Genomic DNA, 288,358 nt, shown 5'->3' on the forward strand with positions numbered 1-288,358 from the left:
ACAGTTTAAGTTGCCAACAGAAACTCAAACCATTGGCACAAGTTTTAATTTCTAATCCACATAGGACGTGAGAAACACAGTTTTGATCTAAATGATTAGTATGACCAGGCACCAGAATATGTGGTGGGCGAAATCAAAACCCTGTGAACCCAGAAACTGAGGAAGTAGGGCACATGTGGGTGCTAGGCATAAGTGAGAATCAGTTAATAACTTGCAGAACGAAATTATATTGTCACAAGCAGAATTTACTGTCCCCAGTGCCTGAGGGAGGGGCCTACATTGACAATCTGTGTGAGTTAAAATAGGCAGCTGTACATTCGAGCCATGCCGGCAGGTACACCACTGAACTTGTTTGGTAAATGAGAAGCTTGCAAGTTATTTGCAAAATGTAATGTAAATATGTCCATGTACTGTCATGGGGAAGTCATTGAAAAACGTTGCACATTCACAAATAGTAAGTGACACACTCGCATAGCCACTATTACTACCCTCAGCTCATGCATGCACACTCATCTATGGAAAATCCGGCTGAAGCACCCATTTTTGCATGTGGTGGTGGGGGAAAAAGACACTCCTGTCGGTAGTTGCCAGTTGTCCATGGGCTCTTTGGGGAAAGTCCAGATGTGACTGTATGGATAGTCGTCTGCAAGGAATTTAGAGGTGTCACACAATTCCCCCCTTGCAAGACGCAAGCGCTAGGGTGGCAATGTATGAGTGTGGCTCTGAGGCATTGGTCACTGATGTGAGTTTCAGTGGTAGACATGCATGGAGACACTGATCTGACAATGTGTTGTATGGGCGATGCCCGCCGCAATGGCCGAGGGGTGATGTGTTACAGCAGGTGGTGGGAAGAAGCTGCTGGCCCACTACCAGCAGTTGTGATAGTGGGGCAGCAGCCTTAGGATGGTGGCCACAGCTGACCCGTGACCTTGGCAGTCACTGTGTTGATACCTGGGTGTGCTGCCATGGTGTCCAGCAGTGATAGGCAGCTGGCTGCTACTGCTGGCTGTGGTGTCAGGTGTGAGATGGGTGGTCATAGCTGGCTCCTGGCCTTGGCAGCCACTGCGTCAATGCCCATGTATGCTGGGCAGTGTGCAGCCCAGGAAGGCAGCTGGCCACTACTGCTGGTAGTGACCTTTTGAAGGCAGTCTGGGCTGCATGCTGTATGTGCTGGTAGGTGGTGACCCAGAGCATGAGATGAACAGCTGGACCTGCAACTCAGGGAAGAAGGTGTTGCATGGTGAGGTGACACGTGAGGAGGTGCGTGACTGAGCAGTCTCATTGGGCACGGGGCAGCAGTGGGGTACTATGGCAGGCAAGGCATTGGTGGCAAAGCACAGTGTGGTCAGTATGCATGGCTTAACACCCACTGGCACACACAGGCATCGCTGAGTGCTGCTGCTGTTTCCGGTATCTGCTATATGCCCTGGTGGGATGCTGGAGTGATGGCAGGGAAGGCGTCACTTTTGGGTGCTGGAGGCCGTGTTCTGAGCTGCAGTGAGGGCCACTCAGTCACCAAAGGAGTGGTACCAGCAGCTCGGTTGGTCAGTGGTAGTGAAGTGTTGGGCTCAGTGCTGCTTGTCATGCATTCAGCATTGGATTCTGCATGTTGAGGAATGGCAGCAAGAGTGGTAGTGAATGGGAGATGTGGCTGCCCGGGTTCAAGCACTGATGGTGTCAGGATGGGCATTTGTGTCGGTAGCAGGATCCACGGTGTTCGTGGTTGATAGGGATGTCTCGGTCACTGGCAGTGTATTTTCGTCGCCAATGGCGAACATGTTAGCTGACTTCAGTCTGTCCATGGATACCACTAATGGGGCACCATGGAGGTACACAGTGAATGTTTTGGTACTTCGCTACAAAACAATGTGAGGACCTGAGTACCATTGGCAGAGCAGGGGCTAACAGACATCGAGGCATAGCATCTCATGAGTGCCCAGCACAAGGTTGCAGTGCATGACAGTTTTGTGCTCACCACAGCATTGGGGAGGCGTCGGTCACAGCCAGAGTCATGTAGTCTTCAGCTGCTGAACATGAGCTGGGATACACAATGTAGCAGGGAAAGGCTGCGGCTTGATAAAGTCACCTGGCAGGACCAGGGGCTGTCCATATACCAAGTCAGTGCGGGACACCTCCAAGTCAGCCTTGTGGGCTACCCAAAAACCTAACAAGACCAGTGACAATGTGGCAGACCATTTTCTGTGGCAGCAGGTAAGAGTGGATTTCAGTGTGTGGTGGAAACATTCCACCATACTGTTTGCTACAGGATGATAGCTGGTGGTAGTATGGACAAGGATACCGCAGGACCCAGTCAGGTTTTTGAATAAAAGGTAAGTGAATTGGCACCCTCTGTCATATGATATATGGGGGAGGGGGACCAAAATATGAAAATGTGAAACTCCTGTGTTAATGAATTGTGGCACTGACTGTTTCAGCCAAAATGTCCAGAATGGGCACAGCTTCTGGCCTGTGTGAAGTGGTCTGTCATTGTAAGGAGAAAGTGGCAGCCATCTCAAGATGGCAAGGGGCTGATGAAATCGATGTGGAAATGGAAGAATTGGTGGTCAACAGGGGGAAATGAGGCCATCAACACATGAATGTGTCAGCCCACTTTGACACACTGGCATGGGATGCAGGTGCGAGCTCAAGCACTGTGTCCCTTTGAATGCTGGTCAAGAAAAAAACATTCCTGCTGGATGAGGGCAGTGGATTCGCAGATGCCAGGATGTACTAGCTCATGGAAGTGGTCAAAAACTGATTTGCAGATGCCCAGGGTAAGGTAGGAGCAAATGCAGTCTTTGAAGCTGGTGTGCATGGGGCCAGACAGAACATTGCACCTAACATGCAGGCCAGTACCAACGACTGGGTGCCAAGTTTGAGCACCACAAGCACAGCAGATGGCAGTTTGCTGCATCACTGCCAAAACGCTCGTGGTACCAGCAGACATGGTCAGTGTCACGTGGCTCCCCCTGTGCACTGGCAGTCACACAAACCACATGGGTAGTGGCCATGGACAGTGAAGGGAGGGGGCGAGGGGGGGGGGAGATGAGGGGAGGAGATGAGCAGGTGCAAGTGCAAGCGCATGAGGGCAGCAGTTAAGTTCGCCATCTCACTACTCAAGTGTGCCATGACATGTCCTAAATTGGACTGCTTGTCCTGAGGCACAGGCAGTGGTATCCTCTCCAGGTGTGCTTTAGAAGGGCTTGTTGCTGCAGTGGTTGGAGTGTTTCGAATGAGAGGAAGTGGGTAAGGAGAATGGGCAGTGACTACTGCTGGAGGGAGGTTGAGGGATTCAGACACCCGATCTGCTATCACATCGGCCGTATCAACATCTGTATAATCCTAGACAGCAAGTGTGGTACAGATGGCTTCAGTCGAGTGAGAACTCCAGCTGTAGAAGAGGAATTTAAATGGTAAAACGTGGGGGTCTGCTAAGGCGTGGAGGTGCTGCAGGAGTTTGGTGGGTCTCATGTGGGAACATTCATCTGATGAAAACAAGATCCAGGAACACTGCATTTCTGATTATGCTAGGCGTGTGATTAGGCACTTTTCCAGTTTATCGTAGCTGACAACGGTGGGGGTTAGTCATAATGTCACAAGCTTCTGCCGTAACCATGGGCCCAAGCTGAGCTATGGTAAGGGCGAACTTTGTTTTACCAGTTGTAATTCCAGACCCGGCGAAGATTACCTTAGCAGAGGCAAACTGTAGGCATCAAATGCAGGGAGGTAGGTGGAATTTCTGCTCGGTTGTCTGATCAGGTCTGGGGCTTGTGCAAGGGATGCAGTGGCATTCATGAGTTGGGGTAAATGCGTGAGGAACTGATTAAAGCCAGCTGCCTGTGATTGCAGCTCAGAAGGACTACTTGCATAGATGTGATCAGAGGGAATGCTTTCCACTGCAGATAACGTTGCAGGGGTTTGCTCTGTGGGCCCTGTCCCCAATACGTGCTGCATCTTACTAATAAGTATGGCTGCACAGATGGAGAGAGGGGAAGACAAGGATTGCATGTTTGCTGCTCACGCAGACACGGTGCATCATGGAGCCATACGGAGGGCACTCTAATGGAGGGACACGCTGTGTGGAAAATTCAAGAATTGGGGTCACTAGTGTGGTACATTTGCTGTACTGTCAGTGCTCACTGCATAGTGCACATTGCCACTAGATTTAAAAGGAAAGTGGGCGGGAGTGCAGTGGAACAGAAAGTGTATTTTAGAAAAGTACACAAGGTTAGAATTTCATCCACACAATTATTTATTTATCCACAAACTACAGACTATTGAAAACTACTTCCATAATTGTTTAGCATTCTATTTGTTACAGGTCAGATCTGTGTTCAGAGAGTTCTTAGTTCCTCCAGTCACAGTACAAAATTAAGTTCTAAACATAAATTCAAAACACTGACACACATATTTATTTACGACCTGTGTAGGACGCGAGAAACACAGTCTTGATCTAAGAGAGCACTGGAACTGGGTGCAGGGTAAAACCACGACCTGTGTAGGACGCGAGAAACACAGTCTTGATCTAAGAGAGCACTGGAACTGGGTGCAGGGTAAAACCAAAACTCTGTGAGTCTGGAAAACAAGGAAGTGGGGTGCAAGTGTATGCATGGGCGACAATCAGTTAATAATTTGCAGAACAAAATTATATCGCCACACATGGAATTTGCTGTCTCTGGTATTGGAGAGGGCCTACAATAAAAAGATGCATGTGTTAAAATAGGCAACTGTACATTCGAGCCAAGCCGACATGAACACCACTGGTCCTGCTTGGTTAAAAAGCCGCCTGCAAGCTATTTGCAAAATACGATGCAAGAGCTACTCATCAAAATGTGTCCATGTACTGCTGCCGGAAAGCCACCGGGTTGCGGCAATTATGATTCTTCATACAGTGCCCGGATCCTCATTACAAAACGGTCACATTAATTGAAATAGCAAATGATACACTCTTGTAGCCACTGTTACTACCGCTCAGCGCACGTACATACAGGAGAATGGCGTCGTCTGCAGCTAGGGAAAATCGGGCAGAAGCGTCCGTCTTCGCACATGGTGGTGGGGGAAAAAGCACTCATGTAGGCAGTTGCCTATTGCGCACAGGCTCTTCGAAGGTCCAGGTGCGGCTGCTCTGATAGAATCGTCTGCTAGGGCAGACTGTGGGGATCTCGAAACTTGGAATTTAGAGTCGCCACAATATCAAGGCACAGTTTTCGACCAACGTATAAGACAACACAGCGAATTTCGCCGAATTAAGACTGCCACAATGTCAAGGTGTAAGACAATACAGCGAATTTCCTGTTGTTCACAAGTAAATTATGGTGTTTATAGTCGCCGAACTACGACGTTGACTTTGGCTTTTTCTTATGGAAACACATTCTATGGCACTGAAAAAAGCTTCTAAGAGAATGACGTAATGTTTATAGTACTTGATCTAATAGTTTCAAGATAACAGCACCGCAAACCACTGTCCCACCATCAGGAGAAGTAGTTCCACAAATGTTTGCCCTGTTGTACCATATGTAAACAAACATGTAACTCAGGTGCGGTGTGTGTTTTGTGTATTTTTTACCACAGGTGTCACACCAGATGCTCAAAATGTTGGCCCTGAGCATTGATAAATGTTGTACAGTGATTGTGAACAAACAATACTGTACGTTCAGTTTCACTTGGAGTTAAAGGCAGCACAGACCTTTGTTGTAAGGCATTTCATGTCAGTGTTTCGTAACAGACCTCTTGTTTCAATTTTCGCCACAAACAAAAGTACAGAATTGTTAAGTTTGTTGAGTGTGCAGAGCGTTTTGCGTTTCTTGAACGATAGTTCCAATGCTCTTCTCTTAGAGCCAACTGCGTCATCCAGGGATAGCTAATCGAGGAACAGGCTAAGGACTGGTTAACTTGGAGTGCGCGTTGTACGACGCCACTTCATTCATTCTCCGGTTAGTTTTTGCTGAAGTATTGTTCCCATACAGTTAAGATGGCAACAAGGGAAAAGCACGCTGGGTATTTTCGCGTTCATCATTTAATACTTATTTAATTGTTGTCTCTAGAAATAGCGTGTTTAACTTGAGCGATAAGTGTTCCTGATCGCAAAACTATTCGCTTGCGTATACTGTGAGACTGGTCGATGCTGTAAATTAGTCCAAGAGCGTAGTAGAAAACACGAAAGCTAATCCAAAACATGTAACTAAGCTTGTAAGGTACAGTACTTGTTTGTATAACATAACGATCTATCTTGAAATTAATTAAGGGATCAGGCATTTGTTGTTTGACCAGTAAAAGATAAGAGATTTTTCTAAATTTCCGAATAAAGCATGGACAAAAATAATATGTAAGCAAACACGAGCAACTTCACATAGATCGACAGAGCAGCTACGACAAATGTACAATTTTTTTGCTTAAGAAGGAAGAACATAAATATTATGCCCAGACGCGGTAGCAGAGGCTACATATTAGTGGCGGAAGATAAGTTTCAAATTGTATACAATCATATATATGGTTTGATAAAAGTTGTCAATAGAAGGCTGCCACTGTCAGCTCGACTCAGAAAACAAAGGAAGTAGGGTACAGTACGCTTGTTCGCCCACTGCTTGAATACTGCTCAGCAGTGTGGTATCCGTACCAGATAGGGTTGATAGAAGAGATAGAGAAGATCCAACGGAGAGCAGCGCGCTTCGTTACAGGATCATTTAGTAATCGCGAAAGCGTTACGGAGATGATAGATAAACTCCAGTGGAAGACTCTGCAGGAGAGACGCTCAGTAGCTCGGTACGGGCTTTTGTCAAACTTTCGAGAACATACCTTCACCGAAGAGTCAAGCAGTATATTGCTCCCTCCTACGTATATCTCGCTAAGAGACCATGAGGATAAAATCAGAGAGATTAGAGCCCACACAGAGGCATACCGACAATCCTTCTTTCCACGAACAATACGAGACTGGAGTAGAAGGGAGAACCGATAGAGGTTCTGCAGGTACCCTCCGCCACACACCGTCAGGTGGCTTGCGGAGTATGGATGTAGATGTAGATGTAGATGCAACATTTCTAGACATGATAATATTCCATCAAATCTAGTTACATGGTTGATGATGAATCGTAAGAAAGCACCTAATATAGTACCGTACCAAATGTAAAACGCAGTCTGCTTGGTGAAATAGTTGGTTTCTATATTTATTATTTACATGTTAAGTTCCGTAGCACCAAATTTAAGAGCAAATCTCTAAGGTCATGGAACGTGTCAGTAGATGAAATTACAACATCAAAGTAATAACAGATAAAAATAAAATGTTTAACAACCCGAAAAAAGTCAATCCATAAGTTTAAGTAAATGCAATCAACAATACAAGAATCACCTTAATATTTCTAGGAACTCCTCGACAGAATAGGAGTGACCCATGAGGAAACTCTTCAGTTTGGATATGAAGGCGCATGGATTACTGCTAAGATTTTTTAATTCGAGTGGTAGCTTGTTGAAAATGGATGCAGCAGTATACTGAACACTTTTCTGCACGAGAGTTAAGGAAGTCCGATCCAAATGCAGGTTTGATTTCTGCTGAGTATTAACTGAGTGAAAGCTGCATATTCTTGGGAATAACCTAATATTGTTAACAAGAAATGACAGTAAGAAATAATATATATTGAGAGGCCAATGTCAAAATACCCAGACTCATGAACAGGTGTCGACAAGAGGTTCATGAACTTACACCAGTTATGGCCCGAACCACCCATTTCTGAGCCAAAAATATTCTTTCAGAATGGGAAGAGTTACCCCAAAATGCAATACCAGACGACATAAGCGAATGAAAATAAACAAAGTAGACTAATTTTCGTGTCGAACGATCACTCACTTCAGATACTGTTCGAATAGTAAAAAATGGCAGCATTAAGTCTTTGAAAAAGATCCTGAATGTGGGCTTTCCATGACGGTTTCACTAATCATATGCCCATTCTGTCAAGTTTTGTTGAACCGTGAAAACTGAGTCTTACTGTGATGTAGAAATAGTTTATTTTGTACAAGCCATGAACTTAGGTCATGAACAGCACTATTTGAAACTGAGGCAATGCTACGCATGACATCCTTTACAGTCCGCAGCTCATGGTCGTGCGGTAGTGTTCTCGCTTCCCATGCCCGGGTTCCCGGGTTCGATTCCCGGCGGGGTCAGGGATTTTCTCTGCCTCGTGATGACTGGGTGTTGTGTGCTGTCCTTAGGTTAGTTAGGTTTAAGTAGTTCTAAGTTCTAGGGGACTGATGACCATAGATGTTAAGTCCCATAGTGCTCAGAGCCATTTGAACCATTTGAACATCCTTTACATCCAAGCTAGTGTCATCAGCAAACAGAAATATTTTAGAGTTACCAGTAATACTAGAGGGCATATCATTTATATAAATAAGGAACAAGAGTGGTCCCACTAATGATCCCTGGGGCACCCTCCACTTGACTGTACCCCACTCAGACCCCACATCACAGCCATTCTCAACATTGTGAATAATGACTTTTTGCTGTCTGTTGCTACAGTAAGAGGTGAACTAATCGTGAGCTACTCCCTGTATCCTGTAATGGTCCAACTTCTGGAGCAATATTTTGTGATCAGCACAATCAAACGCCTTAGTAAAATTAAAAAATATGCCTAGCGTTCGAAACCTTTTGTTTAACCCATCCAGTACTTCACAGAGAAAAGAGAATATAGCATTTTCAGTTGTTATATTATTTCTAAAGCTGAACTGTTCATTTGATAGCAAAGTGTGTGAAATAAAATGATTAATTATCCTTACATACACAGCCTTTTCAATAACTTTAGCAAATACTGATGGCATAGAAATAGATCTAAAATTATCTATATTATCCCTTTCTCCCTTTTTATAAAGCAGCTTTACTACTGAATACTTTAATCATTCAGGAAACTGACCATTCCTAAAGGAAAAATTACAAATATCGCAAAATACAGGGCTAACATGTGCAGCACAGTACTTTATTATGCTACTAGGCACTCTATCATTAACCATAAGACTCCATAGTCTTCAGTGATTTAATTATTGACTCAATCTCCCCCTTGTCCGTATCACAGAGAAGTATTTAAGACATCAATATCAGAAAGACATTTGCCAATAAAGTTATATGATTCCCTGTAGAAAACAAATTTTTATTTAACTCATCACCAATGCTCAGAAAATGATTGTTAAATACTGTGCATATATCTGATTTATCAGTAACAGAAATATTTTTACTACGAACTGACTTTATATCGTCGACCTTATGCTGATGACCAGACACTGCCTTCACAACTGACCAATTGGTTTTAATTTTATCCTGTGAATTAGCTATTTCATTTGCATACCAAATACTCTTTTCCTTTCTAATAACATTTTAAGCACCTTACAATAGTATTTGTAATGGGCTACTGTAGCTTGATTGTGACTACTTCTAACATGTTGATATAATTTCTGCTTTGTTCTACATAATATCCTTATCCCACTAGTCATCCAACTGGGCTGCCTATTACTGCTAGTACCCCATTTAGAACATTCTAATGGAAAGCAACTCTCAAAGAGTATGAGCAATGTGTTAAGGAAACCTTCCCTCGATATGTTGGCAAAAATACTTGTTCAAAACCGGTGGTAGGCAGAAAACATCTTCCGAGATTGTCCTAAATGCTTTCTCCGAAAATTATTTCGAGCAGTTAGTCCACGAACCCACGCGAATTGTAAATGGTTGCGAAAACACACTTGACCTCTTAGCCACAAACAATCCAGAGCTGATAGAGAGCATCATGACTGATACAGGGATTAGTGATCACAAGGTCGTTGTAGCTAGGCTCAATACCGTTTCTTCCAAATCCACCAGAAACAAACGCAAAATAATTTTATTTAAAAAAACGGATAAAGTGTCACTAGAAGCCTTCCTAAAAGACAATCTCCATTCCTTCCGAACTGACTATGCAAATGTAGACGAGATGTGGCTCAAATTCAAAGATATAGTAGCAACAGCAATTGAGAGATTCATACCTCATAAATTGCTAAGAGATGGAACTGATCCCCCGTGGTACACAAATCAGGTCCGAACGCTGTTGCAGAGGCAACGGAAAAAGCATGCGAAGTTCAGAAGAACGCGAAATCTCGAAGATTGGCTAAAATTTACAGACGCGCGAAATTTGGCACGGACTTCAATGTGAGATGCCTTTAATAGGTTCCACAACGAAACATTGTCTCGAAATTTGGTAGAAAATCCGAAGAAATTGTGGTCGTATGTAAAGTACGATGTGCATTCAAGTTCTAAGGCCTCCGATTTTTTTTATAATTAACTACTCACCCGAAATCGATGAAACTGGCGTTACTTCTCGACGTAATCGCCCTGCAGACGTACACATTTTTCACAACGTTGACGCCATGATTCCATGGCAGCGGCGAAGGCTTCTTTAGGAGTCTGTTTTGACCACTGGAAAATCGCTGAGGCAATAGCAGCACGGCTGGTGAATGTGCGGCCACAAAGAGTGTCTTTCATTGTTGGAAAAAGCCAAAAGTCACTAGGAGCCAGGTCAGGTGAGTAGGGAGCATGAGGAATCACTTCAAAGTTGTTATCACGAAGAAACTGTTGCATAACGCTAGCTCGACGTGCGGGTGCGTTGTCTTGGTGAACCAGCACACGCGCAGCCCTTCCTGGACGTTTTTGTTGCAATGCAGGAAGGAATTTGTTCTTCAAAACATTTTCGTAGGATGCGCCTGTTACCGTAGTGCCCTTTGGAATGCAATGGGTAAGGATTACGCCCTCGCTGTCCCAGAACATATACACCATCATTTTTTCAGCACTGGCGGTTACCCGAAATTTTTTTGGTGGCGGTGAATCTGTGTGCTTCCATTGAGCTGACTGGCGCTTTGTTCCTGGATTGAAAAATGGCATCCACGTCTCATCCATTGTCACAACCGACGAAAAGAAAGTCCCATTCATGCTGTCGTTGCGCGTCAACATTGCTTGGCAACATGCCACACGGGCAGCCATGTGGTCGTCCGTCAGCATTCGTGGCACCCACCTGGTTGACACTTTTCGCATTTTCAGGTCGTCATGCAGGATTGTGTGCACAGAACCCACAGAAATGCCAACTCTGGAGGCGATCTGTTCAACAGTCATTCGGCGATCCCCAAAAACAATTCTCTCCACTTTCTCGATCGTGTCGTCAGACCGGCTTGTGCGAACCCGAGGTTGTTTCGGTTTGTTGTCACACGATGTTCTGCCTTCATTAAACTGTCACACCCACGAACGCACTTTCGACACATCCATAACTCCATCACCACATGTCTCCTTCAACTGTCGATGAATTTCAATTGGTTTCACACCACGCAAATTCGGAAAACGAATGATTGCACACTGTTCAAGTAAGGAAAACGTCGCCATTTTAAGTATTTAAAACAGTTCTCATTCTCGCCGCTGGCGCTAAAATTCCATCTGTCGTACGGTGCTGCCATCTCTGGTACGTATTGACAATGAACGCGGCCTCATTTTAAAACAATGCGCATGTTTCTATCTCTTTCCAGTCCGGAGAAAAAAAATCAGAGACCTTAGAACTTGAATGCACCTCGTACACAAGCGGCAAGGCGCAGTCAATACCTTCGCTGCGCAGTGCCGATGGTACTGTTAACGACGACTGTGCCGCTAAAGCGGAGTTATTGAACGTAGTTTTCCGAAATTCCTTCACCAGGGAAGACGAATGGAATATTCCAGAATTTGAAACACGAACAGCTGCTAGCATGAGTTTCTTAGAAGTAGATACCTTAGGGGTTGCGAAGCAACTCAAATCGCTTGATTCTGGCAAGTCTTCAGGTCCTGATTGTATACCGATTAGGTTCCTTTCAGATTATGCTGATACAATAGCGCCCTACTTGGCAATCATATACAACTGCTCGCTCACCGATAGATCTGTACCTACAGATTGGAAAATTGTGCAGGTCGCACCAGTGTTTAAGAAGGGTAGTAGAAGTAATCCATCTAACTACAGACCTATATCGTTAACATCGGTTTGCAGTAGGGTCTTGGAGCATATACTGTATTCAAACATTGTGAATCACCTCGAAGGGAACGATCTATTGATACGTAATCAGCATGGTTTCAGAAAACATCGTTCTTGTGCAACGCAGCTAGCTCTTTATTCGCACGAAGTAATGGCCGCTATCGACAGGGGATCTCAAGTTGATTCCGTATTTCTAGATTTCCGGAAAGCTTTTGACACCGTTCCTCACAAGCGACTTCTAATCAAGTTGCGGGCCTATGGGGTATCGTCTCAGTTGTGCGACTGGATTCGTGATTTCCTGTCAGGAAGGTCGCAGTTCGTAGTAATAGACGGCAAATCATCGAGTAAAACTGAAGTGATATCAGGTATTCCCCAGGGAAGCGTCCTGTTCCTGATCTATATAAATGACCTGGGTGACAATCTGAGCAGTTCTCTTAGGTTGTTCGCAGATGATGCTGTAATTTACCATCTAGTAAGGTCATCAGAAGACCAGTATCAGTTGCAAAGCGATTTAGAAAAGATTGCTGTATGCTGTGGCAGGTGGCAGTTGGCGCTAAATAACGAAAAGTGTGAGGTGATCCACATGAGTTCCAAAAGAAATCCGTTGGAATTCGATTACTTGATAAATAGTACAATTCTCAAGACTGTCAATTCAACTAAGTACCTGGGTGTTAAAATTACGAACAACTTCAGTTGGAAAGACCACATAGATAATATTGTGGGGAAGGCAAGCCTAAGGTTGCGTTTCATTGGCAGGACACTTAGAAGATGCAACAAGTCCACTAAAGAGACAGCTTGCACTACACTCGTTCGTCCTCTGTTAGAATATTGCTGCGCTGTGTGGGATCCTTACCAGGTGGGATTGACGGAGGACATCGAAAGGGTGCAAAAAAGGGTAGCTCGTTTTGTATTATCACGTAATAGGGGAGAGAGTGTGGCAGATATGATACGCGAGTTGGGATGGGAGTCATTACAGCAAAGACGTTTTTCGTCGCAGCGAGATCTATTTACGAAATTTCAGTCACCAATTTTCTCTTCTGAATGCGAAAATATTTTGTTGAGCCCAACCTACATAGGTAGGAATGATCATCAAAATAAAATAAGAGAAATCAGAGCTCGAACAGAAAGGTTTAGGTGTTCGTTTTTCCCGCGCGCTGTTCGGGAGTGGAATGGTAGAGAGATAGTATGATTGTGGTTCGATGAACCCCCTGCCAAGCACTTAAATGTGAATTGCAGAGTAGTCATGTAGATGTAGAAGTAGATATTTGTCATCTATATTATCAGCACTATAAACATCCTGCCACTCTTGTTCTTTGACAAGGTTTAAAAAAACACTCTATTGCTGTTGGATTAACTTTCCTACATAGTTTGTAATTATATGTTACTTTTCTTGAGTACAAAGACCTTTTAGTGTAAAAATTTGTGCATCATGGTCTGAAAGGCCATTCACCCTTTTACTAACAGAATGCCCAGCTAGTAATGAAGAATGAATAAAAATATTGTCTATGGCTGTGCTACTGTTCCCCTGCACCCTAGTTGGAAGAAAACAGTCTGCATCAGATCATATGGATTTAGGAGGTCTACCAACATCCTTTTTCTTGCACCATTGTATACAAAATTTATATTGAAGTCACCACAAATAACTAAATTCTGTTACTTCATACGAAGTGAATCAAGAATCCTCTCTAGCTTGAGCAGAAATGCTCTGAAGTGAGAGTTAGGGGACCTATAAACAACAACAACAATTTCAGTGCAGTGTCGTGATACGTCAATGGACTCCAATGGAATACTGTTTTTTTATGCACATAGCCACTCCCCCACCCCACAATGAGCTACTTGAAAAACAGCCAGGTAATCTAAATCCTGGTGAAGGAAGCCTCTGATTCATCACATTATTTAAGTGGTGCTCTGACATACCAATAATTTCAGAGTCAACATCTATAAGCAGTTCACTAACTTTATCTCTAATATTTCTTATATTTTGATGAAATATCCTAATTCCTTCTCTACTTGGAAACTAGACGTCCTCTGAAGGTGAGCCCTTAGTTAGAGGGACTTTCTTTAAGCAGGTATATCTATCAGCTGACTTCAGTCTAAAAAACGTGTAGCTCTAACACCAACTACTACAGGAACTTTTCCATGAGTGAGCCCACCACCACCAGCTACACTGTCACCTATAAGCTTTGCCAGCCTTCCCTTCCCATACCTATTGAGGTGCAGGTCATGCCTAGTGAAATCCAATCTACTAATAGACCCAACTGGCACCATTGAGATGTGACCCATGCCCTCTGCCATCAGCACCCTCCCCAACCCCATGTTACTGTGCCTAACAGCCACATTAAGATGAGGCGAATGATGACACTGAAACAGTTGCACGAAATGCACATTAGTGCCACCATTTAGAGTATCTATCTTTACCAGGTCCCTGTCCCTGTCAAGACTGTTCCCTGTTCCACCCACTATCACTACCTGATCCTCCTTCGTAAAATTCCTACATAACTTCCCTATGCTGTCAGTTACCTGAGCCAACCATGCACTAGGCTTCACAATGCTGGTGACCTGGTACTCACTCCCCAACACTTCCTGCAACTGCTGGCCCACACTTCTACCATGTGAACTACCTAGCAGCAGAACCTTCTTCTTTCTGTTAGACTTTGCAACTGACCTCGGCCTCCTAACTGTTAAGGACTGCTGCATGTTCCCTACATCTACAGCTACAAGAGGCAACTCTGGCAGTTGGTGAAATCTAGTGCATATCCGCAAAGTATAACTGTCTGAATACTTCCTCCTCCTAGCTGCCTTCTTGCCAACTGCCAGTTCCCATTCCCCACCACCATTCACCCTCCTCGACCTACCTAGTTTCTCCTTTGTGCATTTGTTTTTGCAATATCCAACAAACTGTGACAGCACACACATTGTGGAGGCTGATTTGACTGACAATTCTAAGAGGTGTTACAGGCTAGCTTGCTGTTTTATTTACATTTTAGAATAATTAATCCTTTACGTCAGCAATGAGTCTTCTACAGAAAGTAGCATTGCTGAATTACTGATTACTATTTGTGCATCCACTTTTGCAGTTCATGGACATATACAAATCCTGTTTCTACGATGTAATTATTAGTAATAATTATACTGGAGTCATACATGAAAAATACAGAAATTTAGGAATAATGCTAGGCGATGGACCATTTTATTGCTCTAAAGCATTCGCTAAAAGACGGGAAGTAGTTGTCGCAATGGGAGATAAGAGTGATTAATATTTTGTGCTGTAGATGTGGGTGAGTGAACTCGAGACATTAGTGGACTATCAAACTCTGTTACATGAAACCGTAATAGTTAACCATCAGTTCAGAAAAGCTGTACTTCACAAGTATAGTATAGGAGGTCTTCTGAAAAAAAATCCGGAACATTCGTAATTTCACTCCAATGGTGTGCTGGAGCGTAATGCGGTTGGCATCCCTGCACACGCTTGTGTTTAATGTGTAAATGCTGGAAGTTTCATTGTTGTATGTCTGTTAGTTAACGATCAGTGCTGTATGGAGTAGAATTTTATGCTGCATAGTTTGCCAGTTTCGAGATGACAGAGTTAGAGGAACGTTGCATCGGCATTAAATTTTGCGTGAAACTCAAGAAAACCTTTACTGAGACGCACCAAATGATGCAGGAAGCCTACAGTGATGAGTGCTTAAGCTGTACTCGGTGCTATGAATCGTTCACACAGTTTAAAAACGGCTGGACGGAAGTTACAGATGACACTCGTTCATGACTCCCTTCGACATCTACCGACTACTCTCAAGCCAGGAACGTCAATGAAATTGTGCTTGCCCATCGAAGACTGACTGTCCGAGAGATTGCAGAAGAATGTAACATTTCAGTTGGATCATGTCATGAAATCCTGATACAGCGACTTAGAATACATCACGTTGCCGCCAAATTCGTCCCACGAGTCAAGACCAGAAAGACCATTACCTTGCAATCTGTGAAGAACTTTTGACTCACACAAATGAGAACGAGATGTTCCTTAAGAGAATCATAACTAATGATGAGATTTGGGCCTACGGTTACGATGTTGAGACCAAGGTTCACTGTTGGCAGTGGTTCAGGAACTATTCTCCAAGGAGAAAAGAAAACCCCGTCAGGACAGTTCAAATATCACAGCCAAGCTGATAGTGATCTTTGACTTTGAATGATTAGTTCATCATGAGTTAGTGCCACAGGTACAAGCTGTTAACTAATGGTATTATCAAGACGTTTTTTGACGCCTGCGAGAAAATGTGAGAAGGAAATGCCCTGATATGTGGCGAGACAACTCAAGGATCTAGCATCACGATAATGTATCCACATATTCATCCCTGATTTTGCATGACTATTGCTCAAAAAACGAAATCATTGTGCTACATCATCCTCCATACTCTCCAGACCTGGCCACTACGGACTTCTTTTATTCCCAAAATTGAACGAACAAAGATTTACAACGATAGATGAGATAAAAGAAAATCTGCTGACGTCGCTTCACACAGTCCAGCAAAAGGCGTACCAAGACCGCTTCCGGAAGTGTAAACAGTCTTGGGAGCGGCGTATCAATTGTGGAGGACAGTATTTCGAAGGAGACCATGCACAATAAGTAAAAGGTAAGCATAGAAAATGTTACGGGATTTTTTTGATCAGACCTCGTATTTCAATTTAGGTTACCTTCAACTCTCTACAATTTGACATAAAGGACACAGAAAATAACTTGATATTCAAAGAAATTTAGAAACAATGCATTCCAGACATTCCTTCCACATGCTACAACTATGTAGAGTCACTAACTAGATTCCTGTTGTGCTCTTCTATCATACGGATATAGCTATTATTTTATGGCACATGTGAATATGGATAACAGTAATAATTGAAAAGCACAACAACTATGTTCTACAGCTGAGGAAGCATCATATCTCTTAAAAATAAAAAATACTAACTATACTGCTAACCTCACTGAACTAAACTTCGCTTGAGTAAGCACAAATAGTCCACATGGTTCAGTGAATAATGGGAAGTGGGAGGCAACGTTGTTGCTCTGAAGGGTTAATAGAAATGTGACCCTAATATTTTCGCTAAAAGGCGGAAAGTTGTTTTGACGCTTCTGTGGTGTTTACAAAACGGGGTATTCCCTAATAGATAACAGAGTGGAACAATATTTGTTGACGTAATGCGGCTGAGTGAAACTGAGACACTACTCTTTTATCAAAACATTTTGCAACATGAAAAATGATAATGTTTTTGTCTGCAATTGAAAAAAATAGTACCCATAAATGGAGTGGATTTTCGAATTGGTTAAGTCTATTATGGCACTGTCTGCTAAATAAAACGAAACAATCTATTCCACTACTGCAGCAGTTGTAACACATGCGATTGTAACACACATCAGATAGACATGACGATTTTGGCGTGAATCATCATTTTATTATGCCTAATTTATATAAATAACAAGATGGAATTAAAAAAGTATTGAAATCAAACGCACATTACTACAAATAGACAGTATTATTTCAGAAAAGTATTTCAGTTTCTCACATACAAGACTGAAAATACGAAGTATGGCTTCCTTTTATGAGTGAAATATGAATATAAATTTGGAATCGTCGAATTCTTCGATGCAATTGGAGTGACATCTCACTTTCTACTACTTCCTCGTTCTGATGAACGAGTCAGCCAAAACATCGTCATTGTTGTCTGAATCTGTCACTGTTCCTGCCGTACTGAAAACGTATTCCTGGGTTAAGCCTGAAAGAAATCGCCAGCCGCAAGGAAAAACGCCTTTGTTTTAATGATTGCCACCCCAATTCGCGTATTATATCGTGGCACACTCTCTCCTGTTTTGCGATACCATGTAGGGAAGCAGCCTACTCACGCCTTATAAAATTCACATCAGTCTTTCCATTGTGTGCCAGCCAGTCCGCTGTAACTAGCTCTGACGTCATAAATGTTGCGCAATACTTAAAAAATCAAGTAGATAACCTGAAACGTTTCTAGCACGTCAGGAGTAATACTAAATCAATATGTGTTGACTATCAGTTCAATAACTTTAACCATTTTCGAAATTTGGACGTTTTTCTGTAAAAATCATTGGCGCAACAGAAAAGAGCTAGAAACTTAAAAATTTATATTTAGATTCCTTTTGCATAATCATTTAGTAGAAACAGTATTCTGGATCTCACAAATTAAAATTTTAGTTGAAATTCATGATTTCTGGTTTTTTTCTTAAAAATTAAGGAAGCAAGATAGATTAAGTAGGCGAATAAATAAAGCTAGGATGTTTAAATTTAAGTAGAAGGGAGATCCGCTATAATCATAAAGATGTGAGAAGTTTCAACTGAATAACTATAAAACTATAGCGATAGCGTATCTCCAAGGGGCAAGTTCAGAGCTCGTTTACTGCTTGTAGTGTAATTAAATTAATTCTCTCGCCCAAAATATTTGACTTAGCCACATCAGACTTTTAGTATGATTACTTAATTGTGTGCTGATTTCACAATTAAATTGAAAGCTTCATCAGCCATCAGCAAAGGAAGCAATGATTTATTCGATAACTTAAAGTGGTGCATTACTAGCCCAGCGGCTAGTCGGGGGAGCAGATTTGATCAGGCCTTCCCTTAGCCGTCCACACCGCGGCTTTATATGTAAGAACGCTGCGCGAGAAAGGAAAGCCCCAGTTCTCTCCAGACACTGATTAGCGCACCACCTGTGCCGGGAGTCGCGTCGCGTCGGTATTGTTGATATAAACAGCCTCGGATGCAGTAATAAGTTACTCGGGATACGCGTAACCATGAAATCGTTTTCGAGTGAAGTGTTAATTTTGGGATGACATTAATGATCTATCTTTAGTTTGGGTATGTCGTATTTTCACGTGCCGCCGCAGTACAGACATTCTACCATTATTAGTGTGGCGTTTGATGAACATTATCATCGAATTATGGCGAGCATTCACTTAAACATTTAATTTGAACAGTTATAGTTGTATCAGCGCATTAGACTCTGAACTGCTCTGGTAGTTGGATTGGGTGGATTTCTTTTTGGTTTGTGACTTTCAGAATATAGTGAACATTTTAGGGAGAATGGTTTTTGATTATGAATCCCAGACAATCTCCTAATTCCTCAGAGCTATAAGCTGTAGCTATAAATGTATTTCTCAGATGAAGTGGGCACTAGGAATTCTAATTACAGGCTTCACGTTTTGCTAATCACTTTCTGGTTGCCAATATTGTAGTTAGAGAGCCAGTGTTGAGAACGACAAACAACAGCATTAAATAAATAAAAGGAACATTTAACAATTATTCCACCCCACCGCCTCACATATGGTGCCAATCGGCCGGGAAAGAAACTGAGTAAAAGTAAAAGTGATTTTTAAATATTCGGATTCGGGAGTGAAATGCAACACACAACTGAGTAATAGAACAGTGATAGTGTTACGTGTGCATGTGGATGACACAATTGGATTTACAACGCATCTGGATTGACGGAGCTGGCACTGAGTCTAGCGGCGCTGCCGGCATCACGAGAAGCCAGTTTCGCCTCACCGCAGTCGTCCGCCGGAGCAACCGGAGCAGCGCCTGCAGTTGCGGGCCACACAAACACACAGCAGCCGTCGAAGTGCCGTCTGCAGTTCAATCAGTAATCCTGGTACGCCGCGCCGGCAATTCCATATGTCTTGCAGAAGGAACTAAGTTAAGTGAAAAGCTTTTAAAATTTTTACTAACCTGCGCTAAAAGACTGTCGGCGATGGAACTGCCAGAAGAAACTGAGGATAAACTTAAATCAGAACCTATGTCTGTTGAGGGCACTGTAAATCCAGACAACTGTTCAAGTGTAAATATGCATGAAAATAGTAATGTTAAAGTGAAATATGAAGTATTGTCTCCTGACAGTAGTGTGAAAAGGGGCAATGATTCAATAATAGAGACCCCTGTAGTAAATCAGAAATCAGAAATTGTTAATTTATTGGATGATAGTTTATCTGATGAGTTAAAAACGAAACAGGCATCAGAGTTGGTAGAGTTTAAACAGGAGAAGTTAGATATGACTGATCGATCAGATGTTTCATTTCGTTTCGATGATTCTGGTATTGGAGCTAATTTTTCGTCACCTGAGTGTGATACAAAACCAGCTAATGAGCATCCCAAAGATACTGGGGCTGTTGATTTAAATGTTATATTACAAGCAAAGCTACCAGTAATGCTAAAATGACAGCTGAATTAAAGTCTGAAATAACTGAGGTCAAAAGCAGTAATGCTAAATTAAAGTATGAGATTGTGGCCAGCCAAACTAATTTTAATAAATGATTGGAGGTAATGGACAATACCTTCAAGGCTGGTTGCAATAAGTTGAAAGAGGATCTGGACAGTTTGAATTATAAAATTGATTACAATCATCAGGATATTAAGAAAAAGGTTGCTCAACAATTTTCTGAAATGTATAAAACAGTAAAATCCGAATTTGCTGAGGTTCGCAAAGACTTCCAAATGGAAGATGTGAAGCTGGAGCACAATTTAACAGAGAAGATCGAAGCGGAATTTGAACTGTGCTCAGATAGGTTTAAAGATGTTAATATAAAAGTAAACATAAGTCAAGCAGATGTAGATGCAATCAAAACTGATACTACTCATATTGTGCAAAGAGTAGATAATGTTGAAATGAGAGTAGAAAATATTAGTACTGACATTGCTAACATTGAGAGTAAAGTAGCGTCAGTAACTTCTGGTAATGGTAGTATACAACAAGCTGTAGCTGCAAACGCCGCATTTATCGGATGTTGGCAGTTCTTGCTGTTCGATCCAGATAAAAATATTCACCCGCTAGATTTCTGGAACGATTTTGAAGATCTGATTCCACCAACTTGGTCTGAACGAGAGAAAATCTCATTTATTAGAAGCCATTTAGCAGGTGACGCCATGCGTTGGTCAGCTGATTTTATGTTGAAGTGTAAAACATTAGCGGAATTTAAAACAGCTTTCATTAATGAGTATTGGTCTAGCAATAAGCAAAATGAAGTGTTGAGAGAATTTTGGAGTGGAAAACGCTTCAATGCAGGCAAGGAATCTATTAAAGAGTTTGCTATGTCATGGATTTCACGTTTGTCACATTTGACGGAAAAGGTGAAACCTGAAATGGTAGTACTAGGTCTTGAAGCCAAACTGCCATGGTATTGGCCAACTATAATTATATCTGCCCCTAGAGACAATCTTGATCGTTTCATTGAGTATTTGGAACGTGTAGAGCGTGTGGCTGCCAATGAGGAGCATGCACGTAATAACAGAATTGCTAATAACACTAGTAGTAATTTTAAGAACGAGCAGAATGGCAATGTAAACATCAGAACAGTAGGTGTTCGCCATCCTAAGAAAGGTAGGAGTTGGAGAAATAATTACCACAACCAACAATGGCATCCAGAGGATAGTAATTTTGTTCCTAACAAAAATGTGCAAGTAAACAACAGTGTTGAAAACAATGCTGTGCCAGTTAACTATAATGCAAATAAAGGTAACAGTAGTAGGCAGAGGCTGGAAAACTAGTTCCCGTCTATGAGGATACTGGCGCTCACCAGGTGGTTGCTTTTCCTAAGCCAGTAATTATAGTAATTAGTATGACAGATCAGAATACTCAAACTGAGGATTCGGATTATGGGTCAGTAGCATCCAATGATACTGCAGAAATATTAAACCACTCACAGTATTTGATAGATACAGTGTTAGAGACGCTTTCTAAGTGGGAAGAGAAAGAGAAGGCACAGCAGTGTAACGGTAGGGAAGAGCTACAAAATACTGAATTGTCAGGTGAAGAAGCAGAAGAAATTCATGCTTATATTTACGATGAGGATGATGTGCTCTTATCTAAAGTGCCTGTGCAGGATGTTGATACTGTACTAATAGATTTAGGGCAGGAGGTAAGTGAGAATGTAGAGGATAGCCTGTTGGGAGTCGATGAACCCAGTAGCTGTGACCAGTTGTCACTGGAGAAGGAACCCGACGATAATAGTGAAAGTGGTTTAGCTGAAACTAGTGTTATGCCCGGTTTGGAGGCGCAGAATCGCTCAGACTACAGTAATTTGGGTCATGTTCAGCAAACTAAATGTAATGAAGTCGTTTGGTGTTCCGATTTAAAATTAATAGACCGACTGGAAAAGGCAGCTGAAAATGTAATTCAGGAAACCCCTACACACTTTGACCTAAATGTAATGAAGACAGATGTCGATCACTTTAGTTGGAGACAAATCCAAAAGGAATTATTGGATGAGTTTGAGGAACCACCTGTACAACCTAGAATAAGCCACCCTCTAATAATAATGAATTCTGTAGGGAGGAGGTTGTTCTGTAACCTCTACACAGTGTGGCAGCTGTGCAGTCCCAAAAGGACTGTGTGAGATCTTTCCTTTTCAGGTCTCACTCATTCTTCATCTTTCCTATCCACCAAAATTTCGGCTCTTACTCTCAAATACTAAAATCTTCCGGTATGACTATCAAGCCAGCATTAAGCTAATGAATTCTGTAGGGAGGAGGTTGTTCTGTAACCTCTACAAAGTGTGGCAGCTGTGCAGTCCTAGCTGGGTGAGATCTTCTTTCCCATTTCAGGTCTCACTCATTCTTCATCTTTCCTATCCACCAAAGTTTCGTCTCCTTCTTTGCAATATAAAAATTTTCTGTCATGGCTATCAAGCCATGAGTTCTGTAACCACTCTAACCACCGATTAGTGAAGAAAATACCTAATGTGACAAACCTAACAGTGACATAAACAATAGAGAAGTATGACGTAATTAAGATACAAATGTATTTGAGTAACAAGTATGTATAGAACCCTGGTAATATTGTAAGTACAAAGTGTTGTTTTATTTGAAATGGTCCCACAATAATATTTAAAAAAGCGTCCGATCGAGTTCGTTTATAAGCAGGATCTGAAGTGGCAATGAGACCTAGTGTATACATTAGAGCTAACTAATAAATAGTAAGAGAGAGTGCTTAGTGTTATGAAAAATAGACAGATAAGTTGTAAAAATGAACTCACCTTGTGTAGCAAGGAATGGCAGTGTAATAGAATTGAGTAGTGTTTGTGGTTGAGACGTGAAGGACACGTCTCTGAAGTATTTATAAGGTTGTAGCTGGCCATTATTTTGGTGTTGGGTGTGCGGTGACACACCTACATGTATTGAGGTTATGAGTTGCAGGCGTGAATGCGACCATAGGTACCCTTATGGTAGATGAGACAGAGCAGCTCATGGTGTTCTATAGGTTTAAGGAATTTAGCATTACGCTTGGCCATAATTACTTAATGCACTTTAGTGGTAGGTCGAGAGAGACTACCTGTGGTTTCAGCGTCCGATCGAGTGGAAATGGATTGCCACGTAAGCAAACTGATCAGCTGCAATACACTATAGATATGAAATAAATGTGCTATCCTATGCATCAAATGTTAATAGAGTGAGTGTTAAATAAGTACATACGCTAGCAACATAATTGAGTAACATAATGGCAGATGTGAAACATTATTTATTGCTCAGCATAAATACACTTCGATGAAGTAAGTACATAATTGCAGATGTGGAACTGACACAGCAGCAGAGGCCAATAAGTGGATTTAGTAGTCAACTAAACGTAGTGTGATTTGAACACTTAGAACTGTACTATTACCACAAGTTACTCACATGTACAAAGAGGCTGAGAAGACAACTGCTAATCAGATATACTCATATTATCTCTAAGAATAAGGTAATCGAAGATGAGTCAGCTAAGTAAATAAAATACAGATTTGTCAGGAATGTACCGAGCATTGGTTCAGTGTTCCGACCCAGAAATAATAAATTGAGATTAAATAGGATTTATGATTGTATGCTTTGAGCACAAATTTTCTCTAGTACGTGACTAACGGGGTTTTGAGCCATTTGTTTACCGATTTTATGACAGTTAAGTAACTGCGAGGGTAAAATTGAAAAAGTTCTGTTAACTTTGTTCCAGTAACATATTGAAAGATAAAATGTATATGTCCCCATTTCATTGTGACCCACCCTTAGGTATTAAGTGAACAGAGTCTGAGGCACTCTTTTTGTCTGTTCTACAGGACAAACCAGATAATGGCAGCCTGGTAGCTGCGTGAAAGCGTGGAGTGACTTGGACACAACTCACAGTGACCCCTACCCTTTCCCCATGTATTTAGAGTGAACGTGAAGGATGCACACCATAGCAACTTCCCCTCCTCTACCCTTGTGAATGGAAGTGTAGAACGCCAGCCAATGCGACTACAACCACGTGTGTAAAAATGAAATTGTCATGATTTGTGAAATTTTCTTTCAGGTTTAGAAAAGACTGCTAAGATATAATTATCTGTTTATTTATCATGAATAACTGTGTTATTTTCTTTGAATTTGGGTATGTAAAAATATTTACAGACAATTTAATGGATTTAAGATTTTCATAATTTGACATATTTTTATGTGTTTGTATGTCTAAGGCAATATGTATGCCAAAGTGTTTAATTGATTTTTGCTTAAATTTTGAGTGATAATGTTGCGTAAGAGGCAGTGAACATCCCAGCAATTTAAATAATTGAAGTAGGTAATAAGTTTTCTTTTTATATTTCTATACATTTACATTTCAATTTGAATTTTTCATAGGGGAATAACTGTAAAACTATAGCGATAGTGTATCTCCAAAGGGCAAGTTCAGAGCTTGTCTACTGCATGTAGTGTAATTAAATTAATTATCTCGCCCAAAATATTTGACTTAGCCACATCAGACTTTTATTATGATTACTTTGTAATTTTTCCTCCTATCTACGTAATTCTGTAGCTCTCAATTTGTTCGAGCAATCAGTCATTCATAATAAGAAACACAGTCATAGCTCAGTCACTCAAAATGATTCTGAAATTTTACTTGTTAGAATGAAATCAGGCGATGATTCTTCTTCTCTGCAGGCTCGTGATTTGCGGCAGTCTGCTAATCTGTACAAATAAAATGCCTCATAATTTTGGGAGTGTTGTACAATCAGTCGGGAAACCTCAGATCAAGCGGATATTTGGCTTTGATGAAGTTTAACCTTCCGAAGAAGTAATGGAGCTCTTGGATTATTAAATGCAGGTTCGTATCCAGTCTTTCGGAAGTCCCTTCTGATTAACAACTACGCAATATATCGATAAATATAATTAATTCTCAAATTTCAAATACACACCTTTTATTTGAAGGTGCCATCTATATATATTTCCTTTTAATCGTACAGTTCGTATCAGTTATCTTCTGTGATAAATCTCAATAATCAGATTACAGTTCTTCCAAACCAAGCTCAGGCTAATCGGCACGAAGACAATCTCCGAAGCCTCCTTTTTTTTTTTTTTTTTTAACAACCACCAGAGAGAGTACTACAAAGAATACTTATGCGCTCATGGCATAGCTATTGTATGAAACCATTTGGCGCATGGATTCTGCGAGTATGAAGATAGAAAATTAGTAAACGTCATTCAAGGGTAGACTTGTATCAGAATAATTCATCGAATATAAAGAGATATTACAACTTAATTGTGTGCTGATTGTACAATTAAATTGAAAGCTTCATCGGCCATCAGCAAAGGAAGCAATGATTTATTCGATAACTTAAAGTGGTGCATTACTAGCCCAGCGGCTAGTCGGAAGAGCAGATTTGATCAGGCCTTCCCTTAGCCGTCCGCACCGCGGCTTTATATCTAAGAACGCTGCGTGAGAAAGGAAGGCCCCAGTTCTCTCCAGACACTGATTAGCGCACCACCTGTGCCCGGAGTCGCGTCGCGTCGGTATTGTTGATATAAACAGCCTCGGATGCAGTAATAAGTTACTCGGGATACGCGAAACCATGAAATCGTTTTCGAGTGAAGTGTTAATTTTGGGATGACATTAATGATCTATCTTTAGTTTGGGTATGTCGTATTTTCACGTGCCGCCGCAGTACAGACATTCTACCATTATTAGCGTGGCGTTTGATGAACATTATCATCGAATTATGGCGAGCATTCACTTAAACATTTAATTTGAACAGTTATAGTTGTATCAGCGCATTAGACTCTGAACTGCTCTGGTAGTTGGATTGTGTGGATTTCTTTTTGGTCTGTGACTTTCAGAATATAGTGAACATTTTAGGGAGAATGGTTTTTGATTATGAATCCCAGACAATCTCCTAATTCTTCAGAGCTGTAAGCTGTAGCTATAAATGTATTTCTCAGTTGGAATGGGCACTAGGAATTCTAATTACAGGCTTCACGTTTTGCTAATCACTTTCTGGTTGCCAATATTGTAGTTAGAGAGCCAGTGTTGAGAACGGCAAACAACAGCATTAAATAAATAAAAGGAACATGAATAATTATTCCACTTGCCGCCCCACAACCACAAAACCAGCTGCCCTTTTTTTAAGTTATCCTGAGCTTATTCTCCGCTTAGGCGTTTTTCCAGGTTCATACAATGCATTTCTTGAGAACAGAGCTTAACTGGTTGCTAACTTGGCATTAGGGCATACAGCCAGCCCCATGTACTGTGGAATGTCTTTCATTAAATGCTGATAGGCCAAGAGCATTGTTTTATACACTACTTCTAATCAAAGTGGATTTTCAACTGACGATTAATGCATATTGTGAAGATTGACTTGCTTGTGGTTTGTAAACTATGTTTCTTCCTTAAACAAGTTTCCATAGATATGCTCCATCACTTTGCACTTTTCATAGATAACATTCAGAGAACTGTAACCGAATTTGCAATTCACTTCCATGAAGAGTTCCCATAACAGCCGATTCACGCTGGCTGTCATGTCGCATCACGCCATGTCCCGTCCCATCAAAACATCCTATAATGCATTTCACATGGTGGCAGCCGCACAGGCCAGCCCATCCTGCCACGAGACATCACGGCAATGTCTAGGTTTGTCAGGAAGAAAGTTCTGATGGTTGGCATCATCTGCCCATTTGTTGAACACATGACCCTCGAGCTCATTTCCTCACAATGCACAGCATGTGCAGGTCTTGCAGCGAGGATGTATGTCAGATGTTGGACACATATGTTCTACATTAGAGATTTAATAGTGTTGCACTCTGGATGATTAATATTTCGGAATTCACATGCCCTAATCATTATAGCGTGTTTAAGTGCAGAGCTGTGAAGCCTTAGGAGACAAACGTTTATGTTCTATGATCATTTCTCTCTTGCTGATGCCTTCTTGGTACTGACCCCAGACACTAGAACAATACTTTAGAATTGATAGCACAGTCGACTTACGTAATATGCTTGAAACTCTGTCTGTCTCAAGCTCCATAATGTGTAAACCACCCATTTCTTCTTAAACATCTGTTATATCATCACAACACTTTAAAATCTACTATACATGCTAACCTCCTCGACATATGCACATCTGGAGAGATCTTGTGCACATGGATGGATGTGGTGAGTGAGGTTGGTGCAGAACAGTCTTTGTTGAATTGCAGTTATGGACTTAGATCACTGTGTTCCTTCACAAGAAATAGTGGTTATATTACCCTCATACTTATGGTCAGTTGCAAATTAAATTGGTGACAATATTGCAAGGAGGAATGGTCAAAGACAATAGTGGGAGATCTTTCAATCTCCAACATTATCCTATGAATGCTTAAACACTCCGAAGTCCCATCCTCATACAGAAAAATGGGCAGTCGTAATCGTAAAATACATACTATGATCAAAGTCTCCAGAATGATATTTTCACTCTGCAGTGGAGTGTGCGCTGATATGAAACTTCCTGGCAGATTAAAACTGTGTGCCCGACCGAGACTCAAACACGGGACCTTTGCCTTTTGCAGGCAAGTGCTCTACCAACTGAGCTACCGAAGCACGACTCACGCCCGGTCCTCACAGCTTTACTGGCAGAAGTAAAGCTGTGAGGAGCGGGTGTGAGTCATGCTTCGGTAGCTCAGTTGGTAGAGCACTTGCCCGCAAATGGCAAAGGTCCCGAGTTCGAGTCTCGGTCGGGCACACAGTTTTAATCTGCCAGGAAGTTTCGTTTTATGATCAAAGTGCTAGAAATATGAAGATACTGTAACTGCTTCAGTATAGGGCACTATCTGGTACACGTTGTTGTGTATGTTCGAGAATTAACCATGAGTGGATGTACTGCACTACATTTGTAATCTACAGTGAAGAGCCAAAGAAACTGGTACACCATGAATCCTGCAGGGCTGTCTATAAATCCATAAGAGTATGAGGGGGTGGAGATCTCTTCTGAACAACACATTGCAAGCCATTCCACTGCTCAATAATGTTCATGCCTGGAGAGTCTGGCGGCTAGCAAAAGTGTTTAAACTAAGAAGACTGTTCCTGGAGCCACTATGTAGCAATTCTGGCTGTGTGAGGTGTCGCATGGTCCTGCTGGAATTGCCCAAGCCCTTTGGAATGCACAACGGACATGAATGGATACATGTGATGAGATAGGATGCTTACTTACATGTCACCTGTCAGAGTAGTACCTAGACATATCAGGAGTCCAATATCACTCCAACTGCACACACACCACACCGTTACAGGGCCTCCATCAGCTTCAACAGTCCCCTGCTGACAAGCAGGGTTCATGGATTTATATGGTTGTGTCCATACATGGACACATCTATCTGCTCAATACAATTTGAAACAAGACTTGTTCGACCAGGCAACATGATTCCAGTCATCAACAGTCCTATGTCAGTGTTGGCGAGCCCAGGTGGGGTGTAAAGGTTTGTGTTGTGCAGTAATCAAGGGTACACGAGTGGGCTTTCAGCTCCAAAAGCCCATACTGATGATGTTTCGTTGAACGGTTCGAATGCTGACACTTGTTGACTGTCCAGCATTGATATATATAGCAATCTGCAAAAGGGTTGCACGTCTGTCACGTTGAACGATTGTCTTCAGTTGTCGTTGGTTCCATTCTTGCAGGATCTTTTTCCAGCCATAGTGATGTCAGAGATTTGATATTTTACTGGAGTCCTGATATTCACAGTATACTTGTGAAATGATCATATGGGAAAATCCCCACGTCATCCCTACCTCAGAGATGCTGTGACCAATCGCTCGTACACTGACTATAACATCATGTTCAAACTCACTTAAATCTTGATAACCTGCCTTTGCAGCAGCAGCAACCAATCTAACAACTCTGTAAGATGCTTTTTGTCTTATATAGGCTTTGCAGCACTGTATTACGCCAGTTTACATATCTCTGTATTTGAATACACATGCCTATACCAGTTTCTTTGGCGCTTCAGTGTAGTATAATGTATACGCAAAGTAGTGGAGGGGTGGTGAGTGATGATACAGAAATTGGGAAGCATGCTGCAGTGTCATTGGTCACCATAGAAATTATGGAAAAACTTGTTGATAAGATTGATTGCACTATCAGATGTGGTCCTTATTACTGTACATTGTCTCATATCAATAGTGCCTTTTTCATCATGTCCTCCCACTGGTACACTCTCGATTACCACATAATGATTGACTGACACCACTTGTTCGAGATGGAGAGAGGCTTGATGGGAACCACACCTTCCTGAGATGGCCAACACAGAAATAGTGATAGCGTACATATCTGCAATATAAGGAATAAATGCTCTTGGTCTCTCCGAATACACGTACACGTCTGCTACCCTATCACTCAGAAAGATGAGGTTAAACATAGAGATCATCACCTTCAGGTAACTGATTGGGAACACTCCACAATGCCGCAAACTCTTCCAGTTTCGTTTTGTTGCGATGCCCTCCAAATTTTAATCAATAAGCAACACTGCCTCTGTCTTTTATTTCAACCATCCTGTGTGTTGTGGGTGCAGCATGGTTTACACCATGTAATGTGCAGCGTTCTGTGAGAGCCTTGGATCTGAATGTGTTAATGTCAGTTTAGCACCTGACTCAGACTTCGAACTCTTGGCTGAAAAACAAAATGTATGGTAGTGATATTAGCAAAGTTTTATAGTTCATAGTTTTTTTTCTGTTTGATGGTGAAAATAACGAGGATAGAGAAAATGTTTCGGTGGCAGACATGAATGCACCCTTAGGGATGCAGATCTCTCTCAGACTGCAGTACCTATATGTAGTTTGGAAACGCACTGCAATGCAGTAGCAAAATCATCGTCCTTCTAGTTCCCATATGATGTGGGACCTTCAGAATTTTTCCGATAAGAAACACCACTTTAACTGCTAATTCTGCCTTTTCTACTACCTTGTGATGCACGAGAAAGCTTGATCTGGCGCTGGCCTTACACATTGCACATGGTTGGTGGAGCTATGGCAACATGTTCTCATTTCGACCGAGTGGTCAAAACACAGTCCTGTCGAATTGACTCAGCTTACCCTGTTTCTCCATTGGATGCAGAAGTGGCAGGTATAGGACTCTCTGATTTCCTCTCAGTTCCTACTCAAATTGGATTGAGCACATGGACAAAGTTGCGGGGAGGGCGAGGCAGAGACCTAGGAACAGTTACAAGATGTGGAGAGACTGTCTAAAACGACACTGGAGTTTTGGTGTATGGAGTCCTTAGCAGATAGGATCGAAAAACGTGACTCATTTTGAGATATGAGAGTGCCACAGATTTGACTCACCAGTGTCTGTAATCATTAAAACACATCTTCATAGGATCCAACTCAAGCATATAGTTGAATGGAAAGACTTGATTCCAAATCGCTGACAGAATTTCTACCAGAAAGCGTAACAGTATAGATCTGAAAAGCCGGTGTACTGGTCACAGAATTTTGCTAGTTTCTTATGAGTTCAATCTAGCATTGCATTTTTTAAGTGATTCCTCACATAGCCCACCATCTGCCTGTAGGTGATCATTCTCAATCAGCTATCATCCTCCCTCACCCATAATCCCATGGATGTATCGCAGAACCTCTATTGCACTGTCTACATGGCATTAAGATGGAATGTATTACAAATACTGTTTGTTAGCGATGGGAAACATCTAGCAGTTGCATGAGGGAGTGCAGATATCGGCTTAATACAACGTTCCTGTAAAGGAGTTCGAAAGTGAGGAGGCATCCTGTGACACAGGTAGATCTTAGCACTCCGCCATGTGCCAAAAATGAGTTTAATATTCTAATCCTGTGATGCAGGGCGTAAATGACATTTAGCTGATTTGAACAGATTTTTTTACCTGATGAGAGAATACTTAGAGCAAATATAGCCTGTGCCATACTGTTACAGGATTGTCAAAACAAGTAAAGATACTTTAGCGATGTGAAAACTGGTGTGTGCTTCGATTTCTTCTGTCTTCGAAAATAACTTGTGTAAATGCGAGAGATCTGCATTTTGCATGAGAAATTTTGGGTTATGGTCAACAACATCACCATCTTAGTTTGTCTAAAGCGGATTTTTTAAACTAGGGGATCTACGTCAGGGTGGAATCACGGTACACGAATCACGGTGCACAATGTGACGATCAGATGGCAGGGGGTGGGTATGGCGAATGCGCAGTTAACGTCGTCTGCCAGCGTGTGTAGTGCCAACAGTAAAATTCGGAGACGGTGGTGTTATGGTGTGGTCGTATTTTTCATGGAGAGGGCTTGCACCCCTTGGTTTTTGTGTGGCACTATCACAGCACAGGTCTACATTGCTGTTTTAAGGACCTTCGTACTTCCCACTGTTGAAGAGCAATTCGGGTTTGGTGATTGCACATTTTCATAATGCACGGCCTGGGGCGGAGTGGTTACACGACAATAACTTCCCTGTAATAGACTGGCCTGCACAGAGTCCTAACCTGAACCCTATAGAACACATTTCAGATGTTTTGGAATGACCACCTCGTGCCAGACCTCACCGATCGACATTGATACCTGTCCTCAGTGCAGTACTACGTGAAGAATGGACTGCCATTCCCCAAGAAACCTTCCAGCACCTCATTGAACGTATGCCTGCGACAGTGGAAGCTGTTATCAAGGCTAGGGGTGGGCCAACATCATACTGAATTCTAGCATTACCGATAGAGGGCACCACGAACTTTTAAGTCATTTTCAGCGAGGTGTCCGGATACTTTTGATCACATAGTATATAATGGTCCTTTTTTATAAGAAAAAGTTTCGGAAACTCTGGCGTACATGATTACAACTTCTTGCATGTATGCATGTCTGAAATGCATTGTGTGTAGAGTATGTTAGTCGCATTCTGCCTACTTGTTGGTCACATCCATAATACTGATTCCATATTTGTTTTTGTTTCCTATAAAACAGTAGCTGGTTTAGTTCAAAATATGGCTCTTAGCACTAGGGGACTTAACTTCTGAGGTCATCAGTCCCCTAGAACTTAGAACTACTTAAACCTAACTAACCTAAGGACATCACACGCATCCATGCCCGAGGCAGGATTCGAACCTGCGACTGTAGCTGTCGCGCGGCTCCAGACTGTAGCGCCTAGAACCGCTAGGCCACTCCGGCCGGCAGCTGGTTTAGTGTTAAGTGCTCTGAGTACTCATTTATATTTGATGAATATGTGTAAACTGCTAGATTTAAATGCAGTGTAAGCATATTGTTCATATTTCGGTTTATTTTTGTTCACATTCATTTTTGATACTTTCTCTCATTTCATGGAGAACTTCGAAATTTTCATTGGAGTGGGAAGATGAGTCAAGTACATTGATTTCTGCTAAAATATTTGTCTGTAGCGCCTGTCGACAATGTGTGAACACATTTTTGTAACTTCTGTTGCGATTTTAGCATTTGCAAAGAAGAACGCTCTAGCCACAAAGACTTCAAAGCGTGCTCATCTCCATCCACATTAATATTCTGTAAAACCCCTGTGAAGTGACTAGCACTCAGTGGCAAGAAGAAACACAATTAAAAGGAGAATGACATACATATTCCGTGACAAGATGTAATAAAGTTGAATACGATTTATGTCAAAAGCTGCTAACATGAAGTTCTCCATTAAATGCAAGAAAATACACTCCTGGAAATGGAAAAAAGAACACATAGACACCGGTGTGTCAGACCCACCATACTTGCTCCGGACACTGCGAGAGGGCTGCACAAGCAATGATCACATGCACGGCACAGCGGACACACCAGGAACCGCGGTGTTGGCCGTCGAATGGCGCTAGCTGCGCAGCATTTGTGCACCGCCGCCGTCAGTGTCAGCCAGTTTGCCGTGGCATACGGAGCTCCATCGCAGTCTTTAACACTGGTAGCATGCCGCGACAGCGTGGACGTGAACCGTATGTGCAGTTGACGGACTTTGAGCGAGGGCGTATAGTGGGCATGCGGAAGGACGGGTGGACGTACCGCCGAATTGCTCAACACGTGGGGCGTGAGGTCTCCACAGTACATCGATGTTGTCGCCAGTGGTCGGCGGAAGGTGCACGTGCTCGTCGACCTGGGACCGGACCGCAGCGACGCACGGATGCACGCCAAGACCGTAGGATCCTACGCAGTGCCGTAGAGGACCGCACCGCCACTTCCCAGCAAATTAGGGACACTGTTCCTCCTGGGGTATCGGCGAGGACCATTCGCAACCGTCTCCATGAAGCTGGGCTACGGTCCCGCACACCGTTAGGCCGTCTTCCGCTCACGCCCCAACATCGTGCAGCCCGCCTCCAGTGGTGTCGCGACAGGCGTGAATGGAGGGACGAATGGAGACGTGTCGTCTTCAGCGATGAGAGTCGCTTCTGCCTTGGTGCCAATGATGGTCGTATGCGTGTTTGGCGCCGTGCAGGTGAGCGCCACAATCAGGACTGCATACGACCGAGGCACACAGAGCCAACACTCGGCATCATGGTGTGGGGAGCGATCTCCTACACTGGCCGTACACCACTGGTGATCGTCGAAGGGACACTGAATAGTGCACGGTACATCCAAACCGTCATCGAACCCATCGTTCTACCATTCCTAGACCGGCAAGGGAACTTGCTGTTCCAACAGGACAATGCACGTCCGCATGTATCCCGTGCCACCCAACGTGCTCTAGAAGGTGTAAGTCAACTACCCTGGCCAGCAAGATCTCCAGATCTGTCCCCCATTGAGCATGTTTGAGCCTGGATGAAGCGTCGTCTCACGCGGTCTGCACGTCCAGCACAAACGCTGGTCCAACTGAGGCGCCAGGTGGAAATGGCATGGCAAGCCGTTCCACAGGACTACATCCAGCATCTCTACGATCGTCTCCATGGGGGAATAGCAGCCTGCATTGCTGCGAAAGATGGATATACACTGTACTAGTGCCGACATTGTGCATGCTCTGTTGCCTGTGTCTATGTGCCTGTGGTTCTGTCAGTGTGATCATGTGATGTATCTGACCCCAGGAATGTGTCAATAAAGTTTCCCCTTCCTGGGACAATGAATTCACGGTGTTCTTATTTCAATTTCCAGGAGTGTACAAAAATGGTTGCAAACCAAAATAAAGTAGAATATGAGCAATATACTTAAATCAGATTGAAATCAACAATCATTTACTTCTCACAATATTACAGATAAGAGGAAAAGTCAACCATAATATGAGCAGCATATTCACAATGCAGTTCAAAGAGTGCAATACACACATGAAGTCATAATCAAGAATACAATGCTATCAAAGCAGCTTCCATTTTGAACGAAACCAAAACAAATATGGAAGACTTTAAATTACCTAATAACAAACCGAGATTATTGATTGATCAACTTGTAGTCCTGCAAATGACCTGGCAGCCAACCACACTCTTATTAAGGCCATTTCACATTGGCTGTCACAGCACTGTCACACCACGGCAGGTGTATTGACACTGGTTGTCGCATCAAGTCTTACCAAATCACATGATTTCAATTGTTTTTTCACAGAAACTACGGTCTCTGAAATACGAGTCTCAACTGTTTTTATGCACAAAGTGCACGCACACAACATGATAACGTATATTCGTAGATGCTGGAGTTCATATTTGCTAGCAGCGCCCCAAGTGGCCAGTAACTTAAACTGTGAGTTCAGCGCGATCGTGAAAGCGAATAGTGGTTGTCTATCTTGATTTCTACAATGGTTTTTACAAGCGGGGGCGTTTGTAGGACGATAAATTGTAGCAGAAACAGTTAGAAGACACCACAGCTGTCTTTTTTTATGTTTCCTAAGGATCCTGAGAGATATACACCACCATGTTACTAAACTGTATCGTCGGGATTCACTTGCAAACTACATGTGCGTAATGATTAATGATACGTTTTAGGAGCAGAAAATGGCTAGTTAATAGCAGACGAGAAGACCTTTTGAAAAAAGATGCAGTTTACCTGTATAATAACATTAGGTTTTGTTCGCCACATTTCGAACAAAACCAGTTCATGAGCGCAGACAATATTAAACTCGTATGGATTGCAGTACCCACACTATTGGACATCCCAAGTAAGCCACCTCAACTGACGATGAAGAGTAAACTGCCACAAAGATTCGACAATCCATCTAAAGCTGTAAAACAGTCCTGTGACACAGAAGCAGCCAGTTCAACTCTCCATGTATCAGTGCCAGATTCGTGTGAATCGTCAACACAGACCTGCTTTGACGATAAAGTGGTTAGATTAAGTGCAGTTATTCGCGTCTTACAAAAGTTGAATGTTTGGTACGTATTTCGTTCATTTCTGTTGTTAGTCACTTAATTTTCTTTGCCTTCTTCGTGTGACAACACTATTTTGTTAGCACTTTGTTCACTGACAGATTGTTTGAAAATTATTCAAATATTTGGTTTTGCTTGAAATGCAATGTAATCAGCTCATTATAATGTTTTCAACATATTTCTTGGCAGTTGCTTGTCCCACTTATAATAATATAAAGATGAGTTCGTACTTGTGGCAACAGGCGACAATGACAAACACAGTTGGCCTACAGAACGATAAATGAGCTGTCTGTCGCTTTTGCATGTAGAGGAACATGTCTGTGCTTCTTACGTGTGAATCTGTGTGTTTATATTCTTTTGATATCAACGTGGTAAGCTGCAATTTTATCCAACGTCACAAGTGTTTCTTCACGAATGTATTGTAGCTTGCCAGTCGATTCATGGTTTTTGTCCATACCTGCGCTTATCTTAGAATCATTTTTAGAAACACACATGCCTTCTGATACTACACAAACCCTTGGAGGCAAGAATATAACTCAAATATTTGTAAATTAAGCAGGACATGGATGCAAAACAAACATTATGCCTACGGCGCGTCTGACGTTCACCTTACTCGCCGCATGGGGCGCTAGTGTCGCTCCATCTGTCAAACGGTAACAATTTTTACAGCAGTGAGCGTCGCGACTGTTATATTAGACTGTGGTTGTACTAGGTTGGTTCGTAAGTTCGTTTCGTTTTTGTTTGCATGCTGGTATTACAGTTGCCATGCGTTTATTTATCGACTGTCATTTTATATTTGTAGTTCACTGTTGCTATTTGAGTTTACGTATAATCATGTGGAGACAGTGAGTGGAGCTGTGGACGCTAGGAAATAGTGTGCCAATAAGAGACATCGGGACATTTACGACATATTCTTCTGTTTGAGTTCAGTAGAAGGGTGGCAACAGTGGAGGAAACCAGAAAAATTTGCGTCATGTATCAGCATAATACCACTGGGCATAGCACAGCAAGAAAATGATTTTCTTGTTTTAAGGAGGATCATTTAGACGTTAGTGATGCTCCACATTCAGGAAGCCCTGTGGGGGTTTGATGAAGATTGTTTAAACGCATTAATAAACAATGATACAAGTCAGTGTATTCGAGAGTGTGAAGATGTGATGAACTGTGATCGTTGCACCATTTTGCAACAATCTGCATGCAGTAAGGAAGGTTAAAAAATCGGATGTTTGGTACAACATACTCTAAGCCAAAATCACAAAAATCAGTGGGTGGCCAGATGTACATCTCTGCTTGCTGGTCGTCAATTGGCTCATAAACAACATCGACCATTCCTACCCTGTATCTTTAAGAAATTGTATCTTTATGCTAAAACGAGGAAAATAAAGAAATGGTTGAGCACAGACAAAGAAGCAGCTTCCCATACAAAAACCTGTGTGCATTCACAAAAGATAACATTGTGCATCTGGTGGGGCAGCGAAGGTGTGGTCTACTACAAATTGCTTCCTTGAGGTGTAGTCATCACTTCTGACATTTATTGTCAGCAACTGAGACGTCCTGCAGATGCAGTCCAAGAACAACGCCAAGAAGACTGCTGAAGTGATGCTACTCCACGATAACGCATGCTCACATTGTGCTAGACTGACGAAAAACAATATACAAGAGTTGAAATGGAAAGTCGTTCCATACCCATCTTATCAATCTGATCTTGCGGCCTCAGATTATCACTTTTTCCGCTCTCTGTCGAACAACATTCAAGGAACTTACTTTCTGGATGAAAATGCGATCTCATCATCATTCCTAATTCTCCATCTGAAAACCAAGTGATTTCTATAGTCGTGGAACAGAAAAGTTACCACAGCGTTGGAAGTCTGCTGTAAATAGAAAAGACAAATATATATTTGATGACTAAAACCTGTGTTATGTCTGTCTGTTTAAACTTATGGAAAAACGCTACGAACTTATGCACCAAACCAATATGTTGGAGAAGGAAGACAGAGGTGCAAAACAACACAACAAAAGAGTGTGGGTCCGAAAAATGTCATTACATTGTCTGAAAGAGGCTTAAGGAAAAGGACTCTGCATTTTATCAATATTTTAGAAAGGCAAAGCACCAATTTTTTTCATTTGTTATGTAAATTGCATCCAGAATTATTACAAGGAACACAGAGTTACAAGCTGCCATCACACCACATGAAAAAGTTGATTTGTGTAATTTAACGCTTAGTTCCCAGTCCAGTGTAAATTTTTGTTTAATAGTCATATCTCCTTCTACACTTTTCCCTTCAAGATTTATAGGTTTTCCTTACATCTTCTGTTTGCTTTGTAATAGTTCAAGTGTGTTACTTGTCCTGGGGTTAGCTAGTGAAACCATGTAAGTATTGACAACTGATGTTTGCAAAACTGTTTGACATACAATCCAGAGAGCTACTTAACAATAAATAAACCTTCCGCACACACATATTTCAACAGACAACTCAAATATATTACTTGATGTATACTTCACATACAAAACATTTTGCCACTATTGCAGTGTCTGAAGGTTTCAGTCTAATTATTTATTTCAGTCCAATTTTTTATTAAACATTACAAATGCCTGACAACATACAAATAATCTCCACTTACTAATCAATCTGATTCTACCCACAGAAGTTTCTTCACTTCAAGTTGCAGCCATATTGTAATCCACTTCATTGTAAAATGTTAAATACCGTACCAGTATGTATAAAAATTTATAAATGTATGTAAATAAAACAAATGTATATATAAAAATACATAAATGTAGTACAGGGCAAGTGAGTTAATGTGCTCAAGGCATGCAGTTCAGACAGATACTTTACTGCTTCAGTTAATATTTTGTCATGCATTATAAAATAATATACTGCAACAAAAGAAATAATGAAAAAAAAACAGTTTATAACAAGTGACAAGAATGACGAGTAACAAAGACATAGAATAACAACTGATACCAACCACTAGAAGCAAGAAGAAATGAAGTATGGAGATCAGTGCATGACTGTGTATTGGAAGGAAATAAGCTTGGTGGTCAAATGATCAATAACGGATGATGATATCAGCTATCAAAACTTTCTTCCCAAGAAACCTTGACAGTGGTGTGATGTGATGTGACATGACAGCCAGTTTGGATAGTGCCATTTGAAATGCATTGCGAACCGTTTTGATGGGATGTAACAACAAGTCAAAGGCCATTACCGGAGTTCCATATATGAGTTTCACTGACGTGATCCACGCGCAACAATTTTTCTGTGCAGATATGATGTGCACAGTCAGATAGCTGTGTGTGCACCAACTTTTAAAAGTCATTTCGCATTTGCAATCATGTCACATCACGCCATAATATTCCGCAAAGCATTTCAAATGGTGACACTCACATAGACCATCAACGTCACATCATTAAAAAGGTTTCTCGGAAAGAAAGTTTGATGGTACGGTAAGGTTGGAAGGAGGAAGTATGTCGTCGTCTGCTAACATCGGAAGTTAACCTGTTTCCCCCCCCCCACCGCTCATGCCAGATATAGTAGTGTATTTTATGTCTTTCTTTCTTCTTATTTGTCATTTTATGACTTTTTTTCGTTCCAATGACAAACTGCAATTATTCCATGAGTAAGTGTGTGGACGTTCTTGTCACTTTTACATGGTAAATGTAGATGTTTTGAAATGTAGTTTCACTCGTCAGCAATTTACCATGTAAAACTGACAACGATGTCCATTATGAAGTTTGATGTGGCCATTAATAAAATTTATCATCGGTAGTTCCTTAATTCTGATACTATACTCTGATTTTTTCTATCACAGATGGTATCTCATAACCTCACTATCACCATAGAACTGGGCAAGCAAAATGATGTGACATCCAGTGTGAATACACCCGGACACTGCTGGGCTGTGACTTGACGTGATGTGATGGTCTGTTAGCAGTTAGTGTGAATCGGCCTGAGTAGCTGGACTCACAAAAATACATGAGAGGGTCTATAAGACCCTTGCCCAATAACAAATAGAAAATGCTATTTATTAAAACAATATTTTGAAATCTTGATACATTTTGTGAATGAATATCATAATATTTATTAATGTAGTGTGACTTTTATTTGAGTATAAAAAATACCATATCAAATCATTATCTAATTTTTTTAAAGAAACAATAAAATTTCAATCTCACAAGGGGATTTCTGCTCATTAAAAGACACACTCTTTATAAATAATCACACAGTATTTTTTGCAAATTTTTTGTTGCATTTGCTGCACATTTGATCACCTTTCTGTCTAATTGAGTTGGTGATATTCCAGCTTTTGCAAATCTTTGGCTGTTAGTGAGTAACTCCACAATGTCCTGTGGCTTGTGGAACATTCTTTTGAAGATGTGAAATACTGACTCTATTCTCCATATGAGGATGTAAGACTTCTTGCCTTACTTACTTGAGGAAAATTCTTCTTTTATCAGATCAACCTTCCTGGTAGTTGGGATGTTGCTGTGAAAATAAACACAGGGTATTTACTGCTGCTACATCTATAATGTTTGTCTATAAGATTAATGACCATCTACTTGAGAGTTTCTTGCGTGTGTGTGTACATGCCTTCTGGTTAAGATAATGAACCCTTCATTTAGTTTTGTTATTGAGCAAAACAATCTCTGCTTTCTTTTTATGTCCTTCATGACTGTGGCATTGTTGTGCAGAGAAATTAGCAGTATGACACTTTTCGTCTTTTTGGGCACACAACTGACAATTGTCAAATTGTCTTTGGAACCAAATGATGAATATAAAACTTTCCTGGGCACTGAAGCTTTCATTTTTGTAGAATTTCCGTTTTGTTTTGTCTCATAGGTCCCATTGCTGTAAGCTATTTCTGTAATAGTTCTTAAAATAAAGGAATACTTTTAGAAAACTTATCCACTGTAATATCTGTTGAGGTCCCTATCAATGTCTTTATTTGTGTCTTTACTGTTCAGGCGCAACACTGGTTTGTTCTGACTGGTCATAGGCTTTTCCAGTATAATCTAAACCATCTCTGGCATATGAGGTCACAGAATCACATAGCAAAAATATTTTCATTCTATATTTGCCTGATATGCTAGAAATTTACTGAATAAACTTACAACAGCCGCTGAAAGGGACAAGTTGTTCACAAATAGTTAAACGATGCATCCTTTGTTCGCAGCTTTCTATGAAAAGTTCCCAAATCTAGCGAATTGGTGCCTTGATGTCATTCTTGCTCCTGGTCTCTCTGGCCCATTTGTCATCAAATCTAAAGGCCCTTCGTATGTCTTCAAGTCTGTTAACTGAAAATGTGGCCAAGTAAGTAAAACTGGTGACGTTACCCTGAAACAGGTCTGTGATGGGCACATTCCAGTTTCTACCTACACCTGCAATAATTAGGAGTCAAAAAATGCATTCGTTTCCTCGGATGTAACATTCTGTCATTTTTGTCGTATTAGCAATGTGCCTGCCTTATAAAGTAGTACAATGCATGAACTCATCAAGTATTTATCTAGTGAGAAAAAAATAGCCCCATGTTTTCTTAGTAGTAAAAGTTGCAGTACCTCTAATTCGACCAGGTGAAACTTTAGATTAGATTAGATTAATACTAGTTCCATGGATCATGAATACGATATTTTGTAATGATGTGGAAGGAGTCAAATTTTCCAATACATAACATAATTAAGTTAACAACATACTTAAGTTAATATAACAACTTTTTCATTTTTTGTGCTTTTTTATTTTTATTTTTTTTATTTTTTATTTTTTTTTGTTAATAATTTTTTTTGTTTTTTTTTAATTTATATCTAAAAATTCCTCTATGGAGTAGAAGGAGTTGTCATTCAGAAATTCTTATAATTTCTTCTTAAATACTTGTTGGTTATCTGTCAGACTTTTGATACTATTTCGTAAGTGACCAAAGACTTTAGTGCCAGTATAATTCACCCCTTTCTGTGCCAAAGTTAGATTTAATCTTGAATAGTGAAGATCATCCTTTCTCCTAGTATTGTAGTTATGCACACTGCTATTACTTTTGAATTGGGTTTGGTTGTTAATAACAAATTTCATAAGAGAGTATATATACTGAGAAGCTACTGTGAATATCCCTAGATCCTTAAATAAATGTCTGCAGGATGATCTTGGGTGGACTCCAGCTATTATTCTGATTACACGCTTTTGTGCAATAAATACTTTATTCCTCAGTGATGAATTACCCCAAAATATGATGCCATATGAAAGCAACGAGTGAAAATAGGCGTAGTAAGCTAATTTACTAAGATGTTTCTCACCAAAATTTGCAATGACCCTTATTGCATAAGTAGCTGAACTCAAACGTTTCAGCAGATCATCAATGTGTTTCTTCCAATTTAATCTCTCATCAATGGATACACCTAAAAATTTGGAATATTCTACCTTAGCTATATGCTTCTGATTAAGGTCTATATTTATTAATGGCGTCATACCATTCACTGTACGGAACTGTATGTACTGTGTCTTATCAAAATTCAGTGAGAGTCCGTTTACAAGGAACCACTTAGTAATTTTCTGGAAGACAGTTTTGACAATTTCATCAGTTAAGTCTTGTTTGTCAGGTGTGATTACTATACTTGTATCATCAGCAAAGAGAACTAACTTTGCCTCTTCATGGATACAGAATGGCAAGTCATTAATATATATTAAGAACAACAAAGGACCCAAGACTGACCCTTGTGGAACCCCATTCTTGATAGTTCCCCAGTTTGAGGAATGTGCTGATCTTTGCATATTATGAGAACTACTTATTTCAACTTCCTGCACTCTTCCAGTTAGGTACGAATTAAACCATTTGTGCACTGTCCCACTCATACCACAATACTTGAGCTTGTCTAGCAAAATTTCATGATTTACACAATCAAAAGCCTTTGAGAGATCACAAAAAATCCCAATGGGTGGTGTTCGGTTATTCAGATCATTCAAAATTTGATTGGTGAAAGCATATATGGCATTTTCTGTTGAAAAACCTTTCTGGAAACCAAACTGACGTTTTGTTAGTACTTCATTGTTACAGATATGTGAAGCTACTCTTGAATACATTGCTTTCTCAAAAATTTTGGATAAAGCTGTTAGAAGGGAGATTGGATGGTAATTGTTGACATCAGATCTATCCCCCTTTTTATGCAAAGGTATAACAATAGCATATTTCAGTCTATCAGGGAAAATGCCCTGTTCCAGAGAGCTATTACACAGGTGGCTGAGAATCTTACTTATGTGTTGAGAACAAGCTTTTAGTATTTTGCTGGAAATTCCGTCAATTCCATGTGAGTTTTTTATTTTAAGCAAGTTTATTATTTTCCTAATTTCATGAACAGTCTAGCATCTTCTAATGAACACCTGGATCCTACTATATCCACAACATTTAGAAAATGATTGTTAAAAATATTTTCAACTTCCGACTTTTTGTTTGTAAAGTTTTCATTCTATTTGATGGTAATACTGTCTTCCTGTGCTCTTGGTTGACCTGTTTCTCTTTTAATAATATTCCAAATTGTTTTAATTTTATTATCAGAGTTGCTGATTTCAGCCATGATACACATACTTCTGGATTTTTTAATAACTTGTGTACTCGAATTCTCCTCGACTGAGTTCCATCACGATAAGGAATCAGCACTTCTGTACTTTGTCGTATCTGATTCTCCACTTCTTTCTTCATTTGGGACACTAGAAGATGCGGAATCATTGCCCTGAGGACCATCACTCTCTGAACCATTGTCATCTTCTTCATCAAAGAGAGCTTCATCTTCAAGCCATTCAGAAACTGTTGGTTCAAGATTCTGATAACTTGTTGTGGTTTCAGATGATGTTCCTTTTCCTGTAAGAGACAGTATGGAATCCTAACTGTAAGTAAAGAATGAAAGTATCTTGCACAATTATGCTGTTTATGAAACTGAACTTATGCTCATAAGAAACAATGTTAGTGTAAAGACATACACTTATATTTCAAAACAATACTCGAGCGCACCTCCCACAGTACCTCAAACTCTTCAATAATGACAATAACAGTGCGGAAGAGCTAAATGCCATAAAGTGCCACGCCGACCAAAGATCTTTCGAATGGTGGCTTCTTTAAGCTGGGTTTACACTAGCAAGTCGCTTGCAGAAGTTATTGCTGCAAGTTATTGCTAGCCGCTTGCAGCTGTGTTTACACAGCAGCGCAAGAATTAAGCAAGATTCTTCTGCAAGTTCTTTGGCAAGAAACTTGCGTCAAAAACTTGCTGATACTGTTTACATATGCTTTCAGTACCACTACGAGTGTCAGCCGAAGTGTAAAATGACAAGTAGGTGGGTGAGATATTCTGCAGCTCTTGTAATTGTATTGCAAAACGTGAAAAAGAAAAAGAGAAGTATTTGAGTTAGAGAGTAGATAATGAGAAGATCGCAAAATGGTGCCTGTAATAACCTTTTGCAAGAACTTCGTATCGAGAGCATGGATACTGTTGAAAACTTTTGCAGAATGTCCTCAAATGATCTGGAGTATTTGTTGATTTTAATAGCACCTGTCATATCAAAACGAGACACAAACTTCGGTGCTGCTATTTCAGCAAAGGAACGTTTGCTAGTCACTCTATGATTTATAGCTATCGGTGAGCTACGAATAGAATAGGCATTTCATTTATTTATGTGAAACATACAACCAAAAAAAGTTTGAATTTTAAAATCTTTTCTTTGTAGGAGACTCATACAAGACCCTAATCTACTTGTTTCGTATCCCCGTCAGCATGATTTCTCTGGTCGTACCCGATGTATGTAGAGCCATTTTTAATGTCTTGAAAATAGAAAATTATTTGAAGGTATGTGAAAACACAACAATTAAATTAAATTTTTATTGAAATAAACTGCATTTTACAGAATGATATGCTTATAAAAATGTTTTTTTTTCTAATGCTCATAAAATGGAAAGTGACAAGCTAAGTAAATAGAACATGTAATAATTGCACATCGTCTTTTTCTAGACTCCTAAAACAACAAACGAGTGGATGCAGGTGGCAAAGGGGTTGTGTCTTCAAGTTATGCTACTTTCTATGTACTTCTTTTATAGATGTGTCGAATATCGACGAGATTTCATTTAATGCGCTCATCTTCTTCACTCTTTCCTTAAAGTCTCGGTTACGCACGTCCCGTATTTCGGGGTAGCTCTCCACGGCTTCACTAAAATGTTCTGTATCCTGCTTCATCCATTCCCGTTTCTCCTCCATTTCTGAAATTTGTTTGTATATAATACGAAAGATGGTTGCATAAAATTAAGTCACCACATTAAGTAAAATGTTAAATATGAGTGTTATGCAGACGACATACTTACTATATCTTGCGCTTCCTACTTGCAGGAAATATGCTCGGTTTACACAAGCAAGTTATTGCAACAATTTACTTGTGCGGAGGAACTTGCCGCGCGATTTACGATTGTAAGCATATCGCCAAGTCGACTTGCGACCGTAGCAATTTATTGCGGAAGTGACTTGCTGCAAGTTTTCCGCTTCTAGGTGTCTGCAAGACCCCTGTCATGCATTTGACCTGTAGGATTGCAGAACTAATAAAGAAAATAATTAATTTGATTTGCAGCAAGTAAGGAGACAATTATATTTTCAAGGCTCGCATAGTTTATTGATAAAATGAAAGATTGCCGGGTTCAAAATAACACTGTTAATGCTATGCATAAAAGGGTTAATTAGGAAGAAAGTAGCATCTTTGTAGATGGCAAACCACTAAGTTATCTTTGGTTGGGCGCTGTTTGTAAATGGACGTAGATCTAATGTTATTAATGTGATAGAAAAGTAACGTAAAGTGTAGCACGATGAATATACGTGTAAAACAACCAGTAATTTTTGGAAACTGTTATAGAGAGCAACCTAATCGACTATGGTGCGTTAGTAAACATTAGCTGGGACGCTGATTTGTATTTACGTGGCATATCAATAGTTTTCATCATTTTTGCAGGGAAGTTTTTATTTTGAAGTGGTTCCTGGTAGCTGTCGCCTGCCTTATTGCCGCAGGTGCTGTAACAGTATACTTGGCACACTACTTCATGAAGACATGCTATACGTCAACGAATGTCACTGGCGTAACGGGTATTTACAAATCCCCTGTTTTCCATGAAAAATCTGTCGCACACACAAACTATTGTAACTGTCAAAATCATTGATTAGGATCTTATGCAAGTTAATATAGATACGAACATTAACTAAAAGCTAGAGTATGTTCCTCGTCTGCCTTTATGGTGTGCTAAGCTCTGGGTGCTTTAAGAAAGCTTCCAAGTTTACTTTATTGGATATATAAATGTTGCCTTTTCGACTCAGTCCCCAGGGAAAGTTATGTTAAAGTCGGTACACATTCCAACCAGAATTAAATCACAAAAGTATCAGGGGTGAAAAAAATTTTCTGTTTGAGGGCATTGTGGCGTATATGCAACGTATCACAGCCAAGATGTTGGTATATAAGCACTGACGTGTAAACAAGGGATTAGTGTGGCATTGGTGTCTATTAGACGTACGTGCAGAAAATATGGAAACGTGAGCTACGGAGACTATACCAAATGCTCCCAAACAGGAACATTGTGCTATTATTGTTTTATTGGTTGCTGAAGACAAAATATTGGAAATGAAGACTGTATATGGTGCAGCACATCTGTTGAAAACCATCATCGTGTAATGGTGCACCTTGGGGTGCAGCTGCTGGTGATCCACATACCCATATTGCAAATGTCATAATGCAGAAGCTACCCAACTCAAGTGGAAGACACTCAAGCACCTGCCCTATAGTCCTGACCTCCCCATGTGGTTATCTTGCCTTCGGTCCATCAAAAAAGACCTTGTAGGGTTGACGAATCCTGTCGGATGAGGATGCGCAGACACTTTTTTATTGCCCTTATAATACATTTCATCAATTGTTCACCACTTTCTGTGCAGTATTAATAAGTAACCAGTTTAGGTAATGAATACAATTAAAATATCATGTAGAAGGAAACAGGAGCTGTATCATAATATGAATGACAATCACAGTGGTGTTTCAGAATTTCAATACAGCCAGCACTGCAGAGTGATGAATAATACCACCAGACAAATTAACTCAATGCATAACTGAAAGTATAGGAATCTCTCAGGACAAAATTAAAACCATATGATCAATTGAGAAATATCATGGCAGAAAGCAGTAGCCTAACATATATGCCCCTTATGTGAGGGGATGAAACTGTTGGTGATCCACCAGAGCTACACTTCTGCCAATGGTTTGGCAATTAGATTAAAATTTTCTTGGTGCAGACAAATGCGCAGAATGCTTAAAAACTGGCTGTTTCAAGACAGTTATGTGTAATAGTGGTTCCTCCTTGGATTTTTCTTGGTTTGTGTATGGTATCGTGTATGTACATAATATGCACTGAAGTAGTTTTTAGACGTTGATTTAGTGTGATCACAGTGTTTCTGAAATTTTTTCGTAGTTTCAGTCACTTATAAAGAAAGGTACATTATATGGAATGAATGTAGACCTTGGGCTGTCATTTTGTATTCACATTCATTGGCTTCACCAACTCACAACTTTGCAGGTGACACATCTTCCTACTTACTGGAAAAACCCAAAATTAACTGCAGGCAGCTGTAAAAAAATAAAATAAATAAATAAAGCACCAACCCCAAAAATGGATGGTTTCAAGAGGATAAGCTATTGATAAACATACAAAACATTCCCAGATTTCTGCTTGAAGTGTGATGCCAGTGTGACAAACGGGAACAGAATTACATCCTCGGTGGAAATAAATTTTTTAGGCGTTTGGCTTAAAAATTACTTCAAATAGCACACGTATGTAAGCAAAATAAATTATATTACAGTCTACATTTATTGTCAGTTAAAACAAGCTTTCACTGTGGCTGAATTTCCTGCTTTGCCCAACTCCACACCATCCTTCAGTATGGAATTATTTATGGGATAATGCACCAGTAAGCTCTACTATTTTCTTTATCCAGAAAAAAACTGTAAGAGCAATGCAACATGCTTACAAATAGATTCTTGCAAGACCGTCTTTAAAAACTGTCAATTCACCCACCGTACCAGATCGGGTTGACGGAGGAGATAGAGAAGATCCAAAGAAGAGCGGCGCGTTTCGTCACAGGGTTATTTGGTAACCGTGATAGCGTTACGGAGATGTTTAACAAACTCAAGTGGCAGACTCTGCAAGAGAGGCGCTCTGCATCGCGGTGTAGCTTGCTTGCCAGGTTTCGAGAGGGTGCGTTTCTGGATGAGGTATCGAATATATTGCTTCCCCCTACTTATACCTCCCGAGGAGATCACGAATGTAAAATTAGAGAGATTAGAGCGCGCACAGAGGCTTTCAGACAGTCGTTCTTCCCGCGAACCATACGCGACTGGAACAGGAAAGGGAGATAATGACAGTGGCACGTAAAGTGCCCTCCGCCACACACCGTTGGGTGGCTTGCGGAGTATAAATGTAGATGTAGATGCTTTGTAAGTACATGCAGTACTGGAAACTTGTAAGTATGTTAAAAAAATTTAAGACATAATAACTTTTTTAACATCAATGAGCATGGCACAAGGTAAAGAGAAAAGTTCCATGTCCAATCAGCAAGGACATCAGCTTGGCATTACAGAAGTGTCCAGTTCACTCGTCTGCTTTGACCCACGATGTCATCCAGACGGCAGACACTCCTCGATCCAGCATATACAATATAGCGACCATAACATCACTAAACAAAAATATAAATGATACAAGACAATGGGACAACTGTGGGAAGCTGGGGATTAGTCCAGGGACAAGCTAAATATATGACAGCACAATCCCAAAACAAAAAGAATCCACAAAATCAAACACAAATAATTCTCAACATATGGCATAATGCTATAAACACAAAAACCACAGGGATCATACAACATTTTACGTGGCTTATATTACCGAAATGAAGCCCTTAAAAGAGAGAGAGAGAGAGAGAAGAAACAAGACAGACCTGCAAGTATGGTACCACAAATTTCACTTTGTTTATAGCTAATAAAGCGATCATTACCTAGAACCCAAACACAAGTCAAATATCGCAAATTTCAAGTAACTTCCATAGCCCAAACAAAGCCAATAATTCAAAAACTCACTTGACAAATTAAAATAAAAACAAAAAACTATACACCAAAATAAATGAACCTTACATAATGCATTATAAATCAAATGAAACAAATAAAAAAAAAATTACTTAACTGAAACCACACCTTAGACGAATACAACGAGATTGGCCAACCCCCTCCCTCCCCCCCCTCCTCCTCACACCACACTCACCAATCAATAAATATGAAACGAAATCCTTGAAACAACCCCAACCTTCCAAACCCTCCCCCCTTCAACCAAACCAGTGCCACTCCTAAACACAACACCAACAAAGAAATAGAAAGAACAAAAACTAAACACACACACACACATTACACAGAAAATGACTAACAGACCATACCAAAATGTCACCCCCCTTCTCCCCCCTTGGATGAGTGCCTCCCCCCCCCCCAAAAAAAAAAAAGATTTTGATGGCCCTCAAAAACCCCTATATTGCATTTGTACAATCCTGATGTCATAATTCTTAGCCTATGAGATGAAAAAGCTTCAGACATGACACTACTCCCCTCCTGAATATATTCTTCCATCAACCCCACAAGTACCCTCATAACTTGATTTTGAAAGACCTGAAAAAAACAGTCTGAAAACCCACCTCTAGACATACCCCCCGCTCCCCCCACAAGCCAACGTGAGAACCAACCTTCTCATACTTCCTGTTCCAAATTAAGACGTATTCAGTGATCTCCACTAACACCCCCCAACCCCCCCAACTTCCCCCAATGCTTCACATGCGCAGTACACACTTCCCTACAAAAAGAAAATGAAACCACCACACTTTGCACATTGTCTCCTGTGCACAAAAATGTTAAGACGATCAATACCAAAAATAATTTGTAAGTAAAGCAATATTGATGATGAACCTAGCTCTCTCAAATCAGCTCCTTCGTCAGGTTGATTGCCAAATATTGTCACAGCAGCGCTGCCACAAATACAAATCGCTGGTGTGAGAAGCTGGGACTAGTCAGCTTCATAATCTCATTACACATGACACCTCATGTTGTCGGCAATCGGGCCTAACTCCTGCAAAAACCTTATGGTCATCCTCATATTATCGCCCAACACAACTCAGAGTGAATAACTATTAAATTTTTGTGTCATATCAATTGCTAGCAAAAAAATAAAATAACACTATTACATTTTGTCCATAAACAACACATGACTCTGTGTGTGTGTGTGTGTGTGTGTGTGTGTGTGTGTGTGTGTGAGAGAGAGAGAGAGAGAGAGAGAGAGAGAGAGAGAGAGAGAGAGAGAGAGCAGTGTGTCTGTCTTTGTGATGTATGGTAATAGATTGAGCTTTAGCTTGGCTTGATATCTACATTTGCTCCACTTTTAATGCAGTTTTAGTTCCCTTCCCAATCAGTGTTGTGACTCGTTTGATGCAGCATGCCATGATTTCCTTTTGTGTGCCAGTCTGCTCAGAGTAGCAATTACACCCAACATTCTCAGTTATTTGTTGGATATATTCCAATATTTATTTTCTGCTACAATTTTTGTCCTCTGTGGCTTCCTCTTAGTACCATAAAAGGTATTCCCTGATGCCTCAACATACGCCATTTTTCTAGAAAATGCTTGCCATATATTTATGGCTTGTCAGTTCTGTGGAGGACTTCCATATTAATTATCATTCCACTTAATTTTGAGCATCCTTCTGTTACTCCATTAATTCTCTTCTTTTCTGATTTCCATACAGTCCATGACTCACTTCCATATTTTCCCCCAATTGTGTGATATTTTCCTTTGTTTTTTTGTCACAAGTTTATTGCTATCTCATTTCTGCCACTCCTTATTTCTTTTGTCTTTGTTTGGCTTACTCTAAGTTCATAGTCTGTTCTTAGTAGATTGTTCATTCCATTCAACAGGTCGTGTAATTTTTCCTCATTTTCAGTGAGAATAGCAATGTCATCAGCAAATCTTGACATTGATATATTTTCACAATGAATTTTAATCCCACTTCTGAATCATTGTTTTGTTCTCTTCATTGTTTCTTTAATATGTAGGTTGAACAGTAGTAGAGGAAGACTGTGTCACTGCCTTACACGGTCTTTAATTCAAGCGTGTCTCTCGTGGTCTTCTACAAAGTGTCTACTGGCCATGAAATTAATGGAAAAATAATGAAAATGAACACGTGGTCACAAAAATAATGAAAAACTAATCAGATTGAGTGAGTGTCGTGAATTTTGTTTTGTGTATCAGGCAGGTGTGGTTTTAGAAGGCAGTGGCAAGTTAGCACTACCCCCAAAAATGTTGTATCCAGCAGTCTACATCTACATACATACTCTACATACCACCATAAAGTGTGTGGCAGAGGGTATGTTTTACCACAGCCATTTTCCTTCCAGTTCCATTCGCAAACAGAACGAGGAAAAACGACTGTCCGTATGTCTCCGTATGATCCCTTATTTCTCTTACTTATGATGATGGTCCTTACACAGAATGTACATTGGTGACAGTAGGATCACTGTGCAGTCAGCTTCGAATGCCAGGTCTCCAAATTTTCCCAATAATGTTCCTCAAATAGAATGTCACTATCCTTCCAACGATTCCCTTTTGAGTTCCCGAAGTATCTCTGTAATACTTGATGTTGATTGAAGCTACCGGTAACAAATCTAGTAGCCCATCTCCGAATTGCTTCAGTGTCTTCTTTTAAATCGACCTGATGGGGATTCCAAACAGTAAAGTAATACTTAAGAATGGGTCACACTCGTGTTCTACATGTGGCCTCCTTTACAGATGAACCACATTTTCCTAAAACTCTCCTGATAAATCGAAGTGACCATTCGCCTTTCTCACAACAATCCTTATGTGCTCGTACCATCTCATATTGCTTTATGCAGTGCTGTGCCTAGATATTTATCGACCTGACTGTGTCGGGAAGCATACTGGAAATGTGGCATACAAACAGTACAGGATTGTTTTTCCTACTCAATTGCATTAACATACATTTTTCTAGATTTAGAGCTAGCTGCCATTCATCACACCAACTAGAAATTTTGTCTGAGTCATCTTGTATCCTCCTACAGTCAGTCAATGACGACAGCTTCCCATACACCAAACCATCGCCTTCAAACAGCTGCAGAGTGCTGACTACTCTGTACATCAGATCATATATGTACATAGAACATAACCGCAGTCCTACCACACTTTCCTGGGATGCTTGTTATGTTTAGCTTTGTCTCTGATGAACAGTCACCATCAAGGACAACATACTGGGTCTTATTAGTTAAGAAGTCGTTGGGCCATGCACATATCTGGGAACCTATTCTATACACTCATATGTTTGTTAACAGTCTGCAGTGAGGCATTGTGTCAAACACTTTTTGATGTCAAGGAATATGGAATCTGCCTCTTGCCCTCCACCTGTAGTTCACAGAATATCATGCAGAAAAGGGCAATCTGAGATTTCCACAAACAGGGATTTCTAAAAACATGCCAATTTGTGAACAAAAGCTTATCCATCTCAAAGAAATTTATTGTATTTGAACTGAGAATATGTTCATGAATTCTGCAGCTAACCGAGATAAGGATATTGGTCTGTAATTTTGCAGGTCTGTCCCTTCACCCTTCTTATGCACAGGAGTCACCTGCATTTTTTCCAGTTGCTTGGGGTTTCACGATAAATGCAAGCTAAGTAAGAGAACAGTTCCTTAGAGGACAAACCAAACTGGAAATCTATCTAGACCTGTTGACTTATTTGTTTTCAACTCTTTCAGTTGCATCTCTACCTGAGGGATGCCTATTACTATGTCCTCCATACTGGAGTCTTTGTGATATTCAAACAATGATATGTTTGTATGATCCTCCTGTGTGAATGATTTCTTAACCATGAAATTAAGAAGCTTCAGCTTTTGCTATCTTGTATAGCTGCACCAGATTGGTCAACAAATGTCTGGATAGAAACCTTCCACTCACTAAGCAATTTACATAGGCTCAGAATTTTGTTGGGTTCTCAGCTAGATCCATTGCTAATGTATGATGGTTATAGTTGTCTGCTTTGTGCATTGATCTTCTTACAGATCAACAACTCTGATCTAACATTTGCCTGTTGTCATTTGCCCTTTTTTAAACTGAGAGTACAACAGTCTGTGCTTCCTCAGCATTTTCCACATTTTGTTATTAAACCACTGTGGGTCTCTTCCATCTTTAATCCACTTACTTGGCACATACTTCTGTGAGTGTAATTTACAATCTGTTTAAACTTTGCCCATAATTCCTCTACTTATATCATACTGGAACTAAAAGATGTCCATTCATTGTCTAAGAGGGATGTTAGCAACTGCTTCTCTGCTCTTTTGTAGCAAAAATACCCTCCTAGTCTTCCTGATTGATGTGTTATTTTTAGTAAACATTGTCTCTCTGATATCAGGATCACTAATCCTTGTCTCTATACTGACATCATCAATAACGTCAGGCCTGTTTTCAGCTATAGGGTCTAAAATATTTCCATTGCATGTAGGCTGTCGATCTACCTGCTCAAGACAGTTTTTGGAAAAGTGTTCAAAAGTACTTTGCAAGAGTGCCTGTTTGTATCCCCTCCAGTGAATTCATAGAAGCTCCAGTGTATACTCGATAGGTGAAAGTCACCTTCAACTTACATTGCATGATCTGGGTATTACGGCACTACTGAGCATAGACTTTCCTTTAATGACTCTAAAACTGTTATGCCAGAATTACGTGGCCAGTAAAAATATCCACCACCTAATTCACCTAGACGTGTTGTACACATCCAGATAACTCCACAGTCCATTTAATATATAAAGATTCACCAGAGCTCGTAAAAAATATTTGTCATCTCTAGGGGACTTGTATGTCCATCAGTTAGTACAGCTACTGTGGTTTGAAATTAGGAAATGCAGCTTTGTTAACATAGAGGTATATGAGTTGTATACGCATAATTTAAATCACATGTAAACTGTTGCTCCACCCAAGACAGTGCTGCCGTCTGTGTTACTGGATGAGTATAAATTAGAACAGCTGTTTCTCTAATTTTGTTCACTCCCTCTGTTATTTAAATCTCTTTAATCCATGTCTCCTTTGGAAAGACACTTCTTTAAAGATTTTTAATAATTAATATAAAACACTATTGTAATTTCAATCACATTTTAGAGACAGTAAGGGCAATCAGAGTAAAATTGATTTCACACTAGCCAGACCATTATTTGGCTGTAAGGGCATGATGATACCAACTTAGTAGTACACTGCAACTGGCATATTACCTCCCAGCATCCCCTGGATGTGTTATATCCAGGTAAACAGTGTACAGAAGGCTTCAGTAGAGTGGCCTTTATTGTTGGAGATCTGCTGTCTGTTTACCTCTGGCGTGTCTTCACAGAAGGGAACATCTAAAGTGGAGTCATCAACTGGATGTTCAAATGGTGGGCCAATGCTTTTGTTCACAGATGAGTGCCAGTTTGATCTGAAGAGTGAGTCTCAACAGATTTGCTTCTGGAGGGCATGTGAAACATGATTTTTGGACCAAAACATTGTGGAAAGAGTCAAATATCGAGCAGATCCCTAATGGTGTGGGCAGGGATTGCGTTGACCACTCAAACACCTCTTCGTGAAATTGTATGGGTGAATCAACAAGATTTAACTGCTGCCAGGTACTGTGAGGAGATTTTGGGATTTCATGCATGGTTGAGGTGAGGTACTGTGGACCCAGACTTCATATTGCTGGACCATAATGCCAGATCTCATAGAGCGTGAGTGGTTGATGCTTTTTTGGAAATGGAAGATGTGGCCTGCTCACTCTCCTGATTTGAATCCCATAGAGCATGTTTGGGATGCCCTAGGGAGATGGGTTGCATCATGTCAGGATTCACCAACCACTCTCCAAGACTTGTGAGCAGCTCTGCAGGAAGAATGGGCGTTGTTGCCTCAACATGAGATTGATGACATCATTCACTGTATGGTGCCAAGGTAGTCACACGCCACGCTGAGCACATTAACCAGTTGTCAGAACATGTGTGGAAATCTGTTAAGGATGGAAGAAATGAAGAACATTTGTGTATACCATTATGCATGTTGCCATTGATTACGTTCTTTACATTGTTTCTACTTTTCTATCACCTGTTTTTACTGTTTTGTGGTAAAATAAATTCAAAATTGCCATTTGGTGCTTTAATTTTGGACACCAGTGTATAATTGCTTATGGATTTGACCCGTGATTTCCAGAGTCTGCTATCTAACAAAGTCAGAGAAGCTGAATTCTCTCGTGTATCATATGATGAGAAGTAGTAGAAATGAGAACAGCAAGAATCTTAATATCAGGATCAATGTTTGCGAGGCAGATAAAGTTAAGGAATTCTGCTACCTAGGCAGTAAAATAATGAGCAACGGACAGAGCAAGGAGGACATCAAAAGCAGACTAACAATGCCAAAAAGGGCATTCCTGGCCGAGAGAAGTCTACTAATATCAAATATCAGCCTTAATTTGAGGAAGAAATTTCTGAGAATGTACGTCTGGAGTACAGCATTGTATGGTAGTGTAACATGGACTGTGGGAAAGTTGGAATAGAAGAAAATTGAGGCATTTGAGATGTGGTACTACAGACGAATGTTGAAAATTAGGTGGACTGTTAAGGTAAGGAATGAGGAGGTTCTGGGCAGAATCGAAGAGGAAAGGAATATGTGTAAAACACTGATTAGGAGAAGGGACAGGATGATAGGACATCTGTTAAGACATGAGGGAATGACTTCCATGGAACTAGAGGGAGCTGTAGAGGGCAAAAACTGTGGAGGAAGACATAGACTTAAATACATCCAGAAAATAATAGAGGACGTAGGTTGCAAGTACTACTTTGAGAGGAAGAAGTTAGCACAGGAGAGGAATTCATGGCAGGCCACATCAAACCAGTCAGAAGACTAATGACGAAAAAAAGAAAAAAATAATGAGAGTTTAGACAAAGTTGTTGAAATAGAAAAAATGAACTTGGTGGTTCATTTCTGAGATTAAGAGAATCAGATTGATACAAGGTATTTAACATCTATGTTTTTGAATTCTACCAGAGCTTCTGTTTTACAGTCAAGCTTCCTGGAGCATCTGAATGGTTCGAATTTATCACCTGAGCATATAACACAAATTTCGATAAATGGGCCAAATGTGAACTTAAAGACGTTGCACGATTTGCAAACATTTTTAAATGATGATGGAGATAATCAACCACAAATGTTTTATTATTACACTTGTTCATTTCATGTAGTGAATGTGCAGCTTTGAAAACTGCCCCAATAAAAGTGCTTATGATGTTCATGAGTTTCTTAGGGCAAGTTGGTACTTTAAATTTTTCTTCAAGAAGGGCAACCTCATATTTCACCAGGATTCCAAGCGTCCTCTCAAATTTTGTTGTGTTGGATATATTGGGAGAAATGGAAACAGAACTCCAGATTATTCCATTTTTGAAGAAGTATGTTGCCGTAGTACGTAAAAGACCACCAGAAACTAGAAATTTTGAAAAAAATAAATGTCATTTAGAAGTCAAATTTCTTTGTTCAAAACTTGAGGAGTTTGTAACTATCAGCCAAATGACTCTCTTCCCTTTTTTGTACAAAGATTTAGAAATGTCAGGAAGTGTTGATCTGGGCATAGCAAGGTACTTTTCATTAAAAAGATAATCATTTTCAACATATTTATTTGCCACAGTGGCCAAAGTTAACATGAGCAGTTAAGCTTAAGGGAACACCATAGTTAGTTAGTAAAACTTTAAATTACTGTCCTTTGAATTTTTCGGTCAGCTCCGTTTTTTAATTTACAGTCTAAGACAACAATGCACCATGAAGGAATTATGTGAATGGAGTGAAAATTTATTGATGTGATGTACATATACAGAGGTATATTGTGCCAGATTTTATCCAATTGGTGCATTAGATCATCAAAATCCTGAGCTGGTTGGAGGGCCCTGCCCATAATGCTCCAAACGTTCTCAATTTGGAGAGATCCAGTGACCTTGCTGACCAAGGTAGGGTGTGGCAAGCTAGTCATTGGGGCTCAGTTCAAAGCCGAACTCATCACTGAAGGCAGCTCTACTCTAGTCAATAAGATTCCAGGTAGAAGTGGTGTCTGGAGATGCCCCACACAGTGGTGGAATACCAAACTGACTGTTGCTCATCATATGGCCTGACAGCCAGGAGTGATGGTCTGGTGTGCCATTTCTTTTCATAGCAGAAACACTTTGTTTGTCATTTATAGCACCCTTACAGCAACACTGATGATATTCTATGCCCCATTTTGTTGCCTTTCATGCCAAGCCATTCTGGGCTTACATTTCAGCAGGATAATGCCCACCTGCACAGGACGAGAGTTTCTGCTGCTTGTCTTTGTGCTTACCAAACCATACCTTAACCAGTAAGGTCACTGGATCTGTCCCTAATTGATGATGTTTGGAGCATTACGGACAAGCCCCTCCAACCAGCTCAGGTTTTTGATGATATAACCTGCCAATTGGACAGAAGTTGGCATGATATCTAACAGGAGGACAGCTAACAACTCTTATCAATCAGTGCCAAGCTGTAACAGCTTGCATAAGGGCCAAAGGTGGACCAACACATTATTGACTTATTCAGTCTGTGTTGAGTAAAACATCCATTTTTTCCAAAATTGTAATCATTTGTTTGTCTGTGTATGCACATTACATCTGCCAGTTTGTGTCCCATTCAGATAATTCCTTGATGCTGCATCATTTTCTTTTTCTTTTTTCTTGGAGTGTATACCAACAAAACCTTAGTAATTAGCAAACATTGGAAAATTGCCCACAGAGGTGCTCAGTGGATTTAATTATTGTGGCTACTTGAAGATCAATATTACAATAACCACGGTATGAATAACACTTAAAGCGCAAAAAACTTTCAAGACAGCAAACTTACACATTGCCTCTAAAATTGGAAAGGAAGCATTGGCAAAGCAACAAGCATAAGCAGTTATTATTTACAAGGGAAACCAGCGACTAATTCAAAGTGAAAGAATGGGGCTGAAATTCTTGGATTAACCAGTGATCAATAGCCAGCTTGAGATCGGTCCACAACCCCAACAGTGGCTCAGTTCAGTACAGATTGTAAAACAAACACATAAAATGTACATTAAATTAACATAACAAATAAATAGTAAATGGCGCATGGGCATCCAAGAATGACAGAGAAAATCTGGGCAGACAATTGAGCCCATTTAACCCACTAGTGCTTAAGGTTAACAGAATAAAATTTACATGACAAAATAAGTTACAACATGCATATGGGCCTTTTAATCTTGACTGAGGAATCCAAAGTAAATAACAGCCTATTTGAGCTGCAAGTACTTTAAGTTAGCTTACTCATTCTCCTGGCCCCCTTGGATTTTGGCCTCATCAAGTAACTTCCTCCACAGAATTCTGTCCTTGGCATTTTCTTCCCTTGCTCCAAGTATGTGAAGATACTTAGCCACCTGGTCCTTCCATCTTATTTTTTGTCTGCCTAGAGGTCTTTGCCCTTCGGGTTTCTTCTCTGACACTTCTGTCAACCTTGTTCCTTCCTCTTTTCTACAGGGTGCTTCACGAAGATATGCAAATATTTTAATATGTTATTCTACAAGTAAAACTAAAGAAAAAAGTTCATATAAACATAGGTCTGCAAATTTTTAGTTACAGAGTTACAGCTAATAAAAGATTTTGCCGGATTTTTAGCAACTTCGCTAATATGAAGTCATCGCAAAACTGTACGAGATAAAAGTAAAGCATGATCTCCATTTATTTTGTTGTCATTGATCTGGTGAATCTAATAAAACATGTCTCCGATGTTTATCTGCAATAGTTTTCCAGAACATCCACAGAAGCAAAGATCATTATGCAAGTAAATTTGTTTACTTTCCATTAAGAATGTAGAAACACTTATGTCATTGTTGGCAACCATTAGAGAGTTGTTTCAGTCATTTCCTAAACTTGAAATGAGTTAGTTTTCTGTATTGCTCAGTGAAATAACATAACAACAACAGTGTATTTAAGTGAAACCACACAGTAATTTTTGTAGTCTGTACATTATTTATGAAATAGGGATGCCTTTCAAATTTACAACCAAGGAACACACCGATATGGTGTTTATTTATGGCAAATGTGATGGTAATGCTTTGGCTGCAGTTAACAAATATCACGTACGTTATTCAACTTGGAGGATTCTGAATGCACAAACTATTAGTGGAGTGTTTTGAATGTTACGGCAGACAGGTTCTCCACCTAGCATTCATAATCAGTATGAGCACTCGATACATGAAGACGATGATGGGGATATTATGGATGCTGTCCAACGTAGCCCGGGTACCAGTACACAAAGTATCTCTCAATGATTAGGCATTTCACAATCTGAGATATGGCGTACACTGAAATACGATAATCTGTATCCTTATCATAAACAAAAAGTGCATCATTTACATCCGGGAGATCCTGCCCTTCACTTTGAGTTGTGCAACTGATTAAATACTAATCGGCAGTTACACAAATACATTTTATTTATTGATGAGGCACAGTTTACTCAAGATGGTATAAACAGTTTACATAACGAACACATATGGTATGAAGCAAACCCACATGCAACAATGCAACACAATTTTCAGCAATGATTTAGCATAAATGTGTGGTGTGGTGTAATCAGCAAACACTTCATTGGACCATTCATTTTCCCATGATGTCTACCTGGCGAGACATGCATACAATTCCTTCAAGAAGAAATGCCCTGCTTGCTCTAAGATATTCCACTTGCTACGTGATTGCAAATGCATTTTCAATATGACGACGTGCTTCTACATTTCACCAATGCTGTTATTACACATTTAAATGAACATTTTCCCCAGAAATTGATTGGTCGTGGTACTACACGTCTGTGGCCACGCAGATCGCCCGATTTAACACTAATGAATTTTTGTGTATGGGGATGGATATCAAAAAAAGTTTTGTATCACCCCAGTTCCCAGAACTCCTGAAGATAAACGTTGACTGTGGATATTCTATCACAGACGCAGTCCCTTTGACTGTTCAGAGATGTCACTAAACCTGCCCAAAGATGTAAACAACCCTGCATGAGCAGTGCCTATTAGATGGAGGGGCTCCGACAGCCAATCAGTTCCAGTCATTCCACCAGAAAGGAGGTACACGGCTTGTGTTGTCTGTACTTCAACTATACATAGACGGTCAGTACCACGGTTCGATCACGTCCACATTGTAACTTTGTGCCAGGAAGGGCTTTCAACAAGGGAGGTGTCCAGTCTTCTCGGAGTGAACAAAGCGATGTTGTTCAGACATGGAGGAGATACAGAGAGACAGGAACTGTTGATGACATGCCTTGCTCAGGCTGCCCAAGGGCTACTATTCCAGTGGAAGACCCCTACCTATGGATTATGACTCGGAGGAACCCTGTCAGCAACACCACCATATTGAATAATGTTTTTCGTGCAGCCACAGGACGTCGTGTTATGACTCAAACTGTGTGCAATAGGCGGCATGATGCGCAACTTCACTCCCGACGCCTATGGCGAGGTCCATCTTTGCAACCAAGACACCATGCAGCGTGGTACAGATGGGCCCAACAACATGCTGACTGGACTGCTCAGGATTGGCATCACATTCTCTTCACCGATGAGTGCCGCATATGCCTTCAACCAGACTATCATCGGAGACACGTTTGGAGGCATCCCGGTTGGGCTGAATGCCTAAGACACACTGTCCAGCGAGTGTAGCAAGGTGGAGGTTCCTAGCTGTTTTTGGGGTGGCATTATGTGGGGCCGATGTATGCTGCTGGTGGTCATGGAAGGTGCTGTAACAGCTGTACGATACATGAATGCGAGCCTCTGACCATTAGTGCAACCATATCGGCAGCATACTGGCGAGGCATTTGTCTTCATGGATGACAATTCGTGCCCCCATCATGCAAATCTTGTGAATGACTTCCTTCAGGATAATGACATCACTCAACTAGTGTGGGCAGCATATTCTGCAGACATGAACCCTATCAAACATACCTGGGATAGATTGAAAAGGGCTGTTTATGGACGACATGACCTACCAACCAATCTGAGGAATCTACACCAAATCACCGTAGAAGAGTGGGATGATCTGGACCACTGAACTTGTGGATAGTATGTCCCGATGAATACAGGCATGCATTAAAGCAAGAAGACATGCTACTGGGTATTAGAGGTACCGGTGTGTACAGCAATCTGGACAACCATCTCTGAAGATCTCGCTGTATGGTTGTACAACTTGCAATGTGTGGTTTTCACAAGCAATAGAAAGGGTGGAAATGTAGTTTATGTTGATCTCTAGTCCAATTTTCTGTACAGGTTGCGGAACTCAGAACTGAGATGATGCAAAACTTTTTTTGATGTGTGTAGTTTATGAGGACGAAGTCAATACATGTGAGGCATTACTTGCTCGTATTATGGATGCAATAGACAAAATTAAGAACAACCCTGTGGAAGTGAAATGAGCACAAAATATCTTCATACACATGCAGCTAAATGCATTGAACTTGGTGGAGACATTTTGGAACATTTATTGTGAATGTATTGTGAAATTGTATGTACACTGTACAACTTCCTTAAAACTGAGTTTTGTTTTTTCTGGTTTGACATAAATTCACGTGTGCTATGGTATTAATGAACACAGATTATCTGACATATTCATACAGTTTCAGTTAACATTATTACCATCATTTTTCCAAAATTAAATTCTCGACAGCTTTGGTTGAAAACATTGTGCAATTGTCTGGAATTTAAAAAACAAATTGTTCCAAATAGTTAATAAATTAAAAATCACACAAAATTACTTTTTTGCTTCTCTGGATGTTCTGGAAAACTACTGCAGGTACATGTCTGGGACATGTGTTATTAGATTCACCAGACCAATAACAACAAAGTAAATAGAAATTGTGCTTTAATTTAACCTCGTAAAGTTTTGCCTCATGTTAGCAAAGTTAACAAATTTCAGGCAAAATCTTTTATTACCTGTAATTACCTGTAACTCTGTAACTAAACATTTGAGGACCTATGTTTATGTGAACTTTTTTCTTTAGTTTTACTTGTAGAATAACATATTAAAATATTTGCATATCTTCGTGAATCACCCTGTATAGACATGCACAGCCAACCCCAGCCTCCTCGTCGTGGCTTCCACAGCAATATATATTTCATCATATACCTCCCTGAGCTCACTGTTTTTCTTATTCTTCGCCATTCTCCTCTCTCACAAATTTGTCCAAATATCTTCTGCAGGATTTTATTTTTAAAAACTTTTATCTTTCTGTGTGTATACTTATATACTCTCCATTTTTCTGCCCCATGGGGTAATACTCGTCTGATTATAGTTTACATATTATTAGCTTGGTTCCTCGTGACAGAATTTTGATGACAGTAGTTTGTTGAGTGAATGTGATCCTCTGAATGCTCCTTTTATCCTCACATCTCCTTCTTGTTTCACATCTTTTGTGTTATTTACTACAATCTGCAAATATATAAACTCGTTTGCTTCAACGTGGCTGCTTCTTCAAAAATGTGGTCATCAATCTGTATGATTTCATACCTTTTTGCCTTGCAATTTCCTTCTACCCTCATGAAATTTGTTTTCTCATCATTTACCTCTAATCCAACTTCCCTTGCTTTTTTAAAATAGCATTGAGGGAGGTGGCACAGTGGTTAGTGCACTGGACTCATATTCATGAGGACAATGATTGAAACCTGCATCTGGCTATCCTGATTTAGGTTTCCATGATTTCTCTAAATCGCTTCAGGCAAATGCCAGAATGGTTCCTTTGAATGGCCACAGTTGATTTCCTTCCCCATAATCTGAGCTTGTGGTCCATCTCTAATGATTTCGTTGTCAACAGGTTGTTAAACGCTAATCTCCTCCCCCTTTTTGAAATAGCTTTCTTGGCAATATTTTCAGGCCATCTAGATTTTCAGCAATTAATGCAATATCATCTGCAAAGGCCAGTACATTCATATTTATTCCTATGCTATTTACCTCCTGTGCTTCAGTTGTTGCATCCAGTGCTTCCTTTGTTATTACACCGAAGAAGAGTGGTGATATTCCATCTCCTTGCCTAACTCCTGTGCTTATGTCAAAAGCCATGGAATATTCTCCATCCATTTTCGTTATCCCTTTTGAGCCTTCCAGTGTAACTTTTACAAGATTTGTAATCTTCTTTGGTATTCCTAACTTCTACATTTTCTCCCAAAACTTTTGTGTGTTTATGCTATCATAAGATTTCTTAAAATCAACAAATAATATGGGCGTTGTTTTGTAGTGTTCCCAATATTTTGATATGACTTCTTTCAGTACAAATATCTGATCAGTGGTGGATCTGTTCTAAAGAAATCCTATTTGCTTCTTATCTGTTATGCCTTTTAAATATGGTTCCAGCATTTTCTGGTAAACCTTGGAGAACACTTTGTAGGCTGTGCTAACTAATGAGATGCCTCTATAATTTCTACATTCTCGTTTATCAATTCTAAATGCTTATTTATAGGTTGGAAAAATATCTGTCAGGTTGGTATGCAAAGTCTGAGCTATAACTCACTCGAACTCGGGACCTTTTCCTATCGTTGGCAAAGGTCTCGAGTTCGAGTCTTGGTATGGCACACAGTTTTAATCTGCCAGGAAGGTTCATATCAGTGTACACTCCGCTGCAAAGTGAAAATTTCATTCTGTAAGAACTGTTGTTTGTTAGAAGGTGTAACATGATCAGAAGTGTGTAGCTGACCTTCAGTGAGGATGAGATCAATGCAAGAGAAAGTGGAATGGTATTCAAAACAGGACCAGGTGAAATTTAATTGGGAGGATGTGTTTAGGGATTCCAAGAATTTTAATAGATCAGCCTCAGCATGAGTCCATAAGGCAAAGATGTCATCAGTGTATCTAAACCAAACCAGGGGCTGAAGGCTTATGGATTCCTGGAAAACCCCTTCCAAGTGACCCATGAAAAGGTTGCGATAGGAAGGAGCCATCGTGGCTTAATTGATCAACACCTGGAATCCATAGTACAAGACTTGCTTCCTATATTAAAGACACCAATTATTTCCTAGATGGTCTGACATCTGTCCTGTCGTACTTCCACCAAACAACTTGCTTGTCACCACTGATGCCACCTCCCTCTATGCCAACAAATGCCATGTACAGTCGTGAACAAAATGAACGAGACCCCTCGTCTTTTCGTCATGCTGATCCGCACAGCTTTAAAGTCTGCTACACAGCTTATCAGGCAAGGCGACGAAGTGCTACCAACATACTATGCACAGGCGTGAAATTGAAAAACTATCCGAACTTTGCCAGACTGTTTACAATCATGTGTAAGACTATCTTAATGCTGATTAGTGTGTTAAACACAACACGTAAATATAAGATATAAATGAAAGAAGAAACCCTACTTAGTATGAACTGTACGAATAAAAATGAATTTCAACTTATCGAGATAACGTAACTGTTTTAGTAAGACAAAGTACCCCAGATCGTTACGAATTAGCAAAATATTATGCGCATTCGGCCGCGAAAAGGTCTGCGTGAACGTTCAGACCAGTCATACTGGATTATCGTTGACGACCTACCATGAAAGTGTGCAAATTTATCAATGCGTGAAGATTCATAACGAAATTCAGTTAAAAAACATTGAGTACCACATTTAAGTCAATTCAATTATTGATAGAAGCGGAAAAACTAGGCAGTAACAAGTATGAAATTCTACAAGAGTTTCATATTGACATCCACAGGGCACCAGTACAGAATGAAGGTAACAATACAACGTATTGGGGGCGCGAGAATTTCTTACAATTGCTTTACTGATAGTCTATCTGTCTCCATCGAGATTAGAACTGAAAACAAACCAGACCTCCCTTGCAGTAGCAAACACCTTGCACTACGCTAGCAGACAACCCAGGCAAACAGCCCTCTATTATTACCCCAGACATGAATAAGACGGCAATTTCGCAATGAAAATGGCAAAATGATCTGCATTTCTGTTGCATAGAGCTTTCTGGACTCAAAAACCTGAATTTTCTACCTTTATGTCACCACTTATGTGACAATCATTCGGGATGTTTATCGGAATAACAAAATACTGTTATTAGCGAGTAAATTTAGTAGGATAATTCTGCACCACCCCAGGAAATAAACGGCGACATAGCTGCCGAACGTATTTTCCAATGTTTCGAATTCTCCATTAGACTCGCCACAGCTAGAAAACGTTCATTAGTCGAAGTGTTTCTTAAACTAGCTAGCAATGGGAATGCTCGCACTTCTAAAATGCGGTGGCATTAATACTGGGATCTGAATTACCACGTGAATAGGCAAATGGATTTTATTTGCATTCCTGTAAACGTGATTTGGTTAGAAAGTGTAGCTATGATTAATAGGCTGATGTATCGACTGCAACTAGAACATTTCGAGTAAAGAGTAGGGGGAATTATTCAGTAACTGTCGTAGCTATTTTCGTTGTTAGGACTTCGTCACCAAAATCGGAAAAAATGGAACCCTACTAGTCTCACTTTCCTGACCGTCTGCTTGTCTAGCCAAACCTTAAAACCCATTTACCTCCCGTACGGGTAGACATAATAAGCGGAAATGTATCGCACTTCCTGTGGTATACGGTCCCATGGTGGTGTAAAAAGGTGAGCTTATGTGTCAACGCAATCTAAAGATACGACCGTTTATGAAAAGAAAATTTACGCGAAAAGTGAAAAAATGGCTCTGAGAAGTATGCGACCAAACTGTTTAGGTCATCACTCCACTAGACCTAGAACTACTTAAACCTACCTAACCTAAGGACATCACACACATCCATTGCCCGAGGTAGGATTCCAACCTGCGACTGAAGCAGGCGCGCGGTTCGTGACTTAAGTTCCTAGAACCGGTCGGCCACCGTACCCGGTGTAACCCCTTTCACCTAATGTATAATGGTAATACAGGGTGTTATAAAAAGGTATGGCCAAACTTTCAGGAAACATTTCTCACACACAAATAAATAAAAGATGTTATGTGGACATGTGTCCCGAAACGCTTAATTTCCATGTTAGAGCTCATTTTAGTTTCGTTAGTATGTACTGTACTTCCTCGATTCACCGCCAGTTGGCCAAATTGAAGGAAGGTAATGTTGACTTCGGTGCTTGTGTTGACATGTGACAGATTTTCTGTGAACGTTTCGGCAGGCATTGTTGGTGATGTCTTGATTGGGCCCCATGTTCTTCCACCTACGCTCAATGGAGCACGTTATCATGATTTCATACGGGATACTCTACCTGTGCTGCTAGAACATGTGCCTTTACAAGTGCGACTCAACATGTGGTTCATGCACGATGGAGCTCCTGCACATTTCTGTCGAAGTCTTCGTACGCTTCTCAACAACACATTCGGTGACCGATGGATTGGTAGAGGCGGACCAATTCCATGGCCTCCATGCTCTCCTGACCTCAACCCTCTTGACTTTCGTTTATGGGGGCATTTGAAAGCTCTTGTCTACGCAACCCCGGTACCAAATGTCGAGACTCAAATGTAGAGACTCTTCGTGCTCGTATTATGAACAGCTATGATACAATACGCCATTCTCCAGGGCTGCATCAGCGCATCAGGGATTCCATGCGACGGAGGGTGGATGCATGTATCCTCGCTAACGGAGGACATTTTGAACATTTCCTGTAACAAAGTGTTTCAAGTCACGCTGGTATGTTCTGTTGCTGTGTGTTTCCATTCCATGATTAATGTGATTTGAAGAGAAGTAATAAAATGAGCTCTAACATGGAGAGTAAGCGTTTCTGGACACATGTCCACATAACATATTTTCTTTCTTTGTGTGTGAGGAATGTTTCCTGAAAGTTTGGCCGTACCTTTTTGTAACACCCTGTATATACAGTCTAGTGAGGATAAATTGTATTCGCCAGCAACTCAGATCGTTTGATCACGGAACTTTTACGAAGCTACATTCAAATTTTGTTCGAAGTTGTCTGCAATATCCACTTATAAACACCCTAGGAACGTCGTATGCGATATCCACTTCTGAAGACGCTGGCAGATCCTGCAGTACCATAACAAGTAGTTAAGAATTTATTGTTATTGGTCCATGCATGACACTTTATTTCAGTATCAATTTAACGCACCTAGATATTTGTCTATGGTTTAAAATAATGAACAAAAAATAGACAAACAGCAAACAACTTCGATGTTCAAATCAAATGTAACTCACATGTCGCAATTACAACATAATTTCGTTGTTACATCTACATGACTACATCTACAGGATTTCTTTGCAATCCAGAGGGTTCATCGAACCACCTTAGGACTATTTCTCTACCGTCACCCTCTTTAACAGAGTGCGGGAAGAAGGACCACTGAAATCTTTTCTTACGAGCCCTGAATTACATTATTACTATGGTCATTTCTTCCTGTGTAAGTTCCCGAGGAAATAATGTTTTGGCATTCAGAACAGACGTTTGTGATTGAAATTTCGTGAAAAGATCTCGCGGCAACGAAAACGCTTTTGTTTTCATGAATGTCACCCCAACTCGCTTATCAAATCTGGGACTCTCTCTCCCCTATTTCGTAACATTACAAACTGTGCTACAGTTCCTTGGACATTTTTGGCGTGCACCGTCAATCACGTCTGTCAAGGATCCCATACCGCGCAGGAATACTGGACGGACAGTGTTTTCAGTAGACCTGTTGCGTATTCTTAGTGTGCGGCCAATAAAACGCAGTCTTCCGTTTCCCTTCCCCACAAAAGTATGTTTGCAATAGTTCCAGTTTAAGTTTTACTAGGTACTGAGATGAATTGACAGTATTTCGACTTGTGTTTTGTCATGTAACCGAAAGTTAATTATTGCTACTGGACGCAGCTTTCGTGTTTAATGTATTACTCATTCAACAGAGTACAGTCCTCGTACACCACACGTAACTGTTTCAAAGTATTAAATTGTTTCTGATGTTACCAAGTTGCAGTGGTCATCTAATCTTGCCGTTTTGAAATAAAGGAAAATATTATAGCAAAATATGGCATCTAAGAAGTGGACTATCCAAATAAACAAATATTTCCGGTTCAAGTCGTTGCAGTAGGTCTACTACACAGTAACGTAAATTAGTAGCAAAGTCAATTAGCAGATCGTTATCAGGAAAATCAGTCATCATAATGCAAACTGTCACTACAAGAACGAAAGTTTCCAAACGTGTCAATGAGTAGTCGAGGAAAGTGAACGCATTCTGTCTACTGAATGACAACGCACACCACTTACGAGGGGACCCGCCAAGTGTCATATCCCAATCTTGCTGAAACTTCGCTCAGTGGAAGAGAGGACAGAATAAGCGAACACGTGTCTCGGCTTATATGCATACAATCGTGCGCTGTTGCTATAGTGTAGATACCTTTTAGGGTGTAATGATTCAATTGAAGCGGTGGTTCAGCGGCTACCGTCGCGACTTCAGAACTTGGCGCTGCGAGTTCGAAACCCGGTTGTTCCTCCCCCCCCCCCCCCCCCCCCCCGCGCCCGTGACTCAGAATTATCTACGAATGTTTACTCCCATTTATGTTGAAAAAATGTTGTCGTTATTCGTCAATTAATTTACTGTGTAATGAAATAAGTTAAAAAAATGAGAAAATGATGTGTAATATTTGTGAATGTCCTTGCAACCATACAGGCTGTAAGGAAGTTCAAAAATATTTCACATTATTTTCTCATTCGTCTATTATTTTTTTAATTCATTAATTACAAAGAAAGTTAATTGACAAATAACACAACATTATTTCAACATAAATTGGAAGAAACATTCGATGATAATTCTGATAGAGGGGGAAGGAAAAAATAATAACAAGACAACCAAAATGGTCTCGAACTCAGGAAGGAACGACGGTAGCCACTGAGCCGCTGCTTCAGTTGCATTCTCGGGCGCAAAAGGTATCTACACTATAGCAACAGCGCGTTGATAACTTTGACCGTCGTTTTCTCGGAAACGGTCGAGTGCTTGCAGGTAAGCCGAAAGACATGTTCGCTTATTTTGTTTTCTCCTTCACTGAGCAAAGTTTCTGGACAATAAGCGTATGGCACCTGGCGAGTTCCCCTCGTTAGTCATGTTGCTACTTATGCCCGGCGAGAATTATGTATGCCTCAGAGTGCAAGGGAGGTCTGGTTTATTTTCTGTTCTAATCTCGATGGAGGCAGATAGACTGTCAGTAAAGCAATTTTAAGAAATTCTCGCGCCCCCAATACGTTGTATTGTTACCTTTATTCTGTACTGGTGCCCTGTGGATGTCAATATGAAACTCTTGTAGAATTTCATACATGTTATTGTCTACTTTTTCCGCTTCTGTCAATAACTGAATTGACTTAAATGTGGTACTGAATGATTTTTAACTGAATTTCGTTATGAATCTTCACGCATTGCTAAATTTGCACACTTTTATGGTAGGTCGTCAACGGTAATCCAGTATGACTGGTCTGAACGTTCACGCAGACCTTTTCGCGGCCGAATGCGCATAATATTTTGCTAATTCGTAACGATCTGGGGTAGTTTGTCTTACTAAAACAGTTACGTTATCTCGATAAGTTGAAATTCATTTTTATTAGTTTCTTCTTTCAGTTTATCTTATATTTACGTGTTGTGTTTAACACACTAATCAGCATTAATATAGTCTTACACATGATTGAAAACAGTCTGACAAAGTTACGATAGTTTTTCAATTTCAGACCGGTGCGTAGTATGTTGGTAGCACTTCGTCGCCTTGTCTGTGATGCTGTGTAGCAGACTTTCAAGCTTTGCGGATCAGCATAACGAAAAGACGAGGGGTCTCGTTCGTTTTGTCCATGAATGTACATGGTCTGCCTGGTGCTGGACATTTCCTTTGTCAGCACCCACCTGATTCCAAACTAACTACTACTTTACCTTTGAGAGGCAGACATACACACAGATCAGAGGCACATCCATATGAACTGCTGTAACTACTGGTTTAGTTTGTGTCACTTCATAGTTTACACATTAAGTTTGTGCCACTAGAAGTCAGCCAACCTGCTAATACGACAGCAGTTGTGTGCACAGCCTGCCAGCTGCGCACCCTGTTGGAACTAATGACAATATAGACTGAAGAGCAAGGCTCTGCCACTTATGTATTGCTAATTGTATTGTACCTTGCCTTCCATGTGTGTGTATTGTTCGAGCATAAATTACAGTGTCATTGAGTTAGAACACTTTTTGGAAATGAGTACGGTATTCGACTCCATGTTTTCCACTTCAATCATTGGTCTTTTGAGTTTAATTTCAATGGAGGCAGTGCTTAAATCTCTTCTTGAGCAACAACAGGTGCTGACAGTTGCTATTTCTAGTTTAATGACTACACTGGCAGAAACTGTGGCCCTACCAACAACATACTGCCACCATTCCTTGTATATAATGATGTAGCAGAAGACTGGGACGCTTACGAAAAACACCTAAAGCAACATTTCCAGGCGTTTGGAACAACCGATGTAGACTTGTGCAAGGTACCTCTTTTTGTCGTGGATTTCACCTCGTGCCTCCGGGGGTTAGAATAGGCCCGAGGTAGTCCTGCCTGGCGTAAGAGGCAACTAAAACGAGTCTCACACGTTTCGGCCTTAATATGATGGTCCCATGTAGAGTTTGATCTTAATTTTTCAAAATTTTCCCAAAGAGCGAACCAACTGGGGAAGGGCGCCTTACATGGTGCATCGTGTGTATCATGCATTGAGATCTTTAGCCCATTTTCTCGTCATTGCATCGCAGTCCCACCCATTCTCCATCTTTTGGGCGAGGACACCTTCCTGGGTGCGTTTTCCACCATGCGCTATGCCGTGTCACTTTCTGTGCCGATGATGACCATGGAATTCTTTCCACCTCATATCCAGCATGGTAGCCAGTCCATTGTGGTGGGACCGCCATGCACCCTGTTGGTTGTAGCCCCCTGACAACACAGGGATCGCTCTGCTGATGTCTGCACTGTTAATTCCCCAAGGAGTAGATGCCCATAACACTTGGGCATTGGGACTCCCAGAAATGGTCATCCTACCAGATGGCCTTTGCTGCAGCTGGGTGGCGCCCGTAGGAAGGGTCCCTGGTCAGAATGAGTGGCATCAGGGTGGATGACACGTCATGAAGTGTAGTATGTCATCTCTTGCTGGTGGTCTGCCGCGAGCAGTCTCTAAGCAGGCAAAGACTAACTTTTAATGCTTAGAAATATGACCTCAAGTAGTTCCCCTCCCTGGCGACACCACGGAAGGAACGCCAGGGTAAAGATGGCAGTGAAGCTTATTCACCCCAGTTCCTCTTATGTATGAGAGTTGATGGGGTATCTTTCATGTCCATGAAGCATCAGTTTTTTGTGGTGCATTTGGAGGATACGTTTGGGGAGGTGGACGGCTTGTCCAGAATGTGCTCTGGGTCAGTTTTGATAAAAACAGCATCCTCTGCCCAGTCACAGTCATTACTCGCTTGTGGCAAGTTGGGGGATGTTTCTGTTACCATCAAGCCTCATAAGAGCTTAAATATAGTCCAGGGTATTATATTCCACAGCGACCTTCTTTTGCAGTATGACGACGAGTTGCGTGCCATGTGCCATTTTCGAGTGGCGAGATGTTCATTCCGTCCGGCACGTCCATCGGGGTCTGAGGGATAACCAGGTTTCCACCGGTGCCTTCATCTTGGCTTTCGAGGGTGACACATTGCACGAGAAGGTCAAGGTGACGGTCTACCACTGTGATGTCAAGCCATATATATATATATCCCTCCCCCGATGCAGTGCTTTAAGTGCTGGAAGTTTGGCCATATGTCTTCCAGCTGTACCTCCAGCCCCACCTGTTGAGATTGTAGACATCCATCGCATCCCAATACTCCATGTGCCCCCCCCCCCCCCCCCCCCCCCCGGCCAATCTATGACCGTTGCAGGGAGCATCATTCACCTTGCTCTCCAGACTGCAGGATTTTACAGAAAGAAAGGAAAATCATGAAATGAATGTAGTCAAATTAAGTCTGGTGATGCTGAGGGAATTAGATTAGGAAATGAGACACTTAAAGTAGTAAAGGACTTTTGCTATTTGGGGAGCAAAATAACTGATGATGGTCGAAGTAGAGAGGATATAAAATGTAGACTGGCAATGGCAAGGAAAGCGTTTCTGAAGAAGAGAAATTTGTTATCATCGAGTATAGATTTAAGTGTCAGGAAGTCGTTTCTGAAAGTATTTGTATGGAGTGTAGCCATGTATGGAAGTGAAACATGGATGATAAATAGTTTGGACAAGAAGAGAATAGAAGCTTTCGAAATGTGGTGCTACAGAAGAATGCTGAAGATTAGCTGGGTAGATCACATAAATAATGAGGAAGTATTGAATAGGATTGGGGAGAAGAGAAGTTTGTGGCACAACTTGACCAGAAGAAGGGATCGGTTGGTAGGACATGTTCTGAGGCATCAAGGGATCACCAATTTAGTATTGGAGGGCAGCGTGGAGGGTAAAAATCGCAGAGGGAGACCAAGAGATGACTACACTAAACAGATTCAGAAGGATGTAGGTTGCAGTATGTACTGGGAGATGAAGTAGTTTGCACAGGATAGAGTAGCATGGAGAGCTGCATCAAACCAGTCTCAGGACTGAAGACCACAAAAAAAAGACCCTGGATCAACTGGCCTACACTGAGGCTAAGAGGAAATTCGAGAGCCTACATCCTGTGGCTATGACCACCTCATACGCTGCCGCTACGAGAACAGTTCTCGCCCCATCAGTTCCTCGAATTCCTGTCGCCTCTCAGAACTGGGAGACTGCACCTGCCCCCTTGATGGTGAGGGGGCACTTCCTTCCCTGTTGCTCCCACACCACCTACTTTGAGTGCAACACCCCCCCCCCCACCCCCCCAACCATCAGGGATTTCAGTCCCCACTTCTGAGCCAGAGAAGTATAAGGCTTCTTCGGCTCCTCTTGCTAGGAAGGGGTCCTTTATGTCACTCCCTTCCCAGGTTGCTGCTAGTGGGAAAGATGTCACCTGCCAGTGGCTGAAGAGCCCAAAAGCAGCTGGTCGTAGGGCTTCACGCTCTTCCTCAGTGCCGGAGACTGATTCAGTGAAGTCCTCACAGCCATGCAAACCCAAGGAACAGCAGAAGAAATCGAAAAAGAAGACCCTCAAAAATAAGGAACTTGCAGTGGCACCCACACCACCACTAGCTAAAAGCTCTGCATCTGAGGATGGGCTGCAGATTCTGGTGTCTGCCGAGGACCTGGATCTCGCCAGACCCTCATACACAATGGATATAGACTGCTCAGGAAATAAATAGGTGGCAGCAGGTGACCCTGAAGCGTAACCTGCCTCATTGAATGTTCCGTGGCTTCCCAGTCTCACGGTGATGTCATCCTCCAGTGAAATTGCGGCGGTTTTATCCACTGCCTGGCTGATCTACAGCAATTGTTAAGCATTACACCTGCTTTCTGCATTGCCTTCCAGGAAACCTGGTTCCCGGCAATGCGCACCCCTGCCCTCCGCGGCTATAATGGATATTACAGGAACTGTAGCAGCTATAATCGAGTCTCAGGTGGAGTTTGCGTTTATGTCCTAAACTCAGTCTGTAGTGAACCTGTGCCCCTTCAAACCCCTCTTGAAGCTGTGGCTGTCAGAATATGGACAACACAGGAAATAACTGCCTGCAATGTATATCTTCCTCCAGATGGTGCAGTAACCCTGAATGTGTTAGCTGCACTGATTGATCAACTCCCTTAACCTTTCCTACCTTTGGGAAATTTTAACGCCCATAACCCCTTGTGTGGAGACACCGTGCTTACTGGCCGAGGCAGAGATGTCGAAACTTTACTGTCTCAGTTCGACCTCTGCCTCTTAAATACTGGGTCCGCCACACATTTCAGGGTGGCTCGTGGTAGTTACTCGGCCATTGATTTATCCATTTGCAGCTCAAGACTTCTCCCATCTATCCATTGGAGAGCACATGACGACCTTTTTCGTAGTGACCACTTCCCAATCTTCCTGTCAATGCCCTGGCCACCGACGCCTGCTCAGATGGGATTTAAACAAGGCAGACTTGGAAACTTTCACCTCTGCTGTCACCGCTGAATCTCCTCCACATGGTAACATCGATGTGACGGTTGAGTGGGTGACTACAACAATCGTTTCTGCGGCAGAAAACGCGATCCTCCGCTCTTTAGGGTGCCCCCGGCGAAAGGCAGTCCCTTGGTGGTCGCCGGAAGTTACTGTAGCAATGAAGGAGTGTCGACGAGCTCTACAGCAACAAAAGCAGCACCCTTCCCTAGAGCATCTGATAACCTTTAAGTGGCTTCGTGCCTGTGTATGCCAGCTTATAAAACGACAGAAACAGGAGTGTTGGGAGAGGTATGCGTCGACCATTGGGCGCCATACGTCACCTTCCCAAGTCTGGACGAAGATCAAACGTCTTTTTGGGAACCAGACCCCAACAGGTGTCCCTGACGTTACCATCAATGGCGTGCTATGTACCGACGCAAACGCGATTGCCGAGCACTTTGCTGAGCACTATCCTCGAGCCTCTGCTTCGGAGAACTACCCCCAGCCTTTCGCGCCCTCAAACGGTGGATGGAATACAAAGTCCTCTTGTTCACTACATCCCACAGTTAACCCTATAACGCCTCATTTACGGAGAGGAAGCTCCTCAGCGCACTTCCACATTGGCCCAACACAGCTCCTGGGCCGGATCGGATCCACAGTCAGATGATTAGACATCTCTCGTTTGACTACAAGCGCCATCTCCTCGTCATCTTCAACTGGATCTGGTGCGATGGCGTCTTTCCATCACAATGGCGGGAGAGCGCCATCTTTCCAGTGCTCAAACCTGGTAAAAACCCGCATGATGTGGATAGCTATCGGCCCATCAGCCTCACCAAAGTTCTTTGTAAGCTGCTGGAAGGTATGGTGTGTCGGCGGTTGGGTTGGGTCCTGGAGTCACATGGCCTACTGGCTCCATGTCAGAGCGGCTTCCACCAGGGGCGCTCTACCACTGATAATCTTGTGTTCCTCAAGTCTGTCATTCAACCAGCCTTTTCCAGACGCCAACATCTTGTTGTCATCTTTTTTTATGTATGCATAGCGTATGACACCACCTAGCAACATCATATCCTTGCCACATTATACGGGTGGGGTCTCCAAAGCCTGCACCCAATTTTTATCCAGAGTTTCCTGTCACTCCCTACTTTCCGTGTCCAAGTTGGTGCCGCCCATAGTTCCCCCCCATATCCAGGAGAATGGAGTCTCCCAGGGCTCTGTATTTAGTGTACCAGTATTTTTAGTGGCCATTAACGGTCTAGCAGCAGCTGTAAGCCCGTCCATTTCACCCTCTCTGTATGCAGACGACTTCTGTGTTTCGTACTGCTCCACTAGTACTGGTGTTGCTGAGTTGCACCTACAGGCAGCCATCCACCAAGTGCAGTCATGGGCTCTCGCCCACGGCTTCCAGTTTTTGGCCTCTAGGTCGTGTGTCATGCACTTCTGTTGGCGTCATACGGTTCATCCAGAACCAGAACGTTACCTTCATGATGATCGACTACTGTAGTGGAGACATATCGATTCTTAGGACTGGTTTTCGTCGCCCAATTCATTTGGCTACCTCACCGTCGTCAGCTTAAGTGGAAGTGCTGGCAGCACCTCAATGTCCTCCACTGCCTGAGCAACACCAAATGGGGTGCAGATCGCTCTACTCTCTGCAGCTCTACAAAGCCCTTGTTCAATCCCACCTTGACTATGGGAGTCTGGTTTATGGTTTGGCGGTGCCCTCAGCGTTGCATGTTCTCGACCCAGTGCACCACTGCGGCGTTCGCGTAGCAGCGGGAGCTTTTAGAATGAGTCTGGTGATCAGTGTAGTGGTGGAGGCCGGAGTCCCTCCATTGCAGATACGACGTGCACAACTGCTCGCCAGTTACATTGCACACATTCGTAGTACTCCTGAGCATCCGAATTACTGTCTCCTTTTTCCACCCGCAGCAGTTCATCTCCCGCATTGACGGTCCAGGTCATGGCTAATGATTGTGGTTCGCATGCGATCCCTTCTGTCTGAACCGGAGTCCTACCCTTTACCACCTCCCATCCAGATCCGTCCGCATACACCTCCATGGTGTACACCTCAGCCGCGGATTCATCTAGACCTTCCGCATGACACTAAATACTCAGTTACTCCTGCCACTCTCTGCTATCACGTTCTCTCGATTCTTGACGTGTTCCGGGGCTCTGAAGTTGTTTACACCGACGGGTTGATGGCTGATGGTCATGTTGGCTTCGCCTACGTCCACAGAGGCCATTTTGAACAACATTCCTTGCCCAATGGCTGCAGTGTATTCACTGTAGAGCTGGTGGCCATCTCTCCTGCACTTCAGTATATCTGTTCATGCCCTGGGGAATCGTTTCTTCTGTGTACTGACTCTTTGAGCAGCCTGCAAGCTATCAACCAGTGCTGCCCTCGCCATCCTTTTGTAGCGTCCATCCAGGAGTCCATCTATGCCCTGGACCGGTCCCGTCATTCATTTGTGTTTGTATGGACCCCAGGACACGTCGGCATCCCAGGCAATGAAATTGCCAACAGGCTGGCCAAACAAGCTATGTGGAAACCGCTTCTGGAGATGGGCATCGTGGAAACTGACCTACGTTCTGACTTAACGCCATAGGGTTTTTCGGCTTTGGGAGATGGAATGGCATAACAGTACACACAACAAAGTGTGTATCATTAAGGAGACTATGAATGTGTGGAAGACTTCCATGCGGGCTTCTCGCAGGGAACTAGTTGTTCTTTGCTGGCTCTGCATTGGCCACACTTAGGCGGCCCACGGTTACCTACTGCATCGTGAAGACCCACCTGAGTGTCAGTGCGGTGCCCGGTTGACAATGGCCCATATTCTGGTGCACTGTCCCACTTTGACTCCCCAGCAATGCAATCTTGGGTTACCAGACTCATTTCCCCTAATTTTATCTGACAACACCTCATTGGCTGATTTAGTTTTACGTTTTATTCGTGAGGGTGGGTTTTAGATCAGGTCCTTTGTCCCTCCACCCTAATGCTTCTAGGGTGGAGGTTTTAATGTGTTGCAGCGTGGCTGACTTCTCCTTTTTTATTGTAATGGTCAGCCTGCCATAGTAATCAGCTTTGTTGGTTTAATCTCTTCATCCCATTTCTTGCATTTCTGTGGTTTTCTTGTCCCCTTTTGTCCATTTACATGTTTGTTGCCTTCATAGTTCTTGTGATTTTTCCCATTATTCCGTTTTGAGTTTTCAGTCTCATTTGTTTTATTCTCACACTTGTGGCATTATTTTATTCAGAACAAGGGACTGATGACCTCATAGTTTGGTCCCTCTCCCCCTCTTTTAATCCAACCAACCAACCAATTTCACCTCTCATGTATCATTTTTTGTGTCAGCTTGTCCCCTTACAAGAACCTTCAGGTCTTTCATTCGATCAGATGTGTGAGTTACTTTCTGCCTATCTCTGCAAATGTATTCACATTAGTGCTGCTCATATGGAGTTTTACCGCTACCAAAAGTGACCAAAACAGTCATACAGGGCATGGGCAGCAGAACTACATAGGACTTAGCCGTTTTCATAATTTTATGACAAATGTTCATAAGTAATCCTATGCAGGTCAAATGGTTTGTGATGCAATCATATGTTTTGCTCCTTATAGGGAAGTTTGAGAGTGAGCTCTACAGTATGAAAATCATACACTTATGGAAGTATTGTATGTAGCACAGTCATTTGAAGTTTCATGGGCTGGAGATAGTCAGATAGAAGCCCGCTCCAAAATTTCCAAAATCAGTTCCTCTCATCCCTCCCAGCCTTCAGCCAACATGCAAGAGAACATAGATGCTACTGCAGAAGTCCAGCAGACTTCTCAGAATTGTTCCTGACAACAACAGTTCTCCTCACAACAGCGACAACCTCACATCTGCTCCCTTCGTGGCGATATTGTTTCATTCAACATGAATGGATTGCGTGTCCCAAGTGCTGGGCAACTTGTAATAGGTGCCATAAGAAAGGACACTTTGCTTCTGTGTGTAACTCCCTCACAAACCTAAGTGAGGATGAAACAAAGATGGATGTGAAAAGTGTGTTGGCAGTGACAGTGTCTCAAAGCAAATTATACATTGAAATGTGAGTGTTTATAACAAACCCTTGAAGATGCAAGTGGATGCAGGAACAGCAGCAACATTGGTGAATTCTCAAACTTATGTGGATTTGGGTTCTCCACCTCTGACTTCAGTGTCATGGAGGCTGGTGAGTTATAACAAACAACAGAGTCTCATTGTTGGACAGTTTTATGCACCTGTGATGTACAAGGCTGTGGTTTGTTCATTAACATTCCTACCTGTGGTCAATGCTTACACTGAAAACTTGTTTGGTTTGGATGATTTTATGTGCCAAATTTTCCTCACTGTTTTCTGTGAGACGAGGTTGTGCAACAGAATTTCGGGCTTGTATTATGATGAAGCAGTTTGCCTGTCCCCGTTTTTTCCAGGCCCACCTGGTACTGGTAACTTTACAGGATCAAGTAAAAGCAGAATTAGATCATCATCAATCCCTTTCTGTTATTTTACCTCTTTCTTCCAGGGAATGATCAGCACCACTGGTGATACTCGAAGAAGCTATCAGTAAATTATGCCTCTGTGATGATTTTTAAATATGTGTATTAATGCACAGTCAATCATTGATACCTATCCATTGACTCATCCTAATGAGCTGTTAGCAGAATTATATGGGGGCCATTATTATTCGTAGATTGATAAGGCATAGTTTCTTTAACTGTTCATTATTTATTTGGGTTTTGAAGTGTCACATGCTGGCATTGAAACCATTGTGTCAGCATATTCATGCTATTGTTGTGTTGACACACCCCATGTCTGTCAAGGAATTACAAGCATTTTTAGGCAAAATTGCATACTACCACAAATTCATACCAGTTGCTGCTATGGGGGCACAACCACCCCATGCATTTCTTTCCGGTTGTCCCCAGCTTGCGACCAGGCATTCAAGTTGTTGATATCTAAGCTGCAGTCAGCACCTTGTTTGTGACTTTTCAGCTGGACCAGCACCTTGTGTTAGTGATGGATGCGTCTCATTTTGGCCTTGGCACCATCCTGACTCATAAGTAAGTGGACGGATATGAACACCCTATTGTTTATGCCTCTAAATCCTTAAATTCAGCACAACACCAATATTCCCATATAGAGAAAGAGGCTTTGATGATCATATATGCTCTAAAAATTTTCATGTTTTTCTATGTGGGTCTAAGTTTCACCTGATCACAGAACACAAACCAGTAGTGTCTCCTTTTGACCTTTCAGCATCTGAGCTAGACAAAGCCACACATCGTTTACAATGGTGGGCTCTCTTCCTGTCATGATACAATTGTGAGTTGCATTTTTGACCTACAGCGCAACATGCAAATGCTGATGACTTATCACTTTTGCTGATTGTCCAGCTCCAGAGTTTGACAAAGCGTAATCCTTTTGTTTTCAGTTGTAAATGGAAGCTCAGAGTTGTTGATGGTTTTCCTATTACTAGCACTAGAATTGCAGCTGTGGTAGCCACAGATCGTGTTTTAAGCAAAGTTGTTTCTTTCATGCAATACGGCTGGCCGGATAAACCTCTGCACCATGCTTCTGATCCTTTGACAAATTATTTTGCATTACAAAATTGTCTTTCTGTTTGGGATGGAGTGCTGCTGTGAGCTGCAAAGGACACCACACCCTCGGTCATAATTCCACCTGTCCTTTGGTGTGAGGGTGTGTTATGTACAAAAACTTTAGCAGGCTTTTTTTTTTTACTCAGGCACTGATGGAGAAATATCATGAGTTGTTGCAGTCTGCTTGCAGTGTGTTACCCATCAGGCAGCTCCCTGTGCTTCTTTGTCACCATGGCTGCATCCACACCTCCCTTGGGAATGAATTCATGTTGATTTTGTGGGATCTTTTTTGAATTTCTACTGGTTTGTTGTAAGTGATGCTTTTTCTAAGTTTTTGTATGTCATGTGTTGTCTGTCTACTTATGTGACAATAACGTTTTCAGATTTGTCAAAAATTTTTGCAGTAAAAGCTCTTCTGTATACATTAGTTACAGGCAATGGACCTCAGTTTGTACCTCAGGAATTTGAAGATTTTCATAAAGAAGTGGTGTTTGCCGTGTCACTCCTCCTCCTTTCCACACTCAGTTGAATGGGAAACAGAATGACTTGTACGAACATTTAAGATGTATATGAAAAAACACGTTTCGGATGTGTCACTGGAAGTAGTTCTTGACCAGTTCCAAGAGAGAGAGAGAGAGAGAGAGAGAGAGAGAGAGAGAGAGAGTGTGTGTGTGTGTGTGTGTGTGTGTGATGAAAGTTTACTGAGGAATATGTTAATGAAAACAACAAACAGATCAGTGCAAAAGACAAGATTTGTAGTTGGTGTGACGAATGACAGCTTGCTCTAAATGTAGAGAAATGTAAGTTGATGCAGCTGAGTAGGATGAACAATCCTATAATCTTTGAATACAACACTAGTAGCCTGCTGCTTAACACAGCCACATTGATTAAATATCTAGGCATAATTTTGCAAATTGGTATGAAATGGAATGAGCATGTAAGGACAGTAGTAGGGATGGTGAAGGGTCCACTTCAGTGTATTGAGATAATTTTAGAAAAGTGTAGTATATCTGTAAAGTATACCACACATAGAACACTAGTGTGACCCATTCTTGAGTACTGCTCATGTGTTTGGTATCCCTGCCAGTTCAGATTAAAGGGAGACATTAAAGCAATTCAGAGGCAGGCTGCTAGATTTGTCGTTGGTAGGTTCAATCAACACATGATTATTTGGAGATGCTTCATGAACTCAAATTGGAATCCCTGGAGGGAAGACGATGTGCTTTTCACAAAACACTACTGAGCAAATTTATAGAACCAACATTTGATGTTGACTATTGAACTACTCTGCTGCCAACAGCATACATTTCATGTAAGAACCAGGAAGATGAAATGAGAGAAATTATGGCTCATACGGAGGCATTTAGACTTTTTTTTCCCCCCACACTCTATTTGTGAGTGGAATAGGAAAGGAAATGACTTGTTATGGTACAAGGTACCCTCAACCATGCACCATACAGTAGCTTGCAGAGTATGTATATAGGTGTAGGTGTAGATGTAGATGTAGATATAGACACTACAGTAATTACAGGATGATGCTACAAGAGTGAAGAGTTAAGAATATGCATTTATTTTGGCTGCCCTTTAGTTTTCTGTCTCATCTTTGTGTCTTTTTACTCTTTCTAAATGAACCTTTATTTGCCCCACCACAATTTTAGTTCATTGTGACATGATCCTGGGTAGTACCATATGAAAATTTTGATGGAAATTTGTGTATAAGATTTTTTCTATACTTCTTATTTTAACTATTTGCTTGTATTTCAGCACAACACAGTGATCTGAATACATACAAGGGCCAATTACAAGACATGGGAAATGGTTACTCATTATTTAAACAAGAAGATATGACACAAATATGCAAAACTGATGGATTGACTGGCAGCCAACAAATGAGAAAACATAGTACAAAGCTTGTGTGTTATTATACATTTCCAGGACCAGGTGGTTTGGTGCCAGACAAAATCGATCCTTTCCTTTGCACTCACATTAACATTGCAGCAGTTGGTATAAATAATAGCAAGCTGGAACCACTTAGTGAAGAAAGACAAGAAGTAAGAATTACAAAAGTTCTCTATTTATACTTGTGCATGCAAGAAAGAGTATGTCTGCTTTCTAAATTATGATGTTTCTCTTCTTACCTGTTGTCACCGTTGTTTTCAGAGTCTAAATATCCCATAATGATTTAACAGTGATTAATTACTGATAGCCAAGCACATTGAGTATACTGTAACTGATAACATATCTTGTCCTAGCACAAAACTTGAATAAGTAAGTGTAGGAAGATGTGTTTTGCATGTTATCTGGTTCAGCTACTTTGACTAAAGTACCTGTACATTTTATTTATTAAGGATAGTGTAGATAAGTGAAGGAATAAACAGATCATGCTGTTGAGACTCTGAGCAGTCAAAAGGCAGGAAAATGAGTTTTCATACATTGCTGAGCTTTCAGATTATGTCCATCACAGCTAGGTAACAATACATTGTTTGGGTGCTGCAAAACCAGAATAGCAGTCGTGTGTGTGTGTGTGTGTGTGTGTGTGTGTGTTTGTTTTTTCTTGTCTCAGATTTTTTCTATAATAATGTTTTGTGTATTGTACTGGCATTGTTGTTGCAACTGGAAATCACAGGACTTTGGAGGTGGTAGTTGAGATCAATGGATGAACACTGAAGGACACCTTAAACTGCATACATGAGGAAGAGTGCAGCAGCAGTTCTGTGTGCACTGTTTGTACCTTCTTCCATAATTATTATGTGGTACACTATGTACTTGGTTGCAACATGAGCTCTGTGGAAATGTTGACTAAAGAATGGTGTTTTAAAAGGTACTATGTAATTATTCTTGCAAGTAAGGAATGGTTGTAGATTTCTATTGTAGAGTGGCCCATACCATGAGTTACAGACAACTGCACAGTGAAGACTTCTGCTAATGTTACTTAAAAATGTACTGTTTATTCCCCACTCTCACTCTTTATCTGAGAGGTACAGTCAAAAAACAGGGAATAACAGTTAAAAAACCCATATATTGTATATTGGCATGAAAAACTTGTGAATTACTGTAGAAAAGATAAATGGAAAACATTTAAAAGGAAAATCGAAAATTTTTACACCGTTAGTGGATGAGCAATGAACATTCAGTAACATACACTAATGTAACATTTATTTGAACTGAAACTTTAGTTTAGCCAAAACTCATAAAGAAAGAAATTCTAATCCTTGTTGTTGGTTAATCTATTAATCTAATAATTCACTGGCTGCTTGCTCAGAACCCATTTGCATATCCATTCTCTCACCCTTCTTATACATAGGAGTAAGCTGTGGCTTTTTATGAGTTTTTGGGAAAGTTTGCTCTGGAAAATATTGAAAATGAATACAAACTAAGAAAAGGACCAATTCTGATTACACTCTATAAAACCATTAGGATCCCCTAATTTGTTTTCAGCACCCTTCAAGTGCTGCATATGAAATGAATTTGACTGATGGCAAAACAGATAGATTAAAATTGTGTTTTAAATAAACTACACCATTTTATCATCTACCCATATGTGAATAACCCACATTCAGCCAGTGTTCAAAGTTCTAATCAACATTTAACACTACATGTCACTTCTGTACTTTTCATAGTCACCACCTTAGAGCTATTTTACATTATTTAATTTTAGATGTAGCTACCCTTGGTTAACAATATTCATAATGTGACAATGAAAATTGTTGTGACTCGCCGATCTTTCAAAGTGCCGCCGTGGAGTTACGCGCCTCCTCTACATGTGGCGCTGTCTGCCAGCCAGCCAGCGGCCGCTAGACTCATACTCAGTTATGATTTGACTCTTAAAGTGTACACACGTCTTACTCTGTTTACTTGATCTGTGACTTTCATGTATTGCATCTTCCTTGAAATATATTTGTTCAACTTGAAGTTATAACAACTGGCGACGAGGTAGTGAATTTTCTTTTCCATCGTAGAGCCACATGTTTCCATGGCTACTTTAGAGCAACTATTGCAGGGTCTCATAGAACAGCAAACGCTTCTCGCAAATGCGATTTGTGATTTCATTGCGGCATCAAATGCGGGGCGTCTCTCGTCATTGTCTCTACCTCCTTTTCCTCCTTACGACTAGACGGCGGAAGACTGCTCCAATTACGAAAAACGTATTCGACAGCACTTCTTGGCATTTCATGTCGCGGATGAACAAACATGTAAGTCTCTGTTCCTTTCATGGATTTCACCTCAAATGTATCGGTTGTTGTCGCAATTGGCTCCTTTGAAATATCCTGCGTCTTTGTCCTTTGCTGAAGTGTGCTCACTTCTATCCATCTACTTTCAAAAGCAAACACATGTGTTAGCCTCTTGTGTTGCCTTTTATCATTGTCAAAAACAATCGAATCAATCCTATCGCACTTGGGCTGCTGAACTTCATGGCCTCAGTAGAAAGTGTCAATTTGTTACTGAAGTTCACAAAGAATCCTATGCCGATTCCATGGTACAGGATGCTATTATCCGATCAGCGCCCGACAAGTTAGGCAACGTGCCCTTCAGTTGGCAAATCTGACTTTCAATGAAGTCCTATCCATCGCTCAGTCTTTTAAAATTTCTCATGCCGCTGGAGCGCAAATAAAGGCATAGGGCGACGTCGGGGAAATACAACCCCTGTGCGATGTTGACGAAGCGTGTGGCGTGTCCCCGCCGGCCGACGTGGCCGCAGTACGCTCCCAAGCGCAGCCTCGGCCTAACCGTAAACAAACCTCTAAGAAACTGCAGCAAAACCCATGGCAACTTCCTTCATGTCCGTGGTGTTTTATGAAACATTCACGAGAAGATTGTCCACAACGTTGGGCCGTATGTCACAAAAAAAAAAAAAAAAAAAAAAAGGGGGGGAGGTCATGTGTCCTCCGTTTGCAAATCTGACTGCATACATGATGTTCATGAACATGATGCTGATTCTGATTCTGTGTTGTCTGTCAATTGTACTTTTTCCCTTTCAGGGAAGTTATTGCTCACTGTCCAAATACTTGGTCGAGATGTTCGTATGCAGGTGGATACTGGTTCTGCTGCCACTATCATCAATTCTCAGACGTATCTTCAGTTGGGTTCTCCAGTCCTGTCACCTGTCACTAGGTAATTATGGACTTACAATAAACAGAAGATTTCTCTCTTGGGAGAATTTTTGCTGAGGTATCTTACAAATCTGTCGTTCACACTGTTCCCATATTTGTGGTCAACTGTAGTAACATGGAGAATCTTTTTGGTTTTGATGCCTTGTCGATGACATTTTTGTCCCCTTTTTTTCCTGGGTTAGGCTGTGCAAACGACTTTGAAGCTCATATCATGCTCAAACCCACTGCTCGGCCTAAGTTTTTTGGGCTCGGCCCATTCTAGTGGCACTTCGTGATCAGGTCAAATGGGAGCTGGATTGTCTCACTGCTTCAGGGGTCTTGCTTCCTGTCACTTCCAGTGAGTGGTCCTCTCCTGTCGCTGTCGTTGCTAAGCCAAATGGTGATATTCGTCTCTGTAGCGATTCCAAAGCCCCTGTAAATGCGCAATGCGTTATCGACACTTACCCTATGCCTCGACCTGAAGAATTGTTCACAAAACTTGCTGGACGCCAGTATTTTTCTAAACTTGACATGTCAGAAGCTTATCATCAACTTCCTCTCGATGCTGCTTCCCAGCAGTTTCTGGTCCTTAACACACCTTTTGGCCTCTATCAATACCAATGATTGCCATTCTGGGTTGCCAGCACCCCTGGTCTCTTTCAGCGATTCTTAGAACAATTATTGCTCAATGTCCCTGGGTGTATTAATTACCAGGACGACATTGTTGTCACTGGCTCCACCACTGACAAACATATTCAAAATCTCTGCACACTTTTTCATGTCTTACAGACTGCCAGTCTTAAGTGTAATCTTCAGAAATCACAATTTTTTCAGGCATCTATCACGTACTTGGGGTTTCCTCTCTCTCAGGATGGTATTCGTCTGCTTCAGCAAACTGTCGCTGCGATCAATGCCCCTCTTCGCCCTACATCTGTTAAGGAACTACAGCCCTTCTTGGGGAAAATAGCATACTATCACAAGTTTTTACCATGTGCTGCTCCGGTGGCTCAGCCGTTGCATTGCCTGTTGCATAAAAACATGCCTTTTCACCGGTCCGCATCATGCGATGCGGCTTTCCAGAAATTGAAGACTATGCTGAAACAGGCACCGCGCCTGGCTACTTATCAACCTGGCCAACATCTTGTTCTTGCCATGGACGCCTCTCAATACGGGGTTGGTGCAGTCCTTGTGCACCATTTTTCTGACGGTTCTGAACAACCCATTGCTTATGCCTCCAAAACGCTCACGGAAGCCCAACAGAAGTATTCTCAAATTAAAAAAAAAGCTTTGGCCATTATTTATGCTCTTCATAAGTTTGGTGTTTTTCTCTATGGATCCATATTTCATCTTGTTATGGATCACAAACCACTTGTTTCTCGGTTTCATCCATCAACGTCACTTCCCGACAAGGCTGCACACCGCCTCCAGCATTGGGCTCTTTACTCGTCTCGTATCAATTATGAGATTCATTTCCGGCCGACGGCTCAACATGCGAATGCTGATGCACTGTCTCACCTTCCCATGGGTGCTGATCTGGTATTCGATACGGATGAACTTTTGTGTTTCCACCTGGATGTTGCCGAGCAGCTGGTTGTGGACGGGTTCCCCATCAACGGGGACCAGCTGGCAGCTGCTACGGGTTCTGATCCTACCCTCTCCCAGGTTTTACGCTCTATTCAGAAGGGTTGGTCAGATCGTCGGTCTGCTAAGATTTCTGATCCGTTGCGGAACTACTATGCTTTGCGTTACCACCTCACGGCTAGGGATGGTGTTATCCTCCTTTCCACCGAAAATGCTTCGCCGCGTGTTGTGGTACCTGCATCTTTGCATGCTTCGGTCTTGCGCCTCCTTCACCAAGGGCACTGGGGTGTCTCTCACACGAAATCTCTGGCGCACCCTCATGTGTACTGGCCTGACATTGACTCTGAAATCGCACACATGGTCACTGCCTGTGGCCCTTGTGCATGACAGGCCGCCGCCCCGAAGTCATTTTGTCATCGTGGCCTTCGCCTGAGAAGCCCTGGGAGCGTATTCATGCCAACTTTGCAGGACCTTTTTTAGGTACTTATTGGCTTCTCGTTATTGACGCCTACTCTAGCTTTCCTTTCATTGTCCGTTGCACGTCACCTACCACCACAGCAGCCACCAATGCTCTAGCTCGCATTTTCTCTTTGGAAGACCTTCCCTCTACTCTTGTTACTGATAATGACCAACATCTGGCGGAGCAACACTACTCGCCTCCTTCTCCTACGGATGCGGACACATCGCCAATATCTCCTGTTATAACAACCGGACTTGCCGCAATGGGCCGATTAGTGCACGGGGCCCCAGCAGATTCGACCCCCACGTCTCCTGTCATCTCGACCCATTATCATCAGGGACACTACCGTCTGTACGGGAAGCCTCCTCCTAGAAACTTTACGGCCAGTCAAACAACACCTATGGACATTAGCAATCTACAGACCACCTCCATCAAGACCTGTGCAAAAACTTCAAAGGGGGGAAAAGTGTTGTGACTTTCAAAGTGCCGCCGCACAGTTACGCGCGTCCTCTACATGCGGCGCTGTCTGCCGGCCGTGCAGCAGCAGCGCCACTTAAGCGGCCAGCCAGCCAGCGGCCGCTAGAGTTGTACTCAGTTATGATTTGACTCTTAAAGTATACACACGACTTACTCTGTTTACTTGCTCTGTGACTTTCATGTATTGCATCTTCCTTGAAATATATTTGTTCAACTTGAAGTTATAACAAAAATATTACTGTATTTTATAATGCTTAAGAAACATTGTACAACATACAGTCCTTTGAAATATCTCATAACATAAAAAGAGCAGCCAAAATTGTGCTGTTAAAGTGATTAAGCCACCAGTATGACATGTCGCATGGAAGCCCCTTGACATCATTGGCGTTATTGTTTCAAGCCCATCACATTTTTAAACCACAGGGACTATTATGTTTCCTGCATTTGCATGAAATACATCTTACACTCAGAGAGCCATGAATTATGTTTATGAACTTATGAATTTTGGAAGACTTTTTATTCAACCTCATTTTTACAAAAATTAAGTACTGACACTAAAGCCTTACTTACATACCCTGCTCCACTTTGCTTTCCACCCTATTAATGTCTTCTTTCATACCTATATTACTCAAATTACTCATAATTTGTCTTAACATCATTTCCACTTTTCTGTTTGTCATAAACTTTTTCCCTTGCTGATTTTTGCTACTAGATTCCTCCTCCTGAACCTTAACGATCTCACCCACTTCAGTACTATTTTTGTCCATTTCGCTCACATCACCACACAATGTATATGATGCTTTTATTATTCCATTTACAATAGGCTTTTCATCCCCATCTTTCAAAGTTACATTCACGTCAGATTGATGAACACTATCGTGTACTGAACCAGGCTGCTGTTGTGCCTATGACTTGTTCATTAATGCCACTCATTATGTATCTTTTGCTATGGAATTACCTTGTTTTTTAATCACTCGTCTGCTGCTTGCTGCTGCTGCAGTTGTCATCTCGATTTGTAGTCTGCTGCAAATTGTAATTCTTTCAGCAAGGCGTCATGTTTATCTCCGGTCAGCTGTGTCCACCTGTGTGCTCACTGTCTGCTGCTGTACTCAGTGGCTTCTTCCATAGAACCCACTCGCTGATGGATTACTGTCATACTGTGGCCATGAAAACCAAACACTGATTGGCTGTTGCATCACTGCACTGCAAACCACTCTTGATTTCACTGTTCAAAGTTCGCAACTCGTTGTTTATAGTGGCTACGTACAATAGTCCTCACCCGGGGCACCACATGTAGTGGTTCACCTACTTTGTTTCTTCATTTGTTGTCCTTGGTGTTGACATACTGACAGAAAAAGCAGTGGGTGGACGTACAGAACTGTCTACTGTAAATGATGTAGCCGACAGATGCACAACTGTGTTTCACAGTCTCTTACTTTCACTTTTCACAATCGCCGAATAATACACAGTTATATATTGCCAGTGCACTGATGTTCTAACTTTGCATAAGCCTCATTAATAGTTTGCAGTTGAACATCCACATACTGCTACAATAGTTTACTGTTGAACATCTATGAGCAGTAAAAACATAACCACAATGTTCACAGTTCTTGAAGAATAAGCGGGTACATATGGAAACAGACAATGTCATTGTTTTCACACATGACCTGTTGGTGTAACACTTATTTCACTGTCAAGTCGATGCATGGTTGTCATTCTAACCAAAACTGGTTCCTCATCTGAAGCTTGGCCTTGGACTGACTGTCTTGTGACTAGAAATGGAGCCCTTATATATCCTCAAAATAATAGGTACTGAAACTACACATTGTTCAAAGTTAGGCCGAATTAGTTGATTAAATGATGAAATTAACATGTATAGTTACACAAGCAATACTTTTGCAAAAACTTTTAATTACTTTTGAATTGATTAAGTGCTGGCTTAACTAACATGTTTTCGAATAGAGCGAAATAGACACTTTAAGATTACCAGTATTTCGTCTTTCAAATGTTTATAATTAATACAGAATCTATATTTGTTTATATGTCAACAATAGAACTTAAGCTATGAAACAATTACTGATTTCACACTATAATAAAAGATACTAATTAGGAATAGTCAAAATAAATTAGAAAATCAAATACATACATAAAACTAATCACAAAACTAGATCTGGTGTTATATTCTTTAAAACTGAGGGCCAACCTTTCTCTTTTATGAAAATGCAGATTACATTCACGTATGTTAATGGTAAATAGTTAAAAGTAATGAAACTGAATTTTAAGGAGGCAGATGGCAGAACAAGAGGGGAAGTAAAAATATCCCACCTTGCTTCATCACAGAGTGTCTTCAACATGTGGCAAAATCAAGGTGAAACTACTTTCAGATGATGTGTGGTTGGGTGGCCACCCCTCATAACTGATGTTGGATGTCGTAGGCTGGGCAGACTGATAAAACAGGACAGGTGGCAAACTGTGGTGGAACTACCATTAGACTTTCATGCTGGGCAAGGTACAAGTGTGCCTGAACACACAGTGCACTGAACACTCCTAATGATGGGCCTCAGCAGCCAACACTGCATGCATGTTCCAATGTTAACACAACAACATTTGCAACTATGACTGAAATGGGCATGTGATCATGGGCATTGAACATTGCTGCAGTGGCAGAGTGTTGCACGGTCTGATGAATCCCGATACCTTCTTTATAATGCCAATGGGAGGGTGTGAATCTGTCATCTTCCAGGGGAACAGCTCCTTGATACCTGTACTGTGGGCTAGAGACAAGCTGGCGGCAGCTCCATTATGCTCTGAGGAACATTCACGTGGGCATCCATGGGTCCTGTGGAGCTAGTGTAAGGTTCCATGATGGCCAGGGAGTGTCATACCACTTACACACCTTCATGACAATCATGTTTCCTGAAGGCAGTGGCATTTTTCATTGAGGTAATGCACCATGTCACAAGGCTAGGAGTGTGGTGGAGTGGTTTGAGGAACATAGTGTCAAGTTCCAATTGATGTGCTGGGCCCAAACTCGCCACATCTGAAGCTGATTGAACATATCTGGGATGTGATTTAAAGTGGCATCAGAGCTTATCATCTCCCTCCCCATAATTTATGGGAATTAGTTGACTTGTGTGTGCAGATGTGGTGACTGTAAAAATTTTGAGTCATATCAAGAAGTTATGTCAGCTTGAAATGGGTAAATTTGCAGATTTTTCTAGAGTAGCACTTAAGGGTTGGAATCTACTCACTGGCAAAACATCAGTAAAAGTTGACCACTCAAAACTGGGATCACACTGATAAAAAAGTGCAGTTTTTTTACCTGAAAACAGTCTTTTGCTGCTATGTCAAGAAGTTTTCGTTTACTCCTTGTAGGCTTTCTTTAAATTTACAGAGTAAGCCTTTTAGTTCTGTCAATGATTGTGCTAAGCACTGCATGTTAACTTATGAAAATATTATTTTTTCCAGTTATTGCACTGACATAGTGCAGTTCATGATCTTTTTTGCAGATCTCAGTTTCTTCCACATGATTTATTGATTTTTGTTGCAGTACACATACAGCTTGTCAGTCTGAGTAGCCAATCCTTTAAAATTTTAGTTCTTGAGAGAGACTTTTCCTTCTTGCCAGCATTAAAATTGTACCCATTCACCAACCTTATTTCTGTATCAGAGATGACAGTGGCCTCAGATGTAGAGATAAAGGTCAGGAGATATCAGTGTCATTTATATACTATTACAAAGGGTCTCATCTGCTTTCGTCTTAACCATCTTAACATTGAGGAAAGCTGGGCAACATTTTTCTGGTTTCATTATGATTCTTATACTAAGAGATATCAAGTGAAGGTGGTCTGAAAAATGTTTATGTCCCACACATCCATATCACAAACATGTCACCTATGGGTTGGTAAATTTCATTGATTTTACATGTGTCAGTTCTAGTAGCAACAGTCAGCCCATTGGCACTCCAAAATTTTGTTCATAATGTTTTTCATCAAACAGAAAGGTTGATTAATTGCTTTGGCAGAAGACCTCTGTAAAATTTGTGAAAATTTTCCCTAATTCTATATCTAAAGTGTTAACTTTTAATTGGGAATACAACATCAGAGCTACAATTCACTGAGACAGTGGAATTCCAGTTTTTGCATTTGCATCTCCCCTTATATTGCTGATCTTTCTTTGAGATATTTTGCCATCTGATAGGTGTGTGTAATGGTATTCCTGACTACTCATCTCCAGTGGAACTGCTAATTGAAAATCTTTGTAGTTTCTATTACAGGCAAGAAGTATTGAGAAGAATCTTCAGTATCTTCTCAGTTGTGTTAGTGTAACTGATACCATCTGTCTGAAGTACTGATATTCTTAAGGTCCTACATTTTCTAGTTTATAGCTCATTTGCTGAATTATGTCCAGAGCTTTGTCTTTGTCACCAGACAGAATTACAGTTTTTCAGTACTCTTACAGTTCCTCAGCAAAAATGATTTCTTGCAGGGAATGTCAGATTTCAGTACTGCCATTATGGTAAATACTCTGTCCATTCTGTCAGGTATCAACATATTCGTCATCAATTTTTCCTCATCCTTGTAGCTTTTAGAATATTATGGGTAAAACATGTCTACAGTTCATGATTCTGAATTGACTGGCTCATTGGTGTCACTTGGTATTGGCTCCAACTCTGCATCAGTGGATGGCCACACTTTTCTCCACCTCTTCATTATGGTAGCATTCTCCATCTTATCCCATGCTGTTTCCGTTTAGAAAACATCACCACATAAGTTGGTTGCTTTCCACATCCTCAACATAGCCTTTGTAGAGTTGTTTTCACATTAATTAAGCAAAGAGCTAAGAAGTACATGTTTATAATGACATTTAATTTATTCCAGAATTCCCTGGTCCATGGGCTAAATCAGGATTGTCAGATTGAGTGAAAGAAAGAATGCTTGTATATCACTGGACTTTAGGGTCACTTCAGAAAGATGACCGAGAGCAACGTTAATTATAAGAACAGCTTGCAGTGGAAGCTTTTTTTTCTTCAACTCTTCCTCACAGCTGGTGCAAATGTTCTGTGGAACAACCAAGAGAATATTTCTCTGTCGATCCATGATGTCTTCTGAGCACAATATTGCACTGGTAGTCACTGTGTTGAAAACAATGTGAATGTTGGTTTCCCCAGTCACCATGAGCAGTAGTTTATGACTCCCATTTGCATTACAACATGTTGTTAATGTTATGTGTTGTTTCTGTTGTTTGTACCCATGTGCTTTCTTCTCATTATTGGCAGATAATATTTTTGAAGAAAGCATCTTTTAAAAGAGACTGATTTCATCAGCATTGTATAATGCATCAGCAGTATAATGCGTCAGCAGTTCAGTCTTCTTCCTCTATCTTTCATATCTTATTTACAAACTCTTCTACAATTTTTCATTAGCTAAGTGACTTTCTCCAGTGACTGCCAGCTGCTGCACATCATGCCATTTTTTTCCAATTTGATAGCTGACCCTCAGTTGCTGCAAAGAAGTTACTGCTGCCTAGTTGTTTGTTAAATGCAATTGCTTTTTTTCTTTATTATTAGGTCACTTACTGGAATTCCTCTATTATGCTGTTGTATAAATCCTCTACAAACAGCTACATCAAGTTCTTCATTCTCAATCTTCCAAACATTCTGTTTTCGCAACACACTCTCCTGTTGGGTTGAGTATTGCCAAATAACATCTTCTTTCTTTTTGATGTCATAAATAGTAGCTTGCACAAGAGTCCTGCATGTGATGTTTGAAGTGATTGCTGTCTCAAATAAAAATCCGCAGATACCAGTCTTCAAATTCTGACCCCTATTTTCACTGGAACCAAGGTTGGGATCTTCCTATGTGTTGATCAGGGGGCCTGAAGATGGCATAATATATCACCAAAACTTATAGCCCAATAAAATAACAATTGTGAAATTTAGATGACTGAAAAGTGTTTGATCTGGCATTCTGTTTTAGAAGCTGTGTTAGTAAACTGTAAAGAAAGCCAGAATTTTAAATATGTATAGCATTGTTTAACATTGCGATTAACTTACAACGTTGTTGCACATGATGATACATTGTTCTGAACATCATTTCTGCAGGAGTGACTATAGGCTGGATGTGGGCCATATCACTGAGAGGCCACACTACTGATGGCCACATTAGCAAGAGTTTAGTGTAGTATGAAAGCATCTCTGTAATGACCTATGCCAAACCTTCATCCTCACATATTCAAATGGTAGTTCAAAATTAGTATTATTAAAGAAATTCAGGGTTAATTAATTGGCCAATAACAAAACTGCTTTTTATTAAAATTTTGTGCAAGCTACAAAAAAAGTGACACAATGATCAGTTTTGGCTTAAAGAGGCCCACAAGCTGAGTTAGCCACATTTTATGTAATAATTGTATTTGACTTCATTGCACACTACAGGTAATTTTTGTCTTTTTCTTGTAATTTATTAGACATGGCTGTGGTATACAGGAATTCATGAAAATAAGACCAGAGACACAGCAGCTAATGATGCATACAGGGATCACTGTGTGCCATTCCCCTGGGACCCACATTCTGCTTTACAATCAGAAAGACTTGCAACTTTGAGATGAGGAATGGGTATATGGGAATCAGGTTGCTTAGCTGCCATAACAACCTGAACACCACTTGTATGAACTTATTATTTTTTCTAGCTGCACAATTACACATATACACACATAAACAAGCCTCGCGAGCATCACCGGTCGAAACGTAAACACACACTGAACAAAGGCGCACGCCAAGACCCGTGTCCTAAAAGCGTGTCAGTGCGCAGAGATACCGCTCTGCTCTATTCCGGTGGTCGATGACTGCCACAGAGCCCCCCCCCCCCCCCCCCCCCCCCCCATTCCAGTGCGGAGCACAGTGAGAGGAGGTGATGTAGGTTGGCATGGTGATAGGTCCATTGTGATGAAGTCATGGTGCCATGCTGGTGGGCGTAGCGGGCAGCCGAAACGGGGAAACTGGGATCAAGTGGCCCGGCGATGTGGTGGTGTGGTGTGCCGTGAGTGGCACGCGAATGAAGAGGTGGCCGTCCTCGTCGATCGAAGCGGTGATTGCCGCCTCCTCCGCATCTGTCGGTACCGCAAACGTGTGTAGGAGTTGAAATACGGCAAATGTTATCCCGGCTGAGCCCCCAGTTGAAATACGGCAAATGTTATCCCGGCTGAGACCCCAGTTGAAATATTGCAAAATGTTTTCCCGGACGAGACACAAGTTGAAATACGGCTAACTGTTATCCCGGCTGAGACACAAGTTGAAAATATGATCACTATTTTTTATTTACTTAAATTTGCCATATTTCGTGACAGTACCTTTTCCATTAGACGTTTACACGGCGATATAGTCTTGGCTTCAGTTGTCTAAGTATGATTCCACAATGCGTCTTTGTTGGTTGCAGAATTGACGTGGTTCAACGTGTTTCTCTCATTTTGGTGTTTCAAATACAGTTTCTTCAAATGTAGTTTCTTCTTTTTTTAGTTAATACAAAAATAATAGTAACATACTTCAAATTGTTCTTCCGTCAACACCATGGTCAACACACACCAAGAGTTAGCTGCAGACTGACTATAGTCAAACACGACTCCAACGTCAAAGATGTTTTACACCACACACAATCTTCCAGTTGTAATCAGTCTCTTTGCTATTCTTCGATAGATTTTCTAATAGTAATCAATATGCTTTTACTCTCAAAAACAGAAGTAAATTAACATATAATAAGACAAATTATAATAAATCCTGACAAAAATATAAGAAAACATTTACAATTCGGTATCGACAAATACGGTAAAGAAAATAACATCTCCCAGATCCATTACAACTGCTCCCCAGGGCTTTTGTTGTTATGGACATATACAACAAAATCCCGACCACACTAAGTAATGGATCTGTATTACACAATTAGTACATTAATGATGCAGTCTGATAACCTCTTCCAAATTTGGACTCTTTGAATCTGTGGACTTGTTACTGGCTGTTGTTGCAATGATACTTCCCCATCAATCTCATACACAAAAATTCAAGTAAAGAAATTATTTAACATGACAAATATACATGGTATAAATCATACATGAGAAATATTCTATCATACAGCATACAGATTGAAAATAATAGAAAGGCAAAACTCATTTCCTAGATTAAGATTTAATTTTTTTTTTTATAAATATTAATGTTAGTTTCATTATTCTTACATATTGTACAGTAAAAATGATACTGGACATATATAGTGTAATGTGTTTTTCTCTATATTTGCCTTTTATATATATTTTTTTAACTTCTGATTTTTTTATTTTTTTATATTTTTTTTATTAGTCATGTTTTTTTTGTTTTTTGTATATTTTCCTTTTGCTTATGATTTTCTTTTTAATTTTTTTTTACTCATGTTTTTTTTTTTTTATTTTGTATTTATTTTTTTTTTCATATGATTTTCTTCTTTTAGTACAGCTAAAGATACATCAGTACTATCTAATTTATTTTTGCAATCATTTATGTACACTTGCCTTTCTACTACAATATTACTACAAATCACATTCTTGTGAAGAGTACTTTTGCTCCCCACAACATCAGTATAAACAACAATAAACTGCTCATATATCATGAGGCTTTATCTAAAATTGGTTTTGAAACTTATACCTTTGCATGCATGTCCTCACATGCATGCCTTCACCCACAGGGAAGACTTGGCTTCCAAAAATTAGAAAAATTCAGAAATGCTCACTATGGAGACTTTTTTTTTTTTTGTAAAAAAGTAAAAATAAATCTCTACCTCATTTTTTGTTACAACAGTGTTTTTTCATCAGTTTCAATTAACATGTGACTTCAAATTATTACTTTATACATACAAATATACATACTTGGTTGTACAGTCAGTTTTGTTCTAACAAGCATATTCCAGTGGAGGACTTTTGTTTTAGATGATAATAGGTTATTTAAATTTTGAAATTATGATTTCTGTTTATACAGTTTTAAAGAGACAACATTCCTGAGACCAAATAATTTCTTTGACTTAGGATACACCAAACGATAAGCATTAGGGTGTGGATTTTCTATGACTTCAAAAGGCCCAATATAGATATCAAAGAATTTTTTAATTTCTGAAGTTAACATTTTTTATTTTTCATGAGATTTGACCAGAACAAGATCCCCAATTTTAAAAGTGGTTAATCTTACCCTATTGTTATGTCTTTTATTCCTCTTTTCCCCTTGTTTCCTCATAGTTTCCCTGACAATATCTTCTCTCTCTTGCATAGTTAAAGGTGTACATTTAGGAAATTCAATAAGTTCTGATATAAGATTTGGAGGTCTAATATTAAACATAATCTCATACGGTGAAAATCCTGTGGAACTATGTTGTAGGCTATTCATAATATCTTCAAAATTTCGAATGTGCTCAAACCAGGTTGGATGTTTATGGCTGCAATAGGTTCTACAAAGTCTCCCAATTTCCCTTATATATCTTTCTGCAGGATTGGTGGACGGAGAATAAACAGATATAAGTATATGCTTCAATTTTGATCTTTCAATAAACTTTTTCCAAATTTTAGAGGTGAATTGTGAACCATTATCTGATAATATAGCTTTTGGTTTACCCACCTGTGCGAAATAATCTCTTTCAATTTTTATTGTAATTTCATGGCTAGTAGCTTTTTTCACTGGATATAGTTTAATTAATTTTGAAAATACATCTACCATAACAAATATGTAACAGTGACCACCTTTACTCTTTGGTAACATTCCATATAAGTCCACTGCGATAAGATCTAAAGGTTTTTCCGGAATAATGTTTTGCATCTCTCCACCAAATCTTTTATTGCTCACTTTAACTCTCTGACATTTGTCACAGGTTGCCAATTCTTTTCTTACCTTCTTTCCAATATTGTAAAAATAAACATTTTCTTGTATCTTTTGAATACACTTCTGTATCCCACAATGACCAAAACTTTCATGTATGTAAATGATCAGCTTATCAGCATCTGCCTCTGGCCAACACAGTTTCCAATTATCAGAATCTACATCTGTTCTCCGAAATAAAATCCCCTTATGTAATTTGTAAAATTTATCAAGTTTCTCATACCCCTTCTTGCCTAAACATTCTTTGATTAATTTCCAACTCTGATCTAAATTTTGATTTTTTCTAATTTTGTTACACATAGCTCTAATTGTTTTTTCATTTTCCACCCCTTTCAAGTATCTAATTTTAAATTGCTTTTCCTCCTCTTGTTCAAAAATCTCCTTTTCTCCCCCAATTGGTAACCTTGAAAGTGAATAGCTACTACATTCTCAGAACCTTTTATGTGTTTGATTTCAAAGTCAAACTGTTGCAGAAAAATTGCCCATCTGGTCAATCTACTGTGGTATAATTTGCACTCTTGTAAGTAACTCAAAGCTTTGTGATCCAAAAATACTATGGTTTTATGTCCAACAAGGTAAATTCTAAATTTTGTAAAAGCCCAATGAATTGCCAAAAGTTCCTTCTCTGTGACTGTATAATTTTTCTCATGCTTGAGTAACATTCTGCTTGCAAATGCTATGGTACAATGTATCTTAACCCCATTCTCTACTCTTTCTTGAAATAACTCTGCTCCAAGCCCATAATTACTGCTATCAGTGTTCAAACAAAATGGTAAATTAAAATCAGGCCTGTGTAATAAGTGTTGCTTCCTCAACTCTTGCTTAATTTTATCAAACTCTTCCTGACAACTTTTATCCCAAACCCAAACAGTGTTTTTCTTAAGTAACTGACTTAAACATGGTGCATTCAGGCTCTGATCACTTATATGTTTTCGGTAATAACCGCATAACCCAAAGAACGACTTTAATTGTTTTTTAGTCTTAGGAATAGGAATTTCTGAAATTGCTTTAATTTTTTCTGGATCTGGCAAAATTCCCTTATCTGTGACAACATGACCCAAAAATTTTAATTCAGAAACTGCAAATTTACATTTTTCTAACTTCAATGTCATCCCCCCTTTTCTAAGTTTTTTACAAACTGACTTCAAAATCAAAAAAATGTTCCTCCCAATTTTGCCCTGTAACCAAAATGTCATCCACATAAATTATCAGTTTAGACGCAAGTTCTTGCCCCAGTACATGATCCAAAGCTCTTATAAATTCGGAAACAGAAGAATTTAACCCAAATGGCACAACACAATATTGGTAACTCTTTCCATTGTACAAGAAAGCAGTATATTTTCTAGAATTAACCGAAAGTGGCACCTGATGAAAACCTGAAGTTAGATCCAAACTTGACATGTATTTTATATCTGTAAATTTATAGAGTAACTCATCAATATTTTCAGGATGGTCTGTCTGTCTGAACAAAATTTTGTTTAAGTGTCTAGAGTCCAAAACCAATCTTACTCCACCATCTTTTTTCGAAACTACTACTAGAGGATTATTATATGCACTGATACTCCTTTCTATTATATTACATCCTTCCATCTTTTTCAGCTCTTTCTCAACAGCAGGTCTTTTTGATATTGCAATACTGTATGGTTTTATGAAAAATGGTTCATGAGATTTTACCTGAAGCTCACACTGATAACCCTTTACCCTACCAGGTATGTCACTGAAAACATCACTGTATTCCCACAGCAGATTTTCTAACTGTTGTTTTTGCTCCCCAGATAAATTTTGTGTTTCTGAAATTTTCAAATTTACTAAATTCCCAAATTCAACTTCATCAGTATCAAATCTATGAGTTTCAATATTCTCCAATCTATTTTCTTTTAGTAAATTGATACTGTCAAAATTTCCATTACTCTGATCATCAAGTGTGTTCACAAAATTTGTCTGAATGTATTCCCTTTCACTAGTTTCTATCAAAAGTTTTCTTCCAACCCAATCAAATGCTGTATTTACTTTTACTATCCAATTCATACCCAAAAGAAAATCCTCATTAAATTCCTGAATTACAAAACATCCATGTGTGAACAACTTGCCTTCAATTAAAAATGTCACTAAAGCCTGGATTTTTACCAATTTACTGCTCTTCCCAGTAGCACCTTTTATCTTTACCCCAACAACTGGCATTTCAACAAAATCTTTCCCCACTTTCAATTTCTTGCTTAACCTTTCAGATATTCCCGAGATCTCACTTCCTGTATCAATTAAACATTTACCAATCCATAACCCAATTTGAACTTTTATATAAGGACTGCAAAATTGATCACTTTTCTCAGAACCTGTATCCTCATGTAATAAATCACTTTCAATTTCCCCAAACCTATACTTATCAGAATCATATGGTATATCATTACATGTATTATTTGTCGCAGTTATAAAATTTGCACAAGACACAAAATTGTCATGAGTACTCTCTATTATCTTAAATAGCCAAGAATTTTCATCCAAATCACATTGTATACTATTGAAGTACTTATCCTTCAGCTTTTCAAAAATAAAATATCTCATCTTTTTCCACCACTCAGGACATACAGTTTCACATACATTAATAAGCATCTTTCTAAAGTTCTTGTCAAAAGAAATAGTTTCACTGTTCAGCCATATATTCATAAGAAATGTGTGTGTGTCATTAGTATCTGTAAAAGTTTCACTTAGGCTACAAGTTATACATGTGGCACCGTTATTTGTGTAGTCAGATTCTTTACCAACAACATCAAAATTCACACTTTCACATACATCCATCTTGTGAGCTTTATTCATCCTGGTAACATCCCTGGGAATTTCTATAATATTCTCACTATTTAATCCATTTTCAACCATGTGTATACCCAACTCCCTATTTAAACTAATGAAATACCTTTCCTCAACATCATCATCAATACCATTACCATCATTATCAACTTTATCAACAACATCATTATCATTATACATATTCAAGTCATACACATTCAAATTATCCCCCAAAATATTATTTCCCCTTTCTAAAGGTACCAGATCCCTTTCACCAATATTTTCATTCTCACAGCATGCATTCTCTCTTTCATTCACACACATCCCTGAACTACTACAAATCACATCATCTGACAAAATGTTGTTCTTCTCTGCCCAAGTGTAAAATTCTGTTAAATTAAATGGATCACAATTACTTTTATCTACTGTATGTTCTTGTGTACTGAAAATTTTATTTTTATCAATATTATTTTCCTCTTGAAATTTTTTCAATAAGTAACAACTAATAACCTCATGTGATAGCTTAGGTTTGGAACTGTCATGTTTGGGTTTATGATAGTCACATCCATTGGTCCTTTCATCATGCTCACCTTCTGCCTCAACCTTGCGGACCTTCAAGGGGGCGTCTACTCGTTTTTTGTTTCCTGAATTACAACTGGTTCCTGATTGAACTGCTGATTGTGGTTCTGCCAATGCCTCTGATCCACATTTCTGTTCCCATTCCTATGCCAAACATTACCTGATTGTTGGTAGTTTCTATTGTACTGACCTCTATCAAAATTTCTGTGATTTTGATCCCTAAAGTGTTCTCTATTTTGTTGATTATTACCGCGAAAATCATGTTCTTGTTTTGGATAAAAATTATGGTACTTCTTTTGAAAATTGTTATATCCCCCTGAATTTTGACTGACACCATGATAATTGTTTTGTTCCCTTTTTTGAAAGTTATCATTTCCCCAATTTTGACCGTTACCTTTCTGAGTAAACCCACTGTGTGTTGTTGTTGTTACCCTATCCAACTTTTCAATATAATTGAGAAACTGCTCTACATTACTATCAGGACATTGAACTAAACTCAACTGCATTGCTGATGGCAATCTTCTCTTTAAGGTATCAATTTTGATCAAGTCATCCAAAGGTTTTGTTAAATGAATAAGTTTTTGAAGTTCACTTTTGCAAAATTGTTTCATGCTCCCATCTGATTCTCTATAGTTTCGCCCATTCAAAAATTCACTTTTGATTCTAGTTTGTTTAAGATCATCCCAAAAATTTTCCAGAAATTTTGATTCAAATTCTGAAAATGTCATCCCCATAGTTACAATCTGGTTTGCCCAAGTCAAAGCTTCCCCTTCCAAGAATTTTTTCACAAATTTAATTTTTATTTCATCTGGTGAGTGAGGTAAAAAACAATCTTTACAATACTGCATAAAATCAACGGGATGTAAGGGTCCATCTACCGAAAAGTGCTTCACTGGAATATTAGATACAAGATTACATGTGTTGAAATTGTAATTTTTGCTTTGAAATTCAATGTTAAAACTTTCAATTTTTTCGCTAAGTTCTTTGACAGATTTTTTGTTTTCTAAATCATTGCATTCTACTTTTTCTTCTAAAGTAACCAAACGATTGTCAGTTTTTTGTTCTACATTTTTTACTAAAACTTTTGTATTCTCATCCAAATTTTTAATTTCCCCTTTAATGTCATTAAAATCAATTAAATTTATTTCCCTATCTGCCAGTAACTCATTTTTTACAGTATTAATTTCACCGCTCAATTTAGCATCAATTTCATTTACTTTTGCTTCCACAGATTCAATTTTTTCCTCAGCATTGCCAACTCTGTTCGAAAGATCACCCACTTGGGTATTGACTGCTTGGACTTGCAACAAAATGTTATCAATTTTTTCATCCCAGTAAGTCTTATTGTCGTCAAGTGTTTGTTTAATTTCTTTCGTGAAATTTACAAGAAAACTTTTTAAATCAAACTTATCGGTTCTTTCTCTTTCATTTGACCCGTCCTGATGTTCAAAGTCTATTAAATTACTACTTTCTACTTTAGGCACAATACTCTCGAAAATCTCATAAGTCATTGTGAAGAACAAAAATTTATACACAACAATACAAAACAAGATAAAAAGATTGTTTTAACAAAATACGATGGTTTCGTGACTTATCTGGAACACTCTTCTACTGTTGCAAAACCACGTTTTCCATCCATGTGATTGTTGACCAAAATTCTTGAAGTATTTTCTTCTGTCGAAAATTATATTTTTCGCCGAAACATTTCTTCATCAAAACTTTCACTTCCCGATGAATACAAACACTGTAACACACATTCTGAAGAAACTGGTATTAACACACAAAAATTTTCTTCCTCGTAGCACTGTTGAAAATCTCGTGAACACGATATCCCGGCTGCTGAGCCCCCAGTTGAAATACGGCAAATGTTATCCCGGCTGAGCCCCCAGTTGAAATACGGCAAATGTTATCCCGGCTGAGACCCCAGTTGAAATATTGCAAAATGTTTTCCCGGACGAGACACAAGTTGAAATACGGCTAACTGTTATCCCGGCTGAGACACAAGTTGAAAATATGATCACTATTTTTTATTTACTTAAATTTGCCATATTTCGTGACAGTACCTTTTCCATTAGACGTTTACACGGCGATATAGTCTTGGCTTCAGTTGTCTAAGTATGATTCCACAATGCGTCTTTGTTGGTTGCAGAATTGACGTGGTTCAACGTGTTTCTCTCATTTTGGTGTTTCAAATACAGTTTCTTCAAATGTAGTTTCTTCTTTTTTTAGTTAATACAAAAATAATAGTAACATACTTCAAATTGTTCTTCCGTCAACACCATGGTCAACACACACCAAGAGTTAGCTGCAGACTGACTATAGTCAAACACGACTCCAACGTCAAAGATGTTTTACACCACACACAATCTTCCAGTTGTAATCAGTCTCTTTGCTATTCTTCGATAGATTTTCTAATAGTAATCAATATGCTTTTACTCTCAAAAACAGAAGTAAATTAACATATAATAAGACAAATTATAATAAATCCTGACAAAAATATAAGAAAACATTTACAATTCGGTATCGACAAATACGGTAAAGAAAATAACATCTCCCAGATCCATTACAGAGTGTAACCTGGGTGGCTGAATTGTCCAATGTGCAGGGGGGACACGCAGGACGAACAGTGTCCCATCTCATAGCTGGAGAGACAGGTCCTCGACTGGAAAACATGACGCATCGATGTGGAAAACGGCAACGCTGGCGTCGTCGGTCTGCATCGGCCGGTCAACGGAAACACTAAGGTGAGGGGAGGGAGGGGTGAAACCTTCACAGGCGACCTTTCCTGAAGCCTCTGAGCTGGGGGGAGAACACGAACCACTGGTGTCACACGTATCATCACACGCATCGTCACCTGCGCCACAGGTACCGGAGGGGGGATTTGGCACGTTTGAGGTATTAGAGATGGAAGGTGGCATGAGAGTGTGGTCGGGGTGGAAGTTGTATTCTGAAGTTGCCTTGTCGTTGAGGTGCCCAGCTGGTTTAAGGCCCGAGACGGACACTGTTTGTATTCTACCGTTGCACAGAATGTCAAAGGTCTGCAGCGAGCGGCTTATCACTTTGTGTGGGGCCGAGTAGGGCGGGTGTAGTGCGGGCCGTACCATATCATCGCGCAGCATCACATAATCGCAAACATGTAGGTCTTTGTGCATGAAGACACGAGGGACCATGTGTGCTCGAGGGGGTGGGGGGCGCACATTCGCGGCGATGTGTTGGTCATGTGCTATAAGCGTCGGAAGTTCTGACTGCGGGGGGGGATCAGAATCCTCGACGAATTGTGCTGGGAGGATGAGGGGCTCCCCGTACAACAATTCCACTAGGGAGGCTTGCAAATCGTCTTTGTAAGCTGAACAGACACCTAGTAGTACCCAGAGGAGGGCTTCGGACGAAGATCTGTTGTGGCACATCAGCGCTGCTTTTAATGTGCAGTGCCAGCGCTCGACCAACTCATTGCTTTGTGGGTGGTAGGCGGTTGTACGTAATTTGTTTGCATCACATAGATTGCATAATTTGCCAAAGAGTACAGCTTCAAATTGTCGTCCTTGGTCCGTCGTGACCGAAGATGGGCAACCGAACTGTGCGATCCAGGAGGCGATGAAGGCCCGTGTGACAGAGTCGTCGGTAATGTCTGTTATTGGAATTGCCTCCACCCACCGACTAACACGGTCGATGATAGATAAAATGTATCGGAAACCCTTGGAAGGAGGGAGTGGTCCGACCAGGTCAAGATGGACATGACGGAACCTGCCTTTTGGTACCTCAAACAAGCCTAGGAGTGGGTATGCGTGATGGCCGACCTTAGCGCGTTGGCAAGGTATGCATGCCCGTGTCCAGTTTTTGCAGTCTGCTCTAACCCCAGTCCATACAAATTGCTCTGTTATGAGGCGTGTGGTACCCCGAATACTGGGATGTGCTAGGTCGTGGATAGCGGCAAATAACTTATGGCGCAATACTAGGGGGCGGTCAGTACCTGTGGAGACGTCACAGAGGACTGGTAAGGCCGAACCTGAAATTCGGCGGGGCTCAATTGAGAGCGAGGTGGACTCGCTATTCAGTAACTGTCGAATGTCGTCATTCGCTTGTTGCTGGGCAGCTAGGTCATCGATGTCTCAAGAAAACGAGATCGTACCTACCTGTGACATGCAGTCAGCAACAACATTGTCCGCACCCTTGATATAATGGACGTCTGTTGTGAATTGACATATTAGGTCCATTAGGTCCATGTGGCTGAAACAGCGGGGGGGGGGGGGGGGGGGGGGGGGGGGGGGGGGGGGGGGTGTGAGGGAGGTGATTATGCACAGCGTCCACCAACGGTTTGTGGTCTGTATATATGGTCACTGACCTACCCTCAATGTCCTCTCGGAAATGCCGAACTGCCTCGTAAATAGCAAAGAGTTCTCGGTCAAAAGTGGACCACTTACGCTGGGAGGCTGCCAACTTCCGCGAGAAGAAACGTAGTGGTTGTGTGGAGCCTGCCACCTGCTGCAGGAGCACGGTGCCGATAGCAGCGTCGCCTGCATCAGCTGTGATTGATATTGGGGCGTCAGATACCGGGTGCGCAAGCGTGACAGTGTTCGCTAGTGCCGTTTTTAGTGCGTCGAACGCGCGTTGTATGTCGTCACCCCACGGGACCTTGCGGAGCCCTGAAATATTCTTTCCCATGAGTGCATCAGTCAATGGAGCCTGTAGGGATGCGGCGTGTGGGATGTGCCGCTGGAAAAAATTTATCATCCGTAAAAAACGACGTAGGTCTCGGTAAGTGTCAGGCAGGGGGAGGTCACATATAAAGGTGCGGAAACAGTATAGCCCAAAAATGTCACACTAGCGGACCGCAACTGAGATTTATCGTCGTTGGTTTGGACTCCATTCTCGGCGAGAATACTAAGAACTGTTGATAGGTGCTGTTTGCATTCCTCGAGGGTAGTTGATGAAATGAGGATGTCGTCCAAATACGCGTAACAGTATAGGAGTGAGAAACAGATGGAGTTGATAAACTGTTGCCAAGTCTGTGCGGCGTTTTTGAGGCCATATGGCATGTAACAGTATTCGTACAGTCCAAAAGAGTAAAAGAGGTGATAATTGCTGTTTTAGGGGTGTTGTACTGGTACATGGGGATCTGATGGTACACTTTTTGGCAATAAAGTGTACTGAAAACGCGTGCGCCATGGAGTTGTTGGGCGAAATCTTGTATGTTTGGTATAGGGTAGTTGTCTAAAATCGTTCTGGCATTTAACTGTCGGTACTCGCCACACAAATGAAATGAACCGTCCTTCTTGGGCACTAGATGGATAGGTGAGGACCAGTTGCTGTTGGATGGATGGACGATACCTGAATCTAACAGCTCCTGTACTGCGGTTTTTGCGTGATGCAATTTGGTGGCATTAAGGCTTTGAGCCTTGTTGCGTGCTGGGGGGGGGGGGGGGGGGGGGGGAGCTTTCCGTGGTGCTCAATCGGTGACAGGTACCCTTAGCAATCGTGCCTATCACCTGTGGGACACCCTGAGGAACCACACTGGGACTAGGTGGGGTAACACGCACTACATTAGAGGTAGGAATGTCACTGACCTGCAGAAAAATGCATCGTTGCGGAGGTATCTGCGCCTCGGTGGAGTTCTCGTGGGTGTATCCCCGTGGTGCGGAAGCGTCCCCTGCTGCCTCCCGTGCGCGTAACAGTTCAGCTGACGTGGCGGTCATCAGCTGTTGCAGGCACGCGTTTTCGGCGCGAAGGTCGGTGATCTCGAGGCGCTGGGTTGTCAGGCGCGACTGGGCGGTGGAGAGCTCTGTCGTGAGATGGGCGCGTTTGGCTGTCACAGTGGGCAAGGTATCACAGTGTGTGGCAGGGGGCGGGGGGGTGGTGGCGAAAATCCCTGGTATCCTGTTGCCGGAAGCGTGATGCAGGAGGGCTGCTGCCTCGAGGTCTGGCGAGAGCCCGAAGCTATGCAGAAAATCCATACCGATAATGGGGCAGTCGACATCCCCAATGCAAAATGTCCAGGTGCAGTGTAAATCAGGCGAGAGATTTAGTTGGAGTTCGGCTGAACTGTGGACACAGATTGCGGAATTGTTGGCTGCTCGCAGTGGCATGGCGGGCGTCAATGTCGAAGATGGGGCGCTCGACTTAGGAATGACGCTAGCATCGGCGCCCGTGTCCACCAGGAAATAGAGTGTGCTCATCCTGTCGTGGATGTACAGTCTGCCGGCATGGTGGGCAGCGGGGGCGGTCAGTCGATAATGTTTTTGGCACACTAAACTGCCGGTGCGAGCCGTGGCGCCTATTCTGACTCATGGTTCACGTTTGCGTAGTTGCAGGGTGCGCGACAAGAACGCGCAGCATCGCCGAACGTGATATGATACTAGCATAGTGAGTAAGCTGGGTGTTGTGCCTGAGCTGGTGAGCCGGCAACGTCACGTGGCGTGTTATGTTGTGCCCGCGTGGAGGTTGGCGGGGCAACCGGTCGAGGAACCGTAACAAGTACGGCCGTCTGGCCACCAGGGGGCTCCATCGGCTGTTGCTGCAAGCTGCGCGACTAGCCTCTGCCGGCCGGCCGGTGAAACGTAGTAGACGTGACGGCAGTGTCGCCAACATTCAGAGTGTCGGAAAAACAGGACGTGACCTGGTGATGTTTGATGATGGAATAAGCCTGGTCCGCCAGTCGTAGTTTTTCCTCCAGAGCAGCATTTTGGTAAGCCAACAGAGTGTAGTTGGAGGTTTGGCGGTACTTTCACAAGCCACAATGCCAAGAGTGCGAGATCGGGGAGTTGCTCCTTGCCCACCTGGGCCCTTAAATGGCACCAAAGTTGTGAAGCACATGGTCCCCTATTGGCACTTCGTGAATTATGTAGTGGATGGCTTCTGCTGGAGTGCGCGATAAGCGCTCGATGATGCGAGCTCTTGCGATGGCATATTTGTGCTGGCTTGGTGGCGAGAGCAATAGGTCACTGACCAGGTCCGGTTCGTCGTGGAGGTGGGTAATTAAACAAATGAAGTGTGCATGTCTCCCCACACTCCGTGAATGTCCATAATATTGTCCACTAACACAAACCATGATATAGTGTTGTCCTTCTGTAGTTGTCGCAGCTTTGGAAACCGCCCTACAGGTGGCTGCTGTGGCGTTGTGGGGGCAGCAGAGGTCCGGAAACTAGTGTAGGGTCGAGTGTCTGTACTGTAGCACAACTAGGCCTCTGACCACACAACACACACGGCGCAGGAGCAAACGCGGGCGTCGTGGCTGCTGCAAACATGGTCACATGCTGTTGGTATGTCGGCAACGTAGCGGTATGTGTGTTGGGCTGGTATGTAACATATTCATACAGGATGTTGCTGAGCACTGTGGTGAGGGAAGTTTTTGTTTCACCTGTGGTATGAAGTCCGGGAACTGCCATGTGTTTGGATGCACTGCAACATGTGTGGGCCACGGTGCGTGGACTGTAGTAGTGGGGTTACATTGTGCACAAGGGTTTAACACTGTAGTCAGAGCCGTCGATGGCTGAATTACCGGAAATTCATCCATGAATGAAATTGTAGGCAAACTCATGGCGAGCTCTGGGTCACAAATCACGTGGTGGTTCATCGGTGCATAACGGTGGCAGGAGGAAAGATGAGAAACACACGTACTGTGGTCGTATCGAAAAAGTCCGGCGTCACCACTATGGGAATCAGGTCGCTTAGCTGCTGTAATAACCTGAACACCACTTGTATGAAACCTGCATTTATTCTAACTGTACAATTACACATATACACACATAAACAAGCCTCGCAAGCTTCACCGGTCGAAAAGTAAACACACACTGAACAAAGGCGCGCGCCAAGACCCGCATACTAAGAACGTGTCAGTGCACAGCGATACCACTCTGCTCTATTCCGGTGGTCGATGACCGCCACAGGTAGATTGAGGGACAGGAAAACCAGCTGTCTGGTCACGGCATACAGGAATATGGAAAAAGAGCCTGCAGACATAGCAGGTGAGGAGGCAGTTTGGGAATACAGTATCCTGTTCTGCAGGAGGCTCTCATCCTAGTGTTAAATCAGAGAGGTACACAGTTGGGGAGAAAAGGAGGAGCTCATAGTAAGGGACAGAAAAACCAACTGTTTGGCCATGGTGTTCCATCACACTACTCTCTCTGAATGAATGACATCACTTCAACACAAATCTAAATCATGCACTCTTCAGTATATATGCTTTTAAATATTTGTGGTAGGCTTTTTAGTTAATGTATAAATAAAGAAATATGTACTTTTTTTGATTTTCCCACATCCTTGAGGATCATCTCATTATAAAGCTGTGGAAGGAGCATTTAAATATTAATTATTTTGTAAGTACATATTATGCGTTTGTTTTTCTGATGTCTTCAACCCTCTTGAGAGTCTCCTCACTGTGATTCTGGGAATTAAACAGTGTGTGTCATCTGAAGGCCACTGTTCATTAATGTACTGCTTCATACTCTGGCAGGAGGAACCCTCAGTGTGCTATGTTTGTGATGTATGAATCTCTGTGTTCCCTGTGTCCACTGAGTGCCTTTTCTATTTTAACAAGAGGGCAGAAGCCTAAGCTTTTTGCCAGCAGGTTCCAACTGTTGGTGGCAAGCCTCTTTTAGTTATCAATATTTTCTGCTGTGTTACTGTATATCTTTCTCATTTTTGTTGTATGCTTGTAACTAACAAATCTGACAAATCACTTGTTGTTATAGTGTTAGAGGGAGGGGAGAGAGAGAGAGAGAGAGAGAGAGAGAGAGAGAGAGAGAGAGAGAGAGAGAGAGAGAGAGAGAGAGTTTGTAGCAGCCGATAAAATCCTACCATTGCCAACATCAGAAGAGAAATAAAAAGAAACTGAAGAAAATAGGAGAGCCCAAAACAAAAGCTCACTTGAAGTGGTTTTTGCCACAGTAACTCCATAAATATTCTTGTAGTGCTTTTTTTTAAAATCTAGGCTATGGCATACAAGCCAAAAATCTTCATCTCTGATTTTTGAAAGCTATCAAACAAATTTTAAAAGTTGGCTTTATCTTTGTAGGGTAATGTTGATAGCAGTGAAATAGAAATAAAAGCAATTGAAATAATTTCTATAATGCTATCACAAGTTTGATTATTCATGGTCTGTGCCCAATAAATTTTTAGAGGTTTTGGATTTAATTGCTCACTAATAAAATATTGAAGAGAAGACATTCTTAGCCTTACATTTTGTTTACCATTGAAATTTGTAAGTGGTGGTGTTGATCAACTATTTTACAATTGGGTCACTTTTAGTGGTTCTTCTGTGTTGAATTGTAGAGCCTGGTTTTATTGTGAAATATGCAATTATTAAAGTTATTGCAGCTTGCTTATTCTAATGTAAGACATTATAAAAACTAGAAAGAAACATTTCACTAAAACTGATTTTGTAAATTACTAGCACTGCTTACTACTGCTACTGCTACTACCACTGCTACTATGACAACCGTATACTTTCATTATTCCTTATGATGCAGAAAACCAGTTCTATGTTTATGTATATTCTTTTACTCCTTTTTATTTCAGTTTAAGCATTTTTTCCATTAACCATGCATTAGTTACCGGTGTTTCACTTTTAAAAACGTTTGCTTCCAGAAACATCCAAGGATTTTTTCCCAAGCCAGTCACATGGCTTGTGTTAGGGATGGGTTTCATTCCCAACATACAAATTCTACCTTTGTGTTAGGTTTATCATGGTCATCTTGCAGTTTTGACTAAAACCTACAAAATTTTATTTCTAAACTGAGCAAGAGGAACTGTTGTCTTAACCAGGTTCATTGTTCTGGTCAATGACAATCAAGTCTGAAATATGTAACCTTCTCTGCTGAGAATTGCTCAAAACTGAGGATAAGCCTTTTAATTTATATGGCCTGCCTGGAAAATTTAATTGGATTTTGATAGAATGTTTGACCCATTTTAAATACTTGTTGTTGAAAATCAAAAAATTTAAAAAATATGCAATGATAAGCCAAAGCGTTATGACTACTGGCCACCACAAGATTGAATGCCATCTGATGGCATTGTAGGCACACAATGCTGTAAGCAAAATATATAATTGAAGCAATTATGAATGGGGAATCATTTTAGTGACAATTTGGGCCACAAATTTGGAAATCCACTGACATAAGGGACTTTGAGAAAGGGCAGATTGTTATGGCCCACCACTTGGGAACAAGCACCTTGGCAACAGTGATGTTGGTCATCATCTGTGTGTATGCTACTGTAATGATCATCTATGGAATGTGATTGAATGGTTGTGAAGCCACAAGTAGGTGACAAAGTGTTGAATGTACATGCCACATCAGAGAGCATGGAGGTTGGAGGCTTGCCAGCTGTGTAAAACAAGACAGACAGTTATCTGTGACATATCTGATGATGCAGGACAATGATGGGGCAGCACAAGTTTTTAAAAGCACACCATTCAGCAAACTTTGTTGAACATGGGAGACTGAAGCAGATGACCTCTGCATGTTCCCGTGTTGAATCAATGACAACGTCAATTATGATTGTAGTGGACATGGGATCTTGAAGATTAGAGTGTGGATTATTTAATACATGTCACTTAATTGAATTAATCATGTTTCTTGTTACACCAGGCTGATGGTCATGTCCAGATACACACTCATTCAGGGAAATGGCTGCTTGAAACATGAACCATGCCACAGGCACTATCTGGTGGGGGCAGTATTATGCTATGGAAGGCATTCACCTGGGCTTTCATGGGACCTGTGGTACTAATTGCACGCTCCATGATGGTTGTGGACTATGTGAATGTTTTTATGGATCACCTGTATTGATACATGCTTGATATCTTCCCTGATGGCTATGACATCTTCCAGTAGGATAACTGTCCCTGTCATAAGGTTACAGTGCTTAGTGGTTTGAGGAGTATTATAGTGAACTCACGTTGGTGTCTTGGCCATCAAATGGTTCAAATGGCTCTGAGCACTATGGGACTTAACTTCTGTCATCAGTCCCCTAGAACTTAGAACTACGTAAACCTAACTAACCTAAGGACATCACACACATCCATGCCCGAGGCAGGATTCAAACCTGCGACTGTAGCAATCGCACAGTTCCAGACTGTAGCACCTAGAACCGCTCGACCACTCCGGCCGGCCTTGGCCATCAAATTCGCATGATATGAACCTGATGGAACACATTTGGGACACTACTGGTTGCCAGCTCTGCACCCAAAAGAAGCGATTGGTCCATAATTTACAGGAATTGTGTGACATGTGTGTAGACATCCGGTGCCACACACCTCAGGAAATTTACCAATAATTTGTTAAATCGATACTAACAGAACTGTTGCTGCATTGCATTTCAGAGATGAACCAACACACTGTTAAGCAGACGGACATAATCCTCTGGCTAATTGGTGTATATTGTAAGTTAAACATTTGCCCCCCCCCCCCCTCCCAATACATAATGTGTAATTAATATAGTCAATCTCTTCTGTTATATTATGTTAAATTTTTTTTCAGGTCATTAAGTCTCTTGTTGGTCTAAAAATTCGTAATAAAAATCTTAAAGTTATCCTGTCTGTGATTGGTATGCCAGGTGGATTTGGAGATATGGTTTCAAAGTCATCATCCAGGAGAATGTAAGTATTGATTTTCACATCAATTGACAACTTTTCAAAAGGAATATCTTCATTTCTACTTTAACAGATAGTATCTGATGAAATTAATTTTTCTTTTTGTGGCCATAAACTGCATCATTCCTGTGGTCCTTCTGATACAGTTCTCACTATAATATATAATAATTAGTTTGATGTCTTTTCAGTGTAAGTGGTTAAAGTTTTAAAGATGTCTATTACTCTTTAAGCCATTAGCAGTAGGTTACCAGTACTTATAAAATCAGATACTCCTTTGAAACTTCTGACCATGTGACAGGGTTTCAGATGGTGAGAGTATAAAAACTTTAAAACGTGCAAAGTATACTGTAATCATGAGTTTATCATGTCAAGAACAAACAAACTGAGGAAATATCAGTGTAATGTTATAAGTATTATAACTTAAAAACAGTAAATCTGTGTAAAAAGTTTCAAGGTTTCAAGATTAAAAAAAAGAAAAAAGTCTAATTTCCAATATAGATGCTTTTATGTTGATACCTAGTGTTTGTGGCCATTTAATCATGTGGTACCTTAACACCAGCAAAATATTTTGCATTTGAAACTGAGAAATCAAGTGTATTTTCACTTGGTTTCTCAATTTGAGATGAAAAGAAAAAGTGCACACAACACAAAACTAAATCACTGTAAAATAAATCTTGACAAAATGCCTAAAGCAGCCACATAAAGACGGATTTTTAAGTACAGAATCAATTATTGTGACTTTCGAATAAAGTTTGTGTACTTTATGTTGTACCCATGAATGGAGGTACAACACCTTACAGAAAGTGTGAGAAATCAACACAGTTTATTCCTTTACAAATGAAGACAGAAAACAGAATTATGCAAAACATTTATGACTGGGCTAGCATGCCACTGGTGCGGCGATTAGCAAAGTTCATAGATGACACTGGTGATCAGAGTACTTAGTAGAAGACATCTCAGAATAGTCTAGCTCCAGACAGAGTTGAAGTCCAGTTGAGGGTGATCTGAGTTTTGCGGCATCATGGTAACAGCAATAGCATTATCCCCAAGTCAGGACTGCCCAAGTGTGGTGGTGCATGCACTTATGAAGCCCTGGCAGTGAAGGAATATGCCCTCTGATAGTGAGCCCACAGTGGCATGGCTCAATGTGACTGGAACTGTCCTGACGTGCAGCTATATCGTGAGCACACATTGGCCAGATATTGCTACAATACCATGGAGGCACCTGTATGCTGTGCGTGAACCGGGAACTGCTGGGCATAGACTGTGTGACCTGTGACAAAGCAGCTGCATTGCAGCATGCACCTTGCTGTAGGCATTGATGATACCACCCTCTTCCCCCCAAAAAAATGCCTCACCATGATGGTTACTGTGATGGGCCACAGTGACGATGGGGAGGTCTGGGCCAGAGGTAGGGTGGTGATGTCAGACCGGAAGCTGGATCTAGACATGGCTGACCTGCATTCCAGCATTCGTTGCATGGGCCCTCAGAAAAACCAGAAGATATAGCAGAGGGAATATGTGCCTCCTGCCTGTCCTCATGTTAGCAATCCCCACTATGGCACAGGTGAATCCAGTCCACGGGTGTCTCAGCAGACAATGGCGAAGAGGACAGCGGCCACGGCTGGGAAAACAGGAGGAGCAATGTCCGTGCTGGTGACCCAGACGTGGCAGTGACACAGACTGTGGTGGCGGAGACTGCAATGTCAGGGGCTGTGGTGATTGGGGCTGTTGCAGCGGAGGGTGCAGCCCTTGTGGCTGAGGTGATTGAGGCTCTGATGCCTGCAGTTGCAGCAACAGTGATGTGGAAACCCTGCTAGTACCACTGGGCAGCTGGTACAAAACCCACTATGGATAATTGCCAGGTGAGAAACTGTCTGCTTGAACATTCTCTGGAACAGAAAGGACTGTAGCAGGATAATGAATAGTGTGAGTGTGCAGCTGACTCTCGTGTCTGTTATGATGGTGTCCCAACCCACCTTGAACAACATAGGTCGCTCTGCTAATGAGTTTGATTATAATGCCAGCTTCCCACAAATGGCCACTGTTAAAGATCCTGATATACACCTTGGCATTGGCCTGGAATTTTCAAGGAGATAGAGGAGTGCCTGGGGACCGAGGAGGTTGGAGAAGATGTAGCATAGTCCAGTAAGTACTGCCATGAAGAAATTCAGCCAGTGACTTATCTCTTTGAGGCATCATACATTTGAAGTGTCATACAATATGCTGAGAAGGACAGGGGCAGAGCATTTTTCTTGGAGTGGAACAGCCATAATTTCAACAGCTGCACCTTGAAGGTACACACGAATTGTTGTGCCTCACTGTTAGATTGTGGTGAGATGGGTGTTGATCTCATGTGGGTGATGCCGTTGGCCTTACAGAAAGACACTAATGCTGATGCAGTCAATTTCGGACCATTATCTGCCACAATAGTAGCTGGTAATCCTTTTTGGTAGAATATTGTTGCTAGAGCTTGAATCGTGCTGGTCAACTTTGTGAAATTCATAGGGACCACAAAAGGAAATTAGCAAACAGCATGTACTACGATAAGCCATTGCAAGCTCCCAAATGGCCCTTCGAAGTCGATGTGAATTCACCACCAGAGGGCAAGCAGTGGGGGTCAGTCAAAACTGTTGGTAATGATTAGGCAGATTCTCAGCACATTGATTGCAATGCATGATCACGTGTTCAATGGTTTTGTCCATCCCCAGCCATGTACAATACCACCTGGCCAGTTGCTTCATACAGATAATGCCCCAGTGTCCTTTACAAAGTAAGTAACACCTTCTGCAGCAGTGATGTTGGGATCAGCTCATGGGTCTATTCACTTGGTGTGTTTAAGAGCAAAATTCCATTTTGGACCAAAAAAGTGTCCCACTGGCGAAGCCAACACTGAAAAGACTCATTGGGAAACCACTTACTATCCTCAGGCCAGCCTGACTGAATAAGTCAGGTTGGAGGGTACCATCCTGCTGCGTGGTTGTGGGATTCATTGGTTGTCAGTTAGAGAGGTAAGTACTGTGGCTTATCAATGTGGTCAATGTGAAAGCAAGCATCCTCAGAAGAATCAAATTCCACATCTGATCTGACAGGAAGATGAGATAAAGTATCCACATTGGCATGGTATGCCATGGTGTTATAGTGAATTTCATACTTATATTTGGCTATAGTAAGCGCCCAATGTTAGAGTTTATGCTCCATCTGGACAGGCAGGGGTTTGAGTGGGTGGAATAAACCAGAATAAACTGGCGAGAGGCTCGTGATCTGTTAGCAGAAAAAATTTCCCTATTGATGAAACTTGGAAATGCCATAGATGACTGGAAAGGCCTCTAATTGACATTAGTTCACTAAGCATTGTTAATCAGTTTCAATGTGAGAGAAACGGGTGGTCTGTGGCGCCACCTTTGTGGGATGGCACCACACTAATGCCATAGGAGGAGGCACCCACCACAAGGATAACAGGTTTTGCAGGACCCAAGTGGATCAGACATCTGTTGCTAAGGAAGACATTTTTAATGTCTAGAAAGTTGTTTCTTGCTGAAGCAACCAGATGAAGCGAACATTTTTCCATCTATGGGCATGAAAGGTGCTGCAATATGAGTAGCATTAGGGATGAAATGCAGATAATATGAGATCTTGCTGAGGACAGCCTGGCATTCAGTGAGAATGTTTTGAGAAGGGAGCTTCCGAATAGTCTCCAAGTATTTGGCGGAAGAGGGAACACCATGTAAGTCAATGACTTGACTGAGGCATTCAATTTTGGTAATAAAAATTTTGCATTTTTTCTGGTTGCATCAGAGTCCTGCAACAATGAGGGTTTGGAAGAGGCATTCCAGGTTCCAGAGGTGCTCCTCTGGAGTACTGCCAGAGATGAAGATGTTGCCCAGAAAATTAGTGCAGGAAGGGACCTTCAATGTCAGTTACTCTAGGAACAAGTGGAAGCTGTCCAGAACAGAAGCACTGCCAAAGATTAGATGCTGATATAGGAACAGCTAAATGTGAGTGTTTATGATAAGGAAGGACTTCATCATGTTATCCAGTGGGAAGCGCAGATAGGTTCCTTGAGACTGACCTTCCAGAAGAACACTTCCCCTTGTAATATGTCCATAACTGTTTGGGGTGAGGGAGAAGGTGCAAATCCACGACAGACTGTCAGATGACCGTGAAAACCCCCAGGTTTGCATATCTCTCAACTCTGCTGCAACTTCCTTCTGAGTGACGTAGGGGACATCTTATGCTTTGACAAATCACGGTTGGGCAGTATTTTTCAAGGTAATGTGGGCAGAAAAGTCTTTGGACCTACCAAACGAGTCCTCAAAAAGCTGAAGTATCTGTCACAGAGCTTTGTGATTATGTTGTGGGGCCCGTGGGAGTTGATCGTTGCCACGTTATCCAAGATTTGGAAGCTGAAGATGTGAAAAGCATTGAGGCTGAAAATATTAGGACTGCAATAAGAGTGAATCACTACAACTGGAATTGCCATCTGTAGAAAACACATGCAAAGGATGGCAATACAATCTCTATTGTACAATGGTGAGAGCCTGTGTTGGAGATTCAAGCTGTGGGGAACTGAGCTTTTCAAATGTGCACCTATTGATCAATGTGATAGAAGCCCCAATATCCAGCTGGAATTTGACATTTTGGTTCTGAATACACAGTAGTGTGAAAAGTTTCATTGAATCTTGTACAAGATGCTCAGGGTGACTGACAGGCCAGGATCATTCATGCTTAGTGGAAATGCTGTAGTTGGTTTGAACTGGGAATGACTCATCAGAAACCAAATGGTTAAGAAGAGTGCCATCATGAACATCAGCATGATGGACATTCATTGTGTTAGAACCATGTGTAACTGTGTTAACAGACAGGCCCCATAACTGCTTCAAGCAACCATCCTGGATGTGCCCAGTCTTTTTCAAAACAGACATTTAGTTTGGTGGAAATCATAAGAGCCCCTATGATGAGAGATGTAGTACTGAGGCAGGATTCCATTTGCTGCCATTACGTGACTGCTGCAGGCATTCCATAGCTTGTTTACAGTGCCCACCAGAGACGTAGACCCCATGTGGAGAAGACTGACAGGTGTGGCGACCACAACTGGCAATATTTCCAGCTCTGTGGTGTCAAACATTTCCTGTACCTCAGTTATCCAAATGACATCCTCAAGCAAGGGGTCCAATAGTTTTAGGACTTACACCCAAGGTCAGGAATTGATAACATTTTGAACAATAATGTCCCACAACATGGTGTCCATATACAACTTACCCCAGGAAGAAACAAAGTTTCAGGTGGGAGTGATACCCTGTAACTTGGTGAGCCACTGCTGATAGGACTAGGTAGGTTGGTGCTTTGTTCAACAGAACTTATACTGTTCAGTGCCGGCCAACACCTGGGTAATGAACTTATTCAGGATGAATAAGGGGGAAAAGCTTAATGCAGATGTGCAAGATATCTGCACCAACCCAAGAAAAGAAGTATGAATTTTGAACATCACCTGAAATGTTGAAAGTCACAAAGGTTGAAAGAGCTGCAATTTGTATTTGATCCACTCCTCCGCAGTCACATCAAACTTGCAGAATGGTGAAGCTGCTACTGTTGTCATCAACCTGGGAGAAGCATTGAAGCAGGGCTTACTGTAGAAGCTGTCAATTATCCAGCAGCCATGTCACCTTATCCATCAGTTGAGCAAATTGCAACATTTGAGTCCTAAGAAGCTCTTGGAACAGCACAGGTTCCTGTTGCTGGACAGCTGCCATGCTGAAAACAAAAGGAAAGCTCTGCTCCATTAAAACTTAAAAGCTAAATGCCTCCTGCTTCTGCTTCTTGGTTGGGGGGGGGGGGGGGGGGGGGGGGAGCATAACAGTAGAGACACAGTACTGGAAAGTGAGGATGTGGCACCATGTCAGGAATTGTAAACCAATACAAGAACTACCCTCTGTCACCCCTAATTTGTTGTATCCATGAATGGAGGTACAACAGATAACAGAAGACATGAGTAATCAATACAGTTGATTTTTCTACAAATGAAGACAGAAAACAGAATTTTGCAAAACTTTAATGAATGGGCTACTGCTGCCACTGGGATAGTGATTAGTAAAATCCATGGATGACACAGGTAATCAGTGCTGAGTAGAAGAATCCCTAGAATAGTCCTATTCCAAGCAAAGTCAAAGTCCAGTTGAGGATGATCCAAGTGTTGCAGCTTCCTGGTAAAAACAGTAGTATAATCCAGGACAAGACTGCCTGAGTGTGGTACTGCATACACTGGTACCATAGGAATATGCCCATCGTTGGTGAGTCTGCTGTGGCATGCCACAACATCAATGGAGCTGTAGTTAGTTGCAGCTGTTTCATGAGGGCATGCCAGCTGGATGTTGCTACAATACTGTGGAGGCAGCTGTGTACAGTGGCCTCACCTGCACTGCCCAGCACATGAGCCAGAAGCTACTGGCCATGAGCTGTGTGATGTGTTACCTGCGGCCGCATGGCAGCAGGTGCCATGGTGTAGGGATCAATGATACTTCACTTTACTTGTGGTTACGAGCAACTTGGTTTACGCACTGGTAATACCACACTTTACATGTGGTTAGTTGCTGCTTCAATTCTTATAATGATACCTAAATCATGCTCTCAGTTGCCTGTCAACTGCTTGCAAGATGTCGCTAAAATGTGTATGTTCATATAATTTTGATGATGTGAATGTAAGAGACTGAAATCTTAATCACTTATTTAGTTTATTTTTTTTAAGACAGCATTGAGGGAACAATCAAACTGAAAGGTTTTGAGGCCATAAAATTCCATATCTTCATATCTGTGCAGTCTTGCATCCCTTGCACATTGCACAATATACAATGGATATGATGTCCGAGTATCTTATCTCTGTTGACTGAGTAAGAGTCTGTTCAAACCAAAATCTCTGAATTGGAAAATCAGTTAGTGCCACTGCTTTTTTGTACATGACAATCACTGTGTTTACTTGAATGCCATATTTAGATGTGACGAAGTATAAACTCATTTAGTGAGGCAGACAACAAACTTGAACCTTTGCATGTCAAGTGAAAATATATAATCACCATAAATAGAGTATCATTGCCAATTTGAACAGTGTGATAACATGTTTCGTAAAATGATTGGTGGTCTTTCAAGAAACATATCCCAGTTAATATTTCATCATTTCTGTTACCTAAAAATTAAACCTGTGACCATCTGTACTTCCCTTCTCTGTAAACACTTCATATTCTCTGTTGATTCTACTTGTTATTGCCCATATACACTTGATCAGTATTCCACCGTAGATAGTACGCATAACTCATAATCAATCAATCTCTTTTCTGGATGAACTCCAGTTTCCATTGAGAAACTGAAGACTTTCTTCTTTCATTATCCATATAGGAGTCTACATGACTGTTCTGTATCATATTCTGTGCAGTGCTACTTTTGGCTGTTTTTCTGAATGATTCGGCCATTGCTCATTAATTTTTTAGTTAATAGCAGCTCCATTTCTATCAGGTGAATTTAACAGCTTTATTTTTTCTACATAAGTAGCAAAGTTACTAGTCTGTGTAGTATGTGTTATAACGTCAAGTTTAACACATATATTTCAAAACGACACAACACATATAAGTCACTGAGCAAGTTGACAAAGCAAGACATGTGAACACTGTAACATTCGGAGGAGCACTGAGTCCAAGTCTAGTGGCCGCTGGCTGGCCGCTTAGGTGGCGCAGCTGCTTCATTGTTGGCAAACAGCGCTGCATGTAGAGGACACACGTAATTGCGCGGCGGCACTTTGAATGATCGGCGAGTCACAACACTTTTCCCCCCTTTGAAATTTTTTCACTAGTCTTGATGAAGGTGTCCTGTAGACTGCTAACGTCCATAGGCATTGTGTGACTGGCCGTAAAGTCTCAAGGAGGAGGCTTCCCATACGGACAGAAGTGTCCCCGATGATAACGGGTCGAGATGACAGGAGACGTAGGGGTCGAATCTGCTAGGGCCCCGTGCCAATCTGCCCATTGCGGCAAGTCCACTTGATATAACAGGAGACATGGGCGATGTGTCGGCATCCGTAGGAGAAGGAGGCAAGTAGATTGGCTCTGACAGATGATGGACATCCGGTTCCTGCATGGGCATGTCTCCTGGTGGCATCCGTTCTTGTACTGGCACCAAGATGATGGTGAGAGGGCTGCGTTGTGAGTAATGCGAGACGCCAAGATCCCGAGCGTCCAGTAGAGCTGAAGGTGGTGTAGCGGCATCTGGAACAGGCTTTGCCGGCACACGAGGCCGAAGCTGGTCCGAATGATGCATTGCAACACACGTGTCCATCTGGATTTCATACAGGCGTCGGCCACGGTGTCCTAAGATGTGGCCCGGACTCCATTGTGACCACCTGCCATATCCCCGTACCCAGACAAGGTCGTCGGCGGTGAACCGGCCAAGCGAAGGCACCCGCAGCCGAGAGGTGGAAGGCCGCAGAAGATGAAGTAGCGTACGGGGCTGTCGGCCATATAAGAGCTCAGCCGGGCTGTGGTCACCCATGGGGGTGAAACGGTAAGAAGCCAGAAACTGGAGATGCGCATCATCAGCAGCAGAAGAAGTCGGGAGCATCTGAGCCTTAAATGTGCAGACCAATCGTTCAGCCTCACCGTTTGATTGTGGATGGAATGGAGGGGCCGTGACATGCATAACGCTGTGACGAGCACAAAAATCTGCAAATTTGGAAGAAGCAAATTGCGGACCATTATCAGTAACAAGAGTAGAGGGAAGGCCTTCCAAAGAAAAAATGTGGGCGAGAGCACTTGTGGTTGCTGCGGTGGTAGGCGACGTGCAACGGACAATGAAAGGAAAGTTAGAGTAGGCATCAATTACAAGGAGCCAATAAGTACCTAAAAAAGGACCTGCAAATTCAGCATGAATGCGCTCCCAGGGCGTCTCAGGCGAAGGCCATGGTGACAAAGATGACTTCGGGGCAGCGGCCTGTGACCCACAAGGGCCGCAGGCAGCGACCATGTGTGCTATTTCAGAGTCGATCCCAGGCCAGAACACATGACGGCGCACCAGAGATTTTGTGTGAGACACACCCCAGTGCCCTTGGTGAAGTAGGCGCCAAGACTGAAGCACGCAAAGACGCAGGTACCACAACACGTGGCGAAGCATTGTCGGTGGAAAGGAGGATAACACTATCCCTATCCATGAGGCGGTAGCGCAAAGTGTAGTAGTTCCGCAACGGGTCAGAAGTCTTAGCAGACCGACAATCTGGCCAACCCTTCTGAATACAGCGTAAAACCCGGGAGAGGGTAGGATCAGAACCCGTAGCCGCCACCAGCTGGTCCCCTGTGATGGGGAATCCGTCCACAATCTGCTGCTCGGCAACATCCAGATGAAAACACAAAAGTTCATCCTTATTGAATGCCACATCAGGACTCACGGGAAGGCGAGACAGTGCATCAGCATTTGCATGTTGAGCCGTCAGCCAGAAATGAATCTCATAATTGAAATGAGGCAAGTAGATAGCCCAACACTGGAGGCAGTGTGCAGCCTTGTTGGGAAGTGACGATGATGGATGAAACAAGGAAACAAGCGGCTTGTGATCCGTAACAAGATGAGATTTGGATCCATAGAGAAAAACACCAAACTTATGAAGTGCATAAATGATGGCCAAAGCTTTTTTTTCAATTTGAGAATACTTTTGTTGGGCGTCCGTGAGTGTTTTGGAGGCATAAGTAATGGGTTGTTCAGAGCCGTCTGAAAAACGGTGTGCAAGCACTGCACCAACCCCATATTGATAGGCATCCATGGCAAGAACAAGATGTTGGCCAGGTTGATAAGTAGCCAGGCACGGGGCCTGTTTCAGCATAGCCTTCAATTTCTGGAAAGCCACACCACATGACGGGGACCAGTGAAAAGGCACGTTTTTATGCAACAGGCGATGCAAGGGCTGAGCCACTGAAGCAGCAGACAGTAAAAACTTGTGATAGTATGCTATTTTCCCCAAGAAAGCCTGCAGTTCCTTAACAGATGTAGGGCGAAGAGGGGCATCGATCGCAGCGACAGTTTGCTGAAGTGGACGAATACCATCCCGAGGGAGATGAAACCCCAAGTACGTGATAGATGCGTGAAAAAATTGTGATTTCTGAAGATTACACTTAAGACCGCCTCTCTGTAAGACATGAAAAAGTGTGTGGAGGTTCTGAAGATGTTCCCAGGGACAGCGAGCAATAATTGTTCCAAGAATCGCTGAAAGAGAGCAGGGGTGCTGGCAACCCTGAATGGCAATCGTCGGTATTGATAGAGGCCAAAAGGCGTGTTAAGGACCAGAAACTGCTGGGAAGCCGCGACGAGAGGAAGTTGATGATAAGCTTCTGACAGGTCAATCTTAGAAAATTACTGGCCTCCCGCAAGTTTAGTGAACAATTCTTCAGGTCGGGGCATAGGGTAAGTGTTGATGAGGCATTGCATATTTACAGTGGCTTTAAAATTGCCACAGAGACGAATGTCACCATTGGGCTTAGCAATGACAACGACAAGAGAGGACCACTCATTGCAAGTGACAGGAAGCAAGACCCCTGAATTAGTGAGACGATCCAGCTCCCGTTTTACCCAATCACGAAGGGCCACAGGAATGGGCCGAGCCTGAAAAAATGTAGGCCGAGCAGTGGGTTTGAGCGTGATATGAGCTTCAAAGTCGTTTGTACAGCCTGACCCAGGAGAAAAAAAGGGACCAAAATGTAGTTGACAAGGAATTCAATTGAGCATAAGGATTAGCATCAGAGACGATATTGACAGAGTCGTCTACGGAGAACCCAAAAACATGTAAGGCATCGAAACCAAAAAGATTCTCTACGTTACTCTGGTTGACCACAAATATGGGAACAGTGTGAATGACGGATTTGTAAGATACCTCAGCATGAAATTGTCCCAAGAGAGAAATCTTCTGTTTATTGTACGTCCATAATTGCCGAGTGACAGGTTATAGGAGTGGAGAACCCAACTGAAGATACGTCTGAGAATTAATTATAGTGGCAGCAGAACCAGTATCTACCTGCATGCGAACATCCCAACCAAGGATTTGGACAGTGAGGAATTTGCAATTGACAGACAACACAGAATCACAATCAGCGTCATGTTCATGAATGTAATGTATGTGGTCGGATTTGCAAACGGAAGACACATGACCTTTCTTTTTGCAATTGTGACAAACAGCCCATTGTTGGGGACAATCCTCGCGTGAATGTTTCATAAAACACCTCGGACATGAAGGAAGTTGCCGGGGGTTTTGCTGCAGTTTCTTAGAGGTTTGTTTACGGTTAGGCCAAGGTTGCGCGTGGGAGTGTACTGCGGCCATGACGGCTGACGGGGACACACCGCATGCTTCGTCAACAGCGCACAGAGGTTGTATTTCCCTGACGTCACCCCACGCCTCTATTTGTGCCCCAGTGGCGCGAGAAATTTCAAAAGACTGCACGATGGATACTACTTCATCTAGAGTCAGATTTGCCAACTGAAGGGCACGTTGCCGAACTTCTTTGTTGGGCACTGACCGGATAATAGCATCCCGTACCGTGCAATCAGCATAGGATTCTTTGTGAACTTCAGTAACAAATTGACACTTTCGACTGAGGCCGTGAAGTTCAGCAGCCCAAGCGCGATAGGATTGATATGGTTGTTTTTGAAAATGATAAAAGGCAACACGAGAGGCTACCACATGCGTTTGCTTTTGAAAATAGACAGACAGAAGTGAGCACATTTCAGCAAAGGACAAAGACGCAGGATCTTTCAAAGGAGGCAATTGCGACAACAACCAATACATTTGAGGTGAAATCCAGGAAAGGAACAGAGACTTACATGTTTGTTCATCCGTGACATGAAATGCCAAGGAGTGCTCTCGAAGACGTTTTTCATAATCAGACCAGTCTTCCGCCATCTCGTCGTAAGGAGGAAAAGGAGGTATAGACAATGACGAGAAACGCCCCGCATGTGATGTCGCTACGAAATCGCAAATCGCCGATGTTAGAAGTGTTTGCCGTTCAATGAGACCTTGCAAGAGTTGCTCGACAGTAGCCATGGAAACCTGTGGGTCAATGATGAAAAGAAAAAATCCACTACCTCGTCGCCAATTGTTATAACGTCAAGTTGAACACATATATTTCAAAACGACACAACACATATAAGTCACTCAGCAAGTTGACAAAGCAAGAAATGTGAACACTGTAATATTCGAATGAGCACTGAGTCCAAGTCTAGAGGCCACTGGCCGGCTGGCCGGCTGGCCGGCTGGCCGGCTGGCCGGCTGGCCGCTTAGTTGGCGCAGCTGCTGCATGGCTGGCAGACAGTGCTGCACGTAGAGGATGCGCGTAATTGTGTGGCGGCACTTTGAATGATCGGCAAGTCACAACAGTATGCATAAGTTTTTCAAGATATGATGAGCCATTTGTACAGTTTTATTTGAATAATTCACCTAATAGTAAATAATATTCCATTTGCAAAGGGTCTGGGTTTATCTTTAATATTATTGACCAAGTCATTTCCAGAGCTATTTCCTGAGTCCATGTGAAGCTATTACCATTTATGTTTATTAGCCTAGATATGGGATGATCCTTGATCATGTCACAAATGTCACTAGGTGTCAGTAAAAACACAGATCTGTTTCTCTAAGCTTAAATAAAAATCCCAGTAAGACCATATTCCAAAAATTAATAAGTCAGAGGAGTTGAACTTGTAGAACATGAGACACATTATAAATACAACAGAAAACAGTTAAGGGCAAATAATTTATCATGAAATGTTGAACTTGTCAAAATGGATAAAATGGATGTTAAGCACGAGTAACATTCATACAGAGAGTGTTTACTCCCAGCAACCATACAACACATACAACACCACATGATGCTGTGTGACCATGACACCCATAGGAAATTAACATTCTTCTTCTTGCAAAGCTGCTCTCAGCATAACAAGGATGCAGGGAGGACATGCCATCTAAGAGGGTGCTTGGGAGATTAAACTGGTTACTCCATATTGTTAATTGTTTTATGTTGAAAATATTTGCATCTTTTGGTAGATCATCGTTCTCTTGCAGAGTGAAATGACCATCTTTAGGTGTGGAAATATTTGTCACAATCACTTGTTAAAAACAATATTGATTACCTGTCAATTTGCAGAGATGCAGCTGGGAGAAATAAGTTCCATGGGGTATGGGTAATGCTCACCATGTCCATGGCATTTGATAAGCTATGACTGAGTATGGGTGCCCCAGACCTGGCCAAAGGGAAAACTAACACAGTGGCACAGCTAGATTCTGTGCGCATGATGCGCAAGCCCACATGAGGTGTTCCGTATCACAGTTGATCACTGACCACTAGATGTGATGACGCACCAAAGCCCTCATGTGAGACATACACCAGTATGATACATGTAGCATCTGGAATATGCAAGGAAGCAGCACCAGAGGGACAACCCCTCAACTGCCTTGCTCCCCTGTAGCAAGCACAACACCCCCCCCCCCCCACCTCCAATCTTGCAGCAAAAAATGTGTGCCACATTGAAGCTGCTCGAGAAGGAGCATGCCCACGATATTCTGTCTGGACTGCTGATTTTCCAGAAAAGCTGGTCGGTGGCCATGGCAGCCACAATTTCTCACACTCTCACAGGAAAATCCAGCAATGTCTGCTGCAAAGTGCCATCCAAAGCAAAAACTATAGTCTCCTGTTGATTGAACACCGGATTGGGACTGGCTGACAACTGTGATAGTGCATCTGCATTAGCAATTTGGCTGGTTGACTAGAAACAGATGTAATTACTAAGAGGCCTGACATCTGCAACCAGTGGGCATTCTGGTCCAGTAGCTTAGAGTAAGGGCTAAAAAAGGAAACTGGGGCTTGTGATTGGTGGTGAGTAAGAACTTTTCTCCATACAAAAAAACATGAGACTTTGTAATACCAAAGATGATAGCACCTCCTTTTCCATCTTTGAATAGTTATGTTGTGTTTTGGAAAGCCTCTTTGATGCATAAATGATGGAGTGCTCAATGCCATGTGGTTTCTGATGGAACAGAACTGTACCAGTATTGTACTGGGAAGTATCAGCAGCCAGGGTTAATGGTTTACCCAGTGTAAAGGAAGCCAGACAGGGAGCAGAGAACAATCACTGCTTGAGGGGCTGTAAGGCCGGTTGGCAGTCCACACACTATAGAAACTTGATGCCCTTTTGGTGAAGCCAGTTAAAAGGATATAAAGTGTGCATGGCCTGGGGAATGAACTTATTGTAATAAGAAATCTTGCCCATAAAGGACAGGGGCTCTTTCAGTTTCTTGGGTTCTGCCTGGTTGATGATGGTTTTCATGTGCTCAACCATAGGAATGAGGCCATCAATGCTAAGCACATGTCCCAAGAAATGCACCTTTGGGGAGAAAAAACTGCAGTTTGCCAGCCTGCAATGAAGGCCATTATCCAGAAGGCTTTGGAAGGGCATCTGCGGGTTTCAGAAATGCTCCTCTTGTGTTGAACATACTATCCAGAAGTCATCGAGCTAGTTTACCCAACAGGGAATGTCCTGAATCAGCAGCTCCAAGAATCATTGATAAATTCCTGGAGCAGACAAAATTCCAAAAGGTAAAGCCTGAAGTGGGTGTTGAGGAGCAAGAAATTCCAAAAACTGTGTCCAATGGCAACTGCAGGCAAACAATGTGCATATCGATCCATGAAAAATACTGGCCTCTTGATAACTTCACCAACAACCCCTCCGACCATATCCAAATCAGTGACATATTGCGCACTGATCGTCTGTTTGAAATCCCTGCAAAGGCACTGTCTGGTTTCTGAATCACCATCAAGGCAGTGTCCCACTGACTCGATAGAATAGAAGAAATGATGCCAAAGTCCTGCCAACGCTGTAACTTGACCTTGACTTTATCATACATGATGAAGGGATGGGAAGGGGTGACAAAATTTAGGTACCACCTATGGCTTAAGAGAGATGTGTGCCTCAAAATTTTCAGCCTGGCCCAAGATATTCCCAAACAGCTGGTCATATGACCATAGTAAGGACTTCATATTGTGAAAGGGGACCTACTGAGACACTAAGCATAGTTTGTCAACCATCTGGAAGCCAAAAACAGAAAAGGCCACTAACCCAAAAATATTTTGCAGCAATGGTGAATTTACCATGAACAAAAGTTACTGTTCCAAATTCTTATAATGTGCTCCCTCAAAAGAATGCACTGTTTACTATAGGAAAGAGCTTGATGTAGTGGCCATTGCAACCCAGGGCGGTCCAAGAGCTGTTATGTATCTGAGTTAATTAGACTCACTATCATTCCTGTGTTTACCTTAAATGCAATCAACTGCCCATTTACTACCAATGGGAGCAGAATATGTTTGGATGATACTTATGGGCATTGGAAACAGCCTCTGAGTCCAGGACCTCTGACAGTGATCCCGCAGCTTGCAGTAACTGTTGCCAAATAGCCTATTTTTCCACATACCCCCCACATGGCCTCTATGTACAGGTAATTCTACTGGATATGCACCAAATGACAATTGGAGCAGGATCACCACCTCGTCCACTGAATAGAAACAAGTGTGGAAGGAGAGTGACACAGAGAATAGTCCTATTCCAAGCAAAGTCAAAGTCCAGTTGAGGATGATCCAAGTGTTGCAGCTTCCTGGCAAAAGCAGTAGCATAATCCAGGACAAGACTGCCCGAGCGTGGTACTGCATACACTGGTACCATAGGAATATGCCCATCGTTGGTGAGTCTGCTGTGGCATGCCACAACACCAATGGAGCTGTAGTTAGTTGCAGCTATTTCATGAGGGCATGCCAGCTGGATGTTGCTACAATACCGTGGAGGCAGCTATGTGCTGTGGCCTCACCTGCACTGCCCAGCACATGAGCCAGAAGCTGCTGGCCATGAGCTGTGAGATGTGTGACCTGCGGCCGCAGTATGTACAGGTAATCCTACTGGATATGCACCAAATGACAATTGGAGCAGGATCACCACTTTGTCCACTGAATAGAAACAAGTGTGGAAGGAGAGCAACACAGAGAACCTGAGAAACATCACAAACATGGATTATAACATTTTGATTGACGTGTACCCACTGCAGACGATGCAGGTGAAGACTGGCAATGCCATAATGTTACTTCACTCTTATTGTCAACAATGTCAACATATGGTGGCTCAGTAGAAGCCAAGGCTGCTTCGCCCACCCCATGGGACTCCATGGCTGTTGACCACACAATTTAATGTTGCCATCTGCCAAATGTCAGAAAGTATGGCCATTGCTGCTGATGTTAAGTTCATGTGATTCCGCAGTCTTAGAAACTTTGGATAAAGAAGTCCGGACAAGCCAATGCACTAGTTTCAACCTCCATCTCAGGTGTTAACCAGATGATCACATCAATGATTAGCGAGTTTGCATATGGAGTAGCTCACTGGGAACACTCAGAACGACACTTGCATGAGAGACCTTGCAGGTCACTGATCCACACCACATATAGCTGCCCTGAGGCATTTGTTATGCTGATTAAACTGTGGCCTTGCCACCACCATGTGTGTTTAATGACAAAAATATTGCATGAGCAACTGACAAAGTTTATCAAAGTTAAGTTTCTCAGTCTCCAGTAGAGTGTTCCAAATTATGCATTTTGTATAACCCCACACTGCTGTACAATAACAAAGCAGCCTTATTAACAGGATCAATGATACACCTTACATGACAGTGCAACAAGAACCAGTGCAGGTACTTCTCCCACTTCTCCTTTTTGTAACCTTGCCGAAGCTGGTAGATGGTGGTGGGGAAACAACCTCCTCTGTCAGTGCCTGGCCTGCTATCAGCACAGCATGAGTATGGAGCAATATTGCATTGTGTTTGAGTAGTTCCTACATCTGCTCCTGCTGCAGCTTTTGTTGTTGCTCGTGGAAATGCAACTGCTCCTACCAGCAGTGCAAAAATAACTGTTGTTGTTGTGGTCTTCAGTCCTGAGACTGGTTTGATGCAGCTCTCCATGCTACTCTATCCTGTGCAAGCTTCTTCATCTCCCAGTACCTACTGCAACCTACATCCTTCTGAATCTGCTTAGTGTATTCGTCTCTTTGTCTCCCCCTACGATTTTTACCCTCCACGCTGCCCTCCAATACTAAATTGGTGATCCCTTGATGCCTCAGAACATGTCCTACCAACCGATCCCTTCTTCTGGTCAAGTTGTGTCACAAACTTCTCTTCTCCCCAATCCTATTCAATACTTCCTCATTAGTTACGTGATCTACCCATCTAATCTTCAGCATTCTTCTGTAGCACCACATTTCAAAAGCTTCTATTCTCTTCTTGTCCAAATTATTTACCGTCCATGTTTCACTTCCATACATGGCTACACTCCATGATGAAAAAAATAAATGTGTCACATGTACAAAAACATGATTTTTTGCCACTTTTATATCCACACATGGAATCACAATGCTGTGAACCATCATTGGTAGCACAAATGTAAACTATATGAGCCAATGGTGGCTTGATAGCAAAGCCGGGAGCTGAACTCTGGAAGAGGAAGCAAAACTTGACATGTGAATTAGTCTAGGGGAAAGCAGAATGTTCGAACACCACATAGAGATGAGCACAGAGATAAACACAAATGCAACCATTACCAAGGACTGTCATTATTATGCAGAAACAGAGCTTGGCATGACACAAGGGGCTGGTCCAAGGGAGTCAAAGTCACCATAAGAACTGCCAGGCCAATCCTGTCATCATTGACAGAAAACATCTGAGTCAGTGACTCTGCTCATGCCATGCTTTGCCTCCCACCCAGTGATATTGTTCTGATAAATTCTTCTTAAACATAATAAAATAAACTAATCTGCTACTGCTGACTCTTCCTCACACTATTCAGCAATCTATTGTAGCGGATTGCTTACTGAAAGTGGTTTAAATTATGTTCTGTTCTTATTGATATAAACATCATTCTTTCCAATAATGTAACAGTCCAAGACAGGCATGTAACTAAATTCATGTGATGCAAAGAAACAATGCCATTATTGGCAATTGTTAATGAAACAAATGTGGAATTGTATCTTGTAAAAAATTATAATGCATGCTGCAACTGATGCCTTCATTCTTATCGATCATTCATTTCATTTGTTACGGACATTCAAATTAACATAAGTAACAAATTGCATATTTATCATTATACCAGCAATAATAATATTAGACATGTTTCCCACTGTCCAACAATCGATTTATCATGCCAGGGATACATCAGAAATCATGTCATTTAATCATGTCATTTCAAATTTTCATGGTTATATGATCTGTCGTGTCCTTAGTTGTACATTGAGAAAAACTTGTTATTGTAGTGTTCCTGAGTAAGGGGAACAACATGCTACAATTGATGAGCCCAGGTAGCAAGGAACAATAGTACAATGACACATTTTGTTGGGACATCTGCGTTCACTACTTGGTTCACACTACAAATCAGTCACTGTCATTCCTTTGGAACGTTCCTACATGGACTAAGTCTGTGAGGTTGTGGTTGATGGTGAGTGGTAGGAGTTGCAGATAAACTCCAGCAAAGAGGTCAGCTTGAGGACTGGTTAAAGATGAAATCTAGCAAAGCAGTGAGTGGTGGGTGCACTCCACGATGAACTTGGTTGCTTGGACACTGCAGTGAAATTATCCTCATTCTGCTTAGTGCAGTGAACTTCCTGCAGAATCTCATACAAGCAAACTAGTTGTGTCTTTACCTGTGCTTGCTCATACTTTAGGAATTTGGGCTATGCACAGCTCTGTTTAAAAAGAAGATCTCAATGTAGTCACAGGATAGCGCCATGTATCTATTCTTTTATGCACCACAGCTAATTCCCTGCAGATAATAACCTGTAGCTGTGGTGCTGCAGTCGAATAGTCTATGCATTGACTAGATTTATGAGAATGGTAGCCAAATCCTCAAACTAAATTGTTGTGAAAGATACACAAAAACTAAGTCCATTTCATGATAACAAAACATGAAATATTCACCACGTCAAAACAGTTCATAGTTCAACATGATGATTCACAAATTAACACAGGTGATACAAACAAAAGTAAACCATACTGTACTCAGTTCTGTAATGTAAGCAGAGCACATTCAAATCTCTAGTGAGTTAGAGTCCTTTTAGAAGTTAGAGTATTGAAGTGGCCATTCACCACCTAGAGTCAGTCACCTATACAACTGAATAATGCATGTTACCATAGGCAGGTCTGCCTTTGTCCAACACTTGACACAAAGTCTCAAGAATTGCTCCCTTGAGCTCTTCCCTCGAAAGTCCGAGTTTCTACATGACTCCCATAGTGTTCGTCTACCAGCTGCTCCTCCATTGGCTAAAGGCTATCCCCATGAAGCTCTACAGACATGAACTGCTTCAAGTTGACCACTTCTCAGACTAAACTTATATATTGCAACAATATTTAAATAAAGAAATATCATAAATATTTGGTTACATATACCTTCTTGACAGCAGAGTCTTTTGATTCTCTTTTCAATTGTAATGTCTGCTAACAATGCAGTTGACCACTTTTGAATTATCACAGTATTTTAAAGCTATTGCAATCAACATTTAAATAAAGTTACTGGCAAAATAGCAAACCGTTCATTAAATAACTATACAAGTATGACAATATGAGATGTTGATGCTGTGTCTATTTGCTGTGTAAATGTGGAGAATGCAATGTTCTGACAAAAATTTGCATAATGAACAAGATATGAAAGATGTCATAAATCAGTAAATAAAATAGATACAGAAATGTAGCATTCAGGATGGTAGCTATAGTGAATGCTATCATCTGAGATATATTTTTTTATTTTATTTTAAAGATACTGAAATATTGTTATGTCATTGGATGTGCTTCATTTATCTGAGATTACGGATGTATTCAGATTTGCTTTAATATGTAACTGTGATTTATTGTCTAACTTCAGACAGCCATAACATAGCTATCTTTAAGATTGTCTGACACTGCACCATGTCTTGGAGCATTGTCTCTTGCACAAAGTCCATGCTAGCAACAGCTGTCAAAATTCCCCATACTGGGAATTCCTCAATTTCCAGCAATGGTGTTGGTCTTTGTACCTGGAGTCACTCATACTGGTCACCTAGCTGGAAGCTGGAACTACTGCAGTGTGCTACAAGACCTTGGTCTGCTAGCGTTTGGCTGTACGTCAAATTTGTCTTACCTTGTACCAATACTGGGCAACCAATTAGCTCGCCTAAATATGTATAACGTTTCACATCTCCATTTAATGTGGCACATTAACTCGCTAATTTGGCACGTGAAGTCACATGAAATTTTGCATACTTACATAACATAAGAAATACATACATAATGTAGTAAATAGGCTACCCTACTTGCATGTAAGAACAACAGAGTAAGTAAGTACCTTTGTGGTGCTGTATGAAACAGCGTGTACCTCCTAATATATGTCATAACATCTTATTAGCATACATTTACTAAATCTAACAAAAATTATAAAAATTGTGGAATATTAATTAAATGCCCAAATAAACATGTAACTTTTATGTAACTTTCAAGTCAGCTTGATCTTTTCAAAAGTTTTTATCATTTTTGCACCCATCTGATAGAATTTTTATGCTTTTACCACACTGTAGCACTTCATCTTAACAGACACAGCACACAATCCATATTCTGGCATCAAAGTTTAGATTGTGATTGTTCACAGTCCAGCTACCTCTACAGAAATTCAAGACCCCTTGCCCAAGTACTGCACTGAAACATGCGCCAATTTGCAGTCACCATCAGTGTTGGAGGATGATAGCAGTCAAAGTACGATTGTGGCTTAGGTACCAATAATTATATGACTTCCTGAATCCCCAAAGATCAGGCACTGAATGCCCTCTCTAGTGGAACTGATACATTTACAAACAGAATAGCAACAAAAAAAAACTGATTTATAGCCTAGGTAAAACACTGGATTCAGCTCAACATTTCAAACACTCTGTCCATGTTCCCAATAAAAAACATGCCTTCCGTGCTGTGAAACTTGTTCAACATGGTAAATCAACTAATAGTTTATCATTTTTCTATTATTTTAGAACATTTAATTTGAAACTTTAAAACTAATACTACCTTGTGTAGGAACTGCCCATTCAACTTTCATTTTTAACTCAGTGCATAACTGGATCATATCTTCAGCAAATATTTACTCTTATTTGCTCTAAAATACAATTTATTTCCAGAGTTTATCCCAGTAATTTTACATGCATTATGTAATTAACCTACATAATATACCCCACAAACTTAGCTTATACTTCCAGAAGCAATTAACATTTTAATGAGATCTGATGATGTCCACACACCAAATTATGTGTGAACGATAATTACTAATAAACTAACATTTTACATGAAATGCCCATACAAAATACTACAAGTAACACATTTAAATAATCCCTTGAAATTTGTCCCCAAATCTTAAATACAGTACAATTTATTCCTTTCTTTCATAACTAATTACTGTCTGCTGACCTCTGCCCACTAAGAGTTTTGGGGCCAGTGTTACCTCACTCTTTACCCTCAGCTGTACCTCCATACTTTATCACTTACATCTTAAATTTACCAAAATGCCCCTTACACAAAACAGAAATAGTTTCCAAAATTCTTATAATTACACATGAAAATACCCTAATCTGCACACAATATTTTTCTCGAGTCCTTCATTCACAATGTGCAAGTCTGTCAACATTCCCACTTACATTTATCCCACCAGTATGAGTATCTTTTGAATCTCACTTTTTTGTTTTTTGAATTGCTCAGATTGAGCTCTCATTCCTCGTTCACCAATGGACTCTTATGTATAGATGCAGAAATTTGTGACAACCTCTGGAATGCCATTTTTAGTTTTGAAATATACACATTTCTTTTCATCATTGACATTGGTCACTTCACTTTTAGCCTACATATTTTCAATTTGACCCCTCTCTCAACACTGTTCCCTCAAAAGATCATTTTTAATGTCCCTTTCTTTTTCTTCTATCTTCATGGTTCATATTATAATTTCAGGACAACCATCACTTTCATTTTCCATTTCTAGATTTTCCTGATCTCATTGTTGTCTTCAGAATCAAATATACTGCCCCCTTCCTCCGAATTAATGATATCAGTAGCTGCAAAATTCTCACAATTAACCACACAACATAAAACTTCATCACTCTTAAACAAATCCTCATTTACTTCCAGAGAAACAGTACAAACTTTATCTCAGTTAACTCCATTAACATCCACCGATAATTCATAAGCTCCTGTTCTTAAAACATCAACTGTATCTGCTGATACACTGTAGGATTTACCGCTACTATATCATTCCACATTGTAATTTACATTACACATGAATCCCACCAAACATGGATTTAACTCTTTCTCCTCTACATTTTCTTCTCTGTCAGATTCTTCTGACACTTTGGATTCTGATCTACCATATAATACTTTACTTTCAATTCCACATCCACTTATAATTCATGCTTTCATCAACAGCCATCAGTTCACTTCCATCAATAGAAATAAATGCAAAAATTTCTTCCTCCAAGATATTTAAATCAGTAGCTCCAACCTTTGCAACCTCAGCACCTAAAACACCACCTTTACCTCCCTTTAACAATAAATCACCCACATCTGCAGATACATAATAAAATTCATCATCAGCTGATGAGACTATTGCTATGTTGCCTCCACAGATAAATTCACATACTTTCGTCGACAGACCACAAAATCATCTCCAGCTGACAAGACTACAGCTTTGCTGCCTTCACAGATAGCTTCACCTACTTCCCCCAATACAAGATAATCTACATTCCCTTTGGCTACATTACTATAATTGTTGCTACAGGCTAATGCCTCATCAGAATTTGTCATAAATCCCACCTCCACCAAATTCAAATCTACCTCAGCCTCTCTTCTGATCACAGAATTTTCCACCAAACATTGATTCCATCATTTACTTCCCTTTCAAAAAATAAATTTTTCAGACCCATATCCTCATTATCAAATTTCTCTTCACATTTTACAATCTTTCTTGCACCCTCTTTACAGTTGTTCTGCTTAAAATTATTCCTCATTTTATTTTTACTTGTTATAACCTCCATCACAAACATTTGTGGCTTCTTTGCCAAGTTTTTGATGCCCACAGAATTTTTAAAGTAATGTGTCATTTTCAACATTGGTTTATTTCACCATCCCTGTGCCTGAGATGTGACAATCTCTAATTTTCCAACCTCGTATTCTGGCATAGCATGTCATGAGGCTCCTGTCCCTCAAATGTTCATTCAAAGTTTTGGTTTCCATTGTGAAAATTCCCATTTCCCCTTTGAAAATGATTATTACAGTGATAATTATTTCTTTTATGATCATTATAATTTCCATTCTGGTACTCATTTCCCTGTTGACTATTCCCATTATGTGGCTTTAATTTCAACGTCTTTTCACGTTTGTCAATAAAATCTGCAAACGTGTCAATGGAATTTGTTGGATTGTGGACAACATCCCATTGTAAATGTTCCAGTAACCATCTCTTGAGCATCTAGTCTCTATCGACACTTCCAGCAGATGATTCATATGTGACAACTTAGCCAGTTCATATACACAATAATCCCATATCGACCCACTTCCGTGTCTGATACTTCTACATCTACATTTTTATTTATTTATTTATTTATTTATTGTTCCGTGGGACCAAATTAAGGAGAAGTTGTTAAATTTTCAAATTTAACACATATTTCGGACAACACAACAACACATATAAGTCACTGAGTAAGTTGACCTGTGTACAAGTCGGCATTCGATTAAACACTGAGTCTCAGTCTAGCGGCCGCTGCTCGGCTGGCCGCTTAGGTGGCGCAGCTGCTGCATGGCTGGCAGACAGTGCCGCACGTAGAAGACGTGCGTAATTGCGCGGCGGCACTTTGAATAATCAGTGAGTCACAACACTTTTCCCCCTTTGAAATTGTTGCACTGGTCTTGATGGAGGTGTCCTGGAGATGGCTAACATCCATAGGCGTTGTTTGACTCGCCGTAAAGTCTCGAGGAGGAGGCTTCCTGTATGGACGGAAGTGTCCCTGATGATAACGGGTCGAGATGACAGGAGACGTAGGGGTCGAATCTGCTGGGGCCCCATGCACCAATCTGCCCGTTGCGGCAAGTCCAGTTGATATGACAGGAGACATGGGCGATGTGTCGGCGGCCATTGGAGGAGGAGGCGAGTAGATGTACTCTGACAGAGGATGGTCCTCCGGTTCCTGCATCGGCACATCTCCTGGTGGCGTCCGTTCTGGTGCTGGCATCATGATGACGGTCAGAGGGCTGCGTTGTGAGTATGGAGAGATGTCAAGATCCCGAGCATCAGGTAGAGCCAAAGGTGGTGTGGCGGCATTCGGAACAGGCGTTGCTGGCACCCGAGGCCGAAGCTGGTCCGAATGACGCACTGCAACACCCGTGTCTGTCTGGATTTCATACAGGCGTCTGCCACGGTGTCTTAAGATGCAGCCGGGACTCCATTTTGGCTGCCTGCCATATTCCCGTACCCAGACGAGGTCGTCGGCGGTGATCCGGCCAAGTGAAGGCACCCGCGGCCGTGAGGTGGGAGGCCGCAGAAGATGAAGTAGCGTGCGGGGCTGTCGGCCATGTAAGAGCTCAGCTGGGCTGTGATCGCCCATGGGGGTGAAACGGTAAGACGCCAGGAACTGGAGAAGCACATCATCATCATCAGCAGCAGAAGAAGTCAGAAGTTTCCGCATCTGAGCCTTAAATGTGCGGACCAGTTGTTCAGCCTCACCGTTGGATTGTGGATGGACCGGCGGGGCCATGACATGCGTAACGCCGTGACGAGCACAAAAATCCGCAAAGTCAGAAGAGGCAAACTGCGGACCATTATCAGTTACAAGAGTATAGGGGAGGCCTTCCAAAGAAAAAATGCGGGCGAGAGCACTGGTGGTTGCCGCGGTGGTAGGTGACGTGCAAAGGACAATGAAAGGAAAGTTAGAGTAGGCGTCAATTACGAGGAGCCAATAAGTACCTAAAAAGGGTCCTGCAAAGTCAGCATGAATGTGCTCCCAGGGCTTCTCAGGCGAAGGCCATGGTGACAAAGATGACTTCGGGGCAGCGGCCTGTGACGCACAAGGGGCCAGGCAGCGACCATGTGTGCTATTTCAGAGTCGATGCCAGGCCAGTACACATGACGGCGCGCCAGAGATTTTGTGCGAGACACACCCCAGTGCCCCACCCTGGCCAACCCTTCTGAATACAGCGTAACACCCGGGAGAGGGTAGGGTCAGAACCTGTAGCAGCCACCAGCCTGTCCCCAGTGATGGGGAACCCGTCCACAACCCGCTGCTCGGCAACATCCAGGTGGAAACACAAATGTTCGTCCCTATCGAATGCCTGATCAGGACCCATGGGAAGGCGAGACAAAGCATCAGCATTCGCATGTTGAGCCCTTGGCCGGAAATGAATCTCATAATTGAAACGGGACAAGTAAAGAGCCCAACGCTGGAGGCGGTGTGCAGCCTTGTCGGGAAGTGACGTTGATGGATGAAACAAGGAAACAAGTGGTTTGTGATCCGTAACAAGATGGAATTTTGAGCCATAGAGAAAAACACCAAACTTATGAAGAGCATAAATGATGGCCAAAGCTTCTTTCTCAATTTGAGAATACTTCTGTTGGGCATCCATGAGCGTTTTGGAGGCATAAGCGATGGGTTGTTCCGAACCGTCAGAAAAACGGTGCACAAGGACTGCACCGACCCCGTATTGAGAGGCGTCTGTGGCAAGAACAAGATGTTGGCCAGGTCGATAAGTAGCCAGGCACGGGGCCTGTTTCAGCATAGTCTTCAATTTCCGGAAAGCCACGTCACATGACGCAGACCAGTGAAGAGGCACGTTTTTATGCAACAGGCGATGCAACGGCTGAGCCACCGATGCCGCAGACGGTAAAAACTTGTGATAGTATGCTATTTTCCCCAAGAAGGCCTGCAGTTCCTTAACAGATGTAGGGCGAGTAAGGGCATCGATCGCAGCAACAGTGTGTTGAAGCGGACGAATACCATCCCGAGAGAGTTGAAACCCCAAGTACGTGATAGATGCCCGAAAAAATTGTGATTTCTGAAGATTACACCGGCAGTCTGTAAGACATTAAAAAGTGTGCGGAGATTTTGAAGATGTTCTACAGTGGTGGAGCCAGTGACAACAATGTCGTCCATGTAATTGATACATCCCGGGACAGGGAGCAATAATTGTTCCAAGAATCACTGAAAGAGAGCAGGGGCGCTAGCAACCCCGAATGGCAAGTGTTGGTATTGATAGAGGCCGAAAGGCGTGTTAAGGACCAGAAAATGCCGGGAAGCAGCGTCGAGAGGAAGTTGATGATAAGCTTCCGACAGGTCAATTTTAGAAAAATACTGTCCTCCTGCGAGTTTAGTGAACAGTTCTTCAGGACAGGACATAGGGTAAGTGTCGATGAGGCATTGAGCATTTACAGTGGCTTTGAAATTGCCACAGAGACGGATATCACCATTGGGCTTAGCAACTACAACGACAGGAGAGGACCACTCACTGGAAGTGACAGGAAGCAAGACCCCTGAAGCAGTGAGACGATCCAACTCCCGTTTTACCCGATCACGAAGGGCCACAGGAATGGGCCGAGCCCAAAAAAACTTAGGCCGAGTAGTGGGTTTGAGCATGATATGAGCTTCAAAGTCATTTGCACGGCCTAACCCAGGAGAAAAAAGGGACGAAAACGTCGTCGACAAGGAATCCAATTGAGCATAAGGAATAGCGTCAGAGACAATATTGACAGAGTCATCTATGGAGAACCCAAAAACGCGAATGGCATCGAAACCAAAAAGATTTTCTGCGTTGCTCTGGTCGACCACCAATATGGGAACAGTGCGAATGACAGATGTGTAAGATACCTCAGCATTAAACTGTCCCAAGAGAGAAATCTTCTGTTTATTGTACGTCCGTAATTGCCGAATGACAGGGGACAGGAGTGGAGAACCCAGCTGAAGATACGTCTGAGAATTAATTATAGTGGCAGCAGAACCGGTATCCACTTGCATGCGAACATCTCGACCAAGGATTTGGACAGTGAGGAATAACTTCCCTGAAAGGGAAGAAGTGCAATTGACAGACAACACAGAATCAGAATCAGCGTCATGTTCATGAACATCATGTATGCGGTCGGATTTACAAACGGAAGACACATGACCTTTCTTTTTGCAATTGTGACACACAGCCCAACGTTGGGGACAATCCTCGCGTGAATGTTTCATAAAACACCGCGGACATGAAGGAAGTTGCTGGGGATTTTGCTGCAGTTTCTTAGTAGGTTGTTTACGGCTAGGCCGAGGCTGCGCGTGGGAGCATACTGCGGCCACGTCGACTGGCGGGGACGCACTGCACGCGTCGTCAACAGCGCACAGAGGTTGTATTTCCCCGACGTCACCCCACGCTTCTATTTGCGCCCCAGCGGCGTGAGAAATTTCAAAAGACTGTGCAATGGAGAGAACTTAATCTAGAGTCGGATTTGCCAACTGAAGGGCACACTTCATCTAGAGTCGGATTTGCCAACTGAAGGGCACACTTCATCTAGAGTCGGATTTGCCAACTGAAGGGCACGTTGCCGAACTTCTTTTCGGGCACCGACCGGATAATAGCATCCCATACCATGGAATCGGCATAGGATTCTTTGTGAACGTCAGTAACAAATTGACACTTTCGATTGAGGCCATGAAGTTCAACAGCCCAAGTGCGATAGGACTGATTTGGTTGTTTTTGACAACGATAAAAGGCAACACGAGAGGCTACCACATGTGTTTGCTTTTGAAAATAGACCGACAGAAGTGAGCACATTTCAGCAAAGGACAAAGACGCAGGATCCTTCAAAGGAGCCAATGGCGACGACAACCGATACATTTGAGGTGAAATCCAGGAAAGGAACAGAGACTTACATGGTTGTTCGTCCATGACATGAAATGCCAAGAAGTGCTGTAGAAGACGTTTTTCATAATCAGACCAGTCTTCCGCCATCTCGTCGTAAGGTGGAAAAGGAGGTACAGCCAACGACGAGAAACACCCCGCGTTTGATGCCGCGATGAAATCGCGAGTCGCCGCTGTTAGAAGCATTTGCTGTTCAAGGAGATTTTGCAAGAGCTGCTCGACAGTAGCCATGGAACCCTGTGAGTCAACGGTGAAAAGGAAAAATCCCATCCTCGTCACCAATTGTTAAATCTTCAAATTTAACACATATTTCGGACAACACAACAACACATATAAGTCACTGAGTAAGTAGACCTGTGTACAAGTCGGCATTCGATTAAACACTGAGTCTCAGTCTAGCGGCCGCTGCTCGGCTGGCTGCTTAGGTGGCGCAGCTCCTGCATGGCTGGCAGACAGCGCCGCACGTAGAGGACGTGCGTAATTGCGCGGCGGCACTTTGAATAATCGGCGAGTCACAACAGAAGTCTCCATGGTCATGGAACGAGTCAATACATGAAATTATAACACAATATTAGAAACAGATAAAATTAAATATAAAAAAAAACATATTCAGGTGACAAGTCGTAAGTTTAAATGAAGAAAATCAACAATGTAACACAGGAATTTGCTTAATTTTTTAGCTCTTCCAGGAGCTCCTCGACAGAATAGAAGGAGTGAGCCATGAGGAAACTCTTCAGTTTAGACTTAAAAGTGTTTGGGCTACTGCTAAGATTTTTGAGTTCTTGTGGTAGCTTATTGAAAATGGATGCAGCAGAATACTGCACTCCTTTCTGCACAAGAGTCAAGGAAGTGCATTCTACATGCAGATTTGATTTCTGCCTAGTATTAACTGAGTGAAAGCTGCTAACTCTTGGGAATAGGCTAATATTGCTAACAACAAATGACATTAAAGAAAATATATACTGTGAGGGCAATGTCAGAATTCCCAGATTTTTGAATAGGGGTCGACAAGAGGTTCTCGAACTTACACCACATATAGCTTGAACAGCCCGTTTTTGAGCCAAAAATACCCTTTTTGAATCAGAAGAATTACCCCAAAAAATAATACCATACGACATAAGTGTATGAAAATATGCGAAGTAGACTACTTTTCGTGTTGAAGTGTCACTTATTTCAGATACTGTTCTAATGGTAAATAAAGCAGCATTTAGCTTCTGAACAAGATCCTGGACATGGGCTTTCCACAACAGCTTACTATCTATCTGAACGCCTAGGAATTTGAACTGTTCTGTCTCGCTTATAATATGCCCATTCTGTCCGATCAAAATATCGGTTCTTGTTCAATTGTGAGTTAGAAACTGTAAAAACTGAGTCTTACTGTGATTTAGCATCAAATTATTTTCCACAAACCACAAACTTATTTCATGAACTACATTATTTGATACTGTTTCAATATTACACACAAGATCCTTCACTATCAAGCTGGTGTCATCAGCAAACAGAAATATTTTTGAATCACCTGTAATAATAGAAGGCATATCATTTATATAAATAAGAAACAGTAGTGGCCCCAGCACCGACCCTTGGGGAACGCCCCACTTAACAGTGCCCCATTGGGACTGAACATCATTACCACTCTCAATATTGCGTAGAATTACCCTCTGCTTTCTGTTCTTAAAGTAAGAGGCGAACCAATTGTAAGCTACTCCCCTTACTCCATAATGGTCCAACTTCTGCAGTAATATTTTGTGGTCAACACAGTCAAAAGCCTTCGTTAAATCAAAGAAAACACCTAGCATTCGCAACCTTTTATTTAATCCATCCAAAACCTCACAGAGAAAAGAGAATATAGCATTTTCAGTTGTTAAACCATTTCTAAAACCAAACTGAACATTTGACAGCAAATTATGTGAATTTAAATGCTCCAGTAACCTTGTATATACAACCTTCTCGATAACTTTAGCAAACACCGATGGCATAGAAATTGGTCTAAAATTGTCAACATTATCAATGTCTCCCTTTTTATAAAGTGGCTTCACTATCGAGTACTTTAATCGATCAGGAAACCGACCACTCCTAAAGGAAAAGTTACAGATATGGCTGAGAACAGGGCCAACATACATAGAACAATACTTCAGTATTCTGCTAGATACCCCGTCATATCCATGAGAGTTCTTGGTCTTTGGTGATTTAATTATTAACTCAATCTCCCTCTTGTCAGTATCATGGAGGAGCATTTCAGGTAACAGTCTCGGAACACTTTTTTCTAAGAGCGCTATATGATTCCCTGTTGGGACTAGGTTTCTATTTAGTTCACCTGCTATATTCAGAAAGTGATTATTAAATACTGTACATATATGCGACTTATCAGTAACACGGACATTCCCACTACGCACTGATTCTATATCCTCGACCTGTCTCTGCAGACCAGCAACTTCCTTTACGACTGACCATATGGTTTTAATTTTATCCTGAGACTTAGCTATTCTATCTGAATACCACATACTTTTTGCCTTCCTAATAACATTTTTAAGCACCTTACAATACTGTTTGTAATGGGCTGCTGCATTTAGATTTTGACTGTTTCTAACGTTTTGATATAATTGCCACTTTGTTCTACAAGATATTCTTATCCCTCTAGTCAGCCACCCAGGCTGCCTGTTTGTGCTAGTACCCTGTTTTAAACGTTCTAACGGAAAGCAACTTTCAAAGAGCATTAGAAAAGTCTTGAGAAAAGCAGTATATTTATCGTCTACTGTATCAGTGCTATAAACATCTTGCCACTCTTGTTCCTTTATAAGGTTTACAAAGGTCTCTACAGCAACTGGATCAGCTTTCCTGAACAGCTGATGACTATATTTAACACATGTTGCAGCATAAAAATCTTTTAAAGTTAAAATTTGCGCATCATGATCTGAAAGGCCATTCACCTTTTTGCTAACAGAATGCCCTTCTAGTAATGAGGAATGAACAAAAATGTTGTCTATGGTTGTTCTACTGTTCCCTTGCACTCTCGTTGGAAAGAATATGGTTTGCATAAGATTATATGAATTAAAGAGGTCTACCAGCATCCTCTTCCTTGCACAATCACTTATACAATTAATATTGAAGTCACCACATATAACTAACTTTTTGTATTTCCTATAAAGTGAACCAAGAACCTCCTCTAGCTTTAGCAAAAATGTTGAGAAATCGGAGTCTGGGGATCTATAAATAACAACAGTTACAAGTTTAGCTCCATTAAATTTAACCACACCTGCACAACATTCAAACACCTTTTCAGTGCAGTACTTTGAAACATCAATTGACTCAAATGCGATGCCGTTTTTCACATACATGGCTACTCCCCCACACCACAAAGAGCTCCTCGAAAAGCAGCCAGCCAACCTGTATCCTGGTAAAGGAAGCCTCTGAATTATCTCCTTATTTAAGAAGTGTTCAGATATACCAATAATTTTAGAGTCAACATCTATAAGCAGTTCACTAACTTTATCTCTAATACCTTGTATATTTTGATGAAATATACTAATTCCCTCATTACTCGGATACCTAAGCTTTGTCAAAAGTGATTCCCTTGTTAGAGAGACTTCCCTTATGCAGGAATACCTATCAGCTGACTTCAATCTAAAAAAGGTGCATCTCTATCACCCACTACTGCAGGAATTTTCCCATGAGTGATCCCACCAACCCCACCTATCCTGTGACCTCTACATCTACATGATTACTCTGTTATTCACAATAAAGTGCCTGGCAGAGTGTTCAATGAACCACTATCAAGCTGTCTCTCTATGGTTCCACTCTCGAACAGCACACAGAAAAAATGAGCACTTAAATTTTTCTGTGCGAGCCCTGATTTCTCTTATTTTATCAAGATGATCATTTCTCCCTACGTTGAAGAGAATAGAAGCTTTCAAAATGTGGTGCTATAGATGAATGCTGAAGGTTAGATGGGTAGCTCACATAACTAATGAAGAGGTATTGATCGGAATTGTGGAGAAGAGAAATTTGTGGCACAACTTGACTAGAAGAAGGTATCAGTTGGTAGGACATGTTCTGATCCATCAAGGGATCATCAATTTAGTATTGGAGGTCAGCGTGGAGGGTAAAAATTGTAGAGGGAGACCACGAGATGAATACACTTAGCAGATTCAGAAGGATGTAAGTTGCAGTAGGTACTTGGAGATGAAGAAGCTCGTACAGGATAGAGTAGCATGGAGAGCTGCATCAAACCAGTCTCAGGACTGAAGACCATGCCAACAACAACACCTAGCAAGTAAATATTATTACAGTGTAAAAGAATTTATGACTGACTGTCACAAATAACTGAGCCTGATGTTACATTCTGTCATGCTAAAAAAGTACTTTAAATAAATACTTATTCTTAATTTGACTTTATTTTCAACATGATTATTTTAAAATATTTTTTGGTACTTAAAATTACAAAATACATGCAATTATACTGTATACTTACAATTAGAAAGTAGCTTTAAACTCACGAGTCACCTATGTCCCAATCCTGTGATTGTATATGGCATGTCATATGACAATAAAGTTTCTATTCTCTTCTATTCTGTTATATTCTACATATATGTGCACTGAAAGAAACCTTACAATTATTTTGTGAAGAAACTGTTCCATAATTTTGTGTATTAGTTTTCAGTCAGTGCTGAAAGAAACCTCACAATTATTTTGTGAAAAAACTGTTCCATAATTTTAAGTATTAGTTTTCGGTCAGCGCTCTACAGAATTTGGAGGTACATTAATTGATGATACCCACATCATTTCACTGTCGGTGAAATCAGTAGTGTGTCTGATAATATTTGTACAGTTGTAGCCTTTACCTTGAATTTCATGCTACCTTGCAGAAAAAGAGGAATATATGATATGTCTTAATGAAGGAAAAAGTACACAATTTTTATCACACTTTTCAACAGTGTGCACCACAACAGTTTGTAGATTGAAGAACAAATGGAACAGTTGTCTTGTAGTCTGGTTTCCTGTTATTTGGGTCCTCAGTTTATGCATTACATCTTCACTTACCACAGTTATATTACTTCCATGTGTATTTTTTTGTTGTTGCTACAAGCGTATGCTGTCAACTTATGTTTCTTATTTCACTTCAGGTTCATCAAAGATTTGTTGTGGACACTGTCATACTATTCATTCGATGGTGTTGATTTCGACTGGGAATTCCCCGCTTGGCCTGGTAAAATTTCAGAACGCAAAAAATTTATTATTTTTTTGAAGGAGCTGCGAGATGCAGTTCGGAAAAGTCAACTAAACACTATTGTGAGTGTAGCTGTTGCAGCACAAGAGACGATTGTGGATGTTTCATATGATATTCCTGAAATGAACAAGTAAGTGCCATAATAAAGCATGAGGTTACACAACATTTGTTTTTTACATTTTTAATGGAATTCAGCATATTACACATTTTACTCATTTACTTATGAAGCATTATGTAACTGGGATCACTGATTGTCCACAAGAAGCTTTATAGTAGCTTTTACCTTTCAGTGGAATGTTGCTCTTGCTAAATTTCAGAAATACTGAAAATGGTAATAATTGTGCAGTCAGAAGGTATTTGAAAGTATCACAAGTTTTGTCAATGTAGCTATTGTACTGGGCAAGGCACAGCAGTATTTAAGACAGAGGGCTCATATTTGAGATGTGTAAGACTGTTCAGTTTTATTTTTATCATTATTTCCATAAATCAGTTCATGCAAAAATGCCATACCAATTTCCTGTTGCTTCACCATCAAATCTGAGGTTGTACTTTGTCTCTAATGACTGTGTTGTCAATGGGTTCAAGTATCAATCTGGCACACCATTTTTATCTGTCCGCAAGTATCATAACAGCACACACTTCAGTGTAGAAAGATTCATTCTGCAAATTGTGGGTTAATTTCCTTCAATAACCAAAGATCCCAGTAAAGGCCAAGTTTTCTAATAATGCATGATACAAGATGTTCTTGTGTGGAAGAAACATTATAGTTGGCTTTTGATCAAGTATCAATAATAGTTTTTGTCTGGACCCAAGTATATCTTTGAACTTCAAAACACAGGATGTGAGTAATCTAATTTCATCTTTTATTCCCTTAAGGCACAAAGTCAACATCTGAATATGTGATAGTGTTGTGCCATGGCGAAAGTTTGTATCACAGTTCCAAACTCTTTATTAGGCTTACATCAACAGTTATCTCTTAATTTAGCTCGGCCCAACAATGTATCATTTATGGTAATGGTGCATCCTTAAGAAATAATTGGATATATTGTGCAAAAGGTGGGTAATCATACAAGTGACAGTCAGATGCTGGGCAATACCAATTGACACAGTTAATAAACTGTATAGTTCTTTACTTGTCTATGGCATTTTTGAAAGCACTAAAATTAATGCATTAGTTACATAGACACATTCCTCATTCCTTGCCCTGATCTGCTAAAAATTTATCTTTTGCATGTGTATCTGTAACTCCCACCATAAGAGACCTCTCAATATTTTGGTATTCTGAATCTTCCTTTCACCTTATAACAAATGTTTTGATGATTTTAGAATAGTTAATTCAAGGCATATTTAGGTATTGTAATTCTCTTGATTACATCATCATTGCCACCATCATAGTCACAAAAGGATCATTTGAATAACTTAAAAACTGTTTTCACCAAGTCAGCCTAAAATGTTTTCTTAATAAAGGTAATTTTTTCAAAGAAGAAATAGAATACTTAAGGCATATTTTTAGTTCATATCAAATGTCATCAACCCAACAGCATTTGTAAGGCACAATAATAGCACAGATCATCATAAAATCCACACTATGACCCTCTTCTTATACTGTTTGTAATATATCTTCCAGAGACCTGAAACCAAACTTTTAAAGAAATAATTGGAAAATTGGTAATATTTTGCTTCTTAACATCACCAAAAGCCAGTAATTTGTAGAAAAAATGTATCATTCCACATATGACATAAGGTCATGAATAATATGTATGTCTCTACCAAGCAAAAGTAACCATAGCCCATGTATCAAATATGATACATCATATGTCTATGAAACTAAAATAGTCAAATTATAAAGTGCTTATTTATTGCTATTTATTGGAATTTTAAGGAATTTTGGGTTAGGAAACATTAATTAACAGAAATCAGAGCTTGTATACACTATTTATTCTTTCAAGGCTTTTCATGAAACTAAAATGTACAGTATGTAAAAATGTCAAAGATACAACCATTTCAGAGACTAAATTTTGCAAAACAGTGTTCATTACATATTCTTGTATAATAATATACATGATTATGTATGTATGAAGATTACTGAATTTAGGGTTTTTGCTTCCACTCTCCAAGCTGTTTCATACTGTGTGGAAAGTTGTGAAGCAACTCCTTTTTGAAGTGAAACACAGGAACACATCACAAGTCTTGCATTTTATGAACTTATGACTGGAGCAACATCGCACTCTGCATTTGGATCTACATTTTTATTTCCAAGTGTAAATTCCTGGCAAATGCAATGTATATCTAGACCTTTTGCATGCTGATGGGACAGCTTACATAGATTTACACTTCTTTGCTTCATCTCTTTCCCTTTTGTCCAAACTATTTGAGTCAATGAGCTCCTGTAGCACTTCCAGAATTTCTGAATCTGTCAAACCTAAGAACCACATACACTTACAATACAAACACTGTTAACTTCTTAAATATTTTATCTGTAGCCCATGAAACTGTTCACTTTCTCATTTACAGCAAATAAGATGTAGCGGACAAATTAGATTTGTTTTGCATCATTCACACATATGTAAACATAACTTTCCTGATAATGTGCAAAATGTAGTCATACAGTCCAATTGTATCAAATTTGATGCAGTACATTTACACATGTCCTGAGACTTGTAAACATATGCACAAACTTAAAATGTGACGTAAGTTGTATTTAGACTTATTTATAGATATCGTGATTATTTCTCATAAGAAATATTATTTCTGTTTATTATCTTTTCTTTCATGTGGCATCTTCATTTGTGCCCAGACAATGTGCTTTTCATAAGTGCTGCCACCTTCTTGTGACTGTCACAAACTTGAAAAAATGATGAGCATGAAGCACAGACTGTATGGTACATGATACATATGGCTGCCAACTTGAAACATTGTTTCTGATTGTGAGGAAAAATATCACCCAAGTGAATCATATTTCATATGGGGGGATGCTAGAGGGTATATAAAAAATCATTGACCAGAAAAGATTCCGAGGACCCACTCTTGCATGCTTTCCTCATGTAAAGATTTGCACTGTCAATAGTGAAAGGGACCACAGTATTAACCATCACATTCACCACACTGCAGCCTTGGCTGCCCACCTATATTGGAGATGGCAATACTGAGATGCCACCAGATGTTGAACATCCTGTTGTAAATCAAGAAGCCACAACAGTGTGGGTGCCACCAGAAACCCTCACACAAGTTCATCTGGGCAGTGGAGTAGCTCCCATATCCCTTCCTTCTCCACAATGCCACAGATGAGCATGGTTCAGGTCCTACCAGCCAGTTTCAGAGAGGAGGCATGCTACATTACTGGACAGCAGTAGCAGTAACACAAGAGTTCACTGAAACCACTTAACTGAGGACAGTACATTTGTTGACATCACAACTAATAGGAGCTGACCAAGACATGTGGTGGGACCACTCCCTCCATGTTGTACCACTTTTTTGGAAGCAGGGCACAATGGGCAACATTCACTTGGTGGTATCAGAATAATGCTATATAGATTGTGCAGTCAGGTGGATTTAGTTATGACAGACTACAGTTCACCTGGAATTCATCTGTGACTCTCTTCAGAATCTTACCGTGTGTACTGTTTTTGAGGCACAGGCAGATTACCTATTATTACAGCTCAGCTTGTGTTCTTATCAGTCATTCAAACATTTTCTGGTTACTGTATTTTTGCTTTATGTATCTGACTGTCTCTTTTTATTAAATAACTGTCTACACAGTTATTAAACTAACCATTCTGTCTTCGTACTTCGTACATTTTTGAATGTTTGATTTTCTTGCACAACAACTACCAAACACTTGAAAACATAAACCTCAAGTGTAAAGAAAGTGCTTGTTAGAGAAAAAATTTCAAAGTGTTTAAAACATTATGCACAGACACCATATAGTATGGGACTACAAATTTATTTCCCTTAAAAATTGCTTCATAACCTCTTGGTGGAAAAGTACTGCCACTTCATTGAATTCATTATGAACAATTTTACAGACTGAATCTTTCCCAATCCTCTGAAACATTCTAATATTAAGCTGTACACGCAATGTGTTTGTGATAATACTATCCAAATTCTGAGCAGTTTCAGTTATGCCAACATTCTAAGAAATTTTAGGAACGGTTCTGTAAAAGTGACTTATTAACCATCTGACTACAAATAATATATTGTTGAAATCGCACTTGGGATTTCTGCATGTTATTATAAATTATGAGGCTATTGAGACATAGGGCTTGACTTATTAGAAAAAGAGGATGATAAGGATTTGATGTACCATCAATATTCCCAGACCCATCTTGGAGGAGAAGGGAAAGCCAAGGTAAAAATGACTAAGTAATTTATCATCTGCCCTAGGTGGTGGCTTTGAAACAGAAGAGGGAGACATGTATTGGCTGTGCCTCTGAGAACACCTAGTCTCACAAGACAGTGATCCTGCAGTGTGATTTGATTGGCAAGGTGGCTTTGCTGCTGATGAATCTGTCTATTCCCCTATGAACCTCTTGATTGTTGTCACGTCAGGTGAAAGGTGATGACAAAAGGAGTGGTCTCTTTGCAAAATTTTAATAATAGAAATTTCTCACATTAGGAGGCTAGGGGCACCTTGTATATTTCTTCCCCTTTCCCTGAAAGAAGTCCCCATGGCTGAATTCAGCAATCTCAATGTGACCTTAAATTTAGGGGTAACAATATTTTATTTTCATTTAACAATCCAAATCTTGAGTACAAATGTTACATCACAGTGTCGTGAATACAGTAGACAACACAGGACTGTAGTGGCAGCATTGCAAAGATATCCGAATCTGGTTTTAAAGACAGTTTTAAGGAGTGCAAGTAACTGAAACACTCATACAACAAGGAATAGAAATAATCAATAAGGAATAAAAATAATCAATACATGTTTACAGGTTGGTTTTTAAAAACTAAGGGAGCAAGTGTATGATTGACTTCTAACATTATTAAAGGAGGTAACAAACACTGTGTGATTTGTAATAGAACAGGGACTGTGTGATACTGAATGGCCTCTTCATCAGAATGTGTTTTTTTAAGATTATGTGGGCACACCGTGACCAGATAACCACCAGGGTGGCACCAATTGGTTACCAAGACAGATAAAAATCATGGAATAGAATTCTGAAACACAACAGTTTGTTTTAACTGTAATCAGGGAGGGATGAAGCATTGTAACTAAAATTTATTTTGAGCTCATTAACACCTTCCATTACATCCTCTAAGTAATGTTGTAACTATTGAATTGACTAAAGAAAAGTTGCAAAGCTGAAAATATATTAATGTGTGGAAGGTACCAAGCCAACTACTTGATTCAATCTTTCTGGGAATCAACCAGAATGACATATAAGGCTAAATAGATTTAACTAACAAAAGCATAAAATGACAACTGCAAAACATGATGCTTCTCATTGCATTAATGCTTCTTATAAACAAATGATAACATTTAGAATAAACACCTGATGGCAAAATTCCCTTCAATCCAAATTTATGTGATTGCACCAGCAAAGTGAGGTGGATGTTCGGGTCAGTTACACCAAACAACACCTTTTTAACAGTAGTTCATTTATTCATCTCTTTACACAAGCAAGGCGTACAAAGAACTGCCGAGGGTGGAAGAGAGCAAAGATAATCTTAGCTTAGCGTACAAAGACGATGCTCGGAGTCTAGAGACAAACATATATCGATGCTAGTGTCGACCTCATAGGTGCCACAAAAGTAAGAAGTTCAGTTAAACTGTATAGAAAGAGTGTAAAAATAACTCATGACAATAAAACATCAAATGAATGTATAAGCACAACAATAAAAGTCTGCTGTTTGAAACCATCACAAAACTAAGCAATTCATGAGACAAATATAAAAACAGTTTTAATCATAGGTAAGATTACAAAATTACAGTTATGGCAGTAAAAGAATAAAAGGCATCATTAACTCTGCACTTCAACTTGGTATGCTCTACTAAAACCCTCTCAGTATCAGACTAGCAGGAAGCGTAGAAGTCACTTTGGGAACAGTTATATTAAATAAGATACTGTGCTGGTGGAATGCCATAATATGGGCGACAGCTTGATCTAGTGGAATTTGTTGCTGCTCCTGTGCCATCAATGAATCCAAGGACTTGAGAAATTCAATGTTGTTAGTTTCCAAAAGAAGTCATAAGACAGGGTGCATACAGAAAAAAAACTTGAATTCTTGAATGAATAACAGGAATGGTTTGACAGGTGATTCAAAGTTTTTTCAGTAGTGTTGAGAAATGAAATCCAGGTCGCACTATATCACAGTGGGGTGCTTTGAATAGAAGGTCTGCTATTACACTTGGTATGCATCCGGAGTAAAATTCCAATTGTAACCCACAAGTGAAAGCAGAATAAAATATGAGATGATTTATGGTGGAGGGCGCTAGAGAATAGGATATGAGATGGTGTGTAACTAGCAGTTCTTATGCAGTAGAACAAAGGTTGTGTTAATTCGGCTATCTGTTTGGAACGTGGTAGTTATTTAGGTCTGCTAATAACAGAGAAGTTACACAAAGAGAGAAGTTGTCATGTGAAGTACAGATATAGGTTGATCTATACTGGCAATTCTGTATCTTTTGAGCAGGCAAAGCGGTATGTGTCTGTTGACCCTGGCTGATAATTAGGTAGCCTTTGTTTGACAAGCTATGTACTTGCGAGAAAATTTCCATGGAAAAGGTAAGATGTAAAGCCTGCATACTTCCCTTCACAATTCAGACAGGAGACAGGTATCTGCAAATGAAGAATAAGTTTGGGTAATCTTGAGTCAACTTCACAATAATACAGTTATAATAAGGTTATATAAAATGACAAGTGAAGGAGTATACCATGTGTAGGAGGAGGGGGAGGGGGAGCGTGGTTGGGTTGAGATATTCATAATGATATAAAGCAAGGATTTGAGAGGAAGTAGAACTGAACCTAACTTGTTTTGTAGGCCAGTCTGTATGTGTGCCACTAATATATCCACTTGGGCATGAACAGAGTTCATGTTGTAAAACGTGGTTTATAGTAGAAAAGGAGCATCGTTTCAAAATGTATAAAGGCAGCCATGGTCAAAATATATGTTAATGCCTTTTCCTCCCAATTGTGATATGCTCTTTAACACTGTTGAATCAGCTCAGGTCATTTCATATTCTTTCCCATAGTAACTTAGTGCTGAAAAACATGAGGAATGTACATCACAGCTGATGGTTCAAAACATATTATTTTCAGGATATGTTTCCCAGCCTCTGGTATTAGCCTGCTCTTTTGTTGGCTGTTCCTATTATTTCCATCGTGTAGCTCACAGTATGTTGTTGATTGCATGACTACACACTTTCAGTCACCATGGAGGTCAATTTATTCATAGGAGAGCGATTGAAAGGAAGTAGAATCAGAATTAGAATTGAAAAAACTAAAAGACAGTGTGAAAATGAAGCTCAGTAAGTAATATAGCCTGATGGATTTTATGAATGTTCATTTTCAGTGAAGGTTGTAATGTCTGTGCATTGACTTGTTATTTGTGTGGGAAAGATTGCATAAATGCATGTCCTTATACTTTGATTGAGCTTTATTATCTGTAGTTATGATGTGAGGAGACATATTTAGTTTTACGTTCATTCTTTTTTCACATTTACATAATTTTGAGTCATTTTTGATCACAAATAAGGCAGATTCAAGTGTAAAAGCATCCAAGTATTCTGCCTGGCAAAAGCAAAGAATAAAGTTCACATCATACTGAACAAAGTTGAACAAGATCGCATAGTCAGTTATATAATGAATGTTACATCTCCAAATTCTGGAGATCCAAAATTGTGAATGAATAGGAAGCATTTGCAGGAAAGTGCCGTTTAAATTCCATTGTTGTGTCATGTGAGGTAGGTTACAGTGTTTCTTGTAATACAATTACTAAAGTGTTAAATTAATATGCTGCTTTAGAGACCCCATTATCTTTTTGCAGTAAACAGCTGAGTGACTCATTATTGTAGAATATTAAGAGTCATGCATCTTATCCTTCTCTTCCCTCTGTTGTCAGTAAAAGTTAATATGAGATCAAATCTGAGCAAGATACTATGAAAAAGAAAGGTTTAATAGCTGAATTGAGGGAACATAAAGTTTGTGCAAAGGCGTTTCACAGACTTATGAGGGAATGTCCTGCTGACACAATGTTGTTTTGATTTCATCTGCAACAAGTACAACCACTGCCTAAATTATTGATGAGTGAAACATACTATTTGTGCCAAATATCATTTTACATGTTGTGTGTAACTGATGTCAGTATTCAAAATCCAAAATTTTAAGCTTAGAATGAGATAGGCTGGAAGAGGAGCAAGTGAGGTAACATCTGGTGTTACCTCATTTCTACATGAGGTAAATTTTGATAATTTGACCACCTGCCTCAGGCTGTTTGCAGGTGGATGCAGAGGGCAAATCAAGAACATGCATTTTATCCATGCTTTAGTTTGTTGGCTTCAAAACAAAGCACCCGCTAACATTTCTACAATTATTGTATTCTTTGTCGTGAGAGGACATTCATTTTTACTTGCAGACAGGGTTTTTGTATGGAAGAAAAGGCTCTTTGTAAGTGCTCAGACGTCATTACAACTAAGGAATACTGAGAGATTTATCAGGCTGTAGGAACTGTAAAATTTCTAGGCAGAGAATGGTTTGTATAGGGCTACAAGATGCTTGCCAAGAATTTTAAGAAATTAGATGGGATTAAAGAAATAAAGGGACTCATTCTGAAGGAAGGTGGACAGTCTTATGTCAGAATAAAGATGGAGCAAACATACAGTTTTGATGGTCCCTCAAAGTGATTTGCAACCCTTCTGAAATGAGGTACAAGGATTGACCAGATACGTGAACCTCCCATAATTGATAAAGTGAGGGTATTACCTAATGCTAAGAAAGTCAATGTCAGTAACCTGTTGAAAACAAGATTTGGAGATAACTGGAAAGAGGTTGATAGTTTGCAGTTTTATGTTTTGACACTAAACATTGATGTGACATCAGCTGAAACTGGTAGGGCGACTTATGTGGACGATGACAGTGACAGTTTGCAAGACTACAGCACACTGATCTACTTTCTTTTCTTTCATGATGGGCTGTGTCCAACAATACAATCAGTAAAAAGTGAAAAGAATGTTTCAAATCATATTACATGAAAATCAGATTTGATCAAAACATATTTTGTTCAGTGAATTGCTTCAAAACAGATTAAGTGCGACTTAAAAATTAAAATGGTGCCTTCATGCATTGGGAAATAATTTCAATCATGAATAATTCTGGAACATAATCTAGATACTTAGGTTATGAAATAAAGAATTTTGACATACATATTCGATTTAGTTAAGGAAGCAAAACATTTTTTTCGCTTCCTGTAAAATTATGATCCTCAAACTTAATATGATTTGAAGCAATGCTCCTCACAGAAACTTACCATTTGGATTGCTGGTAGTGCTGTGTTCTGAGGGTTTACATTGGAAGTATGAGGTTTAATGTAAGAACTGACTTATTGTAATCATAGACAATAACAATTGTAGTCAACTTCAGAATCAAATGTGCTTTTAATAAAATAACAACAGTTGTGCTTCCCTTCGTAAACAAAGATGTGGTCAAATTTGTCTCCAAGATGAAAGAGGGATGAGATTCAGATCTTGATATCTGCCCCGATATCTGAAAACCACAAACAACTATTAGTTAATTACTTTCATGTTCCATGGATCATTTTGCATGATAAATTGTAACAATGGGGAACAAGTCATTTTACATTCACATTGCAAGTTAATTTGTACATATGGTTAAATGCTGAATATTTCTAAGTTTTTTAAAAAGAAGAAAAAGATTCATAGATTTGAGTTAGTAGTTTCTACCTACCACCATCGAAATAAGTTGATTATAAATTTGCTTTAGATCCTAAGAGCTTTTTGTCCACATATATCATGAACATGCTGGCTGAGGTAAAGGAGTGGACTCTACTGAAGTCATTTTGTCTTTCAAATGAATGGACATAATAATGATGATGTAATAAAAAGTGCTATATACACAGTTGACACTACCACCGAGGAGCACTGCAGTGAGCATCATTGCAGTTGCTCAAATGGGGTTTCTCACATATGAGAGGTGTTTGAAAAGTCTGTGCAAAGGCTTAGAGATGGCACCACCGGGGTGTATTGAGGTCATGTTTAGTTGTAGCATTTTTGGAAAGAACACACACCAAGTTTCAGCCATATTGGTCTATTTCTTTGTTTTTGGCATTTGTGTGAATCAAGGAAGTCGAGTGATTGTCAAAAAATGGACGAAGAAGAATTTTGTGTGGTGGTTAAACATTACTTTATGAAAGGCAAAATGCCTCAGGAGACTAAAGACTAACTTGATAAACGGTGATTCTGCGCCTTTGATTAGAACAGTTTATAGGTGGTTTCAAAATTTTCGGAGTGGCCATATGGGCACAAGTGATGCTGAACGTTCTGGATGCCCTGTGGAGGTTATGACTCCAGAAATCATTGATAAAATCCATGATATGGTGTTGGATGACAGAAGAGTTAAGGTTCGTGAGACTGCTAGTGCTCTGAATATCTTGAATAAATGGGTTCATAATATTTTGAATAAACATTTGGACATGATAAAGCTATCTGCAAGATGGGTTTCACTATTGCTCACTCTTGACCAAAAACAGAATCGTGTGAAGTGTTGTAAGGATGGTTTGCAGCTGTTCAGGAAGAATCCATAGGGATTTAAGTGTCATTTCATCACTGTGGATGAAACATGGCTACATTACTATACTCTTGAGACCAAACAACAATCTAAACAATGGGTTACCAAGGGGAATCTGCACCAAAAAAGGCGAAGGCAAGTCCTTCGGCCAGAAAGGTTATGGCAACTGTCTTTTGGGATTCGCAAGGGATATTCCTCACTATAAATAAACTGGAAGCAGTCTTGATCGCTTAACTTTTTTTTGATATGGTGACCAGATTCGATCTTTTTATCAGATCATCTTCAGACCTACAATAAACAGGAATTGATATGAACATATAAAGGATGAAATCATATATTCATAAAGCAGTAAATAACACTGATATACCATGAACGTCTGCCGGAGGTGGTGGCGCATGTCAACCCTCTTGTTTGCGGTTGGTGGTGTACCACAACATGAAGTACACCAGCTGCTAATTAAATACATGAAGGCCCACCCACATTCTCCGGCATAACATCATGGATAGCCATTCACGTAAGTTGCATCTCTGCTGCTTAAGAAAGTAATGTGGTAGTTACTATAAGTCATTATTACCATCTATAGGACTTATAAAACATCATAGTAAGCAATGAATACAAGAAGAAATTGGCAAAACATAAGCATCAATTGTTTTAAGGTGGTTTCACTTTGGAACCACTGGGACATATGGTTTTCAACCATACATCATTTCATGAGATATATTTGAAACTAATTTCATATTTTTCCTGGACACAGTACATCATCTTGAAATTTGTGTGAACTCATAATGCCTAAAACAAATTATAGTCCTAAATAACTAGCAAAATTGGGCCTAAAATTTACTAAATCTATATCAATCAAATTTACATTTCAGTAATGTTACATATACATACTTTCACTGTCAATAATCTTCTCAATATGATCACTATTAAAAAAAAAGGACATATCACAGTCTCTTGCAATCATGTACCGCAGTCTCTGTGGTGACTATTGCTTTAAAAGCTATAAGTGACTGCTACCATCTACTACATTCATAAATTACCTCAGTATACCTTTAGATGTCTCTGTATTCCAATGGCATTGGTGGTTTCATGTGAAAGGCACTTGTCCTTCAAAATAAAAATAATAAAATGGCAGTTTCAGGCATAAAGCATTTGTACTTGTGGTGCCGATGAGATCGACACCAGTATCGATCTTAGCATCGTCTTTGAACTGAGCAAAACATTATCTTTGTTTAGTTCCGCCATCCAGTTCTGTGTAAGCCTTACTTGTGTGAAGAGGTGAATAAATGAACTCCTGATTATAAGGTGTTGTTTGGTGTATCTCACCCGAGCATCCACCTCACTGGTGACCCCGAGTTGTAACGTCTTCCGTTTTTGCCATTTTACTGTGTCCGCAGCCTCCGTGTCGATTATTTTCGCGTGTATTACATCAACACAACATTCGAACAATTGGCTTCGGCCCAACGCCTAACGCCGGATTTTGTGATCAACATGCATCGTGTTGCGGGCGATGTACACCCACCAGGACTGCAACACGATGCCTCTCACTCGTCGATTATGCTGATTTCGCCAGACGTTTTTGTGCCTGCAACAATAAGTGAGGTTAGGAGTGTGCATGACTCCAGCTATCAGACGCCTTTGTTCCGGCTACATGTGCCCTCCCTCGTCGACGGTGCAGTCACCTCTTACAGATCTCCGTGCAGTGTGGGATCAATGCCAATTTCTGCAAATGCTTCGTTGGATAACCTACCATTGCCAGGACAAAGGTTTGCCATGCCGCAATCTGTGCAGTACCACATGGATTCCTGCCATGTTGCTGGAACTGCGTTGTTCACAGGTCAACCTCTTCAGCATCCAACCAAGCCCGTGCCTGTCTTGTTTCAGCATCAGCACATGCTTTCCTGCTTCTGTGCCTTATCACCCACCTGCACGACCAGGAGGACTTGATTGCTGACCTGGTCGACGCCCCGGACTCAGCTACCCGGCACACTCTATCCAAAAAGACAGTTCTACGTCGGCTTGCGCGCTCAACTGAGACAGCAATATGGCAAGTGCTCCATGTCGAGCAACTAGGCAACAACAAACCTTCACAACTTTGGAGACGGCTACGGGCCCTGGTCAACAACGATCTACTCTCTGACACAGCTTTCCTCACTATCTGGACAGATAAACTACCTCCCCACATCCGCTTTACTCTGGCTCAGAGGTCTCTCGAACCTGTCGAGCAATGAATGACAATTGCTGACAAACTACATGATGCATCACTGCTCTATTTTGCCAGCCACTGCCTACCTGACAAGTCTCAGGTTCAGGCTCCTCGTCCCACGTCTGGACGTGGCCGGGGTCGCACTGTACTGACTGTTCCGCTCGCAGTATACAAATAGCTGGGACATCACCAGCTCCGCCCTCGGTCACGCCCCCTCCTGCAACTGAACCGTCTGCGGCCACCAATTCTCAGCCACTGCCTCTGGCAATGAACTTTCCACAGGAAATGCAACTGCACTACCCATACTGTTACTTTCACACACGGTTTAGTGAGGCGGCACAGAACTGCAGACCACCCTGCTGCTTCCCAAATGCAAATCGCAGGTAGGTCCAGGTGCTGCCTCCTGTGCGCAACATGACATGCACCTCCCAGTGCTCCATTCTGTCCAGGAACAATCAGATAATTACGGATGACTTTATATTAAAGACATTTCATCGGGATACTTTTTCCTAGTGAACACAGGCGTCGATGTTTCGCTGCTGCCTACGTCGTTAGTGTTGTTGAACATCCGCCCTCATCATACTTCACTCCAAGCTGTGAATTCTACTAAACTACAATGCTCGGGTTCAAACTTCCACGTCGTCTCACTCTCTGCAAACTGCAAACTCGAGTGGACTTTTTTAGTGTGCAATATTGAGGAACTTATACTAGACATTGACTTCTTGCGACACCACAAACTTTCACTGGACCTAGTGCGAAACACCGTGTATCATCACCCGTCAAAAACTCACTTCCCCTGTGCTCCGGCGAGCAAACCCCGTTGAGTGTGCCTACATTGTTCGGGCACTGGGTTGTCATTTAATGCCTGCAGCATAAGACTGAGTTGGTCAAGTTCATTCTTCTTGGCAAGTTCAGCTGGTGGTGGAGATTGGTGCTAAAGATCACTACACCTGTTCTTCAACATCTTTGTTATCACCTGATGTATTAGGTGAACATGGCTGCTATCTTTTGCATACTTGGTCCAACTGTTCTGGTTGCTATAAAATGCTGTATCACTTCTCTTACTACTTGGCTTATGACAGAGACAATGTAGTGGTGGTCTTCCACAACTTCCATAGAGACCACATTTGAGAGTCAGTCATATGTATTTTGTCCATTTCTGTTCTACTGCATTTCCTCAAGGCACTGGCATCACTTGATGAATTCCTTGGTTATTGTGACATCCTTTAACAGTATAGCTCAGTACATGTCTTCTGCAACTTCTTTCATTAAGTGTGAGAGTTTTGTCATCTTCTGTCATATTTGGATTCATAATGTGGCATAGTTTCAAAACATTTTATGTATAGGACTTTGCCATTTGCCCATGACATTGGGCCCTGTTCTTCAATTGTCCTTGTGCTAAGTGGACTTGTTGCTGATTGTTGCCAGAAATATTTATTTATTTATTTATTTATTTTTCCATATTGGCCTGGAATTCATCCCAGCTATTGAGCTTCCCTTCGTTGTTCTTGAACTACTGCTGGGCTGTGCCATCCAAGCAAAAGTATTCAGTTGACAAATACATCATGTGAACCCACCTGTTATATTTGGTGACTTGTTGAATTCTTTTAGCCATTTATTCTGGTCCTGACTGCCATCTCTGGAGAACACTGATAGATGCCTGATGTACAACTGATTTACTGTTGGCTTGAAATCCATAGGTTTCCTGAATGTACAGACCATGGTTATGATGCACTGTTTGTATTCCAGTTCCTGTTTATGTAGGTGACAGCTATAACTTTACCTAATTGGAGCCATGGTGGTGATGTAAGTCTTTTGAAGCACTTGGCATCTCCACCAAACTATGTCACATCATAACCACATTCAAGCCCAAATCTGAAAGCATGTTTGTCAGTGAAATACAACACTTACCACTGAAAGCACGTTTCTTTTGAACACCAATGTACAGCCAGAGCAGAACTGAATTCCTGGATGGAAATTGCAGCTATTTACACAAACATTGGATATTCCAGAATACTGGCATTTGTAAAAAGATTCCAGAGTATACAAACATGCAGAGGTGCTTGATATAACTGACGAGGATTTTCAGATCTTTAAAGATGATTGTTCTGTGAATTGGCATACTCTGATAAATGCAGTCATGATTCATCACAAACAAAGCATTTCATACTCAAAATCTCCATCATGAGCAAACTGTAATAGCCTGTTGCAGTAGTAACATCAAGTAACAGTATCTGAATTGGTCAATTGATGCATTACTGTTATTTTCTAGGATTTCAGTTTGAATTTGTCCCCAGCCCTGTGAATAGATGCTACTGAAACATCAGTCTGAAGTGCTAAATAGTGCAACAATTTTCTTGTACTTACTTCCTGTGTGGCTCCTAAGTCATCTAGTTCATTCTCAGCTAAAAATTATACATGTCTGCTACACTATCTGAGCAAAGGGCAGGAACATCATACAATTACTGGGGTCTGCCTACAGGTGTATTAGTTCCTGAACAAAACCAGAGACATTGCTTCCATCTCACATAAAACTCCCTATATTGCATTTTCATCTTCAGCAAATCCAGTACCATCAAAAGATGAACCTGATAATTTATCTGCTCATGTACATGAGCCATTTTTTACACTACATGGACTTGGTTACAGGAATAAATTAATACAGTGTCATTTTTTGTTTCAGAAGAAGATGGGAATGAATGGCCATTTTTATGACTGAGTATTAGAGACAGTTGCTTTGTGTATGCCTTTAAAGTCAGAAAAGTAAGTTGCTCCTCCCAGCAGTTGTTTGTGTTCCATTTTAATCGCACACTTTAGAACCCTCTTGTCATCACTTACATTCAATTTTACTTCTTTTCAGTAGGTGCAGTTGTGACGTTACATATCTGCAAACCCTTATTTGCACTCACTGTTTCACTAAATAATGTTTGTTGAATTGTTGTAAAACTGGTGTTATGGGAAATTTACAATTATGTACACTACACAACTTTTAATTATTATGGCTTTCCTACATTTATTGTCACTAAAGGCAGTAGGATTACCAGTTCCAAATCTCATAGAAAATTTGTTTACACAGGTTGACACGTTCACCTTGCTACTCATCCATGTGGTAGTGAATATACACAGTACAGGCACAGTTGAATTCCAAGACAACAAATATCTTACAATAGTGGATTAAATTTATGTAGGTGATGGGTACTATGTCTTTTAGCCAATAACATAAATAAATGAGTGTCCACGTTGACACAATACGTAACTGGATTCCAAATTATTCACACATTTGCTTAAAGGAACATTTCACAAAAGGTAATACTGATCGCTGGCTGGATTTTATATATTAAATAAGTCACATGGATATATTGAGCATGCAAATATTGGCAACAGATGTGCTTGTTAGTGGGATCTTATGTGAACTTGTTGCATAGATGTTGCCATAGTGCTCGCTAGCTGGATATTACTAAGGAAACTTCCTACATTATGTTGCCGCTATGATTTTTGAGCCCAAACTAAAGATTTTGGGTTGGAGTTTGCCTTATAAAGACTGACATATGGACATTTTAGTATTTCAGAAACTACAGTGGTGTGAAAAACAGCTACATCAATTTTTTTTTTAATTTAGATGAGCTATATGTTACAATTTGTAGTTTAGGTAACGAAATATATGGAGGATTAGTAAAATGGAAAACGTTATTGGACCAGTTTGTTTACCTACATTGAGAATAACCCATTTACAAGTTTCCAGAAAAACTGAATGTGCTATTTGAATCTGCATTTTGAAAGCTATAGCATGAATAATAAGTCTTCATGAAAGACAACATGGTCAATGGCTTGAAAGGCACATAATTTATATGCACTACACAACAACTAGATTAAAGTTGAAACATGAGAAGGGAAATAATTAATTGTTAACAGGGGTGAAATAATAGGATGTAGAATGCTTCCATCTTGATACATTATAAGGATCTATCTCTCTCTCTCTCTCTCTCTCTCTCTCTCTCTCTCTCTCTCTCATTTTGTTTTTTGTTTGAAAACTGGTTTTGCAAGCCATTTCCCATAGTCTTGTCCCAGACAGTTCCCAAAGAAAACTGCAGGCCCATTATTTAATTTTGTTACCTACCCACAAACTCAGCTGGTAATTGTCCTTTTCTGTGTACCTGTTTGCTACTCAGTGCCTTTAGTTTTGTGATGTATCCTCGTAGAGAAATTTGTGTTCCATTCAGGAATTTCCCTTGCTATTGTCATTATAGTAGTCAAGTTTTATAGTTACAACTTTTCTCTACACTAATTCTCTAATTGTAATTAAGACCTACTCATGAATTTATGCTTTATGCTTGTGTAACAGATTTAATTACATGTGTCATATGCTACTTTGCTTAGGCTCACCATATTCTTATCATCAATGTTTATGATGTGAAAATATAATGAATATATGATGTAAAATAATAATAATAATAATAATAAAAATCATTCAGCAGTTAATGATAACAGTTTGATGTTGTAAATAGTTACATTATTCAGTCTTTAAAATTCTCAGCTCATCTAATACATGCCTATGAAACTATTGTATTTATACTTCTTATTGGCTTTTATTCTAGATACATTGATTACGTAAATCTCATGGCATATGACTACCACTTTTATACTGAGTATACCCCATTGACTGGGCCTAATGCTCCATTATATAGCCTTCCAAGTGACAAAGGTTACATGTCCACACTCAACACAAATTGGTCTTCACTTTACTGGCATGATAGAGGCATGCCTAAGAACAAGATCGTCATTGGAATACCAACTTATGGCCATTCCTTCTGGTTTGTATCATGTAATTTGTAGAAAGTCTAAATATAAAATACGGGATATACAATCTGTGAAAGTTCTCTCTCTCTCTCTCTCTCTCTCTCACTCTGTGTGTGTGTGTGTGTGTGTGTGTGTGTGTGTGTGTGTGTGTGTGTGTGTGTATGTGTGTGTGTGTGAGAAAGCAACAATTAATTCTCAATAATGTTTCATGTTGTTGTCAGCCTAATACCAGTTTCTGTTGTTAGTAATTACACTAGTCTTTATTATCTTTATTTTTTTATATAAATTGTTGTTTCCTTTTATGTTTTTCCATTTATGTTATTTTGTTTGTGTAGTGCAGTTAGCCTAGAGTACAATTATGTGAGTCTGCACATGACATAGAGTTTCAAATAATGGTGGTTATAATTAAAGTGCAACTGCTCACAGAGGTCCAGTGTTGGCTGTAATTATTATAAGGCATTCAAACTTGGTAGATATTCTAATATTTTAATGTAGGACTGAGTTATACTAGAAAAAAATTAGATCCTATTTTGGCTGCCAAGTGCAGATCTGGTTTTGTGAATGTAAGAAATACTTATATAAATGTTTCAATATGTAATAGAATAGGAACAGGATTTGGGCAGGAAAGGTCAAACAACTGCGTAAGGCATAAAGTTGATTTTATTTTAAACCGCCACTTTCACAATTTCTTCAAAATGAGCACCGGAGATGTCAACGAGATGCTGCTTCCATAAACAACAGTTGCTCACAGCAGTTCTGGTGGAATCTGTGCAACATGTCCTGTATACTGACCTTCTGATGAGACAGAGGCAGAATGTATTCATGGTAAATGTGTTCTTTTAAGTGTCCCCAGAGCCAACAGTCACATGTATTCAGATTCGGTGATCTTGCAGGCCATGCATCTGGAAAACCTCTAGAGATAACACATTTGTGGAAGATTGTATTAAACAGATATTTCACTGGGGAGCAACATTAGGTGTTGCCCCATCTTCCATGAAAGTACTCGTTTTCACACAGTAGCACTCTTCCAAAGTAGGAAGGAGGTTTTGATAACATGTGAATGTCTTGGTACACCTGACAGACCCCCTGGGTGTATTGTCTTCTGAGAAGAACGGACTGAGAATACAGATGCTTGTGAGTTCACACCACACAGTCACATACAGCAAGTGCAATGGCTCTTCATGCACAACACATGGTTTAGCAGTAACCCAAATTTGGCAGTTTTATGTATTCACTGCACTCTGTAGTCTAACATGTGCCTCATCATTCCATAGAATACTGCCCGGCCTCATGTCATCGACTTTGATCCATGCCAGAAACCAAAGAGCAAATTCAGAATGTTGCTGCGGATCATGAAGTTTCAGTTGCTGCACTATGTGGATCCTGTATGAGTGCCACTGTAAAATAGACCACAAAACTTTCTGTACTGTTCACTTTAGGATGGACAATTCTTGTGACACTGCATGAGCACTGGCACCACCTGGGCCTTGTACTGCCTGGTCAGTTACAGCAACAGCAACCTCATCAATAACTTCCACCAGGACAGGACACTTCCTCTTCAAGGTGCCACACCCAGCTCACCCGTGTTTTCAAGTTTTACTATAATCTTCTTTAAACGATTCAGTGACATTGGGCCTCTCCACAGACCTTTCAGTCAGCAATACTCAGTGCCAAATGTGCATCTCATGGCAAAAATTGGATCTTTTTTCCCAGTGCAAGTCAGTTCCACATTAATGCATTAGCATATCTACCAAGTTATGCTGTCATATGATAATTACTTAGCATATCTACCAAATTTCACAGACCTAAGATAATTACAGTCCACACTGGACCTGTGTGCGTAGGCTGCACTTTAATTATAACCACTCAGTACAATACTGGAAAGTTCCAGATGAAATACAGACAATGAAATAAATGAAGAAAACCATTCATCATATGAATGTGATGGAGGAATAAAGAAGGGAGAGATGAAGGGAGGGAGAGTGAGAGGTGGGTTGGGAGAGGCAGGAAGGGAACAAAATGGGTATGTGGGACCAGTGAGACATGGATAAGCACATGTGGTACATGAAATAGTAGGTGTGGGTTAAAGGGGAGCAAGACTGTGAGATATTGGTGTAGATTAATAGATAGAACAATTAAACTAAAGCAAAGTGAAGGTGTTGTTGGGGGAGGGGGTGGGGTGGGGGGGAGTTGCCTAGGACAGAGATGAGGGTGGATGTAAGTGTGGTACTGAAGCTAGTGGAAATTAAAGCCAAGGGCATTATTGCAGGATCAGAGCGTGTGGTGTAGAAAAAATTCTCATCTTTGTTTTTCAGAGAATCTCGTATTAGGGGGTGGGGGGGTGGTGTTACAGATGGAACTAAATTATCTCACATTGCAGCTACCACATCGATTGATTTTGAGTGTGGTGAGCTCTGGTTTCTTGTCCTAGGCATGGCTGGCATAAGAGCTGCCCACCTGGCAGCTAGTGTGTTGGTCATTCAATATGAGAGGATAATACATGTGCACCTTGTCTATGAGAAAAGGTTCTGCAGTGACTGAAGGTGTTTTTCTCATTGTCAATGCTTAGCAGAGAGGGTGGTGAGATAGGCACCTGCCAAGAGTACAGCCACATGGCATGCACAAGAGCTGACCATAAAAAATAACAAAGAAAAAGAACTAACTAGGAGGGGTACATGAGTTCTCCTAACCCCCACCCCATGTTTCTATCTTCCACCTAGAGTAAATAGCCTTTCTCATGGCCCACAACATGAAACATACAATTTTGTCACAGCATAATTTCCTCAAATCAGCATAATAAAGGAACAGTTACTACCAAACAGACACAGCTGCCGACTACACTGTTCACTTGTCTTCAATAATGGAGTTTTTGCTGCTACTGTGGTATGGTATTGTACAATATGAAAAGGTTGGAAAGTGTGAAAAATAAAAAAAAAGGTAGTAAATATGCTATTTGACTGAAGAAAGAGGGGTGACTTAGTGACTGTGAAGGTCAAAGTGATCCAATGTCATGAAATTTTGTAAATGCCACAACAGTCATTGAGTGCAAATACTTGTTTATTCAGTCACCAGTTTCAATTATTTTGATCATCTTCAGCTTGCAAGCAACAACATTACAGGCATGTGTGGTTACTATTATATAATGATTTTACTCTGTGCAACAATGCCACTTACCTGCTGTATGTTTTAAATGCTTTCCCTGTTAACTTCATGAAGACAGATCAATCTGAAGATGATCAAAATGATCAAAACTGGTAATTCAATAAATAAATACTTGTGATCAGTGACTGTTGTGGCATTTACAAAATCTCATAACTGTAAGTTTCTGATTTTTACTAATTTCTGCTAACTGAGGGCTGGAGCAAGATGCGATGGCAGTGGAAGCAAGCAAAAAAGATGGATTGGATATGTAATTTATTTGCCCCTTGATTCAGTTCATCTGCGAAGAAAAAACTTTTTGTGTGTGTGTGTGTGGGGGGGGGGGGGGGGGGGGGGATGGGGAGGGTAGCATCACAGCTTTGGCATTTCTGCAAAGTGTGAAGGATAACCTTGGTATAGCTCAGGCAAAAAATGTGTGTGTTTCAGCTCATAGTTTAGCACTCTCATTTTCAAAATATTATGACTCAATTTTCATTTCACAAACACATAAAGATATACCTAAAGCAATGAGCAAAGAAGACATGCTATTTATTAAACAGCTATTAACATATTTCATTTATTTCTTAAATGATTCCATGTTGACTGCAACTGTTAATTTTTAGTTTCTTTCTGCAAAATGAACAGTTGCAGCAGTATGGAATCATTAAAAATATTCTTAGCACCGATGGACCCAGGCTCGTAGAAAATCATAACCCCATGAAAATATTCCATTTAATCTTACAGAGAAATGCCATGTTCAAAGCAGGCCTTCTACTTGGGAAAAAGGAAATTTTTTTACATCACTCATTTCTGTTCTTCTAAAGTATCGATTTTTAGAGTGAAACTACTTGTCATCAAACAGTCGGGTCCAGTCATATCTTCATCAGTAAGGACTCTCAAAAACTTTGATTTTGTTAATTTCAGTATCAAAAACACACATTCACATAAGTAAGTGGTTACAAACATACCGCAGACTTGAGCAGCTATTTTAAACAACTGCTGGAACTCTTCACGAGGAAAATTCTTGTAGAAGATTTCTCAATTTTCTGCCATATGAAATGTCTGCATCAGCATATGATTGCGCTGAAAGTAAGTGCATTCCAACTTGCTGTTTCTTAAATTTTTTTTTCAGATTTTTTCATGTACAATTAATCTGTTTGGAAACTGTACACAAGAGCTTTTTGATGGTTGGTTTTCACACAACAGTAACTTTATTTTGAAACCAAAAATGGTGTCTAATACTTCTGTAATTAGTTTACGTTTGCTTCGCAAAGCTGTGTTCAAGACATTCAGGTCCTTGATCAGGTCAGTTAGGAAAGCTAGGACACCCATAGGGAGTCATAAAACTCCTTTGCTGGTTTCATATCAATGAATAATGCTACATTTTTATGTAAGTTGAAAAAATAGTTTTGTATCAGTAAAAAAAAGTAATATTTGCACCATGGGTTGAAGTGCAAGTAATCAGTTTTAAGAACCGTAATTCCTCCTCAGCTGTTTCCTTCCCAGTAGTTCTGTTTTGTTGCCACCAACAAGACCAACAAAAGATAACATTAATCACACAAGTTCAAATGACTGTTGCTGCTCACATGTTGGCTTGAAACAAATGTGACTAGAGGGATATGGGAGGTGAGAGAGAAACTCACAGCTGACAGAAAGGGGGAGAGCTGGAGGCAAGCAGTGGAGCCACAGTAAGTGCCTGAGCCTGCAATACTGCATACATCCAGGTCAATTGTGTCAGCCTTATTATAAACTCTCTGTATGTCTCAGCCATTACCACTGAGTGAAACAGATTACAGAAACCTAGTGTTACTTCCTTCCTTTCTCTTTCGGTGATACAAGCCATGGTATGCACTGAAATTAAACCTACAAACAAAGTATACGAGGTGGCCATACATAAACAATTGACATCCATCTCCTAATATGGCCACAGTATTGGTACTTTTTCACCGGTGTGAACTGTGAAAGCCGGCCGGGGTGGCTGAGCAGCTCTAGGCGCTACAGTCTGGAACCGCACGATTGCTACGGTCGCAGGTTCGAATCCTGCCTCGGGCATGGATGTGTGTGATGTCCTTAGGTTTGTTAGGTTTAAGTAGTTCTAAATTATAGGGGCTGATGACCTCAGAAGTTAAGTCCTATAGTGCTCAGAGCCATTTGAACCATTTTTGAACTGTGAAACTTGAAAAATAAACATTGGAAAATGAAATAGTCACTGCCACGATATTAGAAACTAAGACTAAGATAAAAAAGGTATTTGGCACTTTAAGTTCTGAACTTGGTACCAGGTGATGAAGTGTGGTATGGTATTTATTGTAGTAAAGCAAAGATATAAAACTGTACAACACTTTGTGAAAATATTTGTGTCAAGTGACACTTTCTCTTACTGAATACACACTGTTTTTGTACACAAATCAACATGCAGTTAGTTGCACTTTGAATGACACCGACTCAGTAGTAACATCACACAGGAACAAAAAATTTCTAATGAAAAAACTGCCCAGTGCACTCAAACAGTACAATATATTCAAGCATGGTAATCTAAAAACCAATATTATCTATTTCAGTATGATAATTAAATGACACTAACCATAGAACTCTGCTATGACATGATGTGTGAAAACTTTCCTAGCCATGTATGTGCAATGTGACTAGAAAGCATAGTTCAGATTTTCTTATGAATTAGTACCAAATATAATCCTCTTTTTACCATAACTCCAAAAATATGATCTTTCCAAACAGACCGCTCCCTCTAAAAATTAAGTTTAGTTTCAACTACTGTTGCTTTGCTGTTTGCAATTCTGATGTGCAGGGAATGAAAGTAGCAACAGCACTTGAAATGAAAAATATGTAGGGCATTAAACAGAACATACATTCGTTAAATATTTCACTGATACAGCATTTTCTATGTGTTGTGGTCACCAAATACTCTTGGCATCAAATATAACAAGGAAATAGGAAAGTAATTGCTTTTTCAAGATGCAGGCTTGCATGAAGCAACTACACAGCTTTGTCAACAGGGCCAAATAGGGTTAGACAGTTGTTAACAAAAATATATACACCACCATAGATTAGCAACAATTTGCAATACTTTATTAAAGGAAATATTACACTGCTTAACTTTAATATTAAGTTGGTGCATGCTGTAGCTTGGAGTTCATTTGCATGGAGCTGTTTTTAACTCTGGTCTAGTCCTGAAGCCACTGAATGATAACTATTATCAGTTGTAAAATGTCCAGTTTGGCTTCTCTTGGTGGTGAATGTTGTCACTATTTGAGTTAAGTATGACAAAAGCATAAAGTAGTCCTTGCCATGTGGTGGCATCTGTGGGTGTTAGACTTAACACACAGCATCCCTGCCCTGGTGAGGGAGGGGAAGCTGATGAAGCTCACTTCATTAGCTGCATGCTTTCTGGTGCTGCCGATGTGTGAATTATGGTAGGAGCACTCCATCAATTAGCAAAGTTGGGAGCACTTCCTTGCAGCAGGTGGAGATGCCCAAGATGGCTGGCTGCATTGGGGTCATGTAAGCCTGTAAAAGAAAACAGCCTATGAATTCTTTTTGTAATTGCATGTGCACAGTGTGGCTTCTCTTCGTTCCTGCATGGTACAGCCACATTAATGTGACCACCACCTGTGTTCAACGTCAATTTAAAATAATCACTCATGGACAGCAGGTGACAGCACTAACAGTTGTGTGATACAGAAAACAGTGCAGTCCTTGTCTTATTGCAGAAACAAAGTGATCTATCTAACATTTAAAAGGGTGTGATCATTGGTCTTTGGGCCAAAGGTGGAAGCATTTCCAGTGGCTAAGTATGTAAACTGTTTGTGTGCCGCCATGGTTAAAGTATGCCTTGCATGGCAAAATGGCACTATCCAAAACCAATACCGAGGCAACTGTGGTGCATCATGGGCTGTAGATAATAGGGGTGGATGATGGCTGTGGAGATGTGTACGGACAAATAGACATGCAACTGTTGATCAACTGACAGCCCAGATGAACTAAGGGACTACCAACAGTGTCTTCCCAACAACCATTCAGCAAGCATTGCTGCATATAGGCCTCCACAGCAGGTGCTTTGTCCTTGCACCCATAATGACTACTGTTCATTGGAAACAAATGACAGAATTTGTATGCCAGTACAGCAATGGATGTCCAATGAATAGGAATCAGGTGGCCTTCTCAGATTAATTATGTTTTATGTTCCATCAGACTGAAAGCAAATACCCTGTAACAGTTGTTGGCAGGGTCCAGGCTGGAGGAGGGAGCATTTCTGGGTATCTTGACATTCTGGAGGGCACACTGGATCAACTCAAATATGCATCTATCCTTGGGGACCATGTCCACCCCTACAAGCAGTTTTTTTTTCCTCAGCACAATGGCATCTACCAGCAGGACAATGCAACATCTTCCACAGCTCACAATACAGATGCGTGGTTCAAAGAGCACCAGGATAAGTTTAGCGTACTACCTTGGCCACCAAACGCTCTTGAATTAAACCCTGTTGAGAATCTGTGGGAACACCTTGATTGGGCTATTTGCACCATGGATCCTCAGCAAAGAAATCTAGTAAAGCTGACCAAGGCTCCACATCACTGTTAGTACCTTCCAGAACCTCATTGACTCTTGCTGCATGTTTTGCAGTGGTCTGAACTTTAAAGGGTGGTTATTCATGCTTTTAGCAGGTGGTTGCATTAATATGACTGGACAGTATATGTTGCGTTGTGATACCATTATTAGTTTGGACTTTGTTCTCTAGGTTTCTGAGCCATTGTATCACTTTGGCTGATAGTCACGGTTTCTTTCCTTGTTTGTACATGGTAATGAGTACTTGATCTTTGGTCTTGATTGTAGTATCTGCTTGGTCTGTGGATGCACATAAGGCTTTAGTATTTGCATCTTAGAATCCAGTACAGTCTGCCATGTAATTTTTCTGCTGGTAATTTTTAATCATATGGAGGGCCTCAATACTGTGAAAGAAAAATTAACCATGCATTGTCCTTATCATATGAGATATGAATGTTCTTATCAACATTACAGCAAATCAGTTTGCTTTAGGGTAAAATGATGCAGCTAAGAAATGTGATATGCCACTTCATTCACAGAAAAGATTGAATACTTATGATGAAAATTGAATGCCGTTGTCTGTAACTACTGAATTCAGCAACCCTTTGGTTGAGAAAATTCTTGACAAAATTTGGAATGCTTTCATAGAAGCTATAGATGACATTTGTATCACATATGCAAATTCAGGAAATACATTTGTGACAACCAGCCAGTCACATCCTAAAAATGGTCCAGTCTAGTCTATGTCTAGATGTGACCAGAGTTCTGATGCCTGTGACCACAGAAAGTATTTCTGTGGGAGAGCTGACTGGTGTATCTGGCATAAGTGGCATTTAGGCAGCATCACTTGTATATCTTTATCAATGTTTTTCCAATAGTAATGCTCTCTGGCAACGTGTTTGGTATATATGATGCCACAGTGGCATTGATGTAGCATTTGAAGCACTTTCTATTTTGGCACTCCTGGAATCACTACTCATGTTGTTCCTGATTCTACCTAAATGGCATCTTTGTAGATAGTGAGAGGATGTCTCATGTGCCAGTAATATTTATTTTCAGGTTGACTGACTAACTTTTAATCTAAAGGCCACTCCAATTGACTGTATTGTTTCATTTTGGATAAACTGGTTCTGTTGGTTTTGCTGTCAAGTTGACATTTAATGGAATATCTTCAAAAGCATCTTGACTTATGATATCTAAAGTGAAATATCCATCAGCAGAGTGAAAGAAATTTTTATACTCCATGATTGCACAATAGCAAGACTGCATTGATATGGACCTGAAAATTATTTCATAGCCATAGTTTCACAAAAGTAGTGCCCTTCAACATAAGTGTTGAGTTATTCTGGAAGGAACAGTGTTTTCAGTTCAAATATAGTTGCCAGTGGCTTTTGATCTGTAAGTAGAAATGATCTTCAGCTGTCAATATAGTCACGCAACTTTCTGACAGAAACAGCTTTCTTTTCAATTTGACTGTAATTTCTCTGAGCAGTTGTCAGTGTTTTGGATGTGAATACAATCACCCTTCCTGAACTACATTGTCTGTGTGAAAAGACTGCACTGATTCCATATTCAGAAGCATATGTTACAATAGTTAACATTTTAGTTTGATCTTATGTGATGAGACATTCGGTGTCCAGACTTTGTTTTAATTTGTCAAATGGCATTCATTGTTCCAGATTCATTTTGTTCCTTTCTGAAACAGTCTGTAAGCTGTTCACTTATGGATGCTACATGTGGAATGAGTTTTCTGTAGTAACTGATTTGTTCTAGAACATCACATAACTGCTTGAGAGCCTTGGAAGCCAGAAGGTTCTTAATTACTTCAGTGTGTTGCACTTTTCGCCTAATGCCTTGTTATGACAGAATGTGTCCTAAGTATTTGACTGCACTTTTCCTTGTTACATTTCAATTTGGCTACTTGTAAACTCTTAAATACACATCCCAAATTACATAATAGCTCTTCAGGAGTTGTCCTCTAAGCAATGATACATTGATGTCATCCAGGTATGTATATTGTTAGATGCTTCCCTAATTAATTATTCTAAATACCATTGGAACAGACATACTGCACTGACAATCTCAAATGGCAATCTTTTGTACTGATAAAGTCCAAACAGAGTATTTGTGAACAAGAATTCCATTCTTTACCCATCCAGAGGTGATCCCCATTTTTTGTATGCTTGCAGATTGATTAGAGAAATGGAAGAGCCGTTTTCAGTTTGAAACTTCAGTCATACTTTATTTATTCTGAGTGTCACAGGTAAAGCCTTATCTTCAGCTAAGAAGGCAGCATACACTTTACTTTTTTTGCCGTGAAATATTATGTTCATCTTGAGCATTGTTTTTATTACAATCACTTTTGTGTGCTTTAGTGCTTTATTATGTTGTATAATTTGCTTTGTGTTGCAGACTTCAGATTTATGATCTTTCTTTTTGCAGTATGATGTATGTGCATTGTGCAGCTCTCAAGAAACAGTCTTCATGCTTGTTGTTAATATTACAGTGTGCACATGATTTTAATTTCACTTGAGTGAATCTGTTTGCAAATGGCTGTTGCCCTTGTGCGCATTCTGTGACTGTTTCACATGGCTGCGCTCATGGACTTATTGTGCAGGCTGTCGTTGACACATTGTGAATACAGTAGTGTCCTCCAACTGGTGTGCATCAGCTGAGATGGGTATCTGTTGTTGCATCCAGGTGAAAAACAAATGTTCTTGCAATGAAGATTTAGTCAAACTAAGGAGGTCTTTCTTTAACTTGTTACTAGGTGAGTGCAGAATGAGCACGTCACAAATGAGAGAATCAGCATAACACTATCCACTCTTTGTAACCGTGATTTCATGTTCTAAAAAGCTTGGAAAATTTATGCCTGGCTGCTGCTGTGTGCACTTGAGCTTCAGAATAAGATTCCAGCTTACCTTTAATTTTGAGGATGTTGCTACTCACTTATAGTGGAGATACTGAGTCACAGATAGGCACAACGAAAAGACTGTCAAACAAGTTAGCTTTTAGCCAAACTGGCCTTAATCAGAATTAAACAAAACACACACACACACACACACACACACACACACACACACACACACACACACACTTACACTTACACGGACATGACCACAGTCTCTGGTTGTCTAATTTAGATAGGCCTTCTTGGCCAAAAGCAAATTTGTGTGACAGTCTTTTTGTTGTACCTGTCTGTGACTCATCATCTCTGCCATATGATGAGTAGCAACATCCTTTTCATAATATTGTCATTCATTATTCTGTCCTGGATTTTCCATTGTTTTGTCGTTTAACTTCTGTATATGAAAGCGTCTCCAGATATACTTCTGGACAAAGCTTTTGAATTAACTGAAAAATTTCCATGCCAGCTTTAGCAAGAAGAAAAGCTTTGCTCCCAACATCACATGATAATTTGTGCAACATGAAATATTGCTCCAATCTGTATACATAGTTAGGTCATAATTCCATCCTCTGGTCAAAAGCTGGAAATGGTGGTGGCAGCATCTAGAAATTTTGTTGAAGGTGTTTCTGCTGCTCTGCTTCCAATTTTGATAGCTGTGCCACCAAAAGTTCTAGTGTTGCAGAGAGTTGTTGTAGCAGCATCAGCCTAGGTTTCAATAAGTTTGATTGAGCCATTTATGAAAAATAAAATTCTCAACAGTATACAAAATGCCACATCTATTGTGTTGTGAGATAAGTTTCACTTTTCTTTTTAAGCCAAATTTTTCTCTGTCCTCATCACCAGGTTTTTATATGTTCCTTTGTTGCCCATTATCAGATTTTTATTCCTGCTTTCCCTCATTGCCTGGTATTTATGTTGTGCTCACCAAATACACTTGGTAACAAACATATTAAGGTAGCAGGAAGAGAAACACTTATCACTGAAAGCAGTTGCTTTTATGAGGCTGCTTGCTTGGATGCAGCAAATCTACAGCCTCATCACAGGGTCAAATAGGGTTAGGCAACAGCTAAATGATGATATATTGCAACACAGATTAGCAGCAATTTACAATAATTTATTAAAAGAAATACTACACTGGTTAACTTTAATATGAAGCTGGTGCACAACAGTTTAAAGCTCACTTGCACTGAACTGTCTTTAACTCCAGTCTAGTCCTGAATCCAGTGAACAATAACTACAATCACTTATAAAATGTCCAGCCTGACTCTTCTTGGCAGCAGTTATATACACAGTCCTGATACAATCTTGTGGTACTGTCAATATTCTGGATACTGTCACTGATACTTTCTTGACAGAAGCTGTGCACCCACTTGTATCCGTATTTGGCAGATGGATGCCCACATGGGAATCGTTTGTGTGAAATATAGTGGAAGAGGAGTGGGCATCTGTAAAAAGGGCAATCAGATAAGATGGAAAGAAAAAACATAGGTTCAAAGATGGTAACTACAAAGAAACCATGTGGTAACAGAAGAAACACTTCAGTTGATTGATGAAAAAAAGGAAATACAAAAATGTTGAGGGAAATTCAGGAATGCAGGAATACAAGTCACTGAGGAATGAAATAAATACAAAGTGTAGGGAAGCTAAGATGAAATTGCTGCATGAGGAATGTGAAGAAACTGAAAAAGAAATGACTTTTGGAAAGACTGACTTAGCATATAGAAAAGTCAAAACAACCCTTGATGAAATTAAAAGCAGGGATGGTAACATTAAGAGTGCAATGGGAATTCCATTGTTAAATGCAAAGGAAAGAGTGGATAGGTAGAAATTGTACATTGAAGACCTCTATGAGGGGGAAGATTTGACTGGTGTGATAGAAGAAGAAAGGGGAGTAGATTGAGAAGAGGTGTGGACTCCAGTATTAGAATCAGAATTTAAAAGAGCTTTGGAAGACTTAAGATCAAATAAAGCAGGAGGGATAGATAACAATCCATCAGAATTTATAAAATAATTGGGAGAAGTGGCAACAAAATGACTATTCACATTGGTATTTATAATCTATGAATCTGACTTTCAGAAAGATATCATCCACAACAAGAGATGAAAAGTGCAAGAATATCCACACAATCAGCTTAACAGCTCATGCGTCCAAGTTGCCAGCAAGAATAATGTACAGAAAAATGGAAAAGAAATTTGTGAATGTGTTAGATGACAATCAGCTAGGCATTATGAAATGTAAAGGCACAAGAGAGACAATTCTGATGTTGCAGTTGATAATGGAAGAAAGACTAAAGATAATCAAGACATGTTCATAGGCTTTGTTGACCTGGAAAAAGCATTTGACAATGTCAAATGGTGCAAAATGTTTGAAATTCAGAGTAAAAGAGGTGTAACTTACAGGGAGAGATTGGTAATATACAACATGTACAAGAGGCAAAAGGGAACAATAAGAGCAGAAGACTGAGAACGAAGTGCTCAGTTTAAGAAGCGTGTATGACAGGGATGTAGTCTTTCACCCCTACTGTTCAGTTTATACATCAAAGAAGCAAAGATGGTAATAAAAGAAAGGTTCAGGAGTGGCATTAAAATTCAGTGCGAAAGGATATCAGTGACATGACACACTGATGACATTGCTATCCTCAGTGAAAGTGAAGAATAATTACATGATCAGCTAAATGGAATAAACAGTCTAATGAGTATAGAATGCAGACTGAGTAAATCAAAGAAAGACAAAAATAATGAGAAGTCTTAATTTGAGGAAGAAATTTCTGAGAATGTATGTTTGGAGCCCAGCAATGAAACATGGACTGTGGGAAGGCTGGGACAGAAGAGAATTGAAGCATTTGAGATGTGGTGCAACAGACAAAAGTTGAAAATTAGGTGGATGGATAAGGTAGGGAAAGAGAAGGTATTGTACACACTTGCAGAGGAAAGGAATATGTGAAAAACACTGACAAGAAGAAGGGACAGGATGATAGAACATCTGGTAAGACATCGGGTAATAACCTCCATGGTACTAGAGGGAGCTGTAGAGAGTAAAAACTGTAGAGGAAGACAGAGACTGGAATACATCCAGCAAATAATTGAAGATGTAGGTCGCAAGTGCTACTCTGAGATGAAGAGTTGGCACAGGAGAGGAATTCGTGGTGTGGTGTGTCAAACCAGTCAGAAGAGTGATGACTCATAAAAACAAAAACCAAAAAATGGTGGAAGCATAAAATAATCCCTGCCATGTGGCTCCCCTCTGTGGGTACTAGCCTTAATTCAGTGCTGCCCTAGTTGCCGACAGTTCAATGCTCATCTATGTAGGCTGTATACCATGTCTTATGAGGACACAGCACTATGTTTGCCAGATCAGTTCCTAACCTTTATGATCCTATCAATGATGGGACACTAATCTCACAAATGGTATAGTACTAGCAACCACTGCATTAAATTTCACTCTCTGTCTTGTTAAGAACATTTCTCAACCAAAAAACATAAATCATTTAAAATCATTAAAACTCATCACTTTGTTAAACAGTAACTATTACTACAGCTCTCAGCATCTGTTTGCCAGATCAGTTCCTAACCTTTATGATCCTATCAATGATGGGACACTAATCTCACAAATGGTATAGTACTAGCAACCACTGCATTAAATTTCACTCTCTGTCTTGTTAAGAACATTTCTCAACCAAAAAACATAAATCATTTACAATCATTAAAACTCATCACTTTGTTAAACAGTAACTATTACTACAGCTCTCAGCATCTTGATTAATTAATATTATTGGCCACAGTCACAACTTTACTAATTATGCTCAAAAGCTCAATATCTAACTCAATTACTTAAGCTTCCCTCAATTTTCACAATATAGTTCACTACTGTATTATTAATGAGACACAAAGCAGAGCTAACTGCTCCTAATAGCAGGTATAAGTGAGATAGAGAGATTATATTTTTTCTCATGCTTATACAGAAAAATCAAATATTACATTGTATTTACATGACTTTCTTTTGTTCAACCATTTTTAACAAAATACACAAATTCAGCTCAGTATAGGTAACAGAGAGAAATTGGTCCATAACACACATATAGTAAGTAGTAGCAATTTCAGTCATGGATGCCACCTAGGAAAACAACTACATGTAGTGTCAGAACTCAATTAAGAATATAACCAGTCAGATAGTGCTGCTGCTGTGTCTCATGTATTTCACAAAATTTAACTAAAAACATAAGAATTCATAACATGTGTTGTTGTTCCTCATGTGTGATGAACACATCAAGACAGAAGAACATAGAAACACCCAACAGGAAAAAGGAAATTAGTGGATGGTCTTCTACAACTTGTCCTATTCAAAAACTGAAAATGTTTGCACATGATATCCACTCAGCAAAAGAATCTCTAAGACTGAGAAGAGTGACAGTTCATCAAATATGCCTGTGAATGTTAAAAGTTTGAACTTTACAATAGCAGGAATCAAGCAAAGTGCACAACAGTCAAGACATTTATATAGAAACATTTACTTCAGAAAAATAGATGAATCTTTGTGACATCTGCACTGTCCTTTTTGATTGAGGAGTTTCTTATAAGTCTTGTGTTCTCCTCTTATGCAAATGGACATCTTTTGACACACTGTACCACTTAAGCTCTGCAGTGCACCAGTGTAAAGGGCTGGCTTTCCTGTCCCTCTTCGCAGGATGTACGTCGTGTACATTTCCACAAATTTTAAGCTTTTTATTGTTTGAACAATAACTATCTGCCACATTATCTGTCATTGGTTGGATTAAAATGTCTTTATTTTATGGTTGTTTTGTAGCTGAGTCAGTGTGTCAGACTGCCATGTGGAGGACTCGTGTTCAATTTACGGTACTGCCAGGGATTTTTCCTTGGTGGAAAGACCATAACAGGGTTGTTGTCAGGCCAACTGAGGGGCTACTTGATTGACAGGCAACATTCTGAAGATTTGGAGAGCTGAAAATCGCTGGGAGAGCCAGGTGCTGAACCCATGCCTCTCCATATCCATCCAAGTCCCCATATGGCAGAGGGTAACACAGTGACTAGTCAGTGTCAAATTTTCCTCTGGGCCTCATGATGGTATTACTTATTTTTTATTTTGCATTAACACTATTGCACAGTTGTGGTGATGTAGTCATTTTCAAGTGAGACTGTAATATATACTACCATTGATTGTTTAATAAAAATAAGAGGACTTGCATAATGCAACCCATCAAGCAGATGTAGTTGTGTTACATTGTGAATATTTGGCTAGTCAACACTGTTAAAGTATAGTGGGTTGGCCCAGTTTGCAATAAAATTAAACGTAATTAAAAATGATACGCATGTAGTGAAGGAGATCATCATGTAATAAAACATTTTACCCCAATACCTTTTGGTTTGATGACAGCTTTACCTATTTTTTACCTTGACTAAAATTAAAAACATGACACCAATGTATCCAATGTATTTCCCGAACAACAGGATGTTACATTCAATTTAGAAGTATAAGATGGTACTGGACTAGATTAGAAACTTCATTAGCAACAAATGCTCTACATATCACTCAGATAATATTATAATGATTTTTTCAGCCATGAAATTGGCATAGTGGATGTATGAATAATAGGGAAGGAAAGAAGGGTACTTTTTGTTTATTCTGTGTGCAAGGTTCATAGGGAGATCATATATAATTTCTCATAGCATAGAAATAACTGATAGTATTGTAATTACTAGTTGTTGCAATAATATTTATTTAAACAATGGAAAATCCAGGATCATATTATTGTTGATATTTATTTATTTATTTTTTCATCCATCCTCTTGATCATTCTTGTGCAAGACATGCATGGTGATGCACAATACATACATTATGAAATTGGACAAGTCATAACATGATGCGATGACATGACATGGTGTGAAGAGAAGTTAGAGAACATGATTTTATATTCCAAAGTTATTTTAGTTTCACCTCCAACTCTCACATATACAAACAGTTACCTGGTGGGGCAGATACAAATTACAACGTAACAAGGATATTGCAGTGGCTCCATGGTCTAGGGGTGGTAGTAATCAAAATGTCCTGGATCATGGGTCTGAACCTAACCACTACTTAAATTTTGAACAAAAATCATCAGCAATGGCAACTAAAGACTCTGGCATAAGAAGTCATCCTTGTTCTGCCAATGGCCTTGTCAAAGAGAATGGAGAAGTGGACAAAGATTCAAGGTACTCTCTTGCCATTTGTTTGAAAAACTGCCCCTAAAAGGTGTGGAAGAATTAGCAATGATCAATGACATGAGGATGCAGAAGGCAATGGAAACCACTGCATTAAAGGCACATCAGGTTCATCTGCAGAACATGTGGCCTGTAATTGAAAAAGTGTCCTGATGGTCTCTCCATTGGCAAAAGATTCCAAATTAATCCCTGATTTCAATCTCCAAGAGGGAACTTCTGAGGGAGAGGTGACCATTAGAAAAAGATTGATTAAGCAACAAAGAGCTGATATTCTATGAGTCAGAGAATGTGAGAAGTTTGAATGTGGCAGGGAAGCTAGAAAATATGAAAAGGGAAATACAAAGGTGCAGCGTCTAGATATAGTGGAGGTCAATGAAGTGAAATGGAAAGAAGGTACAGATTTCTGGTCAGATGAATATAGGATAATATAAATAGCAGCAGAAATGGTATAATGAGAGTAGGATTCATTATGAATAGGAAGATAGGGCAAAGAGGGTTGCTCTTAGAAATGGTATAATGAGAGTAGGATTCATTATGAATAGGAAGATAGGGTAAAGAGGGTTGCTCTTATCAGATTCTACAGCAAACCAATACCAACAACAATAGTTCAGGTGTACATACCAATATTGCAAGCAGAAGATGGAGAGAGAGAGAAAATACATGATGACACCGAAAAGGTAATTAAGTATGTAAAGGGAGATGAAAATCTAATAATCATTGATAGCAATACCCGTAAGGGAATGCAACAGAAGAGAGTTGCAGGAGAATATGGACTTGGTATAGGTAAGGGTAGGAGAAAGACTAATTGAGTTCCACAGTAAATTTCAGTTAATAACAGCAAACACACTGTTCAGAAACCACAAGAGCAGGAGATATACTTGGGAAAGGTCCGGAGGCATGGGAAGATTTCTGTTGGATTACATCGTGGTCGGACAGAGATTCCAACATCAGATACTGGATTGTAAGGCTACTCAGGAGCAGATATAGACTCAGATCACAATTTAGTAATGATGAAGTGTAGACTAAAGTTAAAGAGAATCATTTGGAAGAACTAATGTGCAAGGAAGTGGAATACTAAAGTATTGAGGAATGATAACATGCGTTTGAAGTTTGCTAAAGATGTGGATGCTGTGGTAAGGAATACCACATTGTACAGTCCAGTTGAGGAGGTGTGGACATCTCTAAAAAGAGCAATCACAGATTTTCAAAAGATAAACATAGGTACTAGGAAGGTAACTGCAAAGAAACCTTTGGTAACAGATTAAATACTTCAATTGATCCATTAAAGAAGGAAGTACAAACATATACAGCGAAAGACAGGAATGCAGCAATATAAATCACTCAGGAATGAAATAAATAAGAAGTACAGGCAAGCCAAGGTGAAATAACTGTAGGAAAATTGTGAAGAAATCAAAAAAGAAATGATCATCAGAAGGACTGTCTCAGCATATAGAAAAGTCAAAACAATCTTTAATGATTTTAAAAATGATGGCAGCAACATTAAGAGTGCAATGGGAATTCCACTATTAAATGCAGAGGAGAGAGCAGATAGGTGAAAAGAGTACACTGACGCTCTCTGTGAGAGACAGGAGTCGTCTGATGACACAATAGAAGAAGAAATCGGAGTGAGTATGGAACAGATGGGAGATCCATTATTAGTCAGAATTTAAAAAAGCTTTGGAAAACTTGAGATTAAATAATGCAGAAGGGATAGATAACATTCAAGAAATTTCTAAAATCATTAAGGGTATTGCCGTCCAAACAATTATTTAAGTTGGTGTATAGAATCTATGAGCCTGACTACAGACTATCAGATTTTCAGAAAAGTGCCATCCATTCTTTTCCATGGATACCAAGGGCAGATAATTTTGAAAAATAGTGTACAATCAGTGTAATAGCTCTGTCAACCAAATTGCTGAAAAGGACAATACAGAGAAGAATAGAAAACAACAAACAGTTGTCAAAGGATGACCAGTTTGGTTTTAGGCACCAAAGAGACAGTCCTGACATTGTGCTTCATAATAGAAGCAAGAATGAAGAAAAATCAAGACATGACCATAGGATTTGTCTACCCGGAAAAAGCATTTGGCAATGTAAAATGGCACAACGTGTTCATAATTCTAAGAAGAAGAGGAGAAAGCTGTAGGAAGAGATGAGTAGTATACAATACGCACAAGAACCAAGAGGGAACAATAAGGCAGGAAGACCAAGAACAAAGTGTTTTCATTAAAAAGGGTGTAAGGCAATGATGCTGATGGAAATAAGAGAAAAGTTCAAGAGTGGGATTAGAATTCAAGGTGAAATAATATCAATGATAAGATTCAATGGTGACATTGTTCTCCTCAGTGAAGGTGAAGAAGAGTTACATGATCTGGCGAATGGAATGAACAGTCTAAAGAGACAGAATGTGAATTTAGAGTAAATTAAAGAAAGGCAAAAATAAAAGGTGTAGCAGAAATGAGAATAGTGAGAAACGTAACATCAAAATTTATAATCACCAAGTAGACAAAATTAAGGAATTCTGCTACCTTGGAAGGAAAGTGGCCTGTGGTGGATGAAGCAATGAGGACATAAAAAGCAGACTAGCACAGGCAAAGAGGCCATTCCTGGCCAAAAGAAGTCTACTAGTATCAAACATAGGCCCTAAATGGAGGAAGAAGTCTCTGAGAATGTATGACATCAGGAATAAAAAAAAATAAAAAGAGAGAGAGAGAGAGAGAGAGAGAGAGAGAGAGAGAGAGAGAGAGAGAGAACACTCCAGGAAATTGAAATAAGAACTCCGTGAACTCATTGTCCCAGGAAGGGGAAACTTTATTGACACATTCCTGGGGTCAGATACATCACATGATCACACTGACAGAACCACAGGCACATAGACACAGGCAACAGAGCATGCACAATGTCGGCACTAGTACAGTGTATATCCACCTTTCGCAGCAATGCAGGCTGCTATTCTCCCATGGAGACGATCGTAGAGATGCTGGATGTAGTCCTGTGGAACGGCTTGCCATGCCATTTCCACCTGGCGCCTCAGTTGGACCAGCGTTCGTGCTGGACGTGCAGACCGCGTGAGACGACGCTTCATCCAGTCCCAAACATGCTCAATGGGGGACAGATCCGGAGATCTTGCTGGCCAGGGTAGTTGACTTACACCTTCTAGAGCACGTTGGGTGGCACGGGATACATGCGGACGTGCATTGTCCTGTTGGAACAGCAAGTTCCCTTGCCGGTCTAGGAATGGTAGAACGATGGGTTCGATGACGGTTTGGATGTACCGTGCACTATTCAGTGCCCCCTCGACGATCACCAGTGGTGTACGGCCAGTGTAGGAGATCGCTCCCCACACCATGATGCCGGGTGTTGGCCCTGTGTTCCTCGGTCGTATGCAGTCCTGATTGTGGCGCTCACCTGCACGGTGCCAAACACGCATACGACCATCATTGGCACCAAGGCAGAAGTGACTCTCATCGCTGAAGACGACACGTCTCCATTCGTCCCTCCATTCACGCCTGTCGCGACACCACTGGAGGCAGGCTGCACGATGTTGGGGCGTGAGCGGAAGACGGCCTAACGATGTGCGGGACCGTAGCCCAGCTTCATGGAGACGGTTGCGAATGGTCCTCGCCGATACCCCAGGAGCAACAGTGTCCCTAATTTGCTGGGAAGTAGCGGTGCGGTCCCCTACGGCACTGCGTAGGATCCTACGGTCTTGGCGTGCATCCGTGTGTTGCTGCGGTCCGGTCCCAGGTCGACGGGCACGTGCACCTTCCGCCGACCACTGGCGACAGCATCGATGTACTGTGGAAACCTCACGCCCCACGTGTTGAGCAATTCGGCGGTACGTCCACCTGGCCTCCCGCATGCCCACTATATGCCCTCGCTCAAAGTCCGTCAACTGCACATACGGTTCACGTCCACGCTGTCGCGGCATGCTACCAGTGTTAAAGACTGTGATGGAGCTCCGTATGCCACGGCAAACTGGCTGAGACTGACGGCGGCGGTGCACAAATGCTGCGCAGCTAGCGCCATTCGACGGCCAACACCGCGGTTCCTGGTGTGTCCGCTGTGCCGTGCGTGTGATCATTGCTTGTACAGCCCTCTCGCAGTGTCCGGAGCAAGTATGGTGGGTCTGACACACCGGTGTCAATGTGTTCGTTTTTCCATTTCCAGGAGTGTGGGCACACACACACACACACACACACACACACACACACACACACACACACACACATACAAAGATGATGATGTGACTTACCAAACAAAAGTGCTGGCAGGTCGATAGACACACAAACAAACACAAACATACACACAAAATTCAAGCTTTCGCAACCAACGGTTGCTTCGTCAGGAAAGAGGGAAGGAGAGGGAAAGACGAAAGGATGTGGGTTTTAAGGGAGAAGGTAAGGAGTCATTCCAATCCTGGGAGCGGAAAGACTTACCTTAGGGGGAAAAAAGGACAGGTATACACTCGCGCACACACACACACACATATACATCCGCACATACACAGACACAAGCAGACATTTGTAAAGGCAAAGAGTTTGGGCAGAGATGTCAGTCTAGGCGGAAGTACAGAGGCAAAGATGTTGTTGAAAAACAGGTGAGGTATGAGCGGCGGCAAATTGAAATTAGAAATTAGCGGAGATTGAGGCCTGGCGGATAACGAGAAGAGAGGATATGCTGAAGGGCAAGTTCCCATCTCCGGAGTTCTGACAGGTTGGTGTTAGTGGGAAGTATCCAGATAACCCGGACGGTGTAACACTGTGCCAAGATGTGCTGGCCGTGCACCAAGGCATGTTTAGCCACAGGGTGATCCTCATTACCAACAAACACTGTCTGCCTGTGTCCATTCATGTGAATGGACAGTTTGTTGCTGGTCATTCCCACATAGAAAGCTTCACAGTGTAGGCAGGTCAGTTGGTAAATCATGTGGGTGCTTTCACATGTGGCTCTGCCTTTGATCGTGTACACCTTCCAGGTTACAGGACTGGAGTAGGTGGTGGTGGGAGGGTGCATGGGACAGGTTTTACACCAGGGCCGGTTACAAGGGTAGGAGCCAGAGGGTAGGGAAGGTGGTTTGGGGATTTCATAGGGATGAACTAAGAGGTTACGAAGGTTAGGTGGACGGCGGAGTGGGGAGGATTTCATGAAGGATGAATCTCATTTCAGGGCAGGATTTGAGGAAGTCGTATCCCTGCTGGAGAGCCACATTCAGAGTCTGATCCAGTCCCGGAAAGTATCCTGTCACAAGTGGGGCACTTTTGGGGTTCTTCTGTGAGAGGTTCTGGGTTTGAGGAGATGAGGAAGTGGCTCTGGTTATTTGCTTCTGTACCAGGTCAGGAGGGTAGTTGCGGGATGCGAAAGCTGTTTTCAGGTTGTTGGTGTAATGGTTCAGGGATTCCGGACTGTAGCAGATTCGTTTGCGAAAGCTTGAATTTTGTGTGTATGTTTGTGTGTCTATCGACCTGCCAGCACTTTCGTTTGGTAAGTCACATCATCTTTGTTCTTACCAAACAAAAGTGCTGGCAGGTCGATAGACACACAAACATACACACAAAATTCAAGCTTTCGCATCAATCGGTTGCTTCGTCAGGAAAGAGGGAAGGAGAGGGAAAGACGAAAGGATGTGGGTTTAAGGGAGAGGGTAAGGAGTCATTCCAATCCCGGGAGTGGAAAGACTTACCTTAGGGGGAAAAAAGGACAGGTATACACTCGCAGACACACACACACACACACACACACACACACACACACACACACACACACACACACACACACACACACACACGTGTGTTTACAAATGTCTGCTTGTGTCTGTGTATGTGCATACTATTGGCATAGTTACGTATGGTATAAAACACTCTTTGACACATATTTTGTATTAATAATAAAATATGATAACATTTTTGTAACAAACTGCCTATTGGCTTCTGTCTGGGTTTCTTCGGCCGACGTTCATCTAATGATTTTTTTGACATTTCGCCAGCACGAGTGGCTGGCGAAGCGTCAGAAAAATCATTAGATGAATGTCGGCCGAAGAACCCGAGACAGAAGCCAATAGGCAGTTTGTCAACAAGTGGCCACGAAAGCCTTAACAATTTTGTATTTTTGTAACAGTTCTGTTTTACACAGTATACTATAGCAAAATATAAAACAAATCCATGCACATCTTCCCATCTTCCTTCTTATTAGTGGCAGCAATGAAGGGATGTTTGAAAAAATTAATGGACAGTAATAATTAAATGTGATTAAATTTAATGACAATTTTTATTTTACTTCATATGCTTTAATAGACGCAATGTAAGCTACAGATAGTCTTCTACCTTCCTCTTTAACAACAGCTGGCTTGAAAGGCTCTTTGGGTAAAAATATGAAAAGATAAAAAGTTGGGGGCTTAGACCCATACATAGATCAGGCACTGTATACCACAGTGTGTCAGATTCTTATGAAAAACCAGTGAATTATAATAAACTATGAGGTAATGCACAGATTTAATTCTCTATATTTCTCCTTAACAACAGTAGCAAAGAAAGAACATCAAGATACTCAATGAAAAGATAAATAGAAAGGAGATAGAAAAACAGGAGCATGCCTACTAACATGAATCAGTCAGCTTATTAATTGTTCATAATCATAGATGTAACATTCAGGATATTGTAAGACTATAGTAAACCAGTATATTAAAACAATGTATAAGATAGTGGCATTTTTCTTTCGTAGTCTTCTTCTTCTTCTTTTTCTTAACAACTACTGTAGCAATAAAAATGTCCATATAAAAGGAAAATATAAAAGTAAAAAATAAATAATAAAAATAGAAGAAAGGTGCCTATATACTACAATGAATTGGTCACTGTTAGTCATAAGCTTGGAATGCCCTGAAATAAGAAAAGACATAGGCCATCTAATGACAGGCAATTTGAATCCAGCACATGATAAATGACTATCTTAGAATGTAATGCAAATGTCCCAAAAGAAACATAAACCCCCACTAGTATTTAAACAAACTGGAATTTGTCTGGCTGTCACATGGGGCAAAGCAAAAGGTAATATGAGGAATGAAATACAGAGCTCAAGCCTGAGCCACACAATATAACATACAGAGGCATGCCTCATATCATGAAAGCAACATTGTTGCAAAGCAGCACAAGTGGACAGAGTCTTCACCGAAGGTAAAAAAAAACTAGTACAAAAATGGTATCACATTTCATTATTGTTATAACAACTTGTAATTGTGATACTTACACTTATTTCTATACTAAGAAAATTGAAAGGTGATTTTACCATTAATTTCATAAATGCACCGTGCCACTTTCACAGATGAACAAAGATTACTGTAATATTATTTAAATGACACATAGAACATATCTTGCTGCTCTAGTTTATCTCTGACTGGTTGGCTGTATGGTGTGTCCGTACATGAACAAGTACACCTACACTTCTTAGTGGCATATTATATCACTGCTGTCAAGGAAACATTTGATGCCATGTTTTTAATTTTAAAAGTCCAGTAATATGGTAATACGATTTATGTGTGATTTTCTCCCTGGCTGTATGCCTTCCACTTTGAATTCTACTTGGGCTTAATTTTATTATGTGCTAGGCCAGCCCACAAAGCATAATTAGACAAACATTCAGACTGTAACAGTCTGCTTCATGGGTAATACCATGTAAGTCTTCCTTCTTTATCTATCCTTTTGATTAAACAATTTATTGTTGTTCTGTATTTTGTATTTTAACTATTTTACATCTGGTATGAACTTCAGACTCACTTGTGAATGTCTACAGTGAGAACCAAAAAATAAAAAAGATATTTAATCCAATCAGTGACAGCCCATGTCATAATTTATGTCATTCAAAAAATTTTCTTTGGCTGTGGATCCCATTGCAACTAAAATCTTTATGCTGTAAGATTATCTTTAACTCTCATGTATTGACACTAACTCTTCTGAACTTGCACACTTTAATTTCCTTTTCTCACAGGCTCATTAATGCTGAGAATCATGGTTGGTCAGCTCCTGCTTCAGGATATGGAAAAATTGGAAGTAAAGGATTTGTAAGCTATCCAGAAGTGTGTCAGTTCCTTCATTCCACTGGGAGTAAATACATTTTTGATAAAAATTTTGAAGTGCCCTATGCTTACCAGGGTTTGGAGTGGATTTCGTATGATGATGAATGCAGTGTAATGTACAAGGTATGTGGAGATTTGGTCACCTTTCCTTCTGACAGTATACACAGACACTTTTTTCTAGCACTGGGAAATATTAAAATGGCTGAAATATTGACATGTGAGTAGAAACAGCAAGTAATCACAATGCTGTATGGTGAAAGTGATGAGAATTTGCCTTTCTGGGGTAGTAGAATACAGAATGAGAAACAAATGGCATCCATGCATATTTTTGATTCACGAGGGTATTTTTGACACGTCGTTGCAACTGCAAAAATGCATAATTTTTTTCACCAAACGCCTTTCGCTTTATTGGGGTAAAACATCATCAGTGGTGGTGATTTTTCAGCTGCTTTCTCTCTTACATTGGGAAATGTCTGCTAGCACATCATTGTTTTTCTGTATTAGAAACTGATAATTTTCATCTACTTTTTAGATGTTCTGTAGCACTATGCATTTCTCACAACACACTTTTATGAACACCACTGTATTCTGTTTGTTTTCATACTTCAAGTATGTGTTGATGTTTTTGACCATGTACATGTCACTTTATCCGTTTCTTCCACCTTTTCACGAGTCCAGATTACAATTGTATTTATCTGCAGCACATAGTACAATTACTACCATTATTATTATTATTATTATTATTATTATAAATCAAATTGGGGTATGCTTACCTTGCCCATGTCATTCAATAAGCCACACATACCCCTCCAGGTGGTGCCAGCCTAGGTCAGCTACAAGTTAGGCAAAAATGCGCACCCTGAACTGGGGACTGTTGAAACATGGCAGTGGAGCATCATGTTTCAGAGGTTACAGGGATCTCACATAGACATGTGGGGATCTGCCTTAGTTGACAGCCAATTCCCATGACACTTGTGGAAGAGAAATTGAGAGCTTAACTCAAAATCTTGATCTTTTGATGGAATGGGTGTACCACTAGTGGGAATAAACACCAAACTAAATGAAAGCACTAGAGAGGTTCATCCTCCTGAACAATTTTCAACCACTCAAAATGTGAATTTAAATTTTTAAACACATTTACGTCAGCATGTCTTTATAGTCATATGTACAGAAAAAGGAAAATTGTAGAAATTGTCTCCCTTTTACATCCATACAGATCTGGAGAGAATAGTGATCCAACTTAAATTTCTACAATGCTAGAATTTTGTTGCCCTCCTAAGACAAACTGCCATAGCTGGATGAGTGTAATATTTGCAAAAGCTGAGAAACTTGACAAATATGCTATAACATGTGAGTTGCGTAATCATGAAGAGACACTGTGCTTGTAGAGTTACACAAGGAGTGGGAAAATGAAGGTGTTGCTGAGATTGGATGCATGCGAAAGAGAGTCTGTGGAAGTCTAAAGTGATGGTAGCTTTTATTTTGATGTTTAACTCTTCCGTACTGCTCAACACGTGCATCGGAATAACTGTCCATCTGGTCCAGATCCAATATAATGTAAGTGCCAGAAGTACAGCCATATTACAGTCACATGTGATGGTTGTGGCTGAATGACCCTCATGGGAGAAGTAGAATTCATCTCTCTATCAACATGCTGTAACTGTTTGGGACTGCATCCACCTCAGAGCAGGGCTCTTGTGCTTATGTCACATAGGAGAAGATCTAGGAATCAAATTTATCGAATAGATGCCACATAATGAGGCAAGGAAGTAATCTGAGGCCAGCTGACCTCCAAATTTCACTTTTTCATTTGCAGCAGCCCTGAGGAAACCAATTGTCAAAGGCAGTGCACCCATACACACAAGTAACTAATGCTTTTGGCAGCACTTGCTCCTACGATTGGGCCTTACTGGCACAGCTACATGGGCAGTCATGTGTTTCATTTCCTTTGTAGTGGTAGACACTCTATGTAATAAACAAAAGCTTAAGTTTGTGCCACCTAACAAAGTGTTTGTCTCAGTACAAATGCCATATTGTCACTAAAATGAGGCAAGTGTCAATCGAAAAGGGTAGTGAGAAAGATCATCTGATTACCTGCTTTCTTTAATTTCACAGGATGATAAATGTTGCCCTTTCTGTTTCTATTGCAGATGCTTGAAAGTGTCTGATGATGGCCTCTGATGAGAGGTTATGCCTTGCACAGGAAAGATGAACTTAGTATTATAACAATACCATACCTTATCTCTTTCACTTATCACCAGCTTGCAGGTGTCACAATTGCCGTGTGACAGTGCACTTATCCAACATATGAAGAATCTCTTGTAGGTCTAATCAGGCAGCTACCCCAGCCATTCCCTCTTGTTGGAGATTTTATTGCACAGCATGTCATTTGAGGCTCTGATAACAATTACTTCAGAATTAAGATCAAGCTATGCATTTTACCCCAGTGACAGGGCAATTCTGAATTGTTAATGTTTTCTTCTACCCTTACAGACATTGCTAAGAAGGAAGTAGATACTGGTCTTCACTCTAGTGACCACAAACCTGTCTGAATACACTTTCCATACAGAGGGAGGTGCCAAAAGGAAACTGCTAAAATGGGTGCTCAGAAGAGTGAAGCAGATGTTGTACAGTCAGAACCTAGGTATGAATATAGAGACAGGGTTCAGGACTGAGTAAATCACATTACAAGAATGATTTACAGTGCTGTTGAAGCATCCATACTGAAGATCTTCAGAGATCATAGGAGGCTGTCAGTTGCCCAGTAGAATGACGAATGTCACTCTGCAGTCAGGAACACACGGGCACAACTAGAAAGTCAAATCTGGTCCACCTGTTGATAATGTAGCAAACTTTCGGGTTACAAGGACAAAGGCTTGTCAAATAATTAAAGAGAGCAAAAAAGGTTATGACAAGAGTTTTTGAATTTCATTAGTTTTTCCACATCAGCCACAAAATTTTGGAAGCGAGTCAGAAGGCTTTTCAACAGTTGACTATTATTCAGTTTCAGAAATTCATTACCACACCAGTGTCAATCTAAGCTACAATGTAGCTAATCAATTTATCAATTTTAGCATGATACCTGGTCAGAAGGCTTGTTGCAGCATTGTGGCATTTAATTTTCTGTTCTCACTTACATAATCATTTGTTGAGCACACATTTTATGATACATGGATCAGACAGCCACTAGTTTATGTATAACATTACATAAAATTCCAGGGAATCAAAACACAAATGTCATAATTGTGAATTACCTATTTTCTCCAAGAGTTCTGTAGCCACTTTTAATGGCCAGTTACTTCACTCATGCAAAAGAGAATTTGCACCCAGCTATGCACCACTAAAACAAGCATTGGCTCATCCCCATAAAGTTCACAGAAGTGATGGTTAAAAGGAAGAAAATTTTGAGTTTAAGATAATGTATAATAAGGATGCAGAGAATCATCGGCAGGTTTTTTAAAGTAATTGTAATGATGCAGCCAGTTTGTCCTATATGTAAAATGGCCAAAGAATGGAAAGTTTAGTGAGAGATATTTGGATGCTAAGTTGTGGAGTAGTGACCAGGCCAGGCAGGTAAGGAGGGACCATCTGAGGGGCCACAGTGAGGAAGTATGTAGGTATCTGCCATGTCAGTAAGTGGTAGCTACCTGAATTTCCTGATTTGGGTGGGGGTGGGGGGGGGGGGGGGAGGGTGTAAGTTATAAAACTGAGCCACCATGTGATTGGGACACATTATAAATAAAATAATATATTGTTGTTACTGAGCACCAAAACAGAGTTCTCCACAGTTACATGAGAATATTAGCCTTTGCATGAACTGTTTGTGCTATTTTTAACTGTTTGTGTTGATTTAATAAGAAATTTGCAAATTAATATTGGTAAGGAAGGTACTTCAACAATGTAGTGCGAAACCAGAAAGAGAGTGTGAAGTAGCATGTTTGACCTGTGATTGCCATTCCAGTTATACGATGTATGAAGTGTAATTTATATAAGAAGATTATATGGCAGTATTTAACTGTAATGTGATGGTATTTATGCGCATTAGTCAAACATATACAGGGTGAGTCACTAACTATTTCCACCTAGAATAACTCTGAAAGCATGATAAGAGCTGAGAAGTTTGTGGGACAAAAGTTGTGTGGGACAACGGGGGCCATAATATGACGTTTTTTTGTTGCTAGGTGGAGTCGCGTCGGGGATATGAAGGTCAACTTTGTTTTTCTAAATGGGATTCTGTAGTTTGCTACTTATTTTCTGATAGCAGCTATTGGGATGAATCCAATTATGTGTAACAGTAAGGTCTTTGAAGGTCAAAAAAGGTCACAAAGGTGGCATGAACGTCCATTTACAGAAGGTGTTCGAAGTGATGACCATTGGAAACAATGAAATGCTACAATCTTCTTATCATGGACTGAGTGGTATTCCTCATCGCATGTGCACTTATCGAAGCACATGTTCTGACAATTCTCTCTCGCATATCGAGTAAATAGATATCCCTCTAACGTGCCATTGACATGTAAATGCCATTCAATGGTTTCACAATACAACACTAATAGCAAAGGTAAGACTAGTATTATCAAATCAAATAAATGTAAATGATGTATTTATTTAAAGAACAAGTCGATGTGCTTCTCATTTATGGAGAATGCCAACGAAATTCAGTGAGAGCTACAGACATACACTGAAAGATATCCCCAATGTACTCACCCTACACATCATACATTTAAATATGTGTATGATAAATTAAGAACAACTGGAACTTTTATGCATCAGAAACATATCCAGCAAAGGAAAGTTACTAACAAGGAAACGGAAATTGGTACTGTGGTTCAAGATCCTTGCGTTAGTTCATGTCAAATCACGAGGGAAAGTGCATGAGCCAGAGTACTGTTGTTCGTGTTCTGCATCGCCATAAATATCATCCTTACCATATCAGTTTCCACCAAGAATTAACTGGTATGGATTGTATGTGTCATATTGAATTCTGCCGATGGGCTCAACTTCAGATTCAGAGGGGTAACACATTTATTAATTTGATTTTATTTTCTGACAAGGCTATGTTCGCGAACTGTGGAAATGTTAATTTGCATAACATGCATTATTGGGCAACTGAAAATCCATGTTGGCTGCGGCAAGTTGCACACCAAAAACTGTGGTCAGTGAATGTATGGTGTGGGATTCTGGAGGACAGAATTATAGGCCCCCATTTCATTGAAGGAAATCTTAATGGTAGGAAGTACAAAACATTTGTGCAAGGAACATTAGATCTGTTATTGGAAGAAATACCTTTAGGAACAATAAACAGTATGTGGTATCAACACGATGGGTGTCCAGCACATTTTTTGCTGATGGCTAGAAATGAGTTGCAGAGACAATTACCAACTCATTGGATTGGACACGGAGGAGATGCGTCATGACCAGCTCATTTGCCAGACTTGATGCCTCTAGATTTTTCCTTGTGGGGATTCATAAAAGACATTGTTTATAAAGACGTTCCAACTACACCTGAAGATATGTGAGAGAAAATTGTCAGAGCATGTGCTTCGATAAGTGCACATGTGATAAGGAATGCCACTCAATCCATGATAAGAAGATTGCTGCACTGCATTGACACCAGTGGTCATCACATCGAACAACTTCTGTAAATGGACATTCATGCCACCTTTGTGACCTTTGTTGACCTTCAAAGACCTTATTGTTACACATCATTGGATTTGTCCCGATAGCCACTATCAGAACATAAGTAGCAAACTATAGCATTGCATTTGAAAAAACAAAGTTGACCTTCATATATCTGAAGCGAACCCACCTAGCAACAAAAAACCAACATCATATTATGGATCCCGTTGTCCCATGCAACTTTTGAATTTTTGTCCCACAAACTTCTCAGCTCTTATCATACTTTTGGAGTTATTCTAGGTGGCAATAGTCAGTGACTCGCCCTGTATAATGAATATATATGATACAATTAACATTTGAAAGAAAAAAGTATGTACAAGAGAATTGTGGTCAGGTATGCAGATACTCTTTTGACCAAGATAGTAAGTCACATGATAGAGTTGAACAGGAGCAAGCAGAATAGGTTTCTAGGTCTTTTGTCACTATTCTTTGTGGAGTTAGGTGGTAAAGTCTTGTGCTGCGTATGAGCCACGTGTGTTAAGTGAGAGCATGGTGCGCAGCTAATTTACACTTAGCCATTTCAGTGGAACACTTTGTAACTTAAAGAATGAATTTGTTTCTGGATTTTCCTTTGGTGAATTAATTATTCGAATAGACTTCAGCAAACTGGCTATATGTGGGGAATTTTTTCAGGTTAATGATTTGGTGCACTGCACAATGCCATTGACACAAGTCAAACATCACCTATGTATGTTCTGTTTACACTGATAGTAACGCTGTTTCAAAATATACTGTATATTTGTTTCACAGTCTATAATATTAGCCTCTGTTAGGATAAGATTCTATATAATTTGTTTTTTATGCTAAATAAAACTATGAGTAAATTTTAATACTGGTGTCAGTGTACACCCTTGTCCTAACACTATCCCTGTATCTTCGTTTTAATATTTCACAATTATTTATGTGTGACAATTTATTCAGTGGTTGTTCATTAGGCTGGGCTTTCATGATTTAAAAGATATCATTAGGGCACCATACAACAGTGCATAATGAGACCCCTATGTTAGCAGTCAACCCATTAAATCAATCATGTGCTCATCCTCTAGTGATTAGGTTGCAATAAATTGATTTCATATGACAGTTTGTTTCAGTTCATTCATTTGTTACCACAAACTACCCTTTACATTGCAGAACCTTCTGCACATCTGCAGAGCATCACTTAAATCAGAATACTGAAACATTATTTGAACCCTCTCTTCCTAAATACTATTTTATCTCACTTTCACAAATGCAGCACCTCCTTGTATTCTGGTCATCTTCACAAACTTCTGTCAGCACACAGCTAAAAGCAAATGGCACAAATGTCTAGCCGAAATACCATAATGTGCAAGTCACATGCACAAAATGGGAGCAGCACTGTAGGTTCCAGGCTCTATTAGTGGAATTTACTTTGTGGATGACCTATCATGGAAATGTACTTTTGCTTTATCATTATATTGTAACAAAATCCCACTAACTTCTAATAACAATTGAATTTTTACTGTTGAATATATTGCATTTTATTTAATATACAGGGTTACCACAAATGATTCATTTGCTTAAAGAGTCCTATATTTTCCAAAGTATTATATCTAAAAATATGGCTGATTCATGAATAGAACCATAAACTCACTGAATCTTCATTGTGCCCACCAGTTGATGTTATGAGTGCAGTGCCTTGATGAAATGATGACAAAGTAAGAAGATGAACATTTCACCTCCAGAGTGATATTAAGTGACAAAGCAACCTTCCATTTATCTGAAAAGGTTAATTGCCACCATGTGAGAGTGTAGGGCACCGGTAATCCTCATGAAATTGTGGTGCTTGAAAAAGAATCACTGAGGGTTAATATTTGATGTTTCTGTCCACTGTCACAGACAAAACTGTATGGGCCATTTTTCTTCTGTGAAAAGACTTTATGGGTACCTCTTACTTTGATACGTTGTGGTTGTTTCCACAACAGTCTACTGATTCTGAGAATTTCATTTTCCGACAAGGTAGGACACCCCCTCATTGGAGCATCGATGTTCATCACTACCTAAAGAATTAACTTCCACACTGCTGGATTTGCTGTAGTGATGAACACAATGTGGCTCGATTCCCTTGGCACCCCAGATCACCTGATCTAATGCACTGTGACATTTTCACTTGTTTACATACCCCCCAATGCCAAGAACACTGGAACAGCTCAGAAAATGCATCAACACTGCTGTGATGACCATTGATGGGATATTGCTACATAAGGTATGGAATGAACTTGACTGCCATGTGGATGCATGACATGTGACTGGAGGGGCACTCATAGAAAATTTGTAGATTAAAAAAGGCAAACTTGCTGGGTTTACAATTCTGTTCCTGCACCAGTCATAGTTGTATATGTAATATTTTGGAAAATTTAGTGCTCTGATAATGTTTAATCATTTATGGTAGTGCTGTACATCAAGTAGAATTGATACTTTTTGCAGTTGCAGTTAACTTTGTCAGAGAGACTGAAAAAAATGTTGCTAATATTTTTAACATTCAGGGTGTTTCTTTTAACTTGAGACACCTAAATATCTTGAAAATGTCATGTCATCTGAAAAAAAGTCCTAGGTGAAATGTTGACATTAGTAAAGGGAACATCTGTCTGTGCTACAATTGGCCACCACCTAGCCACTCATCTTGCATGGGCAGGGTCAACTTTACATTTTCCAATGGAAACCCCCTGATTTTTATTTCATATTTGGATTCTATGCTAAAAAATACTTGCAGTTTACGTAAACTGTTGTTTCCCATTCATGGTAGGTGGTGGTATAATTGATAAATATGAAGTGTGGCTATTTTTACTATTAAGAACTGACACACTTGATTGTACACTTCATTTATGATGTAGTGTAAATCTTTGTGTTTTAATGGTTGATATTTATGACTGAAATTTACTTTACTGTTGCAAATTTGATTGTACAGTACAATATGGTTAGCTGTTTCAATGTATAGTTACAAATTACGTTTAGCATAATCCAGGAATAACAACATGCATGTAATAGTTTCTGTTCCCATCAAAATTCTTGATTTTGGTGAGTCCTCTTGCCTGTCACCATTGGGGTGCGTGATTTTGGTGCATCCCTTTGCTCCTCAGCATTGGGGTGCTTCATTTCAAGGAGTATGCATGGCAGGTGCAGCAGTCACTATCACTTCATGAATATTTTACCTTATTACAATGGTTGTGATTAGTATCTCACCAGTAAGTGTGTAGTGGCCAGCACAAGAATTACAACGGTTGGATAGAAACACACACCAAACTCAGTCACCCTGATAGTGGGATTTGAGGGCAGCCATCAAAATCAGTCATTCTGATGGTTTGGGGACTCACTGCAATCAGTCCTGTAGGGAATGGAAAACTGCATTCCCTTACAAGTATCTTCTTTGCCAGAAATATCAATGTCTAGCAATATTATTATTACTCTACAACCACATTTGCAACTCTCAAGTAACATTTGAACATCAGTATCAACCATTAGAACACAAAGGTTCATGTTTACATCATAAATGAAATGTAGAATCAAATGCATGATTCTTAATAGCAAAAAAAAAAAAAAAAAAAGGCACACATGATTACAGCATCATCTACCACAAATGGGGAACAATGGCTTGAGTAAAATTACTTCTGGTTTGAGTAAAAGTACTTATTTTTGTCATACAGTCCAGATATGCAATAAAAATGGGGTTTCCCATTTGAAAATACAAAGCTGACCCAGCCCACACAGGAGGGGTAACCTAGGAGGTGACTGTAGTGTGTTTAAAATAAGTTGCAACTTTTGAGAGTTTAGTACAGAGCGAGTGCAGGGAAGCGTAGTTGCCAGCATGTGCTGCGTGCATCAGCAGGTGACCACAGTATAATGACAGTCCAATTTGGTGTGGAATGTGGCAGGATCGCTTGACTGCGTGAACAGCAAACCGGCCAACCTGCAAACTTTCTGAAGTGATTTTAAAGAAACTACTTGGTAGTAAACTCTCATTCTCACACATTTTGTAGTTAAATTCATCAGCTTCATGATGATCTGCTTATTATTACATTAATGGTCATAGTCATTGAAATGTTTTGATAATAGGTAAACTAATGCAAGAAACTCTTGGTTTGCAGTGAAAAACAGGTTCGCTATAAATTTGTGTTTGGTGCATGTTAGGTTACATGTTGCTATGACTTACATGTAGGTAATTATTGAATTGTTCTTTAAACTTGGAAGGATACGGCTGCTTATTTCCAGTCTTGAGTAAATGGAATGTATGTAAAGTGCTCCATCATGAACTCTTCAGTAAGTGAAAAAGCTAGAATGAAATATTCATAAATTCTTTGTATCTTATAAATGTTTTGAGATACTGAAACAAGATTTTGGCAAACGATAGCGAACAAAGACGAGAGTGTTTTTCCATATGATTAATAAGTGAAACTTCCATATCTACCACAATATTCAAGACACTACAGATTTTTTTTTTCAATCAAATAATGTAATTAATGAGGGCCATCAATAGCTGGTGCAATGAGAACTGCTGTGGTTTTTGTAACAGTATAAGTGATGAAGGTACATGTTTATTTGTATACTGAGAATGGGCTGTTTCATAAACTATTGACCTGACTTGCAGTCAGTTGTTAGTTTAATAATACACTATTTCAGGATTCTGTCGCATTTTCAAGTGCATTACAATGATAGTGAGATAAATATTTCTAAATTCTGCTGTGTTCTGACAAAACAAGATGCAGATTTTAACATAGCAACAAGGGAAGTTACCTATTCCTCAGAACTCGTCTCAGTCCTTCTGAATGGCTCATCACCACCTTCCTGGTATGTTGACAACTCAAGACCAGTCCTGTCATGTAACATTTGAAGTGGCTTCTTTTGTCAGCATTTCAACCTCAGTGAGCGTAAACTTCTTGCTGTTTTTTGGCACATTACTTTTCACCTACACCCATATACTCACAGTTAGATTTAAATGAGCATGATATGAAGGAAGCCTGATTAAACTATGCCCTTTACCATTAGCCAGTTCATTGACCTGGTAGCATGGCGTTTAGACTTGTACAACACTACAAGTTCTATTAACTTCGCCTTGTACATGCTAGGTTAAAATTTATCTCGTGCAACATTTCTTTGTACCCAGAACAGAATATCAGCTTCCCTCCACTCCACTGTTGGTGCTTTATGCATCACAACAATATGATATGATGTTTTGTCCGTTACTACTGTCAAATTCTAAGGAATGTTTTGCAGCAGGGCGTTGTCTGCTCAGCCGGTTAACGTGTTCTTGGACAACACTTTTATTGCAAATCTCATATTAAGATGTACTGCACTGTTGTTATGAATGCAACACCAACACAAAACACTTGCTCATGATACCTCATAATTACAGAACATTTCAATGTGAGAAAATACGACTTTACAATGAGAGCTGACAAATGTTGATGCATCTAATGTATGTTACCAGTGATACTGTTTACTCATGGTGTGGCAGCAGTGGCACTTTACCAGCCGAACTGCTGGCGGTGTGGTAGGGAAAGCCGGCTGACCATTGGTGTTACCTGGGCAATGGTGTCTCGTCCACCTCTGGTCAGCCAAATACCAAAAGTCACAACTAATTTTAAATGCACTATAGTCGTAGCACAGACAGATGTCCCCTTTACTAACTTTAACTTTTCATCTAGAACATTTTTTCATAAAATGTGTCGTTTACAAGATATTTAGTTGACTCAAGTTAAACAGACATCCTGCATATAAAATGGAAAATTCAGTTGAGGAAATTGTTAAAATGACAGCTGAAAGGCTGGCCAGTGCGTCATTAAGGAGATGCAGTCCCTAGTGGTGCCAACAGAAACACATGTGGTAGAAAATAGTACTTCTAGCTTTTCCAACTGCATGTTTCTTCTTCAAGGAGGAAAGGGGGAATTGGTTGGTAAAGATTCAAGTGATCCAGACTCCAGATTGAGAGGAACCAACTTGTTATGAGGATATGGAGAGGAAAAAATTATGGAAAATGCATCATACAGAGTAGGAGCCCAAAAATATTTCTCTGGTAGCTTCATTTCCAATATGATAGAAGGACACAGGGAGGAGTGAGATGAGTTTAGAAAGGAAGAGAAAATTAAAGAAGGTAGGAATAATGCAAATAAAGACTAGAAAGAAAGTGGAAAAGAGTGGGAGATGTAGGGAGAATAACAACTGAGTCCAGTTCACATTTGTATACTATCCAAAAAATAAATGAGACCCTCACTATAAGTGGCTTATTACAACTGTTCTTCCACTCCATTGTAAAATGTCATGTACTAGGTCTCATTCAAAAGACTTGAGACCATTGCTGCAAATTTATGTACTTACTAAATATGTTCAATTAGAGGTGGTGCCCTTCAGAGTACGACCCATTTGAATTAATAAATATCCACATCATTCCTTCCACTACTTAAAACATTTCTACATGTCAGTTTCTGTTTTTGTTTAGTATATAGACACAATATAAAGACACAGTTCCAGGTCAGTTGTGCAATAATATGCAGTGATAAAAAGTTCTTTGGTAATGCAACCAGTCTCATTTCTTATGTGTCACAGTAGTATACAAGTGACTGGAATTATATAACTGTGCACAATCCCTGATTCAGAATTCAGTAAATGTGGTACCCCATGTATTGCAGTAGACAGTCAATAAATCACATTGTCAAAGGTTGGAGGGATCAGATATTCCCAAGGACTTGTCTCCATATGCCCCTCATGTAAGGCCACTGTAGTTGTTGTAGAAGCATGATGAAAAAGTTCCAGAATGACTAAATTCCAAACACGTTAACAGCTGACATGCCAAGGGATCTGTGGCACCCATAGGTTTTCAAAGAAGAGCCACAAAACAGTACCAGGTAGCCTCCTGCTGAAGGACAGGCAACACATCCTCCCTGCCCAGTGTAGTGACTCCTGTTCAGACTGTCACCAATATGTATGGGGATGAATCAAATATTAACTGGATTTTTTTAATAAATTAATTTAAGCTTCAGAAAAATTCATGCACATGAACTTATTATCTATGCAGTTTCCTGAACAGGAAACACATTTTTCCAAGTGGATAGGCAGTTTCTTGACATCATTTTTGTAAAATGAACATGGCTGTGACAGCAGCCAGTTGTGCAAGAACACTTCAACAATACAAACCTTGCCAAATCTGTGTCCTCCCAACTGCGTCCTTTAGTGGTCCACACAAGTGAAAATCACAGTGCAATGAGCCTGGACCATTAGGAAGATGTTCTGGTGAGGTCCAGAACAATTCCTGAATTTTTTATTGAGACCAGGCAGCTGTGTGGGGTTGATCATGTCACATAGCACGATCAAAACCCAGATTTGATATGCGTGCCTTTTCTGACAATATGCACGTTTTATTTGGTCCAAAAGTTGTCAGTAGTATGCAGCATTCATAGTTTGACATTTGTGGAGAAAGACAATGAGAAAAATTCCTTCAAAATCAAAAAAGTCTGCTGCAAGAATCTTCCCCATGGAGAGACAGTTTTTGGCTTTGATAGGAGCAGATTTTCCCTTTTCACGCCATTTTGTTCTGCTTCTTTTTCAATTCTGTGGTGTAATGGTGCACCCACGTTTCATCACAGATCACAGTCCAGTGTAGAAAATGTTCCCCTTCAGTTTGATAGTGTGTCAGTAACCATTTGCACACCTTGAGATGATGAAATTTGTGCTCTGTGGTGAGAAGATGAGATGCTCACATTGCAGACCCAGTCTGAAATCCAAGGCTGTCAGTGATGATCACCTCAGCACTACCATAGCTTATACCAACCTCAGCAACTGATATTCAGCAATCAGCTTAAGTAAACTGGCTTACAATTTGAATATTCTCCTCAGTTGTGCTGGTCCTTGGGCAATGTCGGTGAGCTGCCTTCTCAACTGTTTCTTGTCCTCATAAAAACTGTTTGTACCATGCATACACTTGAGTCTTTCTCAGTGTGTTGTCCCTGAACTGTGCCACAAGTCATTTCAAAATTTCAGATGGTTTTATGCCCCCTGTTATGATAAACTTGATTATAATGCAATTCACAAGAGATGATAGACCTCTTGTTCTGACATTGCAATTCTGATTAAAGTAATGGTACAATAGTGTTCTAGCTGTGGAGAACAATCACTGGTTATGAAAGCAACAATGAGCAGAGATTGCACCACTCTCAGTTTACAAAAAGGCAAGTCAAATAAAAATTCCAATTTGTATTTGATTAACCCTTGTAGGAAAGGAAAAAACCTCTAGAACATCTGTCACATCCCAGTTCTATTAGGCTTGATCACGTATGTGAGGGTGTGCATCTCATAGGATTGCAATTAACCTTTTCTCACTAACTAAAAGCGTTCCCAACAGAATCTGTATCTAGTGACCACATAGCCAAACATCTACACTTACACTCCGCAAGCCACCCAACGGTGTGTGGCGGAGGGCACTTTACGTGCCACTGTCATTACCTCCCTTTTCTGTTCCAGTCGCGTATGGTTTGCGGGAAGAACGACTGTCTGAAAGCCTCCGTGCACACTCGAATCTCTCTAATTTTACATTCGTGACCTCCTCGGGAGGTATAAGTAGGAGGAAGCAATATATTCGATACCTCATCCAGAAACGCTCCCTCTCGAAACCTGGCGAGCAAGCTACACTGCAATGCAGGGCGCCTCTCTTGCAGAGTCTGCCACTTGAGTTTGCTAACCGTAACTCTATCATGGTTACCAAATAACCCTGTGACGAAATGCGCCGCTCTTCTTTGGATCTTCTCTATCTCCTCCGTCAACCCGATCTGGTACGGATCCCACACTGATGAGCAATACTCAAGTATAGGTCAAACGAGTGTTTTGTAAGCCACCTCCTTTGTTGATGAACTACATTTTATAAGGACTCTCCCAATGAATCTCAACCTGGTACCCACCTTACCAACAATTAATTTTATATGATCATTCCACTTCAAATCGTTCCGTACGCATCCTCCCAGATATTTTACAGAAGTAACTGCTACCAGTGTTTGTTCCGCTATCATATAATCATACAATAAAGGATCCTTCTTTCTATGTATTCGCAATACATTACATTTGTCTATGTTAAGGGTCAGTTGCCACTCCCTGCACCAAGTGCCTATCCGCTGCAGATCTTCCTGCATTTCGCTACAATTTTCTAATGCTGCAACTTCTCTGTATACTACAGCATCATCCGCAAAAAGCCGCATGGAACTTCTGACACTACTACTAGGTCATTTATATATATTGTGAAAAGCAATGGTCCCATAACACTCCCCTGTGGCACGCCAGAGGTTACTTTAACGTCTGTAGACGTCTCTCCATTGATAACAACATGCTGTGTTTTGTTTGCTAAAAACTCTTCAATCCAGTCACACAGCTGGTCTGATATTCCGTAGGCTCTTACTTTGTTTATCAGGCGACAGTGCGGAACTGTATTGAACGCCTTCCGGAAGTCAAGGAAAATAGCATCTACTTGGGAGCCTGTATCTAATATTTTCTGGGTCTCGTGAACAAATAAAGCGAGTTGGGTCTCACACGATCACTGTTTCTGGAATCCATGTTGATTCCTACAGAGTAGATTCTGGGTTTCCAAAAACGACACGATACTCCAGCAAAAAACATGTTCTAAAATTCTACAACAGATCGACGTCAGAGATATAGGTCTATAGTTTTGCGCATCTGCTCGATGACCCTTCTTGAAGACTGGGACTACCTGTGCTCTTTTCCAATCATTTGGAAGCTTCCGTTCTTCTAGAGACTTGAGGTACACGGCTGTTAGAAGGGCGACAATTTCTTTCGCGTACTCTGTGTAGAATCGAATTGGTATCCCGTCAGGTACAGTGGACTTTCCTCTGTTGAGTGATTCCAGTTGCTTTTCTATTCCTTGCACACTTATTTCGATGTCAGCCATTTTTTCGTTTGTGCGAGGATTTAGAGAAGGAACTGCAGTGCGGTCTTCCTCTGTGAAACAGCTTTGGAAAAAGGTGTTTAGTATTTCAGCTTTAAGCGTTTCATCCTCTGTTTCAATGCCATCATCATCCCGGAGTGTCTGGATATGCAGTTTCGAGCCGCTTACTGATTTAACGTAAGACCCGAACTCCGTAGAATTTTTTGTCAAGTCGGTACATAGAATTTTACTTTCGAAATCACTGAACGCTTCACGCATAGCCCTCCTTACGCTAACTTTGACATTGTTTAGCTTCTGTTTGTCTAAAAGGTTTTGGCTGCATTTAAACTTGGAGTGAAGCTCTCTTTGCTTTCGCAGCAGTTTCCTAACTTTGTTGTTGAACCACAGTGGATTTTTCCTGTCCCTCACAGTTTTACTCGGCACGTACCTGTCTAAAACGCATTTTACGATTGCCTTGAACTTTTTCCATAAACACTCAACATTGTCAGTGTCGGAACAGAAATTTTCGTTTTCATCTGTTAAGTAGTCTGAAATCTGCCTTCTATTACTCTTGCTAAGCAGATAAACCTTCCTCCCTTTTTTTATATTCCTATTAACTTCCATATTCAGGGATGCTGCAACAGCCTTATGGTCACTGATTCCCTGTTCTGCACTTACAGAGTCTGAAAGTTTGGGTCTGTTTGTTATCAGTAGGTCCAAGATGTTATCTCCACAAGTTGGTTCTCTGTTTAATTGCTTGAGGTAATTTTTGGATAGTGCACTCAGTATAATCTCAGTTGATGCTCTGTCCCTACCACCCATCCTAAACATCTGAGTGTCCCAGTCTATATCTGGTAAATTGAAATCTGCACCTAAGACTATAACATGCTGAGAAAATTTATGTGAAATGTATTCCAAATTTTCTCTCAGTTGTTGTGCCACTAATGCTGCTGAGTCGGGAGGTCGGTAAAAGGAGCCAATTATTAACCTAGCTCAGTTGTTGAGTGTAACCTCCACCCATAATAATTCACAGGAACTATCCACTTCTACTTCACTACAGGATAAACTAATACTAACAGCGACAAACACGCCACCTCTGGTTGCATGCAATCTATCCTTTCTAAACACCGTCTGGGCCTTTGTAAAAGTTTCGACAGAATTTATCTCTGACTTCAGCCAGCTTTCTGTACCTATAACAATTTCAGCTTCAGTGCTTTCTGTCAGTGCTTGAAGTTCCGGTACTTTACCAATGCAGCTTCGATGGTTTACAATTACAATACCTATTGCTGCTTGGTCCCTGCATGTCCTGACTTTGCTCCGCACCCTTTGAGACTGTTGCCCTTTCTGTACTTACCCGAGACCACCTAACCTAAAAAACTGCCCAGTCCACACCACACAACCCCTCCTACCCGTGTAGCCGCTTGCTGCATGTAGTGGACTCCAGACCTATCCAACGGAACCCGAAACCCCACTACCCTATGGCACAAGTCGAGGAATCTGCAGCCCACATGGTCGCAGAACCATCTCAGCCTCTGATTCAGACCCTCCACTCGGCTCTGTACCAAAGGTCCACAGTCAGTCCTGTTGAAGATGCTGCAGAGATGGTGAGCTCTGCTTTCATCCCGCTAGCGAGACTGGCAGTCTTCACCAAATCAGATAGCCGCCGGAAGCCAGAGAGGATTTCCTCCAATCCATAGCGACACACATCACTGGTGCCAACATGAGCGACCGCCTGCAGATGGGTGCACCCTGTACCCTTCATGGCATCCGGTAGGACCCTTTCCACATCTGGAATGACTCCCCCCAGTATGCACACGGAGTGCACATTTGTTTTCTTCCCCTCTCTTGCTGCCATATCCCTAAGGGGCCCATTACGCGCCTGATGTTGGAGCTTCCAACTACCAGTAAGCCCACCCTCTGCGACCGCCCGGATCTTGCAGACTGAGGGGCAACCTCTGGAACAGGACAAGCAGTCATGTCCGGCCGAAGATCAGTATCAGCCTGAGACAGAGCCTGAAACCGGTTCGTCAGACAACTGGAGAGGCCTTCCGTTCAGCCCTCTGGAATGTCTTCCGCCCCCTGCCACACCTCGAGACGACCTCCCACTCTACCACAGGTGAGGGATCAGCCTCAATGTGGGCAGTATCCCTGGCAGCCACAGTCGTAGTCCGATCGGGGGATGCGTGGGACGAGCTGGCCATCCCCGACAAACCCCCATCCGGACCCCCACAGTGATGCCCATTGGCAACAGCCTCAAGCTGTGTGACCGAAGCCAACACTGCCTGAAGCTGGGAGCGAAGGGATGCCAACTCAGCCTGCATCCGAACACAGCAGTTGCAGTCCCTATCCATGCTAAAAACTGTTGTGCAAAGAACGTCTGAACTAATCTACAGAGAGCACAAACAAATCGACACAAAATTTAAACGGTTATTAAAATACAAGGTTGCCTAGTAAATGCAGTAATGCTGCTACTTGCGCACTGTTGACACACTGCTCAGCGGCGGAAGGAGACTACACGATTTTACACTATTCAGGCACTAAAATGCGATGCTACAACTCTCAAATACTATAATATGCCCGAAATTTATGAATTAAACAATGCAAGTACCAAAAACACGCAAAGAAATTAAGAATTAAACTATGTAACAAATAAGTGAGCTAGGAGTATATGACTTTCTGCTGGCAGCTGCTTATTCCCCAATCATGGCTTCTGCTTATGGTCATAATTTCTTGTTCAGTATCCTAGGAAGTATCACCAATGCTGCTCCTCTGAGGCTACTGCAATTTGTTTTATCACTTTTTGGTATCTTATCTACACTCATAGCTCTGTTGTTCCTCATCTGCTTAACAGCTACGATAATTTCTTCCACTGTTGGTTCCTCTTCCTAATCATCATGACTACCAGCTTGATCCATCCATTCCTCTTCATCAAAATCCTGGATTCCCCAAGTTTCAATAGTTATTTAAAATATTCATCCCATCATTCTATGATTTTAGTTTTACCTTTGATCAATTTTCCTTCTTTATTCCTGTGTATTGGTATCTGAGGCTTCCACCCTTGTTTTCTCTCTCTTATTCCCTTAAACATTCTTCTAACATCCTTTCACTCCCACATTCCTCAATGTCTTTCAATCTGTCCTCCTCAGATTCTGTTTTTTTTTTTTCTTTTTTTCAAATAGTTGTTGCTTTACATCTCATTTCCTCATAATTTTCTCCAGCAGTTCATGTATCTCATAGAGCATCATCTTCCTTGCACTATTTTGTTCCTCAATAGCCTTCTCACAATCATTATCACACCACTGACTTCATCTTACTCTATTTTTCAGTTCCAGCTTGAGGTCTGTCATCTGTCATATTTTTCTTTCCATTCATCGCCAATGCCCTTTGGGAGCTAGCTTTCCCCTCAGTGACAATCTCTTTCATCTCTTCATCCATTTCTCTTTTGAATTCTGCTCTTTCCCTCTGACTGATGATGGCTGGATCCACATTATACTTCCTGTCTCCTTTTACATGATTATAATTTTTGTTGATATCCTCTGCCTATACTTGATCATTGCCATATGTAATCCAAACCAGCATCAGCTTCCCTCCTCACCCTAACATCCTTAATGTCTGAGCCATGCTTTCTTTGTATAAGTTGATTGTCTCTCCATCTGGAGATTTCCATGTCCCTTTGTGGATATTCTTTTGTGGGAATATGGTGACTAGCCTCAGTTCATTATCATTACACTTTTCTTGTAGACTGTACTTTTCCACATTTGGTCTACATGTACCTACAGGATGAAAATGATGCAATGCACAATTGTACGGCAGTGAAGCTAAGCTATGACATGGCTCTCAAAATAGCTTAACTAGTGTCTTTTCAGCAATAGATAGTTTCTGAAATAATGCTTCGTGACTGATGAAACAACTTTATGCCCAGAGGACGTTTATCTTTTCAAAACAGTTCCTCTTGCAATGAGAGCAGTTTTCAGAAGTACAGGAGGAAAGGCAAGAAGTGTGGAAGCACTGTTGAAAGACAGGAACAAAGATTTGTTCCATTTTTCTCTCTTTGCCTCTGAATTAAAACACTGACATTGCTCAGTTTGCCATGTTTGTGAGAGGTGATTTCAACATGATGGAGGAACTCCTTGATTTGGTCCAAATGTATGACACAAGCTATGGCTTATCACATTTTCTTGTTTAGAAAACATCGGCAAGCACGACATTTGTTGGGAAAAGTTATTGTTTATCACAATGAATTCATCTCTTGTAATAATTGGTCATAAGATTGATATTGTTGCTTTGGTCTGAAAAAGAAGTCCAAAGAAGTTGATATCAAGCAGGAAATACAAGTGATGCACTGCATTCTACATTGTGTTAATCTGCTAGAAAATTGTGCCAATATTGCTGCAAGTTGTGCTGCATGGAATGTGGTGTAGTGGTCAGTTGTTGTCTGGCATGTCACAGGTCACCAGTTCAAACCCAACCATCAGCAGATATTTGATGTTTACTATTTATCATTTCTGTAAAGTTCTTGAAATTTCTTATGTTTGTATATTCTGGAATATTCAACGGTTGTACTTGCATCAGCTTTTTCCACCCAGGAGTTCAGTTTAGTTCTTTTACTTTGTTTGTAATAAACCTGCTTTTAGTGCTAGATGTTGTGCGCTTCATTGCTGACACTGCTTTCAAATTAGAATTATGGTTACAATGTGAGATAGTTTGGTGGGGATACCATCTGCTTCTAAACATCTACATCACCATGGCTCCAAAAAGCTATAAAAGCTATCACCTATATGGAGAGGAACTGGGATACAAGCAGTATATTGTTCCCAATCATATATAATCAGGAAACCAAGGGATTCTGAAACAGTACGAAGCAGTTGAACATAGGCATCCAGTAGTGTTTTCTGCAGGTGCTGGTCAGGACCTGGTGATATGGCTGAAAGGATTTGATGATGATGATGTTTGGTTTGTGGGGCGCTCAACTGCGTGGTTATCAGCGCCCGTACAATTTCCCCAATCTTTGCTCAGTCCAATTTTGCCACTTTCCTGGATGATGATGAAATGATGAGGACAACACAAACACCCAGTCATCTCGAGGCAGGTGAAAATCCCTGACCCCGCCAGGAATCGAACCCGGGACCCCGTGCTCGGGAAGCGAGAACGCTACCACGAGACCACGAGCTGCGGATGGCTGAAAGGATTTGACTGAGTTGCCATATACAACAGGTGGAGTACATTAAGTGATTGGCAACTGTGTTCCCTTATTTGGACAGCCCAGCCCAGCGATGGCTCGAGAGCAATGAAGAGAAGCTCATCAGCTGGGACAAACTCAAGGCTAATCTGAAGAAAACATTTGGTGACAATAAGAAGTCCACTTAGTGGAAGAACAGAGCCCATCGTCAGGGGGAAACGACAGTCATACATACACAATGTTTTGACCCTGTTTATCATTGTGCATCTGATTATGACAGTAGTTGACAAAATCTCGCACTTGAAAGACACAGAAAACATGTACCAAGCTCTTCTGGAAAAGAACATCAACATAACCTAGGAATTCACCAAGTGGTGCCAGCACATTGACAAAATGCAACAGAAGAGTGCCGGATGAAAGAAATGAAACCGATTTTTGATAGTGGTACCCATAGCAGTTACGGAAGACCACCATGACCTCAACACTCTAATATGTCATGTAGTAAGAGATGTAAGCACCCCGGTGGTCCCGGTCGCATACGGTGGACTGGATGGCCGAGCGGTGACCTCTCCAGTTGTCAGGATGCTAGGAAATTGCTGTAGAAGCGTCAGAAACGCCAAAGAAACATTATTGATTCATAACACCTTTATTCCTGCCGAGTACACATGGCTTGGTGATATCAATGACCTTCCCCGAGTCCTCGCTGACTCGTAGCGATGACACCAGATCCGGGCCACACCAGTCTTGCTAGCACAGCACCGTGTGCTGTGACGTAGCGGAGGAATGCCCTTACTTCGGCCGCGAGTGGCTGGCGGCGCCCGGCTGGGCGGCGGCTCGGCTGCGGACAGCAAGCTGCTGCACGTGGAGGCTCTGGGTTGGAGTCCCAACGCTGTCGACACGAGAGGCGTTCTTGTAGTGCGGAGTGTACTCTATCTCACCCCGTCTTCTTCCCTGCTCCTCCTGGTGGCTCGTCCGTGGTGGACGGGCGGAACGGGCTGCAGTCCCCCAGCGTCGTCGGCTCACCTGGTTGTGACAGGGGATGCACAGGGCCTAGGCCCCACACGATCTCGACAACGGCTCACTGATGTGGTCGGCATTGGCGGCGAGCGGGTCTGCCGCGATGTCTGCTAATCCTGAGTTGATGATTGACAGCGGCAGCAGAAAGGACCAGAGCTGGTACTGTCCCCTCACATCTACTGCTGGATGGGCTGCCCTTACTGCAACATCTCCTTAATAAAGATTAACATGTTGATCACCGAGCTGAGCGCTACGCAGCGTCCCAGTACACATCTAACTGCGAGTGCGAGTGCAAGTGCCTTGTTGCTATCAAAGCTGTCGTACTCGCCCCTTAGGTGTTCTTGCGACAGAGTTACGTGTTGTTGTGGCAGACTTACGTGAAGTTGTGAAATGCAGTACAGCTGACGCTATACCTCTGTCTTGCACTCTACGAAAGTCTCCGTCTAACACAAACCCGCGTGCTAAGCAATTCTCTCTCGCCCGTTGTGTGTAACCAGGCCATTGCCCCCCTTCGTGGCGACACATTCCGATATATGTGCAAACCTCTTGGCTAACTTACTGCCTCTGGCTCTCGGCATAGGCAACAAAACTTTGACAATATTCCACGTTTCCAACTCTTTACTATTCCGCAACACTACACATCCCCCTCCTTTAAGAAAATTCATCCCAACTTTTACAATTGTGGACTTACTGGTTGTGCACGCCATACTTCCTTATTCTCTACAGGTATCTTACAACTACTCCTTCAACACTGTCAAACTTTTCTAATCCGCTAATAATCTGATTCCAATCTTATCACTGGTTATCTATTTATATTACTTTCCACTATTCCTGATCCATCCCATAGGTATTTGATGTACGGTTGTTATTTCAGAGCGAGACATCTTTTTCTGTATACAAAAGTAAGTTGCACAAATAAACACTAGAACTAAGATTATGCTAGTCATTGACACACCATGTATAATTGTGTTTTGCTTATGTTTCTCCTGATATTGCTGCACGTGCTGCAGTAGTTGATTAACTGAGATCTGCTCTTTTTCTGAGATAATCAGGCTGTCTAAAGATTGTAGCAATGTGGGACCCAAGGACTCATTAATAAAGGTTAGGTTCTGGTGAGGCAATGTGTGTGGTGGTTCCTCTGGATAATACAAGATAGGCTGTGTCACGTTAATCATTGTTGTACCCTTGAAAGTAGCTGGTAGGTGAAAATGCTTCCCCACTATTTCACATCCAGTGCCATTAATCAATAACTCACTGCCCTGCAATTCAAGCTTTTATATATCTGTCAATCTACCATTTCTGTAACAAGTGGCAACTACGGTCTCTATTTCGAACACAGAGTAAATCCAATGTTCCCCAACTTTCTGAAATTTAAGTCTCGGAAGTAACACCTTCTTTTCACTTTCTAAGGTTCCCATATTCCCCAAGAACAACTGCATCTCACACGAATGATTGTGGATTGCCACCTCACCTCTGCAACAGTGTAGCAATACCAGACTGACAAAAAGTTTCCCGGGCCACATCCTGGCACAGCACCTGAAGGAAAAAGGAAACCATGACAATCGCTCCCTTCCTTACCACGTCTAAAACACACAAATGACTAGTAAAAACTACACATTCCCTATTACCTAATAACAATAAATACCACATGTTCCTCCCCGAGGTCACTTAATCTACTTATCCTTAGACCTAAGTGCGTAAGGAACATTCCTCTTCTGTTCTTTTAGCTTCGGTACCCTCACACCCTTTGTTACTGCTGGAGCAATCTGCGGTGACGCACCCACTGCGCCCGTACTACGACGCGTAGTCCGCACTTCATCTTTCTGCAAAGCAACCCATCCTGCATTTCAAACTGCGGTTTCGTTTGGAACAATTGACACTCTCTGTCAGTGGCTTGCGCCTTTATCCACTCCTTCTCACTTATGCCCACAACTTGTACAGCTGCTATTTTTCTACTAAGCGCATCTGCATTCGTATGTTTTACCCCTGGTTTGTGAATTACCTCGTGGTCAAATTCACTTAGTTTCAGTGCCCATCTCGTTAAACGACTCGAAGGATCTTTCAACCCCAACAACCGCTTCAATGCTGCGTGATCTGTAATCACCTTGAACTTACGCCCATATAAATAATAGCGAAAATACGAGATACCATAAATCACTGCTAACATTTCTTTCTCTGTAGTTGAATAATTCTTCTCTGCCTTATTCAGTTGCCAGGAAGCATAAGCCACTGGATGTTCCTGTCCATTAACCCTCTGAGAAAGAATACAACCTACAGCAATATTACTAGCATCACAAGATAGTATGAACTCTTGTTCGAAATCAGGAAGTATCAACACTGGGTCTGATGTTAATATCTGTTGAGCTTCTCAAATGCCTCCTGACACTGTGCTGTCCATTCAAACTTAACACCTTTCTTTAACAATTACAAATCTCGTTAATGGATGTGCAATTTCCATGAACCCCTTTACATATCGTCTGTAGTAATTACATAAACCGACATATTGCTGAACTTGTTTAGTGGTCTGTGGTACTGGAAAATCACGCATAGCCGACATTAGACGAGGATCCGTTCTTACCCCATCCTGACTGATAATATGCCCAAGATAAGTCACTTGCGTCTGAGCAAACTGACATTTCTCGACATTAAGATTTGCCGCTCTTAGCCTACTAAATACTTCGTTCAGTCATTCCACTTGCTCTTCTATATTATGTGAAAAAGTAACAATATCATCGAGGTATACCATAGCAATCTTCGGTTTCAGTCCCCGAAGCACACCTTCTAACAGACGCTGGAAAGTAGCAGGAGCGTTTTTCAACCCAAATGGCATTCTGTGATACCGAAAGTGACCAAGGCTTGCTGTAAAGGCCATCTTCAGTCTATCCTCAGGACTTACTTCTATCTGATGGTACCCACTCTTTAGATCTAGTGTCGAAAAATATTTACACCGACCTAGGTTGTCCAATGTTTCCATGATGTTCGGTATTGGATATGCATCTGTTACAGTTCGTGCGTTCAAAAAACGATAGTCACAACAAAACCTTTCTTTTTAGTATTGTCCAATGACTTCTTAGGAACTTCCACTATGCTGGCAGACCATGGGCTTTCACTGCTCTCTGTAATATCGTCCCTTAGCTGTTGATTAATAAATTCTTCCTCTAGTGGTTGTAGGTGTTTCGCTATCCTGTATGGTTTTCTATAGACCGGCGGACTATCGCCAGTCGGTATACGGTGCTGAGTAATAGGAGTTGCTGGTAATGGGCCTTCTGAATTAAACAAATCTAAATACTCTAATAGCAAAGCTTCCATAACTTTCCGATCACCATTCTCCAAATGACGAATCTTATCACGTAGTACAGATGCCCTTACGGTTTGCTTGACGTTATAATCACCTTGGGATTCACCTATATCCTCATCATCGAGTATTTCCAAACTTGCTATCACTAAACCCTTTGGGAGATCCACTTCATCTGCCCCAAAATTATCTACACTGACCGGAATCATCAGTTTCCCATTTATATCCGTTACGCACGCAATGCTCCTCCTAATAAAACAACGCATTTCATCCAATGCTACATTGCTCTGCAGTGGCTCCACCCCACATAGTCTCTGCTGTGGTACATCGGTACCTACTGACAACCAAACTAACTTCCCCGTACCTGAAGGCACTTTGACATGCATAATCATCTTTAATGCCCTTGTACGCGGTTCAATTGGTGACATCTTAGCAACGGATGCACCTTGCGACGTAGAAACGTTTACAGTTGTTGTACCCATTGAAACCAAGTTCCCACTAAGTTCAACTGTACGCTGTGAAAGATTAATTTTGGCATGGTGTTTATCGAGGAAGTCCAGTCCGAGAATCACAGAATACCCTTGTCCCACAGTTGGCAACACTTCCATTTGCTCTCCGAACTCTACAGTTCCAATCTTAAAATCGAGCTGTGCTGTACCCAATGATTGCAACTCATTATTTCCTACTCCACATAATGTATACCTAGGAGTACCTAGTCTTCTCCTACCCACGAGGTCTAGACTAGCAACAGATACATGTGCCCCTGTATCAATCAAAAACTTACATCTGTTATTACTTACAACAGCCATCAAGCAACAATCCATCTCTGTACTAGTTTTCACCATACTTCTGCTTACTGGGAATGTCTTCCGACGGACGAAACACTCCCGTTCCCGTTTAACGCTTTTTCCTGTTTATTCCCGTTACCATTCTGCTTACTAAAACACTCATTCGCCTTGTGACCATAGCGTTTACAAGCATAGCACTGCGGCTGTCTGCATTGAACCTTCACGTGACCTTTCCTCCCACAACGGTAACAATTCCTCTCTGATGCGACACTACAGAGAAGAGATATAGCAATGTATGCCAGCCAGAATTGTTGGACCAAGTAAACACGAGATAGCAGCCATCATTGTCAACGCCCTTACATCATCAGTAGGTAAAGGAGAATTTGTAGAATGAACTTGGCCAACTCAGACTTATGCCACAGCTGTAAAATGACAGCCCAGTATCCAACCAACGCAGATACAACCAGCTTCTATGCCAGGTATAACACCCTTACAGAAAAACAAAAATTTTGAGGCTGGAGATGATGTGTGCTACTGAGAGAATGAAAATGAGTGTTCAATGACTACTATGTTGCCAGATGTCAACCGTCATGCCAGTCTACTGCAGACGATTGCAGTCGACCTATAGGACAAAGCCCATAACTGTAAAGAGGTATGTACCAGCTGCTCGCCTAGCTGCTGAATTCGTTATAACTAAACAAAGTGACCATTTATGTAGGTGAGGCCGTCACAGATGTAAATCCTCCATGGACAACAGTTACCAGGAAATCTCAATGGTGGTGAACCTGTCTGGGTGCTATTTGACTCGGGCTTGTTTCTGTGTCCTGTCAAGTGCTTATCATCACCCGCTAAAAAAGACTTGTTTCATGATATGAATGTGATTGTGCTGATGGTCACAAATGGGAACATGTATTGCAAGAATAACCATAAATGAAGAAACACAGCCTTTCAAATTCATCGTTTTAACAGAATGGAGTCATAATGTTAGCCTCGGGTGGGATGTCTAGCAGGCATCACAATCAGTCATAGACTGAAGAAGGTCATTGCTCCAGATTGGCAAAACTATTCCACCAAGCACACTCAACAAAGATTACTGTGGGTGGTTATTTGCCTTTGAAGATGTTGTCATCAACAAGACTAGTTCCAGTCATCAATCTGGATGCTCATTTAAATTGTGAAACTTTTGTTGAGTGCAAAAAGCTACTCAGGATTACAAATTAAATCTACATACCAGCAATGATCATACTCATCACAGGTGGGCAAGGAGAACTTTGGATCACTATCATGAGCAGCCACAACTCATCCCTAAAGCTATGTGCATAGAAAAGCCAAACCAGCCAAGGAATGACAGCTCAGTACCAGCCACAATGAATTGTGCTGTGTTCCCACTACAGACAGTGCAGTGGAGGAAGCTACTATCAAGGATTTAGCCTGACCGAGGAACATCACTGAGTGTTAGCCATCCTGCACCAGTTCTTGGATGCTTTCAGATCCAGAGTGGAGAAAAGTCAGACCAGAAAGCCTATGATAAAACACTATATCAGTACTGGGGATCATTGTCCAATTAGTCAGCACTCGTATAGAGCATCACCAGTGAATGGTGGATAATCTGGGAAGAGGTGGAGAAATATGCTGCAAGGTCACATCATGGGACCTTCTGAGTGCCCTTGGTCCTCTCCTATGGTCCTTGTGAAGCAGAACAATGACATGGCATTACTGCGTCAACTATTGATGACTGAACGAAATCATGAAATAAGATGTTTACCCATTGTTGCCCACGGATGACACCCTGGACTGCTTGAAAGGAGCAAAGTATATCTTGATTGTAGACATGTGGTCAGACTACTGGCACAGTGAGGCTGACTGGGATAACATTGCCTTCATAACTCCTGACAGCCTCTGAGTTGAAATTGCTAAAAAATGATAGCTTTTGCTTCCCGAGTACTCTCAAAGTCCAGAATGACTATTCTGCACCCAAGAATGAGAGCCATCAAGCTCCATCTGTACTAATTTGGTAAACCATTCACTGTTGTGGTGGACCACCATTCTCTAGGCTGGTAGATTAGCCTGAAAGATCTGTTGGGTTGATTGGCATGGGCACTGAGGCTCCAGTATGACATCACAGTGATATACAGAAGTGAAGGCTGACTGCCTTTCAAGGAATCCTTTGGTGGAACACAGCAGCATGGATGAAATCAGTTATCACTACATTAAATGATGTTTCCACGGAACAGGGAGAAGATCCAGGACTGCTGAAAGCTTGGAGGAGGAACTGACCAAAGGAGAATTCCAATTCAAAAATAGAACATTGATATGATCTGATGGGGCAGAAATGGTTGCTTGTCATCCTAACTTGTCTACAGCTAGCTATCTTGAAGTTTTTCCGTAACACTCCCAACAAATGGTATTTGGGATTCATGAAGCCTCTAGACAGAATCTGACAGACACACGTATTGCTGGTCAGGCCTCCACCAATCCAATAAGCACTATGTGAGCCACTGTAAGGAATCCCAGTAATGCAAGCACATGCCACAATTACCTCCATGGGCACTGGTACCAATTCCACCTGCAACAGCAGCATTCCACTGGATTGGAATTGGTCTCTTTTGGAGGTTCCTGGAGTCCACAACTGGCAATCAATGGAAATTAGTCTGCACTGGCGACCCCCTCACTGTGCTGTCATCAATTTGTGCTGACTGCCGAAGCTTGGAAATTGTAAGGCACCTTGCACTCTGAGGTGACTAAAGTCATGGGATACCTCCTAATATTGTCCAACCTTCTTTTGCCTGGCATAGAGCAGCACTCGACGTGACATGGACTCAACAAGTCATTGGAAGCCACCTGCAGAAATATTGAGCCACGGTGCCTCTACAGCAGTCCATAATTGCAAAGGTGTTGAGAGTGCAGGATTTAGTGCATGAACTGACCCCTCCCATAAATGTTAGATGGTATTCATGTCGGGCGATCTGGATGGCCAAATCATTCACTCAAAATGTCCTTCAAACCAACTGCGAACAGTTGTGGCTCGGTGACATGGTGCAGTCATCCATAAAAATCTCATTGTTGTTTGGGAACATGAAGTCCCTGAATGGCTGAGATTGGTCTTAGCTGGACTGGAGGACCCAGTCCATTCCATGTAAACACAGCCCACAAGCCACCAGGAGCTTGCAGCAGTACTTTGTTGACAACTTGGGTCCATTGCTTCATGGGATTTGCACCACACTTAAACCCTACTACTAGAGATGGGTCGAACTCGTTCATTCCCGTGAACTACTTCATTCATTTCACTCTTTGCCATGAAGCGTTCAAATGAAGTAGTTCATTCATGAAGTACGGAAGCCTGGCGAAGTTGCCCAGTTCGCCGCTCAACCGCGGCTGCGCTCGCTTTGCCTCGCTCATACAATAAAGCTTCGTAATACTTCATAATTTTACCAACAGATGGCCGAACTATGCAGTAACGTGCACGCAACGTTTTACGCTCTTACAGTGTCTGAGTTAACTTAAATAGAGCATGGTCGAGGGGGACAAAGGAAAGATAAACAGAGGAGCCTGTCACATATAAAGAAAGTATTACATTTAATCTTGCTCGACATTTTCTCATGAAGTGCCCAAAAAAGTCTTTATCTGCCAAATTAAACATTATTTGTTGTATTCATGGACTGAAAACTAGGGCTACCAACGAAATGCAGTCCAATTTTATGTTCCTTTTAAAACTTAATCCAAAATAGAATGAGTATGTTTACCACTGTCACAAAGTCTCTACACCTACGTTAAGTAATTATTCATAAGTTTTCCTGTAGATTTTATTTTTGTTGAGAATAATAACCCTCCAGATTCAAAACTTAAACTGTCACCTGTAGTCATTGGTACGATTTCACGTAAAATCCCTCTTTCAGTGTTATTAACAAACCTCTTATTTTCATGTTGGCTGTGCATGCTCACACAGCCAGCCTCTTCGTTTGTATCTTTAATATTCATTTGTCTGCAAGCGCTGCCAACGGTAGGCTACCCGTAGACGCGAAGTTTAACTGCACAAATAGTCACGGGTAATGATGTCAGCACTGCAGGAAGCAGCTGACGCTGCATTCTCCTCGCCCCTCACCTCCCCAACCCCTCGTAAACCTATCATTCCCCACAAACACCGCGCGATTCGTCGACAGGCAGTAGAGGGAGGACTGAAGTGAAGGGAGGATGAGTGACGTAGCGCCGATGTAGTGGGAGAGAGTGAGTGAACTAGAAAAAAGTGTGGAGTGTGTTATCTGTGAAGAGTTTGAAGTACCAGTTCATTGAAATTGAGTGGTTAGTTCACACTTCACTGGAGTGAAGCGTTCATTTGAACGACTCATTCACGAGCTCCCCATCACTAATCCCTAACGATTTCCAAAATAGAATGTCTCATGTATCTTGCTCCAACAACAATTCCGCAGTCAAAGCCTGTTAATTCCCATCATGTGGCCATAATTATGTTGGAAACATGTTTACATGGTTCGCCTGAGTACAAACGACAGCTCTGCCAATGCACTGCCTTTTTATACCTTGTGTATGCAATACCATCACTATCCCATGCCTTTTGTCACCTCAGAGTAGCAGATATCATTATGAAGTACAGAGCACTCAGTGTGATGCTTTCTGATTGTAGAGAAATTTTTCCAGTTAACACCACTCACAAGATGACAACTGCTTACCACACATATACGAATGGCCTCACAGAATGCCTTAATAAGATACTGGCCAATATGCTCTTGATGTTGAGACTCAGGAGGACTATGTGAAACACTGCATCAGGACCTAAGAAGCAAGACAGCTGGCTTGCATCTGAACTCTAGATGCCCAGAAAAAGGACTGAGAGCACTATAATGCCACGCACTGGCTACTGAGGTACAATCTGGGAGACTTGGTATGGGTTTTTACATCTGCACAAAAAGTGGAATTATTGGAAAAGTTACTAAAATGCTACTTTGGACCATATCATATCCTTTGTCACTTCTTGGATGTCAGATATGAATTTGAGGATTAACACCCTTCACCAAGAAGACAAAATCACAAGAGCTGGTGTCCATCTTCTTTGTATGAGGTGCTACTACAATCATGAGATGCATGTCAACAATGTGGACTTCTCATTCAAGGAGACTGAGATGATCATAGTGAAGGAGGTGTCACTACAACACCAGAATGAAAAAATCCACTACTGCTGCCTTACAAGAGACCGCTGACAAGACCTAAAGACAGGGTGTCTGTAGTCAGCTCTGATGAGAACTTCTGAAACAGTGGATCACTGTTCCTTCAGGAGAGGGATAAATGCCATGAGTTGTGCTTAGCACTGTTGGCTGGTGTGTTGTGACTCACCAGTTCACAGCCACCCACCAGCAATTATTTGATATTTAATATTTATCATTTCTGGAAGGTTCTCGAAAATTCTCATGTATATTTAGGAATACTCTTTGTGTAAATAGCAGCACATTCCAATCAGGAGTTCAGTTCAGTCTGGATGTTGGTGTTCATGATAAACATGCTTTCAGTGCTAATTGTTTTTCCCAGCCAATTTTTTATTTTTCCAGGGTTGTACTGTACTTTCTCCCTAACCAACTTCCATCAATTCAATAACAAAATCTGTGAATTTTGTCAATATATTGGAATGTAATAGAGACTATACTCAGAAAAAAGACTTACAATGAACATGGTTTATTTTAACCAAGAAATAATCATACCCAGATCTGACAACAGAATTAAGTGTAAAATGTAATTTGAACAAAAAATTACATGATAATTAAAATGAGACTAGGTTGCCAAGGAAGTAAAACATTAATAAACATTTACATTAGGAGCAATCAGCTGTTGGCAGGACATAGACATAAAAACAAATTGCATTACCTATGTCAGTAAAAAATTACACTTTCTAAAAAGAGATCTAAGAATAAAATTCAAATGGAATTTGAGCAAAACAATTATGAAACTTCCTAGCAGATTAAAACTGTGTGCCAGACCGAGACTCGAACTCGGGACCTTTGCCTTTTGCGGGCAAGTGCTCTGCCATGTGCAAGGTTTGCAGGAGAGCTTTTGTGAAGTCTGGAAGGTAGGAGACGAGATACTGGCAGAAGTAAAGCTGTTGTGCGAGTTGTGCTTGGGTAGCTCAGATGATAGAGCACTGGCCCACGAAAGGCAAAGGTCCCAAGTTTGAGTCTCGGTCCGGCACACAGTTTTAATCTGCCAGGAAGTTTCATAGCAGCGCACACTCCGCTGCAGAGTGTAAATCTCATTCTGAAAACAATTATGGGTGTAATAGTAATAGACTAGTCTGATAAGGACACAGACATGAATATGAAAAGAAGTCATAAGAAATTAGGTTTTAGTGGTGGAACTACTACTTCAATCTGACAAACCTCTGTGATGTTGACTGCATCATGAATAGCTGTGAGAGATGTTTCAATAATATTTTTCACCAGAATAGAGTTATCAGAGTAACTTCATTCAAGGCTGGCATCATCATGGAAGAGACTGCAAACAACCCCGATAAACCTCCTCACATTTTCATGTCCGCTCTTGATCCAGATGACCATAATCCAGAACTGACTGATACGAACATGATCCCCATCAAATTCTTTGAGGATATCCTGTCCTGACATGATTTCTACTCGATTTTGGAACTCCTGGGCAATGCATGATTCTCATGACTAAAAATGTGATTTAAGGTAATGAGATTTGTTCTTGTGCTATACCTGTCTTTTCTCATGGTCAGTGTTAATTGCCACTTCTGGGTCTAATCATGGGATGCCCTTTGTAAAGGAATATGCCAGGGACAATTCACCTAGACTTTTTGATTCCATAATCTTCATAAATGTGTTGCACTCATTCCAGAATGTCAAGATATTTTTCTTTGATGCGTCACATTGACCTAGAGCTTTTTTTTAGTTCTGTGCCAGAGATCCACTTTCTAAGGTTGCAACTAATTAATGTTGTTACTCAGATCTATTTTGAAGCTAGTTTGCTTCTACAAACTTCTTATTTGACAGTTTTTTTTTAATTAATTCTCTGACCACAGATTGGAGGGAAGTATAGACAAATGTAGTTAAGGGAGTATCTGACTGAAATTTAGTCTTAAATAACTAAACCTGAGTATCCAGTCTCAAAAAAGGTGAGATAAGTTATCAACATATTGTTCCTGGAGAGAGAGAGAGAGAGAGAGAGAGAGAGAGAGAAACCACACACACACACACCAAGCTGTGAGTGAACTGTGAGAGCAGCAAATATCTCTGCCCAGAAGCAAATCAGATACCATACTTTTTCCAGAGTTTTTAGGCAAAATGCAAAAATTCCTCAAGTTTCCTCTAAGTTTTCCAGGATGCTGGGCAACCCCATGTACTTCACTGATGACCCTACTTTTAAATTCGGAGTAAATGTGATTAAGATGTGGCAGTAAAAATGGCATTACAGTTGTAGTTTCAAATTGCATACAATACACTCATATCACATGGTTTGGGGCACCGGCAGTTCACATCTTTCCTGGAAGAATTCAACTGAGAATATTATGATGTGCCTCATTTTTGTGGTGTACTACACCCATTGGGTATTAGATCTTACTTTTCTAACTGATCTGACCAATCGTCCGAATGTCTTGAGCACAGCTTTGAATGGCAAACATACAGAAACAAATTATCATAAACAAACAAATTATTGTAGAGTCTAAAGCAACTTTCATAAAATTCATGTGTGTACGTTCCAAACAATACGCTAATTGTACGTAGAAGAAATCTGAAAAGTAGGCACTGAATGAACATTTCAATGGATTTGATAGCTATACTTTCTGAGAGAGAACTTTGACACTAAATTTAGAGGTTTAAATAATTTTGAATGTGATTTTAATACTTCTGCAACTTCTTTTGCAGTGGACATTGAAAGGGCACTTCCTGAAATTCTATTGGACCTCAGAGACTCAGTGTAATCATATGATGAGTGAATGATTTCATACTGTGGGAACACTGGAAATCTGCAAGAATATCCCTTGTGAACAGTTCCCAAAGTTGTTTACAATAGCTGCTCGAGTCTGCAGTCAGAACCACAAATTCATAAAACTGTTTATTCAGTCAGGCCAACGGCCTTGCCGCAATGGTAAAAACGTTTCCTGTCAGATCACCAAAATTAAGAGCTGTATGCCGGGCGAGCACTTGGATGGGTAACCATCCAGGCTGCTGAACACTGTTCACAAGCAGAGTGCACTCAGCCCTTGAGAGACAAACTGAGGAGGGGCTCCAATGTCATAAACTGACATGGCTGGGAGAGCTGTATGCTGACCACATGCCCATCCATATCCAAATCCAGTGCCGCCTATGGACTGAGTATGATAAGGCAGCTTGTCGGTACTGTTGGGCCTTCATGGCCTGCTTGGACGGAGTTTTTTAGTTTTAGTTTATTCAGTCATGAAATCAAAGCTTACGAGTAGTCTCATGTTTGTTGTAGGACTGGTGTGTAACTCCTAATCAGCAAATGAATGGCTCCACAAATTTTAACAAAAGGGCATTAAAAATGATGTTGAGTGATGTACAAGTGTTTCTTTTTAGCAAGCTGCATGCCTGCTCCAGCCTCTATACTTCTGTGTAACATTAAATGAAAAGTGTTAATAGATATTTAATAGCATGCATTCTTTTTGTGACCATGAAATTCAAAATGTATTATAATGATTCAAAACAGTGGACTAAAACACTGGACAGTAGAAAAGTGCTTTCGACCTGCATTGACAGGACTGCTGCAGTCACTGGGAAGCTTCTCACATCGGCTTAAGTGCACATGCACTGCACTCTCATGGTGACAGACCTACACGCAAGCAGCCAGGTAGTCCTTAATTCCTCACTGTATTTTCCACAAAGCTGTTGCAGTTGGAAAAACAGCCAACTACAGGAACCAAGACATGTCAGTAGGACTTATTAGTCCTCATCAGACTTGGTGGATTTAAATTTATTTGAGTTGATATAAACATCCTGATAATGGTATAGTGTTAGAAACTGTTTATTATATCTTTGTGGAGATTACTAATTTTCATCTTTCTAATTTATTGTAATTAATTTTTTTTTCAGTCACTATGTGCAATTTGGAACCTACAATAGGATTCCATCCTGCAAATGCTTAAAATCTGAGAAATTACACGAGGTTCACACTATTCAGTGCTTGGAATTATGCTCCATGAAATTCAGTTTTGAACAGCATACAACAGAACTGCTGAAATAATGAAACAAATCTTTATTGGCAGTGTGACTGTTGTCATATGTAGGTAGTATAAAACTAAGGGAAGTATGGGATATTATTTTAGGGTAACTCATTGAGCAAAGCTAGTGTGTCATGTTAAGACATCATGCTGCTGTGGTCAACATGTGTGTGCAAACCCTGTTGCTGCTAACTTTTATTATGACAGTTTCTCTATCAAGCGTGCATTGTCTTTTACTCAGCGACAGTGATGTGTATTTTCATGAGGGGTTTTTGTTTGCTCAGCACTGAAGTAGGAATTTGCAAAAGAGTACCATTAAATTTGTTTCTCTTGTTACAGGCAAAGTATATCGCCAGTGGCTCTTATGGAGGAGCAATGGTATTTTCTCTCAATGTAGACGACCATCAAGGTGTGTGTGCTGGTACAACATTCTTGCTGACAACACAGATAAGGAATATTCTAGGAGTTTCTTGGCAGTAAGATGATACCAACTTCTCTTGTAAGCAGTCTACCATGATAAGACATCCACAAAACACAAGTGGATGAAGTTCACTGAAACAGAATTGAATGAAGTATGTAGTTCAGTACTTTTTCCAGGCAGAAATGAATCAACTTTGTCACTTTTCAAAGTTGTTTATAAGCCCAAGATGCTTAGAAGGGCTGGAATTAAAGACAGATAACCTGTATTATTGGTGTTACAGATGAAGTTCAAATAGTTTGTGTTTGCATGTATCCAGCTATAAATGACACACAGCCTTTTACTTTCAGTTACATTTTTAGTACCATTTGACAACTCCAAGTGTGGTCTAGGTCATTGCAGCAATTAATTTCAGGTGGCAAAAGTGATGCAGTTACTTCTCAGTTGAAACACAGAACTTGTCTTCACAGAGCTGTACATTGGCTTGCTTGTAATATTAAATTGACCAACAAATAGAAAAGTGTGAATTTTAGAAAAAAAATGACAAGTTGTTTATTGGGATCAGCTATGAATTCATTCAACATGGTGAATCAGTGTGTAGTATCCTGACGTACGTACTTGGAAATTTGCAAAGAAGTACATTCATGATCATGCAGCACAGGCTCTCACGGCCAGTGTAGGCACAAGTATTTTCCTTAGAACATGGCACAATTCCCAGAAACCCCATGTCAGTAAGGAAGTATATTCATGATCACAGTCCACAAGGAATTTCCGATGTACAGTTGGACTGTACCAGCGTGTACCTAGTTTATATCCCTGCCTCTCATTTTATCCATCAGGATTAATATTGTGGTGATCCACAAACTTGGATCACAGGTGGGATTGTCAAGCGATTCAGTTAGAGTCCAGTTTAAACACAAATGTACTCTGGTTAAGTTTTGTATACACCAAAAGTGTGTATTAATCCTGATTTAGATTCTCGTTTAAAAGCTTTCAGCCAGGGATGGCTGAGAACAAGTGCTGATTTCTGTTGCCCAAGTGCACCCTCTCCTCATCTACAATGCCATGCTGTGAGTGGAACAAGGCGAAAGAGGAGAAAAAAAAACAAGAGGGGGGGGGGGGACTGGGAAGCCCTGCATGGCATTGTAGTTGCACAAGAAACACTGAACATCTTACATGTTGCTTAGTTTCATATTTCTCAACATATTGCAAAAAACGTATTTTCATTGTTATTTCTTTTTGGTGTGATGAAGACATAATGATAATTTATACCTGGTACAAACTGTCAGCATATGGACAGACAGAAAATTTCACAATCTTCTGTCGTTGAGGTTACCACATAATCATGACTCATTTAGTTTCAAAATCGGAAAAAGCCTTTCATGCACATATGTTGATCAAAATTTTGTTTACCACATTTGCATCCTCACTATGGAGACATGGACACACTTCTGATGAGTGCAATATACAGAATTCCTGGACATTTTTAAAGTAAAAGGATTTGTCTTGAGCAGGAATTACATTCCAGATCTATTAGTTCCAGCCACACATGCACAATGGTGCTCTCAACTCAAACGGCAAATAGTCTCAAAAACTGGTGTAAGATCCTCACAATGTTTACAAAATTATTCTTGTATTTCTATCAACACCGCAATGAATTCTTCAAAATTCACATTTTCTTTACTGCAGTTGATCTTCGGAAAGAAGGTGTTTTTCAGAAGTTGTCCCATCCATAGTGCAGTTTTCCTTTTTAAATGCATCCCCATAAGATCAGAAATAAGTCGGTTCTCACCTTGCAATGTCTAATTGTGGGCACTGTGCAGTAAAGTCTACTTGAAATGTGAGGTTTGTAAACCATTTCGGACAATCTAATTTATGTTTGTGCTTTCCTTTTTTCCCCCTCATAAATTCTACAACAGCGGGTCTTAATTCAAAAAATTGTTTCAGGCATGCTTCTCGACTTAACCAATGTAAGTCACAGTAAAATATAACATCTCCCTCCTCTTCACTCATTTCCATCAAAAGCTGTTGCAGCTGATGGTACAATAATGTGTAAGGCTTCAGAAAATTTACTATTTGTACCTTAATTTCATCATGTGCTCCATGCCTGCAAAGTTAGAACACAGTGCTTCTTGATGTACAGAACAATGAATCCCATAGAAATGGGGCAATCAATTGAAGTTTTCCTTTTTCATAGTCAAATTTTTAAACTCTTGCTGTGTGATATTGTAATTTCATTCCACAGCAAATCTGTGGTATCTGTCGATTATGCTACTGCAAAACAGATATCGTGAATTCTCACCCTTCTCTTCTGTCATTCATTTTTAAAGGCTTGTGATGACTGCCTCCTTTGTACAAAAAGCCACTTAAATAGCAAAGGATAAATATTGCTGAAGCCACAATTCAGCCAAAGTGAAGGCAGTGGTGCCAACCAAAAAATGTTGCACCAAATGTACTACTAAATGAATATAATGCTGCATCAAGCAGTTCTGAGAAAGATTGAGTAAAGCCGAGATGTACCAAGACAGGCTAAGCATCTGACTGCACGCATGCAGTTTTGCACACTGGCTGACCCTGCTTTAAGCAATACATTTTCTTGTCTTGTAAAATTTTCCTCCTCACAATTGTGTCTCCTCTATGGTATAATACCATGACCTCACAATTAAATAAGTCCAGGAAAAATATCTGTTTTGTGATTTACTTTTCACAATTCAAATTAATAACAAGTTTCTGTGTGACAGCAGAAATCTAATTTTGAATCTAATACTGTGCACTAAATCCAGTTCTCTCTTTACCCACACCACCTTGCCAATTGACTGAAAATAATAGTGAATTGGAGCCCAGTGTGATACTCTCACATTGTTGGAAAGCTATCTATATCACGTAGCAGATCAAAGCAGATTCACGAAGTAGTAAGCAGATTCACAAAGTAGTGGCAATGAAGGGGGCAAGTGTGCCTGGCGGATTTGACATGTTGGAGTGGCCATCACAGCAGCAATTGAGAGCAGAGGGTACAGCCACCTGCAGATTGTTTCCCACATAGGAGCAAAAGCCAGGCTTTAAAATACTCTTATCAAGTCTTGAGCTCTGCACCAAATAATGATAATATGAAAATATTAGTGGTAAACTGATGAAAATTTTCAAAAAATGACAATTCAAAGCTCTCATAAGCTGTAGAGCAAAAATAATGCACAGCACCATCAATTGGATAAAACCATAAAATGAAATCTTCCCAGTAAATCTAAAGGCCCAGTCAAACAGGGTGCGGGCAGTGGCTGCAGCTGGGCATGGACTACCTTATGTTGCACACAACAGCATCATCCCCATCAAATACAAGGTGCATACTTGTACCTGACCTCTCTTGCCTGTAGAAGGCAGCTGGCACGTTGTGATTTTCTACAGAGACAGTAGCAGGTAAGGGTGACAAACATAGAAAGAAACTCAAAAATTAATTGATCTGTTACATGCAAACATTTTTCTACAATACATCTACACCAAATACAAAAATGTATTGGGGAAAAAAAAAAGCAGCAACTTGGAAGAAAATAAGTACAAGTCTGAATCAAAGCAGTAATAATTTATTCTGTATATTTAGAAATAAGTGTATACTTGCATAAATGCATATTTCAGATTGTGATTATTCCTATGCTGAGTAGGCTTGTACATAGTAATAATACATTATTATTCTGGCAAATATTTAATAAAATTCTCAGATGTCTATTTTCACTTTGTATATTTTGATAAGACAATTAATTATGCACAACTGTAGCTAGATAAGATTTTCCACTCTATGAACCTATGTAACAGTTCCCACGGTTCATGAGATATACGAAATAACCGAGGAAACAGTCTTCCTTGCAAAGAAAGTGAAAGTCATCATAGTCTTCTTGTTTACTATATCAGGCAACTACTTGCTTGACTTTTGTGTACTTATATTTACTGCAAAACACCTAACTTACTTACAATGAGCAACATTCAACAAATAGATCGCTGCACCCTGTCCGGTCTCCGTTAAGTCACAGCTGACCATAGAAGGCAACAGTCCATTCTGCCCTCATGGCCAGACCGCCGTCTGAGTCTTAGATGTTTTAAGAAAATATGGGCTCCATGTGATGGAGACTGTGCAGTTGTAGCAGTAGACAATAATCTTAAACCAACTAAAGTAGAAATGTAGTCTGCATCTTAAATGGTTTTGGCAGAAATAATGATCCTAAATGCGATGAAAGTTCTAGTGATGCCACTGTCAAATTTTTTTATACAGTGGTATTTACTTATTGGTCTACTGTGTAGTCCCATTTTTAAGTCTTTCGTAGTGTCATTTTAACAGTTACTACCATTGTGGGATTTCTTCATTTTATTACATGTGTAGGTACATGAAACAACATAATCATCAACTATTAAAATTGTTTTAGCGAGATACTTCGATTCTGGCCATTATTACCTTGTAAAAATTGTATGTTACAGAAGCAGTCACACTGTAAATGAATAATCTTATGTATTTTACCAAGAACCCTCGTTCACTAAAGCTACAGCTGCTTCAGTTCAAATTTCGAAAATTTCCGATTCCCCTTTAATTTGGTGTACAAATAATACTTACCTAAATATTTCAATTTTTAAAACTGGTACTTGATCCATTTGTCATGAAATTTCAAAATTATTTCACCATTCACTGCAAGACTAATACCCCCCCCCCCCAAACACACACACACACACACACACACACACACACACACACACACACACACACACACACACCCCTGGTCAGGTTGTTTATGCCCATGTAGCATCCGCTGGAAAAAAAAATCTTTACAACACAAAATTGATGAATGCCATATGTTATCATACATACAAAGGTAATGACTGGGTTGGTACATAGTACTTTAATGTTATCACTGCACAGACATTTTAAACACTGTGAAAACGCTAAGCTGTTAGTGACTTAGCAGCCATTTCAAGAACACCAGTGTATGTTTTATTTCCTCCAATAAAACCTGTCGCATGAACAAAAATACAACCTGCAATCCCAGCTTTTACACTCAACTCTTCATCTCTCAAACCACGCCAAGCTTCACATAAGAACTTGCGACACACGAAGCTTTGTGGTGCAATGGGTACACCCTGGACTCTCCATTTCCCTGCTTGATCTTGAAACAGCACATATTTTATAGTTGGCTCGATGTGTAACTTTTCTTCCAGCTCAAAGAGATGATCCTTCCAAGGGCAACCACCATTTGACAGTAACATTATCTCACCAGAAGGATGTGTCTCATAACGGTTATTTACTGCCTTACGAACAATATCATGAGCAGGCCACCAAACGTGGGCCCAATATTTTATGTGGTCTTCAAATTCTTTTCCAACAAGACAATAGGCTTCGTTAAATCTATCTATGTCACTGTCACTTACACCATTCCAAAATGGATTTAACCTTGCGACACGAGCTGATAAGTTGGTACAAATTCTGTAACTTGGTTCGCCGTTGAACATAGGTACTCCATTATCAATGCCATCTATTTCTTGAATGAAGAATTCATATACCTTGTCGTATACAGCAGATATTAGTTTGTCATCAGTTGAGTCTAGGATTATCTTCAATACTCTATGGCCAAAATGGAAATACACAAGACCAGCACTGCTAAGTTTAGTTTTCCACTTATACTTTTCAGACAGTGAACTCATACTTTCATCAAAATTTCTCTGATGATGGTCATAGTAATGCTTTGATGGGTCATAAACACCACCAACATCAACAACAACATCACATTCTTTTATAATAGCTTCCTCTCTAGTTCTGACAATTTTTGCATCATTATATTCCGGCAATCTCTTCAACATATAGCAAGCAAGAGCTTCGTCGCAGTGGAAAGTTCCATCATGAGTGCAAATTCTTGGTCTAGACACAGAACACATTTTCCCAGGTGTATTAGAAACAGAAAGTGTACCAGCTCTACCTGAAACATAAGAAAGGATGAGAATAATAAAATTGTCCCACATTCATGGACACCTGAATACATTAATAGCAACATGTACATAGTTCTGAGTCCAGAATTGTCATTATACTAAAGTAAACTAAAAAACTATTAATTTTTCTAAATTTCTTAAGGTGCTGTGGTATAACTTTTGAATTTATTTAATTGACATTTAAAAATCTGGAACACTATTCTGGTGCCAAACTCTCAAAAAAACTTCTTAATTTCTACTTTTCTGGGTCCACTGTCTCTACTTATGTATAAGGTTTGTAAAATTTTGTCATGTATTGAAACAATTTTACTGTGAAAATTACAAATTTTATGGCATATATCATACTTAACAAACAGAAAGAAATTCTGGTGGATCTATCTGTTCAAATAAAAGATTATCTACGAGTTGAAAACAAAACAGTGTTCAAGACTGAGTCTATTCCCGTTTTAATAAAACAAAAATGACATTCATTTTGTATGAATAGAGTACAAATAATTATCATGTGATTAAGTCTATCAAAGGCACACCAAGAAAAGTAATAACCAAGGAAATTGTCTCAAAAACAAATTTCTGGTGATGTATGAGGAGGAGGAGGAGATTAGTGTTTAATGTCCCGTCGACAACGAGGTCATTAGAGACAGAGCGCAAGCTCGGGTAAGGGAACGATGGGGAAGGAAATCGGCCGTGCCCTTTCAAAGGAACCTTCCCGGCATTTGCCTGAAGCAATTTAGGGAAATCATGGAAAACCTAAATCAGGATGGCCGGAGACGGGATTGAACCGTCGTCCTCCCGAATGCGAGTCCAGTGTGCTAACCACTGCGCCACCTCGCTCGGTTGTGGTGATGTATGATCATCATCAATTATACTATGATTACTTGGGCATCTGCAAAGATGAAGTTCATCTTAGGTAAGTAATACTATTGTGTTTCACAGCCAAGCTGTTTTTCAACTAGAAATGAAATGGTCTGTATGAATGTTTAATAACATAGGCAATGTAGGACACCACAGTCTGACACCTTGATATCTACATCTACATTTATACTCTGCAAGCCACCCAACGGTGTGTGGCGGAGGGCACTTTACGTGCCACTGTCATTACCTCCCTTTTCTGTTCCAGTAGCGTACGGTTCACGGGAAGAACGACTGTCGGAAAGCCTCCGTGCGCACTCGAATCTCTCTAATTTTACATTCGTGATCTCCTCGGGAGGTATAAGTAGGGGGAAGCAATATATTCGATACCTCATCCAGAAACGCACCCTCTCGAAACCTGGCTAGCAAGCTACACCACAATGCAGAGCGCCTCTCTTGCAGAGTCTGCCACTTGAGTTTGCTAAACATCTCCGTAACGCTATCACGGTTACCAAATAACCCTGTGACGAAATGCGCCGCTCTTCTTTGGATCTTCTCTATCTCCTCCGTCAACCCGATCTGGTACGGATTCCACACTGATGAGCAATACTCAAGTATAGGTCGAACGAGTGTTTTGTAAGCCACCACCTTTGTTGATGGACCACATTTTCTAAGGACTCTCCCAATGAATCTCAACCTGGTACCCGCCTTACCAACAATTAATTTTATATGATCATTCCACTTCAAATCGTTCCGTACGCATACTCCCAGATATTTTACAGAAGTAACTGCTACCAGTGTTTGTTCCGCTATCATATAATCATACAATAAAGGATCCTTCTTTCTATGTATTCGCAATACATTACATTTGTCTATGTTAAGGGTCAGTTGCCACTCCCTGCACCAAGTGCCTATCCGCTGCAGATCTTCCTGCATTTCACTACAATTTTCTAATGCTGCAACTTCTCTGTATACTACAGCATCATTCGCGAAAAGCCGCATGGAACTTCCGACACTGTCTACTAGATCATTTATATATATTGTGAAAAGCAATGGTCCCATAACACTCCCCTGTGGCACGCCAGAGGATACTTCAACGTCTGTAGACGTCTCCCCATTGATAACAACATGCTTTGTTTTGTTTGCTAAAATCTCTTCAATCCAGCCACACAGCTGGTCTGATATTCCGTAGGCTCTTACTTTGTTTATCAGGCGACAGTGCGGAACTGTATTGAACGCCTTCCGGAAGTCAAGGAAAATAGCATCTACCTGGGTCTCATGAACAAATAAAGCGAGTTGGGTCTCACACGATCACCGTTTCTGGAATCCATGTTGATTCCTACAGAGTAGATTCTGGGTTTCCAAAAACGACATGATACTCGAGCAAAAACCATGTTCTAAAATTCTACAACAGATCGACGTCAGAGATATAGGTCTATAGTTTTGTGCATCTCCTTGACGACCCTTCTTGAAGACTGGGACTACCTGTGCTCTTTTCCAATTATTTGGAACCTTCCGTTCCTCTAGAGACTTGCGGTACATGGCTGTTAGAAGGAGGGCAAATTTTTTCGCGTACTCTGTGTAGAATCGAATTGGTATCCCGTGAGGTCCAGTGGACTTTCCTCTATTGAGTGATTCCAGTTGCTTTTCCCTCACAGTTTTACTCGGCACGTACCTGTCTAAAACGCATTTTACGATTGCCTTGAACTTTTTCCATAAACACTCAACATTGTCAGTGTCGGAGCAGAAATTTTTGTTTTGATCTGTTAAGTAGTCTGAAATCTGCCTTCTATTACTCTTGCTAAACAGATAAACCTTCCTCCCTTTTTTTATATTCCTATTAACTTCCATATTCAGGGATGCTGCAACGGCCTTATGGTCACTGATTCCCTGTTCTGCACTTACAGAGTCTGAAAGTTTGGGTCTGTTTGTTATCAGTAGGTCCAAGATGTTATCTCCACAAGTTGGTTCTCTGTTTAATTGCTTGAGGTAATTTTTGGATAGTGCACTCAGTATAATCTCAGTCGATGCTCTGTCCCTACCACCCATCCTAAACATCTGAGTGTCCCAGTCTATATCTGGTAAACTGAAATCTCCACTTTAGACTATAACATACTGAGAAAAATTATGTGAAATTTATTCCAAATTTTCTCTCAGTTGTTCTGTCACTAATGCTGCTGAGTCGGGAGGTCGTTAAAAGGAGCCAATTATTAACCTAGCTCGGTTGTTGAGTTTAACCTCCACCCATAATAATTCACAGGAACTATCCACTTCCACTTCACTACAGGATAAACTACTACTAACAGCAACAAACACGCCACCACTGGTTGCATGCAATCTATCCTTTCTAAACACCATCTGTGCCTTTGTAAAAATTTCGGCAGAATTTATCTCTGGCTTCAGCCAGCTTTCTGTACCTATAACTATTTCAGTTTCGGTGCAATTATCTGCATCCACTTCAACGTTTGATTTGTGTTAAAGGCATTTATTAGACTGACTAGGACTTTCTTCCATAGTTTACATCTAACCACTCATACGTTTTACCACAATCTATGAAGGCAACAAATTTAAGTCTTAATTCCCTGTGTTCTATCAATCAATTTTGTCATACCAAATGTATAATCTGTACAGGGTCTTCCACTCAAAGCAACACTGGTCATTTGACAGTCTCATAACTGATATAAGATTCAGTCTATCAGTCTATTTCTTAATATTTTGACATAGATTTTGTATCCTGGGTTAAATAGGCTGATTTCTTGGTAATTCTTAATATTATTTCTATGTTATCTTTTAAATATTGGTATAACAAGGGCTTCAGCTCAGTCATCTGGTACGTTACTAGTCATCCAACAAATATTAATGAAGTCCAGTAGCATTTTAACAAACAGATAAGAATAATAATTCATCAGTGCCACATAAACAGAATCTACACACACTACTTTCTTATTTTTAAACTCTTAAGACTTGTAACACTGCAACTGTTCTGGGATCTGCACATTCTCCTTGACACTTACATCTGTTTTTATACTCTCTCCCTGGAGTTCTTTATCTTTTTCTTTTTTTTTTTTTTGTATGGTTTATTAAGGAATTTAATATTTTAAAAGCCTTATTTTAGAGTCCATATAGATCAGCTTCAATTTCATTGATATGCTTCCCAGCTTTGTTATCTCAGTTTTTTTTTTTTTTTATTTTCTCCTTGTACAACTGCACATCACGTTTTATATTCTAAGCTCACCACAGCATGCACGCACAGATGAATTGTTAAGCCTTTACAGATAGCACAGCAATCAAGTCATATACTCAACCATGTGTGAAGTGCCACTACATGAGGATATGGCAATAGCAATCAGTGAGACATTCACATTTCAAGTGGACTTTGTCCATAAGCATGGGTAAATGTAAGGGAGTGACGTAGTAACAAAAACGGACAGTCACGTTTGGCAGTGCCCACAGCCACACAGTGTGCATGAAGTTGCTGCATTTGTTGGCATTTCACAGTAGATTGTTCAAAGTGTCTGCAAGCAGTGGAGTAACACACATGGCCATAAAACATGATGTCAAAACTGTAGTCTGAACAAAATCCTGTCTGTCCAATAACATAATATCCGACATGTGGCCATACAAATTTTGGATGTGAAATCATTTCTAAAAAATATTTAAACACTGTTAGCATGTGAATATAGTAACAAAATAGATTTATTTTGTTGATATATGGATGTTTCACTTGTAACATTGCTAGTTACAAAGACTAATGTGTTCAAAACTTCGTGGCAGAATAAAACTGTGCCAGACGGAGACTTGAACTCGGGATCTATGCCTTTCGCAGGCAAGTGCTCTCTGCACACACTGCTGCAGAGTGAAAAAATTTCATTCTGGACTAATATGTTCATTTTTACTCGGTCTAAGCCACTGTGTTTAGTTTTCTGTAAATGGCCAACATGCAGCCCCACACACACACACACACACACACACACACACACACACACACTGTACACTGAACTGAATCATTACCTATCATTTTCATAGACACCTTGCAGTCCTTTCATCAGCAGCCAACATTGAGCATAAAGAGTCCTTAATGTACTGTGTTTGTAACAGTACTGTCAGGGGAGGTGGGATACTCCACCAGAATGCGAGCCACCACCAATTAAGCACAAATAACATTGGGGGGTACCTCCCTGCACAATGTACAACCACGATTTAAACAGGTATAACCAATACAATGTTAGGATCAAACAATGGACACTTTCCATTACAAGCAGAAGGATCAGTGCCATGTATCGTTTGTCTCCCCAATGGTACGCAGTTTGTTGGAGGTAGCAGTAGCCAATCATTCCTTGCCCCCAGGCATAATGGATCCAAAGTCTCATCTGTGCACATGAATCAGTGCCCGGTATTACCATTACCAATGTCAACCAGGTGGTCGCTCCCCTGGCTATGCGATCAGCTAGTGTATACCCTGGGATTCCCAAATGACACAGCATGAAATAACACTGAGATTATACAGAAGATCCTGAATAGTGGACACTAATGGGTAGTGAGGACAGTGTCAGCCAGCCAGTCTACATACTGGTCATACAGTCATTGCATACCAAATAACAGTTAAGTTTTCTCATTAGTGAAATGAAGGGCTTTTGCAATAGCCTCCAGTTTTGCTGTGGAGACGCTGTAAGCTCCTGGTAAAGATTGTTCATTACCTCCAGCATGTGTGAAAGCATAGCGTGTCTTTTCCACATGTTTAGAGCCATAAACACAGATAATTTTAGCACCTTGTTATTTCCAGCAGACTTCGAAGAAAACATTGGAAAACAATAGGGGTGAAAGGATACACACCACAGGGAGCATGTGAGGGTCACACTACTCTGTGGGTAAATTCTAGAGTGAGGGAGGTGAAGGTCCCTATGGAGAATTCCACAATGCATTCCAATTTGGAAGTTCACCATGGGTCGACCATCAGGGGAGAGGAAAAGAATCTGATACCTCAGATGGCAGACGCTAATTGCACAGCAGTTGATAATGTCAAAACCATAGAGGTAGAAACCTGGGATCAACCAGAAGACCATCAATGGGGCTCTCATGAAAGCCACTAATGGCCAGCCGAAACGCAACTTGCACACACATCTGTAGTCTCAGAGAGCTGAAACCACATGGCAGTGTGCTGCGCTATCTCTCTCTCTCTCTCTCTCTCTCTCTCTCTCTCTCTCTCTCTCTCTCTCTCTCTCTCTGTGTGTGTGTGTGTGTGTGTGTGTGTGTGTGTGTGTGCGTGCACGTGTGTTTTTACTGCTGACAAAGGCCTTAATGGCAGAAAGCTTTAATTGTGTATGATGAGTGGCAACTTTCCTTCTCTGGTACGGTTACATTCCATCCTGGATTATCCATTGCTTTATTATTATTATTATTATTATTATTATTATTAGGGTTGAAGGGGGCACTCAACATCATGGTCATCAGCAGCCTGAGGAAAAGTCAGCAGCAAAATCTCATGGGTGAGGACGAGGGCTGTCCCCACATGCAGAGCAGTTTATAATGTATTAAATAAAGTCTGCCTCCCTTACCCATCAGTTTAGGGACGAGGCCAGGCAGTTCACAAAATTTCACCACCAGTATAACACTGGTATCGGCATCTACGAGAATGGTGGGCAGATCTCCAGCAAGACTGAGGGCTGCCCTACTATCAGTATATACAATGTGCGACAATATAGTAATGAGACTAATTTTCTTTGCAAGATTTGGCAACTCTGCAGGCTTGTCTAGGCACAATATCTTCGACCTCGGTCTATAAGCTGCTTCAAGTCCCAGCGGCACATAGATGCAACTGCTCAGTCGTGAGTTGTGCTGTAATAAGTTAACACGTGTTTGTGTCTCTCGTCGCGGAAATGGAACCGCATAATATTGCAAAATTGTATGCCATTTCTTTTTGCGTTAAATTGGGTGAAAACATGACGACAACTTACGGTAAGCTTCAGAAGGCTTTTGGAGAGGAGGTTATGTCAAGAGCTCAAGTTTTTTGTTGGCATAAAATGTTTAGTGAAGGCAGAACGAATGTTGAAGATGAAGACCGCAGTGGACGACCATCAACCTCACGGACGGATGTCAACTTTTCCGGGGTGCGTGAACTCGTACAATCTGATACAAGATTATCCGTGAAAATGATTGCAGAAGAACTGAACATCAATCGAGAAACGGTTCGTCTAATAGTAACTGAAGATCTTGGTATGAGAAAGATTTGTGCAAAAATGGTCCCCAAAAATCTCGCACCACAGCAGCGAGAAACACAGAAAAATGTGGTAGCCGATCTATTAGAGCAAACTGAAATCAATCCAGAATTGTTGACCCGTGTTATCACTGGTGATGAAAGCAAGATGAAAGCATCGCCAACATGATACCAAACACGTCCGTCCTCAAGAAAGGATTGGAACAGAAGCGGCAGATGGGCATGTAGTCCCCATTTATGAAGTTGGCAAAGGATGCTGTACCTCCAAGTAGTGACATATGCTTTTTCGAGATCAAAAAATTCACAAATCAAATGGTTTCGGTGTAAGAAGGACTGCTGTATCACTGTCTCCAGTAGAACTAAGTTGTCAAGGGTGGAACAGTAGTGCCTGAAACCGCACTGGGAGTGGCTCAGGTGACTTCAGGATTCGATCAGCCAGACAAGGTGATGGTTGACCATGCATTCAAGGATCTTACCCATACAAATGGTAAGAGTGATACACCAATAACTGTTAGGGGTGCTATGGTCCTCACCTGGTTTCCAGAATGGAATTAATATTACCTCCTTCCAAGGTGTGGGGTACTGTCCATCAAAACAGATTTGATTGAAACAAGAGAGGATCTATCCTTTCACATCAGGGCACAGATGATGAAGCATGGCATAACGGATCTCATCAGGTCCCAGAGCAGTGTCTCTGGCTGCAGACAAAGCTGATTCCAGTTCCCACATGGAGAACAAAAGGTTGTAGACGTCCTCATTATGCAAGAAGAAATTGAGCTTCCTCATCTCTGCAGTCCTATGGAACACCTGAAAAGCAGGAGCTTGCCTGAATGACGTAGTAACATTGAAGACGTGTTCAGCTAAAACCTGGGCCATGTCTCCTGGCCTGTCCACCAAGACCCCATTATTTGACAAGGCCATAAGGGGCATGTACTAGCCTTGTCTGAAATCTGTCTTATTGATTGCCAAACTTGTGCAATGGAAGTGGTCTCATTAATGGAAGTCGTGAATTCCCTCCACGAAGCCTTCTGCCGTTCTTTTATCACTCGCATCGCATGTGCTCTCACAGACCTGAAGGCATGAAGACTGGCTGTAGTTTGACAGTGTTTGAAGTTCTGCAGACATGTTCGTCTGGCCCTGATTGCCAATCGACATTCATCATTCCACCAAGGTACAGGCCATCATCTGAGGTGGTTACTAGACCTGTGGATGGACTCTGCAGCAGTCCGTTAGATCTCACAAGCGATACGGGCCACCGCCTCCTGTGCACAATCCTTTTGTTCAAAATTGGCTGTTGACTGTACTGTAACCAATTTTCCCTTTGTATCATCCATATGTGGTCTCTTGTTGGCCACCATCCTAGTTGGTAGGCGGATCCACACTGGGAAGTGGTCACTAGAATGTAAATCTAGAGCCACTTCCCACTGAACTGAGTCTGTAATACCTGGGGAACAAAAACAAAGGTCAATGGCTCAAAAAGATCCTGTACCTGTGGAAAAGTGAGTCATATGACCCGCATTCAGAAGGCAGATATTCTCAGAATGGACGAGTCGCTCAATCATCCGAACCCTGGAGCAAGTGGTAGCCGAGCCCCACAGCGTACTGTGTGCATTGAAATCCCCCCACAAGGAGAAATGGGTGTGGGAGTGCCCGGAAGAGTTCTGCCAGTGGATCTGCATCCAAAGCATCATTACGGGGCAGGTACAAAGAACACACTGTGATATTAAAGGGTGTGAGAACTTTCACAGCAATTGCTTGCATGGTCATAGTAGGAGGGACAGGAAAGGAGTGGCATCTGTCATCAAGGAAAATAGCCACTCCCCAATGTGCTATAGAAGTGTATAAAGGAGGTAAGATCATTCCCCTAAGAAGTACGGCTAAGAAAGCAAACAACATTAAGTTTACACATGCACCTTGTTTTAAAGTGACAGGCATGGGACAATCCTGTCAGTTTACAGTCTATGAGAAGGCCCAAAATCAAGATCTACAACTACCTCAGGGTGTTGGTTTCCAAGTAGAGCTCTGGCTCTAGACTGACCAGGGCGAAACAAGAAAAATCCATGACCCGTGTTTTAGCACATAACTGAAAGCCAAGGTACATAGCCCAAGAAGCAGTTTTTTATAAGTGCTACTGCTTCTTTGAGTTGACTAATAAGCTAAGGCCACAAACTGGAGGCTATAGCAAATGCAGAAGTCATCAACATAAAGTATGAGAGAGACTACCAGTCCTGCAAGTCTACTGATGGCTGTGAAAAGAGTAACACTCTGGGAAAGTGAAGCACACACTGACTAATCCAAAATGGTCAAGGTGACAAAAAGTTGTAGATAAAAATTGGTAAAGCACCACAGAAACCACAATTGTGAAGTGTAATTAAAGTGTGGTGACTACAAACAGTACCATATGCTTTATGCAAATTGAAAAGGAGAGTGATAAGGAGTTAACACTTAGCAAAGGTCTGTAAAATGGCTGTTTTCAACCAGGCCATGTGGATCACCCTCTCAGAAGCCTTCTGTGGACAAAAGACTTCGTGATTCAAGAATCCAGAATGACTGACAGGTCACCACCGTAGAGGAAATTTGCATAGCCCATTTGCAAGACCGATTGTATATAGGTGTTAGTGGAAATTAGGTTTTGGTGTGAGGTGTTGGGATTAGAATGATGGTGGTGTCCCACCACTAGGAGAAGAATTTACCTCCACGTGAGATATAACTGAAAACTATCAGAAGGTAATGTTCATGATACATGTTTGTTTGTCAATTGAGGCAGGACCTGGGGCTATGTTGCAGAATAAGTCAAGGGCTGTAAACAATTCCCGTATGTTCAAAGGTTTGTTATATGGCTCGGGAGCAGTTTTGAGTACAAGATACACAGACTCACTGTTTACATTCTTGGAAAGTGGGAGGTTCAAAAGTAGATGCTGACACCATCAAACAGGTTGATACACATTTGGTAAGGACATTGGGATCGGTAGACACACTTCCCTTATGTAATAAAACAGCAAAGGTCATCAGCTGCTGGTGGCCTAGCAGACCATACAGCTTATTCCACATCTGAGAGGAAGATCTGTGCACTGCCAAAGAGGAGACATAAAATTGCCATTGTTGTGTACCAGGCTTGAGAGACACACAAACTCTATCGCAAGAGGCCACCAGCAGACAAGTACAACCACTTGCCTGGTGCCATGCCATGTCCAATAATGCGTCCTACTCATCCATTGATAGTGTTGCTAGTTGCCAAAGATAGCATTGTCAACCACGGACTATTTTGCTTCTACCTAGTACTGACGAGGATGAAGATTCTTCAGCCAAAAGGCAGAAAAATGACACTCCACATGCAGATCCGTTATGATCCTGCAGTCTGACAACACAGTTCAGTTCCCGCAGCCAACTCAGTACAGTGCCTGCAGTTACACTGCAGAGCATATTTCCATGATTTCCATTCAAAGTCTACATTTCAACTTAATAGTCACTATTTATGGATAACCAGGACAGTTAAAAAAGTGCCTGCATAATTACTTTGAGTCATGGTGACAATATCATAGACAGCCAAGAGACAGCAAAATTTCACTGTATTAGGTATAAGGCAGCAGGTGCGATGCATGAAACTGTTACAATAGTTAAGTAAAACTTTGTAATACACTTTTTATAAATGTTATTGTTATTTCTTATTGTGTTGCCACACTTTTGTTCTAGTGCACACCCCGTCAAGCAAGTGTTTAATTAGTGATAGTACTAGAGTGCAATCTGCCACACATTTTATTTAACTGTAACATATTATGTAAATTGAGGGTGGAGGGGAGAGAGAGGAAAGGGAAGGGAAGGGAAGGAACTATTGATGTCAGCTGCATCAAGTGGGTGTGTGGGTTGGCTGAGAGGTGGGCCGAAACAGCCCACGTTGTTGTGATAAAGACTGCATCCAGGTGGCACAATAGTTAACACAACTGCCTAGTAAGCAGGACATCCCAGGTTCGAATCCCGGTCTGGCACACATTTTCACTTGTTGTTGACACCAATTCTGAATAAAGTCCCGATAAAGCTGACATCAATAGTTCCTTCTCTTCCCTTTCCTTTCCTTTCTCCCCCCTCCACCTACAGTTTACATAATATGTATCACAGCTGTGGACTCCGTGTGGTATCTGTTCTTTCAGACATGTCCAGGAGAACACACATGACGCATTCATTTATTAACTGTAACAGTAAACGTCTTCTCCCAACACGGACGTTTGGGCTCAATTAATCGTAATATTCAGTACAAAATTCAAACAGCCACCATTCTTTCTTCCTTTTCTTGTTAAAATACAAACCCTTGCATATAGCTGCTGGAAGGTAAAGAGGTTGACCAATGAGGGCTATCATATTGTTGAAGAGTATCTCATTGATCCTAGATTATCATCACAATTTATTCAGACCACCATGTGATGGGCCACCACCAGCAAAGACTCATGGGGAGAGACACCAATGTTTCAGCAGCATAGATGATTGCAACAGACATCTCTGAGGACATCAATGGTTCCTGAAATAAAAGGGGGTGAGGGACTATCAAGGTGGTGATGGAGGTCTGTATCTGCCAGCTCACCCTTTGAAGTGCCCAGCATGGTGACCAGTATGTTGGATGGTGACGTTAAGTTGGGACCACTGGAAAGTGGTCCTGTCATACAGATTGTTTTGCACATATCATTTTATCGAATTCACTGGTCAAGAAAATACTGCGAGCCACAAAAAATGGGTATGGGTTGCATTGTTGAGATAACACAGGCTGAAATCAGAAAGTAGTTTCTCTAATCAGAAGACCCCTTTCCACACTGCCCGATACTTCTACACAGGATGATATGTGCACTGAAATCTCCAAGCGGATGGGTGAGGGGAGTTGCTGCATCAATTGGATCATCTTTGGATACACTATTTGCCTATCAGGATGCGTGTAAATATTACAGAGGGTGACGGAGGTTACCTGAACCCACAGATCTATCAAATCTGACTGTGTAGACACACCCATTCACTACAAACATCAATGTGAATGAGAGTACAGACCCCCTAAATGGTTCAAATGGCTCTGAGCACTATGGGACTCAACTGCTGTGGTCATAAGTCCCCTAGAACTTAGAACTACTTAAACCTAACTAACCTAAGGACAGCACACAACACCCAGCCATCACGAGGCAGAGAAAATCCCTGACCCCACCGGGAATCGAACCCGGGAACCCGGGCGTGGGAAGCGAGAACAGACCCCCTCCTACCCTGAAAATCTCGGGAGGTTGGCACAGTTTACACAGCAGGCACGGTAATGAAACATCCTGGCAGATTAAAACTGTGTGCCGGACTGAGACTCAAACTCGGGACCTTAGCCTTTCGCAGGAAAGTGCTCTACCAACTGAGCTACCCAAGCACGAATCACGCCCCAGCCTCACAGCTTTACTTCTGCCAGTACCTCGTCTCCTACCTTCCAAACTTTACAGAAGCTCTCCTGTGAACCTTGCAGAACTAGCACTCCTGAAAGAAAGGATATTGCGGAGACATGGCTTAGCCGCAGCCTGGGGGATGTTTCCAGAATGAGATTTTCACTCTGCATCATAGTGTGCACTGATATGAAACTTCCTGGCAGATTAAAACTGTGTGCCAGACTGAGACTCAAACTTGGGACCTTTGCCTTTCGTCGGCGAGTGCTCTACCACTAGAACACTTGGTATGATAGTTGCCTTTGCCATTGTAGATGATTGTATCAACAGTACTTGTTATGCTCTGCATACCTTTAGAGGTCTTAGAAGTGGGTTTTTCTGTTGGTGAAGCAAATTATTTTATGGAGGTGGGGGCTGTATTGTCAAAAATGACTTCATTCCCTCAGGGTACTGTACATATTTCATGACAATGATCTCCTGGATTTTCTTCTCACAAATAAATACCACACATTCTAGACTCCATGTAATATGACTGTTACAACAAATGACATGTACACAAAGCTATACATAGGGTACCTCATTCATGCGCAGTAAACCGCTTCTACCACATGTAGCCTGGCCTGTACACAGCATGTTAGTATGCCCCGATCTTTGGCTCTTCAAACAGCACATGGGGTTGGCAATGTAAGGTCAAGAATTTCAGGTGAATGAAGCCAGCATAATTGTACTTCAGGAATCTGGGTATATTAAATGTAGATATGAATGTCCTGTTCTTCTCTAGTTCTCCATGAACCTCTCTCATGATATTATTTATTGACTACACCTTGCTTACATTCCTGAAACAACTCATTTGTATTCAAATGCATAAGGTCCCTGCAGCTAACAATTCCTTTGTTGGAGTCCAATGCTGTGTGTAGCTCCTGGTGATTGGCTACTCACAAAGTGTATTACCATTTAGCAACTTTTCTCCTTGGGAAACTTTTGCTGTTCCATAGAGGCCCAATGTGCAGCCAGAGAAAAACATCAACCGAGACAGTGGCTGCATGCAATCCTGATGGTCAAGTTCCCCATTCTCCAACAACATTACAATCTTATACCTTGCAATGATCCACTGAAGCGGTCCAGAGGATGGTGCCAGAGAACTAGCTGTGCTCACCAATCCTCAGCTCAGGAACTCTGGGTTCACCAGACCGGTATCCACCATTTCTGGCTTGGCCTCTGATGGGAGTATACAGGATAATTAAAGAGATTAGGCTTGCTGTACAGATACAGAATTAGTACAGGGGCCCATAGTCATAAAACACACAATTACATAAGAGCTGTGAGCCCCTTGTGTAGAAGAAGCTGTTGGTATGTTCAAGAAAGAATAAACAAATCATGTTTTTCATTTTGCTTGGTTCTGGTTTCTATTCCACAGAGGATATTTTTGTATAAATGTCTCTCCCCCTCATAACCCATGGAAAATGAAGTAGTGTTACTTCATCAAATCTTCAACATTAGTAATTACATTTCTGGCAGTTCCTTTAAATAAGAAATGAAGAAAATATACTTTTCATGTTAAACAGGCTGCAGTTTAGTTTTTGACATGTCTAATGATCACTGATATGTCACTTAGTGAATAAGAAAGCCTTAGATAAGAAATATATTTTAATAAAATGAAAAATGCCTATCAAACATTATTTTCAGTTACTGACCTTTCTGACAAATGTGTAGTCTGTGAAGGCGAGATCTAAAATGACAACAGTACGCTACACAGAAGCGCTTAATCTGGATGGAACCAAACAGTGTTGATGGCAACATTCACTGTCCTTGAGAAATGTCATCTTCCCATTACTCAAGTATTTCTAAAACAAAATAAGGACAAAATTAATATAGTATCTACAGTAAATAAAATGACATTCAAAATTAAACTTTTAAATAAGTATGAGGAGCCGTGCAGATTAAAACTATGAGCCGGAGTAGGACTTGACCCCTGAACCTCGACTTTTGCAGGCAATGCTCTTTATCAACTGAGTTATGCAGGCATGATTCAAGACTTGCCCTCACAGCTTTACTTCTGGCAGTACATCTCCTATATTCCAATTTCACAGATATCCTGCATACAATGCAGGATTAGCACTCCTGGAAGAAAGGATATTATGGAGAACTGGCTTCATCACAGCCCAGGGGATTTTCCCCAAATGAATCTTTCACTCTGTAGCAAAGTGTGTGCTGTTCTGACCATACACTCTTAAGTTAGGTAACTGATGAAACCCAGTGCACCACATTACAAACAAAAGTTCTTTCCTAAACACAAGTCCACGTATAGTTCACATAATGTCTCAAAAATACTGCTTCCAATGCTGTTTAGCATATCTGCAATATCTCTGTTCAAGTCTTTCACAATCATCAAACAAAAATGCACTATAGAAGTTGTGGAGTAAATATCTTTTAAACATGATTCTGAATTTCATGATCACTTCAAACTTTTCATTGATCATAAATAGGGAGTTTCACAGAGAACAGGAGTAAGAAGCCCTGCCTCACACACAGTATGGTGCAATACCAGTTAAGATGGTGTAAACCAGCTTGCTTCCAGCAATGCACCCACTATATCTATGGTTTGTGCATCTTCTAAACTATCTTCTTTGAATGTGAATAGTGAGCTTTGTTTTCAGAGAGATGCTCATTTGTAGTACCTACTTCAATAATACTAGCAAAGACCATACATACACAGTGCATTGAATAGAAACACTGCATTCAACAACGACTCCTACAGTGTTATTGTATACAGTATTGACTGATTACCAACACTGGCAGTTGCTGGAAATAAAACATTTGCGGCCAGAAATTTTCTGAATTCTAGGGAGCCAAGTGCTCCAGAAAAATATTACAGTTTTTTTAAATGAACACACCATTATTTGACTGTATTGTTATTTATTTAATTATGACCCAGGTTTCAGCCTTTTATGCCATTTTCAAGTGATTGAGTTTATGTCAGTAACGTATATTGCAGGACATCAAGCTCAAAATTGGCCAATTTTGAGCATGACATCCTGCAACATAAGTTAATGAGAAACTAAATCACTTGAAACCGGCACAAAAGGCTGAAACCTGGGTCATAATTAAATGAGCAATAATACAGTCAAATAGCAGTTTGTTCATTTAAACATTATTGTATGACTGTTGCTCAGTAACATCAAAAAAATATTAGCTACAGGTTGTACAATTCCCATGCGAGATAACCAATGGAGGCAGCAGAAACATTACACCATCTCCATTGAATATGAGCTCTCTAGATTTACCAGACAGTTTTCTGAAACCAATTTCACCTTTCTACCGAACCTTCACATTTCAAACTCCCTGTGGCTCTCTTAAGCTTTCATACTAACAATACCAACTTATGACTCTAGAAGTAAATTTCTGAATTCATTCAATGGCTGCTGTCACACATGCTTGACAAGAACCCCAAAAACCTAGAGCACAACTATAGAATTAGGTGCACTGCACTAACTCAGAACCCTTGCCATCAAATTATCTATAGTCTGTTCACAAAGAGATAAACAATAGCTCCCTAGTTTTAGATCAGCAGAATTGTGTCGGCTTTGACTCATTCATGTTTTGTGCCCAGCTGCTTTCAACCTCAGATATTTAATACCAAAGGAGGGAAGGAAAGACCACGAGTTTAATGTCCTGTTGATATTGAGGTCATTAAAGGCAGAATCAAATACTGAACTTCGCATATGCAGCCACTTTGAAGTACCCATTGTTGTGCCCTGTTATGCTGTGTTCCAAATTAATACATCTTGTGATGAAATGGTTCATGGCCCAACATAGGCAACACCAAATACTACTCCACTCCTCGGAGACAAGCAGGGAGTCATACTTTCCAGAGTGGAGCTAGAAACATAATCTCAATGTTGCGAGCAGGAGAGCAATAAGGAGCAAGCTTCAGCTCTGAGAAGAATCTTGGGGAATCATTGGAAACTCCAGAAAAAAAGAAGTAAATTTCAGTTCAATTTTTTCAGTTTGACAGTGCTTTGAAATTGCATTCCCTTTAAATTACTTTAAAACGGGTCATTTAATTTATGAGTGTAAAAGCACTGTTATTGAGGAGCTCCTGGCACTGTCTCCCTTACAAAGAGAGGTCCCCATGGGTAGGACCGACTTTTTGAAACCAAACACATGGTTGCGTAGGTTAGGGTCCCAAGTACTGTTTTATATTCAACAATCATTTAACCAGGTGGTCTCTTATTTGTGGCTAATCAACAGAAAAGAATTTCCCATGATCCACTACATGACTAAGGCTGCAATAACAAATTTCATTTTTGAAACCCCACTGAAATGTAGTGATTTAGGTTTTTGGCTGGTAAGATGAGTGTAGTGGGTAGGTATGCTAAAGTACAATCATGTGTCTTTTTGTTTTTACATCTTTATAGCAATGACTGTCATAATTATTTTTATTCAATAAATTGGGGGCTGTAAGGTGTGACACCTGGGACCACAAACTACACAACTCAGCTTTACACATGTTAATAAATGTCAAAATTTCAAACATTCTATTTAATTACCATAATGTAAGTTTTACCACTGGCTCTTTTTAATTCTGAATTGCCTTATGAGAACTTATGTGGAATTAGTAGCTACCAGCACCATCATCCAACATGAAACTAACAGTTTTGATTTTGCAAATTGTGTACACTTTTGTTACAACCTATCTCAGTTCTTACTTTTATAGACACAACAATATGTAGCAGATGATGACTGATATGGTGCCCACTAGATGGCTCTGTCAACACCACTTGGAGCATAAATTGATGCATGCGCAAGTGCTGTGCCAGCACTGTGCATGGTCCCTAGCACCTTGACAGCCTCTGAGCGGTGAGTCAGTGGGTGGGGTTTGCTTCATCTGCTCCCTACATCCCCCTGAGAATTTGTTTATCTCCTTGCAAACACACTATAAGTCGCCCATTTCCTTTCTCTACTGTGATTTAGTATGTAACCCAATTTCATATAAGTTCCTAGTATTACCACTAGGCCTACATGTTCAAATGGTGTGACAAGTTCCAGAAGTTTAGTACTGTCTTGTAATCTACATCTATATACAAATACTCCACAAACCACCATACAGTGCATGGCCGAGGATACTTTTCACTACTATTAGTCATTCTCTTGTTCCACTCACAAATGGAGCAGGGGAAAAAAACGACTGTCTAAAAGCCCACATACGAGCCCTAATTTTTCGCATCTTATCTTCATGCTCCTTATGCAAAATGTTTGTTAGAGACAGTAGGATCACTCTGCAGCTGGCCACAAATGCCACTTCTCTAAATCTGCACAACAGTGCCTTTTGGAAAGAGCCTAGTCTTCCCTCGAGGGATTCCCATTTGAGTTCACAAAGCTTCTCAAAAATACTTGTATACTGATCAAACCTACCTGTAACAAATCCAGAAACTCTCCTCTGAATTGTTTCAATGTTGTCCTTTAATCTGACATGGCGGGGATCCAAAACACTCAATCAGTACTCAAGAAGGGGTTGCGCTAGTGCTCTATAGCCACCTCCATTATGGATGGCTACACTTTCCCAAAATTCTCCCAATAAAACAAAGTCAAGCACTGCCTTCCCTACCATCAACCTCATTTGCTCTCACCATTTCATATCACTTTGCAACAATAGCCTAAATATTCAATCTAAGTGACTGTGTCGAGCTGCACCCTACTAATGATGCAAGATAGTTTATCCTACTCATCCACATTCACTTACATTTTTCTACATTTAGAGCACTCTGCCATTTATGACGCCAATTAGAAATTTTGTCTAAGTCATCTTTGTGCACACCACAGCGTAATCATCAAATAGCCATAAATTGCTTCTCAGCCCATCCATCAGGTCATTTCTGTACATGGAAAACAAAAGCGGTTCTACTACACTTCCCTGGGGCACTCCTGATGGTACCCTTGTCTCTAACTTGCTGTTGAAAACCATGTACTGGTTTCTATTACCAAAAAAGTCTTCGAGTCATTCTCGTATCTTAGAACCTAAACCTTATGCTGTGACATCCATCAACAATCTGCAATGGGGCATATTGGTCTGTAATTATGTGGGTCAATTCTTTTACCTTTCTTATATACAGGAGTCACCTGCACTTTTTTTCCATTCACTTTTGTCTTTTCACTGCACGAGAGATTCATGATAAATGTAGATTAAGAGAGGGATCAATGCCATAGAGTTCTCTGTGTAAAACCAAACTGGGCACCTATCTAGAACTGTTGACTTATTTGTTTCCAACACTTTCAGTCACTTCTCTATGCCACAGATACCAATTTCTACGTCCTCCATGTGGGAGTCTGTACAACAGGCAAACAACAGTATGTTTGTAAAATCCTCTTGTGTGAATCTTCTTATGGACACACAATTTTCTACTAAGTTTTGCCAGTCAACATTTGCATGCTCCTTTTTGAAGAGTGCAACACACTCAGTTCCCTCAGCATTTTGTAAATTTGATTATTAAACTACAGAGGGTCCTTTCCAACTTCAACCTACTTACTTTGCAGTTTAAACTTTGGCCATGATCCCTCTACATCAGTCATAATGGAGCTAAAAGATATCCATTCACTGTCTAAGTGGGATGCTAACATGTGCTTTCTGCTTTTTGTAGCATAAACTCTCTCCTGGCCTTCTTGACAGCTTTATTAACTTTAGTAACCATTGTCACTATGATGACATCAAGTTCACTAATTCCTGTTTCTATACTGACAGTGTTGACGTAAGGCCTGTTTATAGCTAAGTCTAAAATATTTCCATTGTGTGTGGGTTGTCTAACTAGTTTCTCAATGCAGTTTTTGGAAAACATGTTCAGAAATACTTCACAAGACTGTCTGTATCACCTACACTGAATCTGTAAACATTTCCATCTATACTTGGTAAGTTAAAGTCATCTTCAACTAATATTGCATTATCTGGGTATTTCTGCAATGCTGACTGTAGACTTTCTTCGAATGACTCTAGAACTGCCACAACAGAATAGGGTGACCCATAAAAACATCCATCAATTAACTTGATTTCAGCTAGACCTGCTATATGCGGCTAGATAGCTACTGTCACACTCAAATAATTAGACCTTAACAGAGATAATATTTTTGTCAACTTCAATGAACACACCCTCTCCTATGGTATCTAATGTCTTTCCAATATATGTTCCATGAATCACTAAATATCTCAGAGCTTTCTACTTCGGGTTTCAGCCACCTCTCAGTCCCAAGAATAATATGAGAGAGAGAGAAATTCCCTGGAGGGCAGTAAATTTGGGAGGTTTGTTATGCATACTTTGAAAATTTACTGTTAAAATTTTGACCTTCTAAACGTGTGTAGGTGTACATCATCTGATTTTGTTCTTTGTGTGTTGACTGGTGAGTGTTCATCACAAGACTTCAAATTCTTGCCTGTCCAAAACATCAAATAAATGATTGCTGAGCAAATATACATGTGACTACTACTCAAGTTATATCAGGTTTTCCCTCAATCTTATGTTCATTACCTTGCCCACACATGGGAGTAAAACTACTATCTAGCAAATCACAACAAAATTCAAATATGTCATTCTGCATTTACTTGTGAACTTCGGTTGGTTGGTTGTTTCGGGGAAGGAGACCAGACAGCGAGGTCATCGGTCTCATCGGCTTAGGGAAGGACTGGGAAGGAAGTCGGCCGTGCCCTTTGAAAGGAATCATCCCAGCATTTGCCTGGAGCGATTTAGGGAAATCACGGAAAACCTAAATCAGGATGGCCGGACGTGGGATTGAATAGTCGTCCTCCCGAATGCGAGTCCAGTGTCTAACCACTGCACCACCTCGCTCGGTACTTATGAACTTCCAATTACTATTTTTCTGTAGATAATACCATGGTCAGTGAACAATACTGATTAGTGCTGCAGATACTAACAAACTGTTTGTTTATGCTGAGAGCACATTGGACCCAGTAGCTTTCTAGAGGCAAGGAGAGTTCCTGTCATATATGCCTCTTAATACCGTCATGAGAGCATGGGAAGTTTGTTCTCTAGCATTGTCCAGCATTAAATAAGCATGGTTTCTGTTATTTCTCTGGGGAAAAATGCTGTAGTCATATCATTCACATACCTATCAGAATTTATGCTTTGGTGAAGAAGATTGCTCCAATACATTGTGTTGCACTGACTGCTCACAACACTTCTGTTTTCACATAATACAGGGGCTCTTGATGTAGATGATGAATTTCAGAACTCTTACATTTATTGTCTGAGAGTCCACATAACCCAATAAAAGCAACCCTGCTTCATAAGAAAAAACAGCATTTTAGAATCAATCTCTCCCACATGCACAGATTGCAATAGCCAGTTATTGTACTGGTAGCAAGCAACAGTCTCTACCAATACTTTCTAAGATTTCAATTTGCATTTGTGCACAGGTTTGAGAGCAGATGCTGCTGAAACTAGTCTTAAGTGTCTACACAACACAGGGCACCGTGCTTCCAGAGTATATGAAACTGCCTTAATTATACAGTGATAACATTAGTTTTGTTGGTGATTGACTTTTCTATATGAAGCTTTCAATATTCCTTCAGCTTTCAAAGAAACTGTCAGCTTTTCACCTAATCTACAGCTTGGGCTACTCTACAGATCAGCATACCACTAACATTTCATATTCACACTTTATGGCTTCATCAACCGCAGCCAAATTGTCATCTTTCAACCTAAACTATATCTTAAGCTATGCTACAGATCAGTCTATCACCACAAACAACATCAGAAAAAATACAGAGAAATAAGTGTTCTGTTCTCTTACTGTTTACCCATGTACATCACACACCACAAAATAATTATGTCACAGCTGACATCCAGTATAGATAGTTCAGTTGACATTTGCCCCAGCTGTTTTGAGTGTTGTTTTTGAGCAGTTCTGCTGCTGTTTCCTTCATCCTTTTTCTCCCCCCCCCCCTCCTTACCACAAAACTCAAACTTTATACAAGTCTCTCCACCACTCCCATCCTGCCTGCCAGATACTGGGTACTCCCTTGTGCTCTTGCACTTAACCACCTGACTGCAAATTGTACATTGCTGAAACCACAGTTCAGGTTTCTAAAGCATTTTTATACTGATAAGGCTATTTACAAATACTGAGAGAACATAATACAACAGATACATTTCAGGCCACAGGTACATTCTGAGATCCGTCAAAGATGCTCCACTGGGCAAAATCACAAAATCTTTAGAAGTAAATTAGAATATCATGGTGTCACAGGGACATCTGAAAAATGGTTCAAATACTATCTTTCAAAAAGGAATCAAATAGTGTCAACAAGAAAGTACGTTTCTACTAAAATATTGGTCACTATACAACTGAAAAATACACGCTTCTCACAACCTTTCAAGACCCTTACTTTTCCTGTGCATATTAATGACACTATGTCAGTAACATAACCAGATGCTAAGTTTGTTATAATTTTATGTCATACAAACTTTGTGATAAACAGCAAACAAACTACAATGTTAGAAACAACTATTAATGACATGTTTCTGGATATTAGTAAATGTTTTCTACCTGATCTTTTCCCATTAAATCTCAAAAAGACACTGTAGCCTATACAGTTCAAAATTTTCAAGAGGTTTCCACCCAAGGTACGTCCTACACCATTGATGAATATATTTACAGAACCAAATTAAATTCTTAATATTAGTATCTAATATCATTTAACGTGAAATTGATACCTGCACTTCATTGCAGTAATGTAATAAACGTAAATACTGAAAACCGCTTGCAGTTTGATTCTGCATAATTACACCTGCCCAATAAATGTGATGCATCACAGTCTACCATATACAAATTTACTGGCTTGTGACCACTTTGATTTTAACATTCAAATGATAATATACTCTTAACACATCTTTGACAATCATTTCACTTATGATATGTGAAAGGAACGTTAGCAGATAAGTTCTTGGGCCCTACTAGCCGATATTAGATATGAGTCAACATGTCTCACTGGATGCAGACTTCGTAACCAACGACCACAGTAATGGTGAGTTTGAATGGAAATCACTCCCCCCAAAGGATATAGTAGCTGAAACCAGTAACTCAGAAACTTATGGCAGCTATGGCCTCTCCAACTTTATTGTGAAACAAATGGCCATCCCCTGTGCCACTTTATAAACTGGATGTTAGAGGAACGTTCCTTTCCTCACTGCATAAAGCTAAGTGTAATTTTACCACTGCATAAAAAGGGAGATAGGGAATCACCACAAAATTACAGACCCATTGCCATAGACCCAGTACTATATAAAATCATTGAAGTAATAATGAAAAAGCAATGCAATGAATATTTCGAGAACAATCACCTCTTAAATCAGGTCCAGTATGGACTTTGTGAAGGTCAGTCCTTCCTTAACCCAGAGCAGGATATTGCTTTAGCTGCCTTTTAACAGGATTTGAACATAAATAATATAGATGTGCCACACTGCTTGACCTAACAAAGGCCTTTGACACAATATCACATAATATTCTTGTAAACAAACTTAAACAGTGTGGGATAACTGATAAGTGGTTGGCATTACTACAATTGTACTCGTGGAGTATGAAGCAAATAGTCAGGCTCTCTGACTGCTATAAGAGGAACGGCATAGGAATCAGTGCTTGGACCATTTTTGTTCACTGTTTATGTTAATGATCTGCCCAGACTGCTACCTTTGAAACCCGCAGAGTATGCAGATAGTATCATGTTTATTATTTCTTATAATGACAAAAGTACTATGGAGGAAATGAATAACATTATTGCTGGTTAAGAGCAAATGAATTAAAATCAAACAGCTGTAACTGGGTTTTCACCTTTACACAAAACTGTAAACACACACACACACACACACACAAAGCTATTACGTGCATGTAGGGTCTAAGAGCCAACACTCTATGCCAAATGTATTTCATTGAGTACAAAATAATTACTGCCCCAAGTCTATACACATTTTACACCTTTATACACACCAAGAATAACTGGAATAAACACAAGATTGAGTGGTCACTCACTCTTACAGAACTGGAACTCTTTGAATATTCTCTGGACTAGACTTAAAAAACTTTCTGCATGCAGGCGGGTCTCTCTTCAACAAATTACCCAGTGGGAATAGGAAGTTAAATACTAATAAGTTTAGAGAGATAATAGATTCGTAGCTGAATGAAAAGGCTTTCTATACTGTTGATGAATTTTGTAAATAGAAATGTAGTGATCTATTAGTTTAATTATAAACATACAGCTTCCATCCTTATTATTCATAAAATAGTGTGACAACATTTTACAGGTAGTGTGGCCACATTTAGCCAATATAATTATAAAGTTGTCCAGTTGCGTGCTGTGCAATACAATCTGTATTTCAAAAGCACGGTGCCTTATGCAGCTCGAAAGCGGTCTTATGGGCTAATCAATAAATGAAACGTTTGTTGTTCAGTCTGTGGTGAAACCAAATGGATTTGTACATATTTACGTTTACTGTGCACAACACGTGTCCAACATCATATAAATGATCGTCTACTATAAATAACGTGACATGTCAAAAGTGTACTGTGATAGCACTTCCTATATAAACGAACGGCTTCTTTCATTAATTAACCACTGCTGGAAAACCAGTGTGCTCACTGACAGTCAAAAGAGCACGAACAAAAAAAATAGACAAAAGGGCAACTCTATCATCGACTTACAATACATAATAAGTAACTTCCTTAAAACAATATTTACATTTGAGCACTCCCAGCAATCAGTTTTAACACGGGTAGTCGTCGTGTACTAAAGCCGGTATTTGGGTATTACACGACTATCCGCCGCAAACGGTACTGGTCTAGCGCGACAGCCATCTAGCGGTAGAACGGGTGAAACTACGAAAATTAGCAGACACATTCCGCGCGCCGGAATAGAGAGCAGCTCTGCCACTGCCCACTGCCGTCGATCGGCGCATGCGCACTAGGCAGCGATACCTCGCGCAAGCGCAAAAGGGGCTATTGTAGTGTTCCTGCTTGTTATTTGCTTACTGCTTGGTGGCTAGTAGCTCATTTCAGATTTACATGTTGGAAGTTTTCCGCGTTTTTTTCATAAATGCAGAGAAAAAACTTTTTTTGCCAGTAGACTATCTATTATACTAGCTGTTTGTGAAAGCATAATTTCTACTGACTACTTCGTATTCTAGAAATGAAATGGAGCAAAGAGGCGTTAAGCGTCTTAATTCAGGCATTCAGCGAGAAAAGGTGTACATGTGACTCGCTGTATCATAAAAGATACGTCGGCAATTGTTTCTTTCTGAGCAATATGCATATAACGCCACATGGTGATTTTCGATTTGTATCGTATTGCCTTAGCTTACGGAAGTTCATGTTTGTTTCGATTGCATCTCTTGTTTATTCAGCAGGCCGGCGAGAGTGGCCGAGTGGTTCTAGACGCTACAGTCTGGAACCGCGCGACCGCTATGGTCCCAGGTTCGAATCCTGCCTCGGGCATGGATGTGTGTGATGACCTTGTGTTAGTTAGGTTTAAGTAGTTGTAAGTTCTAGGGTACTGATGACCTCAGAAGTTAAGTCCGATAGTGCTCAGAGCCCAATTTGTTTATTCAGCATGCCAGAAAAGAGAAACTGGCAGTGATTGCCGGCAAAGTACGTGCAGTTTCGCCCAGTGCGATAGACGAGGACTGAAAAACTCTGAGGAGCACTTATATACCGTATATTCAAAACTTGGAGGAATAACACAAGTACACCTTTAAGTATCGGTCCTTTAAAGTGCTGCAAATTGCAGTGATACATCCACAACAACTTTTGAAATGGTGGGTTCTGCTATTCTGTGGCTAAAAGCCAGACTCTTAACAGATTCCCCATTCGCCAGGAAACGTAATGTTACAACCAGCCTGTAACATAACAGGGCGTTTACCGGTATTTTATCAGTGATCTTGGCTGATATGATCACAAAACGTATAAACATATAATTCTTACCTTCGAGAAGGTGAGATAGCCTCCCTCATGACTATGTCACACTTCCTGATTCCATCTTCTATCATAGACAGCAGCTTCTCGAAACTGGACATGTCCATCCTAAGTTCCGAAATTCTTGCGAATCTTCGGGCCTCAGTTCTTTTGTTAACAGTGAATATATTTCCGTGCCTTCGTCCCTTCATTTCAGCCAGGGTCGAACCCAACAACGTCTGAGTTTTCGTTTTCATCGCGATTCTGCCCTAATTCGAAGATTTACTGTCACTGCCAGGGCATTAACTCCAAAAACAACTAGATCCTCCACGTGCAATATGCTGTATAAATGTAAATTTCGATATATGGTTCAAATGGGTCTGAGCACTATGGGACTCAACTGCTGAGGTCATAAGTCCCCTAGAACTTAGAACTACTTAAACCTGACTAACCTAAGGACATCACACACATCCATGCCTGAGGCAGGATTTGAACCCGCGACCATAGCAGTTCCAGACTGTTGCGCCTAAAACTGCTCGGCCACTCCGGCCGGCTAAATTTCGATATTGATATACCTGTGTAACCAAGTGTCGCAATATAAAACTGTTGAGTCTGTAATTCAGAACAGTACTAACCTAAATAAGAGAAAAACAATTGCTTATTAAATAATGGTAAAAACAATTTCTTATTAAATAGGAACCTTGAGTTCACAGAAATAATTTGTACGTATGACGTTCCAGTATATCATAAAGTCGCCCTTGAGTTGCGGGCGGTAGAAAGGACGACTTTACAAGACATCAGACAGTTCTATTTTATTTTTGCGCGTATCGTCTGCTGCTCGCTCATCTCGTCTGCTGCAGTGCATGCGCGCTAGGTATATCCCGCGTGTATGGTGTATTGGGTCGGAAGTGAACCAGTCTGTAGTTACAGGTATGCACGTTAGGGGCGCTGGTGCATAGCTGTACAGCTTAGGCGCATCGTGTAATACGGGCTTAACTGGATTTCTATTTCGATTTTTTTTTCAAGCTACCAAACATTTACACATTCGGAAGATAATTCATTGTTACATAAAGCCAGTGCACAACTAAATACTTTGACCCAGTTATCTGCGCAAATGTTTGTGCATACACTAATCACCGCAAATCTCGGTGGTTCCAATCTACTGTTGGCCCACTATCTATCAGCCTAGGCAAGAACTTTGTGTCTAGCTGCTAAATCCTCTAGAAGGATATTCAGCTCAGAACATTAACTGATAACATAGAAAGTTTTGCTGTGAACTGTGTTCGTAATTAGTCTTAATAATGTCAAAGTGTCAGAGGCAAAAAGAACAATCTAAATAATCAAGACCGTGTCTCATTTACTGAAGGCAGTTTTCACATAATAATTTACCTAGAGAGTTGCACGGCGAAATTGTTTGTGAAAGATGTGGAGAGATAAAAATATCTATTAAAGCTCGTAACTCCTCACATAATACAGGGAAATACTTCTATGACAAGAGTAATTTCGCCATATGAATGGCTCATAGCGATACTGCAATTCCTGCCATCAGGAATAAGTTACAAAGATTTATCTATTTCGACACTGATGTCCAAACACACATTGAGTGAAATAACACACACGAACCTATGTATTCCGTCTTTTAGAAGACTTTAATGAAAAGAATTACAGTATCTCAGTTGCATAAGATATTAATTGTTACAAGTCTCATATTTACATTTTGAGACGTGTTTTGAACTACATCTATTTTAATATATTATAGAAGTACCTAGGAATTTTCAATTCCCTGCCTGACATCTACCAGAAACCTGCTATAAACTTTTGCATCAGAACATAAAATCCTATTCTGAATTTTAGGTAAGGATTCATAGTTTATATGAAAAGTTCGACTTTTAGTATTGTAATAGTGAATTGTGGAATTTACCTTTAATTCACTCTAGGTATGAAACATGTGTTGACATGCACATATACAAATCCCATTGCCCTCAAACACACTGCTGTAAGATGTACTTTCATCAACTTAATATAATATTCCAACTGCATTCTGCTGAAGATTAAATTCAACTGGGAGGAGTACACCACAGAACTGCTGAAGCGTCTTAACGAATCTCTATTTGCAATGCGAATTGTATCAGTAGTGGGTGTTAGAGCTGCACCTTTTTTTAGATTGAAGTCAGCTGATAGGTATTCCTGCTTAAGGGAAGTCTCTCTAACAAGGGAATCACTTTTGACAAAGCTTAGGTATCCGAGTAATGAGGGAATTAGTATATTTCATCAAAATATACAAGGTATTAGAGATAAAGTTAGTGAACTGCTTATAGATGTTGACTCTGAAATTATTGCTATATCTGAACACTTCTTAAATAAGGAGATAATTCAGAGGCTTCCTTTACCAGGATACAGGTTGGCTGGCTGTTTTTCGAGGAGCTCTTTGCGGTGTGGGGGAGTAGCCATGTATGTGAAAAACGGCATCGCATTTGAGTCAATTGATGTTTCAAAGTACTGCACTGAAAAGGTGTTTGAATGTTGTGCAGGTGTGGTTAAATTTAATGGAGCTAAACTTGTAACTGTTGTTATTTATAGATCCCCAGACTCCGATTTCTCAACATTTTTGCTAAAGCTAGAGGAGGTTCTTGGTTCACTTTATAGGAAATACAAAAAGTTAGTTATATGTGGTGACTTCAATATTAATTGTATAAGTGATTGTGCAAGGAAGAGGATGCTGGTAGACCTCTTTAATTCATATAATCTTATGCAAACCGTATTCTTTCCAACGAGAGTGCAAAGGAACAGTAGAACAACCATATACAACATTTTTGTTCATTCCTCATTACTAGAAGGGCATTCTGTTAGCAAAAAGGTGAATGACCTTTCAGATCATGATGCGCAAATTTTAACTTTAAAAGATTTTTATGCTGCAACACGTGTTAAATATAGTCATCAGCTGTTCAGGAAAGCTGATCCAGTTGCTGTAGAGACCTTTGTAAACCTTATAAAGGAACAAGAGTGGCAAGATGTTTATAGCACTGATACAGTAGACGATAAATATAATGCTTTTCTCAAGACTTTTCTCGTGCTCTTTGAAAGCTGCTTTCCGTTAAAACGTTTAAAACAGGGTACTAGCACAAACAGGCAGCCTGGGTGGCTGACTAGAGGGATAAGAATATCTTGTAGAACAAAGTGGCAATTATATCAAAACGTTAGAAACAGTCAAAATCTAAATGCAGCAGCCCATTACAAACAGTATTGTAAGGTGCTTAAAAATGTTATTAGGAAGGCAAAAAGTATGTGGTATGCAGATAGAATAGCTAAGTCTCAGGATAAAATTAAAACCATATTGTCAGTTGTAAAAGAAGTTGCTGGTCTGCAGAGACAGGTCGAGGATATAGTATCAGTGCGTAGTGGGAATGTCCGTGTTACTGATAAGTCACATATATGTACAGTATTTAATAATCAATTGCTGAATATAGCAGGTGAACTAAATAGAAACCTAGTCCCAACAGGGAATCGTATAGCGCTCTTAGAAAAAAGTGTTCCGAGACTGTTACCTGAAATGCTCCTCCACGATACTGACAAGAGGGAGATTGAGTTAATAATTAAATCACTAAAGACCAAGAACTCTCATGGATATGACGGGGTATCTAGCAGAATACTGAAGTATTGTTCTATGTATGTTAGCCCAGTTCTCAGCCATATCTGTAACTTTTCCTTTAGGAGTGGTCGGTTTCCTGATCGATTAAAGTACTCGGTAGTGAAGCCACTTTATAAAAAGGGAGACATTGATAATGTTGACAATTTTAGACCTATTTCTATGCCATCGGTGCTTGCTAAAGTTATCGAGAAGGTTGTATATACAAGGTTACTGGAGCATTTAAATTCACATAATTTGTTGTCAAATGTTCAGTTTAGTTTTAGAAATGGTTTAACAACTGAAAATGCTATATTCTCTTTTCTCTGTGAGGTTTTGGATGGATTAAATAAAAGGTTGTGAACGTTAGGTGTTTTCTTTGATTTAACGAAGGCCTTTGACTGTGTTGACCACAAAATATCACTGCAGAAGTTGGACCATTATGAAGTAAGGGGAGTAGCTTACAATTGGTTCGCCTCTTACTTTAAGAACAGAAAGCAGAGGGTAATTCTCCGCAATATTGAGAGTGGTAGTGATGTTCAGTCCCAATGGGGCACTGTTAAGTGGGGCGTTCCCCAAGGGTCGGTGCTGGGGCCACTGCTATTTCTTATTTATATAAATGATATGCCTTCTAGTATTACAGGTGATTCAAAAATATTTCTGTTTGCTGATGACACCAGCTTGATAGTGAAGGATCTTGTGTGTAATATTGAAACAGTAACAAATAATGTAGTTCATGAAATAAATTCGTGGCTTGTGGAAAATAATTTGATGCTAAATCACAGTAAGACTCAGTTTTTACAGTTTCTAACTCACAATTGAACAAGAACCGATATTTTGATCGGACAGAATGGGCATATTATAAGCGAGACAGAACAGTTCAAATTCCTAGGCGTTCAGATAGATAGTAAGCTGTTGTGGAAAGCCCATGTCCAGGATCTTGTTCAGAAGCTAAATGCTGTTTTATTTACCATTAGAACAGCATCTGAAATAAGTGACACTTCAACACAAAAAGTAGTCTACTTCGCATATTTTCGTACGCTTATGTCATATGGTATTATTTTTTTGGGGTAATTCTTCTGATTCAAAAAGGGTATTTTTGGCTCAAAAACGGGCTGTTCGAGCTATATGTGGTGTAAGTTCGAGAACCTCTTGTCGACCCCTATTCAAAAATCTGGGAATTCTGACATTGCCCTCACAGTATATATTTTCTTTAATGTCGTTTGTTGTTAGCAATATTAGCCTATTCCCAAGAGTTAGCAGCTTTCACTCAGTTAATACTAGGCAGAAATCAAATCTGCATGTAGAATGCACTTCCTTGACTCTTGTGCAGAAAGGAGTGCAGTATTCTGCTGCATCCATTTTCAATAAGCTACAACAAGAACTCAAAAATCTTAGCAGTAGCCCAAACTCTTTTAAGTCTAAACTGAAGAGTTTCCTCATGGCTCACTCCTTCTATTCTGTCGAGGAGCTCCTGGAAGAGCTAAAAAATTAAGCAATTTCCAGTGTTACATTGTTGATTGCCTTCATTTAAACTTACGACTTGTCACCTGAATATGTTTTTTTTATATTTAATTTTATCTGTTTCTAATATCGTGTTATAATTTCATGTATTGACTTGTTCCATGACCATGGAGACTTCTCCTTAATTTGGTCTCACGGAACAATAAATAAATAAATCAGACATAGGGGATATAAAAATGAAAAAGCTCGCATACTATGCTTACTTTGATTCCATAATGTCATATGGGATTATTTTTTGGGGCAATTCATCAAGCTAAGCTAAAGTTTTCCGGCCACAAAAACGTGCAGTAAGAGTTATAAGTGGTGTGAACTCAATAACATCCTGCAGAAGCCTGTTTAGGGACCTAGGGATAGTAACTACTGCTTCCAATATATTTATTCTTTAATGAAATTTGTCATTAAAAATATATCACTTTTTCAAACCAACAGCTCAATTCATGGAATCAATACCAGAAACAAGAATAATCTTCACAAGGCTCTAAAGTCACTCACTCTGGTACAAAAAGGTGTACATTATTCAAGAAAACACATTTTCAATAACTTGCCAGCAGCCATATAAACAACCAATGAAATTCAGTTTAAGAGAAGCCTAAAGGATTTATTGGTGACCAACTTCTTCTACTCCATTGATGAATTTCTCAGTAGATCCAACTGTGCAGAAGTTATATTGCGTATATATATATATATATATATATATATATATATATATATATAACTTCTGCACAATTTCAGAGCAGTAATGTGTTCATTGTAAATAAGTATTATAGAAGCTATATTACATGTTTATTACCTTACAAAAAAAAACTCTTTTTTTATTTTGAATTTGGTGCATTAGTGTTTGTAAAATGATTCTTTCACATAGTGTTCGTTAAAAAAATGACGATCATTCCATTTGGGACCTGGGAAGGTACATAAGCTTATTTGTTTGAGTTGTAAATATTTGTCATGTATTATTGTTTTTCTGACATGTTTTATATCCAGGAGGACCTCCTCATTACGGATCAATTGGAGTGGAAGTACATCTAATCTAATTAAACACTTTTTCTTATTTTATCTATGCTCCCATACTAGATTACAGCATAGGACAGTGAAAGTATGCCAATAATCTGTTATTCAGGTCAATGTACTGAGAGAGATTTCTAAATGCAAACCAGGCAGTACTAATAATTTTGCTTAAGTTTACTAAAGTCCACAACGATTTTTTAAAATTACAATTTCCTTGTAGGGTAAACTGTTTTTGTTTTTTCTATTAAAGAGTTATAAGCTGCTGCCTTGTTATCTCGATCGCTGTAAGCCGTTTGCACCAACGTGTATCACTTCTATATATTTCAATAAATTCAGTAAAGAACTCCCAAAGCACTGATGCACATCAACGATTTTAGAATTCACTGTGTAGGACGAGATATGCTAGACTGAACAAACAGCAGATGCAATGACGTTTCGATCGCCAAATTTGAGGTTATTTTCTGTCCACATGATACAATTTGTGTGTGCAGAAATAATTTGTGCCACTACATTAGCTGGAGTCATAAGAAGTGAAAAAACTCTGGAGATGACCTACCACTGATGAAGTTCTGCATTCAGGGAAATATGAATTATGATTATTTTGACTTCAACTGTTGTAAAATGTGCAACATATGATAAAATGATCCCCATAGAAATCCAAAGACCGCTGCTCTGTCTGTAAAGGCGAATGTTCTACTCTTTTAATTATAATAACGATATTAAAATACACCATAAGAGTGTGAAGACAAGTAATAAACTGCATAGGTGTAACATGTTAGAAAAAAGTTTTGTTACATAAGGCAAATGTGTATTATAATCAATTAAACAACATTTTTCAGATGCCATACAAATATGTTGTCCCAGGTAATGCAAAGAGTTTCGTTACAGTGGCACTAAGAGCTACATCATTTAATTCCAGTTCTCAGCAGGTATGGACATGAAGGGAGCAATTCTGAGGAAAAGCTGGATAATTTTCTTGGGTCCATGGACTATATGAAACATTTTGATGAAGAGAACGTAAACAACAATTCTTCATGTTTTCTGCTTTCTATATTCTTATATGTCGCTTTGAGTAATAGCTCCTGGATATAGAAACACCCATGATTAAATGTACAGAAATATCTAGTTAGAAGAGCGTTGCTTGTCAAACCAGATATCTCACTACATCTGACTGTTTACATTAAGAAAAATGACAATGAATTTCCTTTGATATTAAAAGTTTATAATAACATTAGAAACTATTTTGTGAATCTTAAATTTAATACAGCAATTTCTGGATTACCTCAGGAATAGGGGTATCTTGTAAAACAAAAAGAAAACTGTATCGGTCAATCCGAAACAGTTCCGATGTTGATGCTATAGCACATTACAAGAAATACTGCAAAATATTAAAGACTGTTAAATGGGCATCGAAGCAAAAATATTACAAGGAAAAGATAGTCGTATCAGATAACAAAATAAAGACAATATGGGATATAGAGAAGGAGGAGACCAGTAGAACCAGACATGAGGAGGAACAAATAGCATTAAGAGTAAATGATACATTGGTGACAGATGTGTATAGTGTTGTAGAACTTTTTGACAAACATTTCATAACTGTTACTGAAAATATGGAGTTGTCAGGTTCTGTAGATGCTGGTATGGAATACCTCAGACCAGACATTTCAAGTAACTTCGATAATATGAATTTGACCCTCACTACACCAGCAGAAATAATGTCCTTCATAAAATCTTTAAAATCAAAAACATCTATTGGGTATGATGCAATATCAACAAAGCTAATTAAAGAATGTGATTCTGAGTTAAGTAACATATTAAGCTATCTGTGTAACCAGTCGTTTATCAGTGGAATATTTCCTGAATGGTTGAAATATGCTGAAGTTAAGCTTCTGTTTAAGCAGGTAGATAAAGAAATAGAATCAAATTTCCGTCCACTTTCACTTTTGCCTGCATTCTCAAAAATTTCAGAAAAAGTAATGTACAATCGGTTTTATAACCATCTTATCTCAAATAACATACTGTCAAAGTCACAGTTTGGATTTCTAAAGGGTTCTGATATTGAGAAGGCTATCTACACTTACAGTGAAAATGTGCTTAATTCATTAGATAAAAAATTGCAGACAACTGGTATATTTTGTGATGTCAAAGGCATTTGACTGTGTAAATCACAATATCCTTTTAAGTAAATTAGAATATTATAGTGTAACAGGAAATGCTGCAAAATGGTTCAAATCTTATATCTCTGGCAGGAAACAAAGGGTGTTATCAGGAAAGAGACATGTATCAATCTATCAGGCAACATCCACCTGGGAACTAATTACATGTGGGGTCCCACAAGGTTCCATTTTGGGGCCCTTACTTTTTCTCATGTATATCAATGACCTTTCATCAGTAACATTACCAGATACCAAGTTTGTTTTGTTTGCCGATGATACAAACATTGCAATAAATAGCAAATCAAGTGTAGTCTTAGAAAGACCAGCTAATAAAATATTTGTGGACATTAATCACTGGTTCCTAGCCAATTCTTTGTCACTAAACTTTGAAAAAACCCACTACATGCAGTTCAGAACTTGTATGTGGTGTCCCACGAGTATATGCCTAACATACGATGACAAGCAGATAGAAGAAGTGGACAGTTTTAAATTCTTGGGATTACAGCTCAATAATGAAGTCAACTGCGAAAAGCGCACCACAGAACTGCTGAAGTGTCTTAACAAATCTCTATTTGCAATGCGAATTGTGTCAGACATATGGGATATAAAAATGAAAATGCTTGCATACTATGCTTACTTTCATTCCATAATGTCATATGGGATTATTTTTTGGGGTAATTCATCAAGCCAAACTAAAGTTTTCCGGGCACGAAAACGTGCAGTAAGAGTTATATATGGTGTGAACTCAAGAACATCCTGCAGAAGTCTGTTTAGGGAACTAGGGATAGTAACTACTGCTTCCCAATATATTTATTCTTTAATGAAATTTGTCATTAAAAATATATCACTTTCTCAAACCAACAGCTCAATTCATGGAATCAATACTAGAAATAAGAATAATCTTCACAAGGATTTAAAGTCACTTAGTCTTCTACAAAGAGGTGTGCATTATTCAGGAACACACATTTTCAATAACTTGCCAGCAGCCATAAAAAGCTTAACAACCAATGAAATTCAGTTTAAGAGAAGCCTAAAGGATTTATTGTTGGCCAACTCCTTCTACTCCATTGATGAATTTCTCAGTAGAACCAATTGATTTGTGTGTGTATATATGTGTACAATATAACTTCTGCACAATTTCAGTGCAGTAATTCGTTCATTGTAAATAATTGTGTGTGTGTGTGTGTGTGTGTGTGTGTGTGTGTGTATGAATGTGTGTGTGTGTGTGTGTGTGTGTGTGTGTGTGTGTGTGTGTGTGTGTGTGTGTGTGTGTACAATCTATCTTCTGTACCATTTCAGTGCAGTAATGTGTTCATTGTAAATAAGTATTATAGTAGTTGTATTACACATTTTTTACCTAATAAATAAATAAAAAACTTTTTTAAATTAAGTGCATTAGTATTTGTAAAATGATTCTTTCATATAGCGTTCATTAAAAAATGACGATCATTCCACTTGGGACCTGTGGAATGGTACATCAGCTTATTTGTTTGAGTTGTAAATATTTGTCATGTATTGTTGTTTCTATGACATGTTCTACATCCTGGAGGACCTCCTCACTATGGATCAATTGGAATGAAAGTAAATCTAATCTAATCTAATCAGCACCTTTACATTTGTTGCAGTGGAACTGACAGCTCCACAATGTTTGGTTCTCATGTACTGTAATTTCTGTCATTTGTTAAAATTCCATTCTCATCCATTTAGATCGGAATAGCAATGCTGATTGACTCTGGGTCACATGTGTTAATCATTGCATTACATTTATGTCTGAGATACTGACAAGTTCTGTCATATACAGTACTAGGTTTTTGCATTGTGCACAATGTTCCATTTTCATATTTCATGGTTTTCGACATTTATTAAATTACATTTGTAAATATTCCAATATCAGTGATTTGTACTTTTGTGCATTATGCTAAAAGCACAATTGTATGTATTAGTGATACCCATTCTGGAAGTCCAACCGTCTATTTAACAATTGCATAGTGTTATCATATTGAAAGCTCTGGCCACTGTAGAGTAGGCTACTATTTTTCTGCCCACAGATTTGGGCAATTTTGCTCACATCCCCAATTTAACAGGTTATGCAAATCTTATGTCTGCAGAAATTTGCTTTCAACACAATACGATTTGTTTGCAGAGAGATGACAAGAGCAGATTGAAACCTGTACAAACCTGCTGGAAGATGGAGTTAAGCAGTTTTTCACAGGCATCACTCTCTTTCAGACATCGCCCCCCCCCCCCCAACCCCCACTACCATCCCCACTCAGTAAGTCAGCCTACACGTGGAAACACTACTCGCAAATTGTTATGCCAGCTTATACATAAGTTATGAAAGTTGAAAGGCATTTTCCTTTCTTGTACGATGTCGCTTCCCCCATCATCACCTATGAGCATCAGCAACTGCCAGAGGTGGATCTGCTCTCATTCTGCACTGGTTCGTTAGACAGCACACATCAAGAAACGTTTGTTTATGTATATGGAAAGTTAGCTTGATGCCAAAATAATGGGCTTTGTCTTCAATTAAATAAATAAATACTTTCTAAAGTGGCAAAATGTTCTTAAATAGTGCAATTGGAGAATAATTATAGAATTCAGCAACTCTTTATAATATCTTTTTTATAAGAGAGTAACATATCATCATTTGGAGTGTTCAAATGGTTTAAGAAATATTGAAACTGAAGCTGTGTACTTTCTGAGGTTCATATTACTGCAGAACTGTCAATAGTGTAAATATTTCATAATAATTTCTTTTATATTTGAGTGTAAATATTACCATTGCTAAATGGATTTTACTCATTCGAAAATGATTTTCGAACAAAACGTCGTCCTCGGCGGATAACTCCATTATTAGTATATTTGATGTTCCTAAATGATTCCTATGAGATGCCCATTTCCTTACCCAACATCTGTGGGTCAGTTTTATCTTCGTCAATATCACTCTACGCTCGTCAGCTAAAACGGGCGCTGCTCCTGTATGAATAATTTAGTTTGTCGCAATCTCGAAAATCGCTAAATAGCATTTGCAACCCAACCGTATGGAAACACTAGTGTAGATGTAAGGATTGTGTTGGGCGACACGCGTGTAAGAAATTCATGACTGCGGAAATTCACTTTAGAAATTTGAGCATAATTTTCAAAATCTCGCGCTGCAAAACACAGGAGTTCTTACATCCTGAGCATAAAATTCTTTCCCACTAATGATACTAGCTATACCATTAGCCAATGAGCGGCTTCTCAGTCAAAGAGCTTTTGTAACAACAGCATCTTCAGTAGAAGAAGCTAACACCACACTCGGTTTACTGGAAAGTGACCTCAAAAGTACATGTCACTCGTTGTGTACAAGTGACAGATGCCATTTTGGTTTGTTGTATTTTGCAGTTTTGGTATTATAACTGGCTGTATGCCATTTCAATTGAAGGTTTATTACAATAAGGTCAGCCACAGCTAGATTTTATATAATTAAATGTCAATACTGATTCATCGGTAATAAAACCCTCAGGTGACTATAACATAAACGATAGCGTAGTGCCTTATTTCTTGTTGCTGGTGTAGAGTACTAGTAGCGTTTGAGGCCATGGAGTATATAGAGTAAGAAAGTAGGCTCGCTTCCTGTTAGATGCAAACTTTTTTCATCTTCTTAGCAAGTGTAACAAATTCTGGGAACTTTCTTATTCATGTAATATAGCTATGTTCTGCACTATTCGATGTTATTTACATATACAAGACGTGGTTATAAACAAAGAGGACTAACGCTGTCACAGAATAAGTACTCATATGCCAAAAATGAACGGCCAATAGCTGTGTGATTTGAAGCCTTCTCAGTCGAATGCGGCACCTCTGGTGTCCGTAGACGAATTAGTATGGCAACAGCCTTCATTTGTGTAAGAGATGTTACTTTGTTTTGCAGAAAAATCGCAAAATGTAATAATAGAGCCATGAATGTCGTGAAGTTTCACATGAAACTTGGAAAAACTGCTACTGAAACCTGTGTTTTACTTAAAGGAGTGTATGGTGGAGACTGCTTGTCACTTTCGCGAGTTTTTGAGTGGTTCAAGCGTTTCCAAGATGACCAAGAAGACGTTGAAGATGACTCACGCCCGGGATGAAAATATCGAAACATTAAGTAATCTGATTCGAACCGACAGTCCAATGAGTAACCTATCTATTGCTGAAATTGTAGGAATTGACAAAGAATGTGTAAGGCTAATTTTACATAAACCAATGTAATGCGAGAAAAGTGTGTGCAAAGCTGGTGCCGAAAATTCTCACGAGTGGACAAAAAAAAGCTTGTGAAAATGGTTGTACTGACAGTTTGAATACCACTGAAAATGATCCTAATTTCTTGGAAAAGGTAATAACGTGGGACGAACACAGGTTTTTCAGGCTCGGACTGGCACGTAGTTTTGATCTGCCAGGAAGTTTCATATCTGCGCACACTCCGCTGTAGAGTGAAAATTTCATTCTGTCCCAGTGTTACACTACCCACCTTGTTAACCTGACCTAGCATCATGTGAGTTTTATTCATTCCCCAACATCAAATCTGCATTAAAAAGAACAAGATTTCAGTCCGCTGAAGTGAAAGAAAAAGCGGCACGCATCATCAAGGATATCGCAGAGGAAGGCTTCTACCATTGTTGCCACCAATGGAAAATTCGCATGTAGCGTTATAGGGATAGAGGAGGGCAATATATTGAGGATGACAGTAGCTAAATATGCATGTTTTACAGTAGTCTCGTTATTTTATAGCCACACCTCGTGAAAGCGTGCTCTCCCAGAAATCAATTTCTTCGATTTTTTGACTTTTTTATGATTAGGAAACAAAGGACGAAACTGCTGCAGGTGAGACGACCAGTAATGACATTCCTGTTCTTGCTTGTCACAAATATTTAGCCGGTTTTTCCTAATATGTCGCGATTTCTGAGGGTATGGTCGAGGCATGAACCTAAACGAACAACTTAAAATCCTGCCAGGAAACGAGCAGCAATGACATTTACATTTCTCGCTAGTCACAAATTTTTGGCTATTTGTTTCCAAATACGTCCAATTTCCGAAGATGTCATTACCCAGTAACCTAAGAGGATAGATTAAATTTCTGTTGGAAATGTATATATTCAGAACAGCATTTTGTAATATTTCTACTCTATGAGCAAAATTGAGTTTCAGTTACACTTACCTTCATGATTTCACCCAAAGACGTATTCTATATCTCTGGTTTCAGCGGGTTTTGCTCTTTTCCTCATAGCAATAGTGACTATACAGAGTGTTTCAGAAGGGATGGTCAATAATCCGCATGTGGAAAGTACAAGCCAAAAGTAGCTAAAAAGCTCCAACGAACATGGGTCCACAGATCAACCGTTGCCGAGAAACAACACATTTTCTGTTGCAGTTAATCAGTGTCTAGGAATGCATGACATCTCTAAACGTTAAAGCAGGTGTTCAAAATGTTGCCCATGCATCTGAACGCAACATCGAACTCGTCTCTGAAATGAGTTGCGAATCCTCTCAGACAGCCCTAGGGAATTCTGTAAATTCTGGAAGCTACTTAGATCCGCAAGCGTAAGTACTCAATAGAGTTCACCTCAGTAGCGTAGACCAGGCTTTTGACGTGACCACACACACACAGAATTTCATGGGATTTAAATCCGGAGACCTCAGAGACCATGGCACACGCCCTTCTCTATCTATCCAGTGTAGACCATACATCCGAATTACAAGCCGATGCACTCATAAATGAAAATGAGCTGGAACCCCATTACGTGTGAACCACATGTTCTGGCGTTGGTTCAATGGGACATCATCATGAACTGCATGTAATGCTGTCTGGTTAGTCTCTGTGGTAGGAACTGTGGTCCAGTCATGTGGTCTCCGAGCAGTCCTGCGTAGACGTTCAACGAATAACGCTGCTTATGTCGTGATACGTGTGTTGCAGTAGGATTGACATCAGCCAAAATGTGACAATTATGGTAGTTAAAAATACCGTCACAGGTAAATCCAGCCTCATCCATGAACAGAATACTGCTCACAAACAGCGGATTCAGGGTAATTTTTGTTGCACCCATTGGAAGAAATTCTCTCAAGGAGGAAAGTCTGCATTTTTGAGGATTTGCACTCGCTGCCGATGATATGGATAGAGTACTTGCCGATGTAAAATACGCCACACACTACTGTGACTCAGCAACGCTCTTGGGTATGAATAATCCTTGTTGAAATACTCGGACGTTCGTGTACATTGCGTAACACCCTTTCCTCAACAAGGGGTGTTATGGATCTGGCTCGACCTTCTCGTACATGGTGGGTGAAACGCCCAGTTTCTCTAAGGTGCTGGTATAATCGGCTAAATGAACGCCTGTCGAGCTGCCTGTGGAGGGGAAAGGCTTCTTCATATAATCGTGCAGCCTCAAGGGTATTGCCTTTCGCTTTGCCATACATGAAGTGCATGCCAGCGTACTCTTCATTGAGTAACCTCTGTCCATGGTGCCTTGAATTTCGTAACTGATTGTGAGGCCGGAACGGCATATTGCAAAGAAGGGAAACGGAAGCAGTTGCACATGCGTAAACCAACAGACTGTCGAACCCAAACCTTGAGATACCAACGTAAATACCGCGGTATCCACGGGCGTTTACAGTTGGTTCTCAATTCGAATTAATGTGATACCTCGGCAACGGTTGATTTGTGGACCCATGTTTACTACTTTTGGCCTCTACTTTCCATGTGGGAATTATTGACCATCACTTTTGGAACACGCTTTTTTTGCCAGGAAAGATTTTGCTGCTTAGGAAATAAGTGCACATGCAAAACACGTCTGCACACACAAACCGTACCATGTAGACAGGAAATCGCCACAAAAATGGCACACGTATACGAGTGAGTCAGCTATTTGTTCAGTATGGTGCTTCTTTTCTATTCGTGTACACTGAATTTTAAAATGGCCGATATGCCTGATTACTCTACAGAGTTCATTGCTGAGTTTACTGATAAATAAAATTCACATATTCTTGTGGAAATTTAAGAGCAAAGTATAGAGGAATCGATCAATAGGGATAAGGAAGAAGCTGCTTATAATTCTTTAATGGACAAGATAAGAGCAAACAGGATGACAATAATTAAAAAATGTGGGAATAACCGATCCATCAATCGATTGTAATGTGTGTTACCCTAGGTACAACTTCTAAGGGGTCCTCAAACGCTCAGTATTTATTGAGCAACAATATTGGTTCAATCCCATGTGGAGTTGCTGGTCTCCCATCGGGCACCTCCCCAGGTGGCGGATTGGGGAATGATCACCAGATATGGTGGACACTGGGGAAGTAAAATACCTTGGGCGGACCAAAACTAGCAAAACAATAACTGCTGCCTTTCAGTTGGGTGTTGGGTCTCCAAAGGTTAATGGAAGAAAACCCTGATTAAAAATCACCCGTCCCCTGGTAGGGGTTGGACGCAGGGTTTACAGCCCGCTCTGTAAAAAACAACTGTTGCGAAACTTCTACAAAGTTAAGTCGGACGGATGAAGGAAGACGGACCTGGCATGGAAAAGGACAAAGAGGATGGAATACAAGTAAATGAAGGAGGGGAAATTAGGAAGAAGAGGAATATGAGGTGTAGATCAGATCTATATATTGGTACTTGGAATGTGAGATCCCTAAATCGACCACGAGCACAGCTAGTAGTGCTGGATCAAATAATGAGTCTGAAGCAAAGTATAATTGCACTACAAGAAATTACATGGACAGGGAGTGGAGTTTTAGAAAAGAAAGAGGCGAATATATTCAATAGCTGCAGTGAAAGAAATCACCGGCTGCGGACAGGATTTGTTGTACATCATCAACTAAAGCATTTGGTAATAGGGTTTACACCCATTAGTCCAAGATTATCAACACTCAGGATAAAGGGGAAATTCTTTACCTACTCCATAATTAATGCACATGCACCAACAGAAGAATCCGAAGAAGAAGAGAAAGAAGTATTCTATGAATCTTTGGAAAGAGTGTATGATGAGTGCCCAGGGCATGATATTAAAATAATAGCTGGAGACCTAAAAGCTCAGGTGGGGAAAGAACAGATTTATAGACCAGTAATTGGCCCCCACAGCAAACACGCAACAAGCAACAGTAACGGAACAAGGCTTATACTGTTCGCAGCATCTAGAAATATAGTAATAGGATAAACCCTGTTCCCACATAAAGAAATTCATAAGGGAACATGGAACTCACCAGATGGAAACACAGTAAACCATATCGACCATACGTTGATAGATCTGAGACACAAATCGGACCTATTGGACGTGAGGAGTCTCAGAGGCCCAAACATACACTCCTGGAAATGGAAAAAAGAACACATTGACACCGGTGTGTCAGACCCACCATACTTGCTCCGGACACTGCGAGAGGGCTGTACAAGCAATGATCACACGCACGGCACAGCGGACACACCAGGAACCGCGGTGTTGGCCATCGAATGGCGCTAGCTGCGCAGCATTTGTGCACCGCCGCCGTCAGTGTCAGCCAGTTTGCCGTGGCATACGGAGCTCCATCGCAGTCTTTAACACTGGTAGCATGCCGCGACAGCATGGACGTGAACCGTATGTGCAGTTGACGGACTTTGAGCGAGGGCGTATAGTGGGCATGCGGGAGGCCGGGTGGACGTACCGCCGAATTGCTCAACACGTGGGGCGTGAGGTCTCCACAGTACATCGATGTTGTCGCCAGTGGTCGGCGGAAGGTGCACGTGCCCGTCGACCTGGGACCGGACCGCAGCGACGCACGGATGCACGCCAAGACCGTAGGATCCTACGCAGTGCCGTAGGGGACCGCACCGCCACTTCCCAACAAATTAGGGACACTGTTGCTCCTGGGGTATCGGCGAGGACCATTCGCAACCGTCTCCATGAAGCTGGGCTACGGTCCCGCACACCGTTAGGCCGTCTTCCGCTCACGCCCCAACATCGTGCAGCCCGCCTCCAGTGGTGTCGCGACAGGCGTGAATGGAGGGACGAATGGAGACGTGTCGTCTTCAGCGATGAGAGTCGCTTCTGCCTTGGTGCCAATGATGGTCGTATGCGTGTTTGGCGCCGTGCAGGTGAGCGCCACAATCAGGACTGCATACGACCGAGGCACACAGGGCCAACACCCGGCATCATGGTGTGGGGAGCGATCTCCTACACTGGCCGTACACCACTGGTGATCGTCGAGGGGACACTGAATAGTGCACGGTACATCCAAACCGTCATCGAACCCATCGTTCTACCATTCCTAGACCGGCAAGGGAACTTGCTGTTCCAACAGGACAATGCACGTCCGCATGTATCCCGTGCCACCCAACGTGCTCTAGAAGGTGTAAGTCAACTACCCTGGCCAGCAAGATCTCCGGATCTGTCCCCCATTGAGCATGTTTGGGACTGGATGAAGCGTCGTCTCACGCAGTCTGCACGTCCAGCACGAACGCTGGTCCAACTGAGGCGCCAGGTGGAAATGGCATGGCAAGCCGTTCCACAGGACTACATCCAGCATCTCTACGATCGTCTCCATGGGAGAATAGCAGCCTGCATTGCTGCGAAAGGTGGATATACACTGTACTAGTGCCGACATTGTGCATGCTCTGTTGCCTGTGTCTATGTGCCTGTGGTTCTGTCAGTGTGATCATGTGATGTATCTGACCCCAGGAATGTGTCAATAAAGTTTCCCCTTCCTGGGACTATGAATTCACGGTGTTCTTATTTCAATTTCCAGGAGTGTAGATGCAGATCATTTTCTGGTATGGGCACGGGTGAGGGCAAGGATATCTAATGCAGCGAAAGGAGACCAACCGAGGGCACAGAAATATAATATAACAACTTTAGAATCAGTGGAAGTAAGAGAACAGTATCAGAAAAAGATAACTCGGATTCTGGAAAATGCTGGAGAATATAACAATACTGAAGATCAGTGGGAAGCGATAAAAATGACAGTGGAAACATCGGCAAGAGAGATACTTGGAATTGGGACAAGACAAGTAAGACCACCATGGTTTGATACTGAATGCGAAATAGTAACTGAAGAAAAGAACAAAGCATATAGAAGGACACTGTGATCACACTTTACGAGGAGGATAGTAGAAGAATACAAAGAAAAACGGAAGATTGAAAAGAGGACTCGCCAAAGAAAAAAGAGAGAATGGGTGAAATCAAGTATTAAAAAAAATGGAGCTCATGAGAATCAAAAATGAAATAAGAAAATTCTATAGAGAGGTGAATGCGCCACGGAAGCCTTTTGGTAGCAAAACAAGCTTAATAAAAGATGAGACAGGGAATACTATAAGTGAAGGGAAGGGAATATGCGAAAGATGGCGCAGGTATTTTGATAGTCTCCTCAACCATAGAATAACTATACCAGAGAACCCAGCAGACACGAATGGGGAAGAGGACCCAGACAACAACACTACTCCACCAAATATAGAAGAAGTGAAAACTGCCATGTTGAAATTGAAAAACAACAAGTCGGCAGGGACAGATGGTATTCCAGCAGAATTGTTTAAGCAAGGAGGCAGAGAGCTAGAACAAAGTCTTCTGAAAATGGTCACCAGAATATGGGAAGAGGAGAAAATGCCCCAACAATGGAAAGAGGGTATCATATGTCTCATATATAAGAAAGGAGATAAGATGGAGTGTGTCAATTACAGAGGGATCACACTACTTAATTTGGGATATAAAATACTCTCTAATATACTATTCGACAGAATATTCCGAATCATACAGAGGGAGAAGGGGCCGTACCAGTGCGATTCCTCCCTGGGAAGTCAACCATATATCAAATATTCACCTTAAGACAAATCCTGGAAAACCCAAACGAATACAGAGTTGGTACGCGTCACCTCTTTATAGATTTCAAAGCAGCTCATGATAGCATAAATAGAGAGCAGTTATATCAAGCTCTAGATGAACTGGGAATCTCTAGAAAGTTGGTAAGGCTGGTGAGAATGACAAACACGACATAGTATAAGAATAGGAGAAATTATGTCCAACACATTGAGTATTAAAAATGGAGTGCAACAAGGGGATGCATTGGCATGCTTTCTCTTTAATGCTGCCCTGGAGAAGGTGATGAGAAACGCAAACCTTCTGAACAGAGGAACGATCTTCTATAAATCGGTTCAGATACTGGCCTATGCAGATGACATAGATATAATAGCGAGAACCCAAAAGGCAATGGAAGAGACATTTACAGCTCTTGAACAGGCCAGTAGGAACATGGGGTTAATTATTAATGAACAAAAAACAAAATATATGGCAGCTGGAAAAGCACATAGAGAAAATATGCCAAGTGCAATAACAATGGGCAATTATACATTTGAGAGAGTTGAACATTTCAAGTATCTGGGCTCGACAGTTACACATCTAAATGATACCTCCTTTAAAATTAAGCAGAGATTAATACTGGCCAACAGAGCTTATTTTGCCCTAACAAGACTTCTATCCTCAAGGCACCTGACTCGTACCACGAAATTAACTATGTATAAATCACTTATACGACCAGTGCTTACATATGCATCTGAAGCCTGGACATTAACAACTAAAGATATTGAAACACTGGGTGCATTTGAAAGAAAGGTACTTAGACGAATTATCGGCCAAATCTGTGAAAGAGGAAGATGTAGGAGGAGATACAACCATGAGTAGTATACCATATACAAAGACCAACCCATAAGAAGGATAGTGAAATCATCCTGACTGAGGTGGGTGGGACATGTGGCTCGCATGAATGATACAGAAGTACCAAAAAGAATATTACAAGGAAAGCCAGGAGGGCAGAGAGGACGTGGTCGACCAAGAGCCAGATGGGAAGATGGAGTAATCGAAGATCTTAGGAAGATGGGCTATAGAAACTGGAGAGTATTGGCAAAGGACCGAGAGAGATGGAAGGAAATTGTAGAAGAGGCAAAAGAAGATTGGCAAAATATTTTGCACGAAAGTGCGAGGCCAAGAACGGCACAATATTATTGCGCAATGTTTATGCCTGAAACGCATCAGTTAGAACTGTGTCTTTGTAGCGAACATGTCGGCGCTTGTTGATGTAGAACTTGCATGTACTGCGATTGCAATCGCTGTGTGCTGCGAAAAGAAAACCAACAGGAAGAGACGATGGGCGAAAAGCGGCTTGGAAGGTGTTCTATACACAGCTACATTAACATGGTAAGAGAACTTGCAGCAGAACCAGATGGCTGTCTGAATGAATGAGGAATCTTTCAACGAATCGGGAACCTCACTACACCTTATGTATACAGACAAGATACTGTTCCTATACTCGTGGGACTGCACTTTCCACAATGCTGTCTGTATAAGATCTATAAATCTGAAAGGAGTAAGGTACATTATTGTAGAGAATCAGCAGGTAGTGCTGTTATGTATTCGAGCAATAAATAATTCAAGCTTCTGGAATGAACAAATAAGCAGTTGAAGTGTTATTTCCCTGCAATTTAAACGCTTTTGTCGAATGTTTCTATGGCTGATTACTGAATAAGTATTAAATATACGATCAAATTCCTCCTGTGAATGCACTGCAACAGGTGATTCCTTTTCATATGTCTTTCCGTGAAGGTGTCAATAAACACAATCAGACATCAACAAAAGACAAGACATTAATAAGTTTATTTACACTTATTAATTGAGCTCTTCATAACTTTGAATGATGTAGGTTCTCCAGTGGTGCTCAGTTAGTGCTCAGTTATATAGAATTATAGTAATGTTATTGATAAGTAGGCTTCAATACTACACTGACAAGGAGTAATGCTCAGTAGTGTCTTGCTACATCAATATATTGTTCTCACTGCAGTCTTCCACACTAACGCAGATAAATCCGTAGGTGCTGCTGCACCGTAAACTAATTCCCAGGTATGTATATAAGTTTGTGAAGCTATTACTTGAAGTATACGCATGGAACTAGGTCCGACTCATACTGTGTGTCACAGCCGGTATCTGGGACACGCAAGTGTTTTATGTTGTAGAAGGCAAAGCGCTGCTCGGAACACCTTGCTCCATTGCCTCGTATGAATAAAAAAGAGAACATCATCTGGAGAAAATTCCCAGAGCAAACGAACATTCTCTGAGAAAGTTCGCAATTTCGTATGAACAAAAAACTCTAAGCATATTCAATGGCGAGGGTGTTCCTTCTCACTACACCGCCGCCCCCCTCCTTCTTGAAAAGGCTCTTGGTGTGTGTCGTCTGCTGTGTCCGGCACAGAACGCACGCGTAATGTTACATTTCATTCAGCTAGTTCAAACAAGGAAACTATTCAGTGTACGAATATGGAGCAGGTGTCAGTGTGTCCTGGAAGAGCTGCACTATGTTTCCATTTTACTTTTGCAGCAACAAATTATTAAGACGATTATGGACATTTTACGAAAAGCATTTTCTTGCGATGTTACCGCATTTTCCATGTGCGGGAAACTCTTTTCATTTTCATCTACTCCAAACCAGAACTCTGTACAGTTTTTTAACACGTGACAATTTTGGTTAATCAAATGGTTCAAATGGCTCTAAGGACTATGGGACTTAACATCTGAGGTCATCAGTCCCCTAGACTTAGAACTACTTTAACCTAATAAACCTAAGGACATCACATATATCCATGCCCGAGGCAGGATTCGAGCCTGCGACCGTAGTAGCAGCGCGGTTCCGGACTGAAGTTCCTAGACCGCTCGGTCACATCGGCCGGCTTTGGTTAATCACGACGCATAATGGTCTGCTCGCATATCCAGTACGTTAAGTGCCCACCCGTGCGCTTAGTTGCGAGAACAGATTGCTACGTTTGTAATAAGCCAGTTATTAATTTTTCTAATCCGCCTACTTATTTCTAATGTAACAAAGTATAAGATTTATGCTGTGAGAAGACATGACGATGAACATCTGGAAATGTCAATGACACAGTTGTTTGGTGTTTACCTAAGTCTTCTCGTAGATCAGTCTGAATACTTGGCTCTGCTTCATAGCATCAAAAATGTTTTAATTTTCACTTCGTTTGAAAGGTCGCCCCTCTTCTTTCATGATTTTCTGGTAGGAAGTTCGCCAGACAAATAATGTTTTTACACTACTGGCCATTAAAATTGTTACACCACGAAGATGATTTGTTACAGAGACGAAATTTAATCGACAGGAAGAAGATGCTGTGATATGCAAATGATTAGCTTTTCAGAGCATTCACACAAGGTTGGCGCCGGTGGCGACACCCACGACGTGCTGACATGAGGAAAGTTTCCATCTGATTTCTTATACACAAACAGCAGTTGACCGGCGTTGCCTGGTGAAACGTTGTTGCGATGCCTCGTGTAAGGAGAAGAAATGCGTACCATCACGTTTCCGACTTTGATAAACGTCGGATTGTAGCCTATCGGGATTGCGGTTTATCGTATCGTGACATTGCTGCTCGCGTTGGTCGAGATCCAATGACTGTTAGCAGAATATGGAATCGTTGGGTTCAGGAGGGTAATACGGAACGGCCTCGTATCACTAGCAGTCGAGATGACAGGCATCTTATCCACATGGCTGTAACGGATCGTGCAGCCACGTCTCGATCCCTGAGTCAACAGATGGGGACGTTTGCAAGACAACAACCATCTACACGAACAGTTCGACGATGTTTGCAGCAGCATGGACTATCACTTCGGAGACCATGGCTGTGGTTACCCTTGACGCTGCATCACAGGTAGGCGTGCCTGCGATGGTGTACTCAACGACTAACCTGGGTGCACGAATGGCAAAACGTCATTTTTTTAAATGAATCCAGGTTCCGGTTACAGCATCCGTGTTTGGCGACATCGGGGTGAACGCACATTGGAAGCGTGTATTCGTCATCGCCATACTGGCGTATCAGCCGGCGTGATGGTATGGGGTGCCATTGGTTACACGTCTCGGTTACCTCTTGTTCACACTGACGGCACTTTGAACAGTGGACGTTACATTTCAGATGTGTTACGACCCGTGGCTCTACCCTTCATTCGATCCCTGCGAAACTCTACATTTCAGCAGGATAATGCACGACCGCATGTTGCAGGTCCTGTACGGGCCTTTCTGGATATAGAAAATGTTCGACTGCTGCCCTCATCAGCACATTCTCCAAATCTCTCACCAATTGAAAACGTCTGGATATTGGTTATTATTTATTTCGAGTCAAAAACATTACAACAGTATTTACAATATATACAATATAACAAATCAGGTCAAATCATAAAAGAACAAACTAAACGGTATTAGCCCAAAATTGTGCAACGGCAGCAGCATTGTCTGAAACATCAACAAGCTCTTGTGTGGAACATGATACAGGACATCTAGGACAGTTAATTAAATGTTTGGTTGTCTGTTCTTCTCCGCAGTCACACAAGGTGGAAGATTCCTTCATGAAGCCCCATTTAAACAGATTGTCCTTAGTTCGTCCGACGCCACTCCTGAGCCGATTTAGAGACTTCCACACTGTCCAGACTTGATTTCCACCAGGAGGAAGGGTCTCAGAAGGAGTCATCCAATCATTACTGTCAGATTTTGCTGTCCACTGAGATAGTCTGGCTGCTCCAGTCCGACCGGTGAGGGGTGTAGTAGTTCTCATGAAGCTCCTCCTAGATTTGAGTCTACTAATTGGTGGCTGGTATCCATGTAGCAGGTGATCGGTGTTATGATCTGCTTTATGTCTCTCAAGTTTGGCTGCGACTTCACGCCTTATGTCTGGAGGAGCAATACCTGCTAGTTTATGGAGTTTATCAATAGGTGTAGCTTTGAGGCATCCCGTTACTGTCCTGCAGGTTTCGTTCAGGGCCACATCAACCTGCTTTGCATGAGATGACTTGTACCATACAGGACATGCGTATTCAGCTGCGGAATAGCACAAGGCCAAGGCTGATGTTCTTAGTAGTTTGGGATCTGCACCCCAAACGCTGCCAGTGAGCTTCCGCAGGATGTTGTTACGAGCAGCAACTTTCTGCTTAGTGTTAGTGCAGTGTTTTCTGTAGGTCAACGTTCGATCTAAGGTGACACCCAGATATTTGGGGTAGAAACAATGTTCAAGCTCTTGATCTTCCCAAACCACTGTAAGTTTTCTATAGGCCTCTCGATTGCGTAGGTGGAAAGCACAAACTTGAGTTTTAGCAGGGTTCGGTCTTAAGTTATTGACTCTGTAGTACTCAGATAGGTCCTTGAGAGCAACAGTAAGCTGGTTTTCTACTGTGTCAAAATCTCTGGCTTGTGTGACTAAGGCAAGATCATCTGCATAGATGAAACTCTTTGTAAGAGAAGGTTGAGGCTGGTCATTTGTAAATATGTTGAACAATATGGGGGAAAGGACACTACCCTGAGGCAAGCCATTCCTTTGACTTCTCCATCTACTCTTTCTTCCTTGGAACTCCACATAGAATCGCCGGTTTTCCAAAAGTGTCTGCACAGTTCTGGTGAAATTAATGTCTCTAGTGATGTAGTAGACTTTGTGCAATAATTGTCGATGTTGAATGGTGTCATATGCTGCTGTGAGATCCACGAAGACAGCCCCGGAAATGTATCCTTTTTCATATCCCTCTTCAATATGTTCAGTCAGATTAAGGGGGGGTGAAGCTGACTCCTGCACGTGGTGCCCCTGCATAGGTACTGGACTAGATTCTCCAGTACTGAACTGAACGTCAGCATTCCAAAAGCATTGCATTATAGGTTTCACTATGAATGGATATTGGTGACCAAGCAACTGGCTCGTCACAATAAGCCAGTCACTACTCTTGTTGAACAGTGGTATCGTGTTGAAGCTGCATGGGCAGCTGTACCTGTACACGCCATCCAAGCGCTGTTTGACTCAATGTCCAGGCGTATCAAGGCCGTTATTATGGCCAGAGGTAGTTGTTCTGGGTACTGATTTCTAAGGATCTATGCACCCAAATTACGTGAAAATGTAATCACATGTCAGTTCTCGTATAATATATTTGTCCAATGAATACCCGTTTATCATCTGCCTTTCTTCTTGGTGTAGCAACTTTAATGGCCAGTAGTGTATTATTAAACCCATATAAACTTCTACAGTACCTCTTTTCAGTATTTCTTTGTGTTATGTATATCCTTTTCCCTTCCAAGCAACAAAAGTTCTTCCATTGCTTCAAAAAAGTCGGTAAAACTTAACCTCAACAGAACTTACTCAGCTCATGCTACAGAGCTCATTAAAAAAAAAAAACAGTAGTACAGTAGAATGCTCTCCGCTTGTGAAATGCTCTTATAGTTTCATTCATACGAAACCGGAGTATGTTCTTTGTTTTGAGCAGCTTCCCTCACCCTTTTACTAACGCTGAGAACGTTCTCAGGTGGAGTATGTTATCCGACTCGCTTTCTTCATGTGAACCTGAGAATTTTCCCCGAAATTTCGAGTATAAATTACATTCTACACTTTAATCATACAACCCATTGAACCGATCCATAATTGAGAAGCACAAATAGGGCAGTATCACACCTCCTAGTTACGTTATTTTTCGAGCCTTGCACTACATATCGATAGCATGTAACCTCCATGCTGAGCTGCTCCATGACATTATAGTACGGATGGAAAGCGCGAAAACAAGGGGGGACGGACAATAACTGAGACTCAATGGTCGGGACAGTCCGCCCCGGTAGCTGAGTGGTCAGCGCGAAGGAATGTTAATCCCAAGGGCCGGAAATTTTCTCCGCTCAGGGATTGGGTGTTGTGTTGTCCTAATATCATCATTTCATCCCCATCGACGCGCAAGTCGCCGAAGTGGCGTCAAATCGAAAGACTTGCACAAGGCGAACGGTCTAACCGACGGCAGGCCCCAGCCACACGACGTTATTATTATTAATGGTCGGGACAAGTCCACTGACACCTCTGTATAATGAGGGCAAATGACCGCGTACCCAGCCATGAAATCATTATGCCCAGCTTTAAATACGACCGTTTTTGAAGACTCACTCTCAGTGTTTGGTCTTCCCATCTGTATCACATTTTCCAAGGGAATATAGTCTCGATAGATGCAGAATAGCCTGACTGACTAATCGTGATGTCGTAATGTGCTGCCAAGAGAAGACATCGCCTCTGAGATCACGGCCAGCCAGCTGTGGTGGGACTTAGCAACTGCAAGGTGTCACTGCTGCGTGCCAGCCACTGTCATTGAAGAAAATGTGGGAAAGCCTGCGCCTTCCCATGCCGAAGGGTCATACTGAGCGACTGCAAACTTCAGCCTTCCTGGCATCACGCTGTGTTGCCGATCGGGATCCTGGGCTTCTCCCTTAATGACACGTGTCATCTGCGATGTGCTGTTGACTCCCACCTAAACGCACGTCCCTCTTCGAGAGCACTGAGGTGGAAACTGCGCCAGGTCGTTGTGGAATGTCTACAAGGGCAATGCCTCCCTCGCCGCCGCCACCAACACCTGCACAGCATGCGGCTGTGGCACTGAACCATGGCAGCAACGTTATGACTCACTGACAAGGCAGCAGCATTTCTTTGCGGCACGTGTGCTTCCTCACCTGGCCAATGACTGCAGCTCTTTAGACTCATATACACTCCTGGAAATTGAAATAAGAACACCGTGAATTCATTGTCCCAGGAAGGGCAAACTTTATTGACACATTCCTGGGGTCAGATACATCACATGATCACACTGACAGAACCACAGGCACATAGACACAGGCAACAGAGCATGCACAATGTCGGCACTAGTACAGTGTATATCCACCTTTCGCAGCAATGCAGGCTGCTATTCTCCCATGGAGACGATCGTAGAGATGCTGGATGTAGTCCTGTGGAACGGCTTGCCATGCCATTTCCACCTGGCGCCTCAGTTGGACCAGCGTTCGTGCTGGACGTGCAGACCGCGTGAGACGACGCTTCATCCAGTCCCAAACATGCACAATGGGGGACAGATCCGGAGATCTTGCTGGCCAGGGTAGTTGACTTACACCTTCTAGAGCACGTTGGGTGGCACGGGATACATGCGGACGTGCATTGTCCTGTTGGAACAGCAAGTTCACTTGCCGGTCTAGGAATGGTAGAACGATGGGTTCGATGACGGTTTGGATGTACCGTGCACTATTCAGTGTCCCCTCGACGATCACCAGTGGTGTACGGCCAGTGTAGGAGATCGCTCCCCACACCATGTTGCCGGGTGTTGGCCCTGTGTGCCTCGGTCGTATGCAGTCCTGATTGTGGCGCTCACCTGCACGGCGCCAAACACGCATACGACCATCATTGGCACCAAGGCAGAAGCGACTCTCATCGCTGAAGACGACACGTCTCCATTCGTCCCTCCATTCACGCCTGTCGCGACACCACTGGAGGCGGGCTGCACGATGTTGGGGCGTGAGCGGAAGACGGCCTAACGGTGAGCGGGACCGTAGCCCAGCTTCATGGAGACGGTTGCGAATGGTCCTCGCCGATACCCCAGGAGCAACAGTGTCCCTAATTTGTTGGGAAGTGGCGGTGCGGTCCCCTACGGCACTGCGTAGGATCCTACGGTCTTGGCGTGCATCCGTGCGTCGCTGCGGTCCGGTCCCAGGTCGACGGGCACGTGCACCTTCCGCCGACCACTGGCGACAACATCGATGTACTGTGGAGACCTCACGCCCCACGTGTTGAGCAATTCGGCGGTACGTCCACCCGGCCTCCCGCATGCCCACTATACGCCCTCGCTCAAAGTCCGTCAACTGCACATACGGTTCACGTCCATGCTGTCGCGGCATGCTACCAGTGTTAAAGACTGCGATGGAGCTCCGTATGCCACGGCAAACTGGCTGACACTGACGGCGGCGGTGCACAAATGCTGCGCAGCTAGCGCCATTCGACGGCCAACACCGCGGTTCCTGGTGTGTCCGCTGTGCCGTGCGTGTGATCATTGCTTGTACAGCCCTCTCGCAGTGTCCGGAGCAAGTATGGTGGGTCTGACACACCGGTGTCAATGTGTTCTTTTTTCCATTTCCAGGAGTGTAGCTCTGTACATTTTACAGAAAACAGTTGTGATTCCAGATACTGATGTTTCACTGGTGCAGTAGGATATATGAGAGCCACCCACGCCAGCTCCTGAGGTCGCCCTCCTACACCAGTAGTGTCACCACATCACCTGCTCAACCTCCACACCCACTAAAAATCCTCAACTGGGTGACCACTACAGGCTCATTCAAGTGTAGTGAGGCCATGTCAATTTAGCGTCCTCTGGTGGAATATATACGTAGCTCCAACTGATGGACAATAGCAAGTGATGGAAGAGCAATGCTCACACAGTAGCGAGCTGGCAGGAGATTTAAAAGTATGCCTCCCATATAACTGTGGGCAGCGCACAGTGCGCTGGGTGTAGTCAACGAAGTAGCTATCGATACCACTGTTTCAGTTGTTCACACATCCTCAAAACGCCAAGTCTCAACAGGAAATGCAGTGCATTGCGCAGGTTAATATTATTGCATAATAAATATTGTGTGTGAGGACCCCTTTACTTCCTTGTATTTTTTCTGTCTAGTACAGAGAACACCAAAATATAAACAGTGCAATGCCCCTGTATGATACGGAAACAGAGAATGACAACATTGCTCCATGTGCTCTGGCAGTGAACTTTGAATACGAGAAAATATGGTGGAAAAAACCTTATTTTCAACTCGAAATGTGCAATTTAGATGACAATATAATTCAGTTTTTGTTTATGGGTGACCCTCGTAGTCTCGTGGTGACATGTGTGCCTGAAATCGTTTTTCTGACCTTCCAAAGTAATATATTCGAGAAATGATAGTAAAAAAACTAAGATTAAATTCTTATAGTTGGAGTTCACAGTCATGAAACGTTTCGATAATGACGTCATAGTCGCCTTTTGAATATAAAATTATTTGTTAGTAAAACCCAATATTGCATATTCTATTGTGTGGTCATTATCAAGTGGAAAATGAAATTGCCTCTACTACATGATGGTCACATGACCAAAATCTAAAAAGTGGCTTGTACAAATAAACAATTTGACAGTCAAAAGGTGACTATGATTTAACCTACAAAAATTGAGAGTAAGATTCTATTCTGCAAAATAAGGATGTACTATAATCTCTATTAAAATTTATTTATTCTAATTTATTCACCGATTAACAGTGATGCATATTCAATCAGCTGAAACAGTCTTCCTATACGGCCACTCTCAAAGAAATTAAATTTACAGAACTCATAAACTAGTTATTCATATCGACTGAGAAACAAATTAAGAGCAGAGGAGTACTTCCTGGCGTTCCATTCATGTAGCCAAAAGTTTTTGCGGATGGAAAATGCAAGTCTACACACTAATTAAGAAATTTTATCGGTTTTTAACATTTTCCTTCAACTGGTCAGTTTTTTGGCTATACCTATATATTTTTAAATACGGAAATGTGATTAGATTCAAGCGAATACAGTCTTCAGACAACTTACAGGAATGCTGCTGGGTGACGTCGTCGACAACCGCCGATATTTCGACAGATGGCCACCCTATCATTTTCAAGGTAAAACTGCAGCAATTGAGTGCTGTGTAAGTCAATTGAAGTTATTAACAGTGAAAAATTACTAACCGTCAGGTCAGCTAGCCTTTCTCCCTCTTGTTTTTGACTATTAGGAGAGCAGGATTCCACTCACAATTGAAGCAAAGATCTCCATCTCTATTTACGAGGTTACTTGCTAATTTCATCTCAACAACTTCCTTAATAACACTATCCCAGTAGTCGAAAGTTCGTGCCAGGGTCTCTGTGTTGTTATATGTCATAGGATGACCAGTACCAAGATGATGTTCTACAGCAGCCAATTTGCTCATCTGTTGTAATCTTGAGAGACTTATCCTCAGTACACTGGTCCTTCATGGTCCTGATAGTCTGACCAATGTATGACATGCGAAACCACAAGGAGTGTGATAGACACCCACCTTGTACAAACCTTGGTCATCTGTTGAAATATCGGTGGTTGTCGGCCATGTCACCCTTCTGCATTCCCATAAGTTATTTGAACTTTTATTTATTCATGTCTTCGTTCTTTGAAAACTTTGTTCAGTACACTACTGAAAATGAATGCACAAATTTCTGCCAACAACGATTTATTCATTACACTTCTCAACTCCATCAGAGTCCCATCATCAAACTAATGTATTGACAGCTATTTTGGGAACAGAGGAAAAAAGGAAGCCAACTCCTGAAACATTCTTTTGCATAGGTACACACTTGATGTCACATTAAAAATATAGTCACAAATTTCATGGACATTTATCACTCCTGTGAGCGAAAGTAACAAATTGCAGAAACATTTCTCGGGAAGAATTTTTTTTAAATTCTGGTCTAAAATCCCTTTTCTCCTCCAACCTTGTGTTGGATACTGGCAGTGTATTATAAAGCATGACACTGATTTGGCTAACATGTCTGAGATGTTCTTGCTGACATATGGAGGGACCCACTATTTAGTTTATTGTAGCTATGATAATCGTTGTTAGTTTGTAGCTCTCCAAGTTTAGCTCTGATCAACACCACATATTTGTATATGTATAGGGAGATTACAGTAATTTCGCGTATGATAAATAACGAAATACAAACTTTACTAAAATGATTTGAACTTCTTCTTCTTTTTACATTGTTGCACAAACAACTACCTTTGTTCAAATTTTACTTCTCATTCACATACTTTTATATGCTAAATGTGTTACTTGTCTTTAGGAGTGCTTCTTTTATGGTATGTTTGTACAAAATATTATGAGGCAGATATAATTTTTTTTAAATTATCATGTGTTCTTGTTGTGTGACCATGGCTAGTGAGGTAGTCATACAGCTGCTCATAGAGAGTCCTCAGGAAAATCATAACACTTTGACTTACATTTTTCAAATGAGAAGACGTTTCATCATTCTCTTTAAAGTAAGTATATATATTATTTGCAGCTACAATAGACAAGTATAGACTAATTTTACATTTTCACAGTAATCTAGTACATCTATGTTTTCCAGTATACAGCCCGCCACATAAGCTATGCCCTTGTGGTGTTCTACAGACTCACTCACATCATCTGAGTAAAAATTAAGAATAAGCTGAAGCATATCGGCGTCACCACAATTATCCAACCACTTTCATTTAAATGTTCAATACTAGCATTATTTATTACAAAATGAATTCACAAATGCTATTTTGTCAAAAACGTACGTTTTGAGACTGTAGCTGTGTGCAGAATATAGGTTACCTCTCACAGAGAAGATAACCTCAACCAGACACTTTTTATAATGCTATTTATTTATTTAAATACCGCCGTTACCGGTTTCGAACCAACAAGTTCATCTTCAGTCTGGTCATTCACGTGAAGATACATTTCACATTAGCTTTCACTTTTTGATTTAACAAATAATGAAATTTCTTTGGGGTGGTTGTACCATTGAAAAATCCGCGCCATTACGTTCCATTGCTGACTGCCACATGGAAGTATCTATAAAGAGATGGTGATCTTGGTGTGTGAGTGATACTTTAGATTATGTGCCTATATACACATAAAGAAAGTGCTTCATACAGCCTTGGCTGCAGCACGAACACAAGCAGTCAGAACTGGGCTGTGTGGGGTAGCCATGCGGTCTGGGGATCCTTGTCACAGTCCGCGCGGCTACCCCCATCGGAGGTTCGAGCCCTCCCTCCGGCATGGGTATGTGTGTTGTCCTTAGCATAAGTTAGTTTAAGTTAGATTAAGTAGTGCGTAAGCTTAGGGACCGATGACCTCAGCAGTTTGGTTCCATAAGACCTTACCACACATTTCCAAATCTTTCAGAACAGGAGTGCAATGACGGGGATTTTTCAACAGCAATAACACCCCAAGGAAATTTCATCATTTGGGAAAACAAAAATTGGAACCTAATGTAAAATGTATCTTAATGTGAATGAGCCATCTGAAGATGAACATGTCAGTTTGAAACCAGTAACGACACTATTTAAATAAATAAATAACATTATAAAAAGTGCTGGTTGCTGTTATTTTCTATGTAAGAGTCAACCTAGGATTCACAAATTGTGAATGTGTTTTGGTGTCAGCTGTATATTTTATTTGTGACACTGAAAATTTTTACCAGACTGGGGCTTGAAGCTGAATTTCTTGATTATCACAGACTGTCACCTTAACTACTTTGGCTATTCATGCATGCCACCCAGACTGATCCAAACTTTCATATGTCATACATTGTCCACATCCCCTATGCTCAAACTTTGTGATTCCTGCACAGGGAGAGATCAATTTTCACTGCTGTCATTTTAGCCCATGGAGGCTTATATATCAATGATTTAATCAATGTCTGTGTTTATCAAGTGTCTGTGTATTAGATCAAAATATGCTTAAGACATGCAGACATTGTATAAATCACTGACATTAGTTCCTGAAGAGTGTCACAAATTTTTCAATGAAGTGTAATCATCATTTTCACAATTACTTACACTTATGGATTTGAAAGGCAAAGGCATATGATACACAACACAACTCTTCAGAGGTTGTACAAATTGAAAACAAGCTGGATTTGTATTAGCAATATCATACTGCCTTATACAACAAAAGAAACGCTCTAGAGCATCTTGTGGAAGGCTTTTAAATTTAAGTACTTAATGTCAACTTCGTTTAATGTCTTCTACAAGAAAATAATGGACTTTTATATTATGTACCAACCTTTCATAACACGAAACATATTAGTCGTGTTTCTGTCTATTTTGTAACCTATTATTTGCCAGCTGCCTATTTCCTTCAATATGTCTGAGCCATGATGCACAGTCTTGTATCGATGAGTTGCGAGCATGGCCAGAGACCCTATTACTTCATCGCTGATGATGGCTTTTACGGCGTTCTGATAGGGCATACAATAAGGTGGCTACGCATGAAGTGCATTGTGCAGAATATTTATTCATCATTTCGGATGGAGTGCAGGCTATGGTGATGTCATGTGGCATTTGGGCCTGTGTGTGGTGTGTCATAATGAACAGAAGGTTAACGCTGAGCATATCTTAAACTTATTGCTGTAAGTTCCTGGGACATATTTCACTGGTGATTTATTGGAATTTCATCTGGGTTACGTTGAAACTGATGAGACATATTTTTTATAACCTGAAGCAATGGTTTACATTCGTTTAAGATCCATTCTGACGTAATGTCCTGTCCACCCTCTTGCAGACTAAAATAAGAGTAACAGTGTCACAGGCCATCAGTGTGTTTTATACAGGGGTTTTCACGTGGTGAAGGCAACTCATAACTGGTTACTTTTCCAGAAGCTCATTAGTTTATGGCCACTTGCCACGTCTTGACTTTGGTATCACATGAACTTCTCTTTGTATTCAGGAATTGTTAATTATGCTTTTCATTCCCAGTCTTTTGACGAGTATTGCACCGGCTGTAATAATTGTCGGCACGAATTTAATTTTCATAGCCTGCTGATTGGATGCATTCCCTTTTTATTTAATTATATATATGGCATGTGTATAAATCCATTCTCTTTATGTTGTGGTAAGGTTGATCATAGGCAGTAGTTGCTTTCATAATTTGTAAGTCGCGTTGTCACCTTTAAGAAGTCGACCTTGATTGATGTGCTGGATCAGTGGGCTTAATACAGAGAAACAGGTTATGATTCTTTCATTTTTTGCAATCATTAAAGTTTTTGTTCTGTCTATTAGTTTTACAAACTGTAAATAAGGTACTTGTGCCTCTAATTATTAATCGAAAAT

The 288,358-nt window shown here is 40.7% G+C and overlaps 2 protein-coding genes across 7 annotated transcripts; one reads left to right on the forward strand and one right to left on the reverse strand.

Annotated features, from left to right (window-relative positions):
* The first annotated feature begins 45,282 nt into the window (after nucleotides 1-45,282).
* On the forward strand, nucleotides 45,283-223,282 carry LOC126185004 (acidic mammalian chitinase-like). Of its 6 annotated transcripts, none has more exons than XM_049927725.1 (8): nucleotides 45,283-45,417; nucleotides 45,475-45,623; nucleotides 81,048-81,334; nucleotides 111,612-111,730; nucleotides 144,818-145,051; nucleotides 162,468-162,683; nucleotides 187,478-187,688; nucleotides 222,936-223,282. In XM_049927725.1, exons 1-8 carry the CDS (start codon nucleotides 45,350-45,352, stop codon nucleotides 223,074-223,076), a joined length of 1,425 nt encoding a protein of 474 aa, XP_049783682.1. In that variant the 5' UTR covers nucleotides 45,283-45,349; the 3' UTR covers nucleotides 223,077-223,282. The 6 variants fall into 6 exon arrangements, with proteins under 6 accessions (XP_049783682.1, XP_049783684.1, XP_049783683.1 ...); XM_049927727.1 differs by having other exon boundaries at nucleotides 45,475-45,548; XM_049927726.1 differs by having other exon boundaries at nucleotides 45,493-45,623.
* Nucleotides 223,283-226,572: 3,290 nt separating this feature from the next.
* On the reverse strand, nucleotides 226,573-253,363 carry LOC126185005 (MYG1 exonuclease). The gene is made up of 3 exons (XM_049927732.1): nucleotides 253,175-253,363; nucleotides 243,129-243,278; nucleotides 226,573-228,965 (listed from the first exon to the last, which is right to left on the reverse strand). Exons 2-3 carry the CDS (start codon nucleotides 243,232-243,234, stop codon nucleotides 227,938-227,940), a joined length of 1,134 nt encoding a protein of 377 aa, XP_049783689.1. The 5' UTR covers nucleotides 243,235-243,278; nucleotides 253,175-253,363; the 3' UTR covers nucleotides 226,573-227,937.
* Between the last annotated feature and the right edge of the window lie 34,995 nt (nucleotides 253,364-288,358).

This window comes from Schistocerca cancellata, chromosome 4 (assembly GCF_023864275.1).
Source record: "Schistocerca cancellata isolate TAMUIC-IGC-003103 chromosome 4, iqSchCanc2.1, whole genome shotgun sequence".
NCBI lineage: Eukaryota > Metazoa > Arthropoda > Insecta > Orthoptera > Acrididae > Schistocerca > Schistocerca cancellata.

Excerpts from the sequence above, each read along its gene's own strand:
- LOC126185005 (XM_049927732.1), bottom strand. The coding sequence starts at position 243,234 with ATGTTGCCATCAACACTGTTTGGTTCCATCCAGATTAAGCGCTTCTGT. Across the intron at positions 228,966-243,128 it reads ACTACACATTTGTCAGAAAG|GTAGAGCTGGTACACTTTCT; the intron begins GTCAGTAACTGA and ends CTTATGTTTCAG.
- LOC126185004 (XM_049927725.1), top strand. The coding sequence starts at position 45,350 with ATGAATATACGTGTAAAACAACCAGTAATTTTTGGAAACTGTTATAGA. Across the intron at positions 145,052-162,467 it reads GATATTCCTGAAATGAACAA|ATACATTGATTACGTAAATC; the intron begins GTAAGTGCCATA and ends CTTTTATTCTAG. Across the intron at positions 187,689-222,935 it reads AATGCAGTGTAATGTACAAG|GCAAAGTATATCGCCAGTGG; the intron begins GTATGTGGAGAT and ends CTCTTGTTACAG.